Source organism: Staurois parvus, unplaced genomic scaffold, assembly GCF_062004578.1.
Source record: "Staurois parvus isolate SC_StPar_1 unplaced genomic scaffold, SC_StPar_1.0 ptg000151l, whole genome shotgun sequence".
Taxonomy (NCBI): Eukaryota; Metazoa; Chordata; class Amphibia; order Anura; family Ranidae; genus Staurois; species Staurois parvus.
In genome coordinates, this window is record NW_028317947.1 from 17,801,105 (window position 1) to 18,080,085 (window position 278,981).

The window sequence follows — 278,981 nt, forward strand, 5'->3', positions numbered from 1 at the left end:
ATGATGGACTGCCTCAGCCATCTAGAGATGGTGCAACAAGAAGCCGGTATTCATTTAGGATTACAAATATGGAATCCGTCTTTCTGAAAGAAATTCTCACAACCTAAACCACATTCAGACAATGGCCATCCAGACAAGCTATCTTAAAGTGGTATTAGGCCCAAACACAAATATTTATTATATTGCAGCTTACCAATTCGGCTGAATTTGTTTCCTTTAGGATTTCTTTCCTTTAGTTTCAACTGTGATCGGGCCAGCAAGTGTGTTGTTTTTCAACAGAACAAGCGTTCCTGCAAATGTAGCAGTTTGAGAGTTATGACAAACCATTTACCAGTGACAGGAGTGCTTACAAGGATCAGCTTTTACTTATTCATGTATGTCTTTAATTTGTTAGTGTATCCAGTGGGTAAAGTAATTATTTGATCCCCTGCAGATTTTGTAAGTTTGCCCACTTGCAAAGAAATGGTCTATCATTTTTATCATAGGTGTATTTCAAATGATAGGGACAGAATATCAACTAAAAAAATCCAGAAAAAAACACAATACAAATGCTATAAATTGAGTTCAGTTCAGTGAGTAAAGTATTTGATTCCCTACCAACCAACAATAATTTTGGGTTCCACAGACTGGCGATGTGCTCATGTGGTACGAAGATTAGTCCTCTCAATTTAAGAAGGTGCTCCTACTGACAAACTTGTTATGTGTATAAAAGACACCTGTCTACAGAATCCTTTTCTCCCATTCAAACCTCACCACCATGGGCAAGACCAAACAGCTGTCAAAGGATGTCAGGGACAAGATTGTAGACCTACACAAGGCTGGAATGGGCTACAAGACCATCAGCAAGAAGCTTGGTGAGGAGGCAAACGGAGAGATTTTTCACAAATGGAAGAAATACAAAATAACCATCAATCGGTCTGGAGTTCCATGCAAGATTTTGCATCATGGGGTAAAGATGATCATGAGAACAGCGAGGATTCAGCCCAGAACTACACGGGAGAAGCTTTTGAATGATCTCAAGGCAGTTGGGGCCACAGTCACCAAACAAACCATTGGTAACACAATACACCGGCATGGATTGAAATCCTGCAGCGCCGCAATACCCCTCCCCCCCTCCTCAAGAAGGCACATGTACAAGCCCATCTGAAGTTTGCCAATGAATGCCTAAATGATCCAGAGAAGAACTGGGAAAAAGTGCTGTGGTCAGCTAAAACCAAAATTGAGCTCTTTGGCATTATCTCAACTCGCCGTGTTTGGAGGAAGAAAAATGCTGTCTATGATCCTAAGAACACCATTTTTACAGTCAAGCACGGAGGTGGAAACATTATGCTTTGGGGCTGTTTCTCTGCTAAAGGTACAAGCCGACTTTACCGCATTAAAGAGCCAATGGGCTGGGCCATGTATTGTAAAATCTTAATGAGACCCTTCTTCCCTCAGCCAGAACACTGAAGATGGGTCTCTCAGCATGATAATGACCCAAAACATATCACTAAGGCAACAAAAAAGTGGCTCAAGAAGCACATTAGGTCATGGAGTGGCCTAGCCAGTCTCCAAACATTAATCCTAAAGAAAATTTATGGAGGGAACTTTGAGTTGCCAAGTGACAGCCAAGAAACCTTAAAGCGGAGCTCCACCCAAAAGGGGAAGTTCCGCTTTAAGCCTATCTTCTCCGCTCCCCTTTAAGGATTGGCACCTTTGGGGAGCGGGTACCCGATCCCACTGCGATTGCCTAAGGAGATCGAAAGAGGAATTGGTCCTCCCCATAGTCTTCTGGGACACGTGACAGGTCCCAGAAGACTACGGGACCATTCACAAAGCGCAGCACTTCTCGCACATGTGCAGTGGGCACCCAGCTGTGAAGCCGCAAGCTGTCACAGCCGAGTGCCCACACTGAAGATGCCAGCGCCGGGGAGAGGAGACAGCCAGTGAAACCAACGGTGGTGAGGACACCGCTGGATCGTGGGACAGGTAAGTGTATTTAAAAAGTCAGCAGCTACAGTTTGTAGCTGCTTTTATTTTATTTTTCAACTGGAACTCTGCTTTAAGGATTTAGAGAAGATCTGAAAAGAAGAATGGACCAAAATCCCTGAGATGTGTGCAAACCTGGTGATCAACTACAAATGTTTTACCTCTGTGTTTGCCAACAAGAGTTTCTCCACCAAGCACCAAGTCTCTGAACTCCATTTATAAAATTTGTATCGTGTTTTTTTCTGGATTTTTGGTTGATAAATCTGTCACTGTATCGTTTAAAGTACACCTAGGATAAAAATTATAGACCCTCAAATTTTTTTTGCAAGTGGGCAAACTTACAAAAACTGCAGGGGACCAAATCATTTCCCCACTATAAATCTGCTAGTACATCTGACTCCCCCCTCCCCAAACTGTCAATGCTACTGTTCAACGGTGCCCCTGTGCTCCTTCATCCACAGTGGGGCACTCTAATACAGGTGGTGTGTTACTGGCCAGATCACCAGGTGAAAACAGAGAAAAAAAAAGCTTAAAAAGAAAAACGAATGCAGCCACCAAATCTAAGAATTGGTAAGCTGCAATATATTATATTTTGGTCTTGGGTTTAATACCGCTTTATGCAAGAAGGGCATGCTGGGCCTCAACGCCATCTTATTCCACCTAAAACCGGAGAGGGTTCCTTGCATTAGAAACCCACCTTGCAGAGGTGATGGCTGCAAGAAGCAACACTTTGTGGGTGACAGTAGACAAACATTTTTCTAACAGGTTTAAATGGCTCTGTGTGTGAGAATTCGATTCCACAAAATCACAGGGGAAGCTATGTGGGAGACCCCGGTACAAAGGTAAGAGATAAGTTCATCTTAATAGGAATAATAAATGCACTTTGTGCAGAAATTTTTTTTATTATTTTTCATGAAAGCAGTGCATCCATGATCAGTAGTTGACAAAAAAAAAATTGCACTTTTTTGCAAATAAAAATGTGCATTTATTCTTTTTACCCAGGAACCTGTAAAGCATTGGTCCCATGATCAGCTGAACATGGGTGCAATGCCAAGCTCCTGCAGACTGTCAGTTAGCAGTCTGCCTGTGCCACCAAGAGCTCCTGTACAGGCAGGCAGTTACTGAACTCCAGGAAGATCAATAAACTAAGAGAGGGATCGCCAACGCCTTCACGGTTCATTGAGAACTGCAAGCTACCTGCTGCAGTGGAAGACAGTACTTCTTCATTCATAGATCTGTGTGAATGAATGATACGGCTGTGGGCATTTTTGGCCAATCAGAATTAGAAAGACAGTGCCAACAAAAAGCCTATATATAGTATATTCCTCCTACATGTGCCCTTTAGACTAAAAAAATAATAAAAATAAATTAAAAAAAAAAAGAGAAAAAAAAAGAAAAAAAGGTCCTTGAAACTCGTTACAGATGCACATATTTAGGAAGAAAGGAAGGAATTTAACACAAATCTTTTGTTCTTTTATTAGTCTTCGTATAATATTACATGTATTTTTCTCAAACCTGTAAGGTTTTCTCTTTTATGACTTTTTTGTACAGTTGTATCATACATAGAAACATCAAAAAAAAAAAAAAAAGGTCTGATAAAATATACATGCCACAGCAGCAGAAATAGTTTTTGTTTTTTGCAAACTAGTTAAAAACTATACTTTTGCCCTTTCAGTTTAATATACACTACAGCAAGAAGAAAATATAATACAGAGTGCAGATGCCTTTATAAATCTTCTTTTCAGACTTTTTCCATCACTGCATCCTCAACCTCATGATTTGGGTTGACATCATTGTGGAGAGGCAACTGTGTCCATTTCTGCCAGTGGCCTATTCTATACAGGAAATCACTTGGGAAATAAGTGTCAGCAGAGACCAACATTCATGTAGAATGTCCCACGCCCCCCTCCCCCATTCGCCTTTTGGATTAATGCTATAACCCATGTCAAGTGACCAGTTTTGCAATTCCTGCCGAAAGCTAAATACACAACGAAACATACATAGAACTGTTTTACCTTCCCAAAAGGTATGACCCCACTTCTGGTGGGGATGAAATTATAATCTCAAAGCCTTTGCAGACTGTGTCAATGTGCCTCTGCCCTAGATTCAGGTGTGTTCATCTCAAGACTACAAATGAACATCCCACCACTGGTGACATCCTCTCTAAGGATTTCAACGTATAAGCGGTGGTGCTGACACACACCTGGTAACTACATTGTTATAACTGGAAAGAAAAATTGTGACTTTAGAAGCTATACATAGATGAATAATCCCCCCCCCCCCAAAGTTGAAATAAAATGGAAGATATGGTAAACCTAGGACAAGGAACAGACTTAGCAGTGTAGGCCAACGTGTCTTCACCCCACCAAGCGGGCACAGAAAATCTTTGTACTGCATTCATTGCCCTTTGGAGCTTTGCCCTACAAGTTTTAATGCCCTTCTTCAGTGCCAAGATCTGGTGCAGTTGTCAAGTTCATGAGGGCCATCTCATGTCCCGTGACTAGGAGGGTGCTGAAGGTCCTGGCCCGAGAAGATGGGGTGAAGCAGAGGGTGCAGGTGCAAAGCTGTAGCTGCTGCCGCTGAGGCTGGCCGAGGAGCAAGCAGAGTCGGATAGAGGGCATGGGGTACATGATGAAGCGTGAGAGGTCCAGCAGGGTGGATGGCAGAGGCTGGGATTATATGTATGGGGTGGCTAGCCAGGAAAGCAGCTGGGTGGGCTGGGATGAGAGAATGTGTGAGGTGGGAAAGTGAGATAGGTGCTAGATGTGGTTGAGGGATGTGGTGGACTTGGGCCAGAGGCTGTGGATGGGGAGGGATGCCGATGGCTGCAGCAGCTGCTGCATGCTGAAGGATGGCATGTTGCACAGTGGTTATGGAGGCAGCAGACACTGGAGGGGGTGCTTGCTGAATATGAATAGGCTGAAGGGTAGGTGTTGCAGGCTGCAGGGCATGTGGAATTGCCCCTGCTGGGAAACTCTTGACCTGCTTGGCCAAAAGCTGTTGCTGTATATGTTGCTGGGCTGCTTGCTGTAGCTTACTGTACTTCTCCATTTCTTCAGGCGTGAAAGTGATAGGCTGGCTTTCCAGAGGAGCCAAAGAACCCTCGTCCTCTTCTTCCTCCACTCCCTCCTCTTCATCTTCACCTTCAGGAGGGGGGGCATTTGAATCCACTTCAATAGGTGGATATGTTGATGGATGAAAAAATTCACCCTCAGGTGGTGGTGGCATTATCCTTCCATGAATAGGTGGAAAAGGAAGACTACCATTGCCCAAGGGTTGTGGTACAGCGGCTTCTGCAAGCTCTGGAGGAGGTGGCTGAAAGCAGACAGTGCTTTCTGCTGGCAGATGTTCTGTAGTTGGTGCAGGTGGCTCTGGTGGTGGAGCATTGTCCACCTGTGAAGAAAGCTTAGTGTCTTTGTCCTGCTCCCCATCTACAGTAACAGAAACCTCACTTGAATCAGTCTCTGCTTTCAGCAGACCCGTGCATTTAGATCCTGCTGGTAATTTGCCTATCATAGGCAGTTGTGCAGATTTATTGCCAAGAGCAGGTGGTAACTTGGGCCCAAAATATCCCTGAGGTGGATCTTTTACTTTAGCTCCTGGCTTTGAGGTTCCATCCTCTGTGGATCCTGCTGCCTTTTCCAAACGGCGTGACTGAATTTTCTCAAGGAGTTGCTTAGCTGTTAGAGAACATCGGCCAGAGTCTTTTTCAGTGCTCTTACGTGGCTGGTTGGAGCTACTCATTCCTTTTGGTTCTGATCCTCGACTCTCCTCTCTCCGGCTTCCAGAGCGAGCAAAATGTGGAGACTGAGAACGATATATCTTAGAGCGGTTAAAGTCCCGCCTACCACCTCGACGACTATCTACACTGTCTCGCCCATGTGACCCTTTTCCAGAATGACTACGAGCGCTTGTGCTCCGGTCTCTACTATAACTGCGACTACGCTTCCAACTGTGACCTGTCATGCTGCGACTTCTCCTCTTACTCCGACTTCGGCTACTACTGCTAGACCTCCCTCTGCCTCGGCTCCTACTTCCTCTTGAGCGGCTTCTACTTCTAGAACGACTGCGACTGTAGTCAGAAGAGGAGTATTTATGCCTGGTGGAATGTCTCTTAGAAGCCACAGAATCAGAGTCTGAACCTGGTGACCGCCTTTTGGATCGCCGCCTCGACCCACTGCTGTAATCACTGTAGTCACTGTCTGAATAACTTCGATTGTGACTGTATCGACTTCTATCTGTAGAGCCACCTGAACTGGATGAGTAGGACCGTCGTCTCTTTCCAGACCTTGATCGACTTCTGGAGCGGTCACTAGTGGAATCATACTCATCACTATATCTAGAGGTGGATTTTTTCCTTCCTCCATCATCTTCACTGTCATAGTCACCACTACTGTGTCGGCTTCTGGCCTTTTTGGGTGTATTTCGGTGAGATGAGGATGATGACGGGACAGTAGCAGGAGGTGGAAGTGATAGTTTCAGTTCTGTTTTAGACTTTTTGTTTTCAGGCTCTTTGGAGGAAGCAGGAAGGTCCTGTTTTGTAGGGACGTTCCCAGTACTGTCCTCTTTATTCACAGACTTTTGAGTGCCCAACTCTTTAGTGTGGCTTTTCAAGGCAGGAGATGGACTAGGCTCAGTCTCTTCTACCTTTAACACTGTTTTGGAGGAACCCTTTGCCTTTTTGTGCTTATGTTTCTTCCTTTTCTTCGTTTTCTGCTCTGGCCCCTCATCTCCTTCTTTGTGTTTTCGTTTGCGTTTGCTGCTTTTCTTGTGCTTTTTTTTCTTTTTGTGCTTGTGAGACTTTCCTGTTGACTCTCCTTTGTTCTCTTCCTCAACGGATTCAGGTTTGAGATCACTTAGAGGTGCAGAGGAAGCCTTTGACTGGGTTCCACAAGTAAGTGCCACAGAAACGCCTTCCTTCTTTACTGCGACAATGTGGTCTTTGTTTGCCTCAGTGGGAGGTAGGCTATCTTTGCTAGTGCCAGGGTTGTCTTTCGCCTTGCCAGCCAGCTTTCCTTTGCCATCTTTGTTCCGGGAAAGCTTGAAGTCAAAGTATAAAGGGTTACAGCTGTAGGAGATTGAAGGCTCTGCTTGGGTGAATATGAGGAGCTCAGTTGGCCACTGTAGAGTTGTGCTCTCATCCTTGCTCAAAACCGGAAAAAAGGGACCAGTTGGGTGTTTTGGACGCTCTGGCTGTTCTTTTGCAGGCGTTGGGGATTTCTTGGGAGGGTCTTCATTTAAATTGGCGTTAGGCTTTTCTTTGCCTTCATCAGCCTCTTTCTTCTCTGCCTTAGGTAAACTTGGAGAAACAATGCTTTCTGCTGCCTTTCCATCACCAGCTATGGTCTTCTCCCCTTTACTTTCTGTCTGTTTTGAAGGCTTTGCTTTGCTTGGAGCAGCCATTTTCTTCTCTTCTTTTGATGGCTCGCACTCAGTCTGTGTTTGCTCTGTAGACCTCATGAAAAGTAGAAATTGAAAATTGGGTTTCACCTTGCAATGAGCAGGTGGCATGTAGTGATAATACTCTGGTTCCCCTGCTTGGGTACATCTTTCCTCCCGTTTCATCTTCTTTAGTTTTGATAAGGTGTTAGCGAGAGAGCAACCATTATCTCCCTGATCTTCCTCTTCCTCCACTTTGATTTCACTCTCTTTGCTGCACTCTGCTTCCACTGGACTTTTTACTGTACATATGATATCAGCAGAGGCTTTATCCTCTTCCTTTTCTTCCTCTGTTACTCCCACTTCCTCACCATGGTCCTTGAAGACAGCTGCCGATGACTCCAGCTTCAATGGAGTTTTCTTGGCAAAGGAGAAAGAGAAGCCCACCTTCTGGAGTAGGGAGGAACTAGCTGGGCTTTTGAAAGCAAAGGTAACTGCTGGAGCTGTTGGCTGGGTTGGGGCAGAGATTGTCTGGAGTGTTTTTTCTTCTTGAATGTGTTTTGGGCTATCTTGGCCAGCTGAACCTGGCATATCTTCATCTTCTGTGCCTTCTTCATCCACGGCAACTGTGGTGGCTTTGAACATAGGGCCACTGCCTGGAGCACTACTTGAAAAAAAAGAAATAAAATTACCAATTCATAGAAAACACAAAGCTGGTTAGAATACTGCATAGAAAATTAGACATACTGGACCTACAAAATGATTTTATTTCCAACTTGTATTAAAAAAAAACAAAACACACGAAACAAAAAAAAACACACGACAGGTAGAATCTAAAAGCCATAAAAAAAAAAACCACAGAAATCACCTCAGCCTGTGTACAACAATAGCATCCCAAAGATAAAACTATTTTCTATGGACACTATATGTACTGTGCAGACAAGTCACCTCAGTTAGCATTGTTCACCTAAATAGGTCAGGGATGTCTACACAGCACTGAAAAACACTGGTGCACAGACAGATCTCAAGCTGAGCTTGGTATTCTTGAGTTCTTTTTTAAATATTAAAAAGGTAAGTCCTGACATTTAACATGCACACAGCATATCACTGAGCAACCCAAGAAAATGACCATTACTCTCGTTTTAAAGATTTCACCTTTCGGATTGTTTCCTCTGCTCAGCCAGCTCAAGCAGCCGTCGTAATGCCTTCTCCTGTTTACGCTCATCCTTCCGTGACCGTGAAGAAACATTGCGGGCGAACTCTCGCTGCTTGAGATCCTTCAGCCTCTGCAATGTGGACAAAAACCTTTGTCAGCTGAGCATATCTCCTCTGTACATGCCGCATACAGCCTGCCCATACAAAGCAAACTTCCACGTTCAAGAAGTACACCTGGACATGCATGCACAAACAAATGCTGATGCAAAGAAGCATCGGCGTTTATGAGAGTAGGTCTGCATATAGCTTATTCACTCGTATTGCAGGCTGTATATGGCACATGCTGCTTCCCAGGCACGGGAAAGCATCAGCAAATTTACACTAGGCATTAAAGATGCCTATAACTGTCCATGTGTACGGACCTGAATTGTAATTGAAAGTGTTGCTGTTGAAATACTAAGATACCCACAAGATTCAGCACTCACCAGAAACCTCAGACCCGCATTTCTGAAAATCTACAAATGCTTGCTGTTACAGCCTCCCCATCATCGGTCCTCCAGGTATTCGCCAGCAACAGCCACTGTCCTGTTTTTTGTTCTCCTAGCTCTTTGGTCACTTCCAAGATGAGGTAACTTCTTTGAATCGCCTTTAATAAAAAACAATTACAAAACACCAGCTCTAATCTGTTTAGCCAGCACAGTGCCTTTGATGTAGCCAATCAGCAGAACACATCAGGCATGCTAGAGCTAACATTTGTAATAGTTTTGTTTTAAATAAACCAAAGTTACAATATTTTGTTTTTTTGCTTTGAAATCTATGACTCTGTAAGAAGTTCCTGCAAAATATACTGGAGGCAGCTATCCCTGAGGGGGATGAGGAGGTGGAATGTCCCAGGAAAACTGAATCTGTTATCCCGTATGACTGTGCTGGTGCGCTCCAGAGTGACCAAAAAGCTAGGAGGAAAAACCAAACTGCTATTGCGACAAGCGACTATCTGAAGAATCGATGGAGAAGCTGTAACACAAGCATTTACAGACCTTCGGACATGTTGGTCTGATGTTTCCCATGAGCACAGAATCTGCTGGGAATACTGTAGGTTTGTAATTAGGAAAGCATGGCACAAACTGCTTAGTTTGCAGTTTTTAAATGCTGCAAAGTTTACCAAAAGTGAATGTGTCACAACAGGAATTTGTTTTATCTTTAAAGTTAATTCACCGATTATCATCCCACGGTTTTAAGCCGCTAAACCATAAGATGACAGAAAGATACAAGTTGCAAAAAAACAAGAAAATTAAATAACAAAAAACCCCCCCCAAAACAAAAAAAAAAAAAAAATGGCTGCTCTCTAGCTCTATGACATGCTCTCTTTAAGGCATGAAAAGGTACTTCCTACAAGACAATTTTTCATGCGGAGGAAAATCTTAAAAACGTCTTGCGAAATACACTGCTCAAAAAAAATGAAAGGAACACTTTGAAAACACATCAGATCTCAATAGGGACAAATCTGCTGGATCTCTATACTGATATGGACTGGATGATGTGTTAGGAACATAAGGATGCCCCCATCGTTTGAAGGAAATGAAAATGATCAACCTACAGAGGACTGAATTCAAAAACACCCTGAAAATCAAAGTGAAAAAATAATGCAGCAAGCTAGTCCATTTTGCTGAAATTTCATTGCAGCAACTCAAAATGGTACTCAGTAGTCTGTATGGCCCCCACGTGCTTGTATGCATGCCTGACAACAACGGGGCATGCTCCTAATGAGATGATGGATGGTGTCCTGGGGGATTTCCTCCCAGATCTGGACCAGGGCATCACTGAGCTCCTGGACAGTCTGAGGTGCAACATGGTGGCGTCAGATGGACTGAAACATGATATCCCAGAGGTGTTCTATTGGATTTAGGTCAGGCGAGCGTGGGGGCCATTCAATGGTATCAATTCCTTCATCCTCCAGGAACTGCCTGCATACTCTCGTCACATGAGGCCGGGCATTATCATGCACCAGGAGGAACCCAGGACCCACTGCACCAGTGTAGGGTCTGACAATGGGTCTAAGAATTTCTTCCCAATAAAAAATGGCAGTCAGGGTGCCATTGTCTAGCCTGTAGAGGTCTATGCGTCCCTCCATGAATACGCCTCCTCAGACCATCATTGACCCACCACCAAAACAGTCATGCTGAATGATGTTACAGGCAGCAGAACGTTCTCCGTGGCTTCTCCAGACCCTTTCATGTCTGTCACATGTGCTCAGGGTGAACCTGCTCTCATTTGTGAAAAAGCACAGGGCACCAGTGGGGGACCTGCCAATTCTGTCTGGTGTTCAATGGCAAATGCCAATTGAGCTCTATAGTGCTGGGCAGTGAGCACAGTGCCCACTAGAGGATGTCGGGCCCTCAGGTCTCCCTCATGAAGTCTGTTTCTTATTGTTTGGTCAGAGACATTCACACCAGTGGCCTGCTGGAGGTCATTTTGTAGGGCTCTGGCAGTGCTCATCCTGTTCCTCCTTGCACAAAGGAGCATATACCGGTCCTGCTGATGGGTTAAGGACCTTCTACAGCCCTGCGCAGCTCTCCTAGAGTAACTGCCTGACTCCTGAAATCTCCTCCATGCTCTTGAGACTGTGCTGGGAGACACAGCAAACCTTATGGCAATGGCACGTATTGATGTTCCATCCTGGAGGAGTTGGACTGCCTGTGCAACCTCTGTAGGGTCCAGGTATCGCCTCATGCTACCAGTAGTGCCACTGACCCTAGCCAAATGCAAAACTAGTGAAAAGGAGTTAGAAAAGATGAGTAAGGAAAACAATGTCAGTGGCCTACACCTGTAAAAACCATTCCTGTTTTGGGGGTCGACTCACTGTTGCCCATCTAGTGCACCTGTTGTTAATTTCATTAACACCAAAGCAGCTGAAACGGATTAACAACCCCCTCTGCTACTTCACTGACCAGATCAATATCCCAGGAGTTTCACTGACTTGATGCTAAAATCTGATTAAAAAGTGTTCCGTTAATTTTTTGGAGCAGTGTATTTCTGAGTAATTCATCTGCATCAGATTCATGATAGCATGCTGCACTATGACAAAAGCCTTACAAGGAACTTTAAAAACTAGATCCAGATGCTATGTGGCAATTCAATAGGAATTTTTTTCCATACATGGTTACACAATTTTATTACTTCACCAATTATAATGGCCTAACATCCTCACTCTGAAGTGGTTATTTTTCTGAACAGCATTATACGTATTAGTCTCTGTGCTGGCTGCAAATTTTCTGAGTACAAGATCAATTCATTAAAAAACAAAATTAAACATTAACAGCAAGACACACCAGATATTTGGCAGCATTGAATTGGTAGGGTGGAAAATGCTGTATATACCGAAACATGAGCACACAATTAAAAGGTATGTCATTCTTTTATTTAAAAAGTTCAATTCAAAAGCCCATACCAAAACATGCTATTACTAAGAGTCTTTTCTCTGCGCCCCCCTAATGTGGAATTCACTTTTGTGCCTCACCTCTGATACTTTACTCCATCATTCTATTGCCAAAAGGGTGCTCTGACTAGGCAGAGAATCAGGGTGGGTGGGCTTCAGGCATTAGGCTCTCCCATGTCAAATAATTTTCATTTTTGATAACAAAAGTGAAACCAGGACCAGAGCAGCACACAGAGAAGAGAATAACACACTATTTACATACTGGAACTGTTGATTGTCCCAAATGTCATCACAAATAGTAACACATCTGCTTGTACAATTTCTCATTTTACGCTGTTTGAATTTGCCCAGGTTTAGAAAACCTGTACTGTAATCTGCAGGTTGCCCCCGCTCACCACCTTCTGAAAATGCTGACACAGCAAGGATGGTCCAAGTAATTCTCTCAGTACAGATCCCCTACAAAGAAACCAGCCAACATTTGCAGTTTGAAAGGAGTGGGGTAGGGTTCAATCCCCCAGCATGTGTCGTCCACATTTCTCAGGGACTCTGGTTTAACTGCAGCAACTTTAATATACGCAATTGGAGCTGGAATTACCACAGCTGCTGGCACCAGACTTGCCCTCCAATAGATCCTCGTTAAAGGATTTAAATTGTACTCAATTCCAATTACAGGGCCTCGAAAGATGGCCTCTCATCATGGCTGGGACGGGCTCAGCTTTGCATTTAAAGTAAACTTTATGCAAATTTTCCATACATCCAGTTATAAAAATGCAATAGAGGCTGAAGGAGAGCTGTACTGCATCACCTCTGAGGGACTAACAACAGAAATATATGGAGAATGGATTTTATTAAATGGCATAGGTAGTTTCTTTCACAACAGACATGGAGGGGGGCTGCCTCTGCAGGCTCTGTTTAGCTGCCTGGCTTCAACATATTCTGAGCCACTGATGCAAAACAGGAATGCAACAAATAATAGTTAAATAAATGTGTTTGAAGTCAATGGCTCACCCCTTGAGGGTTAGGGACTGATGTGAATGTACAATACATATGTAAAGCGCTGTGTAAATTGACGGCACTATATAAAAACCTGTAATAAATAAATGGCTCAAAAGAATTTAAAGACCATGCATCAGCAAAACACTCAGGAAATTAGCAGTTTCTGAAGGTGGTCAGCAATTGCAGCCTGCACATTTCTTTCATGGTGACCTGCTTTGCCCTATCGAAGCTCTGCTGGGTGGGGGGGGGGGTAGCTATCTCTCCAAAAGCAAAGACCCAGCAAAAAGATCAAACCTTGCCCCAATCTACCCAAAAGGGAAAGCCCATTTTGAGTAGAGTTCTGCCTTCACTTTACCTGTTTGTGTGCGTGGTCATAGGAATTGATGTGGTTGTCAAACTCCTGGTGCTTCTGATACTGCTTGTCACATAACTCGCAGTAGAAGTTCGCACGTAGCTCCTCCAGGGCTTTCGCTATGGCTTTCTCCTTGTCCACAAAATCCTGCACAGATCACAGGACATCCATGTTTAGGTGTTAGTCTGACAAGCTATGATGGGACTCCTAGTTCCATGACAGGAGACCCAGAATTGTTCACTGATAATATACAGCGATTTAGATTTTCAGTTCCACAGTCTGGCCATTAGATGTCAGGGTAAACCAGTGATTATTACTTTGACACCTCTGGATGTCCCACACTTCCAGTATCTACATGGAAAGCCAAAAGATATGACAAAGGCAGCTACAGATCATTAGCCAGACAGCCATAAAGCACAAGACTTGGAAAAATGTTCTCAAGCCCACGCACAGAGCTAGCAACGCTGAACTTGAGAAAAAGATTGTACAAGGCGCCAATTACAACACGCCCTTTAAATCTGGATAGGTGGCAGTGCATTGCGGGCTAGTTTTTGCTCAGACGGCATTCAGCTTAGTGCCCTATAGGGGGCTCAGCAACAGCTGCATGGCGATAATGAGAATAGGAAACGGCTCTGAAAAATACAAAAGGTAGATAGCTAATGGTTCTGCAACTCCTATGGGATCACTGGATGGGCTTCATTCGTGCAATTATAGTAAGTGCTTAGAAACAATACAGAAAGCCTTGAGAAGCCATCGACTTTAACCTCCTGCAAGACTGTCACGACTGAATGTTTACTTAGCATGTGAACAAGTCCTGGCCCCATATACAATCAAATTCAGAGTGGCTTGCAGGCCATTGAGCCCCTCCCATCCAACACGTTAATGCATTTCCTTGCTTTTAAAAATTAAAGCAAAAGCATATACAGCTCCCCCCCCCTCCCCTTTATCATTTTCAGATGCTCATGCTGCTCTGGGAATGGGAGATGGAACCACCAAAGGGCTGGAGTGAGGCAAATTGACTTTGCAGAGGTTGTTCCACATTACTGGCAGAGTGTGATACTACCTTGCTTTCAAAAAGTAATATGGTCTAAAAAAGCAATTTCATTTTGAGTGGAGCAGGGCAGGGTTTCACACTGGTAGAGATTTCCCCCCACCCCCAGAACAGCAGAGAAGAGCTAGATCCAGCCTGTTCCATTCCCACAATTGTAGAGGGAAAAAAAACAAAAAAAAAAAAAAACTCTGCCTCGACCTGTGACAAGTGACCTAGGAATCATTACCATTTTGGAAACTGACCACTGGCCCATTCCGCCCAAAACAAGTGACACTGAGCTACCTTGCAACTGTAGTTAAATCCACTTTAGTGGTCAACAGTATAGCCACTGGAGGGAATTTAAACTAAAAAACTACAACGTAGCTCAATGTTCCTTGTTTTTAGAAAGTTACTTTATACAGGGAGCATACTGCATCAGAATCAAAGTCCTCACTGGGAAATAAAGGGTTAATAGTAACCCCTCTAATGCTGCTGAAACCTGTTGCCTTCAGGAGTACCTCTGACTGTTTACTTTCATGCATTTGATACAAGAAGGTAAAAAAAGTCTATATCCAGCCCAACCCACCCCTTACACTTACCTGAGCCTCATCACTATCCAGCGCTCTGAATGAAGGTATCGGCTCTCTGCTCTGTCCCTCCTGACTGGGAAAATCCAAAGGCCAATGGCTCCCGCTGCGGTCAATCAAATTCTGTGATGAGGAAGCAGGGCTCAGGAGCGAGCCTGCGCAGAAATCTGCTATGGGGGCACTAGATGAAGAGGTAGAGCCAGGTACGCCACAGGGGACTCAAGAAGAGAAGAAACAGGGTTGCCCTGTGCAAAACTATTGCACAGAGCAGGTAATGATATTTTTTTTTTAAATAAAAAAAAACAGAAGTTTAATCTTTAGAAACACTTTAAACTTGACCGCAGAGTTAAAGTGCCATCTCCAGGAGAACTTTAGGCACAACAAAAGCGCCACCTAGGAACAGACCGTGCTGGTGGTCAAACCTCCCTATCCGTCATAAGAAGCCCAGTTACTTACAAAGCAGTAGAAACCCCCCCCCCCAAAAAAAAAAATAGAAAGAAAATAATGAGAAAAGACAGGAGTGGTGTCCTTCAATGAACACAGTTAAAGGAATTTTGCAGGGAGTACAATAAAAAAAAAAAATCCCATTTTCGTTTCATTCATGGAAAGCAAACAGCCTAGTACTTTATTCTTGAGACCCTGCATGGAGGGTTGAGGGGTATTTAGTGAAAAAAAAATAGTTGAAAAAAGAAACAGAAAAAACAAAATCCCCAGAAATTAATAAATCTGTAAAATTTTGCGGCCAAAACATGCATCCAAGGATGCAGCGATAGACCTTGTAAAACTTGGTGAAGGTGTGGACAGATTACCGGTTAGGTGCCCTAAAGACCTGAGACGTGGTTGCCCAACAATGAAAAGCCTGGGACACGGTAGTCTCCAGTGGAATGGACTGCAACAGGAAAAGGATTATCCTGACCTTTAAAGTTGTAGGCCTGAGCAGTGGTCCAAATCACTCTCGAAAAAGTAGCTGACGAAGATACATGGGTCCCAAGAAACCACAAATGGTCTGTTTTACGAAAGAGGTTGTGGCTGTAAACCCGCACCAGTAAGTGTTGGTTATGAACAAAGAGAAGGCAGGACAAGGTCCTCACTGAGATGAAAGCAGACACCACCTCAAATAGGGGGCTTTACAGGACAAGGCCACCAGCTCCAAAACCTTACAAGCAGATGTAGTACCTTGAATAAGAGCCCCAGAACCTTGACACTAAGCAAAAAAAAAAAAAAAAAATCTGGGCATAAGGGGGTTTAGTCATCAACAGGGGCTGTTCCTAGATTCTGTTTTTGTGCCAATGTCCTATCCATACTGTAAAGTGTCAACTCCACGAGAAGGAAGTTCACCGATAAATGCAGCAGTTTTCCCAAAACTTTAGATGGTGCATAGGTGACATTTTCCATGCCTTCCTCTATAATGGTGTTTTAGAGTGCCACCTTTGCCAAAACCTCGGGAACTTGCATAGTGGGGTAATGCAGTTGGACAGGTATAATCTTACGTTTAACAGCTCATGAAGACACATTGATGGGCAAAAGTAGGTCTTAGTATTGCGAAAAGACGAATAACCTTGTATTTCTGTCTCAGCTCCTCTGTATCTTCCTTTTCCACCTCCAATACACGTCTTCGCTCTGTGGCATCCTCTGCATAATCCAGCTGGTAAGAGCAGACAGGGGAAAAAAAAAAGTTACAAAAAATAAAAAAGTATTTCTTTTAAAGTGGATCGGTCAGCAAAAACAGGCAGACAACAGTTTTGTAACTAAATATACAAATGCAGAATGTTAAACTATAAGCAGCAACTATACACAAAGGCATTTCTTAAACTCAAAGAGCTTCCAAGAGAGATGGAGATCACCAATCTGCCGATTCACCCAGCTTGTGTGTTAGTTACCAGTAGCCACCCGTTGGAGGAATCTTGTTTTGTGGCGCATCCAACAGAAAAGGACCATATGTATTACCAGTATTAATACAGCGCCGACAATTTACACAGCGCTTCACATGCTGTGCATTTACATGCACAAAAACCGAGCTCCTAGTTTTCCCTTCAGCCCGCGCCTCCCCCCGACCTCTCCATCACGACCAAGAATGCCACCATCAGCCCCACCCTGCAAGCCAGAGTACTAGGTGTCATTCTAGACTCCAATCTGTCTTTCCAGCCCCAGATCCAATTGCTGAGAAGTTGCAGACTCCACCTCCGCAACATCTCCAAAATATGCACGGTCCTAATTCCTGAAACTACAAAGCAACTCATTCACTCCCTCATTATATCACGACTTGACTACTGTAACCCCCTCCTCGCTGGCCTACCCCAACACAGGCTATCCCCGCTTCAGTCTATCCTGAATTCTGCGGCCAGACTCATCCACCTTACCAACCGCTCCGTATCCGCCACCCCCGTCTGTTAATCCCTCCACTGGCTTCCAATTGCCCAACGCATAAAATTCAAAATATTAACATTGACATAGAAAGCTGTTCATAACACTGCCCTAAACTATATCACCGACTTGATATCCATCTACCACCCAAAACACACTCTCTGCTCCTCACAAGACTTCCTACTCTCCAGTCCCCTGGTCTCCTCCTCCCATGCCCATCTCCAGGACTTCTCCAGGGCTTCCCCCATCCTCTGAAACTCACTACCCCAATCCATCAGACTGTCACCTTCCCTACTCACCTTTAGGCGCACCCTGAAAACCCATCTCTTCAGAGAAGCCTACCCCGCCCTCACCGAATTGTTGATCTCCTGCACTCTTCCCACCACTCCATCCCCCACAGCTATTTCCTCCTGTACCAATCTGCCCTCACTCCTAGATTGTAAGCTCCAAGGAGCAGGGCCCTCGAACCCCTCGTGTATTGTATTGTATTGTTACTGTCTCATGTACGGTCTCCCATTATAATGTACAGCGCTGAGCAAACCGTTGGCGCTATATAAATACTGTACAATAAATAATAATTTACATTAATCCCCATCAAGGAGCTTACAATCTACAGTCCCTATAGAACATTCATAAATACAAATACTAGGGCCAATTTGGAAAGAAGCCAATTGAGATACCAGCATGCCTTGGAGTGTGGGAGGACCCCCATGAAAGCATAGGCAGAACATGCAAAACTTCATGCAGATCGTGCCCTGACCAGGATTATCTGAATGGCAAGACTGCCAACCTCAGTTACGGGAGGAAGGTCCTATTATATATATAAAAAAAATACTAAAAGCAGTTTTTCAGCTTTTATCTATATGGTCCGCTTACTGGAAACGCAAGACATGTCTATGGAGGCAGACACCACGGACCTGCCTCTTAAAGATAATGGTTACTTGGTGCTCTGCATGAACACCAGTCCAAAGACGAGATTTGGCAAAGTATCCATAGAAGGATATCTAATTGCAACACTGATGTGGCTTAAGCTGCAGAATCTAAGTGAGGTTTCTGCGTTAAAGTGATATTAAAAGACACTTTTAGTATTTGTATTAACAACAACCATGTTATACTTACTTGTTCTGTGCAAGTAAGTGGTTTTGCACCGATTATCCTCTTTCCAGGTCCCCTGCCAGCGCTCCTGGCCTCTCCCTCCTGCCTAGTGACCCCAGAGCAAGCAGCTTGCTACGGGGGGACCCAAGCAGGCTCGCTCCTGAGTCCATTTACACACACAGAGATACAGCTTAGCCCACCCCATCTCTCCTCATTGGCTCCCTGGCTGTGATTGACAGAAGTGGGAGCCAATGGCTCCTGCGGCTGTCTCAGCTGAGGGGGGAGATTCCCCAGATAGCTAAGGCACTCATGCACATCGGGGCTCAGGTAAGTATTGGGGGGGGGGGGGGGGGAGGGCTGCTGAACACAGAAGGTTTTTTACCTTCCTGCATAAAATGTATGAAGGAAAAAAACCTCCTGCGTTTACAACCACTTTAAGCACCTCTGTGCATAAAACATTGACAATTTATCAATTTGCATACATAGCACATTCACTCACCTCCATTTCCATGCGGCCCATTCCCATGACATCATATTTAACAACAATCGGGATAGGATCAGTTCTGCCTGCAGAAGAAACAGACAAGGAAGCAGGTGAGCAAGGGATGAGTGGGACAGACTGAGGTGGTTACACAATGGGTTTTGGGTGGTTAGAAAAATCTTGCCTTGGAGTGCAGAGACCAGAAAGCTACAGTGGACCAAACAAGAGTCATTCTCACAGCTTACCGAACTATCAAACTTGAAGGCCTGCAGTCCAAGCTGCGGACCAATGTTCCCTATGAACTAGGAAGACAAACCAGTGGAATAAGAAAAATTAAAAAAAAGCCCAACCCAAACAATGATGGCTAGGGTAACTAGGCCTTGTGTATGGAAGGGTCCAGAATTCTGTGTTGTCTTTCATCTCCCTGCCTGCAGCAGGAATATGAAAGGTTGACTGGGTGCTGTGGAACCAAACTGACTTTTTTTTACACTTCCGTATATAAGGCCTAGCAAGCCAAATATACCCACTACCAAAAAGAATCTGTGGCCGAATCTCACCCATGTAACCTGCTCACCAACTGTTCTGTAAGCTGTGAAAAAGACTAGATGCAAATAAAGAATTGACTCAACTAAATCAAACTAGCAGCAGATTGAATTTTATATCGTTTTATTGCTTCGAGGAGTATCCGAAATCCACTCACAACCAGCCAAAAGCAAGGAAGGGAAGGGGGGAGGGGAGATAAAATAAAGAGCAGCAGACAGGCAATTCACTACCGCAGCTGATCTCAGACTGGTGCAGATTCCAGTTTAGATTACATCACAATGGGATGTAAGTCCAGGACACAGGGAAGGGAGGGGGACTTACCTGCTTGTGTCACTCACCTTGAGTAAAAAGACAAAATGTTAATATGTACTTGCCCAGCTACCTGAACATTATGTGGCACACACCTGGAAATTATACCATTGGGCCAGGACTGTTAACGTAATTACTAAAGCGCCAGCTCTACTTAGTGGCCTGAAGTGTTGGCCAAAAGGCCCTAATCATTACCTTGCTTGTATGAAAGCTCTGGTGCAGTCACAACTGGAATTTAGGGATTGCCTATAGTATTTATTTTTTTATTTTAAAGGACTGGTCCAAATCTTCATAACCACCAAAATCTATGTACGTGAAATAAGAAGTGGAACTGCTCCAATCTCTCAATGTGGAATGCCATCGGGAATTTCTTTTAATTTGTTCTTGATACAGTTGGGGTAATTGTACACTCTACAAAATATCTGCTTCTGTGGGTGACCACAGCAAACCCAAGGTGGCCAAGTAAAACCAATACTTGTGAAGTCAATGTTTTCCTTCTCCTGTGTCACACATCTGGGACACAGCAGAAAAGAGAAGATCTCAAAACAAAGGGATATCCCCTTCCAAATGGCACTAGAACAAGGTTCCCCACTGGAACATTTGCCCTCAACAACTTTCTGTATTGGAGACAATGGTCACCAAGACCAACGCTAGCCATACAGGTCTTGACATTTGTCAGATTCTTGCTAAATGGTTTAGCAGTGAATGGGGGGGGGGGGGGGGGGGTTTCAAGTGATTTCTCTTGTTCAGCCCATGAGGCAGAACAAGAAAAATCTAGTCATGCATGGCTAGCTTAAAAGTGGTTGGATATGAAGTCAGCAATATAAAAAATAAATAATAATTTAAAAAAAAAATGAAATGACGGTACTGAATGTCCCACTGACAAGGGGGTTCAGAGAAACAGAGAAGCAGCTTAGAATTTTTAAACTGGATGATAGAGTTTACCATTGACAGACGACCTATAGGCCACCCTGCTATAGAGGACTACATAAAAAAATGCATAACCCCTACTTTTACAGATATCAAACATTTCGTAAAAGAGCTGATGGGTACGAACATTTAACTTAATTTGTGCAAGCCAACCCTTCATATTTTAGAGGCTCCAGATAAACAGCTAACAGAATCAATCATGGAAGAGCCAGGAGCCAAGGGAATGCTGTTGACTACTGTACATCGTAGTTAATATTAGGGGAGAACTTTGACCTGCTTTAAGAAATCGCTTAGCTGAAGAACAAGAAATAAAATTACAGATAGGTTACTGTAATAATTACCAGGCAAGAAAATTCCAGCCATGAGAATACATTCTCCTAATTCAATCTGACAAACAGTTGTTAAACATATGCAGGAGTTATCTGTGCATGAGCAAAACAAAGGATCGGTTATAATATTCTGGGACACAAAGTAATACATCCCAACTAAATGTCAATAGGCTAGTGTCACCCTTGCCTGGTTTATAGTCAGAATTTTGGATTTCACTTTCCTTTCAATGCACTCAGAAGTCTGAAGAGGATCAATACTAACTGAACTCTTCAATGAGCGCCCAGGATCCTTGTAAGAATCCGATCAGCTGTTGCCCTGCCTACATCAAAAAAATGAACTAAGGAAGGAGGGGTCAATTAGAATCGGATCATGAACACCACACGGAATACTTGGTGAAATGTTTATTTTTGCCGGGAAAATGGTCATGTGAACTGCACCAGGGGGGGAGAAACTGTTTACTGAAACCTATCCTGCATCATAGATCAGAGAGGGACAAATTCATAAGGAACTCAGGAGCCAGTAGGTTCACCTAAAGGAGTTCGATAGACCAAGTACATTAACGTAGGCTGACAAACATCAACAAAATGCCATCAGTGAAAAGGGAGCACACTACAGGAAACAAAGCCAACCTATGCAGGTGTCAAAGAGCTATAATTGGTGCTAAAGAGAAAAGACACATTCCTCCTGTCAATGCCAACTCTTCGGCATGGGAGGCGGTTTTGCCTAAATAGTAACATTAAAATTGATCTATACTATAAAATTCTCCCTGACAATTCTGCTCTCTAAAAGCAATTGCCTTGAAACCCGAACTTTTGTAGCAGAAATCAATCCTCTGGGGGCCTCCAGCTGTTGGTTGCACTCCCAAAACTGTTCTCAACTATTGGGGGATGATTGCAGTTTCTCTGCTAGTGACTGAACTTCAGACCCCTAATCCCTTACTACTGAGCTAGCGTTTGGGCATCTGATCAGCCAACCAGGTACTCTAGTGCAGTTCTTTCTGAAGGCCAAGTATCTTAGGGCTTCTCTCACTTGATTGTCAGTATGGGTGGTGGGGTAACATACTGCAGTAGCACCCCATCATCGTAGTATTGTTGACCTAGGGATAGTGCAATATACTTTGGGTGACTTTTAAAATAGGATTGTATGACCATACTTGACACTGCACAGAGATAAGACCCTTGATATGAACAGAGTGTTTTGGCATCAACAGGAAAGGTTCCATAACCAATTCCAAGTCATGGGTGGTCCCAACACACCCCCATGAACATTGACATTTATAATGAGTAGAACTTCCATTACCATACAGACCTGCTTCAAGCAGTCAGAGCCCCAGCTTTCATTGGCTGCAGCAAGATGTGATCCAACCCACAGATATTCATTTTAATTTTTAGGTACATTAACTACTTGGCTCCTGGGGTTTGTCCAGCCCTGCCATAAAGAATCCAGGTTTCAAGTGAAAATAAAAAATGATCTGATGCCACATATTCGGAAGGGCAAGGGGTGTCAGACAGCATTATAAAAAGATGTTGTTAGGAACTAAGTAGTGCTGAGGCTTTATGTAAACAATCTAGGATGGTGAACACATTGTAATACTTTGCAGGCAGCCCCATAAAATGGGGTCAGTATGGCCATCATGCAAGTCTATGGCCAATGATCAGTGTATGGCATTATATACAAGACTGATACACAAGAACGTTAGGGTGTAAGGTTCATTCTTTCAAAACCCAATGGTATAATATGGAAAGCAGCGGCCACAGCAAAAGGGAAAGGACTAAAGAGTACATGGAATCCTGAAGAAGTTGGTAAGGCCATTCTGTATTTAAAGGATTTTTACTAGGACCAATTTAAATTCATTTCTATACTATAAATGCTGAATATTAGAGGAGTATAGGCTGAGTGTTTATCTTTATTAGATTTGTGGATAACCCAAAATATTCCATCATCATATTAAACTCAAAGGATGTTTTCACACTGAAAAGACATGCCCCTTCCCAACAGGCCCCCTATACTTAAAATAAAGCTCCCCAGCCCCCTCTCCCATACAATTGTTGATCCCATCAAGAGCTGCGATGGAATTTCAGCTTCTGGTAAAACCTTGTTTTATAGCACAACCAGTAAGATGCAATGGTGACCTATAGAAATGATCAACAACTCCAACCCTCCAGTACCAGCAATAAGTCAAGTTTGTGTAGATCGATCCCCTCATGTTTTGCATTGTATTGGTATTGTTCTGTCACATGTTCTGTCCCCCTTTGTAATGTACAGCGCTGAGTGAACCATTGGCGCTTTATAAATACTGTATAAAAATAATATTATATGTAACTATCAGGTCATATGGACTGCCCTTTCTGACCTGGGGACACCCGGAACATACAATAGTGTATGAAGTCCAAGAGAGTGTGGGCACATACAACAAAATAAATTTTGAAGATTAAACTGTTGCCCACACTTAACAGCATCAACTGTAAGCACATAAAAATGGTCTTGTCCATAGAATCAACAATGTAGTATATACCGGTGTACATTTAACAACTGGAAGAGTAGTCCATCTTGTGAGATCCAAATAGAGTACTTGTGATTTAAATTCTCAAGGCTGGAAGGAAAAGCTAGGCCAGCCACTCTACCAATTTACCAAATCCTTATTTAAATTTAAGGAAATTATGTAGGTTTTAAGGACCAATCTTAATGCTCCTTTTAATTTGTATCCAGTCAAATTTAAATTTGTATTGCAAGATTTAGACTCCACGCTGCTTTGTAATGGCTGTACTAGGCCACTGTAGAGCTGCTACGATTTGAGGATACATAAATATGCAAAGTACAGACCATTAAAAAGGAATCAGGGAATCCAATGCCGTCAATAACGTCAAGATATGGGGCATGAAAGACTGCACCACTCAATGTTCAATTTTAAATACAAATACTAGGTATAATAGTTTCCCCTCTGTGCACCAAAAAAAAAATGCTGCACAATCTGGCTGTATTAGTTCGGCTTTCATTTGTTAATCAAGTCAAGTAAATCTGCTACCCTTTCTCCAGACCAAAAATGCTGCTGTCCAAAAGGTGCCCCTATTGCTCCTCCATCCAGAGGTGAGACACTCTAAGACACTAAGTGTGTTACTGGCTCGTTCACCAGGTGAAATTAAAATGGGAAGAAAGTGAAAAAAAAAAGAAAGCCAATGCAGCCATCAGATTTAGGGATTGGCAAGTTGCAATATATTACATTTTCATTCTTGGGTTTAATACTGCTTTAAAAAGGTGAGGTCAGACTCCATTATCCCTGGTCTTGCCGTGTTACTAAACTAAGCCATCTCCAAAGAAGCCAAGACAAGGCCAACAAGAACATTTGTAGATGAAACGGACAAGCGTATGCACAACACAACGCCTAAGGGTTGAAGGCCACAACCTTTTAAAATAAATTGCATTATTTTGGCATGACACTGACACTTAATGGGCTCATCTAAATCCACATCCCTGGAAAAAACACAGGAGAACATTAGAAGTTTTGCACCATGATCTCAAGTTAATGTTACTCTGGACTGAAAGAGAAGCAAGCATATCAGATACAGGAGTTCGACAAAAAAAAAAATGGAATCACTACATGATTTGCAGCTATGAAAGTCACATGTTTTGCATTAGTAATGTAACATTCTTTTGCTTCCGCTGTGTGATGAGACACCTAGCTAACAGGTGGGAAGCCATTCACTGCGTGCGCTGCTAGTAATAGGGAACCGAAAGAGACAAAAAGGACTTGCAGAATTGTGACCCAGAATAAAAAAAAAACAACTGCTGCAAAAGTGACTGCATATCTCAGTCTTCATAGGACTGAGATTGAGCTCTGCAGTCACTTTTGCAGCAGTTTTGTTTTTTCTGGGTCACAGTCCTGCACAATGTCCTTTTGTCTCTTTCAGTCAGTCGACCATGTCTACTGCGCTTATGCTTATCAGGCAACGTTTTCCCAGAAACTGTATATGCCGTCATATCCTTTGATACTGTACCTCGCGACACGGCAAATAAACTGGTAACCTCAGTCACAGAGGCACTAGCTAAGCGGGCACCAACAATTTGCCCTTTATGAAGCTCAATAAGCTCTGGCACGACTCCATATTACTAGCAGCGCACATAGTTATTGAAAAAAAAAAAATAGGCTTCCCACCTGTTAGCTAGGTGTCTCATCACACAGCAGAAGCAAAAAAAAAAGTCTTATCACTTCCATTTTGAACTCGAAACATGTCATCACTTTCACACCTGCAAATCATGTAGTGTTTAAATGTTTTTGTCCAACCCCAGCTGTTCACTAGCACTCAGGGTTCACAATGCCTTCATCCGATTTGCTCTGCAGAAGGAACCTTGTTTAGGCAGCATCCAGGGTCAGTATCTACTTACTGACCTGAGATGCTGCTCAGAAATGACAACCTTCTAAATCTTGGTGCCCATGCAGTACTCGGCTGATGATCTCACCTCAGTGTAAAATGGTAGAGGAGGAGTGTTGGACCACTTTGTGTTTGTGATGGCAAATTTGTAGAAATTGATTGGTAGCCAGCTCTACGGTCTTAGGGACCCATAAAAGTGGTCCCCATAGGACCATGAAAGACTGAAGAATTAAAATTTTAACTTCCCCTGTAAAAGTCAGGAATACATTTTATTTCAGTTCAACAAGGTGAGTGAATGTGTTTTAGGGGATGCAAAGGTCCCCCGTCATTAGCGATATAGAAACAGAGAATTGGGAACTGGACTAAGCTGTGTGACCATTAACATAAGTGGTTCGTAAGGACTGATGTGACGTTTATTTCAGCTATAGTTCAGTGGCTTGTGCTTAATGCCAGGTTTCAGTGTTCCAAATATACCACAGCACAAGGGTAGGCGGTTTTAGAACCAAATCATTGAAAGTTTTGTTTGTAACCCAACATGCTCATCTAATATTTGCACATATCATGCAACAGTCAAGTAGTTAACCGTAAACCACAAAAAAAAAATAAATAAAAGGGAGCCAGCATTCGCTGGGATGAAGGTTATCAAAACTATATAACTCTAATGTCAGAATATTGCAGAACATGGAACTGCAGGTATAATGGGAAAATCTGGTGCCACAGGTGGACAAGGATAGAAGACAACTGATCCTACTAAGGAAGCTTCCTTTTGCAATATTTTACAAATGGAAGTATTGGTTATCCTCTAACAACCAGAAGAGGAAGCAAATATGTGAAATCTATGTGAACCAATACTCCCCTAATATTACAGAACCAAATCAAAATAATTTGCTGCTTAATGCAACTGCATGGGTCTGCATCTGAAAAATTGTCTGTTGCCTATAGCAACCAGATTCTCCATTTACTGCATGCTGTCAGTGCAGACTAGAAATCAAAAGCTGAATGATTGCTATGGGCAGCAAACAATCTTAGTTTTGGCAGACGCTGATATAAAAGAGTACCAAGTTCATTTTTCACCTGTCTTTAGCCAACAAAAACCTACTTTCCTGCTTAAGTCCTTTCCCTCTTAGTAGCCACAACCTGCAACCTATCATTACCCACTTATTGCAAATGCTAGTAATTCAATTTTGTGGAACAAAAGAAAAAAAAAAAACTAAAAATTTTAATCAATATTCACATTGGAACAAGGTTAAATTTTCTGCAGATTGGATGCCTTTTTTTTAAAATTTCCCTGAGGCCTCTGATATTTAGAAAACTGTAGGGGAAGTAGAAGAAGATCACAGATATAGGGAGGACAGGCTGCAATTGGTTTATTTTCTATGAAATTAAAAATATAACAAAAATAAACAAAAACAAAAAATAAACACACACCCCTTTCAACATGTCCCTTTGTAATGGACAAGGATCAGACACGTGTGCATGGAGAGACAGAGGAAGAAAGGACGATCCAAGCAATATATATATATGAATGCTACGACAGAACAGAAAGAGAGGAAGCCTAACATTGGTGCACTGATGACAAAAAAAGGTAGTCAGTCTGAACAGAAAGTTTCAATTACCACGGCTAAGTTTACCATCACCACAACATGTCCAGGGGTATTATGCTGTAAAAAAGAAACACTTTTGGTTAGGCAGCGATCACGAGGTGAGAGAGGGTGGGAGGTGGCTTAGCAGGAGGAAGAAGCTTCTTCAGGGTGAGGAAGGGCAGGGGAGAGAGGTGATCTCCAGAGCTTGCACTCTGACCATCAGGGTAGAAAGCCAAAGAATGTTTAAAGAACTACAGATGGGAAATAGAAAGAGTACCGAGCTGCTGCACCTGTATAGCTTAGTTGGGGTATCCACACTGGGTCCACCATTATACATGAGTGGTCTTCTGAAATACTCTAAGCAACAATCTAACTACAGCTAATCCTGTTTCTGCCCCCTTTGAAACATTCCAATCCTAGAAAACTCACCTCCCTTTGGTACCAAGGCAATGGCCACCTATCATGGTCTAAGTCAGAGTCCTATCTGAACAAAGCTTCTCCCTTTCAGCTGTGATTATATGACCAGTGGTGTGGTCACACTGCAAGCATCTGAGGGAGATACCATCAGTTTTCATATAATAGTCAAGAATTTCTCCACCTCTGAATATTTATATATTTAGTGTTGCAAGTGAGTTGGAATGGGTTGATTATGCCATTGTGCTGGCCACGCATCTGACAAGTTTGTGGCCATTTACAAAAGAAGCAAATGGATCGAGGCATCCCATAAACAGTTTCCAACAAAATCTTCAATTGATCAAATTTGATAGTGGTGGAATGCCTTCATCCATTTAATCAATCTTATGCATCAAAAGCAGCTTACAATTTCCACAAAAAAAAGTTGAAGCATATGGTTAGTGTTAACCAGATTGAAAAATACTGGCTACAAACAAGAGTTACAAAGTACATAAATCATATGGGCCGAGACACAAATTGTGTCAATGGGAAAAGAAAGCCTTACTTCCGGGGAACGAGGCTTATCTTCAAGTACGCTGATAGTGGTAAATGACTGGCCATCTTGGAGGTTCTCAGCTGACCATTATAGCTGCACCTGGACTGTCTAACAGTTATCAAACGTTTCTCACCCAAAGGTATATATGGTGCATGTTCAAAGCACAACTTTTTGGGCATGTGCCGATGAGCAATTGGACTCATTTAAAATGCTTTAGAGTTCCATCACATGTGCATTTATGCTGCTTCCGTTCTACATTTGACCTCCAGAATTGCATTTCTGCATTAACCTGTGAAAGACAGAAAAAGCAGGTCTGAAGTAAACAAAAGCCCATGTACACAGGCCTTTGACGCCTAAAAATGTATTTGGTAAGGCTGTACAAAGTAGTAAGTATGACAACCAGATCAGTTATCTCAAGTCATATCACTGACTAGATGGTTACCATCAACACTTCACTTAGCTTAGCTTTAGAGCCTGTGCACAGGTGTATTTGTTTGCATCAGAACTGGTTTTCGTCTTATACCAGTCAATCAATCAGAATGCCAAAGCAGCATGATGCAGCCGAGAAGGTCAACAAATTCAGAAGTGTTTCAAACTGATCACAAGCAGAATTCACCCAAAAGCATTCTGCATTTGCTCATCTAAACAAGCCCTTATTCAGTAGGCCTTTTATTCTAAGGCAGCATCCCAGAATACATATAGAGATGTCAAAACTGAAGACCTCCCAGGCCTTACTGACATTCCATAACTATAATAAGACATTACTGACCAATAATGAAGAGCAGGTGGCTGGAGGGGCTGAGCCCAAGTTCTATTTGATGTCCTGAAGTGTAGGTTTCCATAAGACAGCAACCCAAAATAGAGGGACTCCTGGGGGGTTACAGCAAACATCTAAAATAGTGCGCTAAACTACTACTGGTTTACTCCAATTAACGTGAATGCTTTTCAGAGTTTAAAGAGAATACAACTAGCAGCTTGGAGTGGTGAGGAGTATGAAATCCTAGATATTGGTGCTGAGAATGTGACAGCAGCAAGAGGATATAATTTTATTATATTGCTCTAGGCAACATGCCAGGAACAACGCTAAAGGGATCCAAGGATTGACTGCAGGAGCTTATAGTAAGGCACGTAGTGGAGAGTCAGTTCAGCACCACATAAATTACTAGCTATACAATCGGTTCAAATGCAGCAATTTAAACAGCCTCCAAAACTCACTGTTAAGTGGTCGAAAGGTTCCATCAACAAGGGATTATCAATACAAAACAGTAAAATGTATTGAGCAATAGAAAAAACTCAAAACATGTTGTACATGTAAGGAGGATGATGAGCCTTTAGTTTGATGCTGAGATGGTGAAATAAGGTTAAATCACATACTACCACCCCATGTAGAGTGAAATTTATGGATTTCTCTACTCAGCAACAATTTCATCTCACTTGCTGCTAAATTCACTCTTGAAACAAGCACAAGTCATGGACAATAGTTCCAGTAATTGAGAGTACTTCTCTCCATGTGGTCATTTGGTTGGCTGTTTTAATGTTCGTATTCTATTATACTGGTGATTAAACTATAAGGAGGAGGGGGAATTGGCCATTGCTCTTCAGATCTAAGGATGTTTCGGGAAGGTATAGTCACACCAAGCCTTCACGTTTAAAAGTACAAATGTAGCCTTTTCAACACAGAGGAACCCTTGAAATAACTTTCCTTCCTCAGGGAACTCCTGCTAAAAAATTTCTTTTATCTACTCAACTCATGATACATTAGTGTGACGGTCAGTGAGAAGAATGCTCCTTACACTTGTAGTCATTGGGAGGATCAAGGGTGCCAGAGGGAACTTATCTGAGAGACATACATTTCTCACTGCGCAAGGAACCCCTTGCAACCTTTGCAGGAACCCTAAGGTTCCACGGAACCCTTGTCTAAGGAATACCTCTATTAATGGCTTTACTATGCATAAAATGGATTTTTTTTTTAGGTTTACTTTATTATGTTCGGTACTAAAATTGTAAAAAAATTTTAGTTTTGTAATACGGAGTATGAATATTTCAAAGTTACCACTTGCAATCACTAGGTGGCTCTCCGATGGATTAGGAGCCTATTGCTCCTGTTTGCAAGGCTAGATATAGCTTTTAAATTGCAAATGCGCTTTTTAATTAGTGTCCATGAAACTGCTTTATGTAAACCGGTTGAACATATAAAATTCTTCATGAAGCAGAAACTAGTGTTCTCAAGGACTCCTGAAAGTCACATTATTACTTTGTACAAAAGGTTTCTAGTGTTTTATCTGAATGGGTCTCGTGACACCTTGAGGAATGCGATATATGGACTTATTTTAATTAAAGTCTTCTTGAGTTGAAGCATAGCACAAGCTCAAGTGTCTGTTGTGAGATTAAATCCTCCTCCAAGAAGCCTTGAATTGCCTGAGCTCCACACACAGTTCTACAGCTGCCAACATCTGATGCATTGAGAAACAACGTAATTTAAACCTGGGCCAGATGCAGGAGAGAACGAGGCTTTAAATATCCAGTTTGGCGTGTTAAGTTACTTGAAACCCATGAATATTGTACACAGGTCAGACAAGTCTACAAGCAAGTCTGACTGACAGGTTACAAGGCAGTACACCCGAACCTAAAAACTCTCAACCTTCACAATCATGTCTTCTTACCAATATAGGGCCTTCAAGGTAGAAAGTATACTCTGGTTTACACTATCACTTGTGCATTTGTCCATCGCTCAACAACTTATGAAACATTTCAGTATGATGGATTACCGTGACTTAAACCAAAGAAAGCAGTTCCATGAATAATAAGGGGGGGGGGGGGGTTCTTTCACCCAAGTGCAAAACCCACAAACTTAAATTGTGCCCACTGATCTTTTTAAAGAAGGCAACAAAAAAAGGCAACATACTGCTTTGCCAAAACAAACTGGACTGAAACATGAAGAACATGTCACCTTTGCACATGAAGCGTTGGGGCGTAATTAACGAAGCTTAGGATCCGCTGGTAGCATATGGGCACACCACCTTTTACAACTGGTGATGCAATAGACAACTCCCCCCCACCCCCCAAATAAATACATTTCCTTGCTGTTCATCACAGATATAAAACAACTATGGGCCCATATGGCCCACCAAATCTGCAACACTTCCTAGGTAGCCAATCTTGTATAGGGAAACTGATCAGGTGGTTCCCCTATTGCTCTCTGGAGAAAAACCTGGTGGCAGAGGACCATCCCCTTGCATAAACTGGTACCTCAATTTGCAAATTATTTTATTTTTTTTTTACTGAAGCATGCAGGGTACAAGAAGCTTAAAAACTAAATAACAGCCTCCCCAACTTGTTGCTTGTTGTCTGTTATCAGATCATCTTGTCGGCGCAAAACAGTATTGAAAGGGAAAGAGCAAAAGGTATGAAGTGAAAAAAGAGGGGGGAATACATGGGCATTCAACAACAATCCTTTTCATGAAAAAAAAAAAAAAAAAACACACACATTGAAAATTAAATCAGCAACTGACTTACCCTGAAGGGTTTTTCCCAGGCCCTGGCCGAGCTTCCACCCATGCTTCTGCAGTAAGCGATGTCCGATGTTATCCTGAACGGATAGGGGAAAGAAGGAGGGGGGAGAAAAAAAAACACGAAAATATTCCGGTAATAAAATTTGCCCCCCCTCCCTTTGATCATTTACTCTCCACTGGTGACCGAAGTTTGTGAGAACTGACAGTCATGCAAAGAAAATAAACAAAAAAGTATATAAATATAAAATTCTACTGAGTAAATTACAAAGTAATAAATAAAAAAAAAAAATCTAAGTGTATGGTGACATAAAACACTGTGCTCCCTACACTATGGTCTGATAGGGTAAAGGTGGTATTCTTACTGGCTCTCCAGTAATCTGCAGGAACAAGTCATATGCTGGGGTGTCTGGTAGAGACATACATGGATACAAGTTCAAAATGAAACCGGGAAACACAAAGCATAGGACAAAACACCTAGCCATCACCTGGACCACAAGGAAGGTACTGTCCCAAACAGAGCTAAAGAGGAGGACCGAGTTGGAATTTCACAATAGAACATGGACGAAAACTGCATTTACTCCCAACAATTTGTTTATTAAGACCCTTGTTGGATAGAGAACATGTTCAGCTGGAAACCAACTCTTTAGTTGCATAGTGACATCTGAGGCCTCCAATTGCATGAAGGTGCAATTAGAGCTTCCAAAATGCAGTGTAACGACAAGGCCAATATGAATTGGCATCTAGCTTGACAACTTTAGCATCACAGGAAAAAAAAAAAAAATGACAAATTCACTAAAGACTGCTTTTTATGGATATTTTATGCAAGTTACAGTTAAAAGGGCCAGTAAGCCTAAATGGCCAATGTTCCCAACCACCAATAATTGGGAAAAAATGTCAGGTTCTACCTGAAACCTCATTTAAGATTTAAAAAAAAAAAAAAAAGACAGATTTTAGAAAAGATTCAAGTTGGTACGTGCATGCCTTAAAGCTAAACTCCAGGCAAAAAGCTAAACACACAGATTAAATACATATATGGAACCGGATTTACTTGCCAAAAAATTTGCACTTCTGTTCATCCAATCCCAAGAATTAGCCACACAGAAGAGACCTGTCTGGCAGGGCAGGAGACCGGATTTTTCTCTTCAGCAGTTAAGTACAGGTCTTGTCCCTCCCTCAACCTGTGACTACACAGTGAAAAGTGAAAGGAGAGGCAAACTGGTGAGCTCATCTCTCCATCACTCTGCTCTCTCCTAGCAGGACATGAGCGCTGCAGCTCAACTGAATGGCTCCTTGTGCTGCAGCTCAACTGAATGGCTCCTTGTGCTGCAGCTCAACTGAATGGCTCCTTGTGCTGCAGCTCAACTGAATGGCTCCTTGTGCTGCAGCTCAACTGAATGGCTCCTTGTGCTGCTTCTCTCTCAGTCAGAGTCTTGCAGTACAGTGGTTTCCAAGAGGTAGATACCTGGTCCATTTCAGGTACCTACATCCGCATTTAAAAAAAAAAAATATACATCTGAATACAGAGCTGCAGTATCTCGGTGTCTTTGAATCTGTTTGGAGTTCAGCTTTAATGATCAAAAGATAATAAGCAATGAGCTGGCTATATTACAGCCACTCGTATTTTAGGTTTACTGGTCCTTCAAAAAGGGAGACAATAAAAAACTCATACTTCAATTTTTGGGTAGGCATCAGTGTGCCAGCCAGCTTCTTACAGCTCATAATTCTGCCTATCGGACTCAATTTCAAGTTTCAAAACGTTTTGCTCTCGTTAACTCCTGATGGGACAGCACACTTCTTCCCCTGGGGGGAAACTCTTGAAGACACAGACTTGTGAGTGACCCAGAAGCCAACAATGTAGCAAGACTCGTATATACCATTTGGCTTCCAACTTAGCTTTCTCAAATGACATTTTTGATCATCTCAGACGTAACTAAAAGCATGCAGCAAAATGTTATTTTTTATTTATTTTCGGAAGAAACCATTGGTGTTAGTGTTATCCAGACAAGAGTAATCATGGGAGAGAAGTAAACAGAAGAGGTACACCTGTAGGCCTGGCTTTATCAAATGGGATTTAAGAATGATTGCATAGCCTCTAATGCAAAAAAAGGGGGGTGAGACAGGACAGGGTTAACAGCCAAGGATGTGTAAGTGCAAATGATAAAGCAAAAACAGAGAGGCATGGGGGGTGGGGGGTCCCAGCAGAGTGTCTCATCTTCCCTTTACGCAATCAGGTCCTAAACACTGGACAGTAGAGGACCCCAAAACGTATCCTTCACCTGCACATGGTGGGAGCATACATCTCATGGGCCAAAAACTCCAGTATCAAAGAAAAAAAAAAAAAGTTAAAATGTTGTTGCCTTTCAGCAGTGAGATGTGCAATTTTAATTTCAACAAAATGGCTGCCTGAAGGCCAAAACAAAGAACACGAATAAACCCTATATAATCTAAAAACGAGCATGTGTCAGCACCATAGATTTCATCAATACACCAATTATACGGCTGCTTAGTGCATTTCAACAGATCATTGTGCTTTCCATAAACTGCTCAGAGCCGGCATACTGACGATGCAGTCTACTACGGAGACAATATTTCTGTGCAATGACGAAGGGAAGGCGCTACAAGGCACTAAGAAGATGGGAGGGGGGAAACAATAGAGAAAGGCTGAAGGAGGAGGGGGGGGTGGGTGACTCATACTGCAGGGTGGAACGTAGCAGGACATAGAAGGGAGTCTTGTTCTGCATTCCTATGCACAAAGGCGCATTGCAGAAGAGCAGCATAGGGAGGTGTTAAACAGTGCCTACTAATGACAGCTATGGGATAGAAACATAGCTGCATCATGAATTGTAATCACTTCCAATATTACCGGGGCTTTTCCTGAAATTTAAAAAAGGACAAAATGACAGATATTAAGCTTACTGGCTGTCATAAGGGCTATAACCAAAATTCAACATTCATAGACATCCTATGGGATTAGAATGGCACAGACGACGTGATCATGCAAAGGTCACCCTGTGTATGCAGTCCTCTTTGTGAATGGCCACATTTTTTATCTAATGGGTCAGGCAGAATTATCTGCATATGTAAGCTTTGGACTAGTTAAAACAGCTATTTTTTTTGCTAGCAGTAAAAAATGATCTGTTCTAGCAGTTATTAGGCTGGGTGGAAGGTATGGAATGACCAAGCCTTAAAGGACTTAAAGGACTCTGGAAGCAAGGAGTCAGCAAGATTTTCCAACAATCTGGAAAGTTCATTGCAACAGTAGTCTTCCTCCAACCCCGCACACCCCCCTCCCACTGATTTCTCCATCACGTCCAACCACGCCACCATCAAGCCCACCCAGCAAGCCAGAGTACTTGGTGTCATTCTAGACTCCAATCTATCTTTCCAGCCCCAAGTCCAATCGCTAACAAACTCATGCAGACTCCACCTCCGCAACATCGCTAAAATACGCCCATTCCTAAACCCAGAAACTACTAAGCAGCTCATCCACTTCCTCATCATATCACGACTCGATTACTGCAACTCCCTCCTCACTGGCCTGCCTCACCACAGGCTATCCCCGCTTCAGTCGATCCTGAATACGGCGGTCAGACTCATCCACCTTACCAACCGCTCCGTTTCCGCCACCCCTCTCTGCAAATCCCTCCACTGGCTTCCGATTGCCCAACAGATCAAATTCAAAATGCTAACACTGACGTACAAAGCTGTTTGTAATTCTGCCCCAAACTACATCACTGACCTAATATCCAAATACCACCCAAAATGCACTCTCCACTCTTCACAAGACCTCCTTCTCTCTAGTTCCCTGATCTCCTCCTCCCATGCCCGCCTCCAGGACTTCTCCAGGGCATCACCCATCCTCTGGAACTCCCTACCCCAATCCATTAGCCTATCTCCCACTCTCCTCTCCTTTAGGCGCACCCTAAAAACCCACCTCTTCAGGGAAGTCTACCCCACCCTCTGCGGTCGATCTCCTCCACTCTTCCTACCACTCCATCCCCCACAGCTTTTCCTCCCGTACCACTATCCCCTCCCTCCTAGATTGTAAGCTCCAAGGAGCAGGGTCCTCGAACCCCTCGTGTATTGTATTGTCTCCCATTGTAATGTACAGCACTGAGCAAACTGCTGGCGCTATATAAATACTGTATAATAATAATAACAGATCATCCATAGATCGCAATATTGCAGGTAACATGTTTAGTGTGTTTTATGTAAGATCTATCCATCTATGCAGGGATGTAAAGTATACCTGAGATTATACCGCTTAAAACAAAAATTGGAAGTTCTAAAATGTGAGGGTCAGCACACTCCTCTTCTGCCTCTCTATTGGTTCATCAAGGCATCTTCATGGACCAACACAGAGGTAGGATGGGGTGGGAAGATCTTTAACGTACTCATTTGAAGTCACAAAATGCATACATGAGTACAGTTTTGGTATTTGCTACCTTTATTTTATTCCTAAACAGGGGTTAGGCAGCAAAACAAAATGTGGTGTAAAATAAAGGGGTCTTTCATCAAAGAAAAACCTTATGGGAGGTCATAACGCAGACTGGCGAGGGTTTCTCCACTCAAAAACCCCATGGACCAGCTGTCTACAAAAAGGCAGCTCTGCCCCTTTTGGACCAGACCCAACCAGTTTGTCCTTTCATGTACAACATAGTTCATGGTTAGACAGCTGGAGTTGTGCTGCACCACTAAGCTCTAAAGACTGCCAGCAAATGGATATTTTTGGATTCTGAGAGGGTGGAACCATACTGGTCAAGGTGTCATGGGAAGGGATTTCCTCTTTAAAGGTTAAATTGTTTAAGAAAAAAGGATCTCCCCCTTTAAGTTGGCAAAATACAGTACATGGCTGCAAAGAATGGAAAACATGACACCCTGCCAGAGAGATTCTCAAAAACATCAAGTCTGCCAAAAGAAAGAACAAAACAGCACTCAATCCTGAAGATCGGAAAACCCACTATGACAGATTGTGGAGAAATATTCTGGAAAGCCCCAACAGTAATTAGGGTCTGGGAAATGATGCAACTTAAAGTGAACAGGCTATGCGCAAGACAGTGTATAAACACTACTAGAACCATACTATGGTGCCCAAAAACTTTGGTCCTAAACTCATACCGAGCCAAGACTTTTCTACAAGTAGAAAGCAAGTCCTGCCCCCTCCTGGATCTACACCATACCCCCATAAATCAACTGTCAATTGCCGCAGCCTCTTCGTCCAGTAAAAATTCTAGTATTTGCAAAATGACAGTGGATGGACGTTAATTTTGAGGTGGACAGAGCTTAATAACTTGGCAGATAAGTAATCTTGGTGTATGCTGGGAGTGGTAGTCTTCCGCAGAGAGGCTGTGTTGCGGGAAGAAGGTGAATACATCCAGGAAGCCTGAGATTCGTACATACACTGCAGCATTTGCACAGCCCGTTCTTTGTGATCCAGCCATCCACCTATCATCTATATCCAGAGAAGGGAGTTTCCTGTAAGCAGGCATCCTCACCTACCCATCCCTTAAAGGGACCTCTGACTACCTGGATCCGTTTAAACGTCTACCAGGCACATAAGACCATAACCCTGAGGGAGGATTACCTACGCCCCTGACCAGACCTCTACTTGATGAGGAGGCCCTGGATGTGATACTTAATGCGTATATTAATTACGCATCTGGTGAGTGTGTAATTTTACCGTATCTCTTGGAGCACCACCACCGAATTTTAACCAGTTGCATGGCACCTTATATTCACACAAGACTCACTCATATTGAACTTTTATTTATAATTATATCAGTCTAATACCCTATATACTGCTGTTTCATATTTTAAATGCTGCATTATTTTATCATTGTAAGGTTTTATGTTGGTTACCTTGAGTGCTTAGCTGCTGATTGGATAGCGCTCACTTTCAGATTACTATATATTATATACAGCTGGGGCTTGGGATCCAACATTTTCCTTAAAGCGGGGACTCCCTGCTGGCACCACACACTGATCAGGGGCTGCAGCCAGCTGATTGAGAAAGATTTTCGAACAAGCCCGAAGGGCATGCCAAACAGGCCCATCCATACATGGAACAAAATTCGTCTGCGTCCCGACTGAACTGGCTGAATTTCAATCCATCTATGGCCAGCTCCATTCATACTTTAAGACACAGAGAATTTTTTGAAGACAAAAAGGGGCTTGCTGGCTCAACAAGACACCAGCATTTTTGGCAATAATGTCAATTAATACACTTTAGCACACATAACTGGTTCATGTAAATGCAATTTCGTGCCCTTTGTATATTACAGTGTCTAACATATATGGCTATTTATACACTTAATGAACACAAGTGGTAGTACCGCGTGCCAAAAGAGAGATTTGTATTAAAAGGCTATTTGAATGCTTTTCATTGTAAACCAGCAGTGGCAGTGCCAGCTGTATGTAAACTGTGTACACTGTGGAATGATAACTAGGGTAAAGAGTTGGCTATAAGCCGATGCAACAGTCTAATGTGCAGGCTAGCTTCATCCTAAAGGTCACGCCTCTAAGGAAGCCAATTCGGGGAAAAAATAAACAATTCTAGGACTGCTAGTAAAACTTCACTATATTAAATGGAGTGATCTACGCAGAGGGCTTTGCATCACCTTTCATCCCTTACTGCCCATCTTACCCCTCCACTGAAATAAATGGGCCTTGTGCAAAACCCCAGCAATGGATAGACAATACCCAATTCCCAACGCATCAAATTTAAACTTCTAACCCTGACCTACAAAGCCGTTCACAACACTGCCCCTGACTACCTCACCAACCTGATCCCCAAGTACCGCCCTACCCGTACCCTTCGCTCCTCACAGGACCTCCTCCTATCCTGCTCCCTGGTCTCCTCCTCCCATGCACGACTGCAGGACTTCTCCAGGTCCTCCCCCATCCTCTGGAACTCACTGCCCCAATCCATCAGACTGTCGCCTTCCCTCTTCACATTCAGGCGCTCCCTCAAAACCCATCTCTTCAGGGAAGCCTACCCCACCCTCACCTAACGGCCATTCTCCCTCTTTCCTCCCACCCCTCATTCCCCTCAGCCACTTCCTATTGTACCTTTACCCCCTCCCTCCTAGATTGTAAGCTCGAAAGAGTAGGGCCCTCTTACCCCTCGTACATTGTTTGTTATTGTTGTACTGTGCCATGTATTGTCCCCCCCTCTATTGTACAGCGCTGAGCAAACCCTTTGGCGCTATATAAACTCGATGTAATAATAATAATAATAATAATAATAATAATACAGAAATAGGAGCCAAATCACCAATTTGCATCTCTACACTGGATTTGGAAAGCAATGTAAAGCTGTACTGACAGGCTATCCATATCCACCCAAACAAAAGCAACAATGGACGATGGGTAGAGAACTCCAAATCCAGATTATGATCAGCCCACTGACCAAATACGAATTCTGCTTACAGGTACATGCTTAAATGTAAACCTGTCCGTTTTAAACTTTAGAAACCCGTGCTAATCAAAAGGCACCACGTTTTGCTAGAAAACCCTACTTTATGTACCAGCATGAAACCGTTTTCCCTTTGTCACCAAGGAGTTGACTTTCTTGACTTCATGACTAAGCCATGCCAAACTGCCATCTCCACGTGCAATCACAGTATCCCAATGGCCAACAAGGTTACTCATTGGAATTGGGTGGCTATTTTTTTTTTTATACAGGGTGGCAAACACCTTTATAATGCACAAAAACTGCCGGGATCTGATTTGCTGCTTTACAAAAAAAAAAAAAAAAAAACTGTTAAAACGTGTTGTAGAAAACTGCCCATGATCTGTGTCGCTTTAGGTAAAGGAAAATAGTGTTGGACCTATATGAAAGATGATGGTGCAATTTGGGAAACTTTCTGCTGTGGAAAATCCAAACTTACACTATGGGCTACCTATAAAGCAAATAAAATATAGTAGTACACGAAATGGACCACAGCCAAAAACCTCACTAGAGCGCTACGGCGCAAAAGGCAAAGTGGGTGTGACCAGGCTGCTCAGGGGAGGGGAGGCACTCTGCTTGGGTAAGAGGGGGAAAAAAAAAATCACTATGAGCTTTCTACAAGAAAGGTTAAAAAAAAGACAGACAAAATGGGGAAAGCATTGCTAGTTTCCAAAAGATAATACAAGTGGAGTGGAAATACGAACCTGGCTTTAAAAACAGGGCTGTCAAAGGAACAATTAAATGTAACACAGTAAGAAACACAGATTTTTTTGGTTTTTCTATTTTAATGTTTTTTTTTGTTGTTGCATTGTCACCAAGCCACTGCTTGCAAGTTAAAAGGCTTAATATAGAGATATGAAAGCAGGAGAAGTGAAATGAAAAGGCATAGACAAAGTAATATGAAGGATTGTAAACTGGAGGGCTGGGCTAAGTGCTGGGGGGTTACAGAGGAGAGGGGCAAAAAGGAGAGGAAATGGGAAAGAATGAAGAAGTTAAAAAGGAAAAAACGGAGAGAAGATGGCACTTGGTAAGGGGGTGATGGATGCACTTGGCAGACATTGGCATCACTTACAGAGCCAGTCAAGAGCAGTGCCTGCTAAGAAAAGTCATCCAGCCATTAAAACCCTTGCTGAGGACGCATACTTACAAGCCTTTGCAGCTGCACCACTGCCTAAACCTCTGCTAGATTCAAAGTTGGTCATTACCCACTGACACCTTGCTGACACCTTGAGGCATCGTAAAAGGTACCAAAATGTCTCTGCCATGACACACACCCTGTCTAAGCTCGTTGCAGTTCCTGGGCATGTTTGGATTCACTCTTTATGAAGCAGATGGTGTCAATCCTCACTGAGACTTTGCTGACCACTGGACTTGTTCACTATATACAGTAACAGTCTCTTGTATAGTCTATATACAAAACTTCTTCACATGAGGGCTGGGGCAGCAATAAAGGCTCATAAGTACAAGTTCCAGCAGATAAAACCCACCCTGTTCGATCAGTCTATGTGTTTTCTGTATGGCTGGAGAGCAGTACTTTATTCACCTGTTACCAAAATATTGAGGGCAAAATAGAGGTAGTAACTCAACTGTTCATCATACAGATATATGGTATAGAGATCACTACTACACACTAAAAAAGAAACAAAAAGCACACAGATGACTGCCCTGTAGAGATTTTCTTTTATGAAGTGTGCCTTAAAAACAAAACATTTAAACTGACAAGGTCTGGGTCGCTAGCTGGGGTGACTAGAGATATACCACCGATCATGAGATCAGCAGGGGGAATGGAAGTGAGGAACATGGGCCTAGTGACATCTGTCGGAGTATGGGGCACGCACAAGAAAAGACTATCAGACTGCCAGTGAAAAGATACCATAATGTACCACCTCTATTTTGCTCTCATCAGTCCACCTCCACCAGCTCTTGAGTGGGTGTTAAGTTCAGCTCAGCGTGCTCCGTATTAAGAACTGAATGCTCACTGTGGTAATCTCATGCATACTTGCAGGGCTGAGAGGCCCCGACCAGCCCCTCAAAACCAAGCCCTGCAGCTCACTACAAGTTGACACCACCAAGGCCGGACAGAGAGGAAGTTGTTGAGTCAGGCTATGCCGTGCGGCGCCCAACTTGGCGCCAGTAAGTAACCCTTCTCACTTGCCAATGGCTTGGTTCGTTTCAAGAACCTTCCGGTAGGGGAAGGGTTAACGTTGGCCAAGCTGGACCCAGGCAGTCTCAGAGTCCACAGATCCTGCCAGATGCACTCCACGGGAACGTGCAAGTTCTGCTTTTTCCACAGCTAAAACAGCACAGATTTTCCTGGGATGCCATACTGAGGAAATGCATTTAAAGGCAGCCCAGACACCCATATTCACACCACTCCAAGTTCAAATCATTTAATTCTTTTTTTAAAATAAAAAAAATGTATCTGCAAAGTAGACTATTCAGATACTTTCAGATGCTGCAAGGGTGATGTTTATATAAGAACACAATTTGGTCACTAATTGTACAGTACTGTTCAGGTAGAAAGTAAAGACTCCAAAAATTACAAAATGACCGTGACAAGTACATCATTTATACCTTGGCTGCTCACCTGGAAGTGCAAGGCTAGAATCTGTAGACTCCCAGAGATCTACCATAGCCCAACACCACACTCTTCCCCACAGGTATTGCTGCAGAGGCCGGCTAACACTCCCTCAGGAACCTTATCCTTGCCTGAACTCCCCAGACACCCAACTGTTGCTAAACACCCTGCAAACGGAAAAACCTTGATATTCTACATGACGAAGAACCTATCCAGCCTTCCTCTACTGCTTCATTTAAAAGAACTTGCCAGGCTTCATTCTACACCTTTATGAAAATATAAGAGTTACATATATAAAAGCCACCGTGGATATAGAGATCTTGATACTTCTGAATCTTTAACTGCTAGGTTATCTTATTGTAGCAGTCAACGCATAACCTTGCCTAACGTGAAACCTTTACATAACTTGAACAACAAGGTTGTCCATTATCAGTCATCTAGTATTATAAAAGTGACTTATGGACATAAATGCGTCACTCTTAAGAGCCATTGTTCTCATAAACATAAGGAACAGTTTATCAAATCAAAACGGATCTTTTAAACATAATGCTAAACCTGTTGGCCACTTTTTGGGGACCATAGTCTTCCAATGAGGCGGGCGGGTTAATCCAGGGCTGTCAGGAGCTCTGGAGAGAACATGACGATGCTCACCTTCTCCTGCTCAATCTGCCATTCATTGAAGCCATACTACAGCTTCTACAAATGACACAGGATCTTTGAATAGGGAAAAAGCAGATGATTGATAGCTACGACAACTCCGGAGATCCTGTGTCATTCACAAAAGCTGTAGTTGGGCTTCTATGAATGGCAGATTCGGCAGGAAAGTGCAGGCATAGTTGAGCTGTCTTGATGATGGTTCCTGACAGCCCTATAGTTGTATTGGCCCCTGCCACACCAGAAGATTAAGGGAGTGGGGTGGGTAGGAAAGATTAAGATTTCTCCTAAAACACAAAGAATCAGCACAAGGAGCACATATTAACTGAACGTTATGCCCCTTGTGCTGATTTTTCAGTTTTTAATAACGCGTATGTCTTTTAAAAATCTGTGTAAAGAAAGTGTTCCTCTGAAAGAGACCTGGAAAAACCTAGCATACCCTAAAATCTGTTCAACAGAGGAGCAGGTAGGACCCAGAGACGATGGGCTGCTTTCGAACTATAATATTACTCCACAAAGTGATCCTCCAACCAAACTAGCAGGGGAAAACATTACCATTCCTGGCCTTTGCTAAAACATAGGGGGCCTATTAATAAAAAAAAAAAAAAACACCCTGATATTTCACTAAACACCAAGAACCAAGAGACCCAGTACTTCCAAACAATAGGCAACTTACTAAACGTTGTCTGTCTCTACACTAGTGCTCCAAGTGCAGTGGTACCCTCCCCTGCAGCATTACCTTGTGCGCACTTTAGCTAGCAACATGCCAGCACATAGCAGAGAAAGGGAAGATTATATAAATATATACACACAAAGATATACGTGGTGTTCACTGGACCAAAACATAAAGGAGAAGGGTAAGGGAAAGATGAGGGAAGAAGTCCTAGAATATTAAAACCTTCACTGCTGGGGAGAGCAGCACCACCACCACTCCGAACCCTCCAGCAGTGAACAACGTAAGGAAAAAATAAAAAAAGGAAAAAATGTATATCATATATATATAAAAAAGAAATATAAAAAGGAAAAAAAAAAAAGGCAGAGCGTGCAATACAAACCAGGTCATGAGCAGCTTAGCTAATATTGGGATCAACTGCTGTGGAAGAGAAAGGCCAGATAGGGCCAAAGTTGTGTAAAGTTCTGTAAACCATCTACACACAGACACACACACACACACAAACACGACACAGACCTACGACTGGGTAGAGATGCCCATTGCTGCTTAGCTGGTTGTACAGACGTGGCAGGAAAGTGACCATGGTAGGAGCTTTCTGCTAATCCTCACCACATTGTGAGTGTTTTTTATATGGACAGGCTGTGCGTGAAAACGTATGCACATGAACACAGAAGTGGGAACAAGCTTTTGAACAATGCTAGAAGACCAGACCTGGCACAGTGATGGGTTACCACCCTGCGTCCTGAATCCTCGCTCTTAGTTATGGTTTGAAGAGGATTTGTCAATATTAAGCTGCAAAGCCAAAGAAGATTAAGAAGGGTAGAAAATGTTGTCCTCCAGTCATGAAGAGTTGTGATTACTGGGAACTGAAGTTTAAGTAAACATTTATAACTATGAACCTATTTAGGATGAACATGGTTCTGAACAAAAGGCACCATAAGGCTACATGTACAATGGAACTGCCGTGTGTAAACGCGGTACTGCGTTCAGCACTTGGGCGTGTATTCATTTCAATGGTACTTGCCATTGAAATGAACACCCAAGCACTAAATGCAGTTAGCGTTTTTGCCACGTTCGGTGGTTTTTTTTTTTGCCTAAATAATCCTCTCCTGAACGTGATTCTTCTGTGCTCAGGAGATGGACGTTTAACTGCCCCTGTACATAGGCACATAGGGGTTTATTTACTAAAGCTGGAGAGTCCAAAATCAGACTCCCTTCTGCATAGACACCAATCAGCTTCTAACCTCAGCTTGTTCAATGAAGCTTTGGCAATGAAACTTGGAAGCTGATTGGTTTCTATGCAGAAGTGAGTCTGATTTTGGACTCTCCAGCTTTAGTAAATAAACCCCCTAGGCTTTTACTGAGTTGATTTCAGGGGCTTTGGGCAAAAAAAAAAAAAGCACAAAAAGTTCCTAAACTCACGTTTAGGAGCAGCAGTGTACATGAGGCCTAGGAGTGCATGAATTTAGCTCTGATATTAAAGCTGAAGTTTAATTTGACAATATTTTGTCATCTCGGATTCCTCCCTCCCCCTTCATCAAAAACGAATACATCTTATTAATTTTTTAATGAAACCTTCCCGTTTTGAGGACATACCTTATTAAAGACCCAGTGACTATCACCTGGCCTGTTTCTCTATGCAATACAGGTAGATCATGGCTGGTAGGAGGGACTGTGCATAGCTTCCTGACAATATCACAGCATTCCCTCAAGATTCTGTGTCCTAATGCAAACACTGGGCTGGCTCTTTGGAGGAGTTATACAAATAGAAAAGTGCCTTGATATGTGGATGGATGTCTGGAGAGTACAAAAGTCTAGACAGCCTGCATTTGCATGCGGCCAGCCCTAGCTGCAGATTCAAATCCTCTTTTGTAAAGCTACAAAGGTCTGGTAGAATCACTAGCATTCTGATAAACACTGGGTGCATCAGTTGCCTGCATTTTCTGGTTCTGGTTCAACCCGCTGGATGCTATGCAACTGATGTGTCCCTAAATAGTGGTAGCTGGTGTGTAGAACCAGAGCGCTCAGCTGTGGATGCGGGCATCCAACAAACCCAGACATGACAGAACGCTAATAATTTTACCAGATCTTGTAGCTCTGCAAGAGAGAAAACTTTCTATACAAAAACAGCTGGAACGGTAAGCTGCAGTATTGTTCTTTTAGAAGGTACTTTTCCCCTCCTCAACCATGACTTTTTAGCAAGTCCTCAGCCTGGTGATCAGTAACTAAGGCCAAGAGAGCTGAGTGGTTGGATGGAGAGGGCTGTGCCTGCTCTTTTCATTCCTTTAGAAGTTGAAAAACTTCATAAGCTTCCAGTGGTGTTACCAGAGGGATTTGTGGTACTTCGGACACACATAAGAGCCATTATTCAACAAAGTGCTCAAGCTAAATTTTCTTACAATAGAGTTTTACTTTAAGTCTTGCCCAACTCTACTTGAAGATTTCAAAGATTTGAAAGTGATGTCCCTACGGGCTGCCTTACAGCTAATGTGTAAGTCCCAACTTGATCTTACCCCCAAGTAACAGCACCAATTATCTTATGGCCTGCAGAATGGCCCACCCAATGCTGCAAAGTCTCGGGTGACCTTATCAAAAGTTGAAGCCTAACCACCCTCAGTGGCATTGAAACTGAGGAAAAAACATTGTATGGTTTGCCTAGCCTTTATGGAACGGGAGAGGTGGGCACTGGAATAGAGAAATTCATTTTATGATACTTTCATACATTTTATAACTGGGGTCTACCTTTCTACATCAGCTTTCTTTGCAAACTTACGGTAAAAAAAAAAAAAAAAAAAAGCAGGTCCACCTTCGTCTTGTTACACAAGACTGAAAAACAAAAAAAAGTTGTAAGGCACTGCATACAGATAAAACCAAAAATGAACCTTAGTCACCTCCACAGTTTAAGACACTGCAAGTCCCAGCTGAGCTTCAATGTGCATTTCACTTAAAGTGGACCTGTAACTTGTCACACACCAAGAAGATGACCACTTGTAAGCTTAGGTTCTGCATTAGTCAAAACACTGACTTCTACAAAAAGTGCAGAATGAATACTGCCTAAACTTCCAAGACGGCTACCTGTCCTGTGTGTGGCTGACACGTCCACTTTAAACAAACAGGTGGATGGTGCCAAATCTGGCTTTATAAAGACCACCTATTCTCTAGACTATGTGAATACAATGGAGTACGCTTCTACCCTCTCATGCAAAGGGCCAGGACACATTGCCCTTTGACTTCCAAAGGCCTGCTGGATATTGCAGGGCCTTTTCAATTCGTAAGGTTGTTATACAGATTGCAAAAGCAAAATAAAACAAAATAAATTAAAAGAAATCCAGAAAAAGAAATAAAAAACCACCAATGATTGCTTTAAGCTGGACTCCTACATCTTCTAAAGTCTGTCTGTCTCAGTGGGCAAGTAAACAAAAAGAAAGATACAAAAATATGAAGCCTGACCAAAATGCACAGTCTTACCGATTCAATGGGCTTGTCCAAAGATGCTTGTTCAATCTCCAAGTGTCCATCCTCATATTGGTCAAAGTGATTACCCTACACACAGAAAGAACAAAGAAATGTAAGGATTAACCCCAGAGAATCAGGATTTCTCATAAAACATTTATTTAAAAAGCAAATTCTGGCCCCTACTCAATAGACAGGGATATATTGTAACCCAAATTTAAGATTCCAGACGTTCAAGGAAGTGCTGCAGAGACACTGAGAAATGAAAACTTCAAAAAGTGAAGAGTTAGCTCTTAGGACCAATATCTGCAAAACAACTTTACAATAATGGACAAAGCTAAAGGGAAAAATGAATGTTGCATTGAGCGCAAAAGGGGGGAGATTCCCTTTTTACTGTATAGGACAGGATCACAGGCATGCGCACAAAATGATGGAATTTGACTTTAATTGCACTGTTGATTACAAAAGTACATCATGACATCATTACATGACAGTGTATACCAGCTGTATAATCTTTTTTATTGTGTGCATCACAAAAGTCATGGACCATTAGCTACTCTAAATAAAGGCCTCCTAGATTGTAAGCTCCAAGGAGCAGGGCCCTCGAACCCCTCGTGTATTGTATTGTTACTGTACTGTCTCCCATTGTAATGTACAGCGCTGAGCAAACTGTTGGCACTATATAAATACTGTATAATAATAATAAAGGCCTTGTGTACAAGGACATTGCTGTCAAACCATGGCTATCACATTTGAATGCAGTAGACCCCAAATGCAAATTGCAGCAAAAAGGATGTCCTTGGCCTGCTTTGCCTTCAGGACAAATGCATTTCAATAGGACACACTGGGGTTTATTTACTAAAGCTGGAGAGTCCAAAATCAGACTCCCTTCTGCATAGAAACCAATCAGCTTCCATGTTTCATTGCCAAAGCTTCATTGAACAAGCTGAGGGTAGAAGCTGATTGGTTTCTATGCAGAAGGGAGTCTGATTTTGGACTCTCCAGCTTTAGTAAATAAACCCCACTGGGTCCAGAGAAACCCCAAACAAAGCACGTCAAAAGAGCCACAGAATTGTCATCTACATGGCACCATTGAAATAAAAGGGAAACCACTGGCCATGAGCCCCAAGCCTACATTGAGACATGAGACTGCACTGTGATGAAATGGGAAATTTTAACTAAGATAATGCATAGAGAAGATTTTTCCTAGAAGACATTATAAAGCTGGAACGTTAACACATTTTCCATCAGAGAATGATATTTACAGGACCATCCTAAGAATCAGTAGCACAATTCCAGGACCTGGATGCATTAGCCTGGTTCTGTCTGGCACCTTCAGACATATACTGTGAATGAACACTCTTCAGTAGAAAATGTTACTGTTTATGGAGCTTTTACATGATATAAACGTGTGGTGACCACCATCTTATGTCTGTGGGCAGCCTGATTGACAGATGGTCATTTATTTATTTCAGGTACTTATATAGCGCCATCAATTTACGCAGCACTTTACATATATATTGTACATTCACATCAGTCCCTAACCCTCAAGGGTTTGTACAATCTAAGGTCCCTAACTCACATTCATACATACACATATTAGGGCCAATTTAGACAGGATCCAATTAACCTACCAGCATGTCTTTGGAGTGTGGGAGGAAACCGGAGCACCCGGAGGAAACCCACACAGGCACAGGGAGAACATGCAAACTCTATGTAGGAGGCGCCATGGTTGGGAATCGAACCCATGACACATTTACTACAAGGCAGACGTGCTAACCACTAAGCCACTGTGCCGCCCCATCAAAGTAAACAGCTTCAGGTAACAGAGGCAGCTCTACAAAGGCCTTACAAGTACCCACAGTTTTAGCCATCTGGTAGCACTTCTACTACTATTAAAAAGAAGTATAGCTAAATCAATTTTAGCTATACTTCTGCAGGTCACAGGAGTGCAGTTGGTTCTGCACTCCTGCGACCCGTTTTCAGTCGACAGCGAGCTAAAGTCCATTGTTGGGTGACGTCACCCAGCTGTTCCAGGCCCTGAAAAGATCCTGACCATACGTTTGGGATTCACTCAGAAGCCTGGAGCAGCACCTAGCTTAGCTTCTAAGCGATCAGGCGAGCCTGAGCCAACCCCCCTGCCCCCTCCATAGCCCAGCAATCCAGTGTACGGTGGATGGGCATAGCAGAGAGCTGGAGACGGACAGTCACACGTCTCTGCTCAGAGCAGGAGGAGTACTGAGCGATCAATGGTGTTTGTTGGCTCAGTTCTCACTGCAGAGCTGGTGGGGGACAGATACAACATAGATCTGATGCTGCATCCACCTAGGCAAGTATAAATGTTTCTTTTTTTTTTTTTTTTTTATAAGTCCATACTTCTCTTAAGACCATTTACACCCATGTGTACTTGTGCCAAGGTTGCTAGGACATGTAGTCTGATGGAAAGTCATGTGATGGATTTTGAACGTGCACAAAAAACAGAAATGAAGGTTATAACTGGCACTTCGATAAGATTTTAACCAGTTATGGCCAATCTACAGAACTCCCGCTGAAGGGTTTTCATCAAAAATGGAAGTACCATATGCTCAGTATATTGAAACAATTAATGTCTTTTTTTTTTTTTTTTTACTGTGCACACTTGAATGAGTCGCAGCTGTATAAGGGAAGTTAGTCTGGGTTTGGAAAGTTGGGTTGTTAATTATTACAGGATAACTAAACCCAAGATCAAAAATGCAATATTATTGCAGCTTACAGTCCTTTGAATTGATGGCTGCCTTTTTTTCCAAGCAGAGAAGATTCTTAACAAATACAGAATAAACCTGTTGATCTTTCCAGTAATGCAGTGTCCTGGTCCCTGTGAGCAGAATATTGTCCTTCCTAGCTATCTTCTTATAAACCACCAATTGATCTGCCCTCCATGCCATGGAAATGAAGAGAAAACGGACATGTCTGTAGTCCATATCAGGAGAGCAGTCTAGGGCAGTGATGGCGAACCCGTGGCACGCGTGCCACAGCCGGCACGCCGAGCCTTATCTGTGGGCACGCCAGGAGAATCCAGCGGCGCGCGGTCTTCCCGGCTGTAGTGTGCGTGACAGCCGGGTCCCAAGTGCGCATGCACAAGAAGCACTGCTCTTTGTGAATGGTAAGGCGGTACCTGGGACACATGACAGATCCCAGAAGCCGCCGGACCAATCACAAAGCGCAGCGCTTCTCACGCATGCGCACTGGGCATCCGGCTGTCCGCCCACACTACAGAAGCCGGGAAGACAACGCGCGGCTGGATAAAGGAACAGGTAAGATAAAAAAAAAAAAACTCTGCGGAAGTAAGAGCGGGTACCTGTCAAATTCAGGTACCCGCTCCCCCTCCCTCCCCAAAGGTCAGCAGTCATCCCTGTGCTGTCCGCAGTCTCTGGTCATCCCTGTGCTGTCCGCAGTCTCTGGTCATCCCTGTGCTGTCCGCAGTCTCTGGTCATCTCTTGTGCTGTCCGCAGTCTCTGGTCATCTCTTGTGCTGTCCGCAGTCTCTGGTCATCCCTGTACTGTCCCCGCAGTCTCTGGTCATCCCTGTACTGTCCCCGCAGTCTCTGGTCATCTCCTGTACTGTCCCCGCAGTCTCTGGTCATCCCTGTACTGTCCCCGCAGTCTCTGGTCATCCCTGTACTGTGTCCGCAGTCTCTGGTCATCCCTGTACTGTGTCCGCAGTCTCTGGTCATCCCTGTACTGTGTCCGCAGTCTCTGGTCATCCCTGTACTGTGTCCGCAGTCTCTGGTCATCCCTGTACTGTGTCCGCAGTCTCTGGTCATCCCTGTACTGTTAATTAGTTTGCACTACTGTACGAGTTGTTTTTTCTAAACCAAAAGCTCGATATTCAGGTTTCATTGCAGTGTTGGCACTTTCGCCATCACTGGTCTAGGGTAACAACCATGGCTTCCTCCATAGATCAGTGGAGGAGTGACAGTCACCAGAGACAGGAAGGGTGTCATTTGAAGGATTGCCAGGGGAAAATAAAGCAAAAGAAGCTTGAAAATAGAAAATGAACGTAACCATCACATCAAGGACTAGTAAGCTGCAATATATTGCAGTTTTGATTTTGGCTTTAGACACTTTAATTACATCCACAATCAGGAGGGATATTTTAGCTGTCAATATCACTGCGTCCATATTTTGGTATGCAGGGTACAGCAAAGGGAACCTCTACTCACATTTTACTGGACGTTTTTACAGCTGCTCCTAGCAGTTTGTTTTTTTGGCTTTGAAAGTCCCTCGCATGTTAGCCAAGTGTCCATTCATACACAGGCTTTTAGCAGCGTTTGCAGGAGAGTTTAAAGGTAGGAAAAACCCCACTGCCAGTGTGTCTTGAAGCAGCAGAATTTTGGCAGAAAAATTGCTTGACACTGCTAAACGCATCTAAACACCAGGCACATTTAGGACTTCAGCATTTATTCATTTCAATAGCAAGAATAAGTTACCATATTTTTCGCTCCATAAGATGCACATTTCCCCCCACAAAAATGGGGGAAAATGTCGGTGCGTTTTATGGAGCGAACATGGAGCGTCCGCAACGATATTCTCCCCGCCGCCGGGCTGGCCGCTCGGCTCTTCTGTGCAGCAGAACCTGCTCCTCGGTCCAACGGTGTCCTCATCACCGCTGGTTTCACCGGCCATCTTCTGTCCCTGGCCCCGGCATCTTCAGTGTAGGCACTCGGCTGTGACAGCTTGTGGCTTCACAGCCGGGTGCCCACTGCGCATGCGCGAGAAGCACTGCACTTTGTAAATGGCCCCGTAGTATTCTGGGACCGGTCACGTGTCCCAGAAGACTACAGGGAGGGAGGACAACGTCCGCTTCCGATCGCCTAGGCGATTGCAGCGGAAGTGGGAGCGGGTACCTGTCAAGATTCGGGTCACCTCCTGTACTGTGTCCGCAGTCTCTGGTCACCTCCTGTACTGTGTCCGCAGTCTCTGGTCACCTCCTGTACTGTGTCCGCAGTCTCTGGTCACCTCCTGTACTACGTCCGCAGTCTCTGGTCACCTCCTGTACTACGTCCGCAGTCTCTGGTCACCTCCTGTACTACGTCCGCAGTCTCTGGTCATCCCCTGTACTGTGTCCGCAGTCTCTGGTCATCCCCTGTACTGTGTCCGCAGTCTCTGGTCATCCCCTGTACTGTGTCCGCAGTCTCTGGTCATCCCCTGTACTGTGTCCGCAGTCTCTGGTCATCCCCTGTACTGTGTCCGCAGTCTCTGGTCATCCCCTGTACTGTGTCCGCAGTCTCTGGTCATCCCCTGTACTGTGTCCGCAGTCTCTGGTCATCCCCTGTACTGTGTCCGCAGTCTCTGGTCATCCCCTGTACTGTGTCCGCAGTCTCTGGTCATCCCCTGTACTGTGTCCGCAGTCTCTGGTCATCCCCTGTACTGTGTCCGCAGTCTCTGGTCATCCCCTGTACTGTGTCCCCAGTCTCTGGTCATCTCCTGTAGTACATCCACAGTCTCTGGTCATCTCCTGTAGTACATCCACAGTCTCTGGTCATCTCCTGTAGTACATCCACAGTCTCTGGTCATCTCCTGTAGTACAGTATGTCCGCAGTCTCTGGTCATCTCCTGTAGTACAGTATGTCCGCAGTCTCTGGTCATCCCCTGTACTGTGTCCACAGTCTCTGGTCATCTCCTGTACTGTGTCCGCAGTCTCTGGTCATCTCCTGTACTGTGTCCGCAGTCTCTGGTCATCTCCTGTACTGTGTCCGCAGTCTCTGGTCATCTCCTGTAGTATATCCAGTCTCTGGTCATTTCCTGTACTATGTCCAGTCCATTGGTTCAGAATTTCTTGTTTTCTCCTCTAAAACCTGTGCGTCTTATGGAGTGAAAAATACGGTAATATTCTTTCCAAACTGAAATAAAACGCCCAAACACTGCTAAACTGGTTTGAAAAAAAACGCGGCCTAGGTAAGTTTTCAACACTGATTTACTCCTGTCAGGAGAAACAGCCTTTTACAATAAACCAGTGTGCACGAGGACTAAACCATAAGCTCTTGCATTTTTTTTTTAAACTTAAATCATCCATACAATGGTGGAATATGCAGTATGTCAGAACAGGTTATTCTAAATCAAATCTCAATATAACTGAGCTGCATAGGCAGCCCATATGGCTGTTGTTCCTGATCAATATCCATTAGGATTATGAATAGGCAGGATGTAGAACCTAGTGCTACAGTGACTGCATCTATAATTCGTCCCCAAGGTAAACATATTAGCTGCATAACAATGGCAAAAATCTCATAATTGCTCTAAATGCACATTGTACTGGCAACTCAACTGCCATACAGTCTATTCAGTGCTCCAGAGATGAATACCAGAGAGGGGGGGATTAGCTGCCCATAGAAGGTCACCAAGCTGTACATTAACAGCGCATCCTCCAGGAAAAGTGCTCCCATCCCTATCCTTTGCTGACAAGCACACTTTAAGACCCCCCGGATGGGATGACTGAGAGGACACGGCAGCTGGCTCGATTTCCTGCGTACACATTGTGTTTGTGCACGACATGTGAACTCAGCCACCCACTCCACAATTAAAACAACTAAGGCGTCTATTTTTCCAAGATGTTTGGGATCGGCCTTTACAGATGGCTTCAATGTGCTCGCAATCTGGGGTTTGTTTTTGGGACCAGGAGATTTAAAGGAAAAAATGTCATGGCATGGTTATCCTCTAGATTCTGTGATTTTTCTTTCTAAAATGTTGATCTTTCTTTTTTAAAGGTTTTCTTTAAACCCCTTGTGCAAACATTTGAAGATGTCCAAAAATTAAAGGCCAAGTCCACACAACTAACTGGGAGGTGAAGCTGAAGGATAGAGCAAAGGTCCTACAACATATAGGACGTTCCTAACTCCAGAAACCACCAAACAGCTCATCCACTCCCTCATCATATCACGACTCGACTACTGCAACTCCCTCCTCACTGGCCTGCCTCGCCGCTGGCTATCCCCGCTTCAGTCGATCCTGAATACGGCTGCCAGACTCATTCACCTTTCCAACCGCTCCATCTCCGCCACCCCCCTCTGCCAATCCCTCCACTGGCTTCCGATTGCGCAACGGATCAAATTCAAAATCCTAACACTGATGTACAAAGCTGTCCACCATACTGCCCCGAACTACATCACCGACCTAATATCCAAGTACCACCCAACACGCACACTCCGCTCCTCACAAGACCTCCTTCTCTCTAGTTCCCTGGTCTCCTCCTCCCATGCTCGCCTCCAGGACTTCTCCAGGGTGTCACCCATCCTCTGGAACTCCCTGCCCCAACCCATCAGATTATCACCTACTCTCCTCTCCTTTAGGCGCACCCTGAAAACCCATCTCTTCAGGGAAGCCTACCCCACCCCCTGCTAACTTGCCGACCTCCTCCACTCTTCCTACCACTCCATCCCCCACAGCTATCTCCTCCTGTACCACCATCCCCTCCCTCCTAGATTGTAAGCTCCAAAGAGCAGGGCCCTCAATCCCCTCATGTTTTGCATTGTATTGGTATTGTTCTGTCACATGTTCTGTCCCCCTTTGTAATGTACAGCGCTGAGCGAACTATTGGCGCTTTATAAATACTGTATAATAATAATAATAAAGGGAATACACACTAACCGAAAGGACATCGCCTTCGGTATTTCCAGGTATGAGAGGTGGAGACTTTGCAGCCCTGTAAGCTCTACATCACAAGAGCTTTCTAAATGGGTAAAGTACAAGTTCACATCTTTGCGGCCATGTGGGACGCGTTTTGCACGGGCACGAGAGCCCATTCATTTGAATTGACTCCTGTGCCTATGACACGCAGGGAAGAAGTCCCTGCACTGCTTTGGAAAATGCAGCCCACACAGGAACCTCGGTTCCCAGTACGGTTGCGTTTTCCAGTGCGGGTGGCGTGCCATTAGAACTAATGGCACCCGCCCGCGGGTCCGCAATTCTCTGTGTGCGGGTGGTGCGGCTGCACGGATTTTCATGTGGATCCGCAGCGGCACCACCCGCACAGATGTGAACCGGGGGTTAGAAGCTGTAAACCATAACTGCACAACATTTTGTTTTCCAAAGCACTGTGTCAAATTATCACCAGAGGTTTTGGTTTATTAAATGTGGTTTTCACATGTCATACTTTGCAACTCTGTACTGCTGACATCCTCCAGCCATTTTCTGCGCACTTCCATGCACTGGCTGCATATCATTGCCAAGCGGACCTGATGGCGACAACTATGGAGTAGGCCTGCACAATGTGTCCCCGCACTTGTAGACTTTACCACGGGTGCGTGTCCCAAAGCCTTAACAAGGACCTTCAATGGCAGGACTGAATACAACTAGTTATATTAATATGATTGAGAGCCCTAAAACATTTCAGATTCTGTCTGGGATTGGTAAACACAAGTCTTAATATGAATTCTGTAGCTGTAAGCAACCATTTAATAAGCTTTAATGCAACTGAAACGTGTTCTACAAACACTAAGCAACCCAGATATTGTGTAACATAGGAAGCATTCCCAGTAAGATCTGCACTCAATCACAGACGGGAGCTCGAGGCTGCATCAAGGGGTTCAGGAAACTATTTATTCATAAATGCTCTGTAAATACTTGTTTGGAGTCAATGTTCCTGGGATTGGGTGGAGTTGGGTCTTACGTGACTATTTATGCATAATGGCCAGGAGGCATTTCCAGGTGGCATGAAGCTGGCAAGATGAAATGCTAAAAGAGTGCGGCTTTCTGATAACCATCAGCAAGAGCATGCAACAAAGAACTAATAATGAAAGTCTCAGAAGTGCAACAAGATACTTTTCCCAAAGCTGCAATGTCATTGTTAATGGAAGACCATTGTCTTCCATTGTGTGATTGGATTTCAAAGGGATTTTCTCGCTCTCTTTTTGTTTGTGTAATACACTTACTTGGTGTCACACATACACGATTGGTACAACATACACATTCCCATGTATATAGAATTTACAAGAAAGAAGGTACGAAGACTTATGTTGCAACTCTTAGGCCTCATTCAGATGGGCAAAAAAAGCTTCTGTGTTTAGATGTGGCTAAAAGCTGCCTCTGGTTACAGTAGTACTCTGTGCTATGGCCACACTCAAACCAGACATTCAGCCTCAGCCAGAGGTGCCAGGCTTGGACCCGAACTGTGCACAGGGCTAGTCAGAGCCCCTATTGGTCACATGTAAACGAAAGTGGTGCTGACCATTGTTTGTACAAGGTACATATCTGGCCATGCCACTGCTTGCCGAGGTTTCTCTGCTGCAGATTCTTGCGGTGAAGAAGTCAACTGCCCATCTGAAAGGACCCTTATAATGCCAGCAACACTAGAACTTAATTCTAGCAACGGTCTCTGAATACCTATACAGAAGGGCAATGCACTGAGTGGGAGAAGAGGCTTTCTAGTGTAAAATGCAAGATGGCACCCTGGCATACCTTCAGATGAGCAGGCTTCCAGCTAAACAACTATGAGCCAGCCTAGGCAGCAAGCATGGGTAAAGGCCTCCTGTGTGCACTAGAAAACATATCATCCTAAACAGGACATCAATAACAACGGCAAAGTTCTCAAAAGAACCAAAAAAAGGCATGGGTGTCTAAACTATGGTCCTCCAGCTCCTACCTACCTCCAGATCCTCACCTGCCCATCCCTTAAAAAGGGACCTCTGGTAGTTCCCTGTAAGCAGGCATCCTCACCTACCCATCCTTTAAAAAGGGACCTCTGGTTATCTGGATCCGTTTAATCTGTTACTGGGCATTGCTGACCATAACCCTGAGGGAGGATTACCTATGCCCCTGACCAGACCTTTACCTGATGAGGAGGCCCTGGATATGATACTTAATGCGTATATATATTACGCATCTGGTGAGTGCGTAATCTTAGCGTATTTCTTGGAGCACCACCACTGAATTTTAATCAGTTACTTGGCACCTTATATTCACACAGACTGTCATTCATATTGAACTTTTATTTATATTACATTATCAGTTTGTTGTTTAATATCCTCTTTTTTCTGTTGAATCATAGTTTTAGCGTTTCACTATTTTACTTATTTTATTGTAAGGTTTGTGTTGGTTACCTTGAGTGCTCAGCTGCTGATTGGATAGCGCTCGCTTTTACAGTTTTATCATATATGGTCCTCCAGCTGTTGGAAGTACTACAAGTCCCATCATGCCTCTGCCTCTGGATGTCTTGCATGTGGATGTCCAGAGTCTTGCAAGGCCTCATGGAACTTGCAGTTCCTCAACACCTGGAGGGCCATAGTTTGGACACCCTTGAAAAAAGGTGAAGGGTTCAAATTAACAAAATACGCTTTATGTTTTTAAGTGCAAAGCAGTCAATCACTGTGAACGTACTCTAATCATACGCCAGTATATTGATGGGATAATAATGCTGAGCATTTTGGCATTTCTAGTGTAACAGTCACAGCTGTATCCAGCATTAGAGAATACATCAACTGTACACTGAATTTACTGTGTATTCAGAAAGACTAGAATTGTATATTAAAGACTGCTCAATAGCGCCAGATTTCAACAATTAGCCTACAGAATTAATCTTTTTACATTTATTCAGGCCTGCATTGTTCAGAGAGTGCAACAACATTTTCAGCTCAAAACCCCCAGGGTCTTGGAGTTCAATGTTGAACTCCCGGGAGATCAAAGAAAACCCACCAATAGATTCTGGCATATAAAAACATGGATTTTTTAAATGCAACTTGTGAAGAACCTGAAAATAAGGGGTTGATTTACTAAAACTGGAGAGCGCAAAATCTGGTGCAGCTGTACATGGTAGCCAATCAGCTTCTAACTTCATCTTGTTCTACTAAGCCTTGACAATAAAACCTGGAAGCTGATTGGTTTTTATACAGAGCTGCACCAGATTATGCACTCTCCAGTTTTGGTAAATCAACCGCTGTGTTTACATCAGCCCCTTAGTCACCTGTAGAGAAGCACTCTTGCGTGCATATGTGCAAAAATGATACCCCATGTTGCATTTAGCAGGCAGTACCGCCAAACACAACTCATTCGAGGGAATAGGGCCACACTTCAAAAGCCCTGCAACCACGTGCATTGCTCGGTGTGGTGCAGAGGCTTTTCAGGAATAATTCCAGACACTGGTATTTTATACATAGCTCACCTTGGACCAAGGTAACTATATAGATCACATAACTGGCTATTACCACTGGAAGCTGAAAATCAGTAACGCTGATGCCGCTACTCCAGTGATCTCCACTTGCTTCCAGGTCTTGTGCCAAGTTGTACAGCTGCTCAGCGCCAGAGAACACTTTGCATTTCTGAATGAAAAGGGTTCTCTGATTGGACGAGATGGAGCTGTGATGTGACACTTTTCACCTTATCCAATCAGTGAATACTTTGCATTTGTATGCTCTAAATTGTGTCAATACTGACCAGTCGACCACCTGTGTTAATGCAGCAGAGCAGCTGTTAGGAATAGGACCCAGAAGAAAGTGGAGATCACTGGAGGACTCTCGAGATTTATAGAGTTAGGACCACAGATACTCAGGGTGCCGTGACATGGCTCTGTGGCTTACGTATGTATTTGCAAATGTGTGCTAACTAAACCCCTGTTTTTAAACGCATGTTTCTAGATAGGTTAATTTGGTTTTTGATAGTTGGCCAACTGGCTGGCAGATTGAACTGGCTTTTCTTATCCCCCTCTGTTGATAAGTCATACATATCCATGTTCCTTGCCGACAATAGCCGTGATTAGACTGGGGTAGGCTGGCAAGTTGAACTGGATATCTCTATTTTTTTGAATCTTTCACATAGTGACGCCCTCCATGTTCACGGTTTAAAAAGCCAGTTATAGACCTGGGCAGGTGATCAGTTTTTTGAATACTTTGCATTTGCATGCTCTTAATGGTGTCAATGCTGACCAGTCGACCACCTGTGTTAACAATGCAGCAGAGCAGCCGTTAGGAATAGGACCCAGAAGAAAGTGGAGATCACTGGAGTAGCGGTGTATACGTCTGTGATTTCCAGCAGCATCGTCCAGGTATGGTATATAGTTACATTGGTCCAAGGTGGATCAAAGTATGTTTAAGTCCTGAATTAATTACAAAAACCTCGGGCAGAAACAACAGTTCCTATATAGTTATTTCATGTATTCACAGGTAACCTGTCTTGAGAGAAATGTGAGAGTTGGCTTTGTGAACCTACTTGTGTGTCAGTGGTGGCCCCTGTATTTCTCTTATAAACAGGCATTCTTCAAGCTCTTGTGGACTGTGACCTTCTTAGCTACCTCGCAGTTAGTGTGTACAAAAGTCTGAACGCTGAGCAGAAAAGGCAAAAAAAAAAAAGAAAAAAAGGGAGGCGGATGGGAGTGTGGTAAAGGGAAAAAAAAAATAGATTTTACAAGAGGACAGCAATTCCAAACAGCAATACTCATGACTGTAAGCCTGGTTTTACAATTTTCAGTGTCACGTAAGTGGGGGAAGCGTGCAGAATGCCCTAAGCCTCCAATCTGAAACGATGCCCTGTGCCATTCTGACATTTCAATTAAAGACCTACCTTTACAGTATCGAAAAGGTTGGTACCCAAAGCCTGACCAGAGGCATTTTCTGAATGTAGAAAGCCTTTGTGCAAGGTTACAAGTTGGGCCCCCATTTAAAAGGCTCTACACCACTTTAGGTTACGTGGCAGCATACATGTGGCAAAAAATGCCAACTCTGGATGCACCGAACGTGTGTAAACACTTGTGTGAGCAGTTATGTGATCAGCGCCATCCATTGATTTGCACCCAATAAACATCTGTGCCCCATATCCCTTGACATTTTAAGCCTCATATTTTTTTTGACTAGGTTTTATTATTTGGAATGGTTTGTCGGGACTGGTTACTTGCGTAGTTATCCTGGTCTTATTAGCACTGCACCTGATCCCTTCAGAAAGCAGTGCAGTGCTGGCATACATAGGTTGCCTTCGAGTCGCAGCACCAAAGGACAGGTGCGACTGCAGCTCAAAGGACAGGTGCGACTGCAGCTCAAAGGACAGGCGCGACTGCAGCTCAAAGGACAGGCGCGACTGCAGCTCAAAGGACAGGCGCGACTGCAGCTCAAAGGACAGGCGCGACTGCAGCTCAAAGGACAGTGCAAAGGCTAGGAACACTTTGGGTATTGAACCCCCATTGGGTGCAATAAGTGTACCATGAGCCCTCTCCCCCTTACAACCTTGTACACTGGACACGCCAGCATGCCTATTATTTATATATCACTTTATAGTGAAGAACACGCCACTTAAGGCATTTCCAAGTGTAACAAAGTTTAGCACTTTCAGACCTATATTCAGGGTACTATAACGATACAAAAAGTCTGGTTCAGCCTCTTCATTTTGACTAGGCTAGGACCTGCAAGCATATAATTCTCTTGGGTTGCCACTTGAGAAACTATTTGGTACACAGTTTAGGCAATGTAAGCAACATTAAGTCTAGTCCCTCATGTACACTATTTGGGCAACAGTTTGTGGACATCTGATCACACATATAAGAGCTTGTAGGATGTCCCATCCCAAGACCATGAGCACCAAAATGAAGCGGACACCTCCCTCACACCCCAACCGTTGTGGAAGGCTTTCCATGAGATTTTGGAGGGTGTCTATGGGCATTTGTGGTCAAGTCAAAATTGCATTTGTAAGGTCAGGTAATGATGTTCGACATGAAAACTTGGCTCAAAAAGGTTCAAAACTAATTCTGAATGAGGAAAGAACAAACAGAGGGTGCACAGGCCTAGTGCATTACCATAAAAAATGTTTAATAAGAAATAAAGTAGGTGTTTTACTCACAAAAGACAATATAGTCAAGGCACGTCATATAAGAACAGCTGGGTCAACACCGCGCTGAGTAACAGTCCGTAATGGGGAATGTAGACATCCAATAGTCTGACGCGTTTCGAGGACTTGCCTCTTCCTCAGAGCCCTGTGCTCTGGGAAATCTCGTTTGTCTGCTATGGACACAGTTTGGGTCCAGGGATGCCAGTTCTGGCTGCATACAAACTGGCTACAGCTTTTTGTCAAGTCTGTGTGCAGCTATAACACAGAGCTCTGCTGCATCCAGAGACATTGACCTCTCCGCCCCTATTCCACTCATCGGGCAGCACAGTGGCTAAACGGTTAGCACTTCCGCCTGGCAGTACACTGGTCGCTGGTTCGAATCCCAACCACGGCACCACCTGCCTGGAGTTTGCATGTTCTCCCTGTGACTGCGTGGGTTTCCTCCAGGTACTCCGGTTTCCTCCCACACTCCAAAGACATGCTGGTATACGAATTGGATCTTGTCTAAATTGGCCCTAGTCTGTGTATGAATGTGAGTTAGGGACCTTAGATTGTACACCCCTTGAGGGTTAGGGACTGATGTAATATACAATATATGTAAAGTGCTGCGTAAATTGATTGCACTATATAAGTACCTGAAATAAATAAATAAATCTGAATGAGCTCTTATAGATCCTCCGGCTTCAAAACATTTGGAGCCACTGACGCACTACAAGCATGCAAACTATGAGCGAAGGTTTGAGGTCAGTAGCTCAAAAACTACCAAAATCTCTGAGCAAGGAGAACTAGGAATTTCCAGGAAAAGATGACCAACGATGATAGCCAAAATATTTGCTCAGGTACAGGTTTCTTTTACCGAATCAAGTAGAATGTGGGGACCAGCAGGCAGTGCACAGCGTACCTTTTATTGGCCGAGGAGCCTTGTAGGATAATGGGGAAGTGTCAAAGCCAAGTTGAGCCTTATTGCCTATCCAGGACAGCACAGAAGACGACTTGGACGCAGCTAAATATACTATTATGCAGGCCATAGACGGGTCGAACATCGGCCGATTTTTCAAACGATAAACGAAAAATCGGTCATTCGTTAAGCCGACGTTACCTCCAACGATTAAAAAAATCGGCCGACTAAATCATAAAGTTCACCCCATATAACAGCCAAACTTCTGTCTCTTGCAGGTCACGGCTCATGCGCAGATTTTTTATCGTTAAAACGATCGGCCGACTTGGCCATCATTGCCGCGAAAATCGTCCTTTTTTTCCGTGAATTTTCCAACATGCCCAATAATCTAAAATTCCAAAAAAACCCGAAAACCGGCCGACCAATTAACCCACTAACTGTGCGAAAATCGACCGATTTTTTTTTCGGCCGAAAAATCGGCCGATTTTCGAACCGTCTATGGCCGGCATTAGTCTTTTAGATAAAACATTAAATATTGACAGGGTTTAGGTTAGTGCATATTCCTGCTCCTGTGTGCTTTGTTGTTCTACAAAAATTCCTTGCACAATAAGAATGGCCCAGGGGCGGACTGACCATTTGGAAACTTGGGCACTGCCCGAGGGCCCGGGGTCAGTAGGGGGCCCCATGAGATGCCCCTGGTACCTTTTTCATAGGCTTTTTTGAGTTTGGGCAAGGACACAGGGGCCCCATGATCCCCTATTGCCCGGGGGCCCCATGAGTTGTCAGTCCGCCCCTGGAATGGCCTCTTCAATATAGGCAACACAGACAGTGCACCGCAGCTGAGCAGAAGACCGGCATTCTGGCTGAGCTCTGTAAGATGGCAATTTATCATTTATAACAGTGCTTGCTGATGCTGCAGTGGGGAAAGCATCTTGAAAACCTCAATGCAGAATTATAAAAAAACATAACAAAAAAAAACCCCAAAACACTAGAAAAAGGAGGAAGGGCTGGCTATAGCAATCAGGCTTCCATTTACAATTAATATTGTATAAGAATATTGTGCTATTCCCTGGAAATCCTTTCTGGCTCCTCCTTTTCTTTTCCAGCTACAAATACTCCCAGACTGTCCTTGTTTGCACTGAGATCTCCGAATGGATAATCGAGTCAAAGTCGATGCAAGGACTGTGCAAACCAAATAAATCCCTTATTTGGTCTGAGTGGAGTCCGTCTACTCTATAAAAATGGGGGCTGCTGTCCCTGGCAACCAGATGTCTGCATTATGTTCAACGTGAAGTGTTTAAAGTGGACATGAGCTCAAAAGACAGGAAAAAAAAAAAACTTGCTTTCTTATATGGAATATCTAGAAATTGTAAATGTGGCTAAGCAGCACTATGAAAAGAAAAAAAAAAAATAACACACACCAACACCCACCCACCAACACACACCATTACACCACTACCACCAGCATGAACCATTGGATGGATCCATGCGTTCATGTTGTTTACACCAAATTCTGACCCTAACCTCTAAATGTTGCAGCAACCAGTCTGCCCATTCTCCTCTGACATCAACAAGGCATTGTTTGTCCACACAACTGCCGCTCACTGCATATTTTTTCTCTTTTTCGGACCATTCTCTGTAAACTCTAGAGATGGTTGTGCGTGAAAATCCGAGCAGATCAGCAGTTATTGAAATATTCAGACCAGCCCGCCTGGCACCAACAACCATGCCACGTTCAATGTCACTTAAATCCCCTTTCTTCTCCATTCTGATATTCGGTTTGAACTTCAGCAAGTTGTCTTCACCACACCTAGATACCTAAATGCATTAAGTTGCTGCCATGTGATTGGCTAATTAGCAATTAATGTTACTAAGTGTGACGGGAGTGACTTTTGGGGGTGGGGGGACCCCTGTATCAGCTCCTCATGTTCCTCTTATGTGTAGGCACCCTGTGCCTGTTAGGGGTTCAGGGTGATCTGTCCTAATTCTCTGTCCTAATATTGTGTCTTGGTTTGGTGGGGTGTGGGGGTTGTTCATTGTTTAAATGCCATGTGGTTGTCTCATTGTGTGTCTGGCTTGGGAGCAAACTATTATGGGTTGTATGTGTTTGTGTATTGGCTTGGTGGGGGGTGTCTGCTGATGTCTCTGGTTGCTAGATTTGGTTTGCCACGCCCTGTGCCAATATGCAGGGAGGTGGGTTGTTCCCTTGAATGCATATATCTTGTGTTTGTGGTAAAATAAAGCAGTTGACTTCCTGTCTTAAGAAGAGTCTGGTGCTGTCTTATTTCCTGCCTGATCAGCGGTGGTGTCCGGGGATTTGTGTTCGGGAAGCTGGAGTCTAACGGAAATACCCAAGTGTGGTTTGGGTTCGGTTCCGTGACACTAAGCAATTGAATAGCTGTACCTAATAAAATGGCCGGTGAGTGAATGAACTTTGTGCCGGGGGGTGGGGCATAAGTCAGCAACCGTTATCAAGGGAATGTTAAAGGAGAAGTTTAACCTTTTGAACATAGTACAACCATATTTAGGGTGTAACATGTTCAGCCCCCCCAATTCCCTGTGACAGCGGGTGGGGAATCCTCTCCCCTGCAGTAGCGGTTACATTTTCAAATCCGCCGACACAACTTCGCCATTCATAGGGATCTGTGGGTGAATAAACTACATGTCCTATCTGCCACCGTGGCAGACAGAATTCAATGGACTGCGGGTGCACTGATCATTGCGTTCATAATCCAACCACACTCCCTCCAGCTTTCAAAGTGAAAACCTGTATAAGATATTGTCAAAAAGCTGGAAGGAGAATGTGCAGGAGCCTAACATTGCACCCATAATCCACTGATCATGGTGGCAATACTTAGCAGGCTTCTCTATTTAAAAAAAAAAAAAAGGCATACTTTACGTGCAAAAAAGTGCATGGCTTCTGTTAACCACTTCCCGCCCGGCCGTTGCATATAAACAGCCGGACGGTGGCAGTGCAGGAGTGGGTTGCCGTTCATAAACGGCATCAGCCATTTTGGACTGTGCGCGCTCCCTGGGAGCACGCGGCACCGCGATCTGGACGGAACCTCTGTGTGAAGTCCCGATCATGTGATCACTGATTGGCCAATCAGTGATCACATGAATAGGTGTAAGCAAGATGTCACTTCCTGACATCATTGCTTACTACATGTGAAATCTGTGATTGATCACAGAGATCACATGGTACAAGGCTATTCACAACAGTCTTGTACCATGTGACAAGCTGTGATCAATCACAGCTCTCACAGTATTTCTCAATGGCTGCAAGAATGCAGCCAGAGGAGAAGTTATTGGTTATAATTTTTGGTTATAAACTAATTGGGTTTTTTTTTTTACTTAAAAGATAACTGAATACATTTTGACCAAGATTTATGAAGAAAGATTTGCGAAATTTTATAATTTTTTTTATAAAAAATCCCAGTGGTGAACAAATACCACCAAAATAAAGTTGTATCAGTCTCTGTCTCAAAAATTCATATGGGTACAGTGTGTGCAATTGTCAAAGTGTGATAGCGCTGAAAACTGAAAATTAGCCTGGACAGGAAGGGGGTGAAAGTGTCCGGACATGAAGTAGTTAAAGGGAAAAAAAAAAAAAAACAGCCACACTTTTTGGGTATTTGTAAAAAATTTTGAAAACCCTTTATCTTTTTCCTTCCACTTTACAATTACTGTATGTGCCACTTTGTGTTGGTCTATCACATAAAATCCCAATAAAAACACATTTACGTTTTTAGTTGTAACATGACAAAATGTGGAAAATGTCAAGGGGTATGAATACTTTTTCAAGGCCCTGTAAGAGCAAGGAAGTAAAATATGAAAGCCACATCAAAAGGTTGGGCAGCACAGTGGCTAAATGGTTAGCACTTCCGCCCGGCAGTACTAGGGTCGTTGGTTCGAATCCCAACCACGGCACCTCCTGCCTGGAGTTTGCATGTTCTCCCTGTGCCTGCGTGGGTTTCCTCCGAGTACTCCGGTTTCCTCCCACACTCCAAAGACATGCTGGTAGGTTAATTGGCTCTTGTCTAAATTGTCCCTAGTATGTGTATGTATGAATGTGAGTTAGGGACCTTAGATTGTACACCCCTTGAGGGTTAGGGACTGATGTGAATGTACAATATATATGTAAAGCGCTGTGTAAGTTGATGGCTCTATAAAAGTACCTGGAATAAATAAAAAGGTTACATTAACGCAAGCCGGCACTATAGTACTCTTACATCTCCATCAAAAGGGTTTTCTATTTAAATCATTTGCTTTGACTGTAAACCGTTATAACAAATTGACTTGATCACACAGAAGCACCCCCCGAGGTGTCAGATTCACCCCCGAGGTGCATGTACGGCTGGAGCAGCATCGGCAATCTGCTCTATCCGGTTAGGAGAGCTCCAATAACACAGGCCATTCATTGAGATGGGCTATGATTCATGCTTTACATTCCGCAGCCTGTAGCAGACTGTAAGTGATAAACAGGCCTCGTCTGCAGAGATCACATTCCACAAAAGTAGAACAGTCCAACTTAATATCCAAGGCTGCCTCAACAGGGACAAGACATATGTGCTGAGCCTTCCACAAACAGCTGCTTACTTTCCAAGCAATGCCATTTGTGAAATCGCATAGCACCTCCAGAGAGCTCAGCCTGTCCCCGAGATGCTCTGCCCTGTCTTCTAGACAAATTGCAGAAGGCCCTGGAAATAATGCCTTCCCTGCCACGGGCAGAATAATTACGCCACAGTACTGTACAACGAGCATTTACTGCAAATCGTATTTACGTCCATCGAAGGCAGCCCGGCGACGGGAAGTAGCTGGTGGCGAGTGTAAAGCCAGATGGTGGCGGGGGTGGGGAGCTAATGGTACATTGCTGACATCAGTCAAGCTTTCCTTATCTACCAGATAAAAAAAAAAAAAACCACGCTAAAAGCCTCTCATTATTTTGCTCTACGAAAAGTCAGGAATCCACACTGCTGCCATTTAATCCAAAATACAGAAAATGGAGAAATCACACGTGTTTTAGTATATAGGCGTGTTCTCACCATGTGTGGTGACCTGTGGTAATCTGCACAGATCAACCCAGGCTCAATGTAACCCTACAACACTGCACTGAGGTGGGGGGGGGGGGGTGACTGTGTGGTCTAAAAATACACACCATGCCCTGTTTTTTCACACCAAACCTCATGGCAGCGCATCTCACCTCTGAATGCACTAGGCACAGTGGAGTAGAACAATGACGTCACGATGGGGGGGAGCAAGTATGACAGCACTAAGAATGATGGGACACAAGGACATAGCCCCGAAGAGGCTAATCAAGGACTTTTGTTTACACTCAGAGGAAAGCTGCACACAGGACTTAAGTGGCTGTGCTGGTAATCATGAATATGAGTGTTTAGTGGCATTGGTAGAAATCTGTGGTCTCCAAACCACAGCATGGGGGTCAGATGCAGCCCTTTGCTTGCCTTTATCAGGCCCTTGGGGCACTGTTCCACTCACGGATATGAAATACTATTCCTCCCATTGACACCAACAACGGGGCACTATTCTTCCTACGAACACCAACAACGGGGCACTATTCTTCCTACGAACACCAACTACGGGGCACTATTCTTCCTACGAACACCAACTACAGGGCACTATTCTTCCTACTAACACCAACTACGGGGCACTATTCTTCCTACTAACACCAACTACGGGGCACTATTCTTCCTACTAACACAAACTACAGGGCACTATTCTTCCTACGAACACCAACAACGGGGCACTATTCTTCCTAACACCAACAACGGGGCACTATTCTTCCTACGAACACCAACTACGGGGCACTATTCTTCCTACTAACACCAACTACGGGGCACTATTCTTCCTACTAACACAAACTACGGGGCACTATTCTTCCTACGAACACCAACAACGGGGCACTATTCTTCCTAACACCAACAACGGGGCACTATTCCTCCTACGAACACCAACTACGGGGCACTATTCTTCCTACTAACACCAACTACGGGGCACTATTCTTCCTAACACCAACAACGGGGCACTATTCTTCCTAACACCAACAACGGGGCACTATTCTTCCTAACACCAACAACGGGGCACTATTCCTCCTACGAACACCAACTACGGGGCGCTATTCTTCCTACGAACACCAACTACGGGGCACTATTCTTCCTACGAACACCAACTACGGGGCGCTATTCTTCCTACGAACACCAACTACGGGGCGCTATTCTTCCTACGAACACCAACTACGGGGCACTATTCTTCCTACTAACACCAACTACGGGGCACTATTCTTCCTACTAACACCAACTACGGGGCACTATTCTTCCTACGAACACCAACTACGGGGCACTATTCTTCCTACGAACACCAACAACGGGGCACTATTCTTCCTAACACCAACAACGGGGCACTATTCTTCCTACGAACACCAACTACGGGGCACTATTCTTCCTACGAACACCAACTACGGGGCGCTATTCTTCCTACGAACACCAACTACGGGGCGCTATTCTTCCTACGAACACCAACTACGGGGCACTATTCTTCCTACTAACACCAACTACGGGGCACTATTCTTCCTACTAACACCAACTACGGGGCACTATTCTTCCTACGAACACCAACTACGGGGCGCTATTCTTCCTACGAACACCAACTACGGGGCGCTATTCTTCCTACGAACACCAACTACGGGGCGCTATTCTTCCTACGAACACCAACTACGGGGCGCTATTCTTCCTACGAACACCAACTACGGGGCGCTATTCTTCCTACGAACACCAACTACGGGGCGCTATTCTTCCTACGAACACCAACTACGGGGCGCTATTCATCCTACTAACACCAACAACGGGGAGCTATTCTTCCTACGAACACCAACAACGGGGCACTATTCTTCCTACGAACACCAACTACGGGGCGCTATTCTTCCTACGAACACCAACTACGGGGCGCTATTCTTCCTACGAACACCAACTACGGGGCACTATTCTTCCTACTAACACCAACTACGGGGCACTATTCTTCCTACTAACACCAACTACGGGGCACTATTCTTCCTACGAACACCAACTACGGGGCACTATTCTTCCTACGAACACCAACAACGGGGCACTATTCTTCCTAACACCAACAACGGGGCACTATTCTTCCTACGAACACCAACTACGGGGCACTATTCTTCCTACGAACACCAACTACGGGGCGCTATTCTTCCTACGAACACCAACTACGGGGCGCTATTCTTCCTACGAACACCAACTACGGGGCACTATTCTTCCTACTAACACCAACTACGGGGCACTATTCTTCCTACGAACACCAACTACGGGGCACTATTCTTCCTACGAACACCAACTACGGGGCGCTATTCTTCCTACGAACACCAACTACGGGGCGCTATTCTTCCTACGAACACCAACTACGGGGCGCTATTCTTCCTACGAACACCAACTACGGGGCGCTATTCTTCCTACGAACACCAACTACGGGGCGCTATTCTTCCTACGAACACCAACTACGGGGCGCTATTCATCCTACTAACACCAACAATGGGGAGCTATTCTTCCTACGAACACCAACAACGGGGCACTATTCTTCCTACGAACACCAACTACGGGGCACTATTCTTCCTACGAACACCAACTACGGGGCACTATTCTTCCTACGAACACCAACTACGGGGCACTATTCTTCCTACGAACACCAACTACGGGGCACTATTCTTCCTACGAACACCAACTACGGGGCACTATTCTTCCTACGAACACCAACTACGGGGCGCTATTCTTCCTACGAACACCAACTACGGGGCGCTATTCTTCCTACGAACACCAACTACGGGGCGCTATTCTTCCTACGAACACCAACTACGGGGCACTATTCTTCCTACGAACACCAACTACGGGGCGCTATTCTTCCTACGAACACCAACTACGGGGCGTTATTCTTCCTACGAACACCAACTACGGGGCACTATTCTTCCTAACACCAACGGGGCACTATTCTTCCTACGAACACCAACAACGGGGCACTATTCTTCCTACTAACACCAACGGGGCACTATTCTTCCTACTAACACCAACAACGGGGCACTATTCTTCCTACTAACACCAACAACGGGGCACTATTCTTCCTACTAACACCAACAACGGGGCACTATTCTTCCTACTAACACCAACAACGGGTCACTATTCTTCCTACGAACACCAACAACGGGGCACTATTCTTCCTACGAACACCAACAACGGGGCACTATTCTTCCTACGAACACCAACAACGGGGCACTATTCTTCCTACGAACACCAACAACGGGGCACTATTCTTCCTACGAACACCAACAACGGGGCACTATTCTTCCTACGAACACCAACGACGGGGTACTATTCATCCTACGAACACCAATGGAGCACTATTCTTCCTACTAACACCAACAACGGGGCACTATTCTTCCTACTAACACCAACAACGGGGCACTATTCTTCCTACTAACACCAACAACGGGGCACTATTCTTCCTACTAACACCAACAACGGGGCACTATTCTTCCTACGAACACCAACAACGGGGCACTATTCTTCCTACGAACACCAATGACGGGGTACTATTCATCCTACGAACACCAATGGAGCACTCTTCTTCCTACTAACACCAACAACGGGGCACTATTCTTCCTACTAACACCAACAACGGGGCACTATTCTTCCTACTAACACCAACAACGGGGCACTATTCTTCCTACTAACACCAACGGGGCACTATTCTTCCTACTAACACCAACAACGGGGCACTATTCTTCCTACTAACACCAACAATAGGGCATTATTCCTCCCACTGATAACCAACGATTGGGCATTATTCCTACGCTGATACCAAAGATGGGGTACCACTCCTCCCACTACCAATGATGGGGTACTATTCCTCTCACTTACATCAACATCTGGCCCTGAAGGACAGTAAACTGGACCTTTGTTTAGAAAGTTTGGAGACCCAAGTTTGGAGGCTTTAGTATCACTTGAAGACTGTACTTCAAATAAAAACCAACGTGTTCAAAATTCAGGCTGGAGTTGGGCTTTAAAAGCCAACTAGTGCAGGACACTGAAAGGAATACTTGTTTGGTCAACACATCCAGTGCTTCATAGTGACAGACAGCTAAGCGAACAGCAAATCAAAGGTCTGGTTTCGGTTGTTTGTTTGCCGACCAGACAGTCGGCTGATCAAACCGTTCCCTGGTTCATTGGCTACGTTGGAAGGCAGAGGAGAGATCAGGAGTCTAACAGACCCCAGATCTCAATGAAGTCAATGCCCATGCTATCACAAGGAACTTTTTTTTTTTTTAATGGTTGAACTGGATGGACTTTTGTCTTTTTTCAGCCAGACTAACTATGTATCTTTGCAACCTTGGGATGGCAATGAAGTTGAATTAAAAAAAAAATAAAAAAATGTGTTAATAGAATGGGGGAAAAAAATAAAAGCTGAAAGTATGCATTTAAATGTACCTAATTTTAATGGACTTTTATCTGCAATTGTCTAAAAAAAAAAAAAAACTTGTTTGTAGAGGTAAACTGTCCCCTTCAGGTTTATGCCATACTGTGCTAGTATGCACTGTATACCAGCACATTACGACAGACCTTTCAAAAACAATATATACCCCAATTGTTTTATAAAATATGTAAGAGGATGTTACGGCGAGTAAATAGATACCCAACATGTCACGCTTTAAAATTGCGCACGCTCGTGGAATGGCATGCAGTACTTAAGAATCTCCATGGGTGATGCCTTAACAATTTCTACAGGTTAGCAGTGTGAAGTTACAGAGGAGGTCTAGTGTGAGAATTATTGCTCTTGCTCCGACGTTCGTGGCGATACCTCACGTGTGTGGTCTGAACACCATTTACATATGTGGGCAGTGGTGTATTTAGGTTTCGTGCTGCCCTAGGCAATACAAAATCGGCTCCCCCCCCCCCATGGAGAGACCCTGACACCATCCAATACCTCCCTACCCCATGAAGAGAGCCTGACATTGACCAACAATACCCCAGCCCCCCCACACCACCCAAGAGAGCCTTCCAATACCACCCCCCTCCCCTCGGCGAGAGAGAGAAGACACTCCCCTTCACAGCTCCGGACATCCCAGGGAACAAGAGTCAGGCTCTTCATACACCATCAAGCAGCCTCTCTCGGATCCCACCTGGTCCCCATGCTGCGTATGTCCCCTCTTCCCTCTTCTGGGGGGCGGTGCTACCCCCTAAAAAAGCCACCCTAGGGAAATGCCTTGTTTGCCTTGTGGTAAATACACCCCTGTATGTGGGCATGGCCTACATCTGCATTCACCACTATGTGCGCACGGGGGGATGGGGACCCTTTAAACATTTTTATTATTTAATGTTCTTTTTTCTTTTTTTTTTGCACTGTTCCTTTTAAAAAAATTGTTATCACTTTTATTCTTATCACAAAAAATGCATGCATCCCTTGTGATAGGAATAATTAGTGACAGGTCCTCTTTATGGAGAGATATGAGGTCAATAAGACCCCACATCTCTAATATGCAATGTAAAGCATTGGATCAAAAAAAGCAATGATCTAGTGTTTTAAAAAAAAAATAAAAAAAAAAAATGGCCAGAACTGGAAGTGACATCGCTCCGGTCCTCCAAGGGCATAGAAGATGTGTGGTGGCCATCTTTCTTTCACTCATCTCTATGCCCAGGGTTGTGATTGATGGTTTCTCAGGTAAGACTGAACTACCGAGCGGCGGCCAGCGAGGTTTTTTCGGCACCTGTATTGGTGCTTTATTTCATTTCAGCCGACAGGTGTGTTTTCGGTCGAACTGTTTCGGCCACCGGAACTTCGGTGCATCCCTAACTGTAATATAATTGGGTTATAATGCTTTCAGGAGTCAACATTTTTCGCACTGTTCTACATCTGTGTCCCTCAATGAATTAAAAAAAAAAATTAAAAAAAAAATTGTACTTATTGTAAAATGTGTCTTCCAGTCCATTGAGGGACACAGGAGTGTAGAGTGGTTTGTCATAATACCACCTCTTGAAGGCAGCAATATAACCCAGATGCATCAAAATAACTACTGATCCTGTATCAATTCTATTTTTTATATGCACAAGGATCAGACTTTTCTTCATGCACAGCTGCAGCAAATCCCTCACCTGTCTTTCCAAGCAAGTTGAAAGAGATGACATTTGTTTTTGGAGAACCTCTACAAACAAGCACAGCTCTATTAATCTCAGCATGTTATGTAGGTCAGAAACGAAGGCTCTGCCATATTACCGTCCACCACTGTGCCTACTTATTCTCTAAGCAGACTCCAGTAATCCAGAGGATTAAGGGCTCCAATACATAGGTAGGCGATCTCCCCTGGCCTGTCTGGAGCTGTACCTGAACACAGGAGGTAAAATGTAACAGGGGTCTGTAGATTGTACTATGGTGAGAGCAGCAGAGGACTGGTAAAAACACAGAGGAGATTGGCCAGTGCTGAGTCAGAACACTACAAAATGAGGTTATGAGAGCCGTGTGTTTGGAAGAGTCCCCTAGTCGGCATACCTGGAATACCAAGCGTGCACTGCTTACTCCTAAAAAGGCCAGACTGACTCCTCCAACCAAAGTGAATACATCACCAGGCTAACCCACACTGGAAAACAGAGAGAGAAACGGAAAAAATCAGAAGCCTCGGAATTATGATAGGATTGTATGTACAATGTCCATTCTGCCAGGAGAACACAAACTCAAGCATCAAACCAGGGCATGGCATGAAATGGCGATGCCATTAGGGAAATGCTGCGGCTGTTCTCACATTAAAGGGTTCTCTCACGTAAAGCTTGTATCCGAAGGAACAAAAAAACAAAAACAAAAAAAAAGCACAAAAAAAACAAAACAAAAACAAACAAAAAACAAAAACACACAGAAAAAAACAAAAACACACAAAAAAAAAAAACAAAAACCACAAAACAAAGACAGTATGGGGTTTATTTACTTAAGCTGGAGAGTCCAAAATCAGACCCCCTTCTGCATAGAAACCAATCAGCTTCTAACCTCAGCTTGTTCAATGAAGCTTTGGCAATGAAACCTGGAAGCTGATTGGTTTCTATGCAGAAGGGAGTCTGATTTTGGAATCTCCAGCTTTAGTAAATAAACCCCTATGTGTCTGTAATAGGAGCACATTTCCTCTTCCTCAATGTACTGTACAAGCATGGCCAAGGAAACGAGTAACTGTGGAGCTGGATGTCAAACACATGAAGTCACAGGCATCAAATCTCAGAAAGTATGCACCTGTGGAGGGGGAGATCCATTAGGTCAGGGAAGAAGGGCAAATAACACAAGGGCCCATTCATTTGAACAGCCTGCCATACCTGCTGTAAAACAGAAAAAAAGGTCCCCGCGCGGTTTTAAAAAAAATTGCAACCGCATGGAAACCACATGTTGCTTTTGCACTATATTGTTTTCCACACCCAAAAACACGGTGCGTTTTCAGATTCATGGGGGTGCTGTTAATTAATGTCACCACCGCGCATCTGCTAAAAAGCAGCACATGCTGCCTGCGCTGTGGGAATGTCTGCGATTTACACAAATTCCTGCACACGTGAACCTACCCTAAGGCTGAAAGTTTAAAGTAGAAGTCCAGGCAAAACCCAACCTGCTCCCCCCTCTCCCTCCAATTCTAAGCCCTATACTAACAACCCTATAAAGAAAAGTATTATGGGGATAACTAATCTAAGGGCGCTCTGGGCTACTCATGTGATCGGCTCCCATTGCCAGCCTCAGGGTAGTTGAGGGATAGCTGACAACAGATGCCCCATAGTAAGTCTATGGGTGACGTCACCACGCAGGCTGTGAGGCTGTTGACGGCGCTCTCTTTCCCCCCCAGAGAAGAAAAATGTACATGTTTACAATCACTTTAGGCTTAGCTAGGTTTTGACTGGGCTCCAACTTTAATTTGTTAATAGTGCCTTCCCTGGTTCCTCCTTTCCACCTTGATCGACATACTGATTAAACATCTGAATAGAACCGGTTTTCATTACAGTCCCAGTGACAGGAGCCTCTGAGCTTCTCTATGCAGATTATGGCTGGTGGGAGGGGTTGGCAAAGCGCTGTAGAGGACAGCTTCCTGAAAAACATCAAAGCAACCTGGTGCAAACAGTGGGCTGGCTCTTGGTAGGAGTTATAGAATTATCAAGTTGCCTTGATGGGTGTATGACAGTGGTGAACATTTGGCATTCCTCAGGAAGCTGCATCCACATCATGCTAGAAAACACCCACATATGCTGAGCCTATGCGTTTTGTAAGAACAGAAATCCATTAACCTCCCTAGCGGTCTGATTATGTCAATATTTCTGTACTCAAAGCGGTACTTTTTTTGCATGGAAATATGTATTTTTTTTATTGTATGCTGTAATTTTTAGGAATAACTCACTGAAATCTGTCCGAACAAGAGTCTAGTAAACATCCCGGGTATGTTACAATTTGAAACACGAAATCATAAATTATAATTTAATAAATAATCATAAAAAATAAATTTAATTCAATAATATAATCAAACCAAAAACTGAAATTTGAAATATAGCGCCAAGTTCGCACATCGCTGAGCAAAGTCGCAAAATCGTTTTCAGTGTCTGATGACGAATTTCCCCACGAATCATTATCACTCAATTCTGCAAGTGGTTCTGATTTACTATCGCTGTTCTCTAGCTGGTCTAAGGCTACGTTCACACTAGCGTTGTGTGCAGGCGGCAGAGAGGCCTTGGACAATTCTGCACATTGCAGCAAATGGTGCTGTTCTAACGGGAGTGTTAGGGCTTGTTCACACTTGGCTGTTTTGCCAACGCTTGCCAAACGCCCCTATAGCGTTTGGCAAGCATTGGTCCGGCGTTTGCGGAGCGTTTTTTAACGCTCGGCAAACGCTCGGCAAACGCCGCATGCGCGGTTTAGTGGCGGTTGCTAGGCGTTTGCCGAGCGTTAATAATGCCCCACAAATGCCTATAATGCAGTTTGAGTGGTGTTACCGCTCCGCAAACGCCCCGCAACCGCGTCGCAACCGCACCGCAAACGCCGGCCGGGCGTTTGCGGAGCGGCACCATAGACGAGAATAGGAGGCTTCAAAGCCTCCTGACTCGACCAGAGGCGTCCGTTTTGCCGCGACGCAACGCGACGCAAACGCTCCCGTTAGAACAGCACCATGTGCTGTAATGTGCAGAATTGGCAGAGGCGCTTGGGAAGCGGTAAAAACGCTTCCCAAACGCCTCTCTGCCGCCTGCACACAAGGCTAGTGTGAACGTAGCCTTAACGTTGCGGCAAAATGGATGCCTCTGGTTGAGTCAGGAGGGGTTGAAGCATCTTATTCCAGTCTATGGTGCTGTCCGCATACGCCCGGCCAGCGTTTGCGGTGCGGGGCGTTTGCAGAGTGGTAACACCATTCAAACTTTATTATAGGCGTTTGTAGGGTGTTTTTAACGTTTGGCAAACGCCTAGCAACCGCCGCTGAACCGCGTTTGCAGAGTGTTCAAAAACGATCCGCAAACGCCGGACCAACGCTTGCCAAACACTATAGGGGAGTTTGGCAAGAGCTGGTAAAACAGTCAAGTGTGAACGAGCCCTAAAACCGCTTTTGACCTAAAGGGACGCTTTTTGGATGCCATGGACATTTCTCAGTTTCCAGGCAGAAAGAACAGTAAAAATGCAGGCAGGGCGCCGGACAAAGCACTCGGGACAAAATGTATGTGAAATGGTTTGATACAGGAATGTTTTACTATGTGATTTTAGTGTATTTAGTGAATGTTACTTTTTGTCATTTTCAAATTTCCCGCCGTTCCGTCCCCGTACGTCCTGACGTCGCAGGAAACGGAACCTAGAACACAAAAGCCGGCATCCGCCGGAGGACATTGCCGGGGACACTGCAGGAGGGACATCGCGGGAATGCAGGACAAGGTAAGTGAAGAAGGGATCCCGGAGCAGCGCTGCAGGGTATTCCCGAGTGTAGGTCGGGGTTACTGCTTGTGGTGCTGAAACTTCACCCCGAGCTACACTCAGGAATACCACCAGGGGGGTTAAATGAAAGGAATGGGCCAGGGACAGTCAGGCTGGAGAAGAAAGGACTAGGCCCTGGTTGATGCCCACAAGCTACTTACCCAATATAATGCAGCTTCTAAAGTGAGAAGCTCACAGTGTGCAGTGAAATCAGAGTAAGCCATTTCAATACAGGAGAGGAGCCGGTACAAGTGTGCCAGAATGAAGGAAAGGCTGGAGTTCAGCTGTAAATCAGAGAAAACACCGCTACTAAATTTCAGATTCCAGAGAAACAGAGGATACAGAGATTTGGAAAGCTGGGCATCCCACAGGAGGAGAATGCCGGAGGAAGGCAGCCTGTACATCCAGAGCTGGATTAAATGCACATTTCTAGGATAGAAGTATTCCTTTACAAGCCACAGCGAACAGCACAATAACAGGACGCTCCGTGTCATCATCCATCCACTCTGATGACATTCATTTTCATGACACGCCAAAACTATTACTGGGAAAGGGGACATACTTGTGAACAGCTGAGGACGAGCGACAGCTTCTCCAAATAGAAGCATCAGCAGCACCTGAAGCCAAAACAGTCAGTTTAACCCCCATACTGTCACTGCTACAGACTGCTCATCTGAACAGGACATCCACGCTCTTATCGGGCAGACCTAGTAATAGTTTACAATGGATCTAAGAATGTATTATATTTACGAATGCAGCCACTTTGTTACAACCAATCGGCAGGGGTCTACTTAGTCAAACCTGCGCCGCAAAGGGCAACACCCCTTTAGAGCTAAGTCACACTAGATGCAGTTCAGTGCGCTTTTTTCTGCATTAAAAATGCATGCACAGTGTTTTCCATGTATTCCAATGGCCCTAGTTATTTATTTCAGGTACTTCTATAGCGCCATCAATTTACGCAGCACTTTACATATATATTGTACATTCACATCAGTCCCTAACCCTCAAGGCGTGTACAATCTAATGTCCCTAACTCACATTCATACACATACTAGGGCCAATTTACTTATTAGCATGTTTTTGGAGTGTGGGAGGAAACCGGAGTACCCGGAGGAAACCCACGCAGGCACAGGGAGCACATGCAAACTCCAGGCAGGTGGTGCCATGGTTGGGATTCCAACCAACGACCAGAGTACTGCCAGGCAGAAGTGCTAACCATTTAGCCACTGTGCTGCCCACAATGGTACAGTCAGTGTCGGGTCCAAAAAAAAAAAAGAACCATGCTGCATTTTTTTTCTGCACAGAACCATACTGGAACATAGCAAACTGCATCAAAACTGCACCGAAACTGCGTGTGGTGTGAACTGTAAGCACAAACATATCTGGAATGTATCCAGAGTGCATTTTTGTGGCATGAACTGGCCCTCAGGGCGTATCGTTTCTCGGAAAGATTTTGCTAGCAGCAAGATTCCGCGTAAAAAGTTGTTTGTACGCCTGAAACATTTGTGTTTTTATGGCCCCTATTGGCCGGCACTGCTACTCACGGCTGTCAACAATGTGTATTCGGTGTCACATGTGTCCCTAAATGATCATGGCCAATTTGGAATCCCTGCAGACAGAGGTCATCCTGTGCATGCGCCATGGCTGTATTATTGACTCAGTCAGGGATGACATGTAAAACAGCAATAGTGTGCAATAAGTGGGGGTGGCGAAATGAAAATTCTGGTGCCAAAACTGAAAATTCAGGATGCACTTGGCTGAAAACCAAAAACGTAGTTTAAAAAACAAGTAGATTTTTCAAATACAACTTTTTTTTGGAAAAATACACTCACGATTTAAAAAAAAAATTAAAATAATAAAATGTGAATAATAATATACATATATATCCAAAATGTAATGCTTTAAAATTGGGCACAGTCATGGAATGGTGTCAAAACTGCGGTACTTAACAATCCCCATGGGCGACGCTTTAAAAATTTCTAGTTACCAGTTTAAAATTACAGAGGAGGTCTAGTGCTAGAATTATTGCTTTTGCTCTGTCGTTCGTGGGGATACCTCACGTGTGGTTTGAGCCCCATTTACATATGTGGGCGTGGCCCACGTCTGTGTTCACTACTACGCATGAGTACGATGGCACTTTAAACTTTTTTTTTTTTTAAATGTATTTAATTACACTGTCACTTTAAAACATTTTTTATATAAAATCACTTATCACAAGGAATGCATGCTTGATAGAAATAGGCAGTGACAGGTCCTCTTTATGGAGAGATATGGGGTCAATAACAACCCACATCTCTCCTCTACAATGTAAAGCATTGGATCAACAAAAGCATTGCTCTAGTGCTTTATATATATAAAAAAAAAAAAAAAAAAAAAAAAAAAAAAAAGGGAAGAAGGCCTTGTTTACAAGGCGCCAGAACCAGAAGGGACGTAGTAACATCGCTCCGGTCTTCCAAGGGCATAGAGATGAGTGGAGGCCATCTTTCATTCACTCATCTCTATGCCCAGCGCCGGGATCATTCGATGGTTTCTCAGGTAAAGCTGAGAACCACAGAGCGACAGCAGATAGCAGCGCGGGGGGCGGGGTTATTTTCGGCACCTGTATCCGTGCTCTTTTTCCATATTGGCCAAAGGCTGATAGGGGTGTTTTCGGCCAAAACGTTTGTCACCGAACCTTTAGTGCATCCCTAATTAGTGCTGCTAACTACAACTTATTAATATTTACTTGTTGGCTCTCCGCAATGGCGGCAGCCAATGGGATCCAAGTACGCTGTGCTGTTTGCACAAAGGCTTGCATGCATACGGCATAAATTACAGTCCAAACACATGAAGGTGAACGCAGATTTTTCTAGTTTTGGTTTACACAGTTAAACAGCGCACACCAAAGGGGCCAGTGCGCTCATAGCATGCAATCCAGCTGTGATCAGATCCGTACACATTACATACATGCACGCAGCCCACTCTACACCCGTGTGCACTCGCCTGTATAGGGAGAACTAGGATCTTCTATCCATAGCTTCATATATTTCAAGTGGTTTATTGCAAATGATAAACATCTAGATTGTAACTACCAGCAGGCTTGTGTAACATCCTATGGGCAATGTCCGCCATCTCCCACTTTATGTCAAAGACCATCTGTTGCGATTTGATAAGAAAGGATATATCAGCAGAGAAAATCTCTATGGCAGGTGGAGTACAGGGAGGGCGGACACTGTATTTCCCATATACAATATAATTCGGAGCCTTACCCCGTCTGCAGGTAATTATTCACGTTTCCTAAAAATAGAGGAACTTTAGGAGGTACAATGGTCCTTATACACACCCTGAATGGAAATAGGCTGCCGAGATCTGTAATGGCAGTCTGATGCACTTACCATTTGTTTGGATAAATCAGCACCATAGCAGAAAAGTCACAGCATTGCCCACCCCCCCAGACACAGCTGTGGAAATTCTACACAACTGATCATTTTGTGGGTGTTCTTCCTACCTACAAGTCAGCTCTGTAATTTGATGAAAGAGCGATAAAAGAAAGGAAGCGAGTGGGGAGTGAGATGCCAAGGTGTTTGCCACAGTTCAATCAGCATTCAGATCATCCTCTGCTCCTCCCAAGACCACCTGCTTTCTATCTTTCTCATCACCTCCTCCCAGCACTTCTGCAGAGCCTCTCCCATCTTCTGGAACTCCCTACCCCAATCTGTATGGCTATCTCCAACTCGGTCTTCTTGCAGATCAATCCCCAACGACTCATCTCTTAAGGGAAGCCTATCCTGCCTCCACCCAACAACTGAAATGGTATTTTCTCCATCAGCTCATCTCTCTGTAATTTGATGAAAGAGCAATTAAAAAAAGATGAAGTGAGTGGGGAGTGAGATGCCAAGGTGTTTGCCACAGTTCAATCAGCATTCAGATCATCCTCCCAAGACCACCTGCTTTCTATCTTTCTCATCACCTCCTCCCAGCGCTTCTGCAGAGCCTCTCCCATCTTCTGGAACTCCCTACCCCTATCTGTATGGCTATATCCAACTCGGTCCGCTTGCAAATCAATCCCCAACGACTCATTTCTTAAGGGAAGCCTATCCTGCCTCCACCTAACAACTGAAATGTTATTTTCTTCATCAGCTTATCCTTCACTTGCCTCTCCGTATTAGATAGTATATTGTAAAGTGCTGGGCAAACTGTTGGCGCTATATAAATCCTGTATATTAATAGTAAGGCTCATGACAGGGGACAACTATCTTCGTCTTGAATTGCATTGTAACTTTGTGTCCCTTTACTTTGTAAAGAGTTGCACAAGCTGTTGGCGCTATTTAAACCCAGGGTGGATAAAAATGGATTTAAAAAAAATAAAAATCTGATTTTTTTAAACTTAAATTTTTTTTTTATTAATTTAAAAATTAGATTTTTTGGATTTATCAATTTTAATAAAAATTCTTTTGGAGTAAAAATCCAAGAGGCCCCTCCCTTTAAAAGTGTCCCCAACTCTTTTTTTATTTAAATCGGATTTTTTTTTTTTATTTAAATCAATTTTTTTTTAATTTTGATCAAATTTTAATAAAATGCTTCTGGAGTAAAAAAATTATCTAAAAGATAGATTTCTATTTTAGGTACATTAATAATTTAGTTTATTCAGCATGAAATGGAGTTTAGCTACGTAGCATGAGGCTGTATATTCTGCAATATTTACATTTTTGGTCAACTCATTCAATGAAGCTCTTGAAGCCGAGATAACATGCACTGCATTGATGCACTCACACAATTTCACAGTAACCATGAGAAGAAAAAAACATGAAATAAAAGAATTTGAGTAGCTCAACTATGTGCGATTAACCTAAAAATTTTTTTTTTTTAATCTTTTATTAAAATTTTCCATGACAAAAATCATCCTTATACCCATACAATTTACATATACACAGATTACACTTAAATGATCCTATTCCCTCCCCCCCCCCCTCCTTCAAAATCATCCCATATTTTTCTGTCTATAGCCATGTCCCTTCCCTCGTACCTCCTCTCTCTCTTACCTTCACTCACTCCCCCCCCCCCCCCCCAATACTTAATCATACACTCTTTAAACTTTTCTCTTTATACTCCAACCACTTCCAAATATCTTTTGGATATTTTAAAAAGTCTAATCATCTACTCCACATTTTCCTAAATTTTTCCAATTTTTTCCTACTCCATATGGTATCACTCCTCCATCCTGTTTATATATTCAACTCTGTTTTAACCAATCTTATTTTTGGGGGCTCAGAAGCTTGCCAGAACTTGGGAATAAGGCCCTTAGCCGCACTAATTAGATGGTATAATACCCTGTTTTTATATTGTTTCACTGAAGACTCAGAATTGTAAAATAAAACACACCCATGGGTCCTTCTGTATAGTGATCCCAAGTATCTCCTCAATATTTATTTATTTCAGGTACTTATATAGCGCCGTCAAATTACGCAGCGCTTTACATATATATTGTACATTCACATCAGTCCCTAACCCTCAAGGGGTGTACAATCTAAGGTCCCTAACTCACATTCATACATACACATACTAGGGACAATTTAGACAGGAGCCAATTAACCTACCAGCATGTCTTTGGAGTGTGGGAGGAAACCCACACAGGCACAGGGAGAACATGCAAACTCCAGGCAGGTGGTGCCATGGTTGGGGTTTGAACCAACGACCCTAGTACTGCCAGGCAAAGTGCTAACCATTTAGACACTGTGCTGCCCTTTATTTCCTGCCAATACTCCTGTATTTTAGGACAATCCCACCATATATGTGCCATTTTTCCTTTTTTCCCACAACCGCTCCAACATAAAAGGTGAAACCTCTAATTGTTTATGTGCCACACTCGGTGTAATATATCATCTCGTCAAACATTGGTAATTTATTTCAACTGTGCTCATTCATCACCCGGTGTGTTCAAAGATTTTATTTTTTTGTTGCTCATTCAATTCTGTTCCCAGCTCCTTTTCTCAGGGAGGATCAGTTCCCTCCACATCAATAAGGATCTTATAAATCCTAGAGGTAGCATGTTTTTGAGCTGTGTTTACATTCAACTACTTTTCAAATGGGCACAAATCCTACAGCATCCTCAGTGGTTGTGGGAGTGTTGAAATAAAAATGACCTAATTGATAATACCGCCACTCGTTTAATGTGAAAAATAAATCTTTTTTTCCTCTTTAAATCTTGAAAAGTGTACAATTTCCCATTTTCCATTAAATACTTCAAACGTGCATTTTTATCTTTAATCAATTTCCCGGAAATATTATCCTTACCTGGAGGAAAATACTCTGTTCCCACCAAAGGAATTAGTATTGAATTATATTTATATATCAAATGGTGGAGAAGGATCTGGGGGTTCTGGTAGATCACAAGCTTAATAATAACATGCAATGCCAAGCTGCGGGTTCTAAAGCGAGCAAAATCCTCTCTTGTATTAAAAAAGAGGTATAGACTCCAGACAGAGAGATGTCATATTACCCCGGTACAAATCATTAGTAACACCTCATCTGGAATATGCAGTTCAGTTTTGGGCACCAATTCACAAAAAGAACATTGGGGAACTGGAGAAAGTACAGAGAAGGGCAACCAAACTGATAAGAGGCATGGAGGAGCTCAGCTATGAGGAAAGATTAGAGGAACTGAATGTATTCTCTCGAGAAGAGGAGATTAAGGGGGGATATGATCTCCATGTATAATACATAGGGGGGGGGGGGAGATATGATCTCCATGTATAATACATAAGGGGGGGATATGATCACCATGTATAATACATAAGGGGGGGATATGATCACCATGTATAATACATAAGGGGGGATATGATCTCCATGTATAATACATAAGGGGGGATATGATCTCCATGTATAATACATAAGGGGGGATATGATCGCCATGTATAATACATAAGGGGGGATATGATCTCCATGTATAATACATAAGGGGGAGGGATATGATCACCATGTATAATACATAAGGAGGGGTTATGATCTCCATGTATAATACATAAGGAGGGGTTATGATCTCCATGTATAATACATAAAGGGGATATGATCTCCATGTATAATACATAAGGGGGGATATGATCACCATGTATAATACATAAGGGGGGATATGATCTCCATGTATAATACATAAGGAGGGGTTATGATCTCCATGTATAATACATAAGGGGGATATGATCTCCATGTATAATACATAAGGGGGATATGATCTCCATGTATAATACATAAGGGGGGATATGATCTCCATGTATAATACATAAGGGGGGATATGATCTCCATGTATAATACATAAGGGAGGATATGATCTCCATGTATAATACATAAGGGGGGATATGATCTCCATGTATAATACATAAGGGGGGATATGATCTCCATGTATAATACATAAGGGGGGATATGATCTCCATGTATAATACATAAGGGGGGATATGATCTCCATGTATAATACATAAGGGGGGATATGATCTCCATGTATAATACATAAGGGAGGATATGATCTCCATGTATAATACATAAGGGGGGATATGATCTCCATGTATAATACATAAGGGGGGATATGATCTCCATGTATAAATACATTGTTGGTTCATATAGTGAACTCGGTGTAGTTATTCACCCTGAGGTCATCACAGAGGACAAGGGGGCACTCTTTACGTCTGGAGGAAAAGAAATTTAATCTCCAAATACGGAAAGGTTTCTTCACAGTAAGAGCTGTGAAAATGTGGAATAGACTCCCTCAAGAAATAACTGAAAAAATACGAGCGCTGGATAAAAACCAAAGAGTGACTAGCATGAAAGGCGAACACTAGAAGCCTCCATAGTAAATATATAAATAGAACATGCAGCGCTAATAGAATTTTAAAAATGAAACTTGCGATCTAAAATGCGATAGTCAAAACTATAACAACCTAATCATTGCTTGATTATATATATAAAAGGGATGATAAAATATAATTAGCGTCCAAAGATATGATCTATAATGATGAATAAATATATCCAAAATAAGTGTTCTGCAGTGCACAGTGAAAGCTTTCAAGGCAAAGTGGTGAAAAAATTGGTGACTTCTGTGACCATGTTCATCATAAGGAGATGAGTGTAGATTGCACTAACCGGAAAGCGCAATTTAATGCGCGTTTGAGTAATAACCAACTCCTGGTCATCCACATATGGAAACTGGATCTCAGCGGGGATCGTCTGGCCTGCGTCAGCTAAGCAAGTATCGCACCCTCAGGGTCTCCAGGTACCAGGGGGAAAGCAATCCTCTCACCAGCAGGGGGAACCTGTCTCACCAGCAGGGGGAACCTGTCTGGTGAGAGGATTGCTTTCCCCCTGGTACCTGGAGACCCTGAGGGTGCGATACTTGCTTAGCTGACGCAGGCCAGACGATCCCCGCTGAGATCCAGTTTCCATATGTGGATGACCAGGAGTTGGTTATTACTCAAACGCGCATTAAATTGCGCTTTCCGGTTAGTGCAATCTTCACTCATCTCCTTATGATGAACATGGTCACAGAAGTCACCAATTTTTTCACCACTTTACCTTGAAAGCTTTCACTGTGCACTGCAGAACACTTATTTTGGATATATTTATTCATCATTCTAGATCATATCTTTGGACGCTAATTATATTTTATCATCCCTTTTATATATATAATCAAGCAATGATTAGGTTGTTATTGTTTTGACTATCGCATTTTAGATCGCATGTTTCATTTTTAGAATTCTATTAGCGCTGCATGTTCTATTTATATATAGACTCCCTCAAGAGTTGGTTCTGGCCAGCTCAGTGGATTGCTTTAAAAAAGTCCTGGATTCTTTCTTAGACACAGAAAAAATAACTGGATACTAACATTTATAGGTAAAGTTGATCCAGGGAATATCTGATTGCCTCTCGGGGGATCAGGAAGGAATTTTCTTTCCTTGCAGGAGCAAATTGGATCGTGCTTTGCTGTTTTTTTTTTTTCCTTCCTCTGGTTCAACTGTGGGTGTAGGATAATTTATTTATTTTTTTTGTAAATGGTTGAACTGGAAGGACTTTTGTCTTTTTTCAGCCAGACTAACTATGTAACTATATTTCCATCCCTTTTGCTTGTGTATTGTATCCCAAACTCTTAAGACCTTCCTAGAACTAGTATTCACATCCAATATACAAAAATGTGGTATCCAAATCTTCTCTAGATGTGCCTTACTCATAGTCTTTTCCATATTTACCCAACATTTCCTTGTGAATTACATGTCCAATCTACAATTTGTGATAATATAACCGATAAATAATATTTCCTAAAATTAAGCAGGTGTAATCCCCCATTCCCTTTTGCCCTACTACTCAGTACCTCGTATGTATTTCTTATTTACCTATATGAACCCAAGTATCATCCTCCATGATCCCGAAGAAAGATCCTGGTAGATGTATTGGGAGCATATGAAACTTATACAGAATGTTTGGTACTATCACCATCTTTACCAAATTTATATGACCTACCCAAGAGGCTCCTCCCTTTAAAAGTCTCCCCAAGTCATCTTTTTTTAATATTAATCTGATTTTTTTTTTTTATTTAAAAAGTGGATTTTTTTTGGTTTTTACCAAATTTTAATAAAATGCTTTTGGATTAAAAGTCATTCTAAAAGATAGTTTTCTATTTAAGATACATTAATAATTTAGTTTATTCAGCATGAAATGGAGCTTAGTTTTGAGATTGAATAATAAGTCAATGTTTAAATCAAGGTGGATTATATTTAAATCACTAGTGAAAAGGCTCAATTTAAATCATAATTTTTAAAGAGCAACTATCATCTCTGTCCTGCAGCGGCTCCTCCTCTGACCTGCTGTTGACTCACCGACAGTCCCATTTACTTTAATGGGCCGGCTGGTGATGCAGCAGGGACACAACAAGGTGAGGATATGGCGGCAGAAGGCGAGTGGATGCTCGCTAATAGGCGCTGCCATGATGGATCTAAAATGACAGGTGCTCTTTAAATGTAAAGAATCTGACTCATTCTTGCTGGTAGTTAGAATCTTTAATATTTGCAAACCAAATGATTTCCTTTTTTACAATAATAAGCGGTCAGGTTAGTAAAACAACAAGATCACAACTGATTTTAGGTTAGTAGGTCAATCACATATAGTTGAATTACTAAAATTCTTTTATGTCATGTTTTTTCTCATGGTTACTGTGTTTTTGTGTGAATGCATCAATGCAGTGCATGTTCTCAGTTTGCAGAGCTTGGGTTCATTGAATGAGTTTACCAAAAAAGTAAATATTGCAGAATATACAGCCTCATGCTGCATAACTAAGCTCCATTTCATATTGAATAAACGAAAATTATTAAATGTATCTCAACCTCTTGCCGTCCGCCTGCTGTTTATAAACGGCAGGGCGGTGGCAGTCCAGGGGCGGGTTGCCGTTCATAAACGGCACCCGCCTTTTCTAGCTGTGTGCGCTCCCTGGGAGCGCGCACCACCGCGATCCGGTGCCCGCTGTGTCCTCCGGACACAGTGAAACACCGATCGGACGGGACCTCTGTACGAGGTCCCGATCATGTGATCACTGATTGGCGAATCAGTGATCACATGCAAAGTAGTAAGCAAGATGTCACTTGTGACATCATTGCTTACTACGTGTGAAATCTGTGAATGATCACAGATGTCACATGGTACAAGGCTATTCACAACAGCCTTGTACCATGTGACAAACTGTGACCAATCACAGCTCACTCAGTACTTAATGACTGCAAGAATGCAGACAGAGAAAGAGAAATGATTGCTTTTACATCCTATATGGGTGTAAAAGCAATCAGTGTAAAAAAAAAAAATCTTCATCACCCCCCACAAGTAGTACAGTGTCACCATGGTGACACTGTACTGCTAGGGTGACAGTATGTAAAAAAAAAAAAAAAATAATAATAATATGAAAAAAAATATATATATATAAAAAAATGTTTAAAAATTATAATTTTTGGTTATAAACTAATTTGGATTTTTTTTTTTTTACTAAAAAAATAACAGAATAAATTTTGGCCAAGATTTATGATGAAATATTATTTATTTGCAAAATTTTATTAAAAAAAAACTTTTCAAAATTTTTGGACTTTCATTTACATAGTAAAAAAAATTAAAATCCCAGCGGTGAATAAATAGCACCAAAATAAAGCTTTATCTGTCTCAAAAAAATGGTAAAAAATTCATATGGGTACAGTATTGCATGACCGCGCAATTGTCATTCAAAGTGTGATAGCGCTGAAAGCTGAAAATTGCCCTGGACAGGAAGAGGGTAAAAGTGTCCGGACAGGAAGTGGTTAAATAGATTTCTACTCGGAAAGCATTAAAAAAAAATCCAACTAAAAAGAAAAAAAAAAATCCGATTTGAATTGAAAAAAAAAAAAACCCAACTTGTAGGTACAAGTGAAAAAGTGGAATTTACTACCACTTTAAAGTCAATAGGCTTCTGAGGCGCCAAAACATCTCAGAAGTCGGACATGGCACTATCTTTGCGGCAGCACACCAAGGTACATCGCCATGTGTTATAATTCCTGTCTGCTCTCTTAGTCGTTAGGATGTGACCACTCAGCGTCACTGTAACACGTACATTCCCTCACTTTGTTTCAGTCCCCAGCACAAAACGTTGCACCCCTTCAGAGGGATCCAAAATAGCAATAAGAACCTAACAGAAGATAACCCTTCATCACGCATACCTAAAACTGAAAAAAAAAGTCCAACTGATCATCACACTACTATCAACACTCACATGTGTAAGGGTTAACCCTGGGGGCAATGACAAGCACATCCAAGTACTCATTCCAACAGCATGGAAAGTCTCTGCAGTCAATCACACATCACTGGAGGTGCACCACATGCCGAAGTCAAACTCCTTGCAGAGAGACAAGTTGCAGGGCTGGTGGGTGCGACAACTGGATATCATGCGTATACCGTGAATCATTTTATTTCTGAGCACACAGCCTTCAGATGATCGGTAATCTGGAGTGCTGGAAAACGCACGCCAAACTTTATCGCAAATCATTTAACATTTTCTCCCTTATTAATCCCAGGAGAGAACCGATTTGTAATAACATAGAACATGATAGTACAAATATTACCAAAGGCTATAGTTGGTGTTGGCGTTTATGTTCAGGTTCACACCTATGCATTACAATGCACGTGTTCCCATTGAAAGCAATGGAAACGCATGAAACTGCACATCATATATTGTAACGTGTGCAGGCATTTACACACAGATGTGCACTGCAACGCATATTACAATTATGTATTACTTATATAGCGCCGTCAATTTACACACATACACACATATATTATATACATACATATTTATTACATTCACATCAGTCCCTAACCCTCAAGGGGCGTACAATCTAAGGTCCCTAACTCACATTCATACATACTAGGGACAATTTAGACAGGAGGCAATTAACCCAACAGCATGTCTTTGGAGGGTAGGAGGAAGCCGGAGTACCCGGAGAAAACCCACGCAGGCACAGGGAGAACATGCAAACTCCAGGCAGGTGGTGCTGTGGTTGGGATTCGAACCAACAACCCTAGTACTGCCAGGTGGAAGTGCTAACCATTTAGCCACTGTGCAATGTAGCAAACATGCTTAGGTGCTGCTTATGAGTACGCTGACAGCTCGAGAAGAGATAATCAGCATCCCTCAGAGGGGACATGTATACTGATTATCAGAGCACCGATGATCAGTGTGCCATGATGACCAGTGTAGCCCCATCAGTGCCACCTGTCAGTGTCCATCAGAGTCAGCTGTCAGTGCTCATCAATGCCATCTGCCAGTGCCCATCAATGCCACATTTCAGTGCATACCAGTGCACATCAATGCCACATATCAGTGTCCATCTGAGCTGCCTTTCAGTGTCACCCATCCGTGCCAGTCAGTGCCGCCTATCAGTGCCAGTCAGTGCCGCCTATCAGTTACCACTTTAGATATACAGAGGAGGTCTGGTGCTAGAATTACTGCTCATGTTCCGACATTCGTGGCAATACCTCATTTTATGGGACAATCGCTGTTTGTGATTAAGTACGGGACAGATGTGTGCATTCACCTTTGCACGCAAGCACAGAGGAACAGGTGCAATTTAAATGTGTTACTTCAATTTTACACAGTTGCTTTAATTTTTCTATCACTTTTATTGCGGTCACAAGGAATGTAAGCATCTCTAGTGACAGCAGTAGGCAATGACAGGTACGCTTTATGGAGAGCTCTGGAGTCAATGTGACCCCAAATCCCTTCTCTGCCCATAAAAGGCATTCAATCACACCAAGGTTTGTATGATTGAATGCTTTTGATTTTTAAAAAACGATGCCGTTTAGTTCTGAGTGGACTGGAACAGATGTCAGTTTATCGCTTCTAGGTTACTATATTACAAAGCCGATCCGATGGTGTTTGTTCAGCTCTCTGACTAGCCAACGATAGTGGAGAGGAGCTCCCATTAAAGCCAGGGAAGGTGGGGGGCCTCATGTAATACCAATCAAGTGGCTAGTTAGCTGCTCGGATTACTATTACAAGACAGCAAACCATCGGCTCTAAAAACTGGTACTGGGGTGATGCCTGCAGCTGAGGGCATCATCTCGGTACAACGGCTCAAACTCCAGAAATATATATGAGTACGTTGCTGGAGATGAAGTGGATATAGATCTACTGAAAGCAAGTCATGGGCAGTTTCTCTATGCGACTTTGATTAAACCGTCCCCCTCTACTTCTAAAAGTGAAAAAAGAAAAATCTATGGAGGCTCTAAGAGAGATCACCCTTGAAACATGTAACCCAAAATGCACACCCTAGGCAGTGACTAAAGGCTGCTGAATAGGATTCAACAGTTCTGACAATCAGTGGACAGAGTGGGGTTTATTTACTAAAGCTGGAGAGTCCAAAATCAGACTCCCTTCTGCAAAGAAACCAATCAGCTTCCAGGTTTCATTGCCAAAGCTTCATTGAACAAGCTGAGGTTAGGAAGCTGATTGGTTTCTATGCAGAAGGGAGTCTGATTTTGGACTCTCCAGCTTTAGTAAATAAACCCCAGTGAGTCTCCCCCACCACCTTGGCAGTCCTAAGATTTTGGTCCACGTCGTGTGTGTTTTTACGTAACTGGCCATCTGAAGGCAACGTACCCATCCAATCCTAAACACAATGGTTCCTAGTAGGGATGAGCTCAGGCATGTTCGTACACGAGTCCAAATCCAACCCTGGACCACCCCACAAACCTCTGGGATATACATCATACATCCCATGGAGCTGCAGGACCTGTCGCCCTGCAGTCCATGATCTTGGGCTTGTACAGTAGGGGGCAGCTGTGAGCGATAAGGAAGTGAGTTGGCTCCTGAATGCAAGATGGCGGCATGGGAGATCAGAAGCTCTGCGAAGTGTCGTGCATGGAAGAGAAGGCTAGACTCCATGAGTTGGCAAGTATGCATTTCCTAATGTGCTTGAAGCTGCTGAAGTTTATTTTTCCATAGTCGGGTGACGTTCCTCTTCAGGTCAGACCAGATTTCACGTAATCAGTATGCATCAAATAACTTAATGCTGCTTTAACTGGTCTGCCTATATACATTTTTTTTTTTTTACATTTGGAGACTTATGTAGTACTTAGATGTTGGCCGGACACCAAGTTTGCTTTCGATGCCACTGTGTCTCTCTATACAAAGGCAGGTTTTCTAGTAAACAAACTTCATATGACAACCATTACTGGCTGCTGTGGTGACCAATGCTGATTGGCTTCCAATTGCTATTCTGAGCAGTTCCCATGCTAGAGAACTTTGCTCACATTTGGACTGAAGTAAGAACTGTGCTCCAACCAACAAGTCATGAACCTTCAAAACTTTGTTACAGTTTATTAGCTGATGCTTCTTTGTTTCCAGAAGATAAAGTTCTGGCAGGTTTTGGTGTTAAACACATGCTTGTGATACTTTAAAACAGGGGTGGGCAATTCATTTTCCCAAGGGGCCACATCCAAAACTAGGACTGTTGTAGAGGGCCAATCTTAAAGAGGAGCTCCACCCAAAAGGGGAAGTTCCACTTTAAGGTACCCGCTCCCACTTCCGGTCCGATCGCCTAGGCCAGGGGTGGGCAACTGTGGCTCTCCAGCTGTTGGTGAACTACAAGTCCTCTGCCTTTGTGAGTCATGCTTGTGACTGTCAGTTTTGCAATGCCTCATGGGACTTGTAGTTCTACAACAGCTGGAGGGCCACAGTTGCCCACCCCTGGCCTAGGCGACCGGAAGGTGTCCTCCCTCCCTGTAGTCTTTTGGGACACGGGACAGGTCCCAGAAGACTACAGGACCATTCATGAAGTGCAGCGCTACTCACATATGCGCAGTGGGTACCCGGCTGTGAAGCCACAAGCCATCACAGCTGGGTGCCCATACTGAGGATGCCGGCCTCCTGGAATCCAGGACGGCTGGTGAAACGGGCTGTGGGGGACGCACCACGGGACTAAGGGACAGGTAAGTGGCTGTTTTTTAAAAGTCAGCAGCTACAGTTTTAGTAGCTGCTGACTTTAATTTTTTGACAGGGTGAGTGGAACTCCGCTTTAAATTCTGCTCAGTATTAATTTTGGACCTGGGAACACCCGCAAGTGTGCAAACATAAAACAAGCACCTGGTTCTAGGAGTAAAAGGTAAAACGGCATTTAAAATAGGTGTCTTTCAGACAGGAAGTCGGGGGGTGGTAAAAAAACAGGCAGCTGAGCCAGACGGGGCCGCAATACTTTCCTTCCAGCAGCAGCATTTTGAACTCAGGGTGCAGAGTCTGACAAGTGGCACTGCTGGTCAAACTCGCCCATTGAGTTCAGCGAGGAAGCCGACAGACTCAGAGAGGAATGCTGAGCGTGAAGGCATCATAGACCAAACAGGGACAACCAAAAGGCGGGATGAGGCCCTGAAGACACAATTAACCCAGGTCTACTTTACAAATATTAAATGTGGACAAAGCAGCCTTGTGGAGTGCAAACGCTCCTTTTATATTACATTTGCTGGCCTCGAAAAAACATTGGGTGTCCAACGGCGTCATCCCGGCAGCTGTCTTCTCTTCAGTCCCTGCTACAGGCCCACAACAAAGGAACGTCTCTTTTCGTATTCAATATAACCCATGCTAAATAGATGGGGAACCGCACTACTCGGGTTTAATATTCACATTTTGTTATATTCTAAAGAATCAACTGAATACACTACATGGCCAAACGTTTGTGGACACCAGATCATCGTTCCGATAGGAGCATGCTGGACATCCCTTTCTAAAGCCATGGGCATGAATAAAGACTTGGCTCTGTGGTGGTCACCATCAGATTTTGAAGTTTGTGGCAATTTGTGTTCATTCATCCAAAAGAACATTTGTTTGGTCAGGTACTGATGTTGGATGAGAGGATCTGCTCTGCAATCAGCATTCCAATCCTTCCTAAAGGTGTTCAGTCAGTTGAGGTCGATCTCCTCCACAATAATCTCCACATTAAACCCGGTCTTTATAGAGTTGACAGGGTATCTTTTTCAGCATGCTGACAAATCTGCCAAAACTGTACAATCCATATGGAAAATATGGCCTCCAACTCTACTCAAAGTATACCTTCTGATGATCATTAGGCAGAAGGTACAGAGAACGCCATTGGTCTATCAAGTGTGCCTGATGAAAATGATACCATGTTCCTGATAGGTGAGGAGTCATCATTGAAAGACTGGCTGAAAAATGGTGGAAAGACTTGGGACAACCTTTCAGGTTATTCCCACACGCCCACATCCCATACACCATGTGACCACGACAAAATATACCCAGAATGGTCATAACATATAGAACGTTCAACATCAAGGGAGGTGTGCCAAGGATTCATAAATGAAAACGTCCAGACGAGGAGGGAGCAATGGTGATCAAAGGACGAGGAAAGATTAGGGGCGCAGCCCCTACGCAGGGCGGGGGAAGCACAGGGGTGCAGCTCCTACGCAGGGCGGGGGGATGTTACCGGGGTCCGGTACACGGGGGGCGGGGGGATGTTACCGGGGTCCGGTACACGGGGGGCGGGGGGATGTTACCGGGGTCCGGTACACGGGGGGTGGGGATGTTACCGGGGGGCGGGGAGATTATCGGGGTCCGGTATACGGAGGGCGGGGAGATTATCGGGGTCCGGTATACGGAGGGCGGGGAGATTATCGGGGTCCGGTATACGGAGGGCGGGGAGATTATCGGGGTCCGGTATACGGAGGGCGGGGAGATTATCGGGGTCCGGTATACGGAGGGCGGGGAGATTATCGGGGTCCGGTATACGGAGGGCGGGGAGATTATCGGGGTCCGGTATACGGAGGGCGGGGAGATTATCGGGGTCCGGTATACGGAGGGCGGGGAGATTATCGGGGTCCGGTATACGGAGGGCGGGGAGATTATCGGGGTCCGGTATACGGAGGGCGGGGAGATTATCGGGGTCCGGTATACGGAGGGCGGGGAGATTATCGGGGTCCGGTATACGGAGGGCGGGGAGATTATCGGGGTCCGGTATACGGAGGGCGGGGAGATTATCGGGGTCCGGTATACGGAGGGCGGGGAGATTATCGGGGTCCGGTATACGGAGGGCGGGGAGATTATCGGGGTCCGGTATACGGAGGGCGGGGAGATTATCGGGGTCCGGTATACGGAGGGTGGGGGATATTATCGGGGTCCGGTATACGGAGGGTGGGGGATATTATCGGGGTCCGGTATACGGAGGGTGGGGATATTATCGGGGTCCGGTATACGGAGGGTGGGGGATATTATCGGGGTCCGGTATACGGAGGGCGGGGAGATTATCGGGGTCCGGTATACGGAGGGCGGGGAGATTATCGGGGTCCGGTATACGGAGGGCGGGGAGATTATCGGGGTCCGGTATACGGAGGGCGGGGAGATTATCGGGGTCCGGTATACGGAGGGCGGGGAGATTATCGGGGTCCGGTATACGGAGGGCGGGGGTATTATCGGGGTCCGGTATACGGAGGGCGGGGGTATTATCGGGGTCCGGTATACGGAGGGCGGGGGTTATTATCGGGGTCAGGTATACGGAGGGCGGGGGATATTATCGGGTCCGGTATACGGAGGGCGGGGGTATTATCGGGTCCGGTATACGGAGGGCGGGGGTATTATCGGGGTCCGGTATACGGAGGGTGGGGGATATTATCGGGGTCCGGTATACGGAGGGTGGGGGATATTATCGGGGTCCGGTATACGGAGGGTGGGGGATATTATCGGGGTCCGGTATACGGAGGGTGGGGGATATCATCGGGGTCCGGTATACGGAGGGTGGGGATATTATCGGGGTCCGGTATACGGAGGGTGGGGGATATTATCGGGGTCCGGTATACGGAGGGTGGGGGATATTATCGGGGTCCGGTATACGGAGGGTGGGGGATATCATCGGGGTCCGGTATACGGAGGGTGGGGGATATTATCGGGGTCCGGTATACGGAGGGTGGGGGATATTATCGGGGTCCGGTATACGGAGGGTGGGGGATATTATCGGGGTCCGGTATACGGAGGGTGGGGATATTACCGGGGTCCGGGGATATTACCGGGGTCCGGGGATATTACCGGGGTCCGGTATACAGAGGGCGGGGTCCGTGATCTCCGGTGGGAGGAGTCTGTATAGCAGGCTGGGTTCATACAAGGTGATGCGGGGTGGGGGGAGGGGTGTACTGAGGAGTCCCCGATCTCCGGGGTCACTGTGTGGGGGAGGGGAGGCTTCTCTCGGCCCCCGCCCCACCTCTCTCGATAATACGGATCGGCTCTAACCCTCCCCCTCACTCCCCGCCACCCACCCCTCTGGGTTCTGCTCTCCCGCCCCGCACCTGAAAGTCTCGGTCCTCGTTAAACCGGGAGAATCTGTCCGCGGCCATCTTCCTGCGTCTGCGGGAACCAAGATCGCGTACATCACACTCCGCCCACTCGTCATTGGACGCAGCGACAAGCCCCTCCCTCGGAACGGGACCACGCAATGTCCCTCGGTCACGTTTTGCGTGCAACAATACCACCGCCTCCTCTCCGCCCTGCCACGCCCCTTTCTGTTCCGTCCCGCCCTCCTGAGGTCATCTATTTGTAGTTCCGGGATTGGCTGGTATTTTCAGACAGTCCCGGGGAGGAGGTCACACTTCACCGGGAGGCGGCGAGCTTTATACGGGGATATGACCCAGCGTGACCCCATCATAGGGCATGGAGGGTTTATAGGTCAGGACTGTGCTGGGGGACCACAAGTCTCAGCATGACCACCAAACTCACAGCCAGCGGTCCCTCTGTGCATTACACTCAGCCAGATCCTAAAACATTGATCCCCAGGGGTGGGGCTGTGCCTGCCCTGCAAGGGTTAATTGCTGCTTTATATCCCGAGGAAGAAAACAAAAATTACCCATCCCTGCAGCGTCCTCTCAGAGTGCTGGGCTCAGTAGTACATCATTCAGACTGCAGGGGTCAGTAGTAAGTAATGTAGAGTGCAGGGGTCAATATTGATGTAGAGTGCAGGGGTCAGTAGTAAGTTATTCAGACTGCAGAGGTCAGTAATAAGTTGTTCAGAGTGCAGAGGTCAGTAATAAGTTGTTCAGAGTGCTGGGGTCAGTAGTAAGTGACAGAGTGCAGGGGTCAGTAGTTAGTAATGTAGAGTGTAGGGGTCAGTAGTATGCAATGTAGCATCCAGGGCACAGTAGTATGTAATATAGAATGCGGGGCTCAGTCGTACATAATTCAGAGTGCAGTGGTCAGTAGTAAGTAATGTAGAGTGCTGGGGTCAGTAGTAATTCAGACTGCAGGGGTCAGTAGTAGGTATTTCAGACTGCAGGGGTCAGTAAGTGAAGTAGAGTGCAGGGGTCAGTAGGGACGTAGAGTGCGATGGTCAGTAGTAATGTAGAGTGTAGGAGTCAGTAGTATGCAATGTAGCGTCAAGGCACAGTAGTATGTAATATAGAATGCAGGGCTCAGTAGTACATAATTCAGAGTGCAGGGGTCAGTAGTAAGTAATGTAGAGTGCTGGGGTCAGTATTAATTCCAAGCGCAGGAGTCAGTAGTAGGTAATTCAGACTGCAGGGGTCAGTAGTACATAATTCAGACTGCAGGGGTCAGTAGTAAATTATTCGGAGTACAGGGGTTTGCAGTAAGTTATTCAGTGTACGGGGGTCAGTAGTAAGTGACGTACAGTGCAGGGGTCAGTAGTATGTAATGTAGTGTCCAGGGCACAGTAGTATGTAATGTAGATTGCAGGGCTTAGTAGTATATAATTCAGAGTGCAGGGGTCAGAAGTAATATAGATTGCTGGAGTCAGTAGTAAGTAATTGTACAGGGGTCAGTTGTATGTAATGTAGAGTGTTGGGAGTCAGTAGTAATTCAGAGTGCTGGGGTAAGTAGTAAATAATTCATAATTGTGAAGTGGAAGGAAAATTATAAATGGTTTTCAAAATGTTTATAAATATCTTAAAGTGTGGCCTGCATTTGTATCCAGCCCCCTTTACTCTGATACCCCTAACTAAAATCTAGTGGAACCAATTGCCTTCAGAAGTCCTCTAATTAGTAAATAGAGTCCACCTGTGTGTAATTTAACCGTTTCCCGACCGCCGTATAGCAGAAATACTGCCACAGGGCGTTATATATACGTGATTTCGCATTTCCAGATAGGGAGCGCTCTATCTGCACCGCCATTCGCAGCTGCAGCTGTCAATCACTGGGTCCTGGCTGGCGATTACTCGCCGGTGCCCCATGATTGCCGAGCATCTCCGACGGGGAGGGGAACTGTTTGTGAACAAAACAGTTCTCCCTGTCAACTCGTGCACACTGCTTTGGATGGCTGTGGACAGCACAGCCATGCAAAGCAGTGTGCTTATAGTGAAGCACACGAACACAGCACGCTGCCGTCCCGCTATAAGTCGCTGATCGCCGCCATTACTAGTAAAAATTTAAACAAATTCCAGTATATATACCGCCATTTGTAAACGCTATAACTTTCACGTAAACCAATTAATTCACACATATTGGGATTTTGTTTAGCAAAGACATGGAGCAGAATACATTTTGGCCTAAATTTATGACTAAATTAGATTTTTTTAACTTTTTTACTGGACATGTTTGATAGCAAAAAGTCAAAAATATAGTTTTTCTTCTCAAAATTGTCGGTCTTTTTTTATATAGCGCAAAAATATAAACACTGTACAGGCGATCAAATACCACCGAAAAAAGCTCAATTAGCGGGGAAAAAACCGACATAAATTTAATTTGGGTGCAGTGTTGCATGACCGTGCAATTGTCAAAGTAACACAGCGCCGTATCGCAAAAAATGGCCTGGTCAGGAAGGGGGTTAAATCATCTGGATGGTAATCTCAGTATAAATCCAGCTGCTCTGTGAAGCCATCAGAGGTTTGTTAGAGAACATTAGTGAACAAACAGCATCATGAAGGCCAAGGAAACCACCAGACAGGTCAAGGAAAAAGTTGTGGAGAAGTTTAAAGCAGGGCCAGGTTATAAAAAAAATATCCCAAGCTTTGAACATCTCACGGAGCACTGTTCAATCCAGCATCTGAAAATGTAAAGAGTACGGCACAACTGCAAACCTACCAAGACATGGCCGTCCACCTAAACTGACAAGCAAGGAGAGCAGCCAAGAGGCCCATGGTAACTCTGGAGGAGCTGTAGAAATCCATAGCCCAAGTGGGGGAATCTGTCCACAGGACAACTATTAGTCGTGCACCCCACAAATCTGGCCTTTATGGTAGAGTGGCAAGAAGAAAGCCATTGTTGAAAGAAAGCCATAAGAAGTCCTGTTTGCAGTTTGTGAGAAGCCATGTGGGGGACACAGAAAACATGTGGAAGAAGGTGCTCTGGTCAGATGAGACCACCATTTAACTTTTTGGCCTAAAAGTAAAATGCTGTGTGTGGCTAAAAAGTAACACTGCACATCACCCTGAACACACCATCCCCACTGTGAAACATGGTGGTGGCAGCATTACGTTGTGGGGATGCTTTTCTTTAGCAGGGACAGGGAAGCTGGTCAGAGTTGATGGGAAGATGGATGGAACCAAATACAGGGCAATCTTAGAAGAAAACCTGTTAGAGTCTGCAACAGACTTGAGACCGGGGCGGAGGTTCACCTTCCAGCAGGACAACGACCCGAAACATCCAGCCAGAGCTACAATGGGATGGTTTAGATCAAAGCATATTCATGTGTTAGAATGGCCCAGTCACAGTCCAGACCTAAATCCAATGGAGAATCTATGGAAAGACTTGAAAATTACTGTTCACAGACGTTCTCCATCCAATCTGACAGAACTTGAGCTATTCTGCAAAGAAGAATGGGCAGAAATGTCCCTCTGTAGATGTGCAAAGCTGGTAGAGACATCCCCAAAAAGACTTGCAGCTGGAATTGCAGCGAAAGGTGGTCCTACAAAGTATTGACTCCGGGGGGCTGAATACAAATGCACACCACACTTTTCACAGATTTATTTGTACAAAATGTTTAAAACCATTTATCATTTTCCTCCCACTTCACAATTATGTATCACTTTGTGTTGGTCTGTCACATTAAATCCCAATAAAATACATTTACATTTTTGGTTGTAACATGACAAAATGTGGAAAATTTCAAAGGGTATGAATACTTTTTCAAGGCACTGTATATAATGTAGAGTGCAGGGGTCAGTAGTAAGTTATTCAGAGTGCAGGGGTGAGTAGTAAGTAATGTAGAGTGTAGGGGTCAGTAATATGAAATGTGGTGTGCAGGGCTCAGTAGTATGTAATGTAGAATGAAGGGCTTAGTAGTAAGTAATTCAGAGTACAGAGCTCAGTAGTAACTAATGTAGAGTTTGGGGGTCAGTAGTATGTAATTCAGGTGCAGGGGTCAGAAGTAAGTAATGTAGAGTGCAGGGGTCAGAAGTAAGTAATGTAGAGTGCAGGGGTCAGTAGTATGTAATTTAGAGTGCAGGGTAAGTAGTAAGTGCTACAGAGTGCAGGGATCAGTAGTATGCAATTCAGAGGTATTCAGTAGCAAAGCAGAGGGCAGTAGTTAGTAATGCACACTTTAGGAGTCAGTGGTAAGTAATGCAGGGGTCAGGAATAAGTAACACAGAGTTCTGAGTTCGAGAGTACATACTGCAAAGTGAGTCAGTAGTAAGTAATGCAGAGTTCAAGGACAGTAGTAAGTAATGAAGAGTGCAAAGCTCAGTAGGTAGTAAGTAGGTAGTAGGTGGTAATAACCAGAGATTGCAGGGGTCAGGCATAACACAGAGTCTTGGGATAAGTAGTATGTAATTCAGAGGTCAGTATTAAAGCAGAGTACAGGGGTCAGTGGCAAATAACGCAGTCAGTAGTAAGTAATGCAGGGGTCAGGAATATGCACCACGGATTTTAGGTGTGAGCAGTAAGTAACAGATTTCTGAGTTCAGGAGTAAGTTCTGCAAAGTGCAAAAATAATGCACTGTTCAGAGGTCAGAGGTAACCGAGTGCTGGGGTCATAAGTAAATAACACAAAGTGCAGGGGTCAGTAGTATGTAATTCAGTGATCAGTAGTAAGTAACGCACAGTTCAGAGATCTGTAGTAAGTTACGCAGTTAGTAGTAAGTAATACAGGAGTCAGGAATAAGAAACACTGAGTTCTGGAGTAAGTACTGCAAAGTGTGTCAGGAGTAAGTGACACATAATGCAAGGGTCAGGAGTATTGTACACAGAGCAGAGGGGTACATAGTAAGTACCACAGAGCTTGGGGGCAATAGCAAATGATGCAGAGTGCAGGGGTCAGGGCTCTGATATGAGCTCTTAGGTGGGGTCACAATCAGGGGCGGACTGACAACTCATGGGGCCCCCAGGCAATAGGGGATCATGGAGCCCCTGTGTCCTTTCCCACACTCAAAGCACACCCAAAAAAGCCTATAAAAAGTACCAGGGGCATTTCATGGAGCCCCCTACTGACCCCGGGCCCTCAGGCAGTGCCCGAGTGTTCGAATGGTCGCAATCTATGCGTCACATAGTCACGGTCAGAATTCTTACTCTTCTATAGTGTTTATATATTAATTTTCAGATATTGGGGAACCCCTGCTCAAACTTATTCATTGGTGTCCAGTGAGAAAATGCCCCGCTTACAATGGTGGTCAGAATCCCCCCCCCCAATACTGTAGATACCTAAAAATATCTTTGGTGTCATGAGGCTGGCTTTGTCAAGTGGTGTTGTCCCTGAAACTCTGCAGGCACCAGCCAAGTAGGGGTCTATTAGCCACAGCTTAAGGAACCCCTGGCAACCTCTGGAGGAACCCTAGGATTGCAGGGAACATTGGTTGAGAAGTGACTTCTTTAGAGTGATATCAGGGGTGCATCGCTGTGATAAGGAGCCTACAGCGCCACCTGCTTCCACAAAAGGAGAATGCAAGATAATTATTTGTAACAATGATGTAGAAAACCACCAAACATCTTTAGGTCATCGGGTCAAGTCAGAGCTTTTACCGTATATTGATAGTTTTATGTTCAAACATGTCCTTCCAGGCTTATCCTGTCCTTGTTCTAGGAAGATATCACAGCCTAAAAACTTGACACGGAGTCTATCGCTTCACCACTTTATCAAAAACAAAGAAAAGGTTTGCTTGTAAATACACTTTAATTTGTCTAAATCTTGAGGCAACAGTCCATAGGTAGAGAGAGCCGCAGAACGCATCCAATAATCACAGGGTGACACACAATGGCATTTATTCTTCCTGTGTGCCTGTCAGCACCTTCATAAATCAGCGATGATCATCCTGCGATTTTACAGGACTGAACATGACATGGCAGCTGTGATCTAATGTGACATCTATGCGTTCAGGGCAGATCGGACAGTCCGTCAGTCAGACTTACCTTGTAAGAAGACATTGTTAGCAGAAAACAAAGTTAGTACATTCATAGCCCCCCTTACGAATACCTAGTTAACCTCTTCATGACAGTGTAACGCATGTGAACATCAATGAACAAGACAAACGTAGAGGATGAATCTCCCTAATGGGGCAACAGAAAACATTACAAGCCCGACAAGGATTCTAACCCTTCTCCTGCTTTTCTTTGAATGTACTTCAAATAGCAACCCCATTGACAGATTTAATAATATAATAAATAGTAAAAAAAAACTCCAATAGGTGTATTGCTGAAGCTATATAGTAAATATCGAAAATGTGCAAAAGCCAGACTCGCCCCTTAGTTTACTTTAAAGCATAACTGCACCAAAGGTAGCTGACCTTGCTGAGCTCCACTCACATATACACTATATTGACAAAAGTATTGGGCTGCCTGCCTTTCCACACACATGAACTTTAATGGCCTTCCAGTCTTAGTCCGTAGGGTTCAATATTGAGTTGGCCCCGCCCTTTGCAGCTATAAAAGCTTCAACTCTTATGGGAAGGCCGTCCACAAGGTTTAGGAGGGTGTCTATGGGAAGGTTTGACCATTCTTCCAGAAGCACATTTGTGAGGTCAGGACTGATGTCAGGGGAGAAGGCCTGGCTTGCAGTCTCCGCTCTAATTCATCCCAAAGGTGTTCTATGGGGTTGAGGTCAGGACTCTGTGCAGGCCAGTCAAGTTCCTCCACCCCAAACTCACTCATCCATTTCTTTATGGACCTTGCTTTGTGCACTGGTGCGCAGTCATGTTGGAACAGGAAGGGGCCATCCCCAAACTCTTCCCACAAAGTTGGGAGCATGAAATTGTCCAAAATGTCTTGGTATGCTGACGCCTTAAGAGTTCCCTTCACTGGAACTAGGGGGCCAAGACCAACCCCTGAATAAGAACACCACACCATAATCCCCCCTTCACCAAATTTTACACTTGGCACAATGCAGTCAGGCAAGTACCATTCTACTGGCAACCGCCAAACCCAGACACGTACATCAGATGGCCAGACAGAGAAGATTGATTGATCACTCCAGAGAACACGTCTCCACTGCTCTAGAGTCCAGTGGCGGCGTGCTTTACAGCACTGCATTCGACGCTTTGCATTGCACTTGGTGATGTACGGCTTGGATGCAGCGGCTCGGCCATGGAAGCCCATTCCATGAAGCTCTCTACGCACTGTTGTTGTGCTAATCTGAAGGCCACATGAAGTTTGGAGGTCTTTAGCTATTGACTCTGCAGACAGTTGGTGACTTCTGCGCACTGTGCGCTTCAGCATGCGCTGACTCTGTCATTTTATGTGGTCTACCACTTGGTGGCTGAGTTGCTGTTGTTCCCAGTTTCTTCCACTTTGTTATAATCCCACTAACAGTTGAGCGTGGAATATTTAGTAGCCAGGAAATGTCACGGATGGACTTATTGCACAGGTGGCAACCTATCACGGGACCACGCTTGAATTCACTGAACTGAGAGCGACCCATTCTTTCAAAAATGTTTGTAGAAGCAGTCTGCATGCCTAGGTGATGATTTTGGACTCCTGTGGCCATGGAGGTGATTGGAACACCTGAGTCCTATGATTTGGAGGTCTGGCCCAATACGTTTGGCAATATAGTGTATATGCAATGACAGGAAAAGTGGGCCGTAACGCCCAGCCACCACACATATCAGTCTGTGCTGAGAGCTTTCTTCCAGCACACTGAGTGAGCTGACTCCAACAGCTCTCAACCATGGCTTCTGATCAGAAGCCAATAATGTGACCACTATGAAAGCCAATCACAGCAGTCATGTGGGAAGTTGCTCCATCTACTGACATTGAAGCACACTTAAAGGGTCACCAGAAGGCAGTGTGAAGGTGTTAAAGGGGAATTAAACCAAAAAAAAAATATAGATGGTAGGATTTTTAGGACAGAAGAGACCCTAATGGTTTATTCTTCCATAAAACCTTCTCCCTGCCTGTCAGCAGTTATGTAAACTGAGTCACGCATGCGCAGCTAAGCGTACATTTCCGGCACTGCTCTGTACCATGATAATGTGATTCCAAGGAGAGTGACACTATCATGGCCTGGCCAAGCAAGCTTCTGAAGCACCTGAACCCAGAAGGATGACTGGGAGAAGATGGCAGCACTCATGACCAATGGGAGTTCTGGAGGGGGTCATTTGCCAGGCAGATCTGTTATCCATAATGTGCTAATATGCATTGTGTACTAGCACATTATGGATAAAGGCTCCAGGGGCTCATCAAAAAAATGGCAGTTATAATGGAGTTATAATTCTGCTTTAAAAATGAACTCGGGGCAATTTTTTTTCCCCATGCAGTGGGGATGTGCCAGCAGGTTAACTGCTTGTTTTATTCTAGGGGAGAGGACAGTGAGGATATGCTTACCTGTTCCGTCGATCCTCCCAGCACAAGACCAGTCCAGCACCCCTGTGCTCCAGCAGTTTTGAAAATAGACTGTTCCTGACGTCATCACGCACAGAGCAGGCTCCATAGACAGGAACAGTCCGCTGCTGGACAGTGGGGGAAGCGCGGTTTTCCGAAGGATTAAAGGATCAGGGGAGTATAAGCTTTGTGTTCACCCCTAGAAAAACAAGCAGTTGACCTCTGCAGCATGGGCACAACCTGACTGCATTGCGGAAAAAAAAGTTGACCGGAGCTGGGCTTTAAAGAGCAACTTCAATCCCTCCATTTTTTTTGTTCACTGGATTTTCTTCAACAGACAAACTCACAAATTCAGCAAATCCAGCATTTTCCTGTTATCTCAATCTGGAAGGGCCGCTGGGGAAGTTGACAAACACTGTAGTATTTGATGCTTCCTTTTTTGCACGCTGATCATACAGGATCATTCACTCCAAACTGCCACAATTCATACAACGCCTTGTATTTTTTTTTCCAGTTAATACAAGGCATTCTCTGAATGGACAAGGTGGTGAGGAGAGACATCATGTTGTTCACCTCATCCAGTCGGAAAACGCCTTGTATTCAATATTCAATAACAGAAAATGCAAGGCATTCTGTAAATGGGGGCATTGCTGAGAGAGCGACCCCCCCCCCCCCCGGGCCAGCGTCCAGGGGAAACAACTCAGCGCGGGACCTGGACGTTACTGGCTACTAATTACCACAGTGATTGTCAGATTCCGTAGCGATCCATCGGATCAGGTATGAGATACACTGTATTTACTGTGCTTACATTATGCCAAACTGGACCAATGTAAGTATGCAATACAGATCATACCTGGAGTTCATCTTTACATTTTCAGTTCAAACAGTTATTAAACTAATATAATAATAAAAGTAATATGGACAATGCAAGTGCAGTAATGAGGCTACAACCGCCTATTACAAACCACTATTACTTGGATAAGACCTCCGATAGTCACTAGGGGGAGCTCTTGTACTGGAGAACACAACCGATGCATAAATGAACTTGTGCAGATTTGTTTTTCATTCTATGAAATGTCCAGGAAAACTGACATCAGGGCAATGCTATGGGTAATACAAATACTTCAATTCTTCAAGTATAGCATGCAACCAGAGTCAGCTGACAAACTCCCAAAGTGTATGTTTGCCTTTATAAACTGTAACACATTTGCAGTCCATTCTTCATATTTTCAGTCCTGTATGTGGAAAAATGCCACTTGGCTGGCTGTCATGCTGATCCAGTGGCTTTCAGTTGTCACTAACCTTAAGCAAGTATGCAGATCTGGAGATAAAATGAGCATTACTTGTTGAATCATTTGAAATATGAGCCATGGGTGGCCCTGCAAGCACCTCTGGGCTCCACAGGTTTATTTAAAAATCGACTGAGTCGGGTGAAAAAGTATTGACTGAACAATGACTGCATCCAAGTAGATGCAGTCACTGTTTGGGTATCCAGGCAGCCAAGGGTACTGTGGCTGCTTCAGTACAATAGCCCTGGGGCTGAAGAAGAGAAATCTAACTATGTATAGCTAGCATTACTCTGACTTCATTGGCTGCATGCCAGTTCCAGTCATTCAGTTGCTGAAAAAGGTGATAACAGCCTGGCAACTAGAAACAGGTCAGCAATGGAAGGCTATATATTTATCACATTTAAAGCTATGCATTTTATCATTAAAAAGCCTTCTTAAAGTGTTACTAAACCCCGGACCCTGCATCCACTATATCTGGTTTCCCCGAAACCTGCATTCACTATATCTGGTTTCCCCGGACCCTGCGATCACTATATCTGGTCTCCCCGGACCCTGCATTTACTATATCTGGTCTCCCCGGACCCTGCATTCACTCTATTTGGTCTCCCCGGACCCTTCATTCACTATATCCGGTCTCCCTGGACCCTGCATTCACTATATCTGGTCTCCCCGGACCCTGCATTCACTATATCCGGTCTCCCCGGACTCTGCATTCACTATATCTGGTCTCCCTGGACCCTGCATTCACTATATCAGGTCTCCTCGGACCCTGCATTCACTATATCTGGTCTCCCCGGACCCTGCATTCACTATATCTGGTCTCCCCGGACCCTGCATTCACTATATCTGGTTTCCCCGGACCCTGCATTCACTATATCTGGTCTCCCCGGACCCTGCATTCACTATATCTGGTTTCCCTGGACCCTGCATTCACTATATCCGGTCTCCCCGGACCCTGCATTCACTATATCTGGTCTCCTTGACCCCGAATACACTATATCTGGTCTCCCCGAACCCTGAATTCACTATATCTGGTTTCCCCGAACCCTGCATTCACTATATCCAGTCTCCCCGGGCCCTGCATTTACTATATCTGGTCTCCCTGGACCCTGCATTCACTATATCTGGTCTCCCCGGACCCTGCATTCACTATATCTGGTCTTTGGACCCTGCATCCACTATATCTAGTCTCCCCGGACCCTGCATTCACTAGATCTGCTCTCCCCGGACCCTGCATTTACTATATCTGGTCTCCCCGGACCCTGCATTCACTTTATCTGGTCTCCCCGGACCCTGCATTCACTATATTCGGTCTCTCCGGACCCTGCATTCACTATATCTGGTTTCCCCGGACCCTGCATTCACTATATCTGGTCTTTCTGGACCCTGCATTCACTATATCTGGTTTCCCTGGACCCTGCATTCACTATATCCGGTCTCCCCGGACCCTGCATTCACTATATCTGGTCTCCCCGGACCTTGCATTCACTATATCTGGTCTCCCCGGACCCTGCATTCACTATATCTGGTCTCCTCGGACCCTGCATTCACTATATCCGCTCTCCCCGAACCCCGCATTCACTATATCTGGTCTCCCCGGACCCTGCATTCACTATATTCGGTCTCCCCGACCCTGCATTCACTATATCTGGTCTCCTCGAACCCTGCATTCACTATATCCGCTCTCCCACAGTACACAGAACATGGAAATGCAATTAGTTTAGTAAATAAAAACTGCTAAATATCCTTTCTCATCAGCAGTTACAGAAGTCTTGTGATTTCAACAGAGCACTGGTTAAAGCTTGTAGGAGGAGTTTTCTTTCTGCTCTAGGAGGATGCAAAACCCCTGACCTTTGTCTGGACAGTGCTGATTGGCCCTGTGCTGATCACATGCACTCTCCCAAGAAAAAAAAAAAACCTCTCTAGCAATACACACCAAACTGAGCATGTGCATGTAACTACGGTTTCAGTCTGTCTTATCAGGTGGACATATGAACAAGAGGAGGGGCAGAGAAGTCAGGACCAAACAGCCTTTTTACAATGCGGAGGATTAACCCCTGAGTTTCCACAGTGAGTATAACAAGCATGCTTTGCTGCATTAGGCCTTAGGATATATGTCAGTGGTTGTCAACTTATGAGCTAAAGGGGAGCTCAAATGCATCCCCTGGCATCACCAATGTTCAATATATGTAATGATGATTATTATTATTATTATAATACAGGATTTATATAGCGCCAACAGTTTTCTCAGCACTTTACAATATAATGGAGACAATACAGCAATGATACAGTTCAATACAAGAGGGTTAGGAGGGCCTGATCCTTGGAGCTTACAATCTAGGAGATCTCTTCGGCCTTTTCGTTCGATAGTAAACAGTCATGCATCCACTGCTTACTAATGGAGCCACGGAGAGCCCAGAAAAAGATGAATGTGTTCTCTGCTATGGGTTTGAAACGCCATTTTGGGGGAGCCTGTGTTACAGTTTAGAGTTCCCTGAGAGGCATTGGAGGCTATTTTGGGAAACAGATGCTAAAAATAGCATGACCTGGATAACCAAGGGGCCCTGGAGTTATTGCGAGTTAGGGAGAGGAACCCATCTTATTACATAAAATGTGAATTTGGCTTCACCCTTCAGGCAAATAAGGCTAGAAGGTTCATAGAGTCTGCAACTAGGACTCCTGTGGAAATCTTTTCAGCAAGGTGTGTCGCTGACAAAAAGATCAAGAATTGCAACGGTCCCCTTTCTATGGGAAGTCATAGTGCCTAGAAAAGTTTGTTTTGAAGGACTGTAAGTAGTAGCTCAGTATGAAGTCCTAATGCACACTTTTTAAAGCTGCTGTTTTTTGGCATTTTTTTCTACAGCCAGTAAACTCCGCAGCATGTTATCCTATGTGTCCATGCACACATAGACTGTAATCAACGTTTTTTGGCACGGGTGTTTTTTGGCTGGAAAAAACCCAGAACTAGTGGGTTTCTAGAGGCGTTTTTTAGCCTTAAAAATGGTCAAATGCAGAAAAACAAGGCAAAACGTGGTAAAACGCGGCACATTATTATTATTATACAGTATTTATAAAGCGCCAACAGTTTGCTCAGCGCTGTACATTACAAAGGGAGACAGAACATGTGACAGAACAATAACAATACAATGTGATACACGAGGGGTTCGAGGGCCCTGCTCTTTGGAGCTTACAATCTAGGAGGGAGGGGATAGTGGTACAGGAGGAGATAGCTGTGGGGGATGGAGTGGTAGGAAGAGTGGAGGAGGTCGGCAAATTAGCAGGGGGTGGGGTAGGCTTCCCTGAAGAGGTGGGTTTTCAGGGTGCGCCTAAAGAAACATTGGCTTTATTGGACTTTTGAGCAAAATAGACTCTAAAAAACACAAATGTGGAAAAATGCCGTTAAACGCGACTAAACGCTAATGCAAAAACGCTAAAAAAATGTTGAAAAACGTGACGTTACACAGCTAACGTTACCAGCATTATTAAAACACCCCGTGTGCATGGAGCCTTAAAGGGAACTGGAGCTTAAAGTGGAGTTCCACCCAAAAGGGGAAGTTCTGTTTTAAGGACTGCTCCCCATTAAGGATTGGCACCTTTGGGGGGCGGGGGGGAGCGGGTACCCGAATTTGACAAGTACCAGCTCCCAATTTCGGTCGGATCACCTAGGCGACCGGAAACGGAAGGTGTCCTCCCTCCTTCCCTCCCCGCAGTCTTCTGGGATACATGACAGGTCACAGAAGACTACAGGACCATTCATGAAGCGCAGCGCTACTTGCGCATGCGCAGTGGGCACCCGGCTGTGAAGCCGCAAGCTGTCACAGCCGGGTGCCCACACTGAAGGTGCTGGCCTCTAGGAATCCAGGACAGCCGGTGAAACGGCTGCGGGGGGGACACCACGGGACCAAGGGACAGGTAAGTGGCTGTTTTTTAAAAGTCAGCAGCTACAGTTTTTGTAGATGCTGACTTTTATGTTCTGACAGGATGAGTGGAACTCCGCTTTAAGGGATATACTCTCTGATATACTCTTTCTGGGCAGCACAGTGGCTAAATGGTTAGCACTTCCACCTGGCAGTATTAGGGTCACTGGTTCAAATCCTGCCCACAGCACCACCTGCCTGGAGTTTGCATGTTCTCCCTGTGCCTGCGGGGGTTTCCTCCAGGTACTCTGGTTTTCTCCCACTCTCCAAAGACATGCTGGTAGGTTAATTGGCTCCTGTCTAAATTGGCCCTAGTATGTGTATGTATGGATGTGAGTTAGGGACCTTAGATTGTATGCCCCTTGAGGGTTAGGGACTGATGTGAATGTACAATATATATGTGAAGCGCTGCGTAAATTGATGGCGCTATATAAGTACCTGAAATAAATAAATAATAATAAATCTCATTTCTCTGTAAGCATTGAAGAATACTCATAGCACCTACTTGTTGTTAAACTACATGTACTGGATCTGGAAAGCTTCCACACTTAAAGTTCTATATCTTTTAAATTTCGAAATAAAAAGTTGTTTGAAATAGGAGCTGTCCGATTGCTACCCCATGTGACAGAGTTTATACCCGCTACACACTAGTGCTATCAACTACTAGAACATCTAATAATTGAAAGTATCTGAGTTAAGTAAATATTCACTTTAAAGTTCATTTGTTACGTTGCCCATTGATGGGAAGTAGCAGGTTCTCTTGATAGCCCTTAAACCTTCTGCTGATACTTCCGCTTCACCATCACCACACTCCCCCAATGCTCCACTTGCCTGCCAGAGCCCTATGAAATATCCAGTGCTTCCAAGCATGGTGGGGCATGTTATCTTTTTCACTCCCTCCCACAATGCAGTGCTCAGGTTGGGGTGGCCAATCACTTGGACTAAGTACTGTCCCACGGCGATGGGGAGGGAAGACCTTAGCCTTGTATAACCTCCAACATGGAGCTTGCACAGGTATTTGAACTTATTTTAACTCTGGATTGTACGCCCCTTGAGGGTTAGGGACTGATGTGAATGTACAATATATATGTAAAGCGCTGCGTAAATTGATGGCGCTATATAAGTACCTGAAATAAATAAATAACTCTGGACATTGGCAGGAGAACAAGGCTATGGGTGAGCAGGGAAAAGGTAAGTATCAGCAGAAGAGGGATATAAGAGAGCCTGTTACTTTTCTCATTAAAGTGTACAGTCCAAATCTATGTTGCAGTAAGTATGACATCATGCCTATCTTGAAAGCAAATACTCTTGCGGGAATTTGTTGCAAGGTTTCATATCTGGAGATCCTGCCAGTAACACACTTCCTTTTCCATTGCTGACACCACTAAGCCACTGCTTTACAATTCACAGCAGGATTGTCAGCCTGCCGTTTGTGCTCTTTCAATTGGCCATTGCGCTGCCTAGCAGGACTTTTAGATGGGTATCCCAACAGCCAACTAAAGGGGCTTTGCAATGGCTGCAGAATTTGCAGGGAACTGGGAATTTTAAAAGAGGTATTGCATCACCTGAAAACCGGAGATATGTACAAACCCAGCCCTTCGACAGTCCGAAGGAGGATTGTCAGTTTTATGTGGAGTCAGCCTTTAATCACACTTTAGCTTCACACCTTCGTCACATTTTGTTTTGTAGAACGTAGCTCGATGGTGAAGCCTCTTACTGGCTCACTGTGAGGGCACCTCAGCTAATCCTCTAGTCCCTTCCATTCTGCCCCCTGACAGATGTCTTGGGGATCTAAGCCTCGAGGAACAATCACATGCCTTTCAAGTCTAAGTGTCCCCATCTCTGGCTGACAGAGGCCGAGGCAGAGTCACAATGATTCCCCGCGCTGGCAGCTGAGTTGTGCATGCTGTGCCCAGCTCTAGTAAAAAGAAGCTCATTAACTTGCAATTACTGATTCACTCTCCGTAATAGGGGGCCCAGTCCTCTCACTGCCAAGCAATTCGACCAAATAAAAAACAGGTCGCCTGCCCTCATCTTTCAGGAAAAGCCCCTTCCCCCTTTTGTCTCCCCAGGAGGATTGGGGATTAACCTCTTAGCAACTTGGGGAATAGTGTCATTATTGTTGCAAGAGTTGAAAGGACATGTTTTATGGGGACAGCTGAGGAAGAACTAGGAATGCAGAAATGTGACGGGAAGAGCTCTATGGACATGGGGCACTGAAATGCGTTCAACACAGAGAAAAAAAGTTTGTGAACCCAGAATCAACATGCTAAACTAACTCAAGTCTAAAGCTGGCCATACACTCATAGATTTCTTGTTCAGCCTGCAGACTGATCGAAAGAAATCTAAAAGATTCCTCCATTCATGCTAAACAGCACAGATGGACGAATCTCCTCTGCCAGTTAATGTATTCTGACATAATATGTAAAAGGTGTATTGCATTGATATACTCCAGCTTACCACACTGATGTTTATATCAAACACATTAAGAGGCTCCTAATAATTTTTTTTTTTTGCATGGAGTTTACACATTCTTCCTGTATTCATATGGGTTTCCCTTGTGTTGTCTAGTTTTCTCCCACACTCGAAAAATATTCTTGTAGGTTCTGTCTAAATTGGCTCTAGTATTCAGTACAAATTGGCTATGCAGATCTGTTATCATGTTAAGCATGCCAGTCCTAGGCTTGAGCAATTGTGGAGGGTTGAGGAAAGACTTGGTGACCTACCTTGTAAAAACTTTGCCAAGAAAATTTTATGGAAAGCGGTCTTTAGGTGTTTCGGACATGATGCCCATAGAATTGCAGAGAGTTGGATACGACCAAATGGATTCATATATACAGTGCTCAACATAAATGAGTAAACACCTTTTGAAAAGTAAGACTTTAATCAATATCTCAATGAACACAAGAACAATTTCCAAAATTTTAACAAAACCGAGTTTTATAGAACAATTGTTTAGCTCATTACATGAAAGTAAGGTTAATAATATAACTTACATTACAAAATCTTCAGTTTTACTCAAATTAGTTGATGCAAAAATGAATACACCCCACAACAAAAACGACTACATCTGGTATTTATTATGACCTCCATGATTTATAAGGACAGCACCAAGTCTCCTAGGCATGGAATGAACAAGTTGGCGACTTATTGCGGCGTTGATCTTTTTCCATTCTTCAAGAACGACATCTTTTAGAGCCTGGATGCTGGATTGAGAGTGATGCTCAATTAATTTCTTCAGAATTCCTCATAGGTGTTCAATTGGGTAAGATCAGGAGACATACTTGGCCACTGAATTGCTTTCACCCTGTTCTTCTTCAGAAATGCAACAGTGGCCTTAGATGTGTGTTTTGGATTATTGTCATGTTGGAAAAATGCATGACGACCAAGGGCACGCAGTGATGGTAGCATCTTCTCTTTAAATATAGAGCAGGACATCTGTGAATTCATGATACCATCAATGAAATGCAGCTTCCCGACACCAGCAGCACTCATGCAGCCCCACAGAAGGACAGTGCCATCACCATGTTTCACTGTAGGCACCATGCATTTTTGTACTCCTCCCATTTGCGTCGCAGTACAGCTTTGAAGTCATCAGTTCCAAAAACATTTATCTTGGTCACATCACTCCAGAGTACAGAGTCCCAGTAGTCTTCTTTTTCAGCATAGGCCCTGGCAAATTCTAGGCAGGCTTTTTTGTGCATGGGCTTCCTTCATGGACGACACCCATGCATTCCATTCCTCTGCAGAGTAGGTTGTATTGTGTCACTGGAAACAACCACCCAGTTTGGCTTTCTACTTCTTTAGCTAACTGCACTGAACTTGAATGGTGATTTTGTTCAACCTTCATCAGAAGACGCTACTGTCGAGGTGTTAACTTCAATGGATGGCCTAGACGTCTCTGTGAGATGGTTGCAGTTCCATCTTTGTTACATTTTTGTATCACTTTTGCTACAGTATTCTGACTGACAAGTAAAGCTTTCCGGATCTTCTTGTAGCCTTCACCTTTCTTGTGTAAAGAATTGTTTTTCTTTTTCAGGCCTTGTGACATTTCTCTTCCATGTGCTGTCATTGCTGACACCATGAAATGGGAAGGGGGTTTCTTTGTTAAGTAATGCCATTTTATAATCAATTATCTGCTGGAAACCTGTTTAATGAATAATTAGACTCACCTGTGGTTGAATTCTTGTTAATTAGGATTTTGTTGCCTAAAATGTAGCTTTGCTCCTAAGACTTTCATTGGGGTGTATTCATTTTTGCAACATGGTCTTGAATTAATTTGTTAGGAAAAATAATTTGTGTGTTATAAATAATTAACAAATCTTGTTTGCAATCAATGGCCCGCATTTGTGGGATTATTTTGTAGTATAGTGTTCCATAGCAAATTTTGCTTCTGAAAGGAAAGTAAAGGTTTTCTGACAAACCTGTTGGGGTGTACTCATTTATGCTGAACACTGTACGTACAATAGTTTGGAAATAAAAATGAGATATTAATATTAGAAACCTGCATGGAGTTTCTGCACAGACTTTATGGCTAATGTTTTCTACTATGTGGGGTAAAAAAAGAAATAGGTTTTTCTAATGAGCATTTATTTATTACAGGTATGTATATAGCACCATCAATTTACATATATATTGTACATTCACATCAGTCCCTGACCTCAATGAGCCTAAGGTCCCGAACTCACATTCATACATACTAGGGCCAATTTACCTACCAGCATGTCTTTGGAGTGTGGGAGGAAACTGGAGCACTAGGAGGAAACCCACACAGGCACACAGGCACAGGGAGAACATACAAACTCCAGGCAGGTAGTGTCGTGGTTGGGATTCAAACCAACAACCCAAGTGCTGCTAGGTAGGAGCAGCTAACCACTTAGCCACTGGGCTTGCTAATAAGGAGCCATTGGCAATCCTGCTGACCTGTCCTGTGTTCCTAGTAGAGAAATACAGCTATGCCAACCACTGCCACTAATGAGATGCCCTGTCATGTGTAACACAGGCAAAAATATGTCTGTACTGGTCTGGATCAGTACACTGCTGGGACCACCAAGAGTTTTCTCAAGCTGACATTCTAATATATTGACCATGTGTTGGGCAGATGTTTCCTTTTCTATTAATAAAAATAATCACAGAAGAATCATATAGAATTTCCGATTCCATCTCTTGCAAATAAAGCGTTCCCTATGCCTGTCCTGGGTTTTATGTAACTGGCAATGATGTTATTTTGTTGTACGTGATGACATCACTATCTTGGTCTTCTCCATATTAGGATCCAGCTATCTCAGACTTCAATTTCAGAACTGACAATCAGCTCCTAAGATAAACTGCTGGATCACTTGGGGAAGAGGAGAAGCTGTCATACGCAAACGCCAATTGTTTGTCAGCCAGCTGTTATAAAAACAATGCGGCTCAAAGTGACCAAATGCTCTATTATTGTCTCAACGAGTCTGCAGAGACGTCCTTTAAAAACACTTCTCCTCTACACCTGCCTCTGAGACACAGCTGAAGACACAGACCTCAGAAACTGACAGTCATTTCAACTGCTCGATAAAAGCTAATCAGGCTTCACTAACACACACTGGTGGGCCTAATAGCTATCCATGGAGTCCAAGGAAAGCCATAGACATGAATAGAAATGAGTGAAGGGAATTGGCCAAAATTTATTTAGGTGGGAAATTGTGCTTATATAGTAATCAATGGCTCTTTAGATAAAACATCTAAATATTACATTAGATATTGAGTTCCATAGTTAACCAAAAGCTAAACCCTAACGTGGTGATCATGCGGCTTTGGTGATAACAAACAAAAGTCATGTGAAAAACCTTGAAGAAGAATTCCAAGTATGGATATTTTTACATAGGTACATTGGTCCAGCTGGGACCGATGTAATTATGCATATGCCATATCTGTAGAATCCACAGAGGCTTGAAAACAGTGTAGCAGGCACTGCTAGTACAGTGATCTCCACTAGCTTGCTGGTACTGTGCCAAGTGGCTGCCCTGCTGCCTACTGAACACAGGAGGTTGCCCACTTGGCACAGGTACCATTATCAATGAATGCAAAGCATTCTCCGATTGGATGAGTTGGAGATTGGTATGTCACTGCCCTGCCTCTCCACCTCATCTAATCAGAGAATGCTATGTATTCATTTAGAACATACAAATTGTCTCTGAATTGCACCCATGCCAAACAAATGACCTCCTGTGTCAGGAGCTTGAAACTAGTGGAAATGAATTTGTAAAAAATATCCTTACCTAGAATTCATCTTGAATTTAGTCTACCCCATAGACTCCATTGCATTAGACTGACTTACCTTAATTTTTCAACAAAATGTTTTGAATTTTAGAAAAGCGAAGTGTCCCAAGTGATCTGAAGAACTGACCAATAAAAGATCTTTCTAACTAGAGATCTTACTATTGTGACAGTCCTAGGCCCTACCACTGAGTAATTAGAGGTAGAAAGCACACAGGATTCTTGCAAATGCAGAGTGAGGAGCTCTTGCTGAGTGGAGAAAGGTGTTTTTTTTTCTACAGGTTTTGGTAGTCTCAGATTGGATTCCAGAGTTCAGAGGCTTCAGGCAGCTTTTGGAGAGAAGACACCTCCAACCAAGTGTCCAGGTCTTGCCAGAGACCAGCAGGGTGTGTGTACTGATGCACGCATCCTTTATAATCACAGGCTTGGCCATAGCTTGGGGGATTCTGCCAAGAGACAAGTGTGCTCCGTGGAGGGGATAGGTGTGCTCCACCCAAAAGTCAGGAGGTCTCAGGCTAGAAGACAGGAGATCTTCATACGGGTGCCTGAAGATTCCCCTCTTGAGAGACCAGGGCTTGCAAAAATGTGGCAAGGAGTTGCAACTAAAGAGAGCTAAGAAAACTGCAACTATTGTACATGAGCACAGGTCTGCTGTTAGTCAGCCTGAAGGACCAAGGCAAAATGTATGAAGATTGGTGCTGCAAAGAGAAGGAGCCAGGAGGCTTGGTAATATTTTGTCCTTTTCCTGTTTTTGCTTTGAATGCTGTAGGAAACTGAAACCTCTATGTGGAAATCCTGATGTAAGGAACTTTATTTTTAAATCAAATTGGGTCAACAAGCCCCAAACCACAGATCTGACTGTCATAGACTTACTGGATAATGCTACTACCACTGAGTTAGATTTCCCCAATATCACACTATATACATGCATCAACGATTCTCCAAATGCCTTGGATTTTCCCAAACACTATTATTTCTCAAAATAGGGTCAGTACCAGGGGGTTTGCTCATTGCATAAATTTGCAGGTTTGTCCAAAGTCATAGTTACATAGTTAGTCTGACTGAAAAAAGACAAAAGTCCATCCAGTTCAACCATAATCATCATACATGTCTATGAAAACATGGTTTGATGGTCTGACTTCCAACTACCATGTCATGTTTATGGCTTGCTTATGGCTTAACTATATAATGAGCAGAGGGGAAGCTGCTCTTAAGCCCACAAGAAGGTCCAACCATGGTTATTTCTTACTCCTGTTCACTAGCTAAGTGCCCATGTTCCATTTTGTACAACTAATGGCATACTTCTGTAAGGAAAACAAGATGTCAGGCCTAGAAATAATGGTGGTGGTCATATGACAAAAGGTGTGATCGGGCCCTATATATCAAAGCCATTGCAAAGATAGTTCCTGTAGTAGTACAGAATACCAGTTGTGTAGAGGTTCAACCATTTTATCATTGAGGAACCAACTTTCTGGGCTCAGGGAACCCTTGCTGATAATTACTGTATCTACAGCTCACTGTACATTAGTCTGATGGTCACTGGGAAGAAAACTTCCTTACATTTGAGAAGAACTCTCCCCTACAGACAGCAAAAAGCTTATTAGTGTCAATGGGAACTTATCTGAGAGGTGGAAGTTGCTCAATGCTCAAGGACCCTCTGGCAGCTTCTGAAGGAAACCCTGATTAGGAATGGCTGGTATAGACAGATAGAGCTGTGGAACTTGTACTTCTTGGCCCCATACCAGTTGCAAGGTCTGCTATGAGCTTAGTTACGCATCTGAATATGACTATGACGGGTGGGGACTATAACATTTTGGTGTTTTCTTAAGCAACTGAATGTTTTCAAATGAAATGACCATACAATGTTTGATGAGGGTCACAAATTTCCAGCTCATGCCAACATCCGTTCATCTAGCTGTCATGCTTGGACATTATTTTATGTGTGCATGCATCTGTTGTTTTAAATAAAGAGTGTTTCTTGTGCAATACATAATTTATGACTTGTGTATGAAAACCCATAAAATAGTGAAAGTGAGTAACTGTTTTCATGCAGCCAATTCCCTCCTTTACCCCTCTCATCATCCTCCCCCTTTTAATCACTTCCCTCCCTTTCGCACTGCACAGCCCTTAATCCATCTCTCTCAGTGGGAAGGATTAGCACAGCCATTCTCTCTACTTGCTTAGCATGCTGAAGCACACAGGATTCAATGGCTGAGCCTGGCAGGGGTCTTGTCCGACATGCAGACCAACCCTTCTCCCCTGCAGAGAGGGTCAAGGTGCATCCATAGCTAGGCTCACCCTGCAGGAGGAAAAAAAAACCCTTTCACTGCCCGGCCACACTATATCACTCTATTACATGACTTCTTTAGACTTTATAAAATTGTATCCAAAAAAAGGCATTTGTAAGTACAGCCAGTCAGGGCGTAGAAAGATTCTGGGGTCAGAAAATCTCCCATTTTCACAAGACAGCTTGTTTATTTGGACATAAAAAACCACTGGAGTTACGCTTTTAGAAAAAACATTTGCTAATTTGTGTCATTGCAAACTACACTATTCCCTAAAGCGGAATTTGTGCTTTATGCCCTCCTCCACTTCTACTACTTTGCACTTTTTGGGGGGGGCAGGTACCTGGTTGTGACACGTTGTCCTCCCCCCCACAACCTGCCACAGGTCCCTGAACGCTGCGGGACCATTCACAAAGTGCAGTACAGCTCACGCATGAGCAGTGGGCAGCCGGCTGTAAAGCCGCAAAGAATCATATCCAGCTTTCTTTGCAAAGTGAAGCTTCACCTCATTTACTAAGCTCTGGAGCAACTGCACTTGCAACATGCACAGTCTATTTGTCTTTAGTAAATCAACCCTACAGTTCTGGTAAATCTAAACAACCTAGTACAGTCAGATTGTGATGTGTATGGGGAGCTTGGGATCTACCAAAAATGTAGTGGAAGCTTCTCCATGACTGAATACATATTAGATAGATCTGTAGCACTACCCCCTCAGGAGTTGCTGAAGTTTTGGGTCCCCCTATAGTCCTGCACAGCCAGGTAACACGCATTTTCCAGAGACTTGCATTTCAGAGACAATAAACAGCCCTTGGGTTTGTTTTTTGGTTTTATTAGGGGTATTTGAACTTAAATGGGGTAAGGGGTGTTTGGGGTGCCCAAGGAACAGTAAACTGAGGACAGTTTCCTGTCAACTATATACTACAAGTCTTTACACAGCAAAACTCTTCTGGACAAGCACTCCAGCCCCTCCTGGTGTACCACCTCAGACCCTGGATAAATCCTCTTCTTTACCCTGCTGACTAGAAATCCCTGGGCAAGGGGATCCAGTGCCTGGCACTTTAAGATGAACAGTCCCGGGTAGGGAGCTAGTCAGGTTTCCCATCATAATGTTCTTTCCCCTTATCTGGCCTGGGGGAGGGGGGGGGGCTAGGGTTACTCACTCAGTCCCATTCCTGTGAGCTGGTTATTGTGTGTGGCTGCCCTTAGAACTTCTGCTGGGCTTGCTCCTTTCCTGGCTGCACAGGTGATCCTCCCTCCAGAGACTGGTGAGGCTGAGTGATCCTCCTGTCCAGGTCCCAGCCTGTAGGTAGGTTCCTTCCCACTGAGTCCCCTCCCAGGCTCCTGCATATCTTCCTCTCTCACATCTTCCACCCAAACTTTCCCACTCCTGAGCAGGCTCAAGCCATACTTAAGGGCTGTCCTGACCCCACGCTGAGCCCCCCGCCTAAGGATTGGTCAGGATCCCCTAAGTTTGCAGATCCTCACCTCCTCACCCCTGCCCACTGCTTCTACAATTTGAGTAAAAAAAGATGAGAAAGAACTTGTGTTGACTTGACATTGCAACTGCATAGATCCTTGAAAAAGTCCTTGCAAACAAGTTCCAATTCCAAAGACCTGACGAAGAATTGAAGCAAGTTCACAGAGCCAAGGTGTCCCAGACAGTATCTCCAGGGTTGTCATCAGTACATTCCTTTCAGAGGTAATGAATTGTTTCCATTAAAAGGGATCCTCGTGTTAATGCTGAACCTTAGGCAAAAAGTAAAAGACACACATTAATGCGGTTCTATAATCATTAATACATCATTAAATGTACTGTATTTGTAAAAGCAAACAGTGCAAGTACTTGAATTTTACCTGGTATCAGCTTTTTGGAGTTCTTATACAGCAGGGCTGGAGTGTGAGAGGAAGAAGAAGCCAATTATAACATGTGCTGATGGGAAGCATGCTAATAGGAGGAGAGAGCAGAATGACAGAGGTGAGCTCATCAAGTTGCTGCTTCTCCTTTCACTGTCCAATGGAGGCTGGTCCAGGAAAACCTGGGCTCAGAGGAAGAGAGTTGAATGTTGTTAGCCATCAGGCTAAGGACATCTAGTGGCAGAAAAAAAAGGATTTTGGGGGGAATTCTAGGTTGAAGGTGACTATTACAGGAAAATTTGGTTTTGTTATTTATCTTTTAATGACTAATCATTTTATATTTTGTTATTTTTATCTTCACTTCTGCTGTTAAAGGTCCGTGTCTCTCGGACACAACTTCTCTAGCATTGTTATGGGCAAAAACCATGCAGGTAATACTGAAATGTCCTGTATGGGGCGTCCTTTGCCAGTTCATGTGTGGCAGCAGTAAACGGATTAACACATAGAAAAAATGTGAGACTATCTCGCCCAGGGTGGAGATTGTAAATGCCTCACCAATTAGGAACTTCAATAGGAACATTTGATTAATTTTATATTGCTGTGTGTGCCCCATTGGAGATTTCCCTTATTTTCCTACCAAGGTGCCAGTGTTGCCACTGGAGTACAGCTCCTGAACAAGACCTTAGACAATGATAAAAATCTGCTGTGGGCAATGTGACAGTGCGTGAGTGGTGTGAGTCTGTATCTCCCTGTAGCGCTACCCCCTTGAGAGCCGCTGGTTTTGGGTCCCCTTTTTTTCCTGCACAGCCAGGCAACACACATTTTCCAGACACAAGAAACAGTCCATGGGCTTGGTTTTTAGGATTTTTTAGGGAATTCAATTTGGATAGGGTAAAGGGGTTGAGGGAAGCCCAATTTGATTGAAAAATAACAAAATGGGGACAGTTTTCTTGTCTAACATACTGCAAAATGACAGATTTTGAAATGTTTTCCAGCCAGAACCACAACAGTATTTAGGAAAGTAATCCCTTCCTAGGAATTATGTGTCCCCTGAGGGGATTTTCAGCACAGTGACAACTTGTAGGAGCTCTTGGTCCCCTTAGTGAACAAAATAACAGCCCACCTGGCTACGCTATCTGATCCCAGGACAAGGGATTGGGTAAGGGATTGGGTAAGTTGACTGTCCCCTGAAGACTTGCCAAGAACTTGTATCTAACAGACTTCTCCCTTTTAGGCCCTGGGGGTGTAAAGGTTCTCACACTGTCCTTGCTCTGCAGCTATGAATAGAACTGCTTTCAGGCTTTCCACTGGGCAGGTTCTTTTCCAGGCTATGCAGGCTGTCCTTCCCTGGTGGACTGTAGGGCAGTGGAGCTCCCTCTTTCAGCTTTCCTCCAACCTCCAGCCTGGAGGCACAACCTCTTTCTCCAGGGCCCCCTCCCAGGCTACACAGCAGCACCTCAGCCATCCATCTTCCATCTGACTCCCCTGAGTTGGGTGGTCAGGCTCTGTCATATTTTTTAGTCAGCCTGCCATAGTGCCAGGCCTCCAGCCTGGAATTGGTCAGACTCCCATAAAAATGCAGATCAGCTCCTCCTCACCCCCACTTACTGACTTCTAGAAGCTTCTCCAAGCTTCTAGAGCAGGGGGAGGTACCAGAGGTCTGACCTGTAGAGCCCTCAAGCCTGACCCTCTTACTCACACCCAGGCTTCGAGCAAGTGTCTAACTACTCTGAACAACTATGTACACTAGAGGGCACTACATCCCTTAACTGAGGATTGCCCGGTGGATATCAGAAGGAGGCAAATGATGATCCTGAGGCTGTGTGACTAGATGTTCCCAGTGTTGGAAGTTAATGATTGTGCGCATCTTTTTGTTCTTTGGAAAAAGTCCTAGTCACCTGTCAGCATTAGAGATTCTCTGAGACATTTTGTGCAGCTCAGGAAGCCATAGAAGAATCCTTAAAGTGTTCAGTCTATCAGGGCTTCCTATGCTCCCTTTGCCCTATCCAAGTTCATTGTTAGAAAAAATACTCTAAAACTACACCCCTAAACCAGGGGCGGACTGACAACCCATGGGGCCCCCGGGCAATAGGGGATCATGGGGTCCCTGTGTCCTTGCCCAAACTAAAAAAAGCCTATGAAAAAGGTACCAGGGGCATCTCATGGGACCCCCTACTGACCCCGGGCCCTCGGGCAGTGCCCGAGTTTCCAAATGGTCAGTCCGCCCCTGCCCTAAACTGTTCCTTTGAGCCAGTGGAAGTGTGAAGAAAACGCTGTGTGCTGGGCATTGGACATTGGTCAAATATAGTCTAAACCTTATTCACAGCATACAGTGCACACTTATGCCACTGACCTCAACATACTCCCTAAGTACTGCACCACATGTGAGTTTCACTGACACACAAAAACCTGAAGGACCTTTTTTTTTTCCTATGAATATGGGTAGAGAGCTAACATTGTGAGTTCACCTTACTTCAAAATATACAGAAACTATTGTTGAGACAATAAACATTTGGTCAAGAACAGGGCTTTTTTAAGCCAAAATGTGGCGGAACTCCATTCCACCACCTCCGCCACTGTGCTCATCACTCTCCACTTTCACTTGTAAACACAGAAGCCGGCACCTCTCCCAACCCCATACAGAGTGTGCATTCAGTGCAATGTGTGGAAAAAAAGAAGCCCTGGTCACAGGAGAGCAGTGCCAGCTGCTGAGAAGTGAAAAATAAGGCACTTGGAAGATGGAGGAGCTTTGAAAGGGGAAAGGAGGGGAAGAGGATGAGATCAATGGAGGGGGAGTAAGTTCGGAGGTTATATTCCAGGAGGAAAAGATGGATAGTGTCAGTGACCAGTATCAGTGGTCAGAGGGAGGAAAAAATGTCCTGCAAAGGAAGGGGCACTAGTGCTTGGGGAGCATTGGTGGGGGCACTGCTGTCAGTGGGGGAAATTGGTGTTCAGTGGGAGGAGGGGGGGGGGGCACTGAGGCCCTGTGGGGTTAAGGGAACTAGTGCTAGGTGTGTGTGTGGGGGGGGGGGGCATTGGTGTCCGTGGGAGCAATTGGTGTCAAGGGGGGACATTGGTTTTCAGTGGGAGCAGAGAGGGTGCTTATGCCCTGTGGAGGGAGGACCTTGGGGAGGTGGAGGGGTACTGGTGTCAGAGGTTGGCATTGTTGTTAGTGGGGACACTGGTGTTTAATGGGAGGGAAGGGGGGCATTGTGAAGGGAGGAGGAGGGGCACTAGTACTTGGTGTGATGGGGGGGCAGCATGGGTGTTCAATGGGAAAAGAGGGGGGCACTAATGTCCTGCGGAGGGAGAAGGAGGGACACTAGTGCTTGTTGTGGTGTCTTCTAGATTTATAGTGCTTATGGGGGGCAGGTTGACTCCACTTGACAGAGTAGCAAAAAGCCGAAGCAGCGGGACAGAGTCCGGATCTGCTGGGGACTGGAACTGTGTTGAAAATTCCAGGACAGTCCTGAAGAATCCAGGACTATACTGTTGGGAGCTGTGGACTTGTCTTGGACAACTTTAAAGGGAATGACTTGAAGGAGATAAACCTAACTCCCCTACAATTGAGCCAGAATGAATATCCTCCCTCATACCCCCCCCCAGTGTTTGTGAACCCTAGGCAGCTATTGCCACAAAGCACATGGGGCCTAATGTCTGATTTGTACTTTCCTATAGTAGTAGCCACAGTATGGCCCATGACACGTAATACAAGAGGATGTAGAAGGACCTTTGCAAATATCTAGATTTTAGAAAATTTAGGAAATGTACTATGAAAAATATGACGGATGTAGCATTTCTTAGAAAAATATTTGAAAAAACGAAGAGCAATTCATTATAGAAAAATAGCAACATGAAGTTTTTGCAGCTCGTTAACAAGTACAGAGAATTTCAGGGCCTAAAGAGGCAGGGCAGCCTTATGATGGTAAATAAATAAAGCTTCAGCCAGGATTAACTGCTGAGTAAAATATTCTGTGTGGGAAAGGCCGAGGGAGAGAGCCTATCGCCTCCTCCTACACGCCATGACATTTGGACGACTGGCTCTACGCCTGGAAGCAGCTGGCTGCCTTTACAGCTTGGACATTTGATGAATGAGGCCAAAGGGTGGTCTATGTGTCCCCTTCTCCATGGGAGGGTCAGCGGAGGTCACGATCCACCCGTGACAGTAACCCTGTCTTTTAACTTTGTCCCGGCTATGAGGTGGCGGGACAGCGTGATTTTAATAACTCACAGCAGGGGCCAATTCATCATCTAGTGTACAGGGGACAAGCAGGTGACCTGCATCACATGTCTTTGACATCAAGTAGATTTGCCAGAATTAAAAAATCATGAAGGAACCTTTACCTCTACACAATTATTAAAATACTCCAGACAGATGTAAAGATTTTGCATTTGAACTTACTTGGGTAAGGACATACTAATAAAATGTCAGAGGAAAAGGCTCATCCAGGCCCATCAGTAAAGGGGAAACCAAAAAACTTTGTTGCATAGTGGAACTGTAATAGAGCAGCAAGATGTAGTAGCAGTCTAGGAGACCCCTTGTCAGCTTGTCCGAAATATTGTTCAGATTACATTTATTTGTCCTAATTTGATCAATCCTACTCATGAATCTAAAATTACCACTCATTTTCCAGAAAGCTTCCATATTGAAGTTTGGAATGAAGGATTGAAATATACTTACTTCCATGAAGATCCAGATATCTTTATTTTCAACCTTCCTTAAGCAGTAGTAGAGTATTGTATGGTGTTAGCCATTGAATATGGCAAAAGGTTTGGAGTTTCTGTAATACCCCTTATTGGCTAACCTAAGAATTAAAGATGAAAGTTTTCAGGGTAATGTACAAGGAAGAGATCTAAATTATCCCAAAAGCTTGTGTCTTTAATAATTTACAGTAAGTCAGACCATAAATAGTATAACACCAAACTTTCTGTAAAGTTCTATTAGACATGGAAGGTTAGACTACCACTGTAAACAACAATGACCTACCTTCAGGTGTCCTCAAACTAACTGTTTTTGTTCCCCTAGATCTCATGTAACCCCCTGTATATCCCTCCCAATAATGCTAACAATTTCCCTCCCTCTAACCTCAACGCTAACCCTTCCGGTAACTTGAACACTAACCATTCATGTAGCCCTAAACACTAACCCTTCATTTGATTATAAATCTATAATTCCCTGTAACTCCAACACTAACCCTCCCTGTAACGCTAACACTAACCCTCCCTGTAACTCCAACACTAACCCTCCCTGTAACGCTAACACTATCCCTCCTTGTAACCTTAACACTAACCCTCCCTGTAACCCTAACACTGTCCCTCCCTGTAACCTTAACACTAACCCTCCCTGTAACCCTAACACTGTCCCTCCCTGTAACCTTAACACTATCCCTCCCTGTAACCTTAACACTGTCCCTCCCTGTAACCCTAACACTGTCCCTCCCTGTAACCTTAACACTATCCCTCCCTGTAACCTTAACACTGTCCCTCCCTGTAACCCTAACACTGTCCCTCCCAGTAACCCTAACACTGTCCCTGCTTGTAACCCTAACACTGTCCCTCCCGGTAACCCTAACACTGTCCCTCCCGGTAACCCTAACACTGTCCCTGCCTGTAACCCTAACACTGTCCCTCCCTGTAACCCTAACACTGTCCCTGCTTGTAACCCTAACACTATCCCTCCCTGTAACTCTAACACTGTCCCTGCTTGTAACTCTAGCACTGTCCCTCCCGGTAACCTTAACACTGTCCCTCCCAGTAACCCTAACACTGTCCCTCCCTGCAACCCTAACACTATCCCTCCCTGTAACCTTAACACTGTCCCTCCCTGTAACCCTAACACTGTCCCTCCCTGTAACCCTAACACTGTCCCTCCCTGTAACCCTAACACTGTCCCTCCCTGTAACCCTAACACTGTCCCTCCCTGTAACCCTAACACTATCCCTCCCTGTAACCTTAACACTATCCCTCCCTGTAACCCCAACACTATCCCTCCCTGTAACCCTAACACTATCCCTCCCTGTAACCCTAACACTGTCCCTCCCTGTAACCTTAACACTATCCCTCCCTGTAACTCTAACACTGTCCCTCCCTGTAACCCTAACACTGTCCCTGCTTGTAACCCTAACACTGTCCCTCCCGGTAACCTTAACACTGTCCCTCCCGGTAACCCTAACACTGTCCCTCCCTGCAACCTTAACACTATCCCTCCCTGTAACCTTAACACTATCCCTCCCTGTAACCTTAACACTGTCCCTCCCTGTAACCCTAACACTGTCCCTCCCTGTAACCCTAACACTGTCCCTCCCTGTAACCCTAACACTATCCCTCCCTGTAACCTTAACACTATCCCTCCCTGTAACCCTAACACTATCCCTCCCTGTAACCTTAACACTATCCCTCCCTGTAACCCTAACACTATCCCTCCCTGTAACCCTAACACTGTCCCTCCCTGTAACCTTAACACTATCCCTCCCTGTAACCTTAACACTATCCCTCCCTGTAACCCTAACACTATCCCTCCCTGTAACCCTAACACTATCCCTCCCTGTAACCTTAACACTGTCCCTCCCTGAAACCCTAACACTATCCCTCCCTGTAACCTTAACACTATCCCTCCCTGTAACCCTAACACTATCCCTCCCTGTAACCCTAACACTGTCCCTCCCTGTAACCCTAACACTATCCCTCCCTGTAACCCTAACACTATCCCTCCCTGTAACCTTAACACTGTCCCTCCCTGTAACCTTAACACTGTCCCTCCCTGTAACCCTAACACTGTCCCTCCCTGTAACCTTAACAACAACCCTCCCTGAAATGCTAACTCTAACCATCCCAGTAACCCCAACACAAACCCTATGCTAACAATAATTCCTATACTAATCCTCTCTGACAAGGGTCAGCATGGGCACCCTGACCAGTCTCCAACTTTCAACACATAAACTTCAAGGACAACCTGTTTAATTGCTGCCTAATATATCCAACCCACTTTCAGATGCCATTGTAACAAGACAATCAATGTTATGCACTTAACCTATTAGTGGTCATATTCAGGGTGGATTTAATATAAATCAAGTTGATTTAAATCACTAGTGAAGAGCATCGATTTAAATCATAATTTTTTAAGAGCAACTGTCATCTCTGTCCTGCAGCGGCTTCTCCTCTGACCTGCTGTTGACTCACCGACAGTCCCATTTACTTTAATGGGATGGCTGGTGATGCGGCAGGGACACAACAAGGTGAGGGATGTGGCGGCGGAAGGTGAGTGGATGCCTACTAACAGGCGCTGCCATGACGGATCTAAAATGACAGGTGCTCTTTAAATGTAAGGAATACGACTCATTCTTGCTGGTAGTTAGATTCTTTAATATTTGCAAACCAAATGAAGATTTCCTTTTTAGAATAATAAACTGTCAGGTTAGAAAAACAGCGATATCAGAACCGATTTTAGGTTAATAGTTGGATAATTACTCAAATTCTTTTATTTCATGTTTTTTCTCATGGTTGCTGTGAAATTGTGTGAATGCATCAATGCAGTGCATGTTATCTCAGCTTGCAGAGCTTGGATTCATTGAATGAGCTTACCAAAAATGTAAATATTGCAGAATATACAGCCTCATGCTACATAACTAAGCTCCATTTCATGCTGAATAAACTAAATTATTAATGTATCTTAAAGCGAAGCTCCACCCAAAAGGGGAAGTTCTGCTTTAAGCCTCTGTCCCCTGCTCCCCATTAAGGATTGGCACCTTTGGGGAGCGGGTACCCGAATTTGACAGGTACCCGCTCCCACGTCCGAAGCGGAAGTTGTCCTCCCCCTCCCTCCCCATAGTCTTCTGGGACATGTGACAGGTCCCAGAAGACTCCGGGACCATTCACACAGTGCAGTGCTTCTCGCTCATGCGCAGAGGGCACCCGACTGTGAAGCCGCAAGCTGTCACAGCCGGGTGCCCACACTGAAGATGCCGACGCCAGGTAGAGAAGACGGCCAGTGAAACCAGAGGTGGTGAGGACACCGCTGGACTGAGGGACAGGTAAGTGTCTGTATTTTAAAAGTCAGCAGCTACAGTTTTGTAGCTGCTTTTATTTTATTTTTTTCAGGTGGAACTCTGCTTTAAATAGAAAACTATCGTTAGACAGATTTTTACTCCAAAGCATTTTATTAAAATATTTTATTAAAATTAAAAAAAATTAAAATAAATTTGATAAAAATAAAAAAATTCAATTTAAATTTTAAAAAATCCGATTTAAATAAAAAATATTGATTATTATTCACCCTGGTCATATTATAAGGTTGTCGCTGATATGTGTATACAGTATGTAAACTGTTTTAACTGTGTTTAGTATGTCTTCTGATTTGGTCACCCCTGCCTGATAGCACACCCAGGACCTGTGTAGCAGCACAGCTTGGTCCAGTGCAGCAAAATAGTTTGGCCAAGTGTAAGGTCATCCCTCAGCTCTGTCCTCCTGCTGTATAGGAGACTACTGGAAGCTTAAATCAAAAACGAGTAAGCTACATGTACATTGTGCAGGGTGACTGGTCTTGTCTCCGCCCCTCCTATAGTTGACTGCAGGCAGCCTGTAGTGGGAGGAGCCTGCTGGGTCCCTCCCAGATCTCTGCCCTCTGCCCAGACTATATATAGTACAGTGATGATGTTACCACTGCTTTTACAAGGTAACATCTGGGTTTTTAAAGACCTTTCGTGCACATAAAGTGGATGGCCTGAAGATAAAACCCCAGAACATTATATATTTTCTGAAAGCAGACAACCTAGAGATTAAAGTAGTGGTAGTTCCAATTTTTTTATGTTACACTATATTAATGCAACAGTTTAGGAAACACAAACTTTCAGTAAAAATACACTGATATTAATTTCAAGGCATAACACAATAAATTACTACATTTTTGGTAAAATATAAAAGATAAGGATAAGGATGAGGATAAGTAGATACCCAACATGTCAAACCTTAAAATTGAATGCACCTGTGAAGTGGCAACAAACTTCGGTACCCTATATTTTCCATCGGCAACTCTTTAAAAGTCCCTTTAGGTCATCAGTTTAAAGTTAAAGTGTTACTAAACCCACAACAGTAAAATCAGTCTGTATATGCAGTAAAGCATGCTTGTTATACTCACTGTAGAACCTAAGGGGTTAATCCTCTGCACTGTGTAAAATGGCTGTTTGATCCTTTCTTCTCTGTTCCTCCCCTTTTTCAAGCGACCAACTCTTATCTCCAGACTGAATCATAGGCATGCACATGCTCAGTTTAGAGTGTATTACTAGAGAGGTTTTTTTTTTTCTTTGGAGAGTGCATGTGATCAGCACAGGGCCAATCAGCAGTATCCAGACAGAGGTCAGGTGTTCTGCATTATCCTAGAGCAGAATGAAAACTCCTCCCACAAGCTTTAGCTAGTGCTGGACTGGACACAGATAGAAGTCACAAGACTGCTCTACTTCTGATGAGAAAAGGTATTTAGCAGTTTATATTAAAATAATTGTACTTCTATGTTGTGTGTACTGTGGGAGACCGGATATAGTGAATGCAGGGTCCGGGGAGACCGGATATAGTGAATGCAGGGTCCGAGGAGACCGGATATAGTGAATGCAGGGTCCGGGGAGACCGGATATAGTGAATGCAGGGTCCGGGGAGACCGGATATAGTGAATGCAGGGTCCGGGGAGACCAGATATAGTGAATGCAGGGTCCGGCGACACCGGATATAGTGAATGCAGGGTCCGGGGAGACCAGATATAGTGAATGCAGGGTCCAGGGAGACCAGATATAGTGAATGCAGGGTCCGGGGAGACCAGATATAGTGAATGTAGGGTCTGTGGAGACTGGATATAGTGAATGTAGGGTCCGGGGAGACCAGATATAGTGAATGCAGGGTCCGGGGAGACCGGATATAGTGAATGCAGGGTCCTGGGTTTAGTAACACTTTCACCATGAATAATGGGCTTAGAATTATTGCTCTCACTCCGGTGTATGGGATATGTAACGTGTGTTGCGTAATTGATGTTTTTATGTGTAGGTGCCCTCAACAAGTGCATTTACGTTTCTATATGCGGGTGAGGGAGGCTCAATTTTTTGGAGGAGTGAGCTTGCTCAGATGGAACTTTCATTTTTAAAAATTTTTTTACTTAACTTTTTTTAAAACATTTTTGGATGATGTCTAAAAAAAACCCTGATGTCTCACCTGCCCACCAATGGAGCTGGTGGAGTGCAGATTGCTGCAACATGGGGACCCAGAATTTATGTTTTACATGGTCCCATGCTTCCAGGTCAGTATGAAGAAGGGGAGGACAGCGAACAGATGTACCTGGTGCAGGGGCGGACTGACCATTTGGGAACTCGGGCACTACCCGAGGGCCTGGGGTCAGTAAGAGGCCCCATGAGATGTCCCTGGTACCTTTCATAGGTTTTTTTGGGTGCGGTTTGAGTTTGGGTGAGGACACAGGGGCCCCATGATTCCCTATTGCCCAGGGGCCCCAGGAGTTGTTAGTCCGCCCCTGACCTGGTGAAAACCGCCATGCCAGTCCCAGGTGCACTGATGTAGAGATCGGGATATATGGTGGTGGCACACATAGAGGGGAGTGCACATAGTACATGTGGGTGTGTGGAAGCAATCCGGCGGCCAGCCGGCAGTGGGCTTGTCAGAGGTGGAAGCAGCTGCTGAGAGTGTGTGTAAACCACCACCTCTGTATTACGTATGGTCAAATTAAAGTTTCTGTGCATGGAATTCAGCTTTAAAGTTGGAATTCAACTTTGTAAAAAAAATGCTGACAGGTATTATTATTATACAGGATTTAAAGAGCTCCAACAATTTGCTCAGTGCTTTACAAAATAAAGGGAGACAATACAGCAACACTACAGTTCAATACAAGAGGGTTAGGAGGGCCCTGATCCTTGGAGCTTACAATCTAAGAGGGAGGGGCTGGTGGTACATAAGTTAATAACTGTGGGGGATGGACTGGTAGAAGGAATATAAGATTCCGTTATTAGCTGAAGGCAGGATAGGCATTCCTGAAGAGGTAGGTTTTCAGAGATCGCCTAAAAGTGGGCAGAATAGGCGACAGTCTGATAGATTGGGGTAGAGAGTTCCAGAGCATGGGGGAGGCTCTGGAGAAGTCCTGGAGATGAGCATGGAAGGAGGAGACAAGGGAGCTAGAGAGCAGGAGGTCATGGGAGGAGCAGAGAGGATGGTTTGGGTGATATTTGGAGACAGGATTGATGATGTAATTTGGGGCAGTGTTATAAATGGCTTTATATGTTATTGTTAATGTTTTGAATTTTATTTGTTGGGCAATGGGAAGCCAGTGGAGGGATGGACAGAGAGGAGTGGCTGATACGGAACGGTTGGTAAGGTGCATGAATCTGGCAGCAGCATTCATGATAGACCGAAGAGGGGATAGCCTGCGCAGGGGCGGACTGACTATTTGGAAACTCGGGCTCTGCCCGAGGGCCCGAGGTCAGTAGGGGGCCCCATGAGATGCCCCTGGTACCTTTTTCATAGGCTTTTTTGAGTTTGGGCAAGGACACAGGGGCCCCATGATCCCCTATTGCCCGGGGGCCCCATGAGTTGTCAGTCCGCCCCTGAGCCTGCGATGAGGTAGGCCAATGAGGAGGGAGTTACAACAGTCAAGGAGAGAGATAATCAGGGAGTGAATCAGTTGCTTAGTGGTTTCTGAGGTTAAGAACGGTAGGATTTTAGTGACAACACTGTTCTGTGATGTAATAATGTGAATCCCATGCACATGCTTGGAACTGATGTCATTGCAGCACAGCCAATTATGCCGCCAAAGAGCCAGAACCTAGAAGGAAGACCGGGAGAAGATAGAAGTGCCCGTGCCATTGCAGTGATAGGAGGGAGCGCTTGGCAGGTAAGTCTGCCTCAATGTGCCAATGTGCATTGCACACTAGTATATTATGACATAAAGCTCCTAGGGGCCATTTTTTTTATATTTATGCAGAGGTTTTGTTGTGCTTTAAGTACTGAGTAATGACTTTGAAAGCACCAGTCATACCCTTTTGGTTGAAAGGGGATCATGACAAAAGGACTCATCCCCTTTTTTGTTGTCCAAAAATGGTTGGTGATCAGTTATGTAGAGGTTTGTCAACACAAACAAAAATCTCTGCACAGCCAATTGTCAATTATTCCAATTACAATAGAGAAAAGATTGTATGCGTCTCGATTCTGCTGGGCTGGTAAACCCCATAGGATCGTGGTAGCTCCTGCAGCCTAGTGATTTCGGTGAGGAGAGGCAGATCCTAAACCGACTTATTGAACGTTCTTTACTGGTTGATAGGGCTCTATCTCTCTAATACTAGTAGCCTGGCCTTGCAGAGGGTCCTTGTAAAGGTCTGTAAATAAGATCCTATGTTTGTGTTTCAGATGCTTGTAATTCCAAACCCAGCAGGCTGAACCTCCCCTGAGATTGGAGGTAAAAGGAGGCAGAGGGGGAGGAAAGAAAACAGAGAAGGAGGCCAAACACTGATAAACAGGAGGGAGAGGACTGCAAGAAAGAAAGGGGATCCTAGGCCTTATTCACTACGAGGAATAGTGAATAAGAGAGAAGTAGAGAAGTTTTGGCACTTTCCTCATTCCCGTCGATGCTACCGGAAAAAAGAGACAAATCCCTCTTTATTTTCACATAATATGTCTCTGTGTTACGATAAGAGAGGCACGGACAGGAGGCAAGGTGACATAGATAATATCCTTGTGACTGCATGGACATATACAGGCGACCTATACATGCTGCTAGCTTTACTGAAAAGCAATATTAAACCCAAAACCAAACATTTTATATACTGCAGCTTACCAATCTTTAAATGTGGTGGCTGCATTGATTTTCTTTTTTAGGCTTTTTTATACATTTATATTTACCCAGTTATGCAGCCAGTAGCACTACTTCTATCTTAAAGCAATACTAAAAGGTTCTTTTTTTGTAAACTAACAAACAATTCTATACTTACTTGCTCTGTGCAGTGGTTTTGCACAGAGCAGCCTGGATCCTCCTCAGGTCCACTGCAGGCTCTCCTGGCTCCTCCCTCTTGTCGGGTGCCCCCAGAGCAAGCAGCTTGCTATGGGGGCACCCGCTGCTCTGTGTGTCCATTCACACACAGAGTCGTGGCTTGGCGCTGCTCCTTGTCTCTCCTGATTGGCTGACTGGCTGTGATTGGCATGAAGGTAAAAAACCTTGAGCCTTAACAACCGCTTTAAGGTGTCTCCACTCTAGATGGAGGAGCAGCGGAGACAACTTTGCACGGCAGCACTGTGAGACTGAGAAAAGGGTAGTGTTAGATGCACTAGTAGATTTATGGTGGCCATACACACTTCAATAAATGATCAATTTCTTATGTGTATCGTTCTCTTCCGCTGGATTAATCAATCTGTATTAAACAACACTTTCGATCAATATACCACAGATGGGGAAGTGGATTTTGACTGATGTTAATATACAATTAAAACAAACAAACATAAGTTAGTGATCTCTGTTTCTACCATGTAACCTCATAATCCAGTGGTTCTCAACCTGTGGGTCACGACCCCTTTGGGGGTCGAACGACCCTTTCACAGGGGTCCCCTAAGACCATCGGAAAACACATATTTCTGATGTGTAAAGAGCAGCTACTGTGTTGAAAGCAGCTACTCTGTTAAAAGCAGCTACTGTGCTGAAAGCAGCTACTGTGCTGAAAGCAGCAGTATTGGAGGTAAAACGACACTTCATGAATTATATAATTACTGGGTAAATAATTTTATGGTTGGGGGTCACCACAACATGCGGAACTGTATTAAAGGGTCGCGGCATTAGGAAGGTTGAGAACCACTGTCATAATCTGACTGATCGAAATACACGCGTATTCATGAAGAAAGTATCTCAGTGATTCCAATTGATGCACAATGATCCATAATGTTCCTCCCTGGCCAATCAAACTCAATCTGATCTAACTTGAGTGTAAATTGATCAGAAGTTATGGCTATTTGATTGCTTGCTGATTTTATTGTTTTGATCAAATTACACATCAATCTGATAATAAAATCAAAGTGTGTTTGGCATCCATTAGATGGACTTGACAAATTATTGCCAAACTCCAGCTAACACTTTTTAAGTTTTTTCCATTTTAGGATAAAGGTTTTACATAAATAAATAAAAACTGACCATTGTGAGCACCCTGTCAGTGATAAATGGTTTATCTCAACCCTCTAACTGCCACTTTTTCTGAACACTAATTATGTAAAATTTGTTATACCTAAACTTCAGCTTATAGGGTCAGTTCACCTTTACAGTGTAGCACTTAGCCCCGCAAGAGACGCTGGTGATGATGGGTCCTCTGTTTTGCTGTTCGGTCCCCTCTGACACACTTGGTCAAAGACTAAAAGCAGTTTACACCGGTGTGAGACTTAAGAGTTAGTAAGCTGCCACTCTGTGATAATGCTCAGGAATTAAACCACAGCAACTAGGATCAATGAACTACATGTATTAAGGCAATGCAAACAAACATAGGGTACATCAAGAAACATGTAATGACACAGACTCAAGGATGCTATGAATGGTGAAGTGGTTGATTACCCACTTGCAAGTATTCAAATGTTACAGCAAGACTAAATTAAACTACTACCATCAGGGGCGGACTGACCATTTGGAAACTCGGGCACTGCCCGAGGGCCCGGGGTCAGTAGGGGGCCCCATGAGATGCCCCTGGTACCTTTTTCATAGGCTTTTTTGAGTTTGGGCAAGGACACAGGGGTCCCATGATCTCCTATTGCCCGGGGGCCCCATGAGTTGTCAGTCCGCCCCTGACTACCATGTCTCTAATCAAACTCAATCAGTTCAGAAGAATCAAAAAGGGTTCTGCTTTACACCTTATGCATACAACCCCAAAAGCGGACAGGTGTGCTATAGTGGATGGGGTACCCCTGAATGTGTCTGAAGGTCCCTGGAGCCTGGTATTGGCCTGATAATACTTTAAAAGTGTTAATAGATGACAGAGGCTAAGCTGTTAAATAGTGGTAGACTCCATTTGGGCTAACAAAGTTTGGCAGGCATTTAGGACAGGTAGTTTAGCCCACCACTTCCTAGAAGCCTAATGACTCCAATCCCCTGGATGTGAGGCACAGACCCTGATAACAGGCATGTACCCATTGCTCTCTTCCATGGACTGTCCCCATCTTGGCAGACTTGCCCAGGAAAACTGGTGAAAATCTCCTCCATGAGCAGGTATATGTGGGAATTGAAGTCCAAAGCCCACTAAGCCTCCATTACCAAGTATGGTGCAGCGCCCCTTTAAGAATTACAATCCCCAGTGTCCTTAGCGCCTGCACGGCAGTCCTCTTTGATGTCCCCTTTGGCTCTCTTACCCCCCCTTCCCCCCTAGTTCCCACTGTACTTACCGCCGGAGATGCCAAACTGTCGGCAACCCGCAACCGCTTTAGTGGTCTTAGCGGTCTGGGGATTTGAAACCCCTGATCTTCTCCCTCTTCTCTGTGCAGCGCCTCCAGGATGGACCAGATTGATTTATTGTGAAGGCGCAGGCCAATCAGTATCGATTGGGTCCACTTCAGGAGCACTGCATGAAGAAGAGGGAGAAGAGCAGGGATTTCAAATCTCTGGACAGCTGGAGTGGCTTCGTGGATGCTGACAGTTCGGCAATCACGGAATTAAAGTTTTACTAAACCTACAACAGTAAAATCAGTCTGCATATGCAGTAAAGCATGCTTGTTATACTCACTGTGGAACCTAAGGGGTTAATCCTCTGCATTGTGTAAAAAGGCTGTTTGATTATGACTTCTCTGCCCCTCCTCTTGTTCAAATGTCCACATTGATAAGACAGACTGAACCTGTAGGCCTTCTGCACATGCTCAGTTTAGTGTGTATTGCTAAAGAGGTTTTTTTTTCTTGGGAGAGTGCATGTGATCAGCACAGGGCCAATCAGCACTGTCCACACAGAGGTCAGGGGTTTCGCATCCTCCTAGAGCAGAAAGAAAACTTGTCCTTCAAACTTTAACCTGTGCTCTGCTGAAATCACCAGACTGCTCTAACTGCTGATGAAAAAAGGTATTTAGCATTTTATATTTACTAAAATAATTGCATTTTTATGTTCTGTGTACTGTGGAGACCAGATATAGTGAATGCAGGATCCTGAGTTTAGTAATACTTTAAGTCAAGTGTGAACCAGGAGGGAGGGGAGAGTGTCCAGTTTTAGTTCACCTTTACATTTTTCTGTAAAAGAGGACTAACCCTTTAAGGATTGCATTTTAGGGGTTGCAGATAGGCAGATATGTGCATTTTATTGTAGAAGAGACATGTCTCTTCTCCAATTAAGAGCTGGCCTGTTCACAATTTTTTTATTTACAGTCTTTAATTCCACTTTCAAGCTGAATATACAGTCAGGTCCATAAATATTGGGACATCGACACAATTCTAACATTTTTGGCTCTATACACCACCACAATGGTTTTGAAATGAAACGAACAAGATGTGCTTTAACTGCAGACTGTCAGCTTTAATTTGAGGGTATTTACATCCAAATCAGGTGAACGGTGTAGGAATTACAACAGTTTGCATATGTGCCTCCCACTTATTAAGGGACCAAAAGTAATGGGACAATTGGCTTCTCAGCCGTTCCATGGCCAGGTGTGTTATTTCCTCATTATCCCAATTATAATGAGCAGATACAAGGTCCAGAGTTCATTTCAAGTGTGCTATTTGCATTTGGAATCTGTTGCTGTCAACTCTCAAGATGAGATCCAAAGAGCTGTCACTATCAGTGAAGCAAGCCATCATTAGGCTGAAAAAACAAAACAAACCCATCAGAGAGATAGCAAAAACATTAGGCGTGGCCAAAACAACTGTTTGGAACATTCTTAAAAAGAAGGAACGCATCGGTGAGCTCAGCAACACCAAAAGACCCGGAAGACCACGGAAAACAACTGTGGTGGATGACCGAAGAATTCTTTCCCTGGTGAAGAAAACACCCTTCACAACAGTTGGCCAGATCAAGAACACTCTCCAGGAGGTAGGTGTCAGGGCAGGGCTGTGGAACGGACAGGTAGGCCTAGTGGCAGGGTAACGCACTGGCTGACGACAACCACCACCAACAGACTGAAGTCCCTCAGGGCGCGGAGTCTAAGTCCCAGGCTGCCCTTCACCAGGGCCCCTGATGGTGGGGATGGACTTGACGCAACCAGGGACCAGGTCGCGGCCCCCGAGACACCCCAGCTGCGGTAATGGCTGCCGCCAATGGCGTGTAGTTGGTGAGAATGACAATAGCGTAGTCAGACAAGCCGGGTCAATAACAACGGGACAAAACAGTACAGAACAGTAGACAGAGAATCACAGGTCACGGGCCGGGTTCAGCAACGGAAGGTCAGATCAAAGGGAAACGCAGAGAATGGTCTTAGTCACAAGCCGAGTCAGAATACCAGAAGAGTCACGAGCGTATACACAGAGCTGTAGCAAGACAAAGACACAAGACACAAGTGCAAAGAGCATGTGCAGATCCCAGGCTTATATGTACTCAGCCACACCCCTCTGGGGGATGGACCTCAGAGACCTGAAGGCATAAAAGATTCCCATCATGCTCAGCAGAAATCCAAGATGGATGCTAGCACATGGAGTAACATAACCTCTGGGAAAAGGTAGGACCTTGACAGTAGGTGTATGTGTGTCAAAGTCAATAATCAAGAGAAGACTTCACCAGAGTGAATACAGAAGGTTCACCACAAGATGTAAACCATTGGTGAGCCTCAAAAACAGGAAGGCCAGATTAGAGTTTGCCAAACGACATCTAAAAAAGCCTTCAAAGTTCTGGAACAACATCCTATGGACAGATGAGACCAAGATCAACTTGTACCAGAGTGATGGGAAGAGAGAGTATGGAGAAGGAAAGGAACTGCTCATGATCCTAAGCATACCACCTCATCAGTGAAGCATGGTGGTGGTAGTGTCATGGCGTGGGCATGTATGGCTGCCAATGGAACTGGTTCTCTTGTATTTATTGATGATGTGACTGCTGACAAAAGCAGCCGGATGAATTCTGAAGTGTTTCGGGCAATATTATCTGCTCATATTCAGCCAAATGCTTCAGAACTCATTGGACGCCGCTTCACAGTGCAGATGGACAATGACCCAAAGCAGACTGCAAAAGCAACCAAAGAGTTTTTTAAGGGAAAGAAGTGGAATATTATGCAATGGCCAAGTCAATCACCTGACCTGAATCTGATTGAGCATGCATTTCACTTGCTGAAGACAAAACTGAAGGGAAAATGCCCCAAGAACAAGCAGGAACTGAAGACAGTTGCAGTAGAGGCCTGGCAGAGCATCACCAGGGATGAAACCCAGCGTCTGGTGATGTCTATGCATTCCAGACTTCAGGCTGTAATTGACTGCAAAGGATTTGCAACCAAGTATTAAAAAGTGAAAGTTTGATTTATGATTATTATTCTGTCCCATTACTTTTGGTTCCTTAATAAGTGGGAGGCACATATGCAAACTGTTGTACTTCCTACACCGTTCACCTGATTTGGATGTAAATACCCTCAAATTAAAGCTGACAGTCTGCAGTTAAAGCACATCTTGTTCGTTTCATTTCAAATCCATTGTGGTGGTGTATAGAGCCAAAAATGTTAGAACTGTGTTGATGTCCCAATATTTATGGACCTGACTGTAGAAGCGGATAGGTTGCCCTGCCAAGCTGCTCCACATTTTGCTCTAGTTATGATAAATCTCCCCTATTGCCTCCCATCTTTTGAGTGTTCAATATATCAGGTCAGACAATTACCGCCCCTGACCTCCAGCCAAAGTATGCTGCACACTTTCCCACCATTCTATTCCCTACTACGGTGCCAGGGGAGCTAACCCTGTATAAGCTCCTTCTCCGATGCTGTCAGAGCATACATACTTACACAGTTAATCTGGTTGAAAAAAAAGACACAAATTCATCCAGTTCAACCAACTAAGGAAAAAAAAAAGACACAAGCAAATAGAAAACTTCCATATAAACAATCCTATAAAGCATGATCCAATTTGCTCCAGCAGGGGAAAAAATTCCTTGCTGATCCCTGGCAATCGGATATTCACTGGATCAGCTTTACCTATACATATTAGTCTCTTAGATTGTAAGCTCCCAGGATCAGGGCCCTCCTAACCCTCTTGTATTGAACTGTATTGTTGCTGTATTGTCTCCCTTTATATTGTAAAGCGCTCAGCAAACTGTTGGCGCTATATAAATCCTGAATAATAATTAGTATCCAGTTATATATTATGTGCATTTACTAAAGAATCCAGGTCTTTTTTAAACCAATCTACCAAACTCGACAGAACCAGCTCTTAACCCCTTCACGCCGGCACCTCCCGGCCCTTTAAGGGTTCCAAAAGCGGGGCGGGGTTTAGGGTAATGTGACCGCCGTGACGCGCCGTCATGGCGGTCACCTGATCGGGAAAGGTCCCGATCGAAAGAGGAGATCGGGACCGTTACGTGAGTACCGGACATGTGTGCTGGGAGCGCGCAGGGTGTGTGCTCTCGGCACATATGTCCTTATTTAATAGAACGCAAATGTGCGGCCGCTCGGCATCTAGGCCCAGATGCCGGGAGGCCAAGCATTTGTGTGCGGCCGGCGTGAAGAGGTTAAAGGAGTCCATTCTACATTTTCACAGCTCTTACTGTGAAGAAGCCTTTCCGTATTTGGAGATTAAATATTTTTGCTCCAGATGTGAAGAGTGTCCCCTTGTCCTCTGTGATGACCTTAAGGTGATCACACAAGATTAAGGTTTTCTTCTTGCCCATCAGGTGACATTTTTCAGGCATGACAACTGGGCACTCAGACCCAAGCACTGCCCTCACGTTGGTGGGCATATTCCTCCTCATACTCAGAAGTACCAAGTATTTGCTGTGGCCTCTAATAAGGCAAATAAGTGGCACAGTACAGCATCACAGTTGTTTATCGATGGGTTTGTTATGTTTATTTTAGGTTATGTGACAAAACTAGACAAGGAAAGTCATTGGAGAGGCCATTGTAGAGTAGATTTTGGAATGGAAGGAGCACTTTGTAGTCACATTACAGTTCCTCCGTGCTTCTAAGTTTGGTTTGTACCTCCAGAAGGCCTTTGTGTGCCCCCTGGGAGCACTAATACCCTGAGAGCAGGTGTACACCTCTCTCCTCCTACCTTGTGCTGCTTATATCAGCCTCCAGGCCTTGATTCCCATCTCCAAACTCTCTTTGATTTTTTTGGAGCTTAACTCTCTCCCCCCCCAGTTCACCCAAGCCTATGGTTTCAATTACCTCCTGAAGTCACAGGGGCCTCTCTGCAGAAAGCGCCCTCATTCTTACCTCAGCCTCTGCTAAGCTAGAGTTACAGGAAAGAGCGAGAGGAGAAGGAGGGGGCAGGGAGGTATAGCACGGGGAAGGGAAGCCAGGAGCCAAGAAAAAAAAAAAAAACAGAGATGGAAAACTAAAACTACTATGGGGAGAGGGATAAAAGACAAAGAAAAGGGGAAATCGAGAAAAAAAAAAAGAAACAGAGAACTAACGACTACAAAAGAGTTTCTTAATTAAAAAGGTGTCTAATTTTTTTTTTTTATAATCACCAGTCTCTAAATGCTAAAGGCTTAATAAGTCCTGAAAGCAAAGAACATTAAAAAATGAGATTGGTCCTATCGAAGGAATGTGATTGTTTGATCTGACTTTTGATTCCATTTTCCATTGACAAAGAATTGAAGGAATAGTTCACTATTTTCCATCAACTGTTGAGTTAAAGAATCCCTGATTGAGTGGGGCAGAACATTCATTTGCCTTGCCTTCAAGCTGGTTGACAGTGGTTAAAATTGTCACAAAGTCACAAATTACTATATATATATATATATATATATATATATATATATATCTCACTACCCCCTTAGAAACTTAGAAGTTGCTGAAGGTTTGGGTCCCCCTATAGCCCTGCACAGCCAGGCAACACGCATTTTCACATCCACTTGCATTCAGGAGTCAGTAACCAGTCTTTGAACTGATTTTGAAGTTTTATTATGGGATTTAGGGTAAGGGGTGTACGGGACGCCCGAGGGAACTGAGAAACCGAGGACAACTTCCTGAACTGTGTACAAGTCTTTACACAAAGATCCTCTTTATGGAGAGCTATCCAGCATCTCCTGTTGTACCACCACAGACCCTAGATATTCCTCTATCCAGCTGTCTGGAGAAATCCCTGAGCACGAGATCCAGTACCCGTCACTTTATGAGATAAGACAGTCCCGTTTGGTTGCTAATCTGGTTTCCCACCAGAGTGCTCCTTCCTCTGTCTGGTTCAGCGGGTGCAAGTCTACTCACTCAGTCCTTCTCCTGTGTTGCTGATGGGTCAGTGGCTGCTACCAGGCCTTTTAGCTGGGCCGCGCCTTCCCTGCCTTGAAGTTTGTCTTCTCTCAGGGGACCGGTGAAGCCCCGAGATTTCCTCCTTCCAAGTTTCTCTGCCTGTAGGTGAGCCACTCTCCATCTGGGCCCCCTTACAGGCTCCTGCCTCCAGCCTCACATTCTCTATCTTCTACTGAAACTCTCCTGCTGCTGAGCAGGTTCAGTTACTCTTAAAGTTTGTCCTGGCCCCTTGCCAAGCTTCCTGTTGGGAATTGGCCAAGATCCTCTAAGAGTACAGACCATTCACTCCTCAGATTCACCCACTGCTTCTAGACCTTTCTCCAAAGTTCTAGAGCAGGGGGAAATTCCAGATGGCTGGTCTGCCGAGCCTCTCAGCTCTGACTGCAATTTTACCCACCTTGCTATCATGCTTAGGCTGCTATTCATCTCTCCTTGTTGAGAATTAAACCAGAGCCCACTCTGTAATGCTTTTCATGGCCAACCTAAATTCGGTAAATTTACAGCAACTAAAACGAGTGACTTGCCAAGTCTTGCCATCCATTTAGATGTACCTATAGATGTAAGATGATTGACTACCAATCTCACGGCTACATTAAGCGATGATTGCCTTGCCTTAAAGTAACAACATACACAACCAGTTGGTCATTCTCAAGGGAACATGTTGACATTTTCTCACATTCAAACCATGAAAACTAGTTGTGTATGGCCAGCTTTAGTCTATGAGCCAAGTCTGAAATGATAGGAAAACAAGACTCTCATTCATTCTGAATTAGCGTATCAAAGGGTCCTAATCACATTGCAAGATATACAGATAGGGACTAAAAGGAGCTTTTAAAAATCAATATATGAAAACAAAAACATCAAAATATGGAACACAACGCAACACACCACAATAAGAGACTCTGGAAAAAAATAAAAGTGAAAAAAAAGCTTATAGAAAATGCCCTGCACTGCAGGAAGAAATGCAATGCATTAAAAAAAGACACCGGCCAATGCATGCAAGTGTGCTTGCAAGCTAAGAAAATGCAGGCATTGTGGCATGAATGACCCCATGGGCAATCTAGCTTCTATGCATATATACATGGCTGTCATGGGCTCACAGAGCGAGTTGCCATACATGAGCAGATCTCTTATCGGTAGTGACAGGAGGAAGGGAAATCTGCCTATCAATACACATCTAGAGCTACTGTGTGATATTAAAGAACCCTTATCACCTTGCCCATTCAGAGCATGTGGACAAGGGCTGTGTGAAGCCCATCTTCCAACCACCGTTACAGTTCACCCCTTCTTACAACCTTTCTTGATGTGGTGCTCAGACACAGCAACCAATCATTGTCACATGGAGGAAGGGGTGGACTCTAAACTGTGATGCTGGGTATTTGGCTGCGGCTGCGAGTTGGGGTGGGGCATGGGTGCAGGTGATTATAAGGTGACAGGGTCTCTTTAAAACACATTGGGCACACTTTATACTCTAAATATCACTCCCTTTACTATACAGAGATTCATGTCTGCAGAGATTTTCAATCATGTCAGATAACCTCTACAAATCATGACATGCTAAAACAAGCTGGTTGCAGTTGGCAATTCCCCCTGGTTAGTGATGCTTTCACTAGGTCCCCTTGGTTAGTGATGCCTTCACTAGGTCCCCTTGGTTAGTGATGCTTTCACTAGGTCCCCTTGGTTAGTGATGCCTTCACTAGGTCCCCTTGGTTAGTGATGCCTTCACTAAGTCGCATTGGTTAGAATGCCTTTACTAGGTCCCCTTGGTTAGTGATGCCTTCACTAAGTCCCCTTGGTTAGTGATGCCTTCACTAAGTCGCCTTGGTTAGTGATGCCTTCACTAAGTCGCCTTGGTTAGTGATGCCTTTACTAGGTCCCCCTGGTTAGTGATGCCTTCACTAAGTTGCCTTGGTTAGTGATACCTTCACTAAGTCCCCCTGGTTAGTGATGCCTTCACTAAGTCCCCCTGGTTAGTGATGCCTTCACTAAGTCCCCTTGGTTAGTGATGCCTTCACTAAGTCGCCTTGGTTAGTGATACCTTCACTAAGTCCCCCTGGTTAGTGATGCCTTCACTAAGTCCCCCTGGTTAGTGATGCCTTCACTAAGTCCCCTTGGTTAGTGATGCATTCACTAAGTCCCCCTGGTTAGTGATGCCTTCACTAAGTCCCATTGGTTAGTGATGCCTTCACTAAGTCTCCTTGGTTAGTGATGCATTCACTAAGTCCCTCTCATTAGTGATGCCTTCATGAAGTCCCCCTGGTTAGTGATGCCTTCACTAAGTCCCTCTGGTTAGTGATGCCTTCACTAAGTCCCCCTGGTTAGTGATGCCTTCACTAACTAAGTCCCCCTGGTTAGTGATGCATTCACTAACTAAGTCCCCCTGGTTAGTGATGCCTTCACTAAGTCCCCCTGGTTAGTGATGCCTTCACTAAGTCTCCTTGGTTAGTGATGCCTTCACTAAGTCCCCCTCATTAGTGATGCCTTCATGAAGTCCCCCTGGTTAGTGATGCCTTCATTAGGTCCCTCTGGTTAGTGATGCCGTCATTAGGTCCCTCTGGATAGTGATGCCTTCACTAAGTCCCCCTGGTTAGAGATGCCTTCACTAAGTCCCCCTGGTTAGTGATGCCTTCATGAAGTCCCCCTGGTTAGTGATGCCTTCATTAGGTCCCTCTGGTTAGTGATGCCTTCATTAAGTCCCCCTGGTTAGTGATGCCTTCACTAAGTCCCCCTGGTTAGTGATACCTTCATTAAGTCCCCCTGGTTAGTGATGCCTTCATCAAGTCCCCCTGGTTAGTCATGCCTTCACCATGTCCCCCTGGATAGTGATTCCTTCACTAAGTCCCCCTGGTTAGTGATGCCTTCATTAAGTTCCCCTGGTTAGTGATGCCTTCATTAAGTCCCCCTGGTTAGTCATGCCTTCACCATGTCCCCCTGGATAGTGATTCCTTCACTAAGTCCCCCTGGTTAGTGATGCCTTCATTACGTTCCCCTGGTCAGTGATGCCTTCATTAAGTCCCCCTGGTTAGTGATGCCTTCATTAAGTCCCCCTGGTTAGTGATGCCTTCATTAAGTCCCCCTGGTTTGTGATGCCTTCATTAAGTCCCCCTGGTTAGTGATGCCTTCACTAAGTACCTCTGGTTAGTGATGCCTTCACTAAGTACCTCTGGTTAGTGATGCCTTCACTAAGTCCATCTGGTTAGTGATTCCTTCACCAAGTCCCCCTGGATAGTAATGCCTTCATTAAATCCCCCTGGTTAGAGATGCCTTCATTAAGTTCCCCTGGTTAGTGATGCCTTCACTAAGTCCCTCTGGTTAGTGATGCCTTCACCAAGTCCCCCATGGTTAGTGGTGCCTTTATTGGCTGTATCGTGACTCTCATAGCTGATTAATAGGTAGCATGGTAAGGATAAAACAATGGGGGCTGCTTACTTAACCACTTAAGCTCCAGAAGCTTTTATTCCCTTCATTACCAGGGTTTTTTGTTTGCTCTTCAGCACTGCGCTACTTTAACTGGCAATTACAATGCTGTACCCAAATGAAATTTATATGCTTTTTCACAGAGATAGAGCTTTCTTTTGGTGGTATTTGAGCACCGCTTTTTTTTATTATATAAATGAAAAAAAAAAACTTTCTGCTATTAAACATATTTAATTTAAAAAAATCTATTTCTTTATAAATTTAGGCCAAAATGCATTTTGTTATATGTCTTTGGTAAAAAAAATCCTAATAAGTGTATATTGACTGGTTTGCGTGAAAGTTTAAGTGTTTACAAAACTATGGTATACAGTCAGGTCCATAAATATTGGGACATCGGCACAATTCTAACATTTTTGGCTCTATACACCACCACAATGGATTTGAAATGAAACAAACAAGATGTGCTATCTCTCTGATGGGTTTGTTTTGTTTTTTCAGCCTAATGATGGCTTGCTTCACTGATAGTGACAGCTCTTTGGATCTCATCTTGAGAGTTGACAGCAACAGATTCCAAATGCAAATAGCACACTTGAAATGAACTCTGGACCTTTTATCTGCTCATTGTAATTGAGATAATGAGGGAATAACACACACCTGGCCATGGAACAGCTGAGAAGCCAATTGTCCCATTACTTTTGGTCCCTTAACAAGTGGGAGGCACATATGCAAACTGTTGTAATTCCTACACCGTTCACCTGGTTTGGATGTAAATACCCTCAAATTAAAGCTGACAGTCTGCAGTTAAAGCACATTTTGTTCATTTCATTTCAAATCCATTGTGGTGGTGTATAGAGCCAAAAATGTTAGAATTGTGTCGATGTCCCAATATTTATGGACCTGACTGCATATAGGATTTTTTTTTTGTATACTGCTAATGGCGGTGATCAGCAACTTATAGAGAAACTGTGATAGTACAGAGGGCTATCTGACACTGGGTGGGAACTGACCATATCTCTGCTATGTGTACAAAGCCCTGTGTTGTTAGTAAACACAGGGCTCTGTACTGTCATTCGCTAAGCCAATCAGCAGGTCCCGGCCATAAATCAGTGGTCGGGATCTGCTGAACAACCGAATGACACTCAGCACAGATTGTACATTAATAGAAGTATTGCTCTTCAGAGGGCTACCACATCTGTAAAGGAGTCCTTACTGCAACAGCTCACAGTCAAAATAGAAACAGCAACAGGCTTATCTAGTAAAACTGTGCAAGCATCAGGGGCGGACTGACAACTCATGGGGCCCCAACGCAGTAGGGGATCATGGGGCCCCTGTGTCCTTCCCCAAACTCAAAAAAGCCTATGAAAAAGGTACCAGGGGCATCTCATGGGGCCCCCTACTGACCCTGGGCCCTCGGGCAGTGCCCAAGATTCCAAATGGTCAGTCCGCCCCAGGCAAGGATCAACGCTCAAGGTGCGGGTTCAAAAAGCAAACAATCAGAATTGATTTTACTGAAATCAGATCACTACAAGATGGATTTGGATTGGCTGCCACGGGTACTGGTCTTGGATTGTTTTGCTCAGTCTTTAATTGAGCAATCTCATTCATGTATATTTACTAGTAATTACAGCCAGAGTGCTGTATATAGCAGGCAAACACAAGGTCCAGATATATATAAGAAGAAATGAGAGGCGGAGGTTTATCTGATGACTGATCTCCTTTCTCCCTATTAGCCCCCCCAGGCTCTCTTTCTGCTACATCCTAAAGAGGAGGAGGAGGATATGAGGAAATCTATATGTACTGCCCGGGGGCCTGCAAATCAGAAACAGGACTCTAACAGCCTATATATAAACATCAGCCACGTCTCACCCCATACATCACCCCAAGCAGCCTGGGGATACGTAGAGGTGACAGACTACTCACAGAATTCCAGACAAATACGCCATACTTTCAATCAGCTTTCTGTTTACAAAGTTTACTGTTCCAATAAGTTGCTCATTTACTGTATTGGTGTACGAAATCAGAAACTATTGTAAAAAAACTGAAAAAAAATACGTACATGTTAAAGAATAACTATACTTTTGTATTATAGTCCTAAAGCTGAACTCCAGGTATAAAAAAGAAACAAAATGAACATAGTTCTGTATTCATTAATACATTGCTAGATTGTAAGCTCCTAGGAGCAGGGCCCTCCTAACCCTCTTGTATTGAACTGTATTGTTGCTGTATTGTCTCCTGTTATATTGTAAAGTGCTGAGCAAACTGTTGGCACTATATAAATCCTGTATAATAATAATAATTGCTAAATGTATTTTTGAATGCAGGCTGCATTAGTATCTGAATTTGACTTGGTATCAGCCTGTAGCAGTACATGCATTTAGCCATAGAAAAGTATTACTTGTTTCCCGATCTGTTTATAAATGACACTATATTGCCATATGTATTGGGACACCCCTCCAAATCATTGGATTCAGGTGTTCCAATCACCTCCATGGCTACAGGTGTATAAAATCAAGCACCTAGGCCTCTGTTTCCTCTTGTACCAAATTGTATTGTAACTGTAATGTCTACCTTCATTTTGTAAAGGGCTGCGCAAACTGTTGGCGCTATATAAATCCTGTAATCAGGGGCGGACTGACCATTTGGAACCTCGGGCACTGCCCGAGGGCCCGGAGTCATTAGGAGGCCCCATGAGATGCCCCTGGTACCTTTTTCATAGGCTTTTTTGAGTTTGGGCAAAGACACAGGGGCCCCATGATCCCCTATTGCCCAGGGGCCCCATGAACTTCTTTTACAAACATTTGTAAAAGAATGGGTCTCTTTCAAGAGCTCTGTGAATTCAAGCATGGTACCATGATAGGTTGCCACCTGTGCAATAAGTCTATCCATGAAATTTCCTGGCTTCTAAATATTCCACAGTCAATTGTTAGTGGGATTATAACAAAGTGGAAGCAACTGGGAACAATAGCAACTCAGTCATGAAAAATAACAGAGCGGGGTCAGCGCATGCTGAAGCGCATAGTGCGCAGAAGTCACCAACTGTCTGCAGAGTCAATAGCTAAAGACCTCCAAACTTTATGTGGCCTTCAGATCAGCACAACAACAGTATGTAGACAGCTTCATGGAATGGGTTTACATGGCCAACCAGCTGCATCCAAGCCTTACATCACCAAGTGCAATGCAAAGCGGCAGATTCAGTGGTGTAAAGCATGCCGCCACTGGACTCTAGAGCAGTGGAAACATGTTCTCTGGAGTGACAAATCACACTTCTCTGTCTGGAGATCTGATGGACATGTCTGGGTTTGGTGGTTGCCAGGAGAACAGTACTTGCCTGACTGCATTGTGCCAAGAATAAAGTTTGGTGGAGGGGGCTGGTGGGGGGTTGTTTTTCAGGGGTTGGGCTTGGCTCCTTAGTTCCACTGAAGGGAACTCTTAAGGTGTCAGATTACCAAAACAATTTGGACACTTTCATGCTCCCAACTTTGTGGGAACAGTTTGGGGATGGCCCCTTCCTGTTCCAACATGACTGTGCAGCAGTTCACAAAGCAAGGTCCATAAAGACATGGATGGGTGAGTTTGGGGTGGAGGAACTTGACTGGCCTGCACAGAGTCCTGACCTCAACCCCATAGAACACCTTTGAGATGAATTCGAGTGGAGACTGTGATCCAGGCCTTCTCGTCCGACATAAGTGCCTGACCTCACAAATGTGCATCTGGAAGAATGGTCAAACCTTCCCATAAACTCACTCCTAAACCTTGTGGACGGCCTTCCCAGAAGAGTTGAAGCTGTTATAGCTGCAAAGGGCGGGGCCAGCTCAATGTTGAACCCTACAGACTAAGACTGGGATGCCATAAAAGTTCATGTGCATGTAAAGGCAGGCGGCCCAATACTTTTGGCAATATAGTGTAGCTCCCAGCACTTCTGTTCACATGTATTTTGATGCTTGTTTGCATGACCTCTTAATGGCCAAATAAATAAAATATATAGTTCCATCTATCAGTCCCTATGTTACTACAAGACACATTCGTGACGTAAGGGCCAATGGATGGAACCATAGCATGTTATGGGACAACACAGGCATCTGACACTTCCATTTAGTTTTGTCTCCTTTTGTAATCAAGGGAGTAGAAATTGTTGGCCTGGTCTTCTCAGGGGTTTCACAGACTGGGAGTTTAATTGCTTCCCCCAGCCTCTGGGAGAAGCTTCCATAGCTTAGAGCAGAAGATTCAAAATAACCAGTCTGAATATGTTTCAGGTTCCAGCCAATCCCTGGAGAGGAGTGTTCAGAAGGGGGCTGGAATGGTGAGAAATAGTCTGAGACACTGGAGAGCAAGATTCCTTCTCCCCAGGAGGGTTCCAGAGCCAGTGGGGCAGCTGCCCTCAGGCAGCCTATGGGCTGCACAGCTGCTGTAGAGGCCTCAGAGGTGTCAGGGCTGAAGGCCTGGGTGGACTTTGCTTATAGTAGATTACAGAACCTGGCCTGGAGAGGTGCCATCTCACTCACTGGGCAGTGTACAGTCTCACTCACTGGACCTTGTACGGAGGAAGCTGGAAGATGGCATCTGTCCTGGGGATTTGTGAGTAAAGAACATGAACCAATCTCTGTGACTGCGTAGTGTTCTGGAAGTTGCACTGAGTACTAGAAGTTGTGCATCAGCGCAAAGTAACCAGATTGCCCCATGGTCTTCAGCTGTGAGAGCTTAGACCAGGCATGTCCAAAGTCCGGCCCGCGGGCCATTTACGGCCCGGGGGTCGGTTTAATACGGCCCTCCAACAGCCCTCCCGGCTCTGTGTAATGTGGCCCTCCCAAGGCCCTCCCTTCTATGGCAGACAGTCTTCTGCTTGAGAGCAGAGGGCAGTGCGCATGCCTGACTGCGGCGCGTTCTCCCTGGTCTGTGTAAATGCGGCTGTCGCACGGCCCTCCCTTCTGTGGCAGACAGTCTTCTGCTTGAGAGCAGTGCGCATGCGTGACTGCGCCGCGCTGGGAGCAACAGAGGGCGGTGACGTCAGGGCCGGGCTTCCAGCGTGAAGTGTGTTTCTCTTCCCCTCCCGGCTGCCGAGCAGAGACTTCAGCTCCAGCTACCTTTTTCACCCTTCACATTAGTGCAGGTAAGTTTTTTTAAAATTTATTTTCAATACATTGTGAAAACTCAGCTGTCAGTTGATCTTAATGTTATGAAATGAAAAGTATGTCGTTTGCAATTAACTTGGCATAAAATAATTTATTTGCATTTAATTGTAATGGTTCAAAGAATGTTCGGAAAAATGTTCGGCCCTCCACCATGTTCACTTCATCCAATCTGGCCCTCTTTGAAAAAAGTTTGGACACCCCTGCCTTAGACTGTCCAACATGCACTATTACTCTAGGAGAAGATTGTCCTCTAATCTCTAAGTGCTGAGTGTTTTGGAGTATTCCATGCTTTAACCCCCTCTCTTGTTAAAGTTCCTAAAGCAATAAACTACAAAAAAAAGACAACCCCTAGACCAGTGGTGGCGAACCTATGGCACGCATGCCGCAGCGGGCACACAGAGCCCTGTCTGTCAACACGCAAGCCAAGTTGCCCCAACAGCCGAGCATCAGATAACAGCGCAATAGGGGCCATGCACATGCTTGGAAAGGAGTAGCAGCGCCAGGCAATGACATCATGATCCCCGACTCATTAGCCTTGAATTGTCTGAGCTTTCGCATGGCCGGTCACGCTACCAAGGATATATATATTGGACTGGCTGTGACTTTAAATACATTTGTTTTTATTAACATAAGATTTTAGCTTGCGCTGGTGGTCAGTGGAACTTTGCCCCCTTGTTCTGGTGGTCAGTGAAACTTTGCCTCCTTTTCTGGTGGTAAGTGGAACTTTCCCCCCTTGTGCTGATGGTCAGTGGAATATTGCCCCCTTGTGCTGATGGTCAATGGAACTTTGCCCCCTTGTGCTGATAGTTAATGGAACTTTGCCCCCTTGTGCTGATGGTCAGTGGAACTTTGTCCCCTTGTGCTGGTGGCCAGTGGAACTTTGCCTCCTTGTGCTGGTGGTAAGTGGAACTTTGCCCCCTTGTACTGGTGGTCATTGAAACTTTGCCTCCTTTTCTGGTGGTAAGTGAAACTTTGCCTCCTTGTTCTGGTGGTAAGTGGAACTTTCCCTCCTTGTGCTGATGGTCAGTGGAACTTTGCCCCCTTGTTCTGGAGGTCAGTGGAACTTTACCCCCTTGTGCTGGTGGTTAGTTGAACTTTGCCCCCTTGTGCTGATGGTCAGTAGAAGTTTGTCCCCTTGTGCTGATGGTCAATGGAACTTTGCCCCCTTGTGCTGATGGTCAATGGAACTTTGCCCCCTTGTGCTGATGGTCAGTGGAACTTTGCCCCCTTGTTCTGGAGGTCAGTGGAACTTTACCCCCTTGTGCTGGTGGCCAGTGGAACTTTGCCCCCTTGTGCTGGTGGCCATTGGAACTTTGCCCCCTTGTGATGGTGGCCAGTGGAACTTTGCCCCCTTGTTCTGGAGGTCAGTGGAACTTTACCCCCTTGTGCTGGTGGCCAGTGGAACTTTGACCCCATGTGCTGGTGGCCAGTGGAACGTTGCCCCCTTGTGATGGTGGCCAGTGGAAGCTCTGTTATTGTGTTTTTCTTTTCAGACCAAAGATGTATGTTGTGTATGTATGGGTTGTTTTTTTCTAAACTAAAATCTCAGTATTCAAGTTTAATTGCGGTGTTGGCACTTTGCGATAAATAAGTGGGTTTTGGGTTGCAGTATGGGCACTCAGTCTCTAAAAGGTTCGCCATCACTGCCCTAGACTGATTAATCGGAGCCAGAGGGTATGGACTAGTGCTTGGATGAATGGCAGCCTCTGTATTGTTAGGGAAGATCCAGCTATCAACACACCTAGAAGGGTAGTGCTACATAGACAAAACCACACAGGCCATCATATTTCACACACAATGTATCTACAGACTCCTGCTATACGTAATATGTATCTCTTACCAAAAATGGTTGAATTTTAGTTTTGAATAGAGTAGTAGATGTTTACAATCCATTTCAGATTTATATTTCTATGTTCCCATCGAGGAGATTTGCGCTTTCTGACTGTCCTGAAAGCACAAAGATGAAGTTCATAAAAATCTCCAAAGTGAGAAGAAATCCCTGTTTGTGGACAACTGCCACATATTGGATTCCTCGTCATTACTGTATCTGTTCCAGGGATAGTAGTCCCCGGGACAGATAAAGAGCGTGAGTCTCTCTGGCGTGGAAAAGTCAGCTATAAAAATGTTCTAACCCTTCTCTAACATATCCAAAAAGAACAAAAAAAAAAAGAAAAAGGAAATAAAGTATGCTTATTAATAATGGATTTCTACAGTCTTCTCTTGCAGGAAGAATTTTTCAGAATTTTTTGTCAAGTGCTTTGAACCTAGAAAGGCTGAAAGGAAATGTAATCATTAACAGGGCTGTAAAGTTAACAGAAATATAATTATTATTGCTATCTTCCTAAAGCAGCCACAGCCTGAGCAGAGCTCTGAGCTCTCTGCAGAGGTACAACATGCTTCTTACCGAGTCAGACCTGTAGCTCTGCAAACAGCAAAGCTTATGCCCCTGCTGATTGGGGGGGCTCTAGCTCTGATTCATTAGGAGGAATGTTGAACCTCAGCAGAGAGACCCCTGATTCCACCCAGAGAACAAGGGTCCCACTCTGCAACTGCAGGCAGGGGACAGCCTTTTTTACCCAGGCTAAGATTAATTTTGTAAAGAAAATGAACTTTACGTGGAATGGACTTAGTTGAACTAAACTAAAAGTTAAATTAAATTTTGAAAGCTAAGTCCACCTTTCTGATCAAGATTCATGTTACAACCATATTCATAGGTGTGGCAGCCCTTGCCTCCCCACTGAAAAGCAATCTGCAGTGGATTGCTTTTCAGAGGCACTTGTCAGCCGGTTGCTTCACCACCCTGCTGCAACTATGTGCAAATCTGGATGTCCTCACGAAACATTCAGGTGTGAATGGAGTGGGGCAATATAAAACATGGTCACAGTCTGCAGCCCTTCATCTTTAAATTACCCCCCATACCTGGCCTTAAACTGCCCCCCTTACCTGAATCGCAAAGTTCTTCTATCTGGCTCCTGTCTTTTTTTTTAATTCAGCGCTGATGTATGTGGCTCCGCCCACACAGCCACATCATCCATTCACAGAGACATGCGAATGGGCAAACTAGAAGACTCATCTATCACCGCAACAGAGGGATTTAACCAGGCTTTAGATGGATTGAAGTTCAGCCAGTTCAGCAGGGCAGGTTGGTTGTACAGAAGTCAATCTCTTGATCTGTACAACCAGACTGTCTGTTTTTTTGTTTTCACTTGATCAGTGCTGCTGGCTATAGCCGGCAACACTGATCATTGTATTCTGACAGCAGGGAACTCTCTCCGCTGTCAGAATACAATAGCTCTGCAGCAGGGATTCCCCTATCAACATCCAGCATGTTGATGGGGGAATCAGAACTTTTTTTTCAATCATCTGGTTGATGTGTCATGAAGATGTATCATCTATGGTCTGCCTTAGGCTACATTCACACCTGCAAATGTGCCCGCCACAGATTACATACGAAAACCCTAGCAGGGGTTCCCAGCGACCAGCTGCAGAAGGCAGCCCCACTGAAAGCAATGGCTCCCTCAACTAATCATGGTCGCTCTCATGTAGTGATCACCTGCGATTTATTGGCCCCGGACGCAGACAGTAGAGACCTCAGTACAGACCTACAGCTGGAGGAATATTCTGCAGGACCCTGATGGCAGCCGCAGTGCTTTGCAGGCTCAAGTGCAAAAAGTTAATAAATGCACTGTTTTGTTGATCAGCTTGGGTGCATTTGTTACTTTTTTGCAAAAGGCTGAATTGCCCCAGTGATGACATCCGTTTGGACGAAACGCGTAGGGAGGAGCTGCAGTGGTGACATCATCATGCTAGCTGGGGTGCTGGATGCTGTATATGTGATATGCTGTTATTTTCTTTTCCATGTGAGTAGATGCCTAGTTTTTAAGAAATTGGGTTTTAATACTGCACCATGAGCGATTCCCCTCCTCTTGCATGTGTTATCTTGGTGCGATTGACCTTTGGAATTTTTTTATTCATTTCCGGACTTTTTATTCACACCAATACATGGTTGGACTGTTTATGAATTTGGCATTGTATTTGTTTATGAACTATTTATAATTTAGGGTTAATGGCTGTTCCATTTGCCTATATGCACATTTAACCACTTCTCGACCGCGCTATAGCAGATGTACTGCTACAAGGCGACCATTCTGTGCACATGATTTTGTACTTCCAGGTGTAGGGGGCGCACGCGCATGCGCTGCTTCTGCTGTGATTAGTGACAGCAGAAGCTGATCAACAGGTGCCAGCCAATAGATGAGTGCAGGCACCCGTTGATCGGCGAGGAGAGTGACAGGACACAGCTCTTCTTATGTAAACAAGGCAGAGCTGTGTCCTGTCAGTGGCGATCTGCTGGATTTTCTTTCCCTGCAAAGCGGAGAATAAATCCAGCACATTGCGTAGTAAAAGCACCGAAATGTACACACAAAAAAACTGGTTATGCACACAGTTAACCCATTGATTGCCCTAGATCACGGGTGTCAAACTGGCGGCCCTCCAGCTGTTGCCAAACTACAAGTCCCATGAGGCATTGCAAGATTGACAGTTACAAGCATGACTCCCAAAGGCAGAGGCATGATGGGATTTGTAGTTTCACAACAGCTGGAGGGCCGCCAGTTTGACACCTCTGCCCTAGATGTTTAACCCCTTCCCAGACAGTGTATATTTTTAGTACTGATCACTGTATTAGGCCCCTGATCCCGGGTTCACATTGATGTGGTGCGGCATATCGCATGTGCTTCGCACAGGAACCGCACCGCATACCTGTGCACATCACATGCAAATTCTGTACGGTGCGATTTGAGCCACACATTTTGTATGGCTCAAATCGCACCACATCCGCACAAAAAAGCGCAGGACCCTTTTTTTTGCTCCGCACCAGAATCGGATCACATGGGTATTCACACCTATGCAATCAGATTCTGCATTTCGCACCACATTTTGCGAACTGATTTTGGGGTGTTAACATACACACCCGCAGCGGTTTGCAGGAACGGGGTGCGACTGTGATGCAGTGCAGAAACCGGTGCAAATTCCACACGGCATCAGTGTGAACCCAGGCTGACGGTCCGATGGGATCCGCCTGTCAATTTTTCAGGCAGACTCGATCAGACCATCCATAGACCGCTATGCACCGGCGGGTGACACCCACCGGCATCCAATCCGACCTTGTATGGCAAAAACATACGGATGGGGATCTGTTCCCTATCTGTCCAGTGGATCGGATAACAGTCATGTGGAAACGGACAGGCGGTCTGTTTCCATCCAACTGCCCCATAGAAAACAGCGGGCTGTGTCTGTATCTGCTCTGCGGATACAAATCTGTCATCTACCTGATCGTCAGGGATCAGCAGAGAGATCCCCCACTGAGCAGGCGGATCCGCTGATGGGTCTGCCACGTCTGAAAGGGGCCTTAGGCCGGCCATACACGGTTCAAAAATCAACTGCGTTTTTGGACCTAAGAATAATCGGCCGATTTTCAATCTGTTAGTGGGTCAATGGCACAGGCTGATTTTCGTGGTTCCTCCCCTTTTCGGTGATCGGGCATGTTGGAAAATTCGTGAAAAACGACCGATTTTCGACTCAATGATGGTCAAATCATACGATCGTTTTTCCTTAACGAATATGTGCATGAGCCGTGACCTGGAAGGAACAGAAGTTTCGCCTGTTATATGGGGTGAACTTTATGACTTGGCTGGCCGATTTTTTAAATCAATGATGGCGCCATCGGATTACCGTGCGAACGACGTTTCCAATTTTCAGACGAAAAATCATTCAGAATTCCAACCATGTATGGTCTGCATTAGTGTCACTGGTTCACATAAAGTGTCGTTTATTGTCAGACTTTCCGCTGAAATATCGAAGTCACTAAATCTATATATAAGTCATCCAAATATCAAAATCCCACTATGAGTTGCTGATTGCTGCCAGCACTAGTTTATAAAAACAATTCCAGTATATATACACCATAGTTTGTAGACGCTATAATTTTTGCGTAAACCAATATACGATTTTTGGGTTTTTTTCTTGCCAAAAATATGTAGCAGAATACATATTGGCCTAAATTTAAGAAGAAATTTTTTTTTTTTTATTGTATATGAATTATAGCAGAAAGCAAAATATTTTTTTTTTCTGAAATTGTAGGTATTTTTTTGTTTATAGCCACAAAATTAAAAACCCAGGGGTGATCAAATGCCACCAAAAGAAAGTTCTATTTGTGGGGAAAAAAATGACATAAATTTCAGCGTTGCATGACCGCGCAGTTGTTAAAGTAACGCAGTGCCGTATAGCAAAAAACTGTCCTGATCATGAAGGGGGGTAAATCTTCCGGCGAGTAAAGTATGTATTTTTATATCATTTATTACTTTTCGGCAGCACAACCCGCTTACTTGTATGTAATGTTTGTGAGTATAGTGAGTGCTGCTGCATTTGTGTTCACATTGCCATGTTTGCACATACGTTTTGCACATATTTTGCGATCACTTGATCGCAGGAAAAAAAACTTTTCTGAAAAGGCAGCACAATGGCTAAATGGTTAGCACTTCCGCCTGGCAGCACTAGGGTTCTTGGTTCAAATCCCAACCATGGCACCACCTGCCTGGAGTCTGCATGTTCTCCCTGTGTCTGTGTGGGTTTCCTCCGGGTACTCCAGTTTCCTCCCACCCTCCAAAGACATGCTGGTGGCTCCTGTCTAAAATGGCCCTAGTATGTGTATGTATGAATGTGAGTTTGGAACCTTAGATTGTACGCCCCTTGAGGGTTAGGGACTGATGTGAATGTACAATAAATATGTAAAGTGACGGCGCTATATAAGTACTTGTAATAAATAAAAGGCTGTATTTTCCTTTAAAACAGCAATAAAAAGAGAAGGATGATGGCGCAAAGAGGGCCTGTCTGTCCAAACTTTGACAGCTGTGTGAAGTCCTTCCTAGCAGGGGTGCAGGATTGGTGGCTGTGGAGTGTGAAATAGGATGACACCAGGATCTGGGTATTAATAGGTATTAGGGAGAATTAATGGGCAGCCATCCTCAGGATTTGGGCAGGGTGGCATTGAGATCCCCTGTAGGCTGAAGTTTGTCTGTTTTAGGTGGAGATGATTTCTTGCAGCAGGATCCTGAGTTCCTATTACTTTATGGGATGGGGGTAGGGTCCTAGACCCTGATCCTACAGACATGCTGCTGATTATCCAGAGGGGTGAGTGTGCCCCCCCCCTCCTCCCTCCACCCTCTCCAGACCCAGAGCTGCCACATGATTGGCTAAGGGGGATTTTTGGGGAAGGGTTGTGAGACTTGACAAGGGGGGGGGAAGCACAGAGAGAGAGAGAGAGAGAGAGAGACTGGGCGGTTTCAAGGCGGCCCCTGAGTGCTGGCTTTGGGGGGGGAAGGATCCGATCCTGGGACAGAGGGCGCCTTGAAACGGACAGTTGAGAAGTGAGCGGAGAAGCGGAGCACAAAGAGAAAGTGATCCGAATCAGAACCGGAGGGAGCAGACGTTCCGGAGCCAGCGAATCGCAGCGATCTCAGATCGAGGGGGAGCTGTGCACTGCTGAAAAGTTCAGGACGTGGTCCTGGAAGAGCTGATCCAGTGAAGGGAGGTGACACAGCGCATTGCACAGGATCAAGGAGACACAAGTCCCAACTTTTGTAGAACTTTCATCTGGCATCCAAAAGTGGACAAAAAAAAAAGTTGGGAACCCCCCCATGTGACTTTTCACATCTGCACCACATCTGATCCTGCTGGTGTCCATTGACTTGTGCCTGTCTGCTCAGCTTCAGCCATGCAGGGTGTCCCAAGAGCCACCCTTTGCCAAGTCCTGTGCCTCCTGCCAGCCCTGTGCCTACTTGCCGCTGCCCAGCTCCACGGTGAGAAGGGGATTTCGGTCCCCGAGCATGGATTCTGCCAGCCCATCTCCATCCCTCTGTGTACGGACATTGCCTACAACCAGACCATCATGCCCAATCTCTTAGGGCACACCAACCAGGAGGACGCCGGCCTGGAGGTCCATCAGTTCTACCCATTAGTGAAGGTCCAGTGTTCCTCGGAGCTGCGGTTCTTTCTGTGCTCGATGTACGCCCCAGTTTGCACGGTTCTGGAGCAGGCCATCCCACCCTGCCGATCGATCTGCGAACGGGCTAGGCATGGCTGCGAAGCCCTCATGAACAAATTTGGCTTCCAGTGGCCAGAGAGGCTTAGATGTGAGAACTTTCCTCGTCATGGCGCTGAGCAGATATGTGTTGGACAGAACCACTCTGAAGATGGCGGTCCAACCTTGCTGACAACTAGCCCACCTTTGCATGGCACCCCAGGGCCAGCCATCTATGCCACACCTGATCATCCTTTCCACTGCCCACGGGTGCTGAAGGTACCAACCTACCTGAACTACAGGTTCTTAGGAGAAAAGGACTGTGCTGCGCCATGCGAACCTTCCAAAAGCGATGGGTTCATGTTCTTTAGTCAAGAGGAGATCCGTTTTGCTCGTGTATGGATTCTTATCTGGTCCGTACTCTGCTGCGCTTCAACTTTCTTTACAGTAACCACCTACTTAGTAGACATGCAAAGGTTCCGCTATCCTGAAAGGCCCATCATATTCCTGTCTGGATGCTACACCATGGTATCTGTGGCCTACATTGCTGGATTTGTGCTGGGGGATAAAGTGGTTTGCAATGAAGGCTTCTCAGAGGATGGCTATAAAACTGTTGTACAAGGAACCAAGAAAGAAGGGTGCACTATACTCTTCATGATGCTTTACTTCTTCAGCATGGCTAGCTCCATCTGGTGGGTCATCTTGTCTTTAACCTGGTTCCTAGCAGCTGGCATGAAGTGGGGGCATGAAGCAATTGAAGCAAATTCTCAATATTTCCACCTTGCAGCCTGGGCAGTGCCTGCTGTGAAGACCATTACCATTCTGGCCATGGGGCAGATCGATGGAGACCTACTCAGTGGAGTCTGCTTTGTAGGACTTAATAGCATTGATCCATTGAGGGGCTTTGTGCTGGCGCCTCTCTTTGTCTACCTCTTTATTGGAACCTCATTTCTTCTTGCTGGGTTCGTGTCCCTCTTCCGCATCAGGACCATCATGAAACACGATGGAACAAAAACCGAGAAACTGGAGCGGCTGATGGTTCGAATTGGAGTCTTCAGTGTCCTGTACACTGTGCCTGCCACAATCGTCATTGCCTGTTACTTCTATGAACAGGCCTTCAGAGAACACTGGGAGCGTAGCTGGGTGAGTCAAAACTGCAAGAGCCTAGCTATTCCTTGCCCTCTACAGTACACACCACGCATGACCCCGGACTTTACTGTCTACATGATCAAGTATCTCATGACCCTTATTGTCGGCATCACCTCTGGATTCTGGATCTGGTCAGGCAAAACTCTTCATTCTTGGAGGAAATTTTACACCAGGCTTACCAACAGCAAGCATGGAGAGACAACTGTGTGAGAACTCTTGGTGGTACCCATGACCACCTAGACTGTACCTTCTCAAAACTTTCCAGTTTCCTGTCACTTGTTGCTATCTGGGTAAATTGACGTACGATACCTTCAGGCACATCTCTCTGGAGTTGTAATTAAGACTGTAAATAGGATTTTTGTAAATTATATATTTCTATTTAAAATATGCGGATTAAGGAACTGGAGGAATGGAAAATGTACATGGAAAAGAGACCTCCTATCTACTCCTTTTGTTTGCTGACTATATCTCATGGATAATTGGAGTTGTTTAGAATACAGTCTATTTTGGCTCTTTCTGGAAACCCTATTTACAGTATTTTTATTCCCAATTTTTATTTGTCCTCTCAAATGAACAATGGAATTTGTACAAGTGTCCCTTAGAATATTAGCCAACATAAACTTTGCAGAATCTGTGAGGGTAATGTGGAATCTTGGCATCTTATGACAGGTGGTACCGCTGCTGCTATGGTGTCAATTGGTACAATTGGATTATTTTTTTTTGGAGGGGGGGAGGTTGTTGGGTTTTATTTTGAGTTTTAATTATAAATTCCCTTTTTTTGTTTGTAAAGCATGATTTAAAAAGGACAGATGCATATAATCGTTTCTAGATGACAGGAGTTGGCTGGACACCAGAAATGACATTCTTGTACAAGGGAACATGGTACAGATTTGATACTTGTTAAAAAAAAAACTTTTTATGTGTGGGACAAGCAAAGAAAGGGACATGTAACCCCTTATGTGCTGAAGATAACCTAAAGACATTGAAAACCATCAGGGGCCTACAATACACCGTCTAGCCCTTGATCGGAATATGTATTGATCTGTTTTTAAATATATGTTGATTTTTTTTTTCTTAATTTTCAAATTAAAAAATTAAAAAAAATATTTTTGTTATGAACAACCAAGAAAGTCTTTGATGCTTTCTTCTTTGTTCCACTGGACATTCTTGGCTAGATAGATGGAGGAGCTTATATAGAAGTTTACTTTAATAGTTTATCACACTATGGATACAAAGAACTGGTTATGAGATATTAAGGTGACTGCTAATAGGATTTGTATAGCTGTATTATAGAGTCAGCCTAATATATGAGAACTGGGAGGAAAGGAAGTATCTGTAACACCCATGGTTTAAAAAGAGAAAAAAAAAAATCTCAGGTTAAAATGTGTAAGAAAGGATATTTTATTTTTCCAATTCCGATAAATTAAGCTTTGTGATCCTAATATCCAGATATTTTCTCCTTGACCGTTATGAATACCATCAGGGGTCGCTTTCCAAATAAGTCACATGACTCACGATGCCGCTATTTTCCACCTCTGCTCAAATATCCGTTACACCAGTAACATCTATTCGCTTTATGCCTCTCTCTTGTTTTCTGTATACAAGTCTGTAGGTAGACACCCAACATTACCTAGGCCCTACCTAGTTCTAACCAATCCAGACATTTGACATAGTCATTTAAAACTGATTTCTGATTGGTCTGGCTGAGTTGCAGCACATGAAGTTTTAACTGTTTTAGTAAAGAACACAGTAACTTACTAGAAAATGTTTTTGATATATACCCATACAAATAAATATATATATATACACACAAATATACTGCAGTACATATATTGGTGGCAGGGGTGGACTGACCATTCGAGCACTCGGGCACTGTCCAAGGGCCCAGGGTCAGTTAGGGGCCCCATGAAATGCATCTGGTACCTTTTTATAGGCTTTTTTGGGTGTGCTTTGAGTGTGGGCAATTACACAGGGGCCCCATGATCCCCTATTGCCTGGGGGCCCCATGAGTTGTCAGTCCGCCCCTGATTGGTGGTTTGCAAAACTGAATCACTTACCAGTCAGAGAAATGCAAGTGGTGGAGTTTATTGCAATATATTAATATTTTATTTATTGGGTTGAATTAGTAAAGTAATAACGACTATTCACTTAGTGACTCATCACATGCAAGGGAAATTTAAAAGAAAAACAGGTTTTTGCTTGCACATGATTGGATAATTGAAGTAAACACAGATTCATCTTGCTCACTAAGCCGGCCATAGGCGAGTCGAAAACCGAACGTTCTGCCGAAAAATGAAAATGGTGCATACGATTGTGCCATCATTTGTTTTGTTTTTCTAAAAAAAAATTCCAGCGCGTTGGATCAGGCACTTTCGATTGTGACACGAAAATCGCGTGCCGCAGCTGGCACGCTAATGATGCGGAAATTGAACGATCAGAAAACCGACAATAATATTCCTTCTGTTTTAGACCTGTCTATGGCCTGCTTTAGTGAATATTTACATTGCTAGGGGAACCGTGTTTGTTGTTTTAGTAAATCAACCCTTAATAGGTTTCAATATAATCACATAACAATTCAGCAATACACGTACTGATTTTTCATGCAATTGACTGCTTAATGAGAGCGCTCTAATCAATCAGATTACCTGAAGTGTTTGTCTGATGCAGCTCCAAGTTAGCCTGCATTGATCTGGTCAAAGGTTGGATGGATAAGGTAAAAAAATTATAGTGGTTGCTTTAGGGATGATGGACTGCTCCATGCACCACACTTTTGACTTTTTTCCCCGACCTTACCCATAGATGTCATCTTCTGTCCCACAAAATCTGAAGAGACCAAAATGATAGTAAAATTGATAGAGGATTACTGGATTTAACCAGAATACTTCATCTTTTTATCACACGATCAAATTGATATGTGCTTGGCCAATTTATGGTATAATCAAAATTGTGGACGGGTTTAATGAGATAGAAGAAGAAAAGTGACACGAAAAGAAATTCTATTCAAGTATATTCTTAACTCAAAAAAGTGCCGTTTATTGCTCTCAGCCTCCTCCAAACCCCTGAATTCCTTTTTTTTTTCTTGCTGTTGTGATCTGACGTCCTGTTATAGGGTGGCTACATTCATACTCCATGGCCCCAATATATGTAGGAGCGTAGCCACCCTCTCTTGCTCGCTCTTGAGATGGACTAGGGACTATGGAATTTGTAGTGTGCACAGAGCAGTGCACACAAACGTAACTGATATGCACTACTCATTTCAAACAAATAGGGGGTGGCTTGGTTACGTTATTATTATTATTTATAATAATAATATATAATTTATATAATATATTATTTTATAATATAACGGGAGACAATACAGCAACAATACAGTTCAATACAAGAGGGATAGGAGGGCCCTGCTCCTTGGAGCTTACAATCTAGGAGTCGTTCATCCTCCATGGCCCCACTGTATGTAGGGGTGTAGCCACCCTTTCGTGCTCGCTCTTGGGATGGACTAGAGACTATGGGACTCATTGTCAACTTGTTATGACCGCAACTAAGGTGCACAGCTCATTCCAAACAAATAGGGGGGGGGAAGGGGCTGGGTTACGTTCATCCTCCATGGCCCCACTGTATGTAGGGGTGTAGCCACCCTTTTGTGCTCGCTCTCGGGATGGACTAGAGACTGTGGGACTCATGGTCAACTTGTTATGACCACAACTAAGGTGCACAGCTCATTCCAAACAAATGGGGGGCTGGGTTACGTTCATCCTCCATGGCTCCACTGTATGTAGGGGTGTAGCCACCCTTTTGTGCTCGCTCTCGGGATGGACTAGAGACTGTGGGACTCATAGTCAACTTGTTATAACCGCAACTAAGGTGCACAGCTCATTCCAAACAAGCAGATTGTAGGGCGGAAAAGGAGAGGTTTGGGTGCTCATGGAGTAGGTATCAAGGAGGCAGAAAAACACACTAACTATTTAATGAAAAATAGATTACAGGACTATTAAGTAGTGATTTGAGTTAATTTGCTAAAGGCAAATAGACTGTTAACTTTGCAAGGGAAGTTGCACTTTGTAAGGTAATTTTCCCCAGAGCTTCATAAATGAGATGGAGCTCTGCCAAACTTCTATCATCCAATCATGTGCAAGCAAAAAAATAATTTCTCCTTGCATTTGATTGGGTATTCTTTACAAAGCGAAATTTAACCATATCCAGTGGGCTGTGGGGAAAATTCCCTTGCAAAGTAAACAGCCTATCTGCCTTTAGTAAGTCAATCCCTATGTGTTTGGATCATTTTTTGGAGAATAATTATTTTTAGTGTCACTATAATGTATGAAAGTAGACTCTTTTACATCTCAGAATACCTAAAGCCATAACATAATCATCACCTGATATGGCTGGCTATCAGGAGACGCTGTCAGACAGGAATTTTCAGAGATATAGTAGGACGAGGTTGTATTTCGCCAGGTGATTACTCCTGCTATATAAGATACATGCTTGGAATGCCCCTTTGCCCACCTGCTCAGGAAACAGGAGCGTGACTATTCATGTGCTAATTGGTTAAAAATGATCATTCGAAGGTTGAATTGTGCTTGCACCTCCTATGTTATGTCTAAGACCTGTCATCAAATACAGTCCGCAGTCAGAAAAGGAAACAAAAGTCCTGACATGCTCTGGCTGCTCAAACGTCTGCTTTACGATCCCAAGGCAACTGATCACATGACACCCTGCCTAGGAATTTGATCAGGTGAGGAGTACTGATAGGGAGAATCAAATTTCAGACCAGTTGCTCCTCCCCTTCAGCAGAGGAGCCTAGGCATTTGGTCACATGACAATAGCAATGGTTTCTGCAGCCGAGCTAAGTGGAGAGGGATATCTAGAGATGGGATTGGGGATGTACAGTATTGGTCTTTTTTAAGGCCTTATAATATATGAACTGATTACAGTTAACACAAATTAATGCTGCTCTGTACTCATTAATACATCGGTAAAAGTATTTTTTTAAGTACAAGCAGTGTAGGTACTTCATGCTCACCTGATATTAGTCCCTGACAGGCCCTGTACAGCATGGCTGGAGTGTAAGAAGCAGTACAACGAGATAATCGATGAATGTGCTGACAAGAAGCATGCTGATAGGAGGAGGGAGCAGAGTGACAGAAAAATGAGCTGATCACTATGCTGCTTCTCTTTTCCCTGCGCAGAAACAATCCGGGGGGCAGGTCCAGGATGACCTCAGTTTACAGAAAGTGGGTTGAAAGATGCTGGCCATCCGACTGAGAACATCTCATGACAAAAAGTACTGTGGGGTATATCTCTGGTTTGAAGGTGAATATTGCTGCAAATTCTATTTTTTATATTTAAATTGACTATTTACTTTATCTTATTTTTGGTTGGAGTTCTTCACTTAAGCAAATATGAGTTTTATCAGGCTAGATCTCCTTTATAAGGCTCAACACAAACTTGCAAGGGATCTCCACCTACACCAATCAGTGAGCTATCAAAGCTTCTACGTTTTGGCTTGTTGCACATGGCAGTTTTTCCTATGCAAGGTAAAGCAACAGGCAAAGTTTATAGAGAGTCCTCAACCTTGTGTAAGCTCCAAATGTGGCGTCTCAAAGCTTTTCATAAAGCGGTCTTTCAAGGGAGGGTGCAAAAAGGGAAAATGTTGCTTTTCCCCGCATGGACAAAAACAAAAGTTTACTTTAAACAAAGTCGAGCAAGTTGGCCATATTTGTTGTGCTAAATACCAATGGTATAGTATGGTAATACTAGTGCTGTGTGGCACTGCTGAGGGACCCTAGCACAAGAAGGGTAAGTTTGTCAATACATAACTAATAATAGCAAAGAACTGTAGTAACTCTAGAGCTGTATGCCACTCTTAAGGTACTCGAGTACAAGAAGGGTAAGTTCACTTATGCATAACTAAAAATAATAGCTGTGTCATATATGCTGGGATGTGTCATTCGTCATATGCTTAAATCAACACTGTGTCATTCTAAACTTTAAAAAAACTTAAAGTTCAAAGTGAAGGCACCTTGCAACCAAGCAAGTATCTTCTGGATGCCTTTGTAAACCTTGGCATACTCTGTTACTGAGGGCCTTCACATTTCCAGCATATTAACTAAGCTCTACGCCAAGAATCAGGCTACACTGTCCTAATATCCAATAAGCGAGCCCTTATTTGCCATTGAAGGAGTCTTATTGGATGGTGGGATGGGTTCTCTAAGTGTAGACACCTTGTTGTACTTCTCAACCAATCAAGTATCTTCTGGATGCTCTCCTGAGCCCTGGTATACTCTGTCACTGAGGGCCTTTATTTATCCAGTCTAGTAACTAAGTTCTACACCTAGAACCACTGTCCTAATATCCAATAAGTCAGCCTATATTGGACATTGACACGGAGTCTTATTGGATGGTGGGATGGGTTCTCTAAGTGTAGACACCTTGTTGTACTTCTCAACCAATCAAGTATCTTCTGGATGCTCTCCTGAGCCCTGGTATACTCTGTCACTGAGGGCCTTTACTTATCCAGTCTAGTAACTAAGTTCTACACCTAGAACCACTGTCCTAATATCCAATAAGTCAACCTATATTGGACATTGACGGAGTCTTATTGGATGGTGGGATGAGTTCTCTAAGTGTAGACACCTTGTTGTACTTCTCAACCAATCAAGTATCTTCTGGATGCTCTCCTGAGCCCTGGTATACTCTGTCACTGAGGGCCTTCACTTATCCAGTCTAGTAACTACGTTCTACACCTAGAACCACTGTCCTAATATCCAATAAGTCAGCCTATATTGGACATTGATGGAGTCTTATTGGATGGTGGGATGGGTTCTCTAAGTGTAGGCACCTTGGTATACTTCTCAACCAGTCAAGTATCTTCTGGATGCCCTTGTAAACCTTGGCATACTGTATCAGTGACTGCATTCACTTTTCCAGCCTTTGTGCCAAGAACCAGGCTCCACTGTCCTTATATCCAATATGTGAGTCCATATTGCCCACTGAAGGAGTTCTGTTGGATGGTGGGATTAGTTCTCTAGGAGTAGGCTCTTGTATACTCCATCACTGAGGGCTTTCACTTTTACAGCCTAGTAACTAAGGTCTGAGCCTAGAACCAGGTTTTGCTGTCCTAATATCCAATAAACAAGTCATTACTGGCCACTGAGGGAGTATTACTGGATGGTGGGATGGGTCTCCTGGAGCTCTGGAAGTCCAGTTAATTAGTGACATTGCATTCTTGGGATCAAAGGGATACAAAATAGGGGCTTTTCTGTTAATAAAGGTAATATCCTGCTCTCAGGCAGACATTTAGTTTTCAGAGTTCATGAACGCTGACAGATTTGTTTAAAGAACCATTATCTGCATCTAACCTGACCACATTACATAATCTTAATGTGGCTTCAGAAATATAGGCCCTTTTTATATGGGGCTTGCAAGACCTGAACAGTCATGTACTTCAGGAAGAACTTGAGAAAGCAGCTGTATGTACTGTATGCTTCTCAGCATATAATATCAGTAAAGTAAGCAGGCAGAATGTGGCCACGATCTTAAAGCTCATCTCCAGCCAAAGTGTTTTGGTGCAGTCGGTGTCCCCACTGGGGGGATTTCCTATCAATTCCAGTCCCAAGTGGAGGGAAATGTTCTCAATGAGGATACAGACCGCCAACCTAAAAAAAACAAAAGAAAAAAAAAATGTTAGCTGGAGTTGGTCCTTCAGAGCACATATATTACAATTGAGCACCAAATCTGTGTACCTTATTTATTTCAGGTACTTATATAGCAGCACTTTACATATATATTATACATTCACATCAGTCTCTAACCCTCAGGGGGTGTACAATCTAACTTACATTCATACAGATATTAGGGCCAATTTAGACAGGATCTAATTAACCTACCAGCATGTCTTTGGAGTGTGGGAGGAAACCGGAGTACCCGGAGAAAACCCACGCAGGCACAGGGAGAACATGCAGACTGCAGGCAGGTGGTACTATGGTTGGGATTCAAACCAACGACCTGAGTACTGCCAGGCGGAAGTGCTAACCATTTAGCCACTGTGCTGCCCTTATGTGTACCTTGGGTCAGAACCTATGCAGAACCAAAGCCTCACTCGCTCTTTTGTGACTGTGCTCAGGCTTACCTTTTCATTAAAGGAGAATCTGGGCTCAAGGGGTAAGTTGGCCTTTTATCCCACACTCCTACGCTGGCAGCTGATATTTCATGAATATTTTTCCCAATATTTTTATAATGGTGTATAATGAACTTATAAGCAATATATACAATTTATATAATTAATGCAATTCTGAGTTGAGAGAGCACTGCCTGCTATATAAACTATCCACCCCCGCTAATAAAGTGCAGATTCTTCAGTGGAAGTGCCCACTTATACTGGACTCCTACACAAATTCTATCACTAGATGTAGAGGAGTGCAGACGAAGGACAGCAGCGGTTAAGTTGGTCGATTTCAGTCCAAGGCTGCTAAAATAGACTCACTCACCACGGCTCTGAGATGCCAGTGGTGTGCAGGATACAGTCTTGTCCAGGGCAGTGGTGTTCAACTTTCCTGATGCTGGAGACTTCAAGTGTAGCCCCTGACGTCATCAATGGGCTGCATATAATGGCCAGTGAATGTAGTTCTACAAAAGACTGTCAGAGACTGCAAACATGCAACAGGAGATGGCCAAAGACTACAGATATACTACAGGAAATGGTTAGAGACTGTAACCATACCATAGAAGTTGTTGGAGACTGGGGCTTGCTTAAGGAGACAGTGGTAAACTGGAGCTATATTACACAAGACTGCTAGAGATCACTACCATCATAGCAGTTTTACAAATCAGTGTTTTCATATTTGTGCTGCCTTCAGCCCCCTCAAAGCTTTAGTTTAGTTAATTGTTTTTTAAATCAGCACAAGGGACAGTACTTTCATTGACTGAGAAGTATCCCTTGTACTGGTGGCTGCTCTCTTCATTTAAATCTTCAGTCCTCTGCCCCCTCCTGGAGCATTAATCTTCCAGCGGTGTGGGGTTTAATATGGGCCAGTGCACCTGTCATAGGCACTAGTCAAAAGTGCCGACTTAGCCCCACACATTCTGTCCCCTCTTCTATTCATAAAAGCTGTGCTATAGATTCCTGTAGTGAAATGTGCTCTATGAATTGAGGAGGTGGACCTTTCATTCATCTGCCTGTCCTTCATTCATAGAGCGCTTTTCATTGCTGGAAACTATAGTAACTTCTATGAATAGAGGAGGGGGGAGGAAAGGGTGGGCATTTTCAACATTCTTGATGAGTGCCTATGGCAGGTCGAGTTTACTGCTAGGGAGAAGGGGGGGTGTTAGTGCCAGAGGACTGAAAAAAGCAGCTACCAGCACAAGGGACACTTTTCATTCAATGTAAGTACCGCACCCCACTAAACCAGGTTGTTATGCAAGACAGGCTTTAATTCATTCCAAAGGCCCAAAACTTTTTACAGTATATTATTATTATATATTTCAGGTACTTATATAGCACCGTCAATTTATGCAGCGCTTTACACATATATTGTACATTCACATCAGTCCCTAACCCTCAAGGGGCGTACAATCTAAGGTCCGTAACTCACATTCATACATACACATGTTAGGGTCAATTTAGACATGATCCAATTAACCTACCAGCATGTCTTTAGAGGGTGGGAGGAAACCGGAGTACCCGGAGGAAACCCACGCAGGCACAGGGAGAACATGCAAACTCCAGGCAGGTGGTGCCGTGGTTGGGATTTGAACCAACAACCCTAGTGCTGCCAGGCGGAAGTGCTAACCATTTAGCCACTGTGCTGCCTTTTCAGAAAAGTTTTTTTTTCTGCAATCAAGTGATCACAAAATATGTGCAAAACATATGTGCAAACATACCAATGTGAACACAAATGCAGCAGCACTCACTATACTCACACACCAGATACAAACATTACATACAAGTTAGCGGGTTGTGCTGCCAAAAAGTAATAAATGATATAAAAATACATACTTTACTCGCCGGAAGATTTACCCCCCTTCATGATCAGGACATTTTTTTGCTATACGGCGCTGCGTTACTTTAACAACTGCAACGCTGAAATTTATGTCATTTTTTTTCCCCACAAATAGAACTTTCTTTTGGTGGCATTTGATCACCCCTGGGTTTTTAATTCTGTGGCTATAAACAAAAAAATACCTACAATTTCAGAAAAAAAAAATATTTTGCTTTCTGCTATAATTCAAATCCAATAAAAAAAATTAAACCGGAGTACCCAGAGGAAACCCACGCAGGCACAGGGAGATCATGCAAACTCCAGGCAAGTGGTGCTGTGGCTGGGATTCGAACCAACAACCCTAGTACTGCCAGGCGGAAGTGCTAACCATTTATATAAAAAAAACACCTTTAGCATGAAATACATTTTTTCACATTAATAATATGCATGCTAAGTAATGTGCAGATATAACCTGGGGTTTATTACTACTAGGAGAAATCACAGTGCTCTCCCTCACAATACCTTCATTTGTTTTTCTCTCCAGAAGGATGGATCCATCATTGTTCAAGCATCACCCAAGATCACTTTATATTTCCTGGACCGAGATACTGGCTCAGAAAAGAATCGGTTTAAATCACGGGTGTCAAACTGGCGGCCCTCCAGTTGTTGCCAAACTACAAGTCCCATGAGGCATTGCAAGATTGACAGTTACAAGCATGGCTCCCAAAGGCAGAGGCATGATGGGACTTGTCGTTTTGAAACAGCTGCAGGGCCGCCAGTTTGACACCCCTGGTTTAAATCCTTGTATCTTTGAAGTTTTTGGCTGTGTTTACCAACATCTGACACAGTCGGCTCCTTGCTGCAGTCCCTCACCTTGTTACAAAGTTACAATGTACTGTTTAAAGTGGAGTTCCACTCATCCTGTCAAAAAATAAAAATCAGCAGCTACAAAAACTGTAGCTGCTGACTTTTAAAAAACAGCCACTTACCTGTCCCTCGGTCCTGTGGTGTGTCCCCCGCAGCCCGTTTCACCGGCCGTCCTGTATTCCAGGCGCTGGCATCTTCAGTGTGGGCACCCAGCTGTGGTAGCTTGCAGCTTCACAGCCGGGTGCCCACTGCGCATGCACAAGTAGCGCTGCACTTTGTGAATGGTCCCGGAGTCTTCTGGGACCTGTCACGTGTCCCAGAAGACTACGGGGAGGGTGGGGGGGAGGGGAGGACAGCTTCCGCTTCGGAAGTGGGAGCGGGTACCTGTCAATTTCGGGTACCCGCTCCCCAAAGGTGCCAATCCTTAATGGGGAGCGGGGGACAAAGGCTTAAAGCAGAACTTTCCCTTTTGGGTAGAGCTCCGCTTTAAGATACATTAATAGTAGTAGTGCTGCACTTCTTGAATGGTCCTGTAGTCTTCTGGGACCTGTCACGTGTCCCAAAAGACTACAGGGAGGGAGGACACCTTCTGTTTCCAATCAGCTAGGTGATCGGACCGGAAGTGGGAGCAGGTACCTGTCAAATTCGGGAACCCGCTCCCCGGAGGTCAAGCCTTAATGGGGAGCGGGGGAGCAGTCCTTAAAGCGGAACTTCCCCTTTTGGGTGGAGCTCAGCTTTAATCATTAAGGGAGAAAAAGGCTGAAAAAAATTCTTCCTCCAACCTGCCGCAGACTGATGACATCATCTCAGCCTACGCAAAGTCACTAGCAGGAGCACATGAACAGATTTAAATAATAAATGATGGAGCTTTTCTGAATAATGATACTGTTTCCACATATTGTGACATGTCAGTAATTCATGCATGCAGACTTCAAAGGTTACCCAAAGGGCCACTTTAATTAGATGGAGGGCAAAAAAAAAAAAATTGGGGCAAGGAGACAATGTAAGTTTAATCAAAATAATGGCAACTCAAGCTACAACCACTGTTTCCGTATGACTGTGATAGGGACATAGCACTGCTACAGCAGGTTTATGGAAAAGTAAATTGGCTGATCAAGAAATGTACAGAATTCATGACTGTAGACAGTCACCCTGACCAAAAGAGTCCTCGAGTTGGAACATGTCATGTGTGTGCCTGCTCCACAGTAAATTACCCTAATAAGCTGCAGTAAATTATGCCAAGATGGACTATGATTATCTTCCTGCTTGTCTGGAATGTACAGGCTTCATTCATGACAAAGGAGGCCCTGCCTGAGCCACCTAACACCCACCTTCTGGCTCCACGTTCTCTCCTGTCCCCACCCTGAGTGCTTCCACTTTCAAGGCCTTGAAATTAAGTAGTGTTATTGCAGCTGTGCTCAATTAAAGGGGCTAGGAAATGGCTGCAGCGTGTAAGAGAATTCAGTGTGGATCTGTATGCTGTGCGTCTGGATCCTTCACTCAAATAAGATTTTATAAATATATATATATATATGGCGTATTTTCAGTGGGAACGCAGTTCTAGCACCGGATGTCTGTTAATGGCAAGTGATTCTGAGGTGTGCTGGAGGGTCTATTGTTACTAGTGGGCAGGGGCGGACTGACCATTTGGAAACTCAGGCACTGCCCGAGGGCCCAGGGTCAGTAGGGGGCCCCATGAGATGCCCCTGGTACCTTTTTCATAGGCTTTTTTGAGTTTGGGCAAGGACACAGGGGCCCCATGATCCCCTATTGCCCGGGGGCCCCATGAGTTGTCAGTCCGCCCCTGCTAGTGGGGGATCAATTTTTGCTGGGGAGGTCTATTTTTACTATTGGGGGGTCAATTGTTACTGAGGGGGGTCTTATGTTGCTGGGGGGATCATTTGTTGCTGGGAGGGATCTACTGTTGAGGGAGAAGTCAATTGGTGCTGGCTGCTGGAGGGTCTATTGATGCTGGCTGCTGGGAGATCTGTTGTTGTTGCTGGGGGTCTTTTGTTGCTGCGGTGGATCTATTGTTGTTGAGGTGGTATCGTGTTGTGGGGGCTTCATTGTTGCATGGGGTGTCCATAGTTGCGGGGGATCTATTGTTGCTGTGGAAACGCGGTGCACCTCCAGCACTGAATGTATGTTAATGGCAAGTGATTCTGAGTTTTGCTGGAGGGTCTATTGATGCTAGTGGGGGATCAATTTTTGCTGGGGAGGTCTTTTTTTTGCTATTGGGAAGGGTCAATTGTTACTGAGGAGGGTCTCTGAGAAAGTGTGTGTGTGTGTGTGTATATATATATTTATATGTGTGTATATATATATATATATATATATATATATATATATATACTGTATATATACACTATATTGCAAAAGTATTGGGCCCCCTGCCTTTACGCACACATGAACTTTAATGGCATCCCAGTCTTAGGCAGGCCATAGACGGGCCGTTTATCGATGCTGAATATTGGCCGATAAACGACCTATCTATGACCTGCATTAGTCCGTAGGGTTCAATATTGAGTTGGCCCCGCCCTTTGCAGCTATAACAGCTTCAACTCTTCTGAGAAGGCCGTCCACAAGGTTTAAGAGGATGTCTGTGGGAAGGTCTGACCATTCTTCCAGAAGCGCATTTGTGAGGTCAGGCACTGATGTCGGGGGAGGAGGCCTGGCTCGCAGTCTCCACTCTAATTCATCCCAAAGGTGTTCTATCGGGTTGAGGTCAGGACTCTGTGCAGGGCAGTCAAGTTCCTCCACCCCAAACTCACTCATCCATTTCTTTATGGACCTTGCTTTGTGCACTGGTGCGCAGTCATGTTGGAACAGGAAGGGGCCATCCCCAAACTCTTCCCACAAAGTTGGAGCATGAAATTGTCCAAAATGTCTTGGTATGCTGACGCCTTAAGAGTTCCCTTCACTGGAACTAAGGGGCCAAGCCCAACCCCTAAAAGACAACCCTACACCATAATCCCCCTCCTCCGTGGCACAATGCAGTCAGGCAAGAACCGTTCTCCTGGCAACTGCCAAACCCAGACATGTCCATCATATTGCGAGACAGAGAAGTGTGATTGGTCACTCCAGAGAACTTGTCTCCACCGTTCTATAGTCCAGTGGCGGTGCGCTTTACACCACTGCATCTAACGCTTGCATTGCACTTGGTGATGTAAGCCTTGGATGCAGCTGCTCGGCCATGGAAACCCATTCCATAAAGCTCTCTACGCACTGTTGTTGTGCTAATCTGAAGGCCACATGAAGTTTGGAGGTCTTTAGCTATTGACTCTGCAGACAGTTGGCGACTACTGCGCACTGTGCGCTTCAGCATGCGCTGACCCTTCTCTGTCATTTTTCGTGGTCTATTGTTCCCAGTTGCTTCCACTTTGTTATGCTACCACTAACAGTTGACCGTGGAATATTTAGGAGCAAGGAAATTTCAAGGGTGGAATTATTGCACAGGTGACAACCTATCACATTACCATGCTTGGTGTCACTGAGCTCCTGAGAGCGACCCATTCTTTCACAAATAGTAAAAAAAATATGTATACGAGCGCACCTACAAATGCAATGTAGCAGCTGTACACCAGGTAACCATAAACCTTGTAAAACAATATAAATCAGAAGATGCAGCGCTGAACAGGAAATACTAAAGTGAATAAATAAATAGATAAATAGATAAATAAGTAGTTCGTATGATGATATCAAGGTGACTTCAAGTGCTCTCATCTATTCCTATCCTCCTGGTAACAAGGTGCTGTGCGATATAGTGCAGAAGGGATGCACACTCACCAGAACGCACAGTTTAATGAGCGTTTGTATATATTTCCCTTGAGGTCATCAGCTGGTCAAAGTAGGGTCTGGAATCCAATGGCCTCCATCCAGTGTTCCTGGGTGTTATTTCTAGGACATCAGGATGATCCCTCGGATGTTAGCCTATGGACTACTCCTTAAGTGGTAAAAACGCTCCTTCCCCAGCAGTGAGATGAAAGACTGTGAATTGATACTCCCCGAGGGAGTCAAAACAGAAACATCTCCATAGTGTAGTAAATTCGTATTTTATTGGAAAAAAACGAGGATAAAGATCAATATTCATGCAAGAGAAATCATGGACTGTCCTAGAAATAACACCCAGGAACACTGGATGGAGGCCATTGGATTCCAGACCCTACTTTGACCAGCTGATGACCTCAAGGGAAATATATACAAACGCTCATTAAACTGTGCGTTCTGGTGAGTGTGCATCCCTTCTGCACTATATCGCACAGCACCTTGTTACCAGGAGGATAGGAATAGATGAGAGCACTTGAAGTCACCTTGATATCATCATATGAACTACTTATTTATCTATTTATCTATTTATTTATTCACTTTAGTATTTCCTGTTCAGCGCTGCATCTTCTGATTTATATCATTCTTTCACAAATGTTTGTAGAAGCAGTCTGCATGCCTAGGTGATGATTTTATACACCTGTGGCCATGGAGGTGATTGGAACACCTGAATCCAATGATTTGGAGCGGTGTCCCAATACTTTTGGAAATATAGTGTATATATATATGCCAAGCCTTAGCCAAGGCTAGGATTACAACGATCAAATAAACGTTCTATGAGTAAGAGCCAGTCATTCACTTTTTCCTTTATGTCCAGGTTGTAATAGAGCATGTATCTTTTAGCTGTACCTTATTTAATTTCTACTACAGTATTTGTAAGGCCCTAGTGGACTTTCATGTTTTGTGCATGCGAGCTGCCTATATATTTTGATAAATTATGATTTTAGGTTTGCATCTGGATTGTTTTCTTTTTCTAGTACAGATGCAGCTGACAGCCACTTCAAAAAGCATTAGTCTTTGATAAAGTGTTGGCTTGGCAAGCTTGGAATAGTTTGTTGCCTGAGGTAGGTCGTGATCCTTCTCTTCAGCAGCTTCTGCTCAGTGATGTCACAACAAGTGGCCTTCTGGCTACTTCTCCAAGAAGTTCACCCATGGACACTGTATTTCCACCCATCAGCCAAGCCTACATCATCAGCCAGCTCTACACACAATCAGGAGAACATAGAGAAATAACCTATCTTGGGGAATCTTTAAACCTGCTTTGTGTTCTGTTAGAAAAAACTAAATTGGATGTACAGTATGACAACAGTATACATGCAACCCTTCTACAACCACCTTTTCCGTCCCTAAAATATCTGAATGGATGTCTGTAGCTCTCGAATGTTGAATGGTGACCTAACTAAAAGATCCAAATTAGTCTTATCATGAGCAGGGGCGGACTGACCATTTGGAAACTCGGGCACTGCCCGAGGGCCCGGGGTCAGTAGGGGGCCCCATGAGATGCCCCTGGTACCTTTTTCATAGGCTTTTTTTGAGTTTGGGCAAGGACACAGGGGCCCCATGATCCCCTATTGCCCGGGTGCCTCATGAGTTGTCAGTTCGCCCCTGATCATGAGGCTACCCAGGAACCCTTCCTGTGTTCATTACTACACTACTAAAGAGGATTCCCTGCCCCCCTTCATCAAGTCAGCATTCTGCTCCATTCATTTTTCTCCTATACGCCAATGGCAAGAAGAGCCACACAGATTAGGGAGCCAAATGGCATTCCTATACTCTGCAGGAGTCCATCCTATTCAGCGGGAGGGTATCATTCTTCACACTCTTACTCACTGCTGACACATACAAACAGAGACAAACACACATGCAGGACTTTGGCAGCTGTATAGAAGCACATTTAAAACACTGTTTTGTATGGCATTATGCCGAACCTGGAAAACTGGCCACTGGCATTGTCCAATGGCTTGAAAGTCTATAGTTTAACTACTTAAAACGATTTTTCGACTTTGATTGTAGCATGGACCCCTCCTTCACACCTTTCTTACACTTGTGCAAGTATAACCTGCTGTTTAACAATCCATTCATGTGATGAAAATGACTACGATGATTGTTGTATAGTCAATGATTCTGACAACTGTTAGGGTAAATGGACAGAGCAAAGATATACTAGAAATTCATCAAGCTAGCACAGAACCTAAATGTAAGCTGGCTATAGATGGGAAGATACAGTAGCCTTGAAGCAGAAATAAAGGAAAAACTTTTTTCTTTTCATATTGGATAGAGACAGTTATGACCCATCAGGTTTTGCTTTCTTTTGCTGTCTATGTCCCATTGGGAAGATTTACCTTCAACCCCTGTCCCATAGGCAAAGCAAGAAGTGAGGGAATCCCTGGTTGTCACCGGAACCAGAAGATTTCTCCTCTATTCCTGTTCTAGTGACAACCCAAAATATGTGATTTTCTTTCACGTTCATGCACGGTGGTAACGGTAAACAAGACAAGTATAGATGGGGAATCTCCCTAAAGGGGACACATACAAACTTTTTTTCTTCATTTTGAATAGAGCAAGGGACAGTTATGACCCATCAGGTTTTTTTTGGGGTTTTTTTGCTGTCTGTCCCATTGGGGAGATATACCTTCAACCCCTGTCCCATAGGCAAAGCAAGAAGTGAGGGAATCCCTGGCTGTCTCCGGAACCAGAAGATTTTTCCTCTATTCCTGTTCTAGTGACAACCCAAAATATGTGATTTTCTTTCACTTTCATGCACGGTGATAATGGTAAACAAGACAAGTATAGATGGGGAATCTCCCTAAAGGGGACACATACAGGAATAAAAAACTGACAGATGTTCTAATCCCTTTCTACTCCATCCACTTGCACTTGCTACACTTTAAAGAGAGTCTGTCACTTTGCCTTGACCCTGGCCGATACTCGCTGTGCTTCCCACCAGTCCTTGGAAATACCTGGTAATTCTAGGTATGGTGGAGCATCTGACCTTCCTCCCAAGCAGGGGCAGACTGACCACTTGGAAACTCGGGCACTGCCCGAGGGCCTGGGGTCAGTAGGGGGCCCCATGAGATGCCCCTGGTACCTTTTTCATAGGCTTTTTTTGAGTTTGGGCAAGGACACAGGGTCCCCATGATCCCCTATTGCCTGGGGGACCCATGAGTTGGCAGTCCGCCCCTGCTCCCAAGAAGCAATGTTTGGGCCTAAGCAAAAGGAGAGAGGAGAAGAGAAGGGTACTAGCTCCCAGCATAGAGCTTTCCCAAGGATTAGATTCAGGGTTCCCACAGGTGAACAGGGAAGCTGGGAGGGCACAGGAAAGGTAGTAGGTGGGTAACCTATATAGAAAACTTGTAGCTTGGCCTTGATTATAGTAGCAGGGCAGTCACAGCAAGGTAGAAGGACCAGGGCATTTGGTATACACCTAAAGTTAAGGACCTTGGGCGTATGCCATATAGCCTGGTCCTTTTCCCATGTCCAGTACTTAGATATTGTCTTTTTCCCTGTACGTCCAAGGTCCACATCTGCTTAAACAGTTTTGTAGCTTTTTATATGACTTGTGAAGCATATTATGTTGTTTTGGACATTGAAAACCTACGTAAGCACTTTTAATGAGCATTTCTCAAGGATTTGTGAGTGTTTCCATAGCATACAATAGAAGCTAAATAGGCTTGGGTAGGTTAGGGAAATGCAGCATGCTGGAGATTTTCAAAATGCCCCACAGCACAACGCCCCAGTGTGAGAACAATGCAGTTGCTCACATCCTAGCATTTTGTTAATGTTTCAAACAGCTGCAACATGCTTGGAAATGCTGACAGTATGAGCAGCCCGAAGGCACAGCAGAAGAGCAGTGATGAGATACAAAGCACAGAAACACATAGGCAACCGTAGAATCTCACCTTTCCACAGTGTTGGGCATTTATGATTTGCTGCTTTGGGTTACTATGATGAAAATAGCTCAGTTAAAAAATATTTGTGAAGCTGACCACACATGATACAATTTAGATTTTCCAACAGCTATGTAGGCACACACAGTACAATTTTATAATGTATTCTGCTTTATTACCAAAATCTAGGTAGCCTAATGGGCTACGTGCGCTCCCTTTAAAGTCTAACGGGCTATAAACTCATTATGACGCATTAAATGAAGAAAAGTCAAACACAAGGGCACTGCATAGGTGTGAATGAACAACATATTTCATCTGCAGGCAGCACAGTGGCTAAATGGTTAGCACTTCCACCTGGCAGTACTAGGGTCATCAGTTCAAATCCCAGCCACGGCACCACCTGCCTGGAGTTTGCATGTTCTCCCTGTGCCTGTGTGGGTTTCCTCTTACACTCCAAAGACATGCTGGTAGGTTAATTGACTCCTGCCTAAATTGGCCCTAGTATGTGTATGTATGAATGTGAGTTAGGGACCTTAGATTGTACACCCCTTGAGGGTTAGGGACTGATGTGAATGTACAATATATATGTAAAGTGCTGCATAAACTGACAGCACTATATAAGCACCTCTAATAATAATTATGTGTCACCAGAAATCCCTTTTCCTCCCCCAAACAGAAGACCACTAATCTGCATGCTTACCCCCCAAACATAAATTCCTCCTCTTCCCAGTACAAATCTGCCCCCTGCTGAAATCCCCTTCCCAGAAGAAATCTTTGCCCCCCCAGCTCAAATTCTTTCATTCCTCATATGCCCCCAGCACAAATTCACCCCCACCCAAAAAAAAAACTAATTCCTCCCTCCTAGTACAAATCTTCCCCTCAAATTTCCCCTCTGAGCACAAATCTTGTCCTCCAATTCGCCCCTCCCAGCACAAATTCTCCCCAATTCCTCCTCCTAGCACAAAACCCCCAATTACCCCTGCTAGAACAAATCCCCCCCACCCCAAACAAAATCCTCTCCTAGCACAAATCCCCACCTCCCTAGCTTATTGCCTTTTCTAGCACAACCCCCCCTCCCCAAAATTTCCCCTCCTAGCACAAATCTTCTTCCTCCATCCCCCCTCCCAACACAAATTCCCTCAAATCACCACTCTTAGCACATCTCCCCAGATTTGCCTTCCTAGAACAATTCATATCCCCTGCCATCCCCCAAATTCCCTCTCCCAACACAAATCCCCCCCCCAATCTCCTTGTGGTGCCCCCCCCACCTCACATGATACCACAGTGCCCAGGGAAGCCATTCCTCCTGCCCACCCCTTGTCCCGGCCCAGTATGTAAGCATCTGTAGATGCGGAGGATGGAGTTTTTATGGGTCAAGGCACAGGGCAAAGAGAGTAAGTGCTCTTTTCCCTAATGTGCACTAATAATTTAGGTTTGGCACTGAGCTGCACTGAGCATCAGCATTCTGACACTCCAAAATGTCTTTTGTTTGTTTTGCACCTATTTGCGCATATGCGTGTACATGAGTACTCCTAGAATGTAATACCTTACCTCTTCAAATGACAATTTTATGTACGTATGTGCGAATTTCGTGCACATACCCGTTTGAAATACTGACCGGCGGCAGCAGATTTGTGTTGTCTTTTTTTTTTTTACTCATCTATACACTGTGCATGTTGACATTCCTGTGTGCACAGGCACATTGAAAACAATGGGCTGCATTTAGATCAGTAAAAACAAAAAAACGCCTTTATACCAAAAAACAAGTTTTTAGGCTGCAGTGTGCCAAAGGCCTAATTCCTGCATCTATTAGTGTTAGAGGTATCAGTGCTTCATAAAAATGAAGTGCTTTTTTAATAGTAACTCTGGGGTCATGCTATGTGGTCAGTTTACATGTAAAAAGTTCATTATTTAGCGCCTTCAGTCATTGAGCAGTGAAAGGGTGCAGACCAGCAGCTGTATGAGTGACAAATGGACTGGAGGGGGTAAGGAGGTCACAGTTGTCCACTTGTGTTTTGCACCATATTTTTCTTCCCATGCCTTTTTCACAAGTAAGAAAGAAAGTCTCCACCTCCTAATGGAAATGTATAGGGATAAAAGTGATCCTTACTATATCCTACATCATAACAATAAATTATAATTACATAACAATAATAATAATGTTCAATTAAGTTAATATATATGAGTGTCTTAGATTAAGGTCTATTGCAGGGCTTAAAATTTCAAGTCCTGAGCTACTAGTCAGGCCTTAAGAGTTACTCGCCACCAACAAACACACACAGAGACACCTGTACACACACACACAGACATGTACATACACACACAGAAACATGTACACACACACACAGAGACACATGTATACACACACAGGCATGCATACACACAGATACATGTACATACACAGAAATACACACGCAAAGACACATGTACATACACACAGACACATGTGCATACATACACAGACACATATACACACAGACACCGGTACGTAGATACACGCAAACACTCACACATGTACATGAACACACACACACGTACACACACACATACATATACATACACGCAGACGCATGTACAGATACACACATGTACAGACACACACATGTACATACACACAGACACATGTACATGCATACACAGACACACACATGTACACACATACACACGCTCTTAAGTGCTCTCTCCTCTCCCCTGAAGCCACCACTGGCTGACATAGAGGATCATGTGACCAGAGTGAGCTGAAATTAAGTAGGCACACACACACACACGCCCCCTATAAAAAGTTGCAGTACTTCATTGTTCACTCACAGATCCGGGTACTGCACTCTAGGGGGAGGCAGAGAGCACAGCACACACTCCTTGCTTTGCTTTCACTGAGCTCAGCTATTGAACAGTCTGACGGCTCCCATTGCCAATGACAGATCTGGGCTGAGCTCCGAGCCTGCTCAGCAAGGCAGCCCTGGGACACACTTGCCCCCACCATAATTTCCACTCGCCATTGGCAAGCAGGCGAGTGGAAATTTCAAGGCCTGGTCTATTGTATTAGACATGGTTATTATTACTAGTATATTTTTATATATATATATATATATATATATATCTTCATATTCCATTAGCAGCTAAAATGGTTTCTGCAGCTAATATGGCTTTTCAATAATATTTTTGTAAGTTGTTAAAACTGCTGAGTAATGATGTATGTTTCGATAAGTCAGACACAAGCTGAAGTGAAACTGATGAGCACAAAGGTGGGCAGCCAGCCATAAAGAACCCTATAAAAATGTGGACTGTAATCAACTTAATCAGAGCATCTGATGGGCAGCGCATAGGTGCTCTCATACAGCTAATAAATATATGATTTGGAACTCTCGTTTGCAAGGTTGTTTATTTCAGGTTTAAAGCCTTGAAAAACCCTATACAGAATGCTGTCTGTGCTCCATATATACATGCACTTTCTCTCCATCTTGTACTGACCGAGTCTACTATAATGTCTCATTCATATGGGAATGTTCTGTTACCTGCCATGTCGGTGTGAACAGGCTCTGCACACATTGTCTGTTTGGGGCAACCATGCTCAGAGTCAACATTATGACCTGGAGCAAACACACTGAGTTTCCTTTCCCCTCAGCTGTGAGTTGTTTTGGCAACATAAACTAGTGGTGGTCAATTTTCTTTATATACAGGGGCTCGCAGTTCTCGACATGGGCCACACTCAATATTCAGTGAAGATAATATAGATACTATGGACATGCAACAACAGATGATCAGAGACTGCAAACCAACTATAGTTGTTATTGAAGACTGGGGAGATGCTTCAGGTCATAGACTTGAGCACCCTTTCTTAATCTGTGTTCCTTGGAACCCTAGAGTTCCTCCATAGATTTCGTGGGGTTCCTTGATCTGTGGGCAATTTCTGCCTCTCAAATAATTTACCATTGACCCCAGTGGGTCTATGACCTCCTTAGCTATCTGTAAACAAAGCATTATTCCCTCTGACCACCAATGTAAGGAGCATTCTTACCAATTGTCATCAATGTAAGGAGCATTCCTCCCACTAATCACCAATGTAAGGGGGATTCTTCCCACTGATCATTAATGTAAGGAACATTCTTCCCACTGACCACCAATATAAGGAGTATTCCTATCCCTTAGCTTCAATGCAACGAGCATTCTTCCCACTGGCCACCAATGTAAGGAGCATTCTTCCCACTGACCACCAATATAAGGAGAATTCCTACCTCTTAGCTTCAATGCAAGGAGCATTCTTCCCTCTGACCACCAATGTAAGAAACATTCTTACAACTTACCTTCAATGTAAGGAGCATTTTTCCTGCTGACCAGAATTGTAAGGGGCATTCTTCCCACTGATCACTAATGTAAGGAACATTCTTCCTACTTGCCACCAGTGTAAGGGATACTATTCTCACTGACCACCAACATTAAGGTCAGTCTTCTCACTGACTACCAACGTAAGAGGTATTCTTCCCACTGACCAAAAATGTAGAGGACATTCTTCCCACTAACCATTAATGAGAGGGACATTCTTCCTACTTAGCACTAATGTAAGGGATACTCTTCTCACTGACCACCAACATAAAGGTCATTCTTCTCACTGACCACCAACATAAAGGTCATTCTTCTCACTGACCACCAACATAAAGGTCATTCTTCTCACTGACCACCCACGTAAGAGGTATTCTTCCCACTGACCACCAATGTAGGGGACATTCTTCCCACTAACCATTAATGAGAGGGACATTTTTCCTACTTGGCACCAGGGTAAGGGGTATCCTTCCCACTGACCACCAGTATTATGTCCTTCTCTCAGTGACCACCAATATAAGTTGTAGATATAATTATTATTAGCAGCGGTTCCCTGAGACCTAAAAGTTATCTCAAGGGTTCCTTGACTAGAGACATTACATGAGACTGTTGGAGACCACTGCTATTACAGTACTGGACACAGTTTCCTCCCATTACCAGTCACTGACCTCAGTCCTTGCCCAACTGCAGCACAATTTCAGTCTATAAAGCGAAATTCATTACAACAAGGTCCAGAAACCAGCAAACTTTGGAAAACAGCAAACAGCTTCAGAGTTTTATTATTGCCTGATCTTTGAATTCATGGGAATCTATCAAAATCCTCTGACATAATAGTGTATATCTGTGTGCTTTATGTTGATCATCCACCCCTCATACAGAGCAAGACTGTCACCGAAAAGGAACGACTTCCTATGCAATGCTGAACAAGCATAAGTGGGACACAGGGCTCATTATCGTTTTGGGATTAACCCTTACATGGCCTGATTATAACAAATATTGCTTAAAGTGGTGTTTTGCTATGTTTGGCCAACCTAAGGAGAACCACTGGGGAGAGGATTGTTACAAATAAGTCATTTTCATAATTAACATAAAGTAAAAAATGTGCGAAAAACACCCGACAAACTTTTAATGCTTCACGCTTCTTGGCTGAACAAACGGCTGTATAATCTCATGTTAAACATCTGCAAGTGAAGCAATTCTGACTCATTGTACTTTCCTTTTTAGTACATCCAAATGATCCCATTCACATTTCCAGTAACAGTTCACTGGGAAGTGTGAAAAATGGCTGATTTATAAGAAATATTCTTTACTGATACTAGGACAGAATAGGTTATGTGAGGGCTTACTATATGTTGTCTGAACAAATCCTATTTTTGTACAATGTATCCATTGATGGTGTGCACTGTATTCATCCTGTACGCAGTGCGTGTCATCACATGAATGGATGAAGAAAGATAGATAGAGAGAGAGAGAGAGAAAGAAAGAGATAGATAGATAGATAGATAGATAGATAGATAGATAGATACTATGTGTAACTGGGTCTCACAGAACAACTATTAAGAGGCTTACTGCCTCTCTAAATTCCAAATTAAAGGTGAACTCTAGAGAAAAGAAATATTCTCCTGTACTGCAAGAGTTAAATGCCCGTTTAGTAATAATGACCTCTAATTACCTAATCCCTCACTCCCCCAGCAGTTGGGACTCTCCTTGACCCTCTGACTAGTGGGCGGTCCTTCAATTTCCTTATGTACAATGCAGGGCTATGGGCCTTGCATTGTATTTGATTAGTTCTTTAACAAAAAGGCCACCACCAACAACAAAAAAATAAGAAAAAAAAGGTTGTGGGGATCACACTGAATAGAGGGAGTCTGCAAGAACGAGTAATTAGTATAGGGAAAGTCCTTGTTATTGGTACCCTAGGCATAAATGAACATTCAACCCTTGCAAAGTGGGTGACCCCACTGCATGGGAGGATATGCCCTCTAAGCAGAGTGGCTAAATGGTTAGCACTTCCATCTAGCAGTACTAGTGTTGTTGGTTGAAATCCCAACCATGGCACCACCTGCCTGGAGTTTGCATGTTCTCCCTGTGCCTGCATGGGTTTCCTCCTGGTACTCCGGTTTCCTCCCACACTCCAAAGACATGCTGGTAGGTTATTTGGATCCTGTCTAAATTGTCCTAGTATGCGTATGTATGAATGTAACCCAGGGACCTTAGATTGTACGCCCCTTGAGGGTTAGGGACTGATGTGAATGTACAATATATATGTAAAGCGCTGTGTAAATGGATGGCGCTATATAAGTACCTGAAATAAATAAATACCAAATCCTGGTTGAACCACTCCCCAGATTGTTATATCTCTTGGACTCCTATAATCTTCTCATGTTTGTGTGTGTCCTCTCTCGAAAATATCTCTCTTTTCCAACTGGACATTGCAAGCATTGGAAGCAGAGATGGATTAAGGGAGAATGGGGACGTAGGCATCCTTTCATCTATTGAAATTAGTAAGGATTGCAATAGGCAAGTAAATGCTGCCCTTTTTTCAATGACTGTACTGGCATGGCCTTATCAGACACCAACTGCCTATAAATGCATCCTCTTCTCCCTGGTGTTCAACTATGCCACCTTCCTGGTTTCCTGCAGGAACAGAAATTCTGTAGCTGGCCCCTCTGGACAATTACTGGGCCCTAGGTTCTTGTTTTGATTATCTAGAGCAGGGGTCTCCAAACATTCTAAACACAGGGCCAGTTTAATGTCCTTCAGACTTGGGGGGGGGGGGTTGACTGTGGTCATTGGGAGTAGAAGTTGTCCTGATATCAGTGGGAGTAAACCATACATCTTTGGTATTGGGGAGGGGGGGAATAGTGCCCCATCTTTGGTGTCAGTGGGAGGAATAGTGCCCCACCATTGGTGTCAGCAGGAGGAATAGTGTCCAATTATTGGTGTCAGTGGGAGGAATAGTGCCCCGTCATTGATGACAGTGAGAGGAAGAGTGCCACATTATTGGTGCCAGTTGGAGGAATAGGCCCTGTCCTTGGTGTTATTGGGAGGAATAGTGTCCAATTATTGGTGTCAGTGAGAGGAAGAGTGCTCCATTATTGGTGTCAGTTGGAGGAATAGTGCCCCGTCCTCGGTGTCAGTGGGAACAATAATGCCCAACCTGGGTGTCAGTGTGAGGAATAGTGCCCCATTTTTGGTGTCAGTGAGAGGAATAGTGCCCCGTTATTGTCAGTTGGAGGAATAGTGTCCCATCATTGGTGTAAGTGGGAAGAAAAGTGTCCCATTATTGGTGTCAGTGGGAGGAATAGTGCCCCATCATTGGTGTCAGTGAGAGGAAGAGTGCCCCATTATTGGTGTCAGTTGGAGGAATAGTGCCCCGTCCTTGGTGTCAGTGGGAGGAACAGTGCCCCAACCCGGGTGTCAGTGCAAGAAATAGTACCCCATTTTTGGTGTCAGTGGGAGAAATAGTTCCCCATCATTGGTGTAAGTGGGAGGAATAGTGTTCCATTATTGGTGTCAGTGGGTGAATAGGCCCCATTCATTGGTGTCAATGGGAGGAATAGTGCCCATCATTGGTGTCAGAGGAAGGGATAGTGCCCCCATCATTGGCATCAGTGGGAGGAATAATGCCCCATCATTGGTGTAAGTTTGAAGAATAGTGCCTTACCGTTGACGTCCATGGGAGAAATAGTACACCATTGTCAATATCAGGAATACTTGCCCATTGCTGGTGTCAGTGGAAGGAATAGTGTCTTGTATCAGTGAAAGGAAAAGTGACCCAAGGGCTAGATAAAGGCAGGCAAAGGGCCGCATCTGCCCCATTATTATTATTATTATTATTATTATTATACAGGATTTATATAGCGCTAACAGTTTGCTCAGCTCTTTACAATATAACGGGAGACAATACAGCAACAATACAGTTCAATACAAGAGGGAAAGGAGGGCCTGATCCTTGGAGCTTACAATCTAGGACCATTTGCTGCAGTTTGGAGACCACTGGTCTAGTGAATGGTATGGATCTGAGTGTAGTGGTGCATCGCTTGGGCAGCAAGGTTGGGTAGAAATGATCATTCTCATTGGGATTAGTTTCCCAAAAGTTCCTAAAAATATATCAGAGACCAACATGACCAGATTTTTCGGGAAGACTCATAGTTCTTTCTACCCTGCTTCTCAACAACCTCTTAGAGCCAACAGCTTCAGGTTAGGGTGGACTAGTAGGCTGGCATTACTGCATAGACAGGACTCTATTTCCTATGTCACTCCTGGCCAAGTGCCTAGTGAAGCATAGTTAAAGGGGGTGGTCTGAAAAGTTGAAAGTAGCTCTGTATATAAAAAAGACCCCATGCTGCCCCCAGTAGCACATTTTAGAGTTTCTATTACAATAATCCCATGACAAACCAGGAGGAACTTGTACAAAAAGATATCATCATTGTGGTGTGCCTAGTGCAGCATGATGTCTAAGCACGGCCCTGTGGATAGGGGTTGGCTCTGCTGCAGGACAGTGCTTGCCAAACTAGCCTGGCACTTAGCAGAGCTATGAATGTGGAAGTGGAACCTACAGCACAGCATATTTACCAGCCGCTACATTTCCACCAATCAGATCACACCAGCATGTCTTCTAATGTGTTGAAAACTGTCTGGGTGGCAATACTTGAGTCATGATACAATCCCATGTACGAGTAAATGAATGTCGTTTGAACCTCATGACCATGTAGTATGACTGTGTCCATCTCCGCATCTACTTTCTGTAAGTTTTCTCTACCCCTTGCTCTGTCTTAGTGCCCTACCCAACAGAAAATTCTCCCTCACATTAAAATGTCATAAATGAAACCCAGCACAGTAATTCAAGCTGCTGTGGCTTTGTGCATTGTGCTCAGCATAGAGCAGACATGTGACTATGGAATGGAATTAGGATATCCCGAGACACTAAACACTTGAGCCGGCTGCTGCAGTGAGTCATGTTACCTGGAGCAGAACGGCCATTTCCCTCTCACTAGTCGCTCGCGTACAGATGCTTGAGTAAATCCGCACCATACTTGAGTTTTGAACAAAAATACTAACTTTAAAATAGATTTTCAAAACTTGTTTTTCTGAAACTGAGGGGGGTTATTAATATACAGTGCCTTGAATAAGTATTCATACCCCTTGAAATTTTCCACATTTTGTCATGTTACAGCCAAAAACGTAAATGTATTTTATTGGGATTTTATGTGATAGACCAACACAAAGTGGCACATAATTGTGGAGTGAAAGGAAAATCATAAATGGTTTTCACATTTTTTTACAAAGAAATATGTGTGGTGTGCATTTGTATTCAGCCCCCCTTTACTCTGATACCCCTAACTAAAATCTAGTATAGTAAATTAGTAAATAGAGTCCACCTGTGTGTAATTTAATCTCAGTATAAATATAGCTGTTGTGTGAAGCCCTCAGAGGTTTGTTAGAGAACATTAGTGAACAAACAGCATCATAAAGGCCAAGGAACACATCGGACAGATCAGGGATAAAGTTGTGGAGAAGTTTAAAGCAGGGTTAGGATATAAAAAGCTATCCCAAGCTTTGAACATCTCACAGAGCACTGTTCAATCCATCATCCCAAAATGGAAAGAGTATGGCACAACTGGAAACCTATCAAGACATGGCCGTCCACCTAAACTGACAGGCCGAGGAAGGAGAACATTAATCAGAGAAGCAGCCAAGAGGCCCATGGTAACTCTGGAGGAGCTGCAGAGATCCACAGCTCAGGTGGGAGAATCTGTTTACAGGACAACTATTAGTCATGCACTCCACAAATCTGGCCTTTATGGAAGAGTGGCAAGTAGAAAGCCATTGTTGAAAGGAAGCCATAGGAAGTCCTGTTTGCAGTTTGCAAGAAGCCATGTGGGGTACACAGCAAACGTGGAAGAAGGAGCTCTGGTCAGATGAGACCAAAATTTCACTTTTTGGCCTAAAAGCAAAACGCTATGTGTGGCAGAAAACTAACACTGTACATCACCCTGAACACACCATCCCCACCGTGAATCATGGTGGTGGCAGCAACATGTTGTGGGGATGCTTTTCTTCAGCAGGGACAGGGAAGCTGGTCAGAGTTGATGGGAAGATGGATGGAGCCAAATACAGGGCAATCTTAGAAGAAAACCTGTTAGAGTCTGCAAAAGACTTGAGACTGGGGCGGAGGTTCTCCTTCCAGCAGGACAACAACTCTAAACATACAGCCAGAGCTACAATGGGATGGTTTTGATGAAAGCATATTCATGTCTTAGAATGGCCCAGTCAAAGTCCAGACCTAAAATGTGGAAAATTTCAAGGGATATAAACAGGGGCGGACTGACCATTCGAGCACTCGGGCACTGCCCGAGGGCCCGGGGTTAGTAGGGGGCCCCATGATATACCCCTGGTACCTTTTATAGGGTTTTTTGGGTGTGCTTTGAGTGTTGGCAAGGACAAAGGGGCCCCATGATTTGTCAGTCCGCCCCTGGATATGAATACTTTTTCAAGGCACTGTACATACTGGTCATTTTTTTAAACAGGTTCTCACCCACCCCCTTTAACTAAACTTCGTCACATTCTGAGCCGATCTGTTGATGCCTTGTGACAGTGTTCAGGCCTGGACCACACAGACGTGAGCACTGGAGTCTAGGCATAAGAGGGAAAGATCATATGCTCCCTCATACAAGGAAGCACCGGGTGCTTCCAACAGCTCCAACGGATCAGAGTAACATGGACGCACTATGCTGAAGTGTCTTTAATAAGATTTAGGATCCTCACCTTTTCTCTTGTTCCTGCTGGAAGGCCCAAGACATCACCCTTGCCTAGCTGCTGTGGGCATAAGTTAAAGCAGCATTAAACCCAAAAACAAGAATGTGTTATTATACAGCTTACCAATTCTTAAATTTATTGGCTGCTCTAGATTTTGTTTTTAATTCTTTTTTCCTTTACTGTCACCTGATGATACAGCCATGTTCTTTGTACTTTGTATCTAGGTACAGTGACAGCTGCTTATTTGACAATCATTTTTTAGCCCTAGTGCAGGATCTTACTACAAACGTGCAAGTTCCATGTTTGTGCCTATTGTGAAAGAGAAGAATGCCACAGCCACCAGCCTGCCTTGAACATCCATCACATCCAGTCAACAGTTCCCAAAGCAGGCCTGGCAGCATTAGCCTGGGTTATGGATTTGTACATCCATTCTCTTTTATGGAAAATTCTATAACGTTCGTAGTTACACCTGTTTAATCAGAGGAGTTGTGCGTTAGTGACAGCACAACAGACTATCACTGATAGGGCTCGTTAAACTCCCTTTCTCCATGGAATTGCAGGTTTTATTGAACAGCCCCAGGTAAATGTTACCAGCAAAGCATTATCACTTGGAGCATTTAATCACACAATTGTCCTATAAAAGAATTGGTGGCTGCCAGCTGACCTGAGGGGAAAGATTTTGTTCACTGCTCTGTGACACATCTGTTTTGGGTGTTTCTCGAAACACTGGATGTTTGCTAGGTCAATTGCCCTTCCAATGTAACATGCTGGCCAGACCCATCATTTGACTTTATATAATATGGATGCAAACAGTAAAAGTATAGAATGTCCAAATGACCAACAAGGTCTGAATTTTTGGAGGCCCACATGAGAAGGGGCAGGATAGCTTTTTAGGGTCCATGTACAGGGTATGGGTTTCTATATTGCCCGGTAGAGACAACACTGAACTAACTTGTATCCGTATACATAGAGGACTTGACTAAACCTTTCTGTTCCTGTGGAAAAAAGGAAGACACCGGAAGACACACAATATTTTTTAGTTTCTGATATAAAACATATCAAATAAAAAAATACAATTTATTCATAATTTAGGCCAAAATGTATTCTGCTACATGTCTTTGCTGAACAAAATCCCAATAAGCAGGGGCGTACTGACCATTTGGAAACTCAGGCGCTGCCCGAGGGCCCGGGGTCAGTAGGGGGCCCCATGAGAAGCCCCTGGTACCTTTTTAATAGGCTTTTTTGAGTTTGGGCAAGGACACAGGGGCCCCATGATCCCCTATTGCCCGGGGGCCCCATGAGTTGTCAGTCCGCCCCTGCCAATAAGTATATATTTTTATCAATGAAAACCAGCGCAAACCCACATAATCAATTGCATTACTCAACTTAGAAAACCACTTTGTGTTAATAAAAATATATATAATAAATTATATATAAATTATATATAAATAAATTAATATAAAAATATTAAATTCATAAGTCCAGTGACTAAAAATCAAGTGACAAAAAAATCAAAAAATCCCAAAAAATATATATTTAACAGTCCCGTGACAAAAAAATCAAATAAATTATAATTTTCATTGGATTCTTCCGTGTTTATGATCCCTTCACCATCCACCAGTGCAGAAATCAACATTAACCGCACTCACCAGATAGTAGTGAGTCACACGCCTTTCAGGAATATTAAGGGCTCCTGGACCCCCTTTACTTTTTGTGAGACCTCCAAATGCTGTTTCTTCTTATGTCTGGGTACCTCTTCTGCTTACTCCTCTCACCGAATTCCCCAAGGAAAATCAGGAAGAAGAAAAGACCATAGCGTGATACCGTAGTAATTTCTCCTCAAAGTAATCTCTCCAGACCACTCACATTCTTTTGCGGGATATAACCCACCTTTTATTCAAAACAACAATAATTTTCTTCCAAAGTGATCCACTTTTCAAGTACACCGACTTTTTAAGAGACCCCACAGCCTCGTATGCAGCAGGATGGCAGACCTCAGCTACAGACTTATCTGCTAAGCTAAAATGGCCCCTTGGAACGCACCGCTCGGCGTGCGCTCCACTCACCGGAAATGACGTCAGACGACGGAACAGGCAACCGGAAGTGCGTCAACGCGTTTCGCCCCACCCACAGGGCGTTATCAAGACGGTGCGTTCCAAGGGGCCATTTTAGCTTAGCAGATAAGTCTGTAGCTGAGGTCTGCCATCCTGCTGTGGGGTCTCTTAAAAAGTCGGTGTACTTGAAAAGTGGATCACTTTGGAAGAAAATTATTGTTGTTTTGAATAAAAGGTGGGTTATATCCCGCAAAAGAATGTGAGTGGTCTGGAGAGATTACTTTGAGGAGAAATTACTACGGTATCACGCTATGGTCTTTTCTTCTTCCTGATTTTCCTTGGGGGATTCGGTGAGAGGAGTAAGCAGAAGAGGTACCCAGACATAAGAAGAAACAGCATTTGGAGGTCTCACAAAAAGTAAAGGGGGTCCAGGAGCCCTTAATATTCCTGAAAGGCGTGTGACTCACTACTATCTGGTGAGTGCGGTTAATGTTGATTTCTGCACTGGTGGATGGTGAAGGGATCATAAACATGGAAGAATCCAATGAAAATTATAATTTATTTGATTTTTTTGTCACGGGACTGTTAAATATATATTTTTGGGGATTTTTTTATTTTTTTGTCACTTGATTTTTAGTCACTGGACTTATGAATTTAATATTTTTATATTAATTTATTTATATATAATTTATATATAATTTATTATATATATTTTTATTAACACAAAGTGGTTTTCTAAGTTGAGTAATGCAATTGATTATGTGGGTTTGCGCTGGTTTTCATTGATAAAAGTTTTTTGGTTTTTTGTACCTGTGCACAGCAGCATCTCACGGGGATTTGTATGGTTAATAGGAGAGTCCTGGGCGCTGAGGTTTTGTTTTCTTTAATAAGTATATATTGATTAGTTTGTGTGAACGTTATAGTATCTACAAACAATAGTATATGTCCTGGAATTTTTATATATATATTTTTTTAACTATTAATGGTGGTGATCAGTGACTTACAATGGGACTGTGATAGTGCGGCGAGCAATCTGACTCTAACTGATGCTGGGGAGGAACTGCCTTGAAGACATCGGATAACGAAACGCGTAGGGCAGGGCTTAGTGGATGGGACGTCAGGACGCTCCTCCAGACTGTCGGCTGTGATCGCGGTGAGCGAGGCTCGTCCCTGCTTTAGCTTTTTGAGACTGATATTGCTGATATTGCTGGTGTCGGTAGGACACCTTTCTTGTGAGTGCATATTTAAGGCTACAATAAAAATGATCTTTGTTTTAGTATACTGCACCATGATACTCTTCTTTGATTCCCCGAGCATTTCCAAAGTTATGAAGGCATGATGACCACTTGCAGTTAAGGCTGTTCCATGTGTGCTGATTTGGCTGATTGCAGTCTATTGCTCCTGGATAATCCAACAGATCATCGCTCCCAGAGCAATTGCTATTTTTGATGATTTATAACTTGATCAGCAAATAGCTCTGGTGAGTTAACCCATTTCATTCGGTGGTGGATTTTGCTACACGGTGTTTGTTCTTGTTTAAGAGATTTTTTAATCACTTATATTGGTGTTTGGACTTATATATGAATTACGGACATTTATAAATATATTTTTTATTTTATTTATGTATTTATCTGCATTTTCATGTGATTTGGTATTTAACGCATTCCTTTATATATTTTTTGTCACTTACCTTTTCTTTGGTTAGGTTTGCAGCTTTATATATAATTTTTTGGCGCTGTGTCTATATATTTTACATTTTTTCAAAGAGGGCCAGATTTGATGAAGTGAACATGCGTGCGGGCTGACCATTTTGCGGCAAAAAAATGAATGGATAAAGGAGTGACTGATACTGGTCATGACATATTTGAAATCTGTACTTGTTTTCCCTCTAAAAAAAAAAAAAAAGTGAAATTACTCTCACTGATTTCCTTCAATGCTTGAGAAGGGAGTGCACCTTTGCCTTTCATCGGCCTCGCGCATGCTCCGAAACGCGTCGCATCGTATGCTGGACATCCCTACGTCATCACGCTGACGTCGACTTTGCGCTCCAGGTTGGACTCCGGACGCCATCTTTGAATCTCACACATGCTGGCTGTCTCCCTGTGAACATCCCGAGTCTCCTCCAGCGCTTACTACGGTGTATACATCGAGGACGCCGTCATGTCCTCCACTTTCACCACATATGCCTAAGCCTTTTTGTTTTCTTTCATCATGTGTTTCTCATTATGTTCCTCAATAAATGTACCACATATTGCACTTAGAGGCGCTTTTCTCCTTTTTAGATATTGCCAAATTACCTGTTGAGCCGTATTAAACCGGAACATGGGCCGCAATTGGCCCGCGGGCCGGACTTTGGACATGCCTGATCTAGGCTGTTAGATGGGAGAATCATTTGATTTTCTCTGGTTCAGCACACAGGCTGACTATAGAAAATTGTGCCGTGTGTAGCTAGTTTAAAGCTTGGTTGCCAAAGTCACACTCCAGGCAGATATAAAAGACAATATTACTGCAGCTCTTTATTCATAAACATATCAATACATTTATTTTTTTTAATGCAACTGGTATAAGAACGTGAATTTGATTTAGTGTCAGCCTCCTGCAATTCTATATGCAACATTACTGAGACTTGGAAATAGGGGAGCAGTACTGGGTGTACGCAGTATGCTGTATGCAAATGTATTGACAAGCAGCATGCGGATAGGAGAAGAGAACAAAGTGAAAAGAGACATGTCCTTATCATTCTCCTGCTGCTTTTTCACTCTCCACTCAGCAGGTGGAGGGTGGAGAGAGGTTACCTCTGCAAGTGGTGTCATTCAATCAGGTATGCTGTGTGAGGAGACTGTGTAAATCTCAGGACAGGATAAACAGAAATAAAACTCTATTGGCAGGAAAAATCTTTCCTGTTTGCACTGCTTATTTCCTTCAAACAAATCCATAACATGCTTTATTTCATACTTCAAAAGTCTTAAAAGCATTTTTAAAATGAGTGTTCTATCAAAATCTGTCTTGATACTAAAACACCAGGCAGCAGCTTAAAGCAGCACTCCAGGCAAATTAACTGACTGGAGAAAGAAGAAACAGAAGGCGCACAGGCCTAGTGCATTACCATACAAAATGTTTAATAAGAAATAAAGTAGGTGTTGTACTCACAAACGACAATAAAGTCAAGGAACATCATAAAGGAACAGCTGGGTCAACACCGCGCTGAGTAACAGTCCGCAACAGGAAGTGTAGACATCCAATAGACTGATGCGTTTTGAGGACTTGCCTCTTCCTCAGAGCCAACTTGAGCAAGAGGCAAGTCCTCGACAGTCCTCGAAACGCGTCAGTCTATTGGATGTCTACACTCCCTATTGCGGAATGTTACTCAGCGTGGTGTTGACCCAGCTGTTCCTTTATGATGTGCCTTGACTTTATTGTCATTTGTGAGTACAACACCTACTTTATTTCTTATTAAACATTTCTTATGGTAATGCACTAGGCCTGTGCGCCCTCTGTTTGTTCTTTCCTCATTCAGTATATTTGGATTTCCCCGGTCTGTTGAGGGCAGCAAGGTGTGCATGTTCCAGGACATTCTTAATGTGGTTGTAGCCTGCATTGAGTCTATCCCATTGGGCAGCACAGTGGCTAAATGGTTAGCACTTCCGCCTGGCAGTACTAGGGTCGTTGGTTGAAATCCCAACCATGGCACCACCTGCCTGGGGTTTGCATGTTCTCCCTGTGCCTGCGTGGGTATCCTCCCACACTCCAAAGACATGCTGGTAGGTTAATTGGCTCCTGTCTAAACTGATCCTAGTATGTGTATGAATGTGAGTTAGGAACCTTAGATTTTACGCCCCTTGAGGGTTAGGGACTGATGTGAATGTACAATATGTATGTAAAGTGCTGTGCAAATTGATGGCACTATATAAGTACCTGAAATAAATAAATCCCCAAGCGCAGCAGCATTTGTGTTTGCTGGTTCCAGGCAAATTAACCCCTTGGCGCCTCCCAGCCCTTTAAGGGGTTTCAGATGCCGGGAGGCGGGGCAGGGTTTATGATCACGTGACCGCGGTGATTGGCTGTCAAAGTAGTCACATGATCAGAAAGCTCCTGATTGCAAGTAGCAATCAGGAGCTTTCTGTTAGCCACCGATAACTGTGCCGGAAGCACGCAGGGTGCACGCTCTCGGCCCAGCTGTGTTTACATTCTAGTAGGCATATGTGTGGCCTCTCAGCGTTAAGGCACACCCTCCGAGAGGCTACAAATATACATACTGTAGGTGCCAAGGAGTTCAGAGATACAAATAAAAGCAGATCTCTATTCAATAATACATAGTTGAATGTTTTATTTTTAATGCAAACAGTTTGAAGCATAGGTGTGCACACAGGGTGTGCCGGTTGTGCCTGGGCACACCCTAATCACCCCATGCTCATTAGCATTATCACTTTGCGAACCGGCGGGAAAATGGGAAAGTTCTCAGTCTTATTGGCTCTGCCATAAGAGGAGTGCTTACGCACTTTTCTTTCACTGTGCCAGCAGGGAGATCAATGTCCCGGGGCCATATATATGAAGACACACACGTGTTTGAGCTTTAGGGTGCATAGTAACAGGCTGTGCACACCTATGGTTTGAAGTACCTGAGTTTGACTTGGTGTGAGCCTTCCTCCATCCAGCTAGCTAGGCTAGCTGAGGGAGAAGCTGAGGGAGAAGCAGTGTATAGAGCTAATCAGTTGTGCTGAAAGGCAAGGCACATGCTGATAGGATGAGAGAGCAGAGTGATGGAGATTTGATCTTAAAAGTCAATTGCTTCTCTTTTTGCTCTTGTGTCACAGGCTGGGGAGGGATAAAACCTGTCCATAGTCTTCTGCTCTGTCAGACAGGGCTGGGCTGTGTGTCAGAACTGTAAAAATCTAAGGACTGGATGGACAAAACTACAAGTAGGTAAGCAGCTCATTATATGCATTTCATGTGTATTCAGCTGTTTGGCTGGAGTTTAGCTACAAAGCTAAAATTGGTGCCGTAAATTTAAGCTGAAGGGCACCTCAGGTTGGATTAGAGGTTTTGCTGATTTAATCAGCAATAAAAGTGAACCTGTAATTTCCACCAAAGAAAATGAACTGTCATTACTGGTGTTCTACCCCATACCTCAAATGTGAACAAATGTGCAGTGGAAGGTTGACTATTGTCTTTCGGGTAACATGATCACTGAACCCAGAATCCGAGCTACAGATCGACCTCACAGTAATCCCACCACCTCCAGTAAACTACTGGTTTTACCCAGGTTATGGTTTTAGAAGAGAAGCGGCAGTATGGCAGCTGCATTGTACAAGGAAAAGTCACCGCTGACAGCTGGCTCCATGGTTTTGCCGAGTGGAAGGGCTGCAGCTGTGTCAGGCTTTGAAAGCACACTAGCCTGGAGGCTCATTTGGGACAGACACCATTTAATCTGGGAGTCCGGCTGCAGGAAGACAGGCTTTAGGCCATCAATAGCTTTCCATAGCTAAAGTCATTACAGAGCAAAGTTTACAGCATTGCAGAGTACAATAATATACTGTACTATCTAGAATCTCTACAGACTGGCAGGATAAGGGGGGGGGGGGGGGGGGGCTTGAGTAACCTTCCTAAAACCCATATCCAAAATCTAAAACAAAAATAAAAAAACTGAAAAAATATATATTGCAGCTTACCAGTCCTTTGATGCGGTGGCTGCAATAGTTTTTTTTTTTTGCAACCTTTTTTTTTATTTTCACCCAGCGATCTTGCCAATAACACACTTCCTGTCCCAGGGCAACAACACTCGCCTATCCCACTGTGTCTATAGAGAATCAGCCTTGTCACCATGAGACAGGACTACAGGACCCTCAGCCTCTTCTCCTTTTTAATGATATAGAGGGGAAGGGTTCTATCAAGATAGCTGGGTGCAGGGGCGGACTGACCATTTGGAAACTCGGGCACTGTCCGAGGGCCTGGGGTCAGTAGGGAGCCCCATGAGATGCTCCTGTTACCTTTTTCATAGGCTTTTTTTGAGTTTGGTCAAGTACACAGGGGCCCCATGATCCCCTATTGCCCGGGGGCCCCATGAGTTGTCAGTCCACCCCTGGCTGGGAACAATGTAACTGAGAAGAAAGCAGAACAAACAGGGAGCCCAGGAAGTATATACAAAAAAAATTTAATAACCTGTGTAAGTTGAAAAAAGGGCCAATATAATAGATAAAGTGACTAAAAGGACCCACGTGAAAATATAACCAAAGATTAGGTCCCAGAAGATGTCTGCCAATGATGAAATGCTCCGACATAAGCATGCGTCTTCCAGGACCTAATCTTTGGTTATTTTTTCCCTTGGGTCCTTTTCCTCACTTTATCTATTGTATTGGATCTTTTTTTATACTGCCGAACTCCCACTTTTTTGAAGACCCAAGATCTGCGGAAAATTGTTCAGCAAATGCTGGAGCCTCCTGGAGATGTGAATGCTGGAGCCCCTCATTGTACTCTGTGGTTTCCTGTGTCAGCCTCTATGTATACGCCACCCCCCTCTGCCAATCCCTCCACTGGCTCCCGATTGCCCAACGCATAAAATTCAAAATATTAACATTGACGTACAAAGCTGTTCATAACACTGCCCCTAACTACATCACCGATCTCATATCTATCTACCACCCAAAACGCACTCTCCGCTCCTCACAAGACCTCCTACTCTCCAGTTCCCTGGTCTCCTCCTCCCATGCCCGTCTCCAGGACTTCTCCAGGGCTTCCCCCATCCTCTGGAACTCACTACCCCAATCCATTAGACTGTCACCTTCCCTCCTCACCTTTAGGCGCACCCTGAAAACCCATCTCTTCAGAGAAGCCTACCCCGCCCTCACCTAATTGCTGATCTCCTCCGCTCTTCATACCACTCCATTCCCCACATCTATTTCCTCCTGTACCACTTTCTCCTCCCTCCTAGACTGTAAGCTCCAAGGAGCAGGGCCCTCGAACCCTTCGTGTATTGTATTGTATTATTTTGTTACTGTATTGTCTCGTGTACTGTCTCCCACTATAATGTACAGCGCTGAGCAAACCATTGGTGCTATATAAATACTGTATAATAATAGTGCAGGCAACAGGGGCTAGTGGAAGGAGCTACATAGCACAACAGAAGACCAGGCTAGTATCAGCATAAATCTTTGGTGGGGATCACAGGTGTCTATGGTAAGTCAAGGTCAGGAAGCCTGTACAAACCAATAGGCTCCCCCACGCTGCAAAGGTTAAATGTTTGTTTTGTCTTGGGGCAGCAGAAAAATAACTTATATTTACATTCTCCCTTGCTTTTGCAGGCTTCTTCCCAGCTGCACGGCTGATCCCCCAAAACTGCTTTTCTCTGCTTCTCTGTTGTTCGCATGTACTGTTATGACATCATGTATAGTACAATGCAGGGCTCTCAGGTTGGCATTGTAGGTGAGAATGCCAAGGCTCACCCACAACCAGGAGTACCTTAGTACGGAGAAGAGCACTCGCTGATCAGAGATTGAGGGATAAGGTAAGTATAGTTGTTTTTCCTGTTTCCTGCAGACAAAATGAGCATGTACCCCTGTAGCGTGGGAGAAGCCCCCACTGCAAGGGGTAATGTTTTTTATTTTTAAGGAATTCAGCCTTAAATATACAATTGATGGCATTTTATTATATTTTTATATGTGATATATATATATATATATATATATATACACACACTATATTGCCAAAAGTATTGGGATGCCTTCCTTTACACGCACATGAACTTTAATGGCATACCAGTCTTAGTCCGTAGGGTTCAATATTGAGTTGGAACACCCTTTCAGTTGGCCTAGCTTGCAGTCTCTGTTCTAATTCATCCCAAAGGTGTTCTATCGGGTTGAGGTCAGAACTCTGTGCAGGCCAGTCAAGTTCCTCCACCCCAAACTCGCTCATTCATGTCTTTATGGACCTTGCTTTGTGCACTGGTATGCAGTCATGTTGAAACAGGAAGGGGCCATCACCAAACTCTTCCCACAAAGTTTGGAGCATGAAATTGTCCAAAATATCATGGTATGCTGACGTCTTAAGAGTTCCCTTCACTGGAACTAAGAGGCCAAGCCCAGCCTCTGAAAAACAATTCCACATCAACCCCCTCCACCAAACTTTACACTTAGCACAATGCAGTCAGGCAAGTACCATTCTTTTGGTAACTGCCAAACCCAGACATGTCTATCGGATTGCCAGACAGAAGCATTATTGGTCACTCCAGAGAACACGTCTCCACTGCTCTAGAGTCCAGTGGCGGCATGCTTTACACCACTGCATCCGATGCTTTGCATTGCACTTGGTGATGTAAGGCTTGGATGCAGCTGCTCGGCCATGGAAACCCATTCCATGAAGCTCTCTACACACTGTTGTTGTGCTAAACTGAAGGCCACATGAAGTTTGGAGGTGTTAAGCTATTGACTCTTCAGACAGCTGGCGATTTCTGCACACTGTGCGCTTCCACATGCGCTGACCCCACTCCGTCATTTTACATGGCTTCCACTTTTTGGCTGAGTTGCTGCCATGTTGTTACAATACTACTAACAGTTGACCGTGGAATATTTAGTAGCAAGTAAATTTCACGGATGGACTTATTGCACAGGTGGCAACCTATCACGGTACCACGCTTGGAGTCACTGAGCTCCTGAGAGCGACCTATTCTTTCACAAATGCTTGTAGAAGCAGTCTGCATGCCTAGGGGCTTGATTGTATACACCTGTGGCCATGAAGGTGATTGGAACACCTGAATCCAATGATCTGGAGTGGTGTCCCAATACTTTTGGCAATATAGTGTATACAGTTAGGTCCATATATATTTGGACACAGGCACAATTTTCATACATTTGGCTCTGTGTGCCACCAGAATAAATTAAAATCTAACCATCCAAATGAGTATGAAGTGTAGACTTTCAGCTTTAATTCAAGGGGTTGAACATAAATGTCAAGTACAAATTTTAGGAACTGCAACCATTTTTATACACAGTCCCGTTTTCAGGGGCTCAAATGTAATTGGACAAATGAATATAATTATAAATAAAATGTTCATTTTTAACATTTTGTTAAGAATCCTTTACTGGCCATGACTGCCTGAAGTCTGGTACCCATGCACATTACCAAAGACTGGGTTTTCTCCTTTCTGATGCTTTGCCAGGCTCTAACTGCAGCTGCCTTCAGTTGTTTGTGGGTCTTTCTGCCTTTAGTTTTGCCTTCAGCAAGTGAAATGCATTCTCAATTGGGTTGAGATCAGGTGATTGACTTGGCCTTTGCAGAATATTCCACTTCTTTTCCTTCAAAAGCTCCTGGGTTGCTTTTGCAGTGTGTTTTGTCCATCTGTACTGTGAAGCACCGTCCAATCAACTTTGCTGTAAGTGGCTGAATCTGGGCTGATAGTATCTCTCGAAACACTGCAGAATTCATCCGGCTGCTTATGTCTTCTGTCACATCATCAATAAACACCAATGACCCAGTGCCATTGGAAACCATGCCTGCCCATGCCATCACACTGCCTCCACTATGTTTTACAGATGACGTTGTGTGCTTTGGATCATGAGCTGTTCCAAGCCTTCTCCACACTTTTCTTCCTGTCATTCTGGTACAGATTAATCTTAATTTCATCCGTCCATAGAATGCTTTTCCAGAACTGGTCTGGCTTTTTTAGATGTTTTTTTGGCAGTCTAATCTGGTTTTTTTATTCTTCAGGCTTACGAATGATTTGCACCTTGTGGTGAACCCTCTGTATTTGCTCTCGTGAAGTCTTCTCTTGACTTTGACAATGTTACGCCCACCTCCTGGAGAGTGTCCTTCATTTGTCTGGATGTTGTGAATGGGTTTTTCTTTACCATAGAGAAGATCCTGCAATCATCCACCACTGTTGTTTTCTGTGGATGTCCATGCCTTTTTATGTTGCTGAGCTCACCAGTGCATTCTTCTTTCCTCACAATGTACAAAACTGTTGATTTGGCCACTCCTAATGTTGCTGCTATCTCTCTGATGGATTTGTTTCATTTTTGGAGCCTTACAATGGCCTGTTTCAAATGCAAATACCACACTTAGAATTAGCTCCAGACCTTTTAACTGCTTAATTGATGAAGAAATAACAACAAAGTAGCCCACACCTGACCATAAAACAGCTTTTGATTCAATCCTCTAATTACTTTTGATTCCTTGAAAAAGGGGGGATGGCTACTCTTAAGAGCTGTAATTTCTAAACCCTTCCTCCAATTTGGATGTACAAACCCTCAAATTAAACCTGAGTGTGCACTTTCGGCCCATATCCATTATAGCTTGAATATGTTTTGGTAAATACCTGAAAAAAAAAACTAACATTGAGCCTGTGTCCAAATATATATGGACTTAACTGTGTGTATATGTGTATATATATATATATATACAGTGGGGATCGAAAGTTTGGGCACTCCAGCTAAAAATTTGTATTAATGTGCATAAAGAAGCCAAGGAAAGATGGAAAAATCTCCAAAAGGCATCAAATTACAGATTAGACATTCTTATAATATGTCAACAAAAGTTAGATTTTATTTCCATCATTTACACTTTCAAAATAACAGAAAACAAAAAAATGTCGTCTGCAAAAGTTTGGGCACCCTGCAGAATTTATAGCATGCACTGCCCCCTTTGCCAAGCTGAGACCTGCCAGTGTCATGGATTGTTCTCAATCATCGTCTGGGAAGACCAGGTGATGTCAATCTCAAAGGTTTTAAATGCCCAGACTCATCTGACCTTGCCCCAACAATCAGCACCATGGGTTCTTCTAAGCAGTTGTCTAGAAAACTGAAAATGAAAATAGTTGACGCTCACAAAGCTGGAGAAGGCTATAAGAAGATAGCAAAGCGTTTTCAGATGTCAATATCCTCTGTTCGGAATGTAATTAAGAAATGGCAGTCATCAGGAACTGTGGAAGTTAAAGCAAGATCTGGAAGACCAAGAAAAATATCAGACAGAACAGCTCGCAGGATTGTGAGAAAAACAATTCAAAACCCACGTTTGACTGCACGATCCCTCCAGAAAGATCTGGCAGACACTGGAGTTGTGGTACACTATTCCACTATAAAGAGATACTTGTACAAATATGGTCTTCATGGAAGAGTCATCAGAAGAAAACCTCTTCTACGTCCTCACCACAAAAATCATCGTTTGAACTTTGCAAATGAACATATAGACAAGCCTGATGCATTTTGGAAACAAGTTCTGTGGACCGATGAGGTTAAAATTGAACTTTGAATGAGCAAAGGTACGTTTGGAGAAGAAGGGGCACAGAATTTAATGAAAGAACCTCTGTCCAACTGTTAAGCATGGGGTTGGATCAATCATGCTTTGGGGTTGTGTTGCAGCCAGTGGCACAGGGAACATCTCACGAGTAGAAGGAAAAATGGATTCAATAAAATTTCAGCAAATTTTTGATGGTAACTTGATGCCATCTGTGAAAAAGCTGAAGTTAAAGAGAGGATGGCTTCTACAAATGGATAATGATCCTAAACACACCTCGAAATCCACAGGGGATTACATCAAGAGGCGTAAACTGAAGGTTTTGCCATGGCCTTCACAATCTCCTGACCTCAACATAATTGAAAATCTATGGATAGACCTTAAAGAGCAGTGCGTGACAGACAGCCCAGAAATCTCAAAGAACTGGAAGACTTTTGTAAGGAAGAATGGGCAAAGATACCTCAAACAAGAATTGAAAGACTCTTGGCTGGCTACAAAAAGCGTTTACAAGCTGTGATACTTGCCAAAGGGGGCAGTACAAGATATTAACTCTGCAGGGTGCCCAAACTTTTGCAGACGCCATTTTTTTGTTTTCTGTTATTTTGAAAGTGTAAATGATGGAAATAAAATCTAACTTTTGTTGACATATTATAAGAATGTCTAATCTGTAATTTGAGGCCTTTTGGAGATTTTTCCATCTTTCCTTGGCTTCTTTATGCACATTAATACAAATTTTTAGCTGGGGTGCCCAAACTTTCGATCCCCACTGTATATATATGTGTGTGTGTGTGTGTGTGTGTGTGTGTGTGTGTGTGTGTGTGTGTGTGTGTGTGTGTGTGTGTGTCAGAAATTCAGAGCTGTCCTGCATCTAGTGCCCATATCCTCTGTTATCTGTAGGAGTCTAATTAGCCCTCCTAGTTGTTATCTTGGGACTACAGAATAATTAATGTCTATGTGGTAGAGATAAGAGGAGTTAAGGTAATTTGGCAAAAGCAGAAAAAGAAAAAATCTCTCCTTACACAGTTTCCATAGCTAGAGTTATATATCACAATTTATATAATCCTCCTAAACAAACGTCAAAGCATGCTCAATGTTAGGTGACTATGAGAAAGCTGAAAAAAATGATGTACAAAAATACAAACTTCTTTTTGAAGGGCAAAACATTAAAAACAATCACAACCTACTATGAATAAATAGGAAGCAGTATCAGCAAAAATGTGTCGTGACACAAGCAAGTGAAGAAAAACAACTGTTGCAATATATAATATTTAAAGCAGAACTCCAGTTAGAATTTTTATTATCATGCAGTGGGGTTGTGCCTTCACTGCATGGATCAGCTGCTCATTTTTTCTAGGGGTGAGGACTAATGCAGTCCATAGATTGGTCAAAAACCGGACGTTTTTTTAACAAAAAAACTAAAAATCGGTCGTTCAATAGGCCGACGTTACCATTAACGGTAAAAAAAATCATCCGATTTTCGTCCCATCTACGGCCGACATTTAATTACTTCTGTCCATGCAGAGAGCTCCGCTATTATATTTGACATTAAAAAGTATAGTGGTGGCAACATTGTATCTATTTGTATCAATTTCAGATACAGATGGTTTTATTTGGATACAAATAGATACATTGTTGCAACCGCAATACTTTTTCATGTCAAATATAATAGCGGACTGGAATTCTTCTTCTTTTTCTTCTTCTTCTTTTTCTTTTTCTTCTTTTTCTTCTGTTTCTTCTTTTTCTTCTTTTTCTTTTTCTCCTTATTCTTCTTTTTCTTCTTCTTCTTCTTTCTCTTCTTATTTTTCTTGCAGGTCATGGCTCATGCGCAGATTTTTTATCAGTAAAAAGATCATCCAATTTTCCCATCATTGCCGCGAAAATCGGCCGATTGGCAAACTCACCCGATTTTTTTTCCAACTTTACTAACTAAAAAAATGTGCCAAAATCTAGAAAAACAGCTGACCAATTAACCCATTAACTGTGCGAAAATCGGACAATTTTATTTTCGACCCATCTATGGCCTGCATAAGCTCATATTCACCTGACCCACTGATCCCATGGAAAACCATGCTCCCCCACGGTCCAGCTATTCCTGTCTGTGGAGCTTGCATTGAGCACGCTGATGTCAAGAACAGTCCATTTACAAGCACACTGGACCGCGGGAGGGTAGGAGCCAAGTACCGGTCTCGTGTGGGGAGGATCGACCGGCCAGGTGAGTTTATCTTCAGTGTCTTCTTCCCAGAACAAAACAAGCATTTGACCCGTGCAGTGCCAGCACAGCCCCACTGCACAGACCAGAAATGTTTTTTTACCAGATTTCTGCTTTAAAAGACATGAGATATATAATGTACAATAGAAATTCAAGAAACAGGCCACTTGGATTTCAGTGGCCTATTTAAACTGGTCTGTCACTATGAGCCATTGCTGAATTCCAGTTCCTGTTTCTGAGCCCTGATCCGCTGTACCTACTAATCTTTGTATGACCCGGCTTACCCTTGGACTCTGCTTCTGCTAATGTCGCAGCTCTCTTCACCTGATTACTCTGACCCTGGCCTGTTTAATGGACTTGTCTTTGCTTGCCAATTCTGTACTGCTTTGCCCTGCTGTTACTTACCTTGGCATGCCTCCTGGACTTGCTCAGCCTACCTGTCTTTTGCTTCGTGCCAAGCTGTTTCCGAGGACTGTGACTACCAGCTCTACCTACTTACAGAGTAGACTTCACCAGCTAGCTACTCCGGCACTCATGCTGTTCCTTGCCTTTACACTCTCTGTCTGCACCTTCAGGAGTGTTGGGCAGGAGGTACAAGAAATGTCTCCACCACATTCCAGTTTTCATTAGATATGTAACAGTGATCCTTGATCCTAATGCAGACTGCTGTCCACAGGGTGATTTAACAAAAGGCCACTAGGTAGGGCTGATATCAATCAGACCACAAAAAAACTGTTGTTGGCCCACAACAAGACTTTGGAGCTGCGGGCAATTCTGGCAGATCAAGAGGCATATTTTTTGTACTTGCAGGGTCTTTATAAGGATAAAACAAGGGAAACGTACATGTTTTGCAGATATGTACTGCATAGGTTTTTTTTTTTTTTAACATGCTTTAATTATAGTACTGGCCAGTACAGTGTTGTCAGTGGTTATCGTAATGATTAAAGCAGGGTCCCCTATAATCAACGATTTATAAATATGCAGTGCTTGTAGTCACAAACACATTTCTAGGTCATTCCTGGGGAATACAGCCTGACACACATTCCTGTTAGTGACCCCTCCTCTTCTGCCTGAGCTGAAGATAAATCAGGTTTTGCACTTCCTCTAGCATTATCCCCTGAGGTGGAGCTTTTCTTGCTGGGATTACTCCTGACAAGAAGGATGACAGCCACAAAGTGCAAACTGAGAACTTTCCTTAGCTGCCTACTGTCACCCATATGACACCCATCATATGGGTGTGAAAATGTGGCACCCACCTCACATTCACAAGTCTGGAGCTGAGCAGAAGGGCTCAGTACAGATGGTCAATTATTCAGCAACATTAATTGTTGATATTTTTGATCCTTAAAACCAGGGGCGACCTGACCATTAGAGCACTCGGGCACTGCCCGAGGGCCCAGGGTCAGTAGGGGGCCCCATGAAATGCCCCTGGTACCTTTTATAGGCTTTTTTGAGTGTGGTCAAGGACACAGGGGCCCCATGATCCCCTATTGCCCGGGGGCCCCATGAGTTGTCAGTCCTCCCCTGCTTAAAACATTTCTCCCTTCAGCCCCTTATTTCAAGGGATTGTCTCTCCTTTGGATCCAAGTCACTCTGCCCCTCTTTCCTCCACAGTTGTTCCTATTTCTGGTCTGAAGTATACACCTCTATACAAATGTTTTCACTATTTAATTATAAAAAGTTTATTGATGCATTCAACTTTTCATCCAAACACTATATTATTGCATTTGTTATTTCTATTAATAGCCAGTGCAATGTAATGGCGATCATTATAATTTTCACCAATCATTTTTTGCACATTAATTCTTGATGGTCTTAGATTGTAAGCTCTAACAAGCAGGGCCCTCTGAATCCTCCTGTATTAGTTTGTATTGTAATTGTACTGTCTGCCTTCATGTTGTAAAATGCTGCGCAAACTATGGGCGCTATATAAATCCTGTATAATAATAATAATGGTCCAGGAGTGTCCTTGTAAAGTTTGTTCCATAATGTGACCTTTTTACGATCTTAAAAAGTTGGGAAGTATGTTACAGCAAAGTATCATTAGTATAGTGAATGGAGAAAAAAAACCTGGAAGGAGAAGAGCCCAGTTATGCGACCTGTGAGAGATATGTGACCGACCTCTCCTTTGATCGTGGTTCCTCTGCAGCGTTAATCAAACAGAACTCCATAGGACACTGCAGGTTCAATGTCATGGCCTGCATTTTATGAATGGTGCTCCAGTGTTGAGTAAAATCGAGGGTCCAGTGGATAGCTGTATATAGGGCCCTACGTGTTAATATTGGCTGTATTCTAAATAAACTTACTTTAATGTGCATCACTTCTCTGAGCTGGACCGGGCATCAAGCTGCATTTCCCGAAAAAGTCAATACCTCATCCCTTTAGCACTGATAACATTTCTTAGATTAAGGTCAGGCAAAGTAATAAGCAATTTTTCAAATTCCATCATAATTTTTGTAGATATTTCAATGCCACTCAAACCTAAATTTTAGTTTTGAATGGCTGTTGGCTATCTATATCCATTAAGCACCAGGAAATTCTTTCTTTCCCAACCATTACAAAGTTATAGGATTGTATAAAAGTTTCTTAGTAGACACTGCAGTAGACAGTGCAAAATAAACCAGGTAGCCATTAGGTCTTGTGGGTAAAGATAAAACTACTGCTGGCAGAAAAAGATGCTGTAGTCGTTGAAAGACAGAATTTGATAAATACAACTGTTGGCTGATTGAACTCACCAGGGCCTTAACATAAAAGGTGTTTTTGGTGTAGCTGACCTGTGATGCATCCAAGGATATATTTGTAGTTCCTCGTAGGGTTGTTAAGCCAGATACTTTACTGGGGCCTACTGTGCTGTGATTTCAGCAGTGGAGGATCCAAGATCCCAAGCCTATCTCAATGGCTTCTAAGGGCCATGTTGAGAATAACACACACTTGTTTATGAGGATGCTTTGAGATTTCAGAGGTTACATGACTGGTCTATCAGGAGTCAGGCCAAACAATTAGACTGAAAAATCATCAGGCTCACGGGCTACAAGTTACATGGTCTTTTATGGAAAATCGTCTCACCACCATATCGGAGGACTTGCCTTCACCAGGCCACCACCCATTTCCAACTAAGTCAGTCTCTGGCATTATTCCCTAGGTATAGACGTACCCTCCATCCTGTAGGGATAGAGACCAAATCCTTCTTTTCTCCTTTTTACTGTACAGAATCTTATATAACAAAGTCTATAGGTAAATCTATTAGTTTTTTCTCTGTCTGTGTTCCATTAGGGGGATTTACCGTCACTGCCTGTCTTACAGACAGAATAGGAAATGAGAAGCATCTTCTCCAAAGTGTCACAAGTTAGCTTGCAGCCTCTTGTTTGTTTATTCTTACCTCCTTGCTGCTCCTGATTCCTTTCACATGTGTGGTTTGTCTGTGCTCACCTATGGGCGTCATCAGCTATCCTCTGGGTATTATTTCCTTCCCTTCCATCACTTCCTGGCCCACCTCCTAGTTTTCTTGTCTATATAAGACATGCTCAGTCTAGTCCACTTTGCCTGAGCAACTTCTTAGTTGTTGGAGCTCCTGTGTGTTGTTACTGCCTGAATCCTACATTGACTACTTGTGTACTGACCCCGACTTCGTTCTCTGACCTTGCTTGTTTTCCGCCTCTCCTGACCTCGGTTAGCCTATCGGATTCCATTTGTCTCCTCCCATTATACTCTGCTCCCGCAATCGGTCTCTTCAACTTCAGCTGGGCGTACCTGGGGGCCGCAACCTGGTCCCAGCTTGCTGCAAGTCCATCCCCACCATCAGGGGCTCTGGTGAAGAAGCAGGCTGGGGCTTAGACTCCGCACCCTGGGGAACCCCAAGTTGAGTATCAACAAGAGCTCACTGCCACAGGTGCTGACACAAAGTGAGAGGAAATCCCTCTATTACCGTTGCCCAACGTCCTCATTTAAATATTTCCCCCCTCTTCTTATTCTGGTAACAACAGAAAATTTTCTCATCATTTTCTTTCTCTGTGATACTGGCCAAATTAACTGATGGCTTTATCAAGTCTTCATAATTCATTTAAGCAGCAGCTTTAAGTCTTCCAGCAGTGCCATACACAGACTATATTTTGGTGACACATTAAAACCCATGACAAGTCGATCTTATACATATGATCATCAGGAAAAAAAATTGTGAAAATTTTGCGTCTCTATGACACACAGAGCGAACACAGATCAGCAGTTTTTTAGATTAATAATCAAATATAAATGTGCCGAAGCGAGGACATTGTGCACAGATTTTTATTACCCAATGGTCATGTAGGTTGACAATTCTGTGGCTGTTTTCTCGGTTGTCTTTATCATCTTGTCCCTGTATTTTTGTGCCCTTTTTTGTAATCTGCCTATTATTCTAACACATACACCTGTGAACACTCCTTTGACTTTTCTTGAAACCAAAAGCCTACTGCCAAACAATTGAGGTTTTTTTACAACTTTAGCTAGTATTTAGCTAGAGATCCTAGAGTGAAACCACCAACTGTACAACCTTTTTTTCATTGACTTTAGGTTGGCATCTATTCTTTACTTTGATTCCAAATAGTTATAATTTTATTCTGAAATTCTGATTTATTCATCATTCTCACTTTTACTGGTTCATCCCCCTCCTTAAAAGAGCTGAACCTCCATAGACTGATGAAGTGTTTGGTAACAGCGAGGAAATTCACTGAAGAAAGGGGCAGCCTGACCCTTGACCTTTATAACAGCACCATACAGTTGCCGTCTGTCATTTTGTGTATGTCTATTGTGTCTACTTCCTTAACGAATAATAAGCCAGTGTTCATGTTTGAAAATGTTGCTCACAACAGGTTGGTGACAGTGCTGAGAAAGCATTAATATGCCACCACCACCAATGCCTGACAATGACAAAGCAGTGAGTACATAGGGAATGTCTGGATACAATACCCCCTTATTTAGGGGAGAATTTAATAAAGGTGTAAATGCGCTGTTGGCCCTGGGGGCCCACATTTACTTCATATATTAAAATCTGTTTTTCCTTCTTTTATTATCCTTAAAAACACACTCCAGGAAAATAAAAATTCCACCCTTGTAGTTGCAGGGCGCACTCCAGCCTCCACTGCGTACCACACAGGGTTAATGTCCTTGTATCGAATATGATGATGCCGACCACAGACTAGAGCTTTGGGCGAAGGAGGAGAATGTTGGAGCAAGGTGTAATCCAACTGATAGATCCTCTTCATCCCTCCTCCAGACATAACAAGCAGTTGACTCTTGCAGTTCCCTTGGGGGGGCCCACTGTAATGGTGGATTTTTTCATTTTCCCTGGAGTTGCCCTTTAAAAGATTAGTCCACTCCAAATATTTTGGTGGATGTTGGAGAGTTAAACCACCTGTTCTTTGGGCACTCTATTGATGACATATCTCACCAGCGTTCCTGGGTCTGTCTACATATTGTGACCATTAGAGGTTCCCACTCTCCCTGTTGTCAGTGTCAAGGTCCTACCTTTTCCCTGAGGTTATGTTACTCCATGTGCTGGCGTCCATCTTGGATTCTGCTGTGCATGGTGGGAATCCTTTTATGCCTTCAGGTCTCTGTGGTCCATCCCCCAGAGGGGTGTGGCTGATGACATATAAGCCTGTGGCCCGCACATGCTCTTTGCACTTGTGTCTTGTGTCTTTGTGTTGCTATTACTCTGTTCTGACTCTCATGACTCTCCTGGTATCTGATTCGGCTTGTGACTCGACTATTCTTTGTATTCTCCTTTGATCTGACCCTCTGTTGCTGAACCCGGCTCGTGACCTGTGATTCTCGTCTGCTGTCCTGTACTGTTTTGTCCTGTTGTTGTTGACCCGGCTTGTCTGACTACTCTTTTGTCTCTTCCACCAGCTACACGCCATTGGCGGTGGCCATTACCACAGCTGAGGTGTCTCGGGGGCCGCGACCTGGTTCCTGGCTGCGTCAAGTCCATCCCCACCATCAGGGGCCCTGGTGAAGGGCAGCCCAGGACTTCGAGACTCCGCGCCCTGAGGGACTTCGGTCTGTGGGTGGTGGTTGTCGTCAGCCAGTGCGTTACATTGTTAGGCCTGCCTGTCCGTTCCTCGGCCCCGGTCCTGACAGTCAGAGAACAGACACAGCATGCAAATAATAGGTCACAAAATGCTAGACCAGGGGTCTCCAAACTCTCTAATCCAAGGGCCAGTTTATTGTCTTTCAAACTTTAGGGGGGCTGGAATGTGGCCAGCAGGAGTAGGAAATGCTGCATCATTAATGTCAGTGGGAAGATTAGTGCCCCATCATTGTGTCAGTAAGAGGAACAGTGCCCCATTGTCAGTGTCAGTGAGGGGAATAGTGCCCCATCCTTGGTGTCAATGGGAGGAATAATGCCCCACCATTCGTGTTAGTGGGAGGTATAGTGCCCCATCATTGGTGTCAGTGAGAGGAATAGTGCCCCATTGTTGGTGTCAGTGGGAGAAGTAGTGCCCCATCACTGGTGTTAGTGGGAGGTATAGTAACCCATTGTCGGTGTCAGTGCCAGGAAATGTGCCCGACTGTTGCTGGAAATGAGGGGAATAATACCCCAAGAGCTGGATAAAAACAAGCAGAGGGCCCCATATGGCCCCCAGGCCACAGCTTGGAGACCACTGCTGTAGACCATTTGACTTTGCCACATAACCATCAAGGTATAACTGTACAGTTTTTTTAAATTTTTTTTCTTGTCAGCAAAATTGTATATTGAGATTACCTTATATATTCGAGGATGGGATTTCATGGATGCCCTGATTTAAACACCTACTTCAAAGCTGGGTCTTCCCCTCAATGCTCGCCCACCACTTCCCTTGGAGAACCCTGTCACCTTTATAAATACAAAAATGTTTTGTTTTTTTTAGCAATCTATTCTGGTCTGTTCTGATGATGTTGTAGGTCATTTTCTCCCTCTTCTTCAGGAGCCCTGACACCCTGGGCTCACAGGAAGTAAGTCAAATGACCATACGCATCATTCAACCCAGACAGGGAGTGTTGATTTGGAGCCAGAGATTCCTGTATATGGAGGGTTTCGGCAAAGGCACAATATTATGGTCTCACTGGACCTGACTCAAGGTCTGAGCTTTGTCATGCTGTCTGGGAAGGACTGAGTCAGAGACCTATACACAGACTGGAGGATATAGACATGGGGGAAAACAAAGGGGGATTGTCACATGTCCGATAAGGCACAGTAAAGTGAAATAATGCCTACTTTTACTTGTGTGTTATGACCCATGACAACTAACATTGGTGTCTATCAATTGCATTGCAGGGTAACCTTTCATCAGGAAGCTTTATCATGAAAGTCTCACGTCTGGGCTGAAACAATACACATGCCCTGTCTAAGTATTCCTAATGTGACAAAATACTTTTGTGTTGCACAATATTTTATATTTGTATGTACAAAAATACACATACATGTCTTAAACATCAAAGGGCTTTGTGTAGTTCCTGAAGGAAGAACCCCTCTTTTTGTCCAAAACAAATTATATTCTCTTTTTCGGATTTTGTAGTACAGGAAGGAATAAAAAAGTGATCTGGTATGCTGTTTTGTGCCACAGGAACAGTTCTTCCTCCAGATATACCGGATCATGAGGTCCAACACTGGGTTTGTTTCAAACATGCCTGCTTGCTGCTTCTTGATCTATGTTTTAAGTAAGGAAAGTATAGTGGTTTTGTATATATGGCACTTTCCTTTGTATTTGCTGATTCTTGCCAACGGCCACCCCTGGCCACACGTAGACTGCTATGTGAATGTAGTCTTTACACCTGAAGGTTGATGCACTAAACCTGGCCAGTCTGCGTCCAGGTCCTATGATTTTCATGTAATCGCTTCATGAGCGACTACATGTGAATAGCTGCGAGAGCTGTCAACATCCCAATGGAGAGGCATTTCAGTGGGACTTCTGCCTGCAATCATCGGGAAACGATGCATCTAATCACTAATGGCCCCACTCATTGAATGGGACCATTAGTTATTAGATGCAGGAGATCCAGTGTGTCTAAAGAGTTTCTCCATCCCACCACCATTGAATCCAGTGTTGTCCTGCATTCTACTGATCCGCTGTCACACATTACAGCGCTGAGCGAACTATTGGCTCTTTAAAAATACTGTATAATAATAAATAATAATTAGATCCCCCGCCACAATCTTCTTTACATAATCAGGGAACTGCTTGCTTCTCTGTGTTCTTGCAGCCAGCCCCCTAATGATACATATGCGCCACTGTGTACCATTGTGAGAATGGCTGCAAGAACCAGTAAGAGGCAGCTGCTTTCTAGCTTTCTTGTCTCCTTCTCCCGTGCTCATCTCCAGGACTTCTTCACAGCCTCTCCCATCCTCTGGAACTCTCTACCACAATCTTGCCGGCTATCTCCTGCTCTGTCTACTTCTAGGTGATCCCTGAAAATTCATCTCTTCAAGGAAGCCTACCTTGCCTCTGTCTAACAACTGAACTTTTAATTCAACTATCAGCTCATCCCCCACAGTTAATACCTTTTATACCATTTGCCCCATCCCTATTAGATTGTAGGCTGTCAGCAGCAGGGACTTCTGAATCCTCTTGTTTTGAATTCTAATGTAACCGTACTGTCTCCCTTTATAATGTCAAGTACTGCGCAAACGTTTGGTGCTATATAAATCTTGTATTATAATAATAATAACAAGCATTTTAGTGTGTGGCAGGAATGTTATATAGGGAATTCCTTCAGGGAACAGGGCCTCTGCCCCCTTGAATCCATTTTTTTGTCTACATGCAGTCCAACAATAGCTCCATGTCATTTCTCAGGGTGGGATTCCCTAGTGGTGACAACAGTGGACTTTGCCTGTGTAATGACTGTTGAAACATCCTCCAGCAGAATCTTGTTTGACAAGGTGACAACCTAAAAGCATGATTTGGAGACAGGGACGGAGTGTTGTCACTTTATAGCAGGAAGAGGCTGAACAAAGATCTTTAGGTAAGGATCAAAAGGTTTTTTTTTTTTTTAATGAAAGCTGCGGGAATAAAACAATTTGAAATCAAATCAACATCTCAATGCTTATGTGATATTTTAGTGCTCGTGTTAACATAGATTTTGATTCAATATTAAAATAGTAAAATCATGTGAGGACCCAACCCTTGTGCACAAGAGGTGTACAGCCTCGATCTATAACAACCTAATGGGCCATGTATGGGAAAATTTCAGTGTGCGATAGACTTCATAGGATCATGTCCTGACACCTCGGCTAGCATTTAATGTCGCAGGTTACCTTGAATAAAGTAGCATTTTGAAGCACAGTCTGCTTTGGGTGGCTACAAAAGAGTTAATCTGAGTAGTCTGCCTCAAATTCCCTACCCCCTCAAAGCCCCTCTCTCCCATCCCCCAGTTACTTTAGGACACCTGCTTTTTGTTAGGCTCTCTGGATAGCTTTCAGGAAGCACAGGGGGGTTGTGGGGGGTCCAAATTAGATGGGCCAGCTCCCTCCCCATTACCTCCCCAGACCCCCCCCCCCCCCAACTAACTCTGACCTCTGGGACAGACGAGGCAGAAAAGACTAAAAGGGAAAGCAAGCTTTTATGGCTGGAGTTTAGGCACAATAATGCATTGCCTGATTTGTTTCAAGGAGCTGCAAGCCTACCTCTGGGCGCAGGAGGTGGGAAGGAAACTGCGTCTGTCTATGTGTAGACACCAATAAGTTCGGCTGGATTAATGGGAACGTTTTTACTACTGCTAAATGAGACAGAATGGACATAAAAAAAGAAATAAAGACTCAACAATTAGCTGAGGCTAAAAGGAGACGGACTGTTGTCACAATGGCCTCCAGAAATCCTGGCTCGGTTATTCCTCTCTAACTCTCAGCAGTGTTCAGTAAAGTTGTTCAGCTCCGGCATTTCTACTTTGCTCAGCAGAATGCCTTTGTTTCACATTGGAAGCTGGTGTGTGATATTTGCAATTGATCCAGCCGATTACAAAATGTGAACTCTGGTTTGTCTACAGGGTGTTCTTTGCAAAGTCTTGCTGTCCTCCCCAAATTCCTCTAAAGTCATTAGGAATAATGAAGATTATTGAATGTTGGATGGTTTTATATGCTGCTAGGAGAACCCATTAAACGCCTGTAAATTCACATATAATTGCTGGTTTAGTCTAAGGCACAGTGGCTAAGTGGTTAGCACTTCCACTTAGCAGAACTAAGGTTGTTGGTTTGAATCCCAACCATGGCACTACCTGCCTGGAGTTTGCATGTTCTCCCTGTGCCTGTGTGGGTTTCCTCCGTGTACTCCGGTTTCCTCCCACACTTCAAAGACATGCTAGGTTTATTGGCTCCTGTCTAAATTGACCGTAGTATGTATATGTATGATCGTAAGTTAGGGACCTTAGCTTGTAAGCTCCTTGAGGGTTAAGGACTGATGTGAATGTACAATATTTTATCTCTTAGATTGTAAGCTCCTAGGAGCAGGGCTCTCCTAACCCTCTTGTATTGAACTGTATTGTTGCTGTATTGTCTCCCGTTATATTGTAAAGCGCTGAGCAAACTATTGCCGCTATATAAATCCTGTATAATAATATATGTGTGTGTAAATTGACAACGCTATTTAAGTGCCTGTAATAAATAAAAAATGGTCTCCACACTGTGGCCTGTTGGCTGGATAAAGGCTATCAAAGTAAATACAAGATTCAAATATCAGTGATCTTAAAGTGTTACCAAACCTCGGACCCTGCATTCACTATATCTGGTCTCCCTGGACCCTGCATTCACTATATCCGGTCTCCCCGGACCCTACATTCACTATATCTGGTCTCCCCGGACCCTACATTCACTATATCTGGTCTTCCCGGACCCTGCATTCACTATATCTGGTCTCCGCGGACCCTGCATTCACTATATCCGGTCTCCCCGGACCCTGCATTCGCTATATCCGGTCTCCCCGGACCCTGCACTCACTATATCTGGTCTCCCCGGACCCTGCATTCGCTATATCCGATCTCCCCGGACCCTGCATTCACTATATCCGATCTCCCCGGACCCTGCATTCACTATATCCGTCTCCCCGGACCCTGCATTCACTATATCTGGTCTCCCCGGACCCTGCATTCACTATATCCGGTCTCCCCGGACCCTGCATTCATTATATCTGGTCTCCCCGGACCCTGCATTCACTATATCTGGTCTCCCTGGACCCTGCATTCACTATATCTGGTCTCCCCGGACCCTGCATTCATTATATCTGGTCTCCCCGGACCCTGCATTCACTATATCTGGTCTCCCACAGTACAAAGAAAATGGAAGTGCAATTATTTTAGTAAACATAAACTGCTAAATACCTTTTCTCATCAGCAGTTAGAGCAGTCTTGTGACTTGTATCAGTGTCCAGCAAAGCACTGGTTAAAGCTTGTAGGAGGAGTTCTCATTGTGCTCTAGGGGGATGCACAACCCCTGGCCCCTGTCCAGACAGTGCTGATTGGCCCTGTGTTGATCACATGCACTCTCCCACAGAAAAAAAAAAAACTCTCAACAATACATACCAAACTGAGCATGTGCAGAGTGTCTCCACAGGATATGTCTTATCAGGAGATAAGAGGGGGGCACTAGAAGAAGGGGAAGATCAGAGAAGTCAGGATCAAACAACCTTTTTACATAATGCAGAGGATTAACCCCTTAGGTTTCACAGTGAGTATAACAATCATGCTTTACTGCATATACAGGCTGATTTTACTACTGCAGGTTTAGTAACACTTTAATTGTACCACATCCCTAGTCATACAGAATGCTTATTTGTAGAGTGTAAGAGTTGAGTGCCTGGAAAATCCCATCCATAGCATTATAGAAGGATATCAAAGGGCAACATCTGGTCCACGGGCACTATTACTCCTATTCCTCCCACTGGATTCCAAAATTAGGGGGGCTATTCCTCCCACTGGCACCAATGATGGGGCACTTTTACTACCAATAATAGGGCACTATTCTTCCCACTGATACCAAAGGTGGGGCACTATTCCCCCCACCTATAACAGTGATGGGGCACTATTCCTTCCACGATAACAGTGATGGGGCACTATTCTTATAACTGACACCAATGATGGGACACTATTCCTCCTACTGGATTCCAATAGTGGGGGATGCTATTCCTCCCACTGGCACCAGTGATGGGGCACTATTCCTCCCACCGATAACAGTGATGGGGCACTATTCCTCCCACCGATAACAGTGATGCGGCACTATTCCTCCCACCGATAACAGTGATGGGGCACTATTCCTCCCACCGATAACAGTGATGGGGCACTATTCCTCCCACCGATAACAGTGATGGGGCACTATTCCTCCCACCGATAACAGTGATGCGGCACTATTCCTCCCACCGATAACAGTGATGGGGCACTATTCCTCCCACCGATAACAGTGATGGGGCACTATTCTTATAACTGACACCAATGATGGGACACTATTCCTCCTACTGGATTCCAATAGTGGGGGATGCTATTCCTCCCACTGGCACCAATGATGGTGCACTATTCCCCCCACCGATAACAGTGATGGGGCACTATTCCCCCCACCGATAACAGTGATGGGGCACTATTCCTCCCACCGATAACAGTGATGGGGCACTATTCCTCCCACCGATAACAGTGATGGGGCACTATTCTTATAACTGACACCAATGATGGGACACTATTCCTCCTACTGGATTCCAATAGTGGGGGATGCTATTCCTCCCACTGGCACCAATGATGGGGCACTATTCCCCCCACCAATAACAGTGATGGGGCACTATTCCTCCCACCGATAACAGTGATGGGGCACTATTCCTCCCACCGATAACAGTGACGGGGCACTATTCTTATAACTGACACCAATGATGGGACACTATTCTTATAACTGACACCAATGATGGGACACTATTCCTCCAACTGGATTCCAATAGTGGGGGATGCTATTCCTCCCACTGGCACCAATGATGGGCACTTTTACTTCCACTTCTACCAATGATGGGGCACTATCTCTCCTACAAACCACAGGCACCATGTAATATTTTTTACTCCCACTAACCACCAAGTCCAAGGCATTTTTTCTTTCACTGAGGCTGGGATGTTTTCTACCCCCACTAGCCACAATCCAGCCCCCCTAAAGTTTGAAGGGCACCAAAAACTGTTTTGTTTTTTAGAAAGTATGGAGACCCCTTGACTAAGGGGTGTAAGGCAGAGGAATACCTTATTCCTTGCTCCCTCTTCAGCCCCAGAATGTGGGCAGGTTCTTTATGTCATCATGTGCAAGGCAGGGCCAGCAGTGGCCACTGGCCCTACATTCCACATCATCGAGGAGGTGGGACAAGAGGAGCTTGCAAGACTGATCACTCATCTCAAAACTGGTGGGACTCAGTCTGTGGGACTGAGAAATAAGGTAAGTATTCCTTTTCAATACACCACCCTAGAGTAAACAAGGAGTAATTCATGAATGGGGAGGAATTCTGTTTACATATTTTAAGGGATATCTATACCAAAAAATATAATAAATTGCAGCTTTCCAGTCCTCAGATGTGGCAGATGCACTAGAATTCTCTTTTGAGGATTTGGACATTTTCGGCAAATACAGAAAAATACCTGTTGATCTGTACACAAATTCAGAGTCCTGTTCACTGAAACCATCTTTTATTAGCATTGCCCCCAAGTCGTGGAAACGAGGAGAAGAGGAGAAAAGGTGAAGAGACGCCGTTATTTGTCCCTATCCCCTTTACATTTTTAAGACGCCATGCTCTGTATTTGCAGATATTAGATTCTATGGGCTCTTTCAGACAGGCAGTAATGCTTACCGACACTTTATTCTAGTCTCTGCAGCAGGGGCGAACTGACCATTCAAGCACTCGGGCACTGCCCGAGGGCCCGAGGTCAGTAGGGGGCCCCATGAAATGCCCCTGGTACCTTTTTATAGGCTTTTTTGGGTGTGCTTTGAGTGTGGGCAAGGACACAGGGGCCCATGATCCCCTATTGCCCGGGGGCCCCATGAGTTGTCAGTCTGTCCCTGCTCTGCAGAGAGGCTTGAAAAAAAAAAACCTGCAATAGGTGCACTAAAGCCTTAGCCTTCAGATAATATGGGGACCTCATGCCACACATTTTACTGAGACAGTCATAAGCTAGCCATGGTGCTGTCAACACCACCAATTTCAACAAAAGTCAATTTAAGAATCATCTGAGCTGGGCCGCAATCACTGTTCAATTCAGGCAGTCACGGGCCTCATGGCTGCTGGAAAACAATAGCCAGAGGAGGAGATTCCTCCATCCACACTGTTAGCAAGAATTGTGGAATCAAGTGATTGTCTCTTGTTCAGCCTGTGGGCTAAACCAGAGAAATCTAAACATGTATGGATAGCCTTACTCATGCATTAGAACCAGGGGCGGACTGACAAGTCATGGGGCCCTCGGGCAATAGGGGATCATGGGGCCCTGTGTCTTTGCCCAAACTTAAAAAAGCCTATGAAAAAGGTACCAGGGGCATCTCATGGGGCCCCCTACTGACCCCGGGCTCTCGGGTAGTGCCCAAATAATGGTCAGTCCGCCCCTGGTTAGAACCTGCATTCATTATAGAAGTAAACATGGGCATCATGCTTGAGCTATAGCAAGAATCAAGCTGTGTCTTTAAAGCCATACTTTGATTTTTTCCTAGCATGTACTATAGAATTATATTAATGTGACCATAAAGTATATATATATATATATATATGTATATATATCTGATTATGTAATCTAGGCAGCAGAGGGACAGGACCTAAGCACAGAAATCTCACATGTGTTATATACTCAGAAATATAACATGTGTCAGACTTCTTTCCCGCCTCTATAGTCCACCCGTTAGTCTTGAACACACAACTCTTTGTAGGTTTTCCAAGGTTTCAGAGCAAAAGCACCTCATCTATCAAGCGAAAAATGTTCCCTTGTGGGGGCTGGTAAATCTGCTGCATACAAATCCAACAATTCTGCAGTTCACTGCTCACAGGCCTGTAGATTCCACCAGCCCTGCAGTCTACAAAACATACTTTCATTATCAGCCGGCTGTATCAGATCTCAGAACTAAAGCCTAAATTGTACAGACGATCTTGTCCTTGTCACCGATTTCCATAGTTGGTCACAAAACTTTCTACCCACTGTCTTGCATTGAACTTGATAAATTATTGCCCAGATTCTAGTTGCTTAACCGGTATCTGGTGTGATCAGGGGTGGACTGACCATTTGGAAACTCGGGCACTGCCCAAGGACCCGGGGTCAGTGGGGGGCCCCATGAGATGCCCCTGGTAGCTTTTTCATAGGCTTTTTTGAGTTTGGGCAAAGACACAGGGGACCCATGATCCCCTATTGCCAGGGGGCCCCATGAGGTGTCAGTCCACCCCTGGGTGTGATCATACTAATTATTTGTTGCAATTTCTTAAATTTGTAACAGTCCAGTGCACATGTCCTTTGACAATACTAAGCCCCGATGAAGAGGGCCCTCAACCCCTGAAATACATTGGATTTCTATGATAAAACACTCAGAAAAAATATAAATCTGAACTTCAAACTCTTGGCTTTTGGCCCCTTCACCCTTGCACACCAAGGTAAAGAGCTGACCTTTGGCCACTACTCCTAGAGGAGCTGCCCAAAAGTAATCAATCCTACACTGCCTACAGTGGTTGTAAATCCTTACATAAACCCAGTGAAGTGATTGGTCTCAGATGATACCGAGATTAAACAAATCCTCCTACATAAGTTGAACCTGTTTATCTGCAGTCTTTTCTTCTCTAAGCTTGTCTGAGCTTTCAGAAAAAAGGGGTGGTGAGCTGAAATTACTTACTGCAGACTTAAGTGAGGAGAACTCTGAGAACTGACTGGAGGGAAGGGACTGGTTGGTTGATTGGTTTCTATGTAGACTTGCACCAAATTTTGCACCATATAGTTTTAGTAAATAACTCCCAAGGTGTTCTCTAAATGGTGCCTAAGTCAAACAACTGACGGACTATGTTCACTTTTCAGTAAGACGACCACTCAAAATGGGACACAGAAGACAGTGAGGATTGATGTAGCAGCGGTGGCTACTGCAGTGATTTTCCACTTTTATAGGGAATGACCAAGTATGGAATATGTATACTTCCATTGGTCCAAGCTGGACCAATGTAACTATGCAAAAACAAAAAATACCTGGACTTTAGCTTTATTATAAGATCATGTATAATGTTGCTGGCCAAATATCTGAAGGCAAAAGCACTTAGTTGTGCGATATCTAAATAGAACTCAGTCCACCTTTCTTTCCAATTAGGAGAGGTAGGTATTTTAGCCCCTCCAGTACCATTCATTTATCTGTTCCAGAAAGAAAGTTAGCACAGCTTTATTGTAAGAATAGGATATAGGTCCACTTTAAAGACACTCCTTCCTAGCTCTCACCACTGTCAGATTGGTGTATAGGTGCAGCGTGATGTGGCTTGTAGTGAGCATATAAAGTCCAGTTTGCCAGAAAGCATGTATTAGAATAATAGAGTTCAACTTGTACGACAGACCCGCAGGGGAGGTTCACTGTCTGGTGCATTTACAGCTGTTCATGGAAAGGCAGTGGCCCAAAGACTCAAGCATCTGCCTGGCCAGTCCAACCCAAAGGGGAAGCTTCCTGACAAGGTAGATGTAAGTTCTACCCTCTCTCTACTCCTCCTGAACCTTTCTCTATTGCTCAGCACTGTTCCTTCCAGATGGGGGATCCTAGTCACTCTCATAAAGTGCACCATGCCCCAAGGTCACAGGGTCAGATTCATAAATAGACTCTGTCTGACCCAAGATGGCGGCTGAGGTCAAATGGGGCACGGACATCCAACAGGATCCCTGCCCATGTGCCCGAAATATCATACAAGAGCATTCCTCTCAACTACCTCTCGCCATCTGCCACGCCGCTGTGTGCCACCTACAGTGGAGATAACAGACCACACTGCCTACAAGATGGTAGTGGAGCTTACACTGGGATTATGAAATTGTCTTCATTAGGTGACAGTGTTTGGACCTGGCGATTGGCCTGAGTGCTGCCTCCTTGGAGAAGGTCACATGCCCCCCCCCCCCCCATACTCTTAAAAAGCAGGTATAAGCGATGACAACAAAGGGGCGGAGGACTCAGAAAGGAAAATAAAAGCAGGTTGGGGATAAGCTAGTAAGATTCTATCTATTTAATCTTTTTTTTGTGTGCATTGACTGCAGTTGTAAAGAACAAAGTCCTATAAAGCATTCTTTTTCCCAGTATCTGCATGAAACAGGATCTCTTCTCCAAAGAGACAAGTGACTCATGGCATGGATGAGTCTTATGGATGGATCGCGGTTTGTCGGAGGCAGGTAGGGGCAGTGCTGTGGTTTTGACAGAAACACAGAAATTCTGCAAATTTTTCCTTTCATCACAACAGAAGGTACTCTGCACTGTACTCCTCCCAAATGACATTTTACTTTCCAACCAGTAAATTCACCAAAATGTGAACTCATCTACTTGCACTGCAAATGTCATAAGTAGAACTGGACAAATTGAATGGTGAATCTCATCTTTTGCATCTGAATGTGTGCTAGTCAGATTTGTGGATCATGCACTTTATAAATCAAAAAACCATACTAGAGTGAGATGGTAAGGCATCAGCTTAAAGCGGAACTAAAGTTCCACTGTCACAAACTATGAGCAGGCAGGAGCTTTTTCTATTGCAGAAAAAAGGGTAAGTTTAGAGCTTGTTTTTGGTAGTATTTAATCACACTGAGGTTTTTATTTTTTGCTAAACAAACAAAAAAGCACAAACATTTTGAAAAAAAAACCCTTCGTTTTTGTTAAAAATGTTGCGAATAAACTCAGTCATTTTACTTTTTCACTGATGTGCGCTGATGAGGCTGCACTGATGGGCACTGATAGGCTGCACTGATGGGCATTGATAGGCTGCACTGATGGGCATTGATAGGCTGCACTGATGGGCATTGATAGGCTGCACTGATGGGCATTGATAGGCTGCACGGATGGGCACTGATAGGCTGCACTGATGGGAACTAATGAGGCTGTACTGATGCACACTGATGAGGTGGCACTGATGGGCAATGGTAAGATGCACTGATGGACACTGATGAAGAGACACTGGTGATACTGCATTGATAAGGCGGCACTGATGATCAGTGGCATGAATATCAGTGTAAATGTCCCCTGTCATAGGAAAGATGGTCATCAGCTCTCCTGTCCTCAGACAGTGACAGTATGGAGGAAAAGAAATGCTAATAACCAGCATTTGTTTACATATGATCAGCTGTGATTGGACACAGCTGATCACATGGTAAAGAAACAAAGTCATGTGACGTGACATTCTGGGAGGATGTCACGTCATATGACATCCTCTCAGAACAAGAGCTGTTCCACCTGGCCGTCATTGTACAATAGGCCAGATGGAAACTAGTTAAAGGATACCAGATGCGTTTCAGAGATAAAGTAGCTCCTTCTTCAGAGATAACTTTGCAATCAATGCCATGTGATCTAGCGTAGAATAAAGTCATATTTTTAGAACATACATCTTGACAACATACATAGGTTGTGATGTTCAAAAAGGTGTGTCATACTCACAAGACAATCACCAAATGATAATAAGAATGGTCATATTCTTCTTTTAGAATACAATGTCCCGGCGGAGGGTGGGGGGATTCTTCCATCCACCTCGTTTGGGCAGATGGAGAAATCTATTCTTTTTTTAGCGTTTAGCGCTGCCTGAACAAGATAAAAACTATTTGTGTATGGCCAGCTCTCGCTTGAAGGTCGAGTGATGTAGAAGCAGATTGGAGTCTGAAATGTATTTATTCCATGCCAAAAATCTATCTAAAATCCATATCCAATAAACACGTTTCAGGAGTTTTAGAGTGCCCTCTTCATCAGGGATTATAATAAAGGGACTAATTAGATTCAAGAACTATCACAATAACCAGCTGCTTAGGAGTGTGTTTTTTATTATTATTATGTAGATGCTTTATATTGTATTCAACATTTAAATCCCTGAAGAGATGGGTTCTATAAAGTTCCACAACTCTACTGGCTGTATACAATATATGTTTTTTTTTTTACTTTTATGATACATTTTGAATTCCAGCCTTTAGTGTGGTGCCCAGGGGCGGACTGACCATTTGGAAACTCGGGCACTGCCCGAGGACCTGGGGTCAGTAGGGGGCCCCATGAGATGCCCCTGGTACCTTTTTCATAGGCTTTTTTGAGTTTGGGCAAGGACACAGGGGCCCCATGATCCTCTATTGCCCGGGGGCCCCATGAGTTGTCAGTCCGCCCATGGTGGTGCCCCTACTCCTACGTCATTTGGTCCATATCTTTAGGCCCTTTTGTGCACAGGAGCACCCAGCACCAACTAGCCACCCTAGCTTGACCTAACTGGCTTCTAGACTGAAAGTGACAGGTCCTCTTAAGAAAGAAAGACTGTACTTTATCACAATCTCCTTGAGCAAAGTTTAAATTCTGAACACAGGCTTTGTTTAAAATTTTTACAATGTGTACATCATCAAGGACACTCAGTGAACTTGGCAATTAAATTCTCTGACAAGCAGACAAAGATATTGGAGGGCAGAACTGTATTAAAGCTAGCTAGCTGGGCTGGGTTCTGTTGTTTTGGGGCCCCTTATATTTTCACATTGCAGATTCTTGTGTTGACTGATGGGCGTCTTGCCAATATAAAAGGAGTTATGGGTGCCTTTCTGCATTGCACACTTAGCTGGTAATAAGACGCTATCTTTTCTTTCGTTCTTCCTGCTCTGGATCAGTTCAGCCTAGCCAGACCTGCCAAAATATTTCTCTGATTTCACTCCAAGCGGAGAGGAGTAACCAGAGCTGAGCTGGCAGAGAGAAAGAGAGAGGAGAGGAGGGGGGCAGGAGAGTGGGGAGACAGAGCATGATGGGGGGGGGACCTAAAATGAGGGAGGAAATAGGAGATTTAGGCACGGTGACAGGAATTGCATTTTATCAGGCAAATTTAAGTAGTAGTAGAGTGTTGTACGGTGTTAGCCATCGATTCATGCACAAAGGTTGGAGTTTAAGTGATACCGTTTATTGGCTAATTGAGTTATTAAAGATCCAAGCTTTTGGGATAACTTACATTAAAGTTATCCAGAATGCTTGTATCTTTAATAACATAGGTTAACCAATGAAGGGTATCACTTAAATCCCAAACTTTCACTCAAATTTAAAGCTGAAGTTTAGGTATGACAATTTCTACATAGTTATATTTGTCCAGCATTTACCAATGTAAGCATGCATGTGGGATCCCCATGGGAGATGGAAATCACTGTAGTAGGCACCACTACTACAGAGATCACCACTGGCTTCAGGATCCTCTGCCAAACAGCTGCCCTGCTGCTTACTGAGCACAAGAAGTCACTTGTTTGGCATGGGCACCATTAAGAGAACACTTAACATTTTCTCAATAAATGCAAAGCATTCTCTGATTGGACAAGGGGGTGACATTACAATCTCCTCCTTGCCCAATCAGAGAACACTTTGCATTCATTGGGAAAATGCAAAGTCTTCTCTAAATGGTGCCCATGCCAAGCAAGCAACCCCCTTTGTTCAGTGAACAGCTGGGCAGTTGCTCGGCACAGGACCCAGAAGCTAGAGGCAGTCACTGTGTTACTTGTGTTGCCACTTGGGATATTCACCCTCTCTATTGCATGGAGACTCTCCAAGAGAGGATTTTCCTTCACTTTGGAGTGACTCACTGTACCACAGACAGAAATAAAATGTGCCATGTTATAGATCTAGGGAACATCTAGAAATGTTAATTGTGCCTAAGCCGTACCCTAAAAATCTACCTTTGGCTAGGGAATCCTCCTGAAAAATAACAGTGCACTTCCTCGTATGTGCTTGGGCCTAGGCTTGGCTGTTCTGTAGCCTCAGAGCTATATATTAGCAGTGTGAGATCTAGGGCACTAGATTTTAAATGAAATTTGGTGATGTCATTGCTATGCTTCTCACTGTTCTCCTCGCTGAAGACTCTGACATGAGGAAGCATAGCTGTGCCTCTTCGTGCCAAAATGGCTGACTCTATGTAGAGGTGGTACAGAATAAAGTATAGTAAGCCAGTAATAGGGAAAAGATCAGCTGCAGGGAGAACACAAGCAATACTGGTAACTAGTCTTTTGCCCTTTGCCCCCTGCCTGCCTGTCAGGGATCGCGGCTCCGTAGCCCTGGATCGCGGCGCCGTCCCCCGCGCATGCGCATTGGCGGCAGATCGTGCCGGGACACAGGCACTAGGTCCCGGCGAGCCGCAGCTGACAGGACGCCGCGCATGCGCAGTAGGAGCCGCGGGCGCGCCTCAGGCATCCAATGACAGCCGGGGGCGCGTCCTGGCCGGCCAATGACAGTGCAGGGCGCACTATTTAAAGATGCCCTGCACTGTCACAGATTGCCGCAAGGTCTTTCTGTGATCCTGAGTTCCTGCACCCTTCTAGTGACTCTGATTGACCCTGACTACGCTGCCTGCCCCTGTGATTGACCCGGATTGCCCTGACTACGCTGCCTGCTCCTGTGATTGACCCGGATTGTCCTGACTATTCTGCCTGCTCCTGCGTTTGACCCGGATAGCCCTGACCATTCTACGGACTGACTTACCCTGCTGACCCTGCGTGTGACCCGACTACTCTTTGCCCACCGATTCTGTACCCCGCTTACCCTCACGGGCCCACGATCCGTTACTACCCTGCTGGGGCCGCCATCCTCTTCCCATCTGGCTCTCCCGGTACCTGTCCCCGGAGGTCTCCTCAGCCACTGGTGGGCCTGCTCGGAGGTCGTGACCTGGCCCGGGACTGTTTCAAGTCCATCCCCACCATTAGGGGCCCTGGTGAAAGCACAGCCTGGGCTTAGACCCCACGCTCTGAGTAGGTCTGTCAGTTGGCAGCCTGAGGCACCACCTGGCGGATCATAACACTGCCTTTTTTGGGGTACAGCTTAGAGAGTTCAGTTCTTCTTCAAAGCCGAACTTTAGGTAAACAGCTAAAAACACATGTGAAATAAATATTTGGGAGATGTTTTACCTGTCAAAGGATTTGTATTTTTGTCCATCCAGTCCTGAGAATGGTGAAACTGCTGGTATATCTGAAATCAAACTGTACTTAGAAGTTGCCTGGAGAATTGAGATGAAGGTATTAACTGTCCATTGTCAACCAGCTAATTGACTGAGGACAGAGATGACAGAAACCAGGGCAGAAGAACATAAAAGTACTGTTAGACTGGTACAAATTAGAGAGACCACGATCAGATCTCTCCTTACCAGAAGGGATGATCTGGGGTTGGGTCTGGACTGGGTTCAATCTGAACTGCGAAGTTAGCTTTAGTACTAGGCCAATGAGCATCAGGTGGGCAATTCTCTACCCTGCAGTGGCATATACCAAGAGGTGGGGATGCTCTGATATCATTGAGCTAATATGGCCACAGGACCATGTTAGGACAATGACATTGCCCCTAATATGGCCATAGAACCATATTTAGTCAATGATGTCATGTGTTATGTGCAGATGCGGTGCAGGGAATCTCCTGCCTGCATCTCAATACGGGACCTGTATTGAGATTATCATTATGGGCCTGTGGGGATGTAGTTCCACTTCTCGCAGGTTCAGGCGAACTTGGCTCCAGAACCATCTCATCCCTACTCAACAGTCATTTATAAGCTAATCACATACATTACAATCTAATTGTACAATATCCTTTAAATGTACCAAGAACTACGTAGTTCAAGACCCTACCTGATTGGATATAAATTAAATGGACTGTTTAACTAGGCCCTTATATTACGTAGTTTTGGTAAATCTAAAGGACACTGTATAGAGATTGCACACTCAGGTTGTAATGTGTTTGCCCAGCTATAGAGCTACTAATTAAGAGTTTATTTCACACTCACCAACATCCCAGTCTCTGGGAGAGTTATCCACACCCATGGCCTACACTTGATATGTCACCTTCCAAGTGAGCCTGCCAAGTTGATGCCCACTTTTTGGGTGATCCTGTCAAGACCACCCCTGCTTTCTAGGAGACCCGACCCCTAATTATGTGGGAATAACCCATTTGTGGACATGATCACCTCAAATACCACTCTTTTATGCTTGGTTACGTAAGGGCGATGCTGTGATCTCAGGACATAACCCAGGAGACTGCCTCATCGGGACAGAGAACAGAGATGTGGGACTGTCCTGGCTAATCAAGAAGAGTTGGCATCTATGTGATCTGCTTCACAGTTTCCAGCACATGTGCTTATCGAATGAAAAACGATCATAGGCCAGTATGCGAGGCAACATTAACAAGAGTGGAAAGATAGTTCATCTTACTCTACAATGGTAAGAAGTTGTGCAAGACCAAAAGCAGCGATGGCGTTACCAATGCACAGCTTAACGATGATATAGCAGTAATAGATTACCACGATAAAATAACAATGTATATGAAAGACATATGCTGAAAGCTTTTCTCCATGTGCGGTTTTATGTGTCTCTTTTATTGGGCCGGCTACAGATTGAAAAGTAATTAGGCAAGGGAGGGGCACGGTTTGGGTGGGCTTTACAAACAACCAGGATATGACCTCAAGACAGATATCAACCTAGCAGCTCACTTAAGGCAGTCCAAACACCACAAGCATTTTGATTTGAACAGAGGCAGAGAAAGTGTACATATTCATGTGTTTTTACACTGGTTGTCCCCGATGTCTGGTGCATCAATGGCACGTGTATGCTAAGGGGTACTTCACATCAGCTGAGCACCTATCTTGCTTTTTAAAGTAACGTCGCCATAGAATAACAGAGTTTTAACAAATAGCACATCAAATATCATTGGTATTTGAAGATGTTTAACACAAGTGATTATTTGGAACTGGTCACAAATATATGCAGGTCAAGTAGTTTCTACAAGAGGTTATACCTGGGTATACAAACTTTTGTGAAGTGAAACAAAAAGAAAGCGCACCAACCTTGCACATTACCTCGGTAAAATGTGATTTTATTGAATTAAAAATATACTCACAAACAGAGAAGTATAACAAACGTATAAGATCCTCAACGGAACTCTAGGAGTGTGAGACCAGCACGAGTCTTATCACGGGGAAGACTCTCAAAGTAAGGCTGACGCGTTTTGAAGGGAGTCCCTTCTTCATCAGAACTCTGATTGTTGGTGCGCTTTCTTTTTGTTTCACTTCACAATACTGGTCGGGCTTCCCCAGCTTTGTTTAGAGCCGCACAACCTTTTATGCACTGGAGGACGAATTTCTGCAAGTTCCTTGCTCTGGGTCATAGAGCGCAGGAGGTGTTGTTTTTGTTTCCACTGGCATACAAACGTTTGTATAGGGGTTTGTGCTGAATGGGTAAAGTGACAGATCTTTAATGTGTAACTCTGGGCAAAATAAAAAATGACAAATATGATGCAAATTGTCACCAATGGTAACACAGTAGTTTGATTTCTGAGTCCCCATAGAAAGGCTCATGCATTTGCCTGCACAACCCGTTTCGGCACCCAACAGTCACGGGCTGTATGTACTGCCTGCTGCCAGCAGCCTATAAAATTCAATAACAGAATGAAATACGCAGATGCTGTAAGCACCCCCCGTGATACTCACATACAGGGCCGTATGTGTACAGGGACATATGCTAGAAAATGCAGTCTGTGTTCAGGGCATACATCCCTGTATGCGAATACCACTCGAATCTGCCTACAGTCACTGTGTAAGTCGGCCTGTCAATGAATTTGACAGGCTACTAGCAGAGGGCTGTATGCATGATTTCAGAGCCACCAAAATACTTTTTTTTCACACTGTATATGCAAAAGCATCCATATGCATGAATGCTGCTGCTAGACTCATACACCTTACCAACCGATCAGCGACTGCTGCCCCTCTCTGCCAAGCCCTCCACTGGCTTCCACTAACCCAATGTATAAAATTCAAAATACTAACCACAGCTTACAAAGCCATCCACAACACTGCCCCTAGCTACATCACCAACCTCATCCACAGATACCGCCCAAATCGCCCATTCCGTTCCTCCCAAGACATCTTCCTTTCTAGCTCCCTCATCACCTCCTCCCATACTCACCTCCAGGACTTCTCCAGAGCCTCTCCCATCCTCTGGAACTCCCTACCACAGCATGTCCGGTCAGTCCCCACCCTGTCTGCCTTTAGACGATCTTTGAAAACTCACTTATTCAGCGAAGCCTACCCCACCTCCACCTAAGAACTGTACTTGAATCTCCTCCATCAGATCATCCCCCACAGCTATCACTTTTTGTATCACCTCCCCCTTCCTTTAGATTGTAAGCTCCATGAGCCGGGCCTTCCTATTCCTTCTGTACTGAAATGTATTGTAATTGTACTGTCTCTCTTATATTGTAAAGCGCTGCGCAAACTGTTGGCGCTATATAAATCCTGTATAATAATAATAATATGAGCCCGAACATAGTTTGTTTTGTCTGTTGATCCTGCTAATAGATGGAATATTGTTGCACTTCCCGTAACAGGCCAAGCTGTCCAGCAAAATTAGGGTGCCAAATGCTTTTTCTGATTGTTACAATAAGGTTATATTGAGGTAGAGCAAAACAGTGGCGTGCAGCCTTAATATTTTGTAAAAGTAGATGGAGGGTGACAACATAGCTGTGCAATTTTACTGAAAAATAAGAGCATGGTCACCCTATTACAGGAAGTGGAAAATGAATGCATCTAGTGGCAGGATCAGGACAGGTAAGAGGACTATGTTGCAAGGATGACCAAGAAAAACTAAAAGTACAGACAGCAATGCAACACAGAGAGTAAAAAGGGTGGGGGAGAAGAAATATGAGAGATGGGAAGAGTGGGAGTAGCAATAGATGCTGGGGAAGTTACATATTTCTGATAAAATAAAGAGGAAAGAGCAATCCCAGACTACCCGTAAAGTAACACAATCTTCTCAATTACCGTGTCTCAATTACAGTGAGAATACACAGATCCTTGCACTGGTCCTAATAGCAGACGGTGGGATTCATAAACCTTATCCTGGCTAAGGAGAGGAGGTGAGGGGTTAATGAGAGACATGTGCTGTTTTCTAGGCTCAAAAATGTTATCACTGTAGGCCAAGTGTAATATAATCTGATACAAAATGCATCCAGCAGGCCTCCAATATATGAAAGCTGTTCATAAAGGAAAGAGAAACATTGGTGTTTATCCACATTCTCATCTTTACTTACCACCTTGCTGAGTTGTTTTTGTGATGCCTGCTGCCCAGCTGTGACCTCCTGTGGTGTGATTTGTGGTCATCATGCCATTTGGTGACAGCTGAAAAAGTGACAGGAGAGATGGTAAAAACAGCTCTTTGGACTTGATGAGTACAAACTTTTATGATGAGGGTAACAAATCTCACAGGAGCTGATCATTGCTAATAAAAGTACCCCCACGTGATCACATGATCAGAAGATCCATAGGCTTTGGCCAGCCTTTCTCAACCTTTTTAACAGGGAGGAACACTTTAAATAGCTTTATGGGCTCATGGAACCCTTGCTAATAATTAATAAATCTACAGCTCTTGATACATTAGTATGATGGTCTCTGGGAAGTATGCCCCTTACAGTGGTGGTCAGTAGGAGATATGCTCCACATAGTTATGGTTAGTGGGAAGAATGGATCTTACATTGGTGGGTATTGGGAAAATGCTCCTTTCATTGGTGGTTAGTAGGAAGAGCAGTCCTTACATTGGTGATCTTTGGGAAAAATGCTCCTTACATTGGTGGTTAGTAGGAAGAGCAGTCCTTACATTGGTGATCTTTGGGAAAAATGCTCCTTACATTGGTGGTTAGTAGGAAGAGCAGTCCTTACATTGGTGATCTTTGGGAAAAATGCTCCTTACATTGGTGGTTAGTAGGAAGAGCAGTCCTTACATTGGTGATCTTTGGGAAAAATGCTCCTTACGTTGGTGTTCAGTAGACATATGAAATTAATTTTGATTCATTTTTTCAGACAAAAAATGTATTTATTTTCAGAGATTCAGATGTATACTAATCTCTGAATGGACACAGTAATGAATGTCAATGAATCCAAAAAAAGTTCTAACGAAATTCACAAATGCATTTGTTTTATTCGGATGATGTTACATGATGCAATAGTAGTTTGTGCGCATGGTGAAATTAATTACATTTTTGAATTCGTTTGATAATTCAGATTTGGATAACGGATGGATACGAATTTCGTTCCATCCGTTAATTCAGATGCACGTGCCGCCAGCCTGATATTCTCCAATCAGCTCATACCATTTCTCTTGATTGGACTAGTGTCTGAAAATTTAGAATCCTTCGGATTTGAACCCGTCTGATTTGATAATATATTGCATACAGAGCAATCTTCTGGAAAAACTGCTAAATTTTTCAAACCTACCCGGACCAATGAATATACAAAACTAATGTGAAGGTACAAAACAAATTCCAAAAAAAAAATGGGTTCATCATAATGAAAATGACAAAAGAAAATTTTTTAATGAATGCATTCATACGAAACAAAAATGTTCGGCTTATACATGTCTAGAGATCAGTGGGAAGAAAGTCCCTTAGAAAAAATGGTTCTTACAATGGCGGTCATTTGGGAGATTCACCACGATACAGATAGATAAAAAGAACATTATTTACCATAAGTGGTTACTCATCTGAGAGGCAAAAGTTGCTCATTGCTGGAGCCCTAGTTGAAAAAGACTGACTTAGGTTGTCTGACTTAAAAGGGCAGTTAGGTGGGTAGGGGGTTGGTGTTGGGGTCTTGGTTTAATTTCCCACCAAAGACATAATCTTCTTGGAATTTGTTGTGTTTATGTGAGCTACTACCCAAAAACATAGTTATAAGATTCTTTGCTTCTACACAAACTGGGCCAGTGACGTGTACTTTCTGGCAGGAGGAACCAAAATACGGCATGTAGGAGGGGAGCAGGTGACCTACACATCCCATAATGTAGAGTAAATGTAGCAGCTAGGAAGCATCAAAGTGCAAGTTTTTCAACTCATGGGCCACTGGAAAGGTAAGTATACTCACACTTTGTTATAGGCTGCCTTGTTGGTGGAAATGACCCTATGGTGACCATGAAAGGCAATGTAACAGGTTCACTTTAAAGCCCTCCTCCTTAGCAACACATACTCACGTTTCCTTTGCTCCTCCACTACACTGTTTGGCTGACAGGTACTTTAGGATCTGGAGGTGTATGTGATTTTCTCCATATGAGAATACTGCTTGGTGATTGGCTTTGGATTACACAAGGTAAAGCACAGGTTCCCTTTATTTAACCTTCCACAGTGGGCAGACAACACATGTGATAACTCTTCTTCAGAAATACCTGTAACTGGGATGCATTTCTCTCTACATGGAATTCTTAATTTCCTTTCTATTATCTTCTAATAAAGATATCTTGTAATTATGCAGCTTGACTTCTTGAAAGGTTTTCATTGTTTTTATTCTTTGAATGGTTTTTTTTTCCCCCTTAAAAGAAGACACACTACTTATGACCCTTGAAACATGTCTGGATATTTTGGGGCCCCAAACAGATATGGCACTGGGGCCCTGGAGCATTTTTACAGCTGTTCTACATGAACCCAATAAACATCATCTCATGAGCTATCACAAGAAAGTTTAATGTGGATTTAATATACTAAAATCAACACATATTACATTGCACAGAGATAAAGAAATAGTTTTAGAAGGGTGTAACCAGCTTTTGGATGGAGAAGCGACCCACCCTGCTTCCTTTGTTCAAATGCTGAACAGATTTTTATACAAGAAGGAAAAAAGATTCACTTTCTCCAGCACGTGAGGCTGACCCTTTCCTATTCTTTTAGCTTCATCCTTACATAGTGAGGTTACTTAAAGAGACCCTGTCAGGAATATCAACATGGGCAAAACGAATACCCTACAAAAGAAGAATGTTAATATTTGTCAGTCTAAAAACACCACTCCGTTCATTGAAGTCTTCTGCAGAAGCCAATACTTCTGAAAGTGTTGAAGTCAGTGTAGCACTCTCCCCTGCAGGGGGTGCTGAGAATGATCTAGGTCTCCCTTGCTATAAGTATAGCAAAAAAGGGGGGAGGTGAAAGATGAGGAAGCTAGGGAGTCCAAAGATAGCTGCCGGCCATACAAGGTGAACACCAGCCGTGTCCAGTTGGGTAGTATAACAAAGTACAGTGAGGCACCATGCAGTGTTGGGATGGCATGCTGGGGCTGGAGGGGAGGGGAGTGCGCTTGGCCACGCTGACACGTTTCGTCCTGCCTACTTCCAGGACTTTTTCAGGACTGGTGGGTTTTCCTCAGCTCCCCTCTCTCCCCCATAGGGAGGGGGTGATCGGGTGGGTTTGTTTCCAGGGGGGGTCATTGTAGGAGGAGCTTTGGGAGATTGAAGGAGTTGTGGGGTATAGGTGGTTGGGCTTGGTTGGGAGAGTTGTGGGGGGTAGTTTGGATGGCGTGTGTAGGGGATTCTTGTTCCATCGGGGAGGCAAACACCCAGTAGACACATATACCACCGACTGTGTCTGACACGGGGGGTCCCATACTCCAGGAGTTAGGAGCCTCTGTGATTGGGATAATACCGGATCTCTGATGTTATGTACACTGTGCATGGTAACGATAATAAAATAATTTGAGGTTAGCCTTTTAGGTGTGCAGCCTATTTTCTTCTTTCTTTGTTTTTGCTCCCTTGCTATAATACAGAGGGTGCCTGCCACATTCACCCTTCCAACAACACAGGCTCAGTCTATGGGATGTCTTTTGTAGTAAAACTTGAACAGGAGAGGGATAAGGGTACAGGAAAATCAAACACTAGCAACAGAGGTAGGACAATCTCTTAGCAGAGAATAGTTTAGTAGCAGCCTTTTGCTGAGGGTAGGGGGAATGTCCCATTTGTCTAGAACTCTGTACGAGCAGCTTCAGTCTTTACAGCAACTTCTGGCACTTACTTTCCCAAGCACAACGGGATCTCCAGTCTAGGACTCACAATGCCCTTCAATGTGATATTCTTCAGCAAGGAAAAGAAAGGATCCTTCTCTAGACCAGTGTCCCCAGATGATGCCCTCCAGCAAATATCTTTAGTCTAATATCTTTTGGGCCCTCAGCCTAGTACATGCTGAGGCCCAAAGAGCAACTCCAGTACACAGGCTGCATCCCAGGGGCATCAGCCCCAAGAAAAGAACACACTGAGCAGCTCTTCAAAAGATTTATCTCCTTGCTCAGCCACCTTCTGGGTGCCCCCTCCCAAGAATAGGGCCAAGCAAATAAATATTCATAACATCAGTGGTTGACCCTCCTGCTCTATTCTCTGGAAGCGTCTTCCAGAAGCAGGCATGAGCAATCAACCACTAATCTTAGGGGAACTTGACCAAACCATAAAAACAGATCTCCACTCCACCAAGTACTGCAGAGCCGAAACTACAACTAAGGCAGGGTGCTATATCAGGGGTACCCTGCTGCACTCCCTGGTACCTCCTGCCAACCTGCATGTCACACTACAGGACATAGTGGTGACCCTGAGGTTAGTAGGAGGGCTCAGTCATTGCAGTGGTGGACTGAAAGATTGACAATTCCAGAAATGTCGGTTTCTGCTGAAGAACTTAGTGGAACATAAGAATTTTAATTTTGTTTTAAATTGACTTTACTGCAAAATGATTGATGAACTGCTGGCGAATCTTTGTTGCAACTGAAAATTGTTTTGATTATTGAGCTGCATAGGTGAAAAAATATCTATATTTCTTTTCTTTATTCAGATTGTGTTTTTTCAATCCCACATCTGGGCAAATGTGGTCATAAGCCCATCCCCCAACACAACCTAAAATCATTCTCAGTTTTTTCTTTAACAGAACCCATCTAAACCCTATTTTACTCATCTAAGTCTGTTGCCCCTGCCCGTAACCATTGTCTCCTCCGTGAGTTGGGTCAGATTGTCCAGTGTTGGAGCCCATCATAGACCTTGTTGCCTCTCCTTGTCATGATCTCATTACACTACTACAATCTTCTGAAGCCTGAGAAAACTCCTGGAGTCACTCGCTTAAAGGGGCATGAGGCAGAAAACATATTTGTGGAGATACTCTACACATCCATAGTTGAAATCTGTTCACCTCCTGCCACACTGTGAACTTTTAGGTACATGTTCACCAATGGCTTTACAGTGGTCATTCTAGATGACACCCTCCCTGCTCACGTTGGCCAGCTACCTAGAATGTCCTCAGCATTGCTTTGGCTGACCTGGCTTCCCACTGCAGGTGGTTCTCCCTGGTGATATTACCTGATTAAAACACTTTTTTGTGTCTGCACGATACAGTTCACTCTGTTTGTGCCTCTGGACATAAGCAGAGCTTGCTAAGACCAGCTGATTGCTCTTGGTAGCAATGAAGCAGCACATTTGAATATTTTTTTTTTTTTAGATCTAAGGGGTCTTCAACATTATATTAGCGGACATAAAAAAGAGTAATTCCTGGTCCTAATAGCTAAATGGCACATAAAGATAAATTGCATTCCTGCTTAATGAGATTTATTGCCCTGACAAGGGATCCTCAGCAATTTTTGGAACATAAAAGGGTCCATTATAAACATTTAAAACTCAGGCCTGAAATCCAAATGTTCTATTTAGACATCCTATAAGCATATAACAAATTTGACTCAAGGGTACTATTTATACAGAAAGGTGTCATGCTGAGAGAGTTGGTTTCTAAGCCATCAAGCCCTTGGGATGTTCACTTCCCATGGGTGAGAACTGCAGAGATGCCTTCTCTCTGCTCATCTTTTAATCAGCAACACATTCCCATATTCCACAGCTCTTTTTTTTTTCATTGAGAACACCACTGACAAATGAAAGGCTGCAACATTTGGCCTATAGAGACAAGACTGATTAACAATCACGTAGCGACATAAGAGAAAAGAACAATCAACCAACCAAGTACCCAGCCCAATGTTTGGACAGGTAGATAAAAGAATGAGTGGTAGTCTGTCAAGCACTGAAATGCCCAGGGGAAGGAGGCCATAAAGTAGTGTAAATTCACTTTTTCAGAAAAAAAATAAAAAGGTGAACTACATCACCTCAACCCCCCCCCCCCCTTCCTGGTCCCAGTGCTTTGAAATTTCTGAATTACTACATTGGCTGTGTGTGCACTTGGGGGAAAGGTGGTGTAGGGTGTTAGTTCATCTTTTTGATTTTCTGAAAAGATGAGCTAACCCTTTAAGAATTGAGGTTATCATGTGTGGTCAGCGTAGGGGGAAGAGCATCAATTGGAGGATTTTGGGTAAGTATTCTGATTAGGTACCATTGGGGTAGCAGAAACATTGTGCAAGCAATTGGCGGGTGAAGTTTGTATAAATGACTCCCATGAAAAACGTTTGGAATCTGGGTTTCTCTTTTTTTAGATGGGCCTCCACCCACTCCATATGGAACAAATCTATTCTGCAGCTCTTTATAGAGCCATCTTAACGTTTCCTTAGATTTGCTTGGCGTCCTATTTAAAAGTGCAAAGACCAACAGTGACGTGCATAGGCCACTAACCAATAGCAACAAATCAGATTACAGTTTATTAGAGAAAGAACAATGAATTAAAGATTGTGATTGGCTGTTATGGATTCATGCGCATTGCACTTTTTCCTTTGCACTGCTTTTCTCAGAAAGAACCATATACTGATACACCTTCTAGCCATAATCCAGTGCTTGATTCACCAGCCCGATGCAATGTTCTGGTATGGCTCAGGACGATGGGGTTTCTCAGGGGTGATCTCTGCTTGTCTGTGAATGCTGTAAGCACAATAAAACCTTCCACAGAAGTTTCTAGAGAGACAGAATAAAGGACAGTAACACTAGAAGAACTTGAACACCCTTCATACGTAATTCTTCATACATATTTGTAAACTTGAGGTAAACTTGTTTGCTCCAAGGTTAATGCAAATGGAACTCTTTGTGCATGGAAGAAAACAGGTTGATATGGAAAGGCTTCTTTACTGTAAAAGCTGTGAAAATGACTAAAAGACTTCTACATGAGCTAGCTCCAGTCAACTCACTACAGAGCAAGGCTTGAGAAATCCCAGGCGCCAGGTCACCATGGTGACTACAATCTGCTTTCTGGTACCTGAGGAAGAGGCTAGTCCTCGAAACACATCAGCCATTTTGGATGTCCATCATTCTCATCACCATTCAGAAGCGCAGTGTGAATTGGACAGAGCGGTCTCATATGATGTGCTTATATTCATGTACTTTTGGGAATAGAATACCTTCTTTTAAATTTAATAAACATACTTTTAAAGGTAATGCACAAGGCCGGTGCGCCCTTCTGTTTTGTTTTTCTCTATTATCATCTTGGTTCACACACTGCCTCCCACTAACTTCAATGCAAAATCATGTCCCATTAACGTCAATACAAAATGGCGTCCCATTGACATCAATGCAAAAATGTGTCCTATTGACTTCAATGAAAAATCGTGCCCCGTTGACTTTAATACAAAAACACTTCCCATTGACTTCAATGCACAATCACCTCCCATTGGCTTCAATGCAAAAACACCTCCCATTGACATCAATGCAAAACCACCTCTTATTGAATTCAATGCAATAACTCCTGTCAATAGCAATGCTAATACTTATCTCCACATGGCACTCTACGCTATCACTTGTGAGTCTGGAACGCACTGCTAGAAATTCCTGCAGGATCCTTTTCATAATGCCACTCAAAACACAATGCGTGTGGATCGCATCTGTGTGAACCACCTCAATAGAACACATAATATGTAGCCTGTCATGAGAAACAGTGTGTTGAAAACGCATCCAGAATCGCATGTGTGAACCAAGGTGGCTCCATTCACACCCGGGCATTTTGGGATCGTGGCAGAATCGATGTGATCAAAAAACGCAGGTTCAGGTGCCATTTTTTTAATGGCGCCTAAAACATGGTGTGGTTTTGCCATGAATGATGAGTGGCAAATCGCATCATGTGAAGCTTGTCGCCCAAACGTTGCCTTGCCCCGGGCGTAGACAACCCAAGATACGCTGAAAAAACCTGGCTCCTTACTTTTTTAGCTGGCTCCTAGATTCAAAGCACATTTTCCCTGCTATAGAGACATATGCTTTGCTCATATTTCATATCTGAGGTTTCCAACCACTTTAATTCTCAAGATCAGGGGCGTCCCTAGTGTTGGTGTCACTCAGTGCGGTAACACTTGGTAACGCCCCCTCCGACGATCCCTGCAGAATGGATCAGATCTGCGAATTGAGCATAATGGATAGGACTCCGATTTATTATGCTCAATCCGCAGATCCGATCCATCCTGCGGGGATCGTCGGCTTTCTTTACAACTTACCTTTTTGTGGAGCGGGTCCGGTGTCACCCCGTGCAGTTGGTGCCACTTGGTGCTGGCCGCACCCCTTGTACCTGCCTCGGGACGCCACTGCTCAAGATATAAAGCACACATGAATGCATTAATGTATTAAGTGGAAAACAAATCATTCAATTATTTTTAAATTCAACAAGTGTAAACCTGACTTTTACTTGATTTTATTCTCCTGTAATCCCCTGTACAGCAGCACACTGAGTGTTATAGTCTGGGCACTGCTTGGGCCAATCAGGTGCCCTGCAATCACCTGTACTGACAAGGAACATGCTGAGAGAAGCAGACATCAAAGTGATGACTTTATTGGTCTATTACTGCTCCTTCACTGTCCAATCAGAGGCTGAAGGTAGGTTGCTGGCTTAACTGCAGCAGCAAAGAATCAGGACATAAATCTGACTCTGCTCTGTGGCAGTGTAAATCTGAAGACTGGATGGTCAGCAATACAAATCCTCTGACCGGTGAAAGAGTTCCCTTATAATCTGTGTAAAGATGAGGGCTCTGTTGTGTCCAAGAAATATGTAACATTCAGGTGTACCAGATTTTACATAGAGGATGTGACCGTCCTAGAGCTGGATCTCTTCACTCCGCACTTGATCATGTCAGTTGGGTGTTGCATATATATATTGCAGTGACTTCCTGCTGTAGTACATCTCCGGTAATAAAGGTTACATATCTGCTGGATTACATTTTCCAGATAAAGCCATACTGATCAATGAAGTGACACAGACATGCAATTTGGCAGGAATCTTCTGCAGTGTGTTTGCTCCCTCCACTGTCCATTCTAAGAAAGTACACCACAGATAATTATATTATTATTATTTATTTTTATTACAGGTACTTATATAGCGCCGTCAATTTACACAGCACTTTACATACATATTGTACATTCACATCAGTCCCTAACCCTCAAGGGGCGTACAATCTAAGGTAGGATTTATATAGTTCCAACAGTTTTCTCAGCGCTTTAGGGCTCATGTACACGGGGCGTTTGGAAGTCTTCTGAACGATGGAAACTGACTGCTGGAAAACGTAGGTTAAAAAACGTCAGTTTAGCCGCGTTTGCATACTGCGTTTATGCACGTTTGCATTTAGAAGCGTTTTTAAAAGATAACCTCAGGAGACCCTCCCAAATGCCCAGAATGCACTGAAACATAGTAAATAATTAACTATTTCAGACATTTTGAGAGAAATAGAGAGAGCAGAAGCAGAGAGAGCAGTATGTGTTGAGATGACCTGTCTTTTCTGGTTGTAGTCACTATGGATCCCATCATGAGCATAATGCGGCACGTTCTACCATTTTTTTCCTTCACGAAAAACCTGGAACTGACTGCGCTGGTGTACCGGGTCCATTTGAATACATGGAAAACGCTTTACACGTTTATGACGTGTTCCGGTGCGTTTCCGCATACACGTTTATGACGCATTCGGTCTGTTTCTGCGTATACGTTTATGACGCGTTTGGTGTGTTTCCGCATACACGTTTATGACGCATTCGGTGTGTTTCCGCGTACACGTTTATGACATGTTCCGGTGCGTTTCTGCATACACGTTTATAACGTGTTCCGGTGCGTTTCCGCATACACGTTTATGACGTGCTCCGCATACACGTTTATGACGCGTGCGGTGTGTTTCCACATACACGTTTATGACGTGTTCCAGTTCGTTTCCGCGTGCGCGTTTATGACGCGTTCCAGTGCGTTTCCGCATACACGTTTATGACGCATTCAGTGTGTTTCCGCGTACACGTTTATGACATGTTCCGGTGCGTTTCTGCATACACGTTTATAACGTGTTCCGGTGCGTTTCCGCATACACGTTTATGACGTGTTCCACATACACGTTTATGACGCGTGCGGTGTGTTTCCGCATACACGTTTATGACGTGTTCCAGTTCGTTTCCGCATGCACATTTATGACGCGTTCCAGTGCGTTTCCGCATGCACGTTTATGACGCGTTCCAGTGCGTTTCCGCATGCACATTTATGACGCGTTCCAGTGCGTTTCCGCATGCACGTTTATGACGCGTTCCGGTGCGTTTTTATGCATTCCAGTTAATTTTCTCCCCTCTCTTTTTCTTCAATTTAAATAGGTACATGTGCGTTCCGGTGCGTTTTTGGTACATTTGTATGCGTTCCAGTGCAGTTTTGTGCAGAAAAAATGCAACCTGTTCTGCTCTTTTTTCTGCAACTGGAATGCACTGGAACTGCCAGCACTGATGTGAACTATGACATTGACAACCATATCACCTACTTTATGTGCGTTGTGGATGCACAAAAAAAGCAACTGAAACGCATGTAGTGTGAACTGGGCCTAAAACAGCACACAGTTAACCCTTTGATCTCCCCTCATGTTAATCCCTTCCTGCCCAGTGCCTTTAGTACAGTGTCAGCGCTTTTTATTAGCACTGATCCCTGTATTGGTGTCACTGGGGATGTCAGTGACACTAAGGCTGGCCATACATTATACAATTATCTGCAGATTTTCTGCCCAATTTCCTTTAGATTTACCTTCAACTATGTAGTGCAAGGGCCTGCCTAATTGGATACAACTGAAAGTGTTGTTTAGGTTTGTCCTCCTATTATATGGTTTTTGGTAAATCTAAACCAAAAATCTGCAGATAATTGTATAATGTATGGCCAGCTGAAGTCAGTTCCCACCCAGTGTCAGAATGTGCGCCGCAGTCCCAATATAAGTCACTGATCGTCACCATTACTGGTATAAAATTAAAAAAGAAAAAAAAAATCACAGTAAATGTACCGCCATTTGTAAATGCTATAACTTTCACGTAAACCAATTAATTTACATGTATTGGGATTTTTTTTTAGCAAAGACATGGTGCATAATAAATTTTGGCCTAAATTTATGATGAAATTTGACTTTTTACATTTTTTTACTGGACATGTTTTATAGCAAAAAGTAAAAAATATTGTTTTCTCAAAATTGTTGGTCTATTTTGTTTATAGCGCAAAAAATGAAAAAACGCACAGGCGATCAAATACCACCGAAAGAAGGCTCCATTCGTGGGGAAAGAAAGGACGTAAATTTCATTGCGTTGCATGACCGCTCAATTGTCATTGAAAGTAACTCAAATCGCAAATAAAGGCCTGGTCAGGAGGGGGGTAAATCCTCTGGAGGGCAAGTGAGGACACAGCCAGCAATAAAACCTGACAGGGGCTCCAATCTCTCTCCTAAAAAAAAAAAGTTGCCTTTAGATATACTTTCAGCTTTAATTGTGAGGATAAATCTAATTGGTTCCCCATGACACACCCCCTTTATCCCCCCACGCCACACCTCCAGAGTAACCATCCCACCCTACACCCAACCAATCAGCTCACTCACACCTTTTCCTTGCTAACTACGCCCCTTTTCCTTCCTTTCTTACAGTGATTGCAGAACACCCTGCCCGCTCTCTACAGCCGACCAATCAGCTCACTCACACCTTTTCCTTGCTAACTACGCCCCTTTTTCCTCCTCTCTCACAAGATTGCAGAACACCCTGCCCGCTCTCTAAAGCCGACCAATCAGCTCATTTCATACGCCTTCCATACAGTAGGTGAAAGAGACCAATCAAGCCGCTGGCCCTCGCCACTCCCCAATAGCTGAGTGTGCAGATGTAGTTGCCAAGGCGGATTAGGTCACGAGAAGCAACGGGCGCTCGGGGGCGGGGCTCGTGCGAGGTGATAAGAGGGGGCTGCGCGGCGCGCTTTCTGGTCATTGCCTGAGACGAGGAGAGCGGGAGATATGGAGGTGAGTGAGGGGGGCGGTGAGGAGACTTCGTGCGACACACCTGGGCTTTCCTGCCCTGAGGGGTTCTCCTGTCATAGGTGACCCGGGAAATGAGGAGACTGGCACGGTGGTGCCATAGTACCCTATAGTTCTCCATGGAGGAGGATGTGGGCCTCTGTAGGGTCCTGCATTGGATGCTGTGTTGTCTTTGTAGGCCTGTGTGTCTGATCCTCATCATTCATGGGGGGGTCCCCGAATTTTATCATCCCAGAAAATTCCCCCCCCCCAAAAAAAAGGTAACCTTCAGCTTTAAGGCGAAATTCACTCTTGAAAAAAAAAATTGGACCGCCTAATATGAACTGAAGTGCGTTGAGGGCCCGGTCACACCAGAGTGCGGCGTGGGAAGCCCGCGTTCCATGCGCGTTTCCCCATTACCGCGTTCAAAATGCACCGCCCTTTGTTCTGCAGCGGGTGTCCGTGCAATGCAGATGACGTCCCAAACGCAGATTGCAAACTCTGCGCATTTGCCTGCGCTGGATCGTGTGGAACAAAAGTAGTATATGGTGGCAGTGCGGTTTTTTTTTTTTTCTATAGTAGTACATGGCCCTATGTACGGGGCGGGGGGATTTCAGCCTATTCAAGTGAACGCATTGTGCAGGAACGTATTCGCATTTCTGTGCGGTTCCTGGTGAACCTGCCCTTGAGGCGCATTAAAATAAAAAACGCACCCCAGGCCCCCTCCTAGTGATTTTTTTTTTTTTTTCCACGAGACAGAATCCACTTGCTCAGTTGAAGATCTGTCCACTGAACATCTCCAACTCCCCCCCCCCCCCCCCCCCCCCCCCCCCCCCCCCCCCCGTGCAGTCAGATGACAGGTCCGTCTCTGCTCTATAGGCGGTCAGGTGTAAACATTTGGGCTGTCTGACTGACCTCCGATCCGCCCATATAGAGGGGAACAGATCCCCTTCTGTTTTGTTTTTGGCCGATCAGATTGGAGAGGATGTAGGCGGATATAAACGGACACAAGTTGGTTTACATCCGTTGCTCCATAGACTCTGGCATAGAGGGTCCGATCAGGTCCGCCTAAAAACACAGGTGGACCGGACTGCTAGTGTGAAGGGGCCTCAAGGGGGAAATGTAAATTAAATATATTTTTCAAACGCAATTTTTTTGGAAAAAAACAATATTTTGATTTAAAAAAAAAAAATACCCCAATTTTTTTGGAAAATGTGAAAGATGATGTTACGCCGAGTAAATAGATACCCAACATGTCATGCTTTAAAATAGCGCACGTTTGTTTTTGGCCGATCAGATTGGAGAGGATGTAGGCGGATATAAACGGACACAAGTTGGTTTACATCCGTTGCTCCATAGACTCTGGCATAGAGGGTCCGATCAGTTCCACCTAAAAACCCAGGTGGACCAGACTGCTAGTGTGAAGGGGCCTCAAGGGGGAAATGTAAATTAAATATATTTTTCAAACGCAATTTTTTGCAAAAAAACAATATTTTGATAAAAAAAAACATATACCCCAATTTTTTTGAAAAATGTGAAAGAGGATGTTACGCCGAGTAAATACATACCCAACATGTCACGCTTTAAAATTGCGCATGCTCGTGGAATGCTGTCAAATGCGGTACTTAAAAAATCTCTGTGGGTGATGCTTTAAAAAATTTCTACAGGTTAGTAGTGTGAAGTTACAGAGGAGGTCTAGTGCGAGAATTATTGCTCTTCCTCTGACGGACGTGGCGATACCTCACGTGTGTGGTTCGAACACTGTTTACATAAGTGGGCGTGGTCTACCTGTGCGCTCACCACTACGTGCGAGGATGGGGGCACTTTAAACTATTTATACTGTCCCTTTGAAAAAAAAAAAGTTTTAATCACTTTTATTCCTATCACAAGGAATGCATACATCCCTTGTGATAGAAATAGGTAGTGACAGGTTCTCTTTATGGAGAGATATGGGGTCAATAAGACATCTTTCCTCTACAATGTAAAGCATATAAAAAAAAAACATTGATCTAGTGCTTTAAAAAAAAAAAGAAAAAAAGGCCTTGTTTACAAGGTGCCAGAATACATTTTTTAAAAACTGTCCATTTCGGTGCATCCTGAATTTTCATTTCGGTACACCACTAGCGATTACGGCACCTTACCAAAGACTTGAATGGGAGGAGATGACGAACTTCCACGCCTCTCAGACTCGCCATGTAGCTTGGTTTTTTTCTCTGCACAGCGAAGTGGCACAAATGCTACATTTAAAAAAAAAAAAAAAAAAAAAAATGTGAACAGGTGTCTGCTGTCATTCATTGTACCATTGCAGACTGCTTTGCTAGGTGTTCAGGAAGCTGCACAGACATGCCCTACACACCTGCTACTAATGCCAGTGTGAACGACGCTTAAAGCCTCCTACACACCATGAGAAAATGGGGCTAAAAATACCACTTTTGGCACGATCGTCCCATAATATGATAGTTAGTACACAGCTTTCAAGAGCCGATCATGACAGTTCATGCCACAATATCTGAAAGGGACAAATGAGAGAATTTTTCTCATACGATACCAGAACGATTTTCATTTAATCTGTACAGTAGTCATCTGAAAAAAATTGAAAGATAAAGACCACACATGCCCAGAAACCAAAGAATACATTACAGTACATGACATCACTGAACAGAGGACTTGACATTGAAATCTTGTTTGCTGCTTTGGCATAATACACCTACGTTTTCAAATAATTGGGGTCCAATAGGTTTAATTCACTAAGCCAGGGGTGGGCAACTGTGGTCCTCCAGCTGTTGTAGAACTAAAAGTCCCATGAGGCATTGCAAAACTGACAGTTACAAGCATGATGGGACTTGTAGTTCACCAACAGCTGGAGGGCCACAGTTGCCCACCCCTGCACTAAGCTATAACGATCATTACTTGCAATAACTAGCTAATGACACCTGAAAATAAGTCACATAGCTGATCTTTATAGTGAATTGGGCTTGCAATCTTGCATGGTCTTTCTTTTTCTTTCTTACATGTCTTCTTTTTTATAGCTTTCAGCTGCCTGCAGATCAAATAGTTGGGGCTGGAATAGTGCAGATTCTGGCAGCAAGCTGATGAACCTGTATAATGGTAGCTCACTTTCCAAACCTCCTTCCCTCCACAATGCCTACAAAGCTCAGGTACGGTTTAAAAGGATTGCAATGGCCTTTAAATGAATTCTGTCAGGATGGAAATATGGAAGCTGATATTGCAAGTGTTAGAGCGGATTCACACATATGCGGTGCAGATTGAAGCTCAGGGTTCACAGCTAATTGATATAGTAGCTGTTCAAAGGTTCATGTCAGGTTTACATCAGGTTCAGGACAGGATTAGCTCCGGATCTTGTCCTGTTCACACATAAGCGGTTTAGGAACGGTTCCCATAGAAGTCAATAGCCTGTTCTTCTCACCTGAGCCCACTGCTAAGAAATTGTACTTTTTTTTTTTTTTTTTAACCGCTTCCTGTCCGGCCCACGTATATAAACGGCCGGACGAGAGCAGTGCAGGGGGCGGGTGGCTGTTTTTAAACGTTCTTCCTGCTTGTGCGCTCTTCCCTGGGAGCATGCAGTACTGCAATCCGAACACCGATCATTGTATGGGACCTCTGTGTGAGGTCCCGATCATGTGATCACTGATTGGCCAATCAGTGATCACATGAAGAGTAGTAAGCAAGATGTCACTTCTGACATCATTGCTTACTACGTGTGAAATCTGCGAATGATCGCAGAGATCACATGGTACAGGGCTATTCACAACAGCCTTGTACCATGTGACAAGCTGTGGCCAGTCACAGCTCACTCAGTATTTCTCAATGGCAGCAAGAATGCAGCCAGAGAGAAGGAGAAATTATTGCTTTTACAGCCTTTGTGGGTGTAAAAGCAATCAGTGTAAAAAAAAAATCTTCATCACCCCCCACAAGTAGTACAGTGTCACCATGGTGACAGTATGTAAAAAAAATACATAATCTAAAAATGTAAAATAAAAAATTTTAAAAAAATTATAATTTTTGGTTATAAACTAATTTGGATTATTTTTATTATTATTTTTTTACTAAAAAGATAATTGAATACATTTTGGCCAAGATTTATGAAGAAAGATTTATTTGCAAAATTTTATAAGAAAAACACTTTTGTTTTTTTTTTTTCAAAATTTTTGGACTTTTTCATTTATATAGCAAAAAAAAGGGAAGGGGGTAATTGTCCGGACTTGAAGTGGTTAAAACCGCAATGAATCTGCACCTGCCGTGTACCAGACATATGTGAACAGGCAACATAGGAAGCAATGGTATTTCACATGTCATGTGGGTTGGATGCGGTTCAAACCTCATCCAATCCGCATATACAGTATGTGAACAGACACTAAAGGTGAAAATTGTGCAGGTGACCATCATTCTCATCTTTGCTTCACTACCTGTGATAGCAATAAAGTTTAAAAAAATTATAGTTGAACCCAAGGAAAAATTTTGAGCCTGGCATTAATTCTAGGGCCCTTATTCATGTTTAACTCGTTTATGGTAAACTGATGACCTGTAAGGGCTTTTAAAGTGTCACCTGTGGAAATATCCTCTGTACCAAAGTAGCCAGGGTCTCTCACTTTAGGCGTCAGGTAAGTTATAATAATATTATAGGTGTCCAGTATTCACTTAATTTATGATGGCATTTTTTAAAAAAAGGGGGGAGGGGCAGTTTAAAAGGAAGTAAGCAATGACAGCCTTTGTTTCTAACCTGACAAGTTCCTTTTAGTTACCAAGTTAAAAATGTGAATCTGGTAATTTTTTTTTTTTATTTTGTGTATAATATATAAATATAAAAATATATATTTTAGTCGTACAGCACAGCACACAGGCTCTTTAGTCTTTAACAGAGAGTTATGTGCAGCTACCGTCCAAGGAGGGACCTGTGTTATGTACTGTATTTTCAATCAGAATTTTACTGGTAAGCCAAAAATTCTATTTTTTTTAGTAATGCAGTACAGGACATACTGTAGGTTTTTAATTTTTTAACCATGGGAGTTCCAAAAGCAGTCTGAGGGGGCAGGCACCACAGCAGTTCGGTACATTGACAGTTTCCAGAATGCCCACCATTTTGATCCTAAAGAACAGGAAAGAGAGATACTGGAAAGGCATAGATCAGTTGGAACTGATGCCAAGGAGTCACTAGAACTTCTACTGCAAAGGCCAGAGGGTCCATAACCTGGTGTCAGGAACCTCATGCCAGCCATGCTGATTTCCATTCGTGTGCGCATACACAGCTGTGCACATATTCTAGAGCACAGGAGCTTAACTAAGCAAAGCTGTGAAAGGGTGAGAATGGGCATGCGCCTGCCATAGCACACACACCACAGATCCTCGCTGGATGGGCTTTTGCTTTATCCTTGTGACTTCCTGAAAGCCTGCTTGTTTTACTGAGCCGCCTTCTTCTGACTCTTCTCTGTTACCAACCTTGGCCTGGACATTTGACTAAGATTCTGCCTGCTGATCTTGTACCTTGCTGCCTGCACGTTGTCAACTCTGACCTGGACTCTGATCATGATTCTGTACCTATCTTCCTGGCTAATCCCGAACTCCGCTTGCAACCTGACTCAACACTTCTACTCATTCTACCTCTGGACTTCCAAGCTCAAGTTCACCGATCCAACTTTGTGACACCTGTGCCCTTCCGCTGCCCTGTCTCCACTACCAGGGTTGCTTGGACAGGAATAGGTCTGCAAGTAACAATTATTTTCATAATCGATTAGTTGGCTGATTGTTTCAATGTAATTATATAATCGGATCAAGACCTCCAAAAAGTGTGGTGTATAATTTAGTTAATATATAAAGTTTAAAAAAGATAATTGTTTTCTTGAATATGTATATGCAGTGGTAAATATAATCAGCTGTATGGTTAGGGAACAAAATATCTAATCCACTCTGAGAATAACAGACAAAAGAGATGTACTGTATATGCTATTAGAGGTTGAATCTGGTACATCAGACTCCAAGACCAAAATTTTTATTTAAAGAAAAAAATGTAAAAACCCAAAATGCTATTTTGCTGATTTTTTTTTTTTTTTTTTAGCCAGGATTGTAATATTATGCATGACAGAGGCCCTTGTCATAGGCAGGTAGGTTGATGCAGAAAAAAGCACAATATAGATGGCACTGAGAAGTAACAAACACCATGACATATGGATACAACATTAGTAAAGAGTCCATAAAGTCCATGAAATGAGCACTATATTTTGGCAGCTCCATATAGAGTGAAGCAAGACTCTGTAGAGATGAAAAAGGGAATAGAAAGAGGCGCCAGCCTAAGTGCAGTATTAAAAGCAAATTTATTCTATAAAAGACAGCCAAATCACTACTCACAACTATGGTAAGCTGTGTCTTAACCACTTCCATACCGGGCACTTTTACCCCCTTCCTGCCCAGGCCAATTTTCAGGTTTCAGCGCTCTCACACTTTAACAATTGCGCGGTCATACAACACTGTACCAAACTAAAATTTTAAAATTTTCTTCACACAACTAGAGCTTTCTTTTGGTGGTATTTAATCACCGCCGGGGTTTTTATTTTTTGCTAAATTAACAAATAAAGATCGAAAATGTTGAAAAAACAAAAGTTTATAGAGTTCACAAACTATGGGATATATCTGAAAATTGATCAATCCTGAAGTCAGCCAGACACACTTGTATACAATGGATGGCATGAAAGGAAGCCATCCATTGTATACAACTGTCATGTGACCTGCTGTGATTGGTCTCAGGAGGTCACATGGTACTGGCAACGGGGCTGGTACACAGATCTGTCATCTGCCGTGTCTGAGGTACTCGGCCGGTGACAGATCGCGGGAATGTGCATGCCTGAAAGGACGCCATATGGCATCCACCCGGAGGGACGAGCTGTTTGCCTGCCGCCATCTGGCTATAGGCTGGGCGGCAACTGGTTAAGGAGATGTCTTTGAGGAGCCGGTATGAATCCGCTGAAGCTCAGACACAGGTGGCTGTGTGGCATCGCAGGCCACCAGCCAAGGACGCCGTAACCACCGTGGAATGCATGGCAGACCGGACCAAAAACATCCAATGGGAGCACGGGGATGAGTCAGATGACGCGTTTCAAAGCTTCTGCTTTTTCTTCAACTCTCTAGAGGTCTTAGGCTATGGCCCCCTTCTGTTCCCTTTTAACAGGTAGCTTGGTATAAGCTACCTGCACCGTCTGTGACTGATGCTGGCCACACACAAACAAATTTTTTCCATGAAAAATTTTAATTTGAAGACCATTCGTTTGATTTTCTAGATTAGTGGGGTCAAATCGATGTTCATTTTCATCCACAGTGACAGGAAAATTTGAAAGAGAAGAATAGAAAACTTTTCTTGATCGAATGAATATTTTGACAATGCAATTTTTTTTAGTTCAGAAATTGCATTAATTTTAAAATTGAATTTATCATTCAATTTTAAAATTGCAAGTGAAATTTTTTTTGTAATGGCATTCATCCAGGTATTGAATGTAGAAAGAATTTTCATACGAATATTCTCATCTGAAACATGTATGGCCAGCGTAAGACACTTAGCAGCATGCTTTTTTTAATCATCTGTCATGATGGGGTTAAAAAAAACTAAAATTACGGTAGCCCTTCATAGTATAAAAACAGCAGATGGTCACTGCTATAACTTTATACTGTGAAACAGTGAAAGTAATATTAATAATAAAAAAAAAATAAATATGTCTAATTATACCCTGAAGTAGGATATACAGGGTATTTTAACTGGGAGTCAGACATGAAGCTATATGAAGGGTGGGGGGATATAAATCTTTTGTTGAAGTAGTACTCAAGGCTTAGGCTTTTTTCATGGATATAATCATTTTAAATATAATGCACAATACTGGTAAACTTTTACTGTCAGTTTATTTTAAATGCCTTACATTACCTCCAGTCTGCAAGCATCCAGCTTCTCTGGGTTCAGATGCTAATCTTCCCTGTAAAGAACACTTCAAATGACTGTAAATGTTAGATTTTTTTTTTTTACAACAAACTTGTCATTCTTGCCTCCGCTGTGTGATGGTTTTGCATAGACCATGCCGATTTTCCTCTTTTGGGATGCCCCCTCCGGTGCTTCTGGCACCTCCTGCCTTCGGAGTGCCCCTATAGCAAGCTGCAAAGTATAAAAAAATCTTCTGCCTTTGGAATCACTCACTTGCTTTTCCTGCCAGAACTACATGTCCCATCATTCATTGCTCCTCTCACATTCACAACTTCAGGTACTTGCATGTATAAGCGGTGTACAGAGCAGTATGTGTGCTGCACTGTAAACAAATAATGCATTGTGTATGCAGGCCAATTAATCGGCTGACCAACTAATCGATTATGAAAATAGTTGAAAACTATTTTCATAATTTTGTCGATTAGTTGTTTCACCCCTAGATAGGAGTTGTGCAAGAGGCCATCCTAATCTCGTTTTCCATGGACAGGTACGTGACGCCTGACAACAAACCTGCCCAGTTAAAATTGGATGCCAGAAGATCTGTGTCCAGTGTCCCCTACCTATGGCAGTGGGGTTGAAATGCCTCCGAATGGAGATCGAATATCCCTGGATCCAGGCTTTGTCCCACACTGACGGAATTAAAACTGTGTAAAGTGGGCATATGGCACTACCCGAAAGGAGGCTGCTATAAGGCCTAAGACTAATAAATAGAGAATTGACACCAAAACCAGGCAGGATGGCCTTATATTAAGCTCTCACCAAAATATTAAAGGTGTGGGTGTAACCTAAAATTGACATGATAAAACAAACACGGTAGCTGCAAGAAGCAAGCTACCAAAATAGATGATACACCCAAGCAGAGAAGCTCACATGTAAAAACACATTTTATTAATTGGTTTGTGCAGCCCTTGCGTCATGAGATTGGTCTCACATATCCTATGTACAGACCTCGTGGAACGCTGCTTCCAGGTGTGATGACTTCATTAAGTTGACGCGTTTTGTCCGCCAGTCATTGCGACCTTCTTCAAAACATGTTTTTTTTTTTTTTTTTACTTGTGAGCTACTCTTTTTTGGTATATCATTACCTACTTTGGTAGCTTGCTTCTTGCAGCTACCGTGTTTGTTTTTTCATTTAAGGCCCAAGACCGTCATGCAGGCTTGAGCTGAGGGCTGATCCTAGAACCAAACGGACATGGATGGAAGAGCACAAGTTTGTCCAAAAGCAGGAAGATCCTGGACAGGGCCACATCCAATTTCAGGCCCAGGTGCTTTAACTTGTAAGTCGGTTACATCAACAAATTCCGAAAGTTGAGGGTCCAACTAAATCTGCAATTTGCACTGTCTGCTGACATTGGCTGAAAGGAAGGACTGATCCTTTTGCAAGAGATCATCCTGGTGACCTACATTGTCTGTCCCTTGAAAACAGAGATAGAAACCGGGCAAGCACCTTGGTGAAAAGCCAGGGGAATGTATTAGGATAAAAGGAAATGGCAACTTATTGGAAAAGCTGATCATCCACTGCAAAAAACAGATAGTGCTGATGAGGAGGAAAGATCGGAATGTGTAAGTAAACATCTATGTCTACTGAGCCTTAAATTTACCTGGAAGAAGAAAGGCAATGACTGAACTGGACAATTCCATGTGGAACTTTTTGAACCCGCCAATTTTTTTGAGAGTTTACAGGTCCATAATGGGCCAAATTCCTACATCTGGCTTGGGAACTGTGAACAGGTTCGATTAGAAACCCTAAAAGCATTCCTCGCTCAGGACTGGGGCAGTGACCCCTGTGAGAGTAGCTGCTAAACAGCAAGGAAGTCTGCATGTCTTTGCTGGGAGAGCAGCAAATTTTAGATAAGCTGGAAGGAGGCAGTCTGAAAATCCAGTTTTCCACTCGATGCATTGAACATCTTAGATTTCCTGGGACCAGAAGGCTGACAGACGTTCCACCCCCCCACAACTCTGACAGGTGGAGGTCCCCCATCACTGAGGGCTTGGAGCCAGACCTGTCCCGGAAGACCACATCTTCCAGCAAATGTGTGTTCCAGACTTAGACTTGAAGCTCAAAGATGAGAGGTATGAATGGAACCCTTTCTAGCCTTAGTAGTAGCTGGTCTACCAGAGGAAGTACAAGTCGTCTTTTTCTGGATAAGGAGAGTGCCCCTATGCCCTGTGATCTTCTTGATGTACTTATCCAAGGAAGGACCTAACAGACGTTCGTTCTCTCTCCATTTGAGCCAAAGAATTATCCACATATAGATGGAGAGAAGGGTCAGCGAAGCATATCTGCCAAGTTCATGTAGTAGCGTAAGGCTATATAGTTGGTGGCGAATGGAGGGATCTGTTAAGATGGAACTAGAGTCCTAGGCCATGCATTTAGTCCAGGCAGCAAGGATATGCAAACTGACATTGAGGAAATTACAGGTTGCATGGTGAGGCGTATTAAAGTAATAAAGAACCTTAAAGAGGCCTCAAGCATTTTGTGCACTGGGTCTTTGAACCCGGGATTATCCTCTACAGGGATTGTTAGCATCTTGTTAATACAAGTTGGCAGGGTTCACCACAGAGACTGTCCATTTTTGCATTAAGCTTTCCTTAAAGGGATACTGTGCAGAACATTTTGGAAAGGCATGTAGATATTCAAGGTAAAGCAATTCATCATATAGGACAGGCTCTAAGCGAGTGGACAATTGTAGGGACCCCATGCAATATAGGGAGAGCAGACTCTGGCTGCTCCAACACTAATCTAGAGTGTATAGTGTCAATAAAGGTAGCAGTGGTGAGCTGGAATGAAATTCAGGCCAAAGGCAACTCCTCCTGATCCATATCCCTTGAAGGGGGGGGTTCTACCTAGTCTTTCTTAGGCAGCATGTCTGCTGCAAAGTCAGAGACTGACTCAGGAAGGGAGACTAAAGGGACTTGTTGTGTCTACAAGCCTGTATTTACGGCCTCTAAAGGACCAAAATTTTGGCCATAACATCAGACATTGTGGAAGAATATTCCACCCTGGATTAGTAGGAAGCTGTGCCACCGATGGGCCAGAGGATGCCAGGGAGTCAGACTTGCGGCAGCTTTGCCAAGGAGCCATGTGCTGAGTCTGGGCTAGTGTAGCCACCTGACCCCTTTGTGACCTGCTGTGTGCAGTGCCAGTAATTGTCCCCGGAGGGGTGCTCATGACCTCTGCTGCTTTGGAGAGGGAAAGTTGAAGCTTCTGTGCCAGGCGATACAGGTTGCTGAACCCAGGTAGTCGCCCAAAAATCACTATGTTGTGCAGTAGTCAGTCAGGAGCTGCTAGTGCCGACAGAAGCTAAAGTCGCGCAGGTGCAGTAACAGCATATGCAAGACTTGTGACAAACCACTATAGAAAATGGTGCCAGTTGTCCTTTCACTGTTGAGATCCAGAACTACTCTCCTACCTGTGGTTGCTTTGGTCTTTTCACCTCATCCAGATCATTCTTCTGACACTATCTGGCTCCATTTCATCAGAAGGAGCTCTTCTTGCATTGTTTGGATGTACTTCGGACTGCACAAGTGTACCTTGCAGCCACCACTTCTATTCGTTTTATATTAATTTCTGATGGTCTCCACAAGGGGGGAACTAACTTCTTGTTCTGTCATTGCTCAGTGGCTCAAACAGAACATCGTTCCAGCCCATGGTCTCAAAGATCAGGTCCCACCCTTTCCTATCAAGGTGCACTCCTTAGGTCTGTAAGTGCTTCTTGGGTTTTTCGGCTTCAGAGCTCTGTTTTCCAGATTTGTAAGTTTGCCACGTGGTCTTTAGTTCACACATTCTCTGTAAGTTTTACCATGTGAATGTTCAGGACTCATCTGATACCAGCTTCAGACGAATGGACCTGCATACTGTTCTTCAAGCTTTAGGCAGTCCCAAGGTCTGTTGTTTTTTTTGCATGGGCCTGTTCGTATTTTGTTTGCTGTTGCCCACCCCTTGGATTGTTTTTGGACGTCCTGACATATACTGAATTTTTGTGTCTCACAGTGCACAAAAAAGGAAATAGGATTTTTGTACTCACCGTAAAATCCTTTTCTTGGACTCTATTGAGGGACACAGATCTCACCCCTTTGCGTTTACTCCTCTTCGTACTGCTTTGCTTCAAAACTGAAACATGCTGGAAGGAGTTATCCCAGGCTGGTGCACAACTTTTTGTTTGCCAGTGTCCAATTTTTCTGTAGACGGCACTATAACTCAACAGTCCCTGAATTTTTATGGACTCCAAGAAAATAAATTTGTGGTCAGTATAAAAATCCTTTTTTTATATGTAAAGGATTGTAAATAAATAGGTGAAGTAATCATGAAAAGATTTGATTGGTATTGATGTGTCAGCAGCTAATCAGCTCTTCAATTCAGTAACTCTTTAAATAGAAATCTATAGACAGCAGCTTTCAGTTTTATGTGCAGATGAAAAATAATTAAATCTTGGCTGTCTTTTTAGGATGAAGAGAACATAGACGTGCTTCGAAGTTATGATTCTTTAGTGCCTGATCCTTCAAGTAATTATTCCACAGACTGGACTGATTCCTCTCTTCTCTATTCACCTTGGTCTACAAACTCTGATGACATAAAACCAGGGCCTACAGCACAGCTAAATACAAAGTGAGCTTTCAGTGTGTTTTGTTAATTCTGTAACTAGAGAAGTGGGCCCAATCCTTGAATGGCCAACTTGGAATAGTGGTTTTTACATTTTTGTTAAATAGTCTTTGTTGATTATTCAGTGTCAACAATGTTTTTAGCAAGACTTTATGGCCGCAGTGTCATACTGCTATATATTATGGCACTAAGTGACCTTCACAAACTTGCAGGCTTTTCTGCATGCCTAAATCATGCAACTGACTTGCACTGTACTTTCCAAACAAAGAGAAGTGGGGGGTGGGGAAGGAGAGGTTCAAAAGCTCACAGAGGATGTTAGGAGGAGGCACAAAAACCCAGTAAAGCAATTTCCTTAAAGGATAAGTTCACCTTTCATAACATGTTATACCCATATTCAGGGTGTAACATGTTATGAAAGCACCTGTCCTCGCCGATCCCCCGCTTTTGACAGCTAGCGGTCAAATTTAAAAATAAGTGGCCGTGCGGGACTCCGCCCGCCTGGCTGCATTGAAACTATAAGTCCTGGCAGCCTTAGTGGCTTTCGGCTTGTAGTTCTCAGTGAAATACCACAACGCTGTGGAGTACCATGGTAGCTCATTCAGTCTTCCTGTCCATATATCTGCTTGCTTGTATATCCCATACAGGCAAGCAGATATACTTACAGGTCTGCAGGAGACATGCATGGCACCGGTGATCTGCTGATCGCTGGTGCAATGCTTTCCAGGCTCCTGCAGCAAAAATAATAAATGCACATCATTATATATATAATGATTTTGTGCAGCCCTGTAGTAGTAGTTCTGCTGTAGGGTGGCAGGAAAGTGGTTAAAGTGTGGATGGTCTAGTAACATCCTAAGCATGTAGTTACTGCAAAGTGTGTGGGGGCTCAGCATGATAACATAACGTGAGAGAAGCAGCCAATGAAAGAAGAATGTAAAACGGCAAAAGCAAGTTGTACTGGGGAGGGAGTAAAATGGTAGATGTTTTTCCTTTTATAGAAAGGTAAACTTAACCATATTGTGATGGAAAACCTGAAGATAAAAAAGTGGGAGCTGTGGTTTTGAATTTGTACAGTAGTCGGTTTTTAAGATAACGTTCGTATGAACATTCTCCGTAGATTCAAAGGCTTTGATGAATTTTAGAACATAGTTTAAAATTGTTTGCGTTTAACATTCGATTTTGGAATGAATGAACTTTCCTGAACAAAAATCACACTGTTAGAAATTTGTTTGTTCAAGGAAAAAATTCCATCCTGCTCCTTGCATTTTCTCATCACTGCGGGTAATGGCGAATGCTGATTTAACCCCACTGATTAAAAAATTGAACGAACAATCTAGTGTATGGCCTGCTTTACTTGCTGACCTGGAACAAGTCTGTAGGCTACTAGTTCCAGTGCATGCTTGTTCTTCATTACTGATTTGCCAAATAGAGAAGATGGGAATGACAGTCCTGGAGGATGTACCATCAAAACAAAGTTGGCAGTAGCAGATTCCTTGTTTTACATGGTCTTTTTGTAGAACAGATAAAGGTGTAGATGTTTACCAGTAGAGTATTGATCAATGCTATATTTAAATGTCAGGATACAAAGTGAAAATAAAGAATATGGAAGTGAAGCTGATCTCTATGGACTGGTATCCAATATTCTGGAAGAGCAAGACAAAGCTCAGCCCTATTTTGCCGATGGGTATGTATGTTCACGCATCATTGATTTGCTGAATGTTTGAAAAAAATATTACTCATCACCTAGAATTGTTCCTCCATATATTGAAAGGCATTTTAAAGCTAGCCAGTAGTTAAAATGTGTGCAATCTACTTTAGACCAACAAACTAATATGTATTGTTAGGGGTTACCTAATTGTACATAAATAGAATGAGTTGTTCAGGGTGGCTGTTAAGATACATCTTCTACAGCCACACACAAATATGGGGAAAGTTATAGTCCCCACTGTGCATGATGTCACTTGCAGTGTGGAGCGCAGAATGGGCAAGCTTCTGAAGTGCCATGTATACAGAAGGAAAAGTGTTTTAGAAGTCACCAACAACCTGCACCCTTCCAACACTGACATGCCTCCCACAGCCCAACGATGGCATGGTGGAACACAGAGGAAGCTATGGGATCACATGACTGCTAGATTATACAGAAAAAGAGATACTGAACGTTTATTTTGGGAAAATGTATACAGTGTTTGCCAGACATGTATAAGTTGCTTTACAAAAAGGTGCTTTATTAGGTGCAGTATGTTTACAGATACTTTAATGCTGCAGCATACTGTACAAAGACATTTTGGACAATTGTGCATTTGTAACTTTGAATGTCGCGCTCAGAGCCCTGAACTAAACTCTATTGAACACCATTGGAAAAGACTGGAACTCCTATTGACAGCCAGGTCTTGTCCTCCAGCATTGGTACTTGACCTCACATATGCTCTTTTGGGTGAAAGAGGTAAAAAATGCCACACACGCACATACACACGCTATAAAATGTTGTGGACAACCTTCCCAGAAGAGTGAAAGTGGTTCTAAAGGCTTGTTTTTTGTTCTTTAAAATAATAAACATGCCATACTTGCGTGCTCTGTGTAATGGCTTTGAACAGAGCATTCCTGATCCTCCTCTTCTCGGGTCTGCTGGCACTTCTGGCCTCTTCCCCTTGCCAAGTACGTGGTTCCGTCCTGCCTCTGCACTCCCTCCTTACTGGCTATGATTGACATCAGCAGGAGCCACTGCTGTCGTGCACAGTGCTGGATTGAGATCATGCTTCGGTAAGTATTGGGCGGGATGTAGGGGCGCTGCACACTGCAGGTTTGCATAGAATTCATGAAGGTAAAAAACCTTCAGCCTTTACAACCACTTGAATGCTGATAAAACTTCAAAGTGGGCGGGGAATGCCTTTTTGTTGCCCATGGTTTTGGAATGTCCAAAAAACCCATATAGGTGTGGCGATCAGGTGTTCACAAATTTGTGGCCATATTGTATACCTAGAAGCATTCAAAACCATTGATTTACCATATGTAAAGATGTTTATAAGTATGGAAAGCAGATAACAATGTAAGAAAAATAATAATCTGCTGTAAAGGTTATGCCAAAGCAATTTTGTTTTAATAAAAGTTAAATTATGATTGGTTGCTCTGATTGGAGCACACAAATGCACTTCAGCTTTTCTCAGCTCAATACCAAAAACCGAAACCATATGGGTGCTGATTTAGTGTCGGTGTGATGAGACAAATTCATTGTGCAATGATCAGGTGACCTGGCAAGCATCAAAGCCATGTATTTAACTATTTGCCTGAAATTCAGTCTAGTTTTTCAATTCAGTGTCACTTGGCCATTAGCTTCTTTCTTTTTTTTTTTTTTGGTAGTAAGATAAGGAATATGCAGATTTGCAATTTAAACCTTTTGATTTTCTAGGATTTGCTCTCCCATGTTGAGTTCGTTGTGGCCATCAAGTATAAATAGAGTGTCCGATCACCAGAACCTACTGCCTGACATGAAGCAATCCAAAGATCTGCCAGGGTTGCAGCAGGAATTTTGTGGTGTGGAATCTGTGCCCAGCATAGGGGCACATGATGATGAGGAGGATTTATATAATGAGCTGCCTGGTGTTGAACAGGATGACCACTGGCCCTATTTGTGTCAGGCTGATAATCCTAACCGCTACAATATAAACCCCAGAATTGGACCTAAGGAATGCTCCTTTCCGAAGAACTACTTGTCACCAGGATTCATGTCTGAAACTCCCAATAACCCCTTCCAAAACAGAGAGCCATTAGTTACCGCATTAAACAAATACAGCTCTTACAGTGAAGTTGATAGGTATGAGTTGCTGAATAATAAAACCAAGCTCAGTAAAAACCCTGCCCTAGGATATCAGGAAGGGAGAAGCTTCGCCAATGTACCCTCAGAGCACACAGGTTTGAATGCTGAACTCTATGCCAAACTAATCCAAGCAAAGCAGGGCTGTCCCAAACCTAATAATTTCATGGCTGATCAAAGTTATGCCCTTGCAAAGGCCACAAATCTTTTATCTGATCGATCATTCATGCCTGAATATGACCAGAAATCAGATTATGGGAGAAAAACCCTGAGTGGAGGGAGTGGTGCTCTCCCTAATCCCTTACAGAAGATGACCCAAAGATCTGATCAGGGTGCTCATACTATGAAGCCTACCACTAACTCTGACTGGTCTTTACGGATGAACAGTCAGAATCATAGCAACTCTATCAATTCCCATCAAAATCAAATAAATATAAATAGCCCCGCACCTGCCTCCCAGAAAAGCCCAGCACTTGGGATCAACTATTCCTCAGCATGCTCTCCTGGACCTGGCACCAGTTTTCAAAGCCACCACAGTGAAAACCCTGCATTTCCCTACAATGAGTACATTTATGGCGGTGACCAAACTAACGACAGGTTTGGCAGAACCAAAGAAGAATGTGTTTTTGAAGCAGTCTCTGGAAAAAGGTTTGAGCCATTTAATGGCTTGCACGAGAATTTATTAGGTCTCTGTAATTCTTATGAAATCAATGGCAAGAAAATCCATCAAGATAAGAGAATGCAGTATTATACAGGGCAAATATACCCTGAATGCCCAGCTCAGACCTATCAAGGGATGCTTTGTAACACAGCAAACTGCAAGAGCCAAAGACTTGGAAGTGTTGATGATAAGCCACTGACCAACAATAAAGTGATCCATCCACTTTCTGCATGTTCTCTCAGTGCAACAATGAAAGGTAACATGCCCAACAACTTACCATCAATTTCCTCCACTAATTTTCAATCATGTTTTTGTCAAAAGTTGGGTGCTTATAACCTTCCCTTAATGAACAATTATGCCTATAAAGAACTTGGCCAAACGTATCCCCAAATTAGTGACTTTCTGCATGGAGACAACTCCTTGCAAAACATGGCATCAGTGCTTAGCAGTCAGAAGTCCACAAAGCTTCGAGGCAAGTCTGCAGCTCAGCTTCATCTGTGCTTGGAAGAATGTTACCAGCAATGCAGATCTCTGGAACAAGCTAGAAAAAAGGTATGTACAGATATACTAGCTGCATATAATCCATTCATGATGATTTAATGAAGCCTGGCTCCTGTACTCCAGGAAATGTACACTCGCTGCCCACTTTATTAGGTGCACCTTGCTAGTGCCAAGATAACATCCCCCACACCATACAGAAAATTAATGTTGCGCTAATCACAATAATGCCACAGACATTCCAAGACAAATGATGAGTAGACAATATTAATACACCATTATATAATCAGTAAATGGAAGGAATATAGGAGTGAAGGGAAAGGTGAAATAATAAAGGTCCAAAATGAGGACCATAAGGTGTAACAAACAATAACCGTGACTGTGGGCAAAACGCACTGAAATGATCAGGGATAAATAAAATATCACCTAAATCACAGTAATAGTGGGACATATGAGTCCGTCATAACATAAATGAAATAACGTGAATACAACTAATGAGAGAGTGGAGCAAAATATGAAAAATACAAAATGAAGTGCCTAAATATTAAAAGTGGACAAACTACTTATCACAGAAGAATGACAATAACAACACACTGTGGCCTCACTGCATTTGTTTACATATCCCCCACACCATTACACCACCAGCCTGAACCATTGATACAAGGCAGGATGGATCCATGCTTTCATGTTTATACCAAAATCTGGCCCTACCATCTGAATGTCGCAGCAGCCAGTCTGCCCATTCTTCTCTTACATGAGCAAGGCATTTTCGTCCACACAACTGCCTCACTGGATATTTTCTCTTTTTTGGACCATTCTCTGTAAACCCTAGAGATGGTTGTGTGTAGAAATCCCAGAAGATCAGCAGTTTTTTAAATACTCAGAAGGGCCCTTCTGGCACAAACAACCATGCCACATTCAAAGTCACTTAAATCCCCCTTTTTCCCCCATTCTGATGCTCAGTTTTGAACTTCAAGTCATTTTCACCACGTCTAAATGCATTGAGTTGCTGCCATGTGATTGGCTGATTAGCAATTTGTTTTACTAAACAATTGAACAGGTGTGCCTAATAAAGTGGCCAGTGAGTGTATTTTACTGATAATGAAAAAAATCCTATTTTTGGCCGGTTTAAAAATGATGTCCCCCTGCGTTCAATAGTGCTGGTGTGTGTCCGTGACATCACTTTGTAAAGTACAAGAAATGACAGCCATTTGCAGAAATTGGGGGCTTTTATTGCTGACCTCCTAGAAATGGTAGTTTCCTAGTGGATATACGAATCCTTGGAATTCAGGATTTGTCACAGACCTGGAAGCAAATATGAAGATCAGAAAAGTCAGAGTAAAGTCAGTAATATTTATAAGCATACAGTTGGGTCCATATATATATTTGGATACGGGCACAATTTTTTTTTTTTAGGTATTTACCAAAACATATTCAAGCTATAGTTCTAAAATGGATATGGGCTGAAAGTGCACACTCAGGTTTAATTTGAGGGTATGTAGATCTAAACTGGAGGAACGGTTTAGTAAGTACAGCTCTTAAGAGTAGCCAACCCCCTTTTTTCAAGGGACCAAAAGTAATTGGACAATTGAATCAAAAGCTGTTTCATGGCCAGGTGTGGGCTACTCCTTTTTTGTTATTTCTTCATCAATTAAGCAGGGAAAAGGTCTGAAGTTGATTCTAAGTGTGGTATTTGCATTTGGAATCTATTGCTATGAACCTGCATCATGTTTTCAAAGGAGCTGTCCATGCAATTGAAACGGGCCATTGTTAAGCTTCAAAAACGGAAACAAATCCATCAGAGAGATGGCAACATTAGGAGTGGCCAAATCAACAGTTTGGTACATTCTGAGGAAAGAAGAATGCACTGGTGAGCTCAGCAACATAAAAAGGTATGGATATCCACTGAAGACAACAGTGGTGGATGATCGCAGGATCCTCTCTATGGTAAAGAAAAACCCATTCACAACATCCAGACAAGTGAAGGACACTCCAGGAGCTGGGCGTATCATTGTCAAAGTCTACAATCACGAGAAGACTTCACGAGAGCAAATATGGAGGGTTCACCACAAGGTGCAAATCATTCATAAGTCTGAAGAATAGAAAAACCAGATTAGACTTTGTCAAAAAACATCTAAAAAAAGCCAGACCAGTTATGGAAAAGCATTCTTTGTATGGATGAAACTAAAATTAATCTGTACCAGAATGACAGGAAGAAAAGTGTGGAGAAGGCTTGGAACAGCTCATGATCCAACACACGCAACGTCATCTGTAAAACATGGTGGAGGCAGTGTGATGGCATGGGCATGCATGGCTTCCAGTGGCACTGGGTCATTGGTGTGTATTGATGATGTGATAGAAGACAGAAGCAGCCGGATGAATTCTGCAGTGTTTAGAGATATACTGTCAGCCCAGACTCAACTAAATGCAGCAAAGTTCATTCGAAGGTGCTTCATAGTACAGATGGACAATGATCCAAAACACACTGCAAAAGCAACCCAGGAGCTTTTAAAAGAAAAGTGGAATATAGTGCAATGGCCGAGTCAATCATCTGATCTCAACCCAATTGAGCATGCATTTCACCTGCTGAAGGCAGAAAGACCCACAAACAAAGAACAACAGAAGACAGCTGCAGTTTGAGCCTGGCAAAGCATCAGAAAGGAGGAAGCCCAGTCTTTGGTAATGTCCATGGGTTCCAGACTTCAGGCAAAGCATCAGAAAGGAGGAAACCCAGTCTTTGGTAATGTCCATGGGTTCCAGACTTCAGGCAAAGCATCAGAAAAGCGGAAATCCAGTCTTTGGTAATGTCCATGGGTTCCAGACTTCAGGCAGTCATTGCTAGTAAAGGATTCTCAACAAAATAATTACTTTTGGTCCCTTGAAAAAGGGGGGATGGCTACCCTTAAGAGCTGTAATTCCTAAACCCTTCCTCCAATGTGGATGTACATACCCTCAAATTAAACCTGACAGTGTGCAATTTAAGTCCATATCCATTATAGAACTATAGCTTGAATATGTTTTGGTAAATACCTAAAAAAACAAAAAACAAAAACACTAAAATTGTGCCTGTGTCCAAATATATATGGACCCAACTGTATTGGTTTCAGGTCAGTGACTGACCGTATTAAAACATTTGCAGAAACAGTTGACTCCATGTTTCAGATAAGGTTTCCTTTTTTATCCATACCCTGGATGTTGTAAAAAGGAAGAGTGCCGCTCTAAACAGTTGTACCCCAAAAACGGAACTCCTTGAGGTCTAGTGCTGGTCTTCTGTCATTCATACAAAAACCTGTACATGACCAGTCACTTTAAAAGTGGAATTCCATGTTAAACCTAACAAGTCTTAAGAGTGCACCCCCACCCCATGTAACACTTATACTGACTAACGTGTGTAAGAAAGAAATATTATATACTTTCATTTTTTCAGCCAGCTCTAGTCCAGTCACGTGATCTTGATCCCTTGAGTAAGTCAGCAGCAGCTGCAGGGGAGAGGTGGGGCTGCAGACAACAGATGGGCAATAGGAGCTCCCAGTTATTCCCAGCTGTTGTCAAGTGTTCTCCTCTCCCCTGCAACTGCCGCTGGCTGACAGAGAATCATGTGACCAGGATAAAGTAAAGGAATTATGAATATGCTAAAATGACTTTGGCTGTATGTTCCAGACAGAGTTTGTCTTTGTGGAAACTTACCCAGGAAAGATGGTGTCTAGTGTAAACGGCATCTGCATTCACAAACTTCCTGCAAATCCCTCCAGAGTCGATCGCCTGATATATGATCAGTTGCATGAACAAGCTAGAGTAAGTGTTGAACTTGATTTTTAAAATTAAACTGCTTTCCTTTCCAGTAGAAATGATTTAATGAAACATTTTAATATTATGTATATGATCAACACTACACAATTTATTATTACTTCAAAATAAAGGATACTCGTTCATGTTTACAATTTAATAAAATGGCCTATATCTTCAGGGGTACGGAAAGTAGCTCACCCTCGTGGCCAGAACATACACAGCACAGTAACAATGCAATCACACTGTCTTGTATGCTCCGTTTGCAGAAAGCAGCTTATTCTACACGGAGTATATGAGTGACCATTGAGATGTGACATGTCAGCTCAGTCCAGTTCTCCTCTACTGGACTACAGAACACATTTGTGGTATGACAATGACGTGTTCGGTAGTTCAGCAGGTGAGAACTCAGGCAGAGCTGATAACACAGCTTGGGACTTCCCTGCGGAAGCTGCAAAGTTGTCAGTTCAAACAAGAAGTTGGGACCTCGGTTGATTTGTAGCAGGTTGGATAGGTATTATTTTTCATACTTACAACTTTGTAAAGAGAAAAGAGTGAAATGTGCCTTTATTGTAGGTGGGCTGTATATGTGTTCCTATTTATTTTGCTCTAACACAGACAAATTTCCCAGTAATTGCAACTAATGCTTCTGATTTGGAGCATCCTGTGCAACAAATGTGCCGTTCACGATTTCTCTGTAGGCAGCAATCAGTGCTTCTAGTAGGTATTTTCTCACAGGAATGTTTGTGGATTTGTTGGAAGATGGAAGGCTCAGAATACCTAATTGCACCCCTATCAACAATTAACAAGTTTTGCAGCAGGCCAGGGTACTTGAGCACATGGTTTGCAGAAGGGCAGATAACTGGCCGCCTTTTCTGACAGTCTGCTTGCGTTTAGGTCTTTGCCAGCTTGCATGGCTGTTCATTTTTTGAGTGGCATGTGATTGGACATACTGACTCAAGATATGGGTAAACAGCACTGGCCCTGACTGCTTATATCTTTTATGTGGTCATCATTATGAATGTCATTTTACCTTTTTCCACAGCTTGAGTTTGTCTTGTGTCTCCTAAAGTGGACATAGACCCATGCAACTTTATCCTTCAAACAGAGTCATTTGTGAATGATTTGTAGAAAGCATTATACGTGTGTCTGTGGAACAGCTTTAATTTCCTAGACCCTGTCCTCTTCTATGTAATCTGGTAAGCAGAAACTGGTGTGGCTGGGCCATGCCTGTTAAAATCTTGATCAGCTCCTGTGAGGCTGAAGAACAGTGTGTGCTTAGGCCCTGTTCACATCTCTCGTGGCGGGAACGCGTGTTTCTGCTCACAATTTTTTAGCACAATTTATATGTGTTTCTGCGTGTTGTGCACTGTCAGCCCATTAACGTGAATGATCTGCCCTATGCACGTTTGTCGCAACAAAGAAGCTTAAAGCGGAGCTCCACCCTAAAGGAGAAGTTCCGCTTTAAGCCTTTGTCCCCCGCTCCCCATTATGGATTGGCACCTTTGGGGAGCGGGTACTTGAATTTGACAGGTACCCGCTCCCACTTCAACTGCGATCACCTAGGTCCCGCAATCGTAACAGGTTGCAGAAGACTACGGGGCCATTCACAAAGAGTAGCGCTTCTCGCGCAGTGGGCACCCGCCTGTGAAGCCGCAAGCTGTCACAGCCTGGTGCCCATACTGAAGATGCTGGCACCAGGGAGAGAAGACAGCCGGTGAAACCAGCCATGGTGAGGACACCGCTGGACCGAGGGACAGGTAAGTGGCTGTATTTTAAAAGTCAGCATCTACAGGTTTTGAGCCAGGTGCATTTTTCCACGTGTTTTGCCACGTGACAGTCGTGGCAAAATTGCACTGCGTTTGGGGTGCAATTAAGAATGAATGGCACCCAAATGCACATTGTGCATTTTACTGCGATTTCAGTGTGATTTGGAATTGTGAGCAGAATAGCTCTGTTTCTGCCTGCAGTTTCAAATTGATGAGTGTGAACATGGCCTTAGGCACCATCTAATGGGTTCAGGCACTCTGCTGCTGTTAATTGGAAGTGTATGTTAAAAGGTTTGTTTTATTTTACTGATTTGCTGTATTACATCAAACAACTGTGTTAGACAGCCAAACTGTTCATGTTTACTTTGACCCTCAGTACCATTTAAAATGATACGGGGATAGTGGCTATTCACCACCTTTTTTTTTTTTTTTTTTTTTTTTTTTTTTTCTTTCTATGGCACCAGAAATCAGTGTGGGTTCAGGCTGGAACCACTGGCTGTCGGTGACAGCTGGAATCCAGCACTGAGCCGAGGAGCTAAAACAATGTGGGGGTCTGGTATTCCTCCATCCACCTCGTTTGTGTGGATGAAGGAATCTGTTGGTTTAACTATGGCCAGCTTAAAGTGTTTTAAGCCTCTGACATGAAATATGAACAAAGCATATCCCTCTATAGTGTGTACTTGTCTCAATGCAGTGCAAGTGTCATTTTTGTCTGCTGCAGGGGGTACGGGGAAGGAGTTCCAGCACACACTGCCTTTACCCTTTCTGTGTCCTGTGTGAAGGAGGAAGGCTCCCCTCTGAGCTCTGCACAGTGTAATTTTTAGCTCCCTATCCCCTGCTTTTTGAAAGCTCAGACAAGCTGTATAAATTCTGGCCTTTGAATGGCTGAAGAGAAGACTACAGGTAAATGGGAACAACTTATGTAGGGAGAATTTGTTTAACCTCTAGGTATCGCCTAAAGCCAGTCACTTCATTGTGTATATGGTTTTACAACCACTTTAAGCCTCTCGGCTACTGATTCTCCATTTTGGTTGTTATTCTGGGTGGACCCTGTTACCATTGATTTTAGTTGATATTTACCCATTTATTATCACTATTGCAATCTAAGCTAACCAGAATAGCTTGGTGAAATGCATCTTTCTTGTTTTGTGAAATGTTTACAAGGTGGTGACCCTGGTGGGTAAAATGGAGCGCTACTCCACTATGCCATTTCACGCCAACATTTCTACTGCTCTTGATTACTACCTGGAGGCGATTAACACTGTTCAAACCCGACGCAGGGAGGAGCTGTTGAACACTTCAGGGCGTCAAAAGCATAAAAGAGCTCACCCACAAGATGACAGAGGTAGGGACTGCTCTGAATCAAAACTTGTATTTATATGAGACTATCCTAGAATACAGAGGTATATAGGAGGATAAAAAACATTGACAATCACATAAAGCTTTATGTATTTGTTGTGCTTTCTGGTTTATTATTACAGGTACTTGTATAGCACCGTCAGTTTTACGCAGCGCTTTACATATATATTTGTACATTCACATCAGTCCCTAACCCTCAAGGGGTGTACAATCTAAAGTTCCTAACTCGCATTCATACATATTAGGGCCAATTTAGACAGGATGGCTGTGGACACTGATGAGGGGAACCTGGTGAGTCTCTGCTGTGGGGATCACTGAGGATGTGATAACACAAGATGTGATGTCAGTCTGTGTATAAAAAAAAAAACGCAGATGAAAACTGATGTCAACGTGCATAACAACTGAGTGAAACGCACATGAAAACTGATGTAAACCCGTGTCAAACTAAATCTGCATGCTTTTACCATCCATTTTTATGCACGAATGGTATGAACAAATCACACATCATAGCTACCCATTTGCTAATTTGTCAAATATATGTTTTGTTGAATTGCATTGAATCTTGCTGACCGTATAAGACAGCAGGCCAGATAGTTTTACAAAGTTTTGAGCCTGGATGACTTTCTTATTGGTAGGTGAATTGGCTCCTGTCTAAATTGGCCCTAGTATGTGTATGTATGAATGTGAGTTAGGGACCTTAGATTGTACGCCCCTTGAGGGTTAGGGACTGATGTGAATGTACAATATATGTGTGTGTGTGTATATGTATATATATATATATATATATATATATATATATATATATATATGCGTATGTATGTAAAGCACTGCAAAAAATATAAGTACCTGTAATAAATAAATATTAGAGACATCCAAGCCTACTAAGCTCATGTACAGGAACTCTAGTGAGAAGAAACTCTTTAGCATCACACTCAGCATTCCCAATTGCATGCATTGATAACATGCATCAGTGCCTTTCTTGTGAGTTCATATTATTATTCAGTATTATTATTCAGTATTTATAAAGCGCCAATAGTTCGCTCAGCGCTGTACATTACAAAGGGGGACAGAACATGTGACAGAACAACACCAATACAATGCAAAACATGAGGGGATCGAGGGCCCTGCTCTTTCAAGCTTACAATCTAGGAGGGAGGGGATGGTGGCACAGGAGGAGATAGCTGTGGGGGATGGAGTGGTAGGAAGAGTGGAGGAGGTCGGCAAGTTAGCAGGGGGCGGGGTAGGCTTCCCTGAAGAGATGGGTTTTCAGGGTGCGCCTAAAGGAGAGGAGAGTAGGTGATAATCTGATGGGTTGGGGCAGGGAGTTCCAGAGGATGGGTGACACCCTGGAGAAGTCCTGGAGGCGGGCATGGGAGGAGGAGACCAGGGAACTAGAGAGAAGGAGGTCTTGTGAGGAGCGGAGTGTGCGTGCTGGGCGGTACTTGGATATTAGGTCAGTGATGTAGTTCGGGGCAGTATGGTGGACAGCTTTGTACGTCAGTGTTAGGATTTTGAATTTGATCCGTTGCGCAATCGGAAGCCAGTGGAGGGATTGGCAGAGGGGGGTGGCGGAAACGGAGCGGTTGGAAAGGTGAATGAGTCTGGCAGCCGTATTCAGGATGGACTGAAGCGGGGATAGCCAGCGGCGAGGCAGGCCAGTGAGGAGGGAGTTGCAGTAGTCGAGTCGCGATATGATGAGGGAGTGGATGAGCTGTTTAGTGGTTTCTGGAGTTAGGAACGTGCGGATTTTGGCGATGTTGCGGAGGTGGAGTCTGCATGAGTTTGTTAAAGAGTGGACTTGGGGCTGGAAGGATAGGTTGGAGTCCAAAATGACACCAAGTACTCTGGCCTGCGGGGCGGGTTTGATGGTGGCGTTGTTGGACATGATGGAGAAGTCAATGGGGGGTGGTGTCCGGGCTGGAGGGAAGACAAGAAACTCGGTTTTGGAGAGGTTCAGTTTAAGGAAGTGGAGCGACATCCAGTCTGATATGTCGCTCAACAGGTGTGTGATTCGGGCGGAGACCGAGGGGGTGAGGTGGGGGGTTGAGAGATAGATTTGTGTGTCGTCGGCATAGAGGTGGTAGTTGAAGCCGTGAGAGTGTATGAGTTGGCCAAGGGAGGAGGTGTAGATGGAGAAGAGAAGGGGCCCGAGGACAGAGCCTTGGGGGACCCCAACAGAGAGGGGGAGTGAGAGGGAGGTGGTGGCATTATAGGTAACGCTGAAAGAGCGTTGTGACAGGTAGGATGAGAGCCAGGAGAGAGCAGAATCTCTGAGGCCGAGGGAGTGTAGTTTTTTGAGGAGGAGGGGGTGGTCGACTGTGTCAAAGGCCGCAGAGAGGTCAAGGAGTAGGAGCACTGAATAGTGGCCATTAGCTTTGGCGGTTAGCAGGTCGTTGGAGAGTTTGAGTAAGGCAGTTTCGGTGGAGTGTAGGGGACGGAAGCCGGACTGTAGGGGATCGAGGAGGTTGTTGTCGTTGAGGTGAGAGCATAGGCGGGCGTAGACTAGGCGCTCGAGGAGTTTAGATGTAAATGGGAGCAGGGAGATGGGTCTGAGGTTGTTCGGGTCATTGGGGTCCAGGGAGGGCTTTTTAAGTATGGGGGTGATGTGTGCATGTTTCAGAGGGGAAGGGAAAGTGCCGGAGGAGAGGGAGAGATTGAAGATGTGGGTGAGGGAGCGTAGGATGGAGGGGGAGGGAGGTTGTAGGAGTTGTGTGGGGATAGGGTCAAGGGGGCAGGTGGTGAGGCGGGCATCAGAGAGGATCTTGGAGACTTCTTCGATGGTAGTAAGGTCAAAGGTGCGGAGTGTTGGGGGAGCTTCAGTATGAGGAATGTAGGGTGGGGTGGGAGAGGAGGTCAGAGCAGTGGTGGGGCCGTGGGAGAGGGGTGTAGAGGGGGTAGCTGAGTGAGGGGGAAGGGGGTTGGAGGGAGTTTGAGCAGCGACGAAGTCCCTGTGGGTTATGTCGAGGGGGAGGGGGGATGAGGGGGTAGCTGTGTGAGAGGGGACGGGTTGAGAAGGCGTGTGAGTTGCGGCAATGTCCTTGCGAATTGTGTCAATCTTGTTTTTGAAGTGATTGGCAATCTCAAGGGCAGTGAGTGAGGTGCTGGGTGGAGGTGGGGGTGGCGAGAGTAGAGAGTTGAAGGTGGAGAAGAGTCGGCGAGGATTGGAGGAGAGGGCCTTGATGAGGGTCAGGAAGTAGGCTTGATTGGCAGTATGGAGGAAGGAGGTGTAGGTGTGGAAGGCAGATTTGTATCGGGTGAAGGCTTGTTGGGATTTGGTTTTGCGCCATAGTCGCTCCAGGGCACGACTGTGTCGTTTGAGGGTTTTGGTGTGATCAGTCTGCCAGGGATGGAGCGGTCGGGGTCTGATGTTGCGTGTGGTTAAAGGCGCTAGTGAGTCAAGGGCTGTTGACAGCGCATTGTTGTAGGCGGTCATAGCCAAGTCGGGGCAGGACAGGGGGAGGATGCTGTCATGGAGTTGATCAACTGCGGAGTGGAGGGAGGCAGGGTTAAGGTTGCGGAGGTTACGGCTGGTAGTAGTGTGACATTTGGAGGGGTAGGCGTTGGAGGATGAGGAGATAGAGAAGGTGATCAGGTTGTGGTCAGAGAGAGGGAAGGGGGTGTTAGTGAGGTTGTGGGGAGCGCAGCGGTTGGAGAAGACAAGATCAAGGTCAAGTGTAATGTGAGATGTTTATTGGTATCACTCATGTTCAGGTGTCATGTCTCCCAGCAAACTGATACTTGCCAAAGGGGTAGCAAAGGACTTGGTGTCAGTAAAAGTCACAACACATGTATTAAAGAAGCTGTATGTCTGTAGTATAGTACTTGGTGGACTACAGTTCTGCCACTTTTCAGATTTACTGCTGCCATTGGATGTTATAGTTGTGCTGCAGTTTCCACATTTTACCATTGGATGGTGATGAAATATAAACTGGGACACACACACCCCTGCATTTAACTACATATACGTTCCGTGCAAGGTATCTATTATAGATGTTTGATTTCCAAGAATTGTAGCGAAGAATGTTTCCTGATTTCTCCTTAATCTGAAAAATCTTTCAGCATTATTATAAATGTAATGTTTCATTTCATATAAAGGAAATTGCTCTGTTTTCTCCTACCTCCAGATGTCTATGCCCTTGCCAACGCAATCAGGGAGATGACTGTGGCGACTCGAAAAGTGCGCACGGTGCTGTGGTGTGCTCTGCAGATGGTTCTGCCTTTCCTCCCTGGGAAAGCCTAAAGGCTAAAGACAAATTTCCCATAATACAGCACTCAGGTTTTATCAAGATATACTTTTGAAATGCTTTGCAGTTACTCTATTTTTTTTTTTTTTTTTTAATGAGGAGCTTTTGAAATTTTACTGATGTTCTGAAGTTCCTTTTGCAGAAACTATTAGTATATTTCAATGAAAACACCAGGCATTTATTCCTCATATGCTTTTAGATTGGCTTTAATAACATTTTCTGTAAGAGGAGAGAATGATACTAACAATTAATGCACATTTGCATTTAGCGCTTCAGAATGGAGCAACAGCTTTGCATTAAGGTAGTCCTCTCCAGATTTTATACCTTAAGCGGAGTTCCACCTGGAAAAAAAAAAAATATAACTGTAACTGCTGACTTTTAAAATGCAGCCACTTACCTGTCCCTCGGTCCAGCGGTGTCCTCACCACCGCTGGTTTCACCGCCCGTCTTCTCTCCCTGGCGCCAGCATCTTCATTGTGGGCACCTGGCTGTGACAGCTTGCGGCTTCACAGCCAGGTGCCCACTGTGCATTTGCGAGAAGCGCTGCGCTTTGTAAATGGCCCCGTAGTCTTCTGGGACCTGTCACGTGTCCCAGAAGACTACGGGGAGGGAGGACAATTTCTGCTTCCTATCACCTTAGGCGACCGCAGCGGGAGTGGGTACCTGTCAAATTCGGGTACCCGCTCCCCTAAGGTGCCAATCCTTAATAGGGAGCGGGGGACAAAGGCTTTAAGCGGAACTTCCCCTTTTGGGTGGGGGCTCCGCTTTAACCTTTTCTTCCCTTCCCCTCCAATGCCAAAGAAGTACCCTGCCTTTCCAAGTATGGAAAAGCACGATTCACTCTGATAGCATTTGGCCAATCAGTCTTATGGGGAGTCCATAACCTTGTGTAGGAATTGCTTCATTCCCAGTAGCTGAACAGATGGTAGATGCGGGGGTGAAAGAAAGGTAAGTTCATGCTGCTGGGGAGGGAGGAATTACAAGTGAACCTCTTGCTTTGCTCCACGTGGACAAGGCAGAGAGTCACATTAAGGCCTTACATTCATTTTTTAATTTGTTTTTTTAGAGTATGTATTACTTGAGAATATGCTTTAATGCTTTGGAAGTATCTTCATATTGCAAAGATCATTGTGGATGGTGCACAGAATAACCAGCAAACATAGAAATCTATTTAAAGCATCAAAGTATTTATTCATTAAATTTCTCAAAACTATTCTCACAACCCACAAATTTCTGGGTGGTATTCATTCTTAATATACAGAATACCACAACCCAAATGAATTTTAATGTGTTGTCTCTTGAAACCCTGAGAACTGTCAGCTTAAACCATATACGTTGGTCAGTTCTGAAGGGTTAGAGCCCCAAGTGTAGGGGTGTTTAATTTTGACTTCGATTTTGACGAGACAGCCATTTTAAGACAAAGGAATCCCCATCATGTAAACTTAATGGAGAAATATAGTGGGAAAAGCAGGATTCATCTGCAACTGTGGCAAGTTTGCAGTTATTGTAGCCCAAGTGTAGGGATCTCACCAACAACATCTGCTTTAAAAATGAGAAATCTGAAACAGGCAGGTGAGTCATTGCACTTGTGTTTAACCAAACACTAGATAATGTGTTCGGATGGAAGCTCTATTCATATGTGATCCAAATCATTCAGAATAAACAAACAGTACCTGATTGGAGCAGCTGCAACATCAGATTTCACAAGCAGTAGGCAGTGCAATTGAAGTCTGTAATCGCAGCCCTTTTTTAAATGGACAGCTATGGGGTTGAGTCAGTAGTACATAGGTGATTTTCCTATAGGGTGCCCTTACATGGATGTGGAAAGCCTGCATCATTACATCTACCACACTCCTCTAACCACAACAGCTCTGAGTACATCACCTACCAGAGTTCCATGAAACCAACTGTTACTTTTGCTGACATTCAGCATGCCTTACAATGTATTACAGACAAGGGTAGAAGAACATGGACAGCCAGTGATGGTTGTGAGAGCCAGTGAAGAGTGGGTGTGAAGGTCTTATATCATCACGCCCATGTGAAGACACCCCTCTGCGCAGACTTTTCCTAGAAGAGTAGTGCTGCTTAACTGCATTTACCTTTTTTAAAATATTTGACAAGTAAGCAAGGACACTGCTCATAACACACGTATATATGAGGGGTCTTCAAAACATTTCTGCACTTTTTACAAGAATATAGAACACCTTTTTTTTTTTTTTTCTGTTATTTTTAGTGTGTATAGAAATTGCAATATTTTAGGTCTAATTAAACTCTCATTGTAAATCAACTAAATACAGGGGTTAGACAAAAAATGGAAACACTACATGATTTGCAGGTGTGAAAGTGATATGTTTTGCATTGAAAGCGAAAGTGATGTTAGTCTTTTGCCTTCACTGTGTGATCAGGCACGTAGCTAACAGGTGGGAAGCCTCACTTTCATCATTCACTTCCTGCGCTGCTGGTAATTCCGAGTTGTGTCGGAGCTTACTGAGCTTCAGAGGGAAAATTGTTGGTGCCTCTATAACTCAAGTTGCCAATTTGCTGTGATGCGAGGTACAGTATCAAAGGTTTTTATGGCATATAGTTTCCCAGGAGAATGTTGTCTGATGAGCGTAAGCGCAGTCGAAAATGTCAGCTGACTGAAAGAGCGACAAAAGGACATTGCACAGGATTGTGACCCGGAATAAGAAAACTGCAAAAGTGACAGCAGAGTTCAATCTCAGTCTTCATGGGACTCAGTCTTCATAGGACTGAGATTGAGCTCTGCAGTCACTTTTGCAGCAGTTGTTTGTGCAGGATTGTGACTTGGAATAAGAAAACTGCTGCAAAAGTGACTGCAGAGCTCAATCTCAGTCCTATGAAGATTGAGTCCCATGAAGACTGAGATTGAGCTCTGCTGTCACTTTGGCAGGTTTATTATTCTGGGTCTCAATCCTGCGCAATGTCCTTTTTGTCTCTTTCGGTCAGTTCACCGTGTCAACTGCACTTGTGCTTCTCAGACATTTTTCTTGAAACTATATAGTCATAACCTTTGATCCTGTATCTCGTGACACCGCAAATAAATTGGTAACCTCTGTCACAAAGGCACAGCGGAAGTAAAAGAATGTTACATCACTTCCGCTTTCAATGCCATCATTTTCACACCTGCCAATCGTAGTGTTTCCATTTTTTGTTTAACTCCTGCACATTCCAAGAACATCAAAACAAAAAGGTGTGTAACACTGTATAGTTCGTTTCCATTTCAAAGCCTATCCCCTGCCAGCATGAAGGGCCAGAGAACAGCCTTTGCTCTCTGTAAAAGTAGTGGTCTCTGTGCAGCTCTGACACAAAGGGGTTTATTTACTAAAGCTGGAGAGTCCAAAATCAGACTTCCTTCTGCATAGAAACCAATCAGCTTCTAACCTCAGCTTGTTCAATGAAGCTTTGGCAATGAAACCTGGAAGCTGATTGGTTACTATGCAGAAGGGAGTCTGATTTTGGACTCTCCAGCTTTAGTAAATAAACCCCAAAAGGTCCTCCTTTTTGCAGCATTCTGGCTGGGGACAGGCTTGTTTACTCAAGCTGTGGCTGATTTAAAAAAAAAAATGGATAAGATTTGTACCCAGAATGTGTCTTTAGATGATTTAACCTGAAAGCTCAAATGGAACTTTTTATTCATGCAAGCAGCATTCCTTATCAGTGGGCACTATATGAGCAGTTTTTTGGCCAGTTTACTGAAGAACTGCCTATACCCAACGCATATATAATGCTGACGTTGCAAAGTTGTGTGTTTTTTATTTTTTTTGGGGGGGGGGGTTGTGTGTGTGTGTGAGAGCACTTTAGTTTGAGGAACAATTTTAGTTAAAGTAGTATGATCAAATGTAGTTTTGCACTTTTGTGTAAAGAATTGGCTATACCTGTAGAAAGTTTTATAGATTGCTACCTAAATCTGTTAAGTTTAATGTAAAGGTTATTTTATGTATTGAATAGCGCTATGGACATTTTCTAATGGAAAAAAAATAAATAAATGTTTTGGTTAAACAGCAACCAACCTGGCTCCCAGATTTCCTTTGAGTATTGGCACAGTAATATAAAAGAGAAAAAATATGAGGAGTATGGCTTTCCTTTTTTGTCCAGCTTACTCCTATTCCCTGTGAGCTGCTGATATATACAAATCTTTCAAGCCCGCTGAATAGGGCACCCTTTCTGTTAAAATCAAAGTAAATACCTGTGGGATGGGCTACAGTATTCTTTGGATTTTTATGCTGACAATCTTGTCAGGATCCACACCTTTCCTTCAGCTGAGTGATGTCATCTCTGGGCTGTCTGCTCACTCCCAAGACTTCCCACATTACAGCTTCTCTCCCCTTATGACACAGCTTGGATTGAATTCTCTTACAGACACCCCCAATCTGCACACTGTGTAGCTGGATGGTATGCTGCACAGCTGTTTTTATGTGGGAATTTAACCGGTCAAAACTGCAGTATAGCAGGCAGCTACACAGTGGGGGAGAGTTACTAAAATTACTACACAAAAAAATCTGGTGCAGCTGTGTATAGTAACCAATCAGCTTCTAACTTTTAGCCTGTTCAATTAGGCTTTGACAATAAAACCTAGAAGCCAGTTAGTTACTATGCTGCAGATTCTGAATGAACCAGCTTTAGTAAATGTTCCCAAGTGTATAGATAGAGGCTGTCTGTAAGATAATCTAAACTATGTGCCTTGTGAGCGGGGGAGCTTTGCTGCCTGTGCCCAGGGATGAGAGGAGGGGTTCAATGGGCACAGCATCCATGAAGGATGGGAGGCACAGCCCTCCCAATACCGCTCCCTAGATCCAGTTGTACCTATACCACTTGTGTCGGTTTCCAATTTTATGCAGAAAAATGGCACTGTGCCTGTTCACCAAGCACAACCATATCTCCCAGTGAAGGAAGGACAGAAAAATGGTATGGATTGCTGAAGTTGTAACTGCCCTCTGTAAATGTTCAAACACCAGACTGATACTGGGACCTAGATGATAGATGAAATGCCCCTGCTGGAAAAACAAAAGTAGTGAGTAAAGAAATAACAGCTGACTTTTGATTATGGTAATATTTAATTATTTAGCCTTTCCCATACTTCTCCTTTTAATAAAATACTATTGGCGTAAGGTTAAGTAGAACTGAATTTAAATTTGAAAAATTATTAGCAGATAGTGTTATACCAGAAGAGACCTACAGTGAGGAACAGAAGTATTTGAACACCCTGCAATTTTGCAAGTTCTCCCACTTAGAAATCATGGAGGGGTCTGAAATTTACATTGTAGGTGCATTCCCACTCTGAGAGACAGAATTTAAAAAAAAATTCAGGAAATCACATTGTATGATTTGTAAAGAATGTATTTGTCTTGCACTGCTGAACATAAGTATTTGAACACCTAAGAAACAGCAAGAATTCTGGCTCTCAAAGACCAGTTACTGTGCCTTTAAAAAGTCCATCTCTACTCCACTCATTAATCTAACTTAGTAGCACCTGTCTGAGCTCTTTAAAGATACCTGTCCACCCCACAGTCAGATGCCAACTACTACCATGGGCAAGACCAAAGAGCTGTCAAAAGACACCAGAGACAACATTGTGGACCTCCACAAGGCTGGAAAGGGCTACGGGGCAATTGCCAAGCAGCTTGGTGAAAATAGATCAACTGTTGGAGCAATTGTTAGAAAATGGAAGAGGCTAAAGACGACTGTCAGTCTCCCTCGGACTGGGGCTCCATGCAAGATCTCACCTCGTGGGGTATCACTGATGATAAGAAAGGTGAGGAATCAGCCCGGAACTACAAGGGAGGAGCTGGTCAATGACATGAAGAGAGCTGGGACTGCAGTTTCACAGGTCACTGGCGGTAGAACACTACCCCGTCATGGTTTCAAATCATGCATTGCACAGAAGGTTCCCCTGCTCAAGTCATCACATGTCCAGGCCCATCTGAAGTTTGCCAATGACCATCTGGATTATCCAGAGGAGGCATGGGAGAAAGTCATGTGGTCAGATGAGACCAAAGTAGAACTTTTTGGTCTAAACTTCACTTGTCGTGTTTGGAGGAAAAAGGATGAGTTGCATCCCAAGAACACCATCCCTACTGTGAAGCATGGGGCTGGTAACATCATGCTTTGGGGGTGCTTTTCTGCGAAGGGGACAGGACGACTGCACTGTATTAAGGAGAGGATGAATGGGGCCATTTATTGTGAGATTTTGAGCAACAACCTCCTTCCCTCAGTCAGAGCATTGAAGATGGGTCGTGGCTGGGTCTTCCAACATGACAACGTCCCGAAGCACACAGCCAGGATAACCAAGGAGTGGCTCCGTAAGAAGCATATCAAGGTTCTGGAGTGGCCTAGCCAGTCTCCAGACCTAAATCCAATAAAACATCTTTGAAGGGAGCTGAAACTCCGTGTTGCTCAGCGACACCCCCGAAACCTGACAGATCTAGAGAAGATCTGTGTGGAGGAGTGGGCCAAATCCCTGTTGCAGTGTATGCAGACCTGGTCAAGAACTGCAGGAAACGTTTGACCTCTGTAATTGCAAACAAAGGCTTCTGTACCAAATATTAACACTGATTTTCTCAGGTGTTCAAATACTCATGTTCAGCAGTGCAAGACAAATAAATTCTTTAAAAATCATACAATGTGATTTCCTGAATTTTTTCTTTTAATTCTGTCTCTGAGTGGGAATGCACCTACAATGTGAATTTCAGACCCCTCCATGATTTCTAAGTGGGAGAACTTGCAAAATTGCAGGGTGTTCAAATACTTCTGTTCCTCACTGTATACATGTCTCTCCTGACATCCCCTTCTTTATGCCAACTTTGTTTTTTTTCTGTAATTGTACACTGACTGCTGTGGAGTTAATAGAACCAGAAACAACCTCTCCTGTGCTCTAGAATAAGGGTGGATGGATGGAACCAGAACTTGAAAAATTCAACCACCAATGCATATAGGGTTGTGCAGCTCTAAACAAGGCTGGGGAAACCTGACCAGTACTGCAAAGTGAAACAAGAAAGTGCTCCAACCTTGTGCCTTACCTCCAGTAAACCATAATTTCATCAGAGCTCTAATGAAGAAGGGATGCCCTTTGAAATGTGTCAGCTGTACTCTGAGTGTCAACCCTACGATGTGACTTCCACAGGCTTCACATTTCTATAGTTCCTTTGAGGACTTACATGCTTGATTTACTTTGTCGTTTGTGAGTATCATTCTGAATTTAATAAAATTATGGTTTACTGAGGTAATGCGCAAGGTTGGTGCGCTTTCTTTGTTTCATTTTGCTGTGGAGTTAAAACCTGGTGCTGGCATGATACAAGCCCTGTGTGTATGGGAGTCATGTAATCTGTGGCCAGCTAATGGCTGAAAACAGAGGACTCCGGACCTGAAAAAGATGGCATTGAGGGGTGCACAGCATGACAAGTTCCTAGTTCTGTACAGTTCCACTTGAAAGCTGGACTCCAGCCAAAAAAAACCCCACAAACCTGAATGTGGCTCTTTATTAATGCATCAGTTTTTTCATTTATAATACAAGCAGAATAAATACTCATTTGACGTAGTATGAGACTTGCACTATAGACCTCAGATTGGTAAAAGGAAGAGGCCACACAGCAGAAACACTGAACCTACTAGAGGGCCATCTTTAGCCCCTTGACCTCCAGAAGGTTTACCCCCTACATGAGCAGGAAATGTTTTGCTATTTAGCACTGTGCTTCTTTAACTGACAATTGCTGTCATTCAACACTGTACCCAAATGACATTTTATAATTTTTTTTTTAACACAAAGAGGGAGGATAGCCAAAGTGGATAGTGTCACAGGAAAACCTGTGTAACATACTGTGCTCACCCCCAGGAAAATGTCACCTGCAGTTTAGCTGTGATGCGTCCAATGAGGCTGTCAACTAGCTGAGGGGTTGTCAAAGCCTAATTAGGATTGTATCAGTGTGATGGGGGAAAAAAAAAACCAATGAAATCCTAAAAATGAGGCTGAAGGTAAATCAATCCAAGCATACAATATACATCTAATCAATGATTAAAAACCTGCAGACAGTGAAAAAGCAATATGGATTTAATGTCAACAGGCAGGTAGCCCAGATTTAAAAACAGTCCAAAAAGCTGCTATAACCAAGAGGGTGGTGCTGCTGATCTGTGTAAAAGGAGAGAGGAGTACACACCCCAACAGTGTACCATGCATAAGAGAGTTTAATGGACAAAGTAAACTCAATGGTTGCACGCCAAAAAATGGTGGGGTATAGAGGCTTGTCAGGTGGCTTGGAGGATAATTCCAGCGTCAGGATCCCAGATCCCTGCCTTGACCATGGGCTGAAGTTGACATGACACTGCTGGCAGAGATGGATGGCAAGGTCTGGAGTCCAAAAGCCTCCTGTTGTGTACACCAATCAATATACAGAGATGCATTTCAAAGCTATCCTGCTTCTTTATCAACCCAGCAGGTTGACAAGCCTTTATACCCCACTGCTGTTTGGAAGTGCAACCATTGAGTTTACTTGTCGTTTTAGTGCATGCGACACTATGGGATGTGCACGCCTCTCCTTGTTTTTCACAGAATTTGATTACCCCTGGGGTTTTTTTATTGCCTGTCAAAAAATACCAAAAGTTTTCAAAAAAATTCTTAAAATTTTGAAAATCTTCATAAATGTAGGCCAAAATATAGTCTGCTACATTTCTTTGGTAAAAATAACCCAAATCTGTACAGTACAAGGGGTGTTTCAAGTCAAACCAAGACTTCATTTTACAGGTATAAAAAGGAATGCTAGTGTGGCAGTAGTCAGTGACAAGTGTGTCCTATTACTGATGGGTGGCGCACATGTCGAGATGGCAGACAATAGTGTGTGGTGAGGTTTCTTGTGAGTGAAGGCCTAAAACCAGATATCTACAGAAGACTTCAAGCACAGTAGGTGATGAGACTCAGCTGCAGTAAGATATTTGAATGGTGTAAACGTTTCAAAGGTGGCTGTATGTCCATCAGTGACTATCCCAGCCCATAACAGTCATTCCTGTGAACATTCAACGTGTGGAACGCCTGATCCTGGATAATTGATGCATAATCTGTCGTGAAATTGCACAAGAGACATCTTCCTGTGGGAACAGTCCACACGATGATGACGAAGTGAAGAATGCTGTCCTAAGATGGTTCAGGCGTACTGAAAAGTCTTTCTATGCCAAAGCAATCCAGGCATTAAACTCTGGGCTAAGTGTATAAATGTAGCAGGGGATCATGTCAAAAAATAAGTGCAGTTTCCAGTCCTTGAACTTTGTTGTTTTT

At 43.8% G+C, this 278,981-nt stretch overlaps 3 protein-coding genes and 1 long non-coding RNA gene across 8 annotated transcripts; 2 read left to right on the forward strand and 2 right to left on the reverse strand.

Annotated features, from left to right (window-relative positions):
- Positions 1 to 3,419: 3,419 nt before the first annotated feature.
- On the reverse strand, positions 3,420 to 94,798 carry GPATCH8 (G-patch domain containing 8). 5 transcript variants are annotated; one of them, XM_089674559.1, is made up of 8 exons: positions 94,652 to 94,797; positions 46,193 to 46,267; positions 31,374 to 31,446; positions 18,862 to 18,929; positions 16,462 to 16,548; positions 13,290 to 13,433; positions 8,503 to 8,633; positions 3,420 to 8,011 (listed from the first exon to the last, which is right to left on the reverse strand). In XM_089674559.1, the coding sequence occupies exons 1-8, from the start codon at positions 94,697 to 94,699 to the stop codon at positions 4,456 to 4,458; spliced, it is 4,182 nt and encodes a 1,393-aa protein (XP_089530685.1). In that variant the 5' UTR covers positions 94,700 to 94,797; the 3' UTR covers positions 3,420 to 4,455. The 5 variants fall into 5 exon arrangements, with proteins under 5 accessions (XP_089530685.1, XP_089530684.1, XP_089530686.1 ...); XM_089674558.1 differs by having other exon boundaries at positions 3,420 to 8,014; XM_089674560.1 differs by lacking the exon at positions 13,290 to 13,433 and having other exon boundaries at positions 3,420 to 8,014; positions 94,652 to 94,798.
- A 22,819-nt stretch (positions 94,799 to 117,617) lies between these two features.
- On the reverse strand, positions 117,618 to 123,465 carry LOC149464560 (uncharacterized). The gene is made up of 2 exons (XR_016312381.1): positions 123,340 to 123,465; positions 117,618 to 118,550 (listed from the first exon to the last, which is right to left on the reverse strand). It is a non-coding gene; the product is annotated as an uncharacterized LOC149464560 (long non-coding RNA).
- Positions 123,466 to 155,911: 32,446 nt separating this feature from the next.
- On the forward strand, positions 155,912 to 158,929 carry FZD2 (frizzled class receptor 2). The gene has a single exon (XM_089674564.1). The coding sequence runs from the start codon at positions 156,345 to 156,347 to the stop codon at positions 158,007 to 158,009; it is 1,665 nt and encodes a 554-aa protein (XP_089530690.1). The 5' UTR covers positions 155,912 to 156,344; the 3' UTR covers positions 158,010 to 158,929.
- Positions 158,930 to 202,781: 43,852 nt separating this feature from the next.
- On the forward strand, positions 202,782 to 269,694 carry MEIOC (meiosis specific with coiled-coil domain). The gene is made up of 9 exons (XM_089674705.1): positions 202,782 to 202,926; positions 216,153 to 216,319; positions 244,022 to 244,150; positions 253,419 to 253,579; positions 255,150 to 255,254; positions 256,977 to 258,594; positions 262,201 to 262,335; positions 265,260 to 265,440; positions 269,579 to 269,694. Exons 1-9 carry the CDS (start codon positions 202,782 to 202,784, stop codon positions 269,692 to 269,694), a joined length of 2,757 nt encoding a protein of 918 aa, XP_089530831.1.
- The last annotated feature ends 9,287 nt before the right edge of the window (positions 269,695 to 278,981 follow it).

Excerpts from the sequence above, each read along its gene's own strand:
- GPATCH8 (XM_089674558.1), bottom strand. The coding sequence starts at position 94,699 with ATGGCCGCGGACAGATTCTCCCGGTTTAACGAGGACCGAGACTTTCAG. Across the intron at positions 18,930-31,373 it reads CCTGGGAAAAACCCTTCAGG|GCAGAACTGATCCTATCCCG; the intron begins GTAAGTCAGTTG and ends TTTCTTCTGCAG. Across the intron at positions 8,015-8,502 it reads CAGAGGAAACAATCCGAAAG|TAGTGCTCCAGGCAGTGGCC; the intron begins GTGAAATCTTTA and ends TTTTTTTTCAAG.
- FZD2 (XM_089674564.1), top strand. The coding sequence starts at position 156,345 with ATGCAGGGTGTCCCAAGAGCCACCCTTTGCCAAGTCCTGTGCCTCCTG.
- MEIOC (XM_089674705.1), top strand. The coding sequence starts at position 202,782 with ATGCTCCCCCACGGTCCAGCTATTCCTGTCTGTGGAGCTTGCATTGAG. Across the intron at positions 253,580-255,149 it reads ACAGCACAGCTAAATACAAA|GATACAAAGTGAAAATAAAG; the intron begins GTGAGCTTTCAG and ends TTTAAATGTCAG. Across the intron at positions 265,441-269,578 it reads TCACCCACAAGATGACAGAG|ATGTCTATGCCCTTGCCAAC; the intron begins GTAGGGACTGCT and ends TCCTACCTCCAG.